Source organism: Saccopteryx leptura, chromosome 1 (assembly GCF_036850995.1).
Source record: "Saccopteryx leptura isolate mSacLep1 chromosome 1, mSacLep1_pri_phased_curated, whole genome shotgun sequence".
Classification (NCBI taxonomy): Eukaryota; Metazoa; Chordata; class Mammalia; order Chiroptera; family Emballonuridae; genus Saccopteryx; species Saccopteryx leptura.
Window position 1 is genome coordinate 274,198,870 of NC_089503.1, and position 288,358 is coordinate 274,487,227.

Consider the following 288,358-nt stretch of genomic DNA (forward strand, 5'->3'; position numbering starts at 1 on the left):
CATCTTGGATTGGCCACATTTGCTTTTTAACCCTGGGGATGGGAGGTAGAGGTGGGGTTGCATAGGAAGCTGAGTATTCTTGACATGTAACTTTAAGGACATTGGCTTAAATCCAAAAGTTCTCTCTCCAGTGTTCACCTTCAGCAGAGAATGCGTGTCCAGATGACACAAACCCTACACACCATCTAGAGAACGGTAAGATACCTGGGTGGACAGTGAGATGAAGGTTGTTATCAGGTAACCCTACTGATGTAAAAGCACTGGCTGGGCAGACAAAGCAAAGGCAAAAACAGGCTGAGGTCCTGACTTCCGAACCCTTTCCTTTGAAACTGGGTACTCAGCATAGCTCATTCCATTATGTGGGAGCATCCCTACTGTAAATTCTACTTTGATTCAAAAGATCTGAGGTACGAATTTTGGCTCTACTATATAATTGTGTAAACTTGGGGAAACCACTTACATATCTTTTGTCTGTTTCCTTATCTATATAATGGAGATCATGATGATATAAGGTCCATAAGTGTTTGGAGCTTCATAACTGTTAAAAACGCTAAGCAAACATTGCTTGTACATAGTTGGTTCCCAGGAAGCCATCTAGTGTAGAGGTCAAGAGCATGGAATTTGAAGTGAGCCAGCCTGGTTTGAATTTCACTTATCAGCTTTGTGATAAGTGAACTTACCATCATTATTTCTCAAAATCTGTTTTCTTGCCCCTAAAAAGGATGATTTTTAATGAGATAAGATAGTCATAAAGATTAAATGACATAATATAAACTCTTCTTGTATTTGCATTTCTTTCTGGGCGAGTTCAGTGGTCCTGCAATGCCATGGAAAGATGAAAAGGAAGGAAGACAGCTTCCATTTGGTATGATGGGCCTGCACGTCCCAGCTGCATTAGGGCCTTCCTGGGGCCACAGACCCTCAGCTCCCACATGGCGCCTCTACGCCGATGGCCCTGGGAACTGTAGTGGTTCTGCTCTTTCTGCTCTCCCAGACAGTGTGGCCAACCTTTAGCCACCTGATAGGTTGTAAAACTAGTTTTCTTGGTCTCTTGCCACCTAATCGGTTCTCACGTGAGTTTTTTTTTCTAGGTCAGAGGATCATGAGTTCTTGGGTTCACTGTGGTAAGAGTCAGTAGCCACCTACTAGGAAGTTGCTTCACTAATGAGATAACTCAGAATTTCTCCTGAAATTTCAGTCTATTGCTGAGTAACAGATGCCAGTATCTAAAATCCACATAGATCTCCCATTTTTCTAACTTGAACAATTAAATACAGCTTAGTCAGGAACATCGTAGGACTCTCAGGCTGTCAAACGCCTGTAATCACATTTGGACTGGTTGGTATCTCTCACCTGGAGAGCCCTGCAGTTAAGCAAGTCACGTGGCTGTCTAGTCAGGTCAGGATGGCCGTGCCTGTTAGGCAACTGTTCCCACGAACAGTCTTCATGTTTCCAGTTTGGAAAAGAGGTATGATCACGGGTATTTACTATGTGCTTCTTAATACGTATGTGGAGCCCTGTGCTAAGCGCATAACATGACTTAATTCATTTAATTTATGAGGTAGCTGCTACCATGTAAGAAAACCCGGGCACCAAGAGCTTAAGCTGCTTGCTCCTCAGTCACACAGCGGCCCTGCCCTAGGCTGTTTTGCCTTTTTTTTTTATTCCACACTTTATTTTAGTAACTAGCCAGAGGGAAGAAAAAACATCGCAGAGTAAAATTTAATTTGTTTCTAATTACTACAGAGGACCATTTCTTTTTGCTGCTAAATTTACTAGATAGAATTTGATCCCTACTGTCATACAAAAAAAGCTTTATAAATGACTAATTTTAGTTCTGATTCTTAAAAATGTGTATTTGGGTAAAAAATAATGAGAGTCTTACCATTTTAAGAGTTTTTTCCTTAATAATTGCTTTATTCCCTTGAAAGACTATTTTTTTAAGTTTTAGCTTGCTTTATTTATTTATTTATTTATTTATTTATTTATTTATTTATTTATTTTTTAATTTATTTATTTGAGAGAGGTAGGGAGAAAGAGAGAAGAACGTTGAGCTGTTCCTGTATGTGCCCTGACTGGGGAATCAAATTGGCAACCTCTGCGCCCCAGGACGACATTCCAACCAACCAAGCTATCCAGCCAGGGCTTAATTGATTTGTACAGAGACAGAGAAAGAGGGGAGGGGAAAGGAAGCATTTGTTGTTCCACTCAGTCTTGGCTGCTTCCTGTGTGTGCCCTGACCGGAATCAAACCTGTAACCTTGTTGTTTTAGGATGATGCTCTTAACCAACTGAGCTAACTGGCCAGGGTATTTTTTGCATATCAGCAGTGTTTTGGCTTATTGGGACTTAACTTGCCTAATATGGGTAGGATAGGATACAAATAAATGCTTCAAAAATATCCAGTTGAAAATTTCACCTGGTTGATTGTTTTGTCACCTATTGTACTATCCTTGTTAAATCCATGTTTGTTCGTTTTCCAGAGAGATTTTCTTTAGATTAGCAATGTTATTTTGCTATTTGAACACTATCTGTTTAACAGTGAAATGCCTTATATTTAGTAAGACTTAGCAATATTTAATGAATAAGCAAATTAATATGTATATTTATATTCATATCATATAAGAACGCTCAATTTACAACTTGCCAGAGAACTTATTTCAAAAGTTACTATTCAAACAAATGGCCAACAGATATATGAAAAGATGCTCATCTTCTTTAGCTATTAGAGAAATGCAAATCAGAACGGCAATGAGATACCACCTCACACCTGTTCGATTAGCTGTTATTAGCAAGTCAGGTAATAGCAAATGTTGGAGAGGCTGTGGAGAAAAAGGAACCCTCATACACTGTTGGTGGGAATGTAAAGTAGTACAACCATTATGGAAGAAAGTATGGTGGTTCCTCAAAAAACTGAAAATAGAACTACCTTATGACCCAGCAATCCCTCTACTGGGTATATATCCCAAAAACTCAGAAACATTGATACGTAAAGACACATGCAGCCCCATGTTTATTGCAGCATTGTTCACAGTGGCCAGGACATGGAAACAACCAAAAAGCCCATCAATAGATGACTGGATAAAGAAGATGTGGCACATATACACTATGGAATACTACTCAGCCATAAGAAATGATGACATCGGTACATTTACAGCAAAATGGTGGGATCTTGATAACATGATACGAAGCGAAATAAGTAAATCAGAAAAAAACAGGAACTGTATTATTCCATACGTAGGTGGGGCATAATAGTGAAACTAAGAGACATTGATAAAAGTGTAGTGGTTACGGGGGGGAGGGGGGAATGGGAGAGGTATAGGGGGTGGGGAGGGGCACAAAGAAAACAAGATAGAAGGTGACAGAGGACAATCTGACTTTGGGTGGTGGGTATGCAACATAATTGAACGACAAGATAACCTGGACTTGTTATCTTTGAATATAAGTATCCTGATTTACTGATGTCACCCCATTTAAAAAAAATAAAATTATTTAAAAAAAAAAAAAAAGAAAAGAAAAAAATAAAAAGAAAGAGGGAATCTTTGATTGGGAAAGAAATATTAATAAAAACACACACAGAAAAAAAAAAAAGTTACTATTCAAAATGAATTTTTTTTCATAGGCTAGCTACTAACCATTCCGTGCTACAGACCATTCCCTTCTGTGTAAGTAGCAAAGGTTGGATGGGGAGGTAGGGAGGAATGGAGAGATGCTTCACTTGGAAGGGGAGCCCGCAAGTCTTGACTTTTAAACCTATGAGTCCTCAAATTCCTTTTTTATAACAAATATTTTGTTGTGCTGTTTTGCTACCCTGAAATGAAATCCACAAAAATATAGTCTCTATAATACACATATTCAAAAAATATGTATAAAGTCTTAATTGTAATATAAAGGAGAAATTAAAAAAAGAAATATATATTTAAGTGTGAAAGTGCACAGATATAGCTACTATACAACACAATGAGGTGGTCAGGTATTTATACTTATAATGAATATATTTGAATTTAAGAGATGCAGGTCAATCTTCAAGTTGATTCTTTTTATAGTTGACATTTTGAGTAAAGACACATACGTATATTTAAATGTATACTCAATATCATGAATCAAGAGCTACCAACACAGACTGTTGACAGTGTGTTTTTCGGTAACTCTGTTCCATAAGTTGAAATGCAATTTGTGACACCATTTTCAGAGAAAGTTAACAATTCTTGGTGAAGTTCTTTCTTTGACTTACCGGTAGTTGCATGCCTGGAACATTCATATTTATTGAAACCATGCTAAAAATAATGAGTGCTTATATGAAAAAAAATACTTAATTTCTAAGCTCTAAAAATTACACCAAGTTTTTTACCTATAAATTTAAGGCAGGGCATTAAAGGTTGTGAGAGATATGTGACCATACTTTTTAATTGTTTGAGACTGCCCTATACATTGTAGGAAATTTGATATCCCTGGTTCTCCACTCTGTTAAAGGAAAGTAGTGTTATAGTCAGTCGAACGGCCAGGAACAAGCCTGCAAATTTCCAGTTGCCCCTCATTGGTAGAACAGCCCCCACTGAGAAACACCTCCCTGGAGGTTTGTGATAAGCTGGGATAAAACCTTTTTATTTTCTTGCCAGAGAGTCTGGAATTCATAGCAGTGGTTTCCTAGCATATTGTTTTATGGAACTTTAAATTCACTTTTTTATTATTATTATTAATTTTATTGTGGTGACATTGATAAATCAGGGTACATATGTTGAGAGAAAATCTCTCCAGATTATTTTGACATTTGATTATGCTGCATAATACCCCTCACCCAAAGTCAAATTGTCTTCTATCTAGTTTTCTTTGTGCCCCTCCCTCCCATAACCACCACTCTTTTGTCCATATCTCTGAGTCTCATTTTTATGTCCCAGCTACATATGGAATCATATAGTTCTTAGTTTTTTCTGATTTACTTATTTCACTCAGTATAATGTTATCAAGGTCCATCCATGTTGTAAATGATCCAATGTCATCATTTCTTATGGCTGAGTAGTATTCCATAGTATATATGTACCAAAGCTTTTTAATCCACTCCTCCACTGACGGACACTTGGGCTGTTTCCAGATCTTCGCTATTGTGAACAATGCTGCCATAAACATGGGGGAGCATTTCTTCTTTTCAAACAGTGCTATGGTGTTCTTGGGGTATATTCTTAAAAGTGGGATAGCTGGGTCAAAAGGCAGTTCGATTTTCAATTTTTTGAGGAATCTCCATACTGTTTACCAGAGAGGCTGCACCAGTCTGCATTCCCACCAGCAGTGCAGGAGGGTTCCCTTTTCTCCACATCCTCGCCATCACTTATTCTGTGTTGTTTTGTTGATGAGTGCCATTCTGACTGGTTTTCTATATACAATATCATATCATCTGCAAATAATGATAGTTTTATTTCTCTTTTCCAATTTGGATGCCTTTTATTTCTTTTTCTTGTCTGAGTGCTGTGGCTAGAACTTCCAGAACTATGTTGAATAAGAGTGGTGAAAGGGGGCACCCTTGCCTTGTTCCTGATCTTAAAGGGATTGCTTTTAAGTTTTGCCCATTGAGTATGATGTTGGCTGTGGGTTTGTCATAGATGGCCTTTATCATATGAGGTATGCTCCCTGTATTCCCACTTTGCTGAGAGTTTTGATCATGAACAGGTGCTGAATTTTATCAAATGCTTTTTCTGCATCTATTGAAATCATCATTGATTTTTCTCCTTCCTTTTGTTTATGTGATGAATCACATTGATCGATTTGTGACTATTGTACCAGCCTTCCCTCCCCAGAATAAATCCCACTTGATCATGGTGTATGATTTTTTTCATATATTGCTGGATCCGGTTTGCTAATATTTTGTTGAGGATTTTAGCATCTAAATTCATCAGGGATATTGGACTATAATTTTCTTTCTTTGTGTTATCTTTGCCTAGTTTTGGAATCAGAATTATGCTTGCATCATAAAAGGAGGTTGGAAGTCTTCCTTCCTCTTGAATTTTTTGAAATAGCTTGAGAAGGATAAAAGTTAGTTCTTCTTTGAATATTTGGTAGAATTCACTAGTGAAGCCATCAGCCCCAGGACTTTTCTTTGTTGGGAGTTTTTTGATATCTATTTCTATCTCATTTGTTGTAATCGGTCTGTTTATGTTTTCCGATTCTTCCAGATTAATTTTTGGAAGATTATATGTTTCAAGGTATTTGTCCATTTCATCTAGGTTGTCTAATTTTTTGGCATACAGTTCTTCATAGTATTTTCTTAAAATATTTTGTGTTTCTGTTGTGTCAGTTGTTATTTCTCCACTCTCATTTCTAATTTTATTTATTTGAGTCCTCTCTCTTTTTCTCTTCATGAGTGTGGTTAAAGGTTCATCGAACTTCTTTACCTTTTCAAAGAACCAGCTCCTTGTTTCATTGATCCTCTGTATTGTTTCTTTAGCCTCTATGTCATTTATTTCCGCTCTGATCTTTATTATTTCCTTCCTTCTACTACCTCTGGGCTTTACCTGCTGTTCTTTTTCTAGTTCTTTTAGATGCAGGGATAAATAGTTTATTTGAGCTTTTTCTAGCTTCTTAAGGTATGCCTGTAATGCTATGAACTTCCCTCTCAGTACTGCTTTTGCTGTGTCTTATAAATTTTGAATTGATGTATGCTCATTATCATTCATTTCTGGGAATTTTTAAATTTCTTCTTTGATCTCATTGCTAACCCATTTGTTATTTAAAACATGCTATTTAGTTTCCAAGTGTTTGAGTATTTTTTAGTTTTTCTGTTGTGGTTGATTTCTAGATTCATGCCATTGTGATCAGAAAAAATGCTTGATATGATTTCAATCTTCTTAAATTTGTTGAGACTGCTTTTGCGCCCTAACATGTGGTCTATCCTAGAGAATGTACCATGAGCACTTGAGAAGAATGTATATTCTGCTGCTTTAGGGTGAAAGGTTCTGAAGATATCTATTAAAGCCAGTTGATCTAGTGTGTCCTTTAAGTCTGCTGTTTCTTTGTTATTTTTTTTTTCTTGAGGATCTATCTAGTGATGTTAGTGGGAATTGAAATCCCCTACTATTATAGTATTGCTGTTGATCTCACCCTTTATATCCATTAAAGTCTGCTTTGTATATTTAGGTCCTTCTATATTAGGTGTGTAGATTTTTATAATGGTTATATCTTCCTGTTGGATTGCTCCCTTTATCATTAAGTAGTAACCTTCTTTATCTATTACTATAGCCTTTGTTTTAAAGTCCATTTTGTCTGATATAAGTATTGCTACCCCAGCTTTTTTTAAATTTCTATTTGCATGAAATATTTTTTCCATCCTTTTACCTTCAGCCTATGTGCATCTTTTGTTTGAAGGTGTGTCTCTTGTAGACAGCATATGTCTGGGTCTGTTTTCTTTTCTTTTTTGGGGGTGGGGGGTCTGTTTTCTTATCCACGCAGCTACCCTATGTCTTTTGATCTGATCAATTCATTTACATTTAAGGTTATTAATGATATGTAGTTTATTGCCATTTTATTCTTGAAGCTGTATTCCTTTTTTGCTATATATTTTTTCCCCTTTGATCTATTTACTACAGGCCCCTTAGCATTTCTTGCAGCATTGGTTTGGTTTCAGTGAATTCCTTGAGGTTTTTTTTGGTCTGGGAAGCTTTTTATTTCTCCTTCATTTGCAAATGATAGCCTTGCTGGATAAAGTAGTCTTGGTTGTAGGCTCTTGTTCTGCATTACTTTGAATATTTCTTGCCATTCTCTTCTGGCCTCAAGTGTTTCTGTTGAGAAGTTGGATGTCATCCCTATGGGGGCTCCTTTGTAGGTGATAGTCTTTTTTCTCTATCAGCTTTTAATATTTTCTCTTTATCACTTAGCTTTGGTGTTTTAATTATGATGTGTCTTGGTGTAGATTTCTTTGGGTTTCTCTTTAATGGAATTCTCTGTGCTTCTTGAACTTGTGCGAGTTTTTTCTGCATTAATTTAGGGAAGTTTTCAACTATGATATGATTGAACAAAGTCTCTATCCCTTGTTCTTTCTCTTCTTCTTCAGGAACCCCTATGATGCGGATGTTATTTTTCTTCATGTTGTCACAGAGTTCTCTTAGAGTTTCCTCAGACTTTTTGAGTCTCTTTTCTTTTTTCTGCTCTGCTTCCATGCTTTCATTTATCTTGTCCTCTAACTCGCTGATTCGATTCTCAGCTTCATTCATCCTGCTTTTAATTTTTTCTATTGTGGTCTTCATTTCTGATATTGTATTTGTCATTTCTGACTGATTCTTTTTTTATTATTTCAATGTCCTTTTTTATATTTGATATGTCTTTATTTAGGTGTTGTAAAGACCATCTATTGTTGTTCTAAGATCTTTGAGCATCCTAACAATTGTTATGTAAACTCTGCATCCAGTAATTTGGTTATTTCTAACTCATTCAGGTACTTTTCTGGGGATTTCTCTTGATTCATTTGTGTTGCATTTCTCTGCCTTCCCGTTTTGTCTGTGTATAAGAAGGTTTTGGTCACTAGAGTCCAATGGGTGTGGCCTGTGTGTTCCCTAAGTGTGATTTGTCGGCAGGTCCACCATCCCCTCTGCCACTGCTGCTTAGGGCATTCTGGTATGGGCGTTGCCGGTGCCAGCCCGCTGGGGCTGTCGCTGCAGTTTCTGCCTCTCTTCCACTGGAGGGCTATGATTCCATACCCTGGTCTACAAGCCTCAGCTGCCTTGGCCTTCATCCCACCCTCCTGAGTGGGGCTATGCCACGTGCCCAGGCTGCAAGCTTCAGCACCACAGGCAAGGTGAGCATCTTTGTTTAGCTGTGGGTCTCCACCAGTTCCCGGGCTTTTGCCCCGCCCCTGTGGGAGGAGCCAGCTCGCAGGTCAGCTGCAAGCCTCGGCTCAGTGGGCCCCGGGCTGTGCACTGGCTCAGTCACAGGTCTCCACCTATTCTGGGCTTTGGCCCCACCTTCACGGGAGGAGCCCGCTTGGTGGGCTGTAAGCCTTCAGTTCCACATGCACAGCGGGACTGTGCAGCCGTGCTGAGTTGCAGGTCTCTGCCTGTTCTCAGCTTTTGCCCTACCCCCGCGGGAGGAGCCTGCTCCAGTCGGCTGCAAGCCTGAGCTCCAGGGCCCACGCTCAGTTGCTGGACTCCACCTGTTCTGGGCTTTTGCCCCACCGCCTTGGGCAGAGCTGGCTAGCGTGTAAGGGCTGCAAGCCTGGGTTCTGTGGGCTGGGTGAGGCTGCACACCCGCACGCACCCTTGCTCAGTGGCGGGACTCCACCCCTTCCAGGGTTCTCGCCCTTTACCCGCAGGTGGGGTTGCAGGCCCGCAGCAGGAGGGCCTGACCACTTTCCCGCATCCACATCATCCCCTGCCAAGCAAGACTGAGCTCACACCTGGGCCTCAGTCATGGCCAGAGGGCTTTTGCCCTTGCCTATGGAACCGCGCTTCCACATTCTGCTGCCATCCGCCCGCTGGTGAGCCCTTAGCCGTGTGGGTGGGGGTGTTGCCTCAAACCCTAACACTCCATGAGCACCTTCCTTCTAAGCTACTCTGCTCTGAGTGTGGAGAGAGAGCTTGTTTGGCTTGTGTCCTGCTTCCCTTTGCTGGTATTGCTAGTTCCACAGGAAATATTCACTTCAGATTTGGGGAGTGACTTAGCCCAGGGGTTAGGGTGGCTGTCCCTCAAAGTGTTTCTCCCTTTGCCTCCTAGATTATACTCTCTTCCTGCTGCTCCAGTCCTCTCCTCTCTCCCCATCTCCTGGAGCCCGGGGTGGGTGGTTGTGAGAGAGGTGTTCTGAGCGGTCCCTTTAAGAAGAATCCTGGGTCTGAGAAATCTGTCTCTTTCTCACAAACAGTATCCTGACTTGTTTTGCAGTTAACACTGTCCCTATGCCTCTTCTAGGCTCTGGGTTTTCAGGCTGGGGCTTTATTCCTGGGGCTCAGGACCCTCCCCTCTCTGCCATACTCAGTTCCCGCCACGTGAGTCTGTTCGGGCTGTCATTCGCTCCTAGGAGCTGGGCAGCCCTCTCCACGTTTCTGCTTTTTCTACCAGTCTCAGTGTGGCTTCTTTAGTGTTCCTTCATTATAGATTCCTCTTAGTTTAGTCCAAAGTTGGTTTTTCCAGATGATGGTTCTTAAAATTAAGTTGTAATCCACTTTGGTTCTGGGAGGTGGAAGTTGGTAGGTCTGCCTACTCCATTGCCATTTTTCCACCTCAATTCACTTTTTATAACAATTTTATTGGAGCCCTAGCCAGTTGGCTCAGCAGTAGAGTGTCGGCCCAACATGTGGAAGTCTTGGGTTTGATTCCTGGTCAGGGCATACAGAAGCGAATTTGCTTCTCAACCCCTCCCTCCCTTTCTCTCTCTCTCTCTCTCTTTCTCTTCCCCTCCCTCAGCCAAAGCTTGAATGGTTTGAGCAAAGCTGGCCCCGGGTGCTAGAATGACTCCATGGCCTTGACCTCAGGTGCTAAAATAAAATAGCTGGGTTGAGCAATGCCTCAGATGGGCAGAGCATCGTCCCCTAGGGGGCTTACTGGGTGGATCCCGGGAGCGCATGCCAGAGTCTGTCTCTGCCTCCCCACTTCTCATTTAATTAAAAAAAAAATTTCATTTGGAAAGTCTTCTTGGAAAAATTGAACACAATACTGCAAGCTATGTTTTAGCCAACTTCCTCTGTAAGGGAACGCTAGTCTCACTTTTAGGCTAACTGAATAACTTCCCATGTCATGGCAAATAGGGTCATTTTTGCAAATTGCTTTCTTTAAAATATGGACTTCTAGATTTTTGTTTCTGTTTAGGACATTCTGACTCTTCTAGAATTCAGATCAAGGTGAGTGACTGAGTCTGGGTTTTGTAATGGTGACCAATTCCTTGACGTGGCAGAGTCCCTTTGAAACCCGCACACTGATCTGTCATCACAGGATTAGCTGCTAAGCGGCCTCAGGGAAACGAGTTGTTCCTGTGGATCAAATTTATAGGAAATAAAAATGACCAATCACTACGAGACTGTCCAGAGAAACTAAGTTTAAAATAATCTCTTAGACTGTGTTACTTTGTCACTTTAGAAATGAGTCATGCAATGAGAGCAGATGCAATATGTTCACTGCTATTTCTTTTTAGGCAAAGAAACACCTTAAGTCCTTGGAGTAAGAAGCCCAGCCTCTCTTAAAAGCAATACAGCAAAGCAAATTAATATAAACATGAACAGCAAACTTCTTAGTGAGTATATCTTCATTGTCTCAGAATTTCAAGTAAGGCATCAAGTTGTGCTGATTTGGATCCTAGAAAGTTTGATAAGGGTCACTGCTGCCCCCTAGTGTAAGACTTGTTCCTGCAGACAGTTGAGAAGAAATATTGAATATATGGGAGCCCATGGGCAAATGCATGGGAAATAAACAAAGACGCTTTGTTTAAATAATGCAGATTTTGATGACTTTTTAGTATATCATTTCCTTAGAATGAATAATTATAACACTTTCTTGTAACTTCCTGAAGAAATAGCGCTTAAATATTTTCCTGTCATTGCTTAGGGTTTGACTTTCTCATCATCATTTTCTGCTTTTCCCACTGCAGGGCTGGCTATATGATTTCCAGGGTGCACTGCTAAATGAAGACGCGGGAACCCTTATTTAAAAAACAAGAAAATAGCACCACAGGAGGTACTAAAGTACTTTTTCCTTTCTTCTACAGTCTTTCTCTTGACTTGTTATGGTGTTTTTATTTGCTCTTGTGGGGATGCAAAAAATATAACTTTTCTTCCATATTCTAGCTTCTTCTAGCTGGAATAATAGTCAACTTAATAAAGATAAACAGGTGAAAATGTCTGAAGTTTATTATATGAATGTACATTCAGGGATTCATAAAAATGTGACATTGGGCTGTTTAGGTTTATAGATCATTCTGGACGAAGGAGAAGGGGCAGGAGTCTGGGATTCTGTCGGGAAAGTACTTACCTTCTACAGGCGGGAGAAAGAACAAACGTGGTAAACAGAGTCTTGCTGGGGCAGGCTTTGCTGGATTTGTTCCTGTCTGTCATATATGTGCTAATCTCTAGGTGCTCAGGTGAGTGTGCTAAGGTTCCCTTCTTGAAGCAGGTTTTCTGTCTGAATTCCTTTAGGCAGGAAAAGGGGGTCAAAAGTTTTTGCTGAGTCCTTTGTTTCTTAATAACCAGGTTAAAATCAATATCCCAAAAGGTGCTTTTTGGAGTGGCGAAGTTTTGGTCCCCTTCATTATTTAATATCATTCTAAAGTAAAAGCACATTAAAAATTTTAAACACTAGCATGAATTTTATCACTCACCTTTGTATTGTGCAACGCAAATTATAAGGGCAAATATAAGAACAAATTATAATTGTGTTAAAGGCAGGGACAGCTGAAATGGAATTGTGAGCCATGCACTTGGGCCTTACTCTCAGAGCACTGAGATTTGCACTCGGGTTTGCATTCAGAGCCGTCGTTTGAGGGTGGGGATGAAGATTATTAATGTGTGATTCCTGGGAGACTCTTTACTGTATCTCTGAGGATGCTCTCAAAGACTAGAACGAGATCTGTTGTCAAAAAACCAGAAATATGTTTTCTGACTCTTCAGCAGGAAGATGAGGCAAAATTAAGTTCATTTTAAAACTTGCAGTATTTAAGAATATACAAATGCTAGGGTTTCTTCAGCTTAACCTTTCAAAAGGTGACTAAATATACCAGGTAGCAGCACTGAATTTTACTTGAAAATGTATTAAATTAATGTATTAAAGATTCAATCAGAATGCATTTGCTTTGTGAGCACCAGGCTTAGAGCACACACTAAGCATGAAAGGGGGGAAAGAGAGTCCAGAGGAGGAAGGTGGTTCCTGCCTTCCAGGGCCCACCTGCTTTGAAAATCTTAACAGTAACAATCAGGTTGTGAGATAACTGCATAAGATGCAATTTTTATAAAAATTGTACTCGTTTGATAAAGGATTTTTATTCTACTCAGTTTAGAAAAAAAAAAAAAAACCTTGTAAAGACTTATCTCTGTTTCCTGACTTCTCAAAAAGTATCTTGAATTTGACTTGACAGTTTTCTTAATGGTAAACACTAGTTGACATCAGCCTGCTAAATGTCAAAATTATTTTCTTTTCTCCCCTCTTTCTCCTCTTCCTCCAATAAACTTTCTTTTTCTTGTTTTCTTCTCTGAGTGCAGGGCTATCCGTATTCTTCCTCTGAATGGTCAGTGTATCTATACTTGTTCCTATCAGACTGTCTACTCTCCATTTCTACATTTGCTGCCTTTGATTGGGAAGAGGCTGGAGTAGTGGCTAATGAAATTTGTATCCATAAAGAGCTATTTATTTCTTTGTGTAGATCTGTATTTCCAACTGGTATCATTTTCTTTCTTCCTAAAGGGCTTCCTTTAACATTTCTTGTAGTGCAGGTCTTCTGGTGATGAATTCTTTCAGTTGTGTTACTTTTAAATGTATGTGTCCCTGTTTCATGAAGTGAGTGTTTTCTTGCTGATCTTGTGACCTTGACCAAAGAGTCCACCACCATAGCTCCGAAACAGACATGGTTAGAATTGTATTCGGTTTTCCTACAATGGAAGATTTGGTGGATTTTGTTTAATTTCTACGAGATTTTCTGAAGCAAAGTTTTGCCTCTTAATTATTAAACACATTATATAATTGAACTATAAGTACAAACAACAGGGCTGCAAGAGTTAGAATGAATTTTAGAATCATATAGTCCAAACCTGGTCTCAAGTTCACACTAAGATATTTGTATTTTATAAATAACAAACTGAAGCAATCATGCAAGAATTAAGAGGTTCTTTTTGTTCCTTTTTTTGTTTGCTTCCCCCACATATATACAACAGAGGCCATATTTTATGTACCAAGACCATGTTCCTCTGCCTTAGACTATTTGCTCATATCAAGCAGTGTAGATTCACATGATGTCCTTGAAGTTCATTTTAGGATAGAGCAGGAATAATGAGAAGTAGGTAGCAGCATGTTAACTTCTAAACATACAGGAATATTTTCTCTTAACCTCAGTTTACAAGGTCCAGAGTTTGTCTGTCTTTATATTCTCACCACCTAACACAATGCCTGCCACACAGTAGGTGCTCAATAAATGTTTTCATTGTCAGGTGCTAAAGATTATTACCTGTCACCCCTGGTTAAGAGATTGATGCAGGATACTGAAAATGCTCCACAGTGAAGAGACATCTGAATTCTAAATAGTTTGGAAAGGGGACAATGAAATAAAAAAAAATTGAAATTGAAGAACGTGACCACAATGAATGACTGTTTTATTGTCTTTCTTGAAAAATCTATCTGTAACATTATTGATGTATTTCAGCATTAAAATACATCTGGTATCCTCGTTAAGTTAGGTAGATAGGTATTCCAATTTTAGTTGTAGCCATCTGGAATTTGGTCCAGGCTCAGGGTACACATGACAGGTCACATATTGATTGACAATGGTCATTTGATTCTGCACATACTATGTTCCAAGTATTGTATGAAAGGCAGGATAAATATTTAGTTTTAACTTATGACACAAGTGTAACGTTTCCTGTAGATGTTCAGTTAAGTTAGACTTGCTGTTACTGTTCGCTATAAGATTGGAGTTACTTTTAGATTCTGGCTTAACTTGTCTTTCTTAAGGGTTCATATATTTGTTTACACAATGATGTCATATTTTACCATCAGGAATTTGATTGTGTATTGAACTCAATATGCTGTTTAAGGTGCAGTTAAAAAATGAAGCAGTTTTTGGTTCAAGGAAGACATTCTGTAACCTAAGCATGGAAGACCCTCCTGAGCCGAAAATAGACACAATTTAAAAATGAAAGCCTGAAGTTAATTTTAAAGCAATCTCAAACATACACATGAGTGAAGCTAGGTCAGGAAACCTTAAACTAATTTTAGCAATGGACCCCGATAGAATGAAAAACTAAATCTAGCTCTGGACCCCGATACAACAAAAAAGTCAATCTAATGTGTAAAAGCCTCAACCAGTGCCTGGGCAAGAACATAGTCCACTTTAAAATAGAAACGGATCTTTGCACAACTTTTTACCAAACTTATCTTAACAGTAATTGGAAATCTCACCATTTCAGGTTCGAGAACCTAACCACAGCGGTGGATTTGAATAGCACTCACTGAGAAACAAAACCGAGCAGTAACAATCTCTAAGGGGAAAGAGCCGCTCACGAGTTAACTCGTGTTTTCAGGCCCAAACATTGTTGACCACCCACGAGTAAAGTTGTGTTTCTACTTGCATTACTGATTTCACATTTTGAAAACTCTCGGTAATATAGGTCTATTGTATTTGGGACTCCTCAATGCATTCAAAATTTACTGTAATTACAATGGACAAAATAAAATAAGATACAAAAACTTTCCACATGAAGTAGCTAGGGAAAAGATATCTGTTGGTTCAAATGAGTGCAGCTCAGAACCTAACACTTCTTCTGGCACTTCTCAAAGAGCTCCTTACATTGATTCACCTTTTAGGCTTTCACAGCAACTAAAAGACCACGTTTGATAAATCAGAATCACTGGTATAAAAGGAAATTCAACTAGAATGTGCAAAGTCTGTGTTTCAAAAAAAAGCATAGCAAAACCAGATATATTTGCAAAACATGTTGGGTACCATTACACGTAGCTGATTGTTAATAGCAGGGGTTGGGAACCTATGGCTCATGAGCCAGATGTGGCTCTTTTGATGGCTGCATCTGGCTCGCAGACAAATCTTTAATAAAAAAATAATAATGTTAAAAATATAAAACATTCTCATGTATTACAATCCATTCATTTTCTGCCACTCATGTTCATGGTTGCAGGTGGCTGGAGCCAATCATAGCTGTCCTCTGGGACAACACCAAACTTTTATTGGATAATGCGCATCATACAGGGGTCGTTGTATGGCTCTCACAGAATTACATTTTAAAATATGTGGCGTTCATGGCTCTCTCAGCCAAGAAGTTTCCCAACCCGTTATACAGTGTGTCTGGAAAGTCATGGTGCACTTTTGACCAGTCACAGGAAAGCAACAAAAGACGATAGAAATGTGAAATCTGCACCAAATAAAAGGAAAACTCTCCCAGTTTCATACCTATTCAGTGCAGTTTGATGTGGGCTCACACACAGATTTTTTAGGGCTTCTTAGGTAGCTATCCCGTATAGCCTCTACAGACTCGTCACTGACTGATGGCCTACCAGAACGGGGTTTCTTCACCAAACTGCCGGTTTCCTTCAACAGCTTATCCCACCGAGTAATGTTATTCCTATGTGGTGGCACTTCGTTATAAACACGCCGATATTCACATTGCACTTTGGTCACGGATTCGAATTTAGCAAGCCACAGAACACACTGAACTTTCCTCTGTACCATCCACATCTTGACTGGCATGGCTGTGGGCTGCTCCACTGTATACACGGTGTTATGTCATCATTTGCGCATGCGCACATGCTGCCACATCATCCTACAGAAAATAGGAGGGTTTTCCTTTTATTTGGTGTAGATTTCACATTTCTATCATCTTTTGTTGCTTTCCTGTGACCTGCCAAAAGTGTACCATGACTTTATGGACACACTGTATAGTATACCACAACAAAAAAATTTACTAAAATATATAATATGTATAAAATATAATATTGTAGCACATATGTACAAAGTTTCATTTAAATTCATTATGTGTAAATAAAGTATACTGAAGTTTATTTAGATTGTTTCACTTTCATACTCAGTTAAGAAAAAATAGCCAGTGACATGAGATAACTTTTGTGTAAAATTGCTGGTCAACAGTGTGTTAAAGTATTGCCAAGCGCTACTTTTCCTGGATGGCAGGCCACCATGTAACACTAGCACATAGTCCAATAATATAGTTACTTATGAGGAGTGATTCTTGTGCATTCTGTAAATAATTAAATGAAACAGTTTGACCTATATTGTGACTTATAAACCTCTGCATACTGTGGGTCTTGAGAAAGTGCTAGAACCTATAGAATACTTTAAAGATATTTTAAGCATGCTCTCTGCATTCATGGCTGAAATCATAAAGATGATTTGTTCCTTATGGTACTAACACAGACGCATGCCTTACCTGCTAAGTGCCCTGCAGAACACTGAATATAGACCAACGAGAAAAGACGGGTATGAGTTGAACGTGTAAAATGGCATCCGAATGGAAGCACAGCATGGTTTGGATACGCAGGGAACTGGATCTTTGGATTTACACTTGTAAAATGTGAAAGAAAAAAATGTGATGAATATTTGCAACACATCTATAACTAATCATTCTATGCATCATTAAAAGCAGATTTATGTACAGTGTAAAATTTTTGAGTGACATTGCTGAACTTTAGGCAAAATATGTTTCATTTTCCACACAGTGAAAATGTACTTCTTTCCAAGTGACCTGTGTAGTATTCTGAAACTTCTGAACATGAATGACAGAGCACAAGTTATGAGTTCACATTAACATTAGTATATCCTCCGGAGGATAGCATTATTTCCAGTTTGACATTAGAGGTAGAATTAGGAACAGTTTAGAAAAACATTTAAAAGAATATAGCAAATAAAACACAGTCATAAACATGACCATTAAAAGGAAAAAGAGACAAGTTAGGAAAGACTTTATATGACTTAGAAAAAGTAATGAATATTAATAGAGAAGGGTGACTCTGGAGCAAACGTTACGTGAGTGCTTTTCAGAGCTGTAAGAAATCTTAGGAACCATCCTGACCAGACCTTTAATTTACTGAACATACAACTCTAAAGCCCAGAGGAGCGAAATGGCATTTTAAGGCCACACAGTAAATAGCAGAAAATTAATCTCTAACCTAGTTTATTTCTCACTGCAATCTTTTTTGCTGTTTAATTCAGCCTGTTCCTGATGTTTTCTCTTCAATATGGAGGATCAAATAAAAAATATAGACTTGGAGCAAATATCTACAAAGGGAAACTAAGAAGGTAATTAGTTATGGATGCCAAGGGATTTTTTAAAAGTAAATTAAAAATGAGAATATTAATATCCACATCAGACTTCCCTCCCTTCCAAATGTGAAAGTCTTCCAACACCAGAGTGTCTCAGTGTAGGTGGGAATGTTTGGTGACATTTGTAACATGAACACAAATCCTCCTCTTTAAACAGATGGGAATCTGTGGGTTAGTTACAGGTAATAGTTACAGTGTCTCCAGATTAAGCTCAGATCTTGTCAAGACAGAAGGAACATAAAACTTCAGGGAGCTCTGGATATAATAAAGCTGAAATAGAGTCTTCCTGCAGGGGGCGTCAGATGACCAGGCAGGGGAGAGCACAGAGCGGTGGTACAGCCCGTCATCCTGGAAGGGGGGCCCTTTTCAATCACACTGACCAGGAGAACTGGACCAGGCCTGTGGCGATGATGAGAGAAGAGTGCCGTGTCAGGCTTCGCCTGCGTGCTGCACCAGCGCTGCACTGCGGCAAACGTCCCCACCCCCATCCTCTGGGCTGCAGGCTGGTTTGGGGACACACGTCTCTAAATCAAATAAACGGTCCACAGAAGTTGAAAAAAATCTATTGAGAAATCATTTTCTCAGAGTTGTGATAAATAGGACATGTAAATAAGAGAATCATTAAAAAGTTCTTTGAACCATTCAAACTCTGAGAATTTGCTTTGATGACATTATAAAGCAAAGGAAGGTAAACTAGTTTCCACTTGGGCAAGAGTGTTTATTCTGCTTCTCTAAAAGGGAGGTGAGGGCATGGAAGGAAGAGCAAGATAAGCAGATAGAGGACACGTTGAGGAATGAAGCTCTGGGCGAGAGAAAGGAAACTGAGGCAAAGGACACCTGGGCTCTAGAAATGGACCTGGAGCTGGGCTTGGGTGGTTCAAGGGCTGATGTCTGGTTATATAACCTAAGAATCAGAGGCAGGGGTAGAACTGTTGCATTAGGAATGAGAGGTGATCTTGAATCGAGTCCATTAGAGAAATACAAAGACCATATATTTCCAACCTGTGCATTCATGTATTGGAGTTTATGATATAGATGAAGGCAGGGTCATAGTTTTGAAAATCTGGAGTTGCTAAACACAAAATCAAAAGAAACTAAAAATGTGGTGATAGAGGGCAACTTGACTTGGAGTGGTGAACACACAATACAGTGTACAGATGATGCAGTGTAGGACTGTGCACCTGACCTGTACAGTTTTATCAACCAATTCCATCCCAATAAATTTAGTAAAAATAGGAATAAAAAAATCCTAAAAATGAAAAGACATTGGGTAAATTTGTCTTCATATCTCCCTATAAGCTAAATACAGTTCTGATTAGTGTTCTATGTATCTGCTTTCAACTGATGACCCTTTTCCCTAGATTTTATCTTTTAATTCCTCATGGTCTCCCTCTTAGTTCTCTACTATCAGCTTTATAAATGCAGGTGTCCCTCCAGCTCCTGTCGTTGGCCATCTTCTTGCTGTACTCCAGCCCACCTTCAACTGGAACATGAATATATTTATAAATAATGTGTGTACTTGCTAAAGTACACATTCTAACTCATAAGTCCGGAATGGGACCCCAAACTCTACATTTCTGACCAATCCCCAGGTGACATGAAGGCTGCTAGTCCTCTTACTGTAGTGAGTGACAAGTGTTTACACTTCTCTGAGAACATTTACCTCTTCTTTATTTAAAAATATATTCATATGTATGTTTTCTTTTTGTGTGTGGGGTTTCTTCTAAATTTTTACTATTGTCTTGGTGCAATAGTTTCTATATGTCCATTTTCAGCTTTGTGTCTTTCTCAAGCTTCAAATCTGCATATACAAGTGCTTTCTGGACTTCTCAGTGCAGATCCTACCAGCACCTCAACAGGACACATGCAAAACTGGATTCACCATCCTCTAACTAGCTCCTTTCCCAATGAATCCCACTTCCATTAAAGATATCACAACGTGGCAGAATTTCAGAATGATGTCCACCAGCATTCTAGTGCCCTAAACATACATCCCCAACCCCCAAATACCAAATGTTTGTCTATTTAGAAGAATCAGGGATATAACCTTCAAGCAACAACAAATTAAAAAAAAGTGAGGCAACAACCAATTTTAAAAAAATGAAAACCTAGTTTGGAAGCATTCCAATTTGCTTATGTCATAAAAGAAACTGTCAAGGTAACAGGCCACTAATGGCTTATTAAAACAATTAGATGTGAATTACTTCCTATAAAATGGGTTTTTAAGAACTTGTCCTGACTTGCATTTAATAGCTCTATGTACCACATTGTAGACAGAAGCCCTCCATGAGTACTTGTGTAGAAAGGATCCTATAAATTGTTGATCCCCTGTTTTCTCTAAGTCTTTAAGTTTATTTGGTGCTGAAGCTCTTGACAAGAGTGTTATGGTCAAGTAGCAATAACAATGTAGCAATTCCAGTGGTTTACTTGAGCATATTACAAGTATGTACACAGTGGTATTCAATAAAAAGAAAGGTTTTTATTTGGTTATTATATGCTTTATAATCTAAATATTATGCATAACAATGCATATATAGATATATAAACATATATACATATGCACATATACATATATATAGGCATATACATACTGTGATAGTCTTTATTACATGCGGCTTAAGTGTCTGTTTGTTGCCGATAGCTTATTGGTTGCTTGCGTAACTGTACTAGCCAATGGGGTGAAGTTGCCACGGCTGAACGCAAATTGAGCGGGTCAGGGGGAAGGTGAACATTTGTTTGCATTGGCAATCATCTGTTTTACATAAAAACTACGTCTTAACGTAATTTCTTTTAAGAATGCCTCCTAGAAAATACAGCACTGAAGAGGAGAGAAAAGGAGCTTAAGCTGCACAAAAATGGCTTTCTGGACAAAAAGAAACCACTGAGCAGAGAAAGACAAGGCTTGCTTCAGTCGCAGAGCAAATGCGTCTTTCTCAGCAAAATGAGACTGATGAGCATAGAGAAACAAGGCTTGCCTCAGATGCAAGACAAAAAAGCCTGTCTCGACAAAATGAGTCCCTTGAACAAAGGCAGGAGAGAAATGCAAAAAAACGACAGAGTAATGCTGACCTAAACGCAAAAAGGATTAAAACAGTTTCAAACGGAGAAATTTTAATTTTTGAGCGTTCCTCTGGTGACATGAATATTAAATGTGAACACTGTCAGTCCTTAAACTTCAAGTTAGAAACTAATCAATTTGACCATGGCAAGAAAGGATTTTCTCAATGTTGCAAGTACGGAAACATTGTAGTTCCACTAATTGAGAATTATCCACCACTCTTGAATAAATTATTGACTAATCAGCATCCAAATAGCAAACAGTACATAGATAGCATTCGATCCATTAATAGTTCGTTTGCTTTTGTGTCCATGGGAAACAAACCAATTGACTTGCCTGGACCAGGACTTGGCACTTTTTTTTTACCTGAGCCTGCATTTGGACACAGTCAACTTTATGTTGCCTATTCAAGAGTTCGTGAAAGAATGGATGTAAAATTAAAAATAATTGATGGTCCTCTGCAAGGCGAGCTTAAAAATGATGGAAAGATCTACACAAGAAATGTGTACAAAGAGATCTTTGACATATGAATTAACATTTTATTATTTGAATCACCTTTATTTATTGAGCTATTGGTGGCTCTTAAGAAATGTACCGCCAGTGGTTTCCTTCATTGCACTCTACTTTAAGCAATTAAGCAAGTAGAAGGGGGAAACCCCGTGGGGCACTAAGCAAAGGGGCGTCCTCGCCGCCTGCCCTGGGTAATTCAGTTTGAACTAGCAGACACCTTTGCACAAATCATTTTAATTACAATTTATAATATCTAGAACAGCAGTCATTTTGTATGACCGCCGGGCTTTCTAGTTAATTATATGTGTCAAGTTGACTGGGCCTTAAGTCAAACACTAGGCTTGGAAATTTTTGCTGTACCATCATTTGGGCAATCTCTCGGCATTTCTCCTTGCACTGCAGTCAAGGAATTATCCACTTAGGCCCACCTAGTGCTTTCTTATGGGCTATGTTAGACACATGTTCAGGGCAAAATGGTGCCACAAAGAGTTGTCAATGATGTTTATTGGAGTAGAGTTTGGAGGGAATGGAAGATCAGGACAGTTCTCGCAGAAGATAAAATTGAGCAGGTCTATTACAACTGCCTAACGGCCATCTCCTCTAATTGCAGCCCAGTCACTGCAACACTACCACGGTCAACTTTCTAAAAAGCAAATCTAATCTGAAGGTCCTTGACTTTGTTTGGCTGGCTCTGTACAGCCTACCAGATGAAATTCAAAGTTCTTCACACTGTGGCCCCATCTCCTATCACTCCCTCCTCATCATATCCCTGATTAGTGTACTCTCGACTTCTCTGTGACACTTGGGGGTCACAGAGTCTCCATGCAAAAAGCCTCAGAAAACCTTCCTAGGAGTCCATGGACTTCAAGTTACAGATCCCTTTCATAAACTAACACTGATCAGTAGATAGACCTGATAATGGCTTTATTTAAGATTCTGAGCTGAAAAATAGTTTTCTTTAGGTTATAAAGCTGCATTAAATTTGGAGGGGATGTCTAGCAAAGTAAAGCATCTTTACACCTAATGATACTCCTTTAGCCAAAATGTTGGAAAATAGAGTAGCTCAAGTTTGAGTCTTTTCAGAGGACATTTTACAGATATATTTTAATTTGGGAAGGATTAAGGGTAATTCAATAAAAACAAAAAAAAATTAATATCTTTAAAATGTCTTTTCCCTTCACGTGATTTGATTTGAGAAGATCGATGGACTGAGTAATCGGGAGAAGGGTTACTGGCTCACAGCCGGGTGAAGGCCTATACATTCTGTGTCCGTTGTTGGGAAACAAGAGAGCTGGATCCACAGACTTGCCAAGCCTCCCAAACCTTTCTTACCAAAGCCCTGCACGGGCCACGTGTCCAGAACACCACCTTTCACTTCTGCAGGCCTGCTGGCGCTTCCCTCAGGCCTTCATTCCAATGCCATCTTCTAACGGCGGCCTCCCTAAGCCACTTGTACACAATTACAATCGTCCCTTCAACCTCTGGCACTTCCTGGTGCTCTTTGTAGCTTGTTTTTTCTCCTTAGCTCTAATCACAATGAAAAATACTATATATTTTTTTCTTTGTTTCTGTTTTTTTCCTCTCAAGTAAATATAAGCTCCACGTGGGCAGGGATTTTGGTCGTTTTTGCTCACTGCTGTATCTCCAGTGTCCACCACATAGTAGGCATTCAATAAATATGATAGAGTAAAAAATCTGTTTCCTCTCTCAGAGTCAAATATGGCTCCTCCATGGAGCCTGGTCTGAATTCCTCACTCACCTCCTGGGTGGCTCCTGCAGCATTCTGACCCTCGACAAAATTAGCCTCATTACTGAGCTCACATTAAGGCATCCATCTTCCATCTGGGATGTATTACTTTCAAAGTGTTTAAAGATGGCATTTTGATAAAGTAATTTTCCTAAAACTCAGTTATATTCATACAAATTGGGAAAGATTTCACTGACAGCAGAAAATGTGGAAAAAACAGGAACTTAGTGAACGAATCAGATTCAAAAATGAGATGAGGTTTGCAAAAAAAACTAAGCAATCACCTACCCACCTATCCTCCCCGCTGAGGTTAGTTTTAAGCTGCATAACAACTGAATCAAGTTCCCCCATGCTGACCAGCTCATGCCTCAAATGGAGCTTTGTGATCAGTCCTGGCGGCATGTTCATGTTCGGGAGTGGTCTGGAGCCTGTGCAGGAGAGAGGAGACTGAGGGAATTGGGAATAGTTAGCCTGGGAAAGTGCGAGGGCAGAGAACAGGTATCTTCAAATATTCAATATCTGCAGGGCTGTCATATTGGGGAGGAACCGTTTCTTCTGTGTGATCTTAAGGAAAATTGGAAATTTCAAGGAAATCTATTTTGGCTCAATTATGGTACAGGTTTTGAGGGGTCTGATGCAGACTGGGTTACAGCAGGGGGCAGGGGGCCACAGCGCTGCCCTCTTGGACCTGCAGGTGGCTCCTGATGTACACTCTGCACACGACCCTGCTCTGTCCATCCTCCTCCTGTGTGGGGCTTGTTGCCACATGGCATCTTAGCTCGTTGTGACCTATGCTTAAAGTATCTATAGTTTTCTTTATGGTTAAAAAAAATCATTTGTTTCTGAGTATTCCAATTCATTTTGACTTCCACGCCGCTAGCTCTTGCAGGAAACTGGTTTACACTGCCTTGACGTAGACAGAGACCAGTGTGAACTGTCCACCCTTTCACTTCTTTCCATTCTGGGTCATAGTCACATTTTCTGGACACATACTCATGGCTGATGAGTGATAGTGGTTGATATCAAACACGAAGTCAAGTGTAATGCTGGTAAAAAGCAATTCCAGCATACCAAAGAGATTTGGATGAGTAAATCTGGTGTCTCAAGAGCTTTTCAAACTCCTGCTGTTTTTAGGAAAGACTGCAGGGACTCTCCAGAGGGTCAGTCCTTCTCCTTTCCCCAACACATCCCCCTGGCACAAAGAACAGAGACCCATAGTACAATTCCCACCAGCCACTTAAGGCTGTGGCTAGCTGTCAAACACCTGGAGTTCCTTTGCTTTTATTCTGCTCCCACCATTTAAATATCACGTCCTTTTGTTACTGTCTCCTTAAGATGTCTAGGACCTTTTTGGTTCTTGTCTTCTCCTTGCACAGAGTAGATGCCTAATAAAAGATTGTTGCTGAATAAACCCCAACAGCTGCTTTCTTTTCTTTTCTTTTCTTTTTTTTTTTTTTTTTGTATTTTTCTGAAGCTGGAAACAGGGAGAGACAGTCAGACAGACTCCTGCATGCGTCCGACCGGGATCCACCCGGCACGCCCACCAGGGGCGATGCTCTGCCCACCAGGGGGCGATGCTCTGCCCCTCCGGGGCATCACTCTGTTGTGACCAGAGCCACTCTAGCGCCTGGGGCAGAGGCAAGGAGCCATCCCCAGCGCCTGGGCCATCTTTGCTCCAATGGAGCCTCAGCTGCGGGAGAGGAAGAGAGAGACAGAGAGGAAGGAGAGGGGGAGGGGTGGAGAAGCAGATGGGCGCTTCTCCTGTGTGCCCTGGCTGGGAATCGAACCCGGGACTTCGCACGCCAGGCTGATGCTCTACCACTGAGCCAACCGGCCAGGGCCAGCTTTCTTTTCTTATTCCCGGTTAATATCACCTCTGGCCTGGACACCTGTAGACCTCTTCAGCAGTCTTTCTTGGCTCTAGTCTTGATCCTTCTCCAGTCATTTCTCCACAATGCCAACCTGAAGACTCTTACTAATATGCTAACCTATCATTTCATCTCCATACTTAAAAGTCCTTCAGGGCATTCAGGATCAAGTGAAAGGTCCTTACCATGGCAACCAAGGCTCTTCATGATTTATCCAATACCTGCCTACCACATCTCTCAGTCCTCCCCAACCCTTCACCATCTGGTCAGTCTTATTGGCCCATTTTCCCATTTTCTAGTCTTTGCCAGACAGCACTCCCTGGTTTAAATCCCTCTCTGAGGTTTGCCAGTATCGGATTGGCAGTAGAACCCTCTTGCTGTGTTTCCATGGCACTCGTTCCTGTTCCTTTAATACTGCTCATTAGGCTGTAATTCCTTGAGGTTCAAAGCAAATCATGTTAATTTCTGTCCAATGCCTGGCCAACAACAGGCTCACTGCATGTCCACAGAAGACATAAAGGAGTTCAGTGTGTTTATACCCATTTCCTAGGACTCCACGGGCAGCACAAATATGTGGAGTGGGCAGCATCAACTGCACCGTTTCTACTTCTTGTTCTGCCATGAACAAGACACATGACATTAGGATAGGAAGAGTAAAATTCTCATTTTCTGTATCTTTACTTTTATAACCTACTATTACTCATGTATAATTTCTTGACCAAGACCTATCTTCTACAAAAACATATGTCAATTTATATATTTCCATATTAAAAAGTGGTTAAAATGCAGAAAATGGGCATCGTAAAGCTTAGGCAGCTTTGTCATGGAATCCAGGGAAGTGTGTTGGTGTCTGAAAGGCACAAATGGAAATGCCATGCACCACCGCTCCGTTGTGTGGTTTGGGAGACGTTTCCTGGGAGGCGGAATGGCCCTCCTGTTGCACCTGGCACGCAGCAGACACCAAGTGCTGGTTCTCTTCCTCTCATGGTTTTGGGGATCTCGGAATACAGAGCTTCAGTGAAATAATTTTTTCTTTTACTTTCTAAATAAAAGGGAGGCATTTAATTTCTTAATTCAGTTCTACTTGGATGAAGCAGCTATCTTTCCAGCAATAGAGAATTCTTTATAGTAACAGTGCTTTTAGAACAAGGTAATCTTGTGTTACTGACACGCAGACTTCTACTCTTTGGCACCTTTTAAAGGAAATAAATTTTTATTTTAAAATATTAAACACATAAGAAACAAGCCAGCAATGTAATGCCCCAATGAATCCTGAAAATTTATTATTTGGAAGAATATCAGATATTGATCCTTTGTCTTACAGCTCATGATAATAATCAGAAAATATACATTTTGAAGTGAAAGTCAAAAGAAAAGAATAATTACATATAATACAGACTACATATATTTTATTTGTACATAAGCAAAACAGTACTAAAAGCATATTTATGTGCCCACAATTAGTGAATGTGGCAATTTTCTGTTTAAAGCTGCAGCAACTCAAATCCTCATTGGGTCCATAAAGAAAGACAGATTGAGAAATATATTTTGGGCTATCACCATGTCTGGCTATAAACCTATTTTTAAATCTTTCCCTTCCCCCCATATATATATGTATATACTTTATTGCCTTTATATTTCTGCTGGTTTAATATAATTAGTATACTAAATAGTTATCTGCATTATTTGATTTCTAAAAATATATAAAATGCATTGGAATAGAGCGCCTGCAGCTTCCAAACAGTCGCTGTCCTGGCGTCGAAAGCTTACTCTGGCAACAAAAAGCAGCAATACTGAATAAATAGTGATTGTTTTGTCTTCTCCATACAGCTGATGGCCTTCACCCAAACTTAAAAATACTGTAGCAAATAGTACAAACATGCACTTAAAAAAAAGGACACAATATAAAAGTAATACTTATGAGCTAAGTTTTACACAATATAGACTAACAAAGACAACTTTAGAAGATAAGAGAGGGATGTGAACATAGCATGGTTATTTACATATAAATTATTAAGGCCCAATTTTTCAAAGGCAATGTACACAGGGAACTGCCCACCTGCCCACACCCTTTGTACACCTGAAATCAAGAGTTTTTACTTTTTCTATATTATTTCCTCAACCCATTATTATAATTCTAATTTGGAAAGATGTCCACAGAAAAGGTTTTAGTCAAGTTTTCTTTTTTTTAAAGACAGTTTTGCTCTTATTCACAAAGAAAATTTTCTTTTAAAGCAGGTAAAAAATTTATCTGTGCTCTGGAAGCAAATGTTTATTTGCTCTTTTTAAACACTGTTAAAATTCACATTTCACACCATAAATCCTATATTTGTATCATTTATGAGTAATTTTGACTAATGTGAACAATGAGTAACTCCTATTAATACCAACAGAAGTCTCAATGTATAAATTCCCTGTGCATCAAGATGAAAACAAATGCTAACAAACCATTTGAGTATCTCTTAACAAAAGGACTGTAGCAGCCCACTACAGATCATTTATGAGGATGACAGGTACTCAAAGTGTCCCATAGACTGATACTATTTCAAATTATTCCTTGGTAAAAAAGAAAATTATCTTCTCATTTAATACTTGTAGAAAATGACAGTAAAAGAACTTGCAGTATAATAACAAAGAACTTGTCATTTAATTTAGTATTTAGAACCTGAATATTCCCCAGATGCAAAATTTTATATTTGGTATTTTTGTATACCATTGCTGCCCTCCTCATGTATGCAAAGATGTGGCACTTACTCTAACTCATTTGTATTCACAATGGATAAAAGTGATCAGGAACTACTAAAATATTATTAAAATGTTCCAGGGAAATAAATGAGTTTTCTTGGTGCTATTTAAAAAAAAAGACTTAGAAAATATTTCTTACAGGTATGCTTCCAGAAGTAATGTAATGGATTACAAAATACAGCTGCTCAATGTAGTCATCCAATTCATGTATATATACGCTTCTTATCAAGAAAATAGTATTTTTTTTATCTGTAATTAGACCTGTAAAGATGATCTGGCAGCCTGACAGTTCGGACGAGGCTGTCCGGGGTTCCCTGTGAGAGCAGGCTGGAAACCCGAGGCTGCGGCCGGCGGAAGGACTGCAGTCTCCCTTTAGAATTATTAAATGGATGCTGATAATAATTTACAATTAATTTGGATATTGGCTTAGTGTTTCTCATGGCATGCCAAGGCATCCTTGCAATTTACAATTGCAAAGTTTAATATATCTTCAGTATAACATTTTGACTTAAATAGAATGTGATCAATTTATAAAAAATATTTTTCTTTGTGAATAAGATCACAATTTATCTGAATAACAATAAAAAATGACTTAGTATAGGGTGGAACCCTTTAAAAATAAGGCATATACTGGGCATACGTAAATCATTTTTGTCACAAAAGTCTACAAATTATTTTGATTTTTTAAATTCTCATAATTTTTAATCATATGTAGGTATGAAATAACTATTATAAATTGAGAGAGAATGTATATAGACTGTGGTTATTTAGGTAAGAATCACTTAGTATTTCTCAAGTTATTTGCAAAATAGTATAATGGCAAGGTCAACTCAATAACTCCAAGAACCCAAAGAAAATATCTTTAGTTGAAGTCTGCCATTTAGCTGGACTGGGAGAGGTAATCTGCATTATTATTTTCAGTTCTCTAGAAACTTCTATATGTTTTCATAGCCATTCTTACAATTTTCCACTGGGAACTTAAATATAGCAGCATTCTCAGCATTCATTAACCCCAAAATAAGTCAAATTTGTTAAACATCCAAAGTTGCCCTCATGCATAAGCTATAACTTACATCTTTTTATTTTTACCATGGCATTAATACACTAATTCACTGTTATTTTGTTGCTGTAAATAATACATATAGAGAATGTATTTTCCTTAGAATTAAAACCTATAAATTTCTGAAAAAGGTCTTAATTATATTGTACCAAATTTTGACCAGAGGGAATGTAAAAGTGGCTAAGAGGTATCTGACCACATCCATTTAGATATCACTTGTATTAATTAAATCACTATTCATGGGAGGGATGCTGACTCATTCTTGGTTTTATAAATAAGAAAATATATGTACAAATGGAGATTCATGTCCTATAAAGTCAAGCTCAAAAATGAAAACAGACACTGAATTTAACTTTATTTCCTTGGTAAAAAGTACCTAACTCCAACCTACTTTCTATCTAAGTGGTTGGAGAAACTGCAATAGTCATAATGTACAGAATAAATTATGTGCAAGTAATACCTCAGCCATGGGTGCTTATATCAAAAGACCATACACATGAAGTGGATTATTTTTAAAATATATCACTGAAAGCAACCTTTCTGAAGTAGACTGACCCAGTGCTCAGATATCTCTAACTTAAGTATTTTGGCAACTCTGAGGATATGAGGGTAAAACGATGAGGCAGCGCAGAAACAGAACACAATGTATCAGGGACCTCCTTGCCTATTTGGATAGATATGCAACATTCACATCTTTGTTCAACAGCGTTGGAAGCACTGCAAAGCTTCGAAACAAACAATTTGCCTCATGAAAATATTTCTGTTCTGGTAGTGTGGTCATTCATATACTGAAAATATTGTAAAGACTAAACTCCAGATTAAAACCAACCAACCAACCAACCCAATTACTTCCCCCAGTTAAGCAATGGCTAGGACAAGTTCACAAAGTGGAGCAAGTGGGCTCTTTTGGAGTTAATTTCAATGGTGGACACCCATGCCACTTGTGAGGCTGTAAGTCAGCAATGTGCGGTAGGAGGCTGGCAGCATGTGCACACGGTCATAATCACACAGTGTGTAATGTCATTCAGTCACCAGAGAAGTATTCATAAAAGTATTAAAATGTCAACATTCACACATTAGTTGATTACATGGATAAATTAAACTAAGCCAGTCACATATTTCTCTTCACTCCTAAGTCATGGTTTTATTTATGCATACACACAGTATAGTACTTTCCTAATGCTCTCAAAATGCTACAAATAAAAATAAAGGCTTTGCACTACAGCTGCTGGATAAAAACGTCAACACTGTTGATGTGTGAAAACAGTTTCTTTGTTCTTTAGCATCAGTGCACAGGGTATGGCTCCAAGTGGTATGCGATGTAGGACAGAAACAAGACATGGTGGCTTGTGAAATATATCCTCTGTTCATCATTGGCACAAATCAAAGAGAGAGTTTTTACTGTCTGTGGTACCGTTATTGGGTCTCTCCCCTACAGACAGGTGCTGTTATACATAGATGCCTTCAGGATTAAAACCAGATGAGATAGGGTTCTGCAGGATTCGAAGATTACTGGGGAGCTGCCGTGACGAACCAGGCCGCTTCAGGGACCCAGACTGGAACGACACCTCTACACACAAAACAAAGAAAGTCGTGTGAGGTCCTCATCAACCCGGGGTTCTCAGCAATATGAAAAGTCAGACGTTTCCCTGCTCTAAAGAATCAAAGGACATGCAGTGACAGTCACAGCCTCTGTGGGTCCTGGTGACAGATGACTAACTCTACTTGACCCTCCCATTGATAAACCACGCCTTCAGTAATTTGAACAGCTCGCGATGTGTTAAAGAAGGTGAGCAATTAGCTTCTGTTTCTTGGTTGTTCAGGTCCTATTCACATACTGATTTAGAAGTGTCTTTTAAATATCAGCTCAAATTAATTCTAGGAGAGGATGAGGGGGCATGAGGAACAGGGAAGCTAAAACACAAATAGACTATGACTCACACACTTAAGGAAAACGATATAAGGTTTGGTGGGTTCATGCTCATTTGTATAAATAAGTAACTAAATATTATTGATTTCCCCCAGAAACAGTAAATACATCAAAACATTTTTTTGAAATGGTGGCAAAAGAATTAGCTTTGAATGTTTAGGATAACACTTTTACTGAATGCAAGAAGTTTATGCAGTTAACCGGTGAGAATAAAGTAAAAGAAAAACAGTAGATTTCTCAACATCTTACCCCTTGCTGTGTCTGCATGCGAGGCGTCCACTTCCATGGGCTCCGCGGGCAGCACGGTCACTTTTGTCCCTGTCTGCTGGATAAACTGCTGGAGATTGACCTGTCGCAGCTCCTTGGTCAGCTGCTCCAGTTCTTGTTCTTTGTCCTAGATAGAAATTATTTCTTTTTAAATTCAAGCATTCAGTATTGGCCAGCTAAAAGACATCTTGGTCGAAGGTGGGATATTCGCTTTCACAGCGCGTTTAACAAATCTGGCTTCTCACAGCAATACAGTGGGCTAAGGTGGGCACTTTCTGTGTGTCAGGGGACAAGAAATAAGCAAATAAAGGATAGTCTGGTCTGTTAAATATGATTTCCTGTTAGAAATAAATTATGCGCCTGATGAAATTAATATGTCTATAAATTTTCACCAATAAAATACTGGTTTCCATTCACACCAATGCTTATATCAATCTTGCTAAGCTGTTAACTTATCCACTTCATAACTGACTGAAAATGCATAGTCATTTGGTCCATGAGGTTCAGAATTCTGTTCTTTGTAAACTGTTTAAGTTCTGATGAGATCTGATGCTGAGGTTGATAACACAGTGCGAGGAAAGCAAGAGCTCCGTAGGATTCTCACCATGGGGGTTTCTGAATCTTTGAAGACCATTTTGAGATCTGAAGAGCCCTAAAGAAAGGAGATCGAGTTTGGACAGCTGGAAAGGTCTAAAAGTGAAAAGAGGCATTCCGTGATTTAAATGGACTTTCTCCTGCACTGTAAGAGGGTCAAAGCCCCTGAGCTGCGCCTGTCTGAGCACTTGGGAGGGCTGGGAAGATACTGTAGGAAAGAGTGGTTGTTTACTTACTTCGAGGGGAGAGGATTCTTGGTATCTTTCGCTAGATAGTGGGATACACTAGCAAGCCATAAGTTATATGATTGCCATAAGTTAGTGCTTCCTAAAGTAATATCAAAGGCAACACAATTTCCAATTGTCCCCTTAAGTGTCAAAATAAATACAAAACAGTAATATACTGACAAATCAGAGGAAAACAACTTTCTGCTGAGTGAGAAATGCCTGATTTTCAGAATTGCAGGGGAGGTAGTTTTCTTCACTATGTATAGCAAACAACAAAGAAATCACCTCTGTTCTTCCTGAAACCTTAGCTTTCTCTGCTTTTGGAACGGTTCATATTCTAAAGCAGCTCTTCCAAAACTACAATATGTCCAGGCAGTCCATGGGGATCTTGTTATAATATAGACTGTGGCTTTCTTGAATGTGTGCCCTGAAGCCACACTGTGCAGACAGCGGGCGCGACAGTGCTGCTGAGTGCTTGAAATGTGGCCAACTGTGACGAAAAACAACTTTAAATTCATTTAATATTTGTAAACGGCTTTATGGAATATTGTTTAATTTTAATTAATTTAAATGTAAGTAGCCATGTTATTGTTGACTGTATGTCTTTCTCATGACAACTGTTAGAGACTGATACCTCTTAGCAACTCCCAGAACATCAATGCTTCTCAAGAATGAGAATCCACAAAATGTAAGGTGGTGATCAGGGTACACGACAAAATATAAATGTTCTATATACTCAAACTTTAGAGAAGGGCAAACACTAGGGGGGAGTCTCTGTGACCGCCTCTGCAGGAAAGCTAAGGAGGGTGACCTGGACCGGGGAGGCGGGGAGGGGACTATTCACACCTCGAGAAAAAAGACGTGGTAGCCACAATGGAGCAGTGAGAGCTGAGCAGCCAACTAGCCATTACAATCCTTGGTAAACCAATCCCTGGCAATCTCTTTTGGCTCTGGGTTTCTCTCTCTCTAAACAGAAAAGGTCAGATTCACTATCTCACCATTAGTGTCCACTCCAGCCAAGATTCTATTCTGCTATATCCAATTACCTGATGCTACAACCACCACAGTAAGACAGCTCCTTCCGTGGAGCAAGGATCGGCACGGCTCTAGCCCTCTTCTTTGTTTCAGTCTCACAACTAAGCTTTATGGTAAATCACAAGAATTCTAAAAAAGTTGTAGACTAAGGTGGGTGTCTAACTTTAAATGGAAGAGAAAAACAGATAGTCATCAAAGATGTCAAAAATATATTAATTCTTTTAAATAGATGAAACATTCTCTTTGTAAAAATGTCCTTACCTGTAATCGCTTGGTGGCTTGCCCAAGAGATCTTTCCACAGCTTTAATGCCATTTTCCAGCCTCAGACTTTGCTGGCCTTGAATGTCAATTTCACCTTTGACCTTACCGATCTTTCCTTTAACCTCTTCTTCATTGACTTGGGCCTCCTGGACTTCTCGTTGCAATTTTTCTGCCTCAAGACCACTTTCTATAGTCTGGATCTGAGCCAAATAGTCCTTTAATTTGCTCTCGCATTCTGTTATTTTCTGCCTTATTTCTTGAAGTTGATCCTTCAGCTGTTTTTCATTTTCCTGTTCAATCTGTAATTCATTTTCCCAAAATTCTTCCTCTTCAATTTCTACATCATTTCTTTTGATCTTCTGCTCCAGGCGGACAATTTCCTCTTCAAGGCTAGAATTATACTTTTGCTCCCAAAATTGTATTTCTATTTCATTTGATTTTAGCTCTTTCTCGATGGACTGAAGCTTTTCCGTCTGCAAGCGGATCAGCTTCCTTAGCTCATCCGTGTTCGCTCTGCAGTTATTCAGCACCTTTTGCTTAAACTCAGTTTCTTTACCTTTTCCAAAAATGTCCATTAACCCTTTGGCACCGCCTGTAAATGTTAACGATTTCCTCTTAGGTTCTCTCCGCTTGATTGATCTGTCGACCGGAGGCCTCAATTTAGCTAAGGGGGGCAGACTCTGCCTGTAGAGAGTTCTTTCGGGAATCCGCGCCATGCCGTCGGAAGTGGGGCGCTCACTGAGAGATGGCCCTGTGCGGCGCAAGATGAGCTGGACATCGCTCGCATACTGACCCCACTTGTTTAAGGAGATAATGGGGTTTTCATGAGGTGCCAAATGCCTTTCAGTATCTCTCCATTTTTCTATTAGAGTGTACCTTCCAGTTCGACCTACATTAAAAAAAAAAAAAGATAAACATAAACTGTCAAAATGGCATAAGTAATAGCTTAGCTAAAATATTGACAGAGAGGATGCTCTTCGATAACCGTGTCTTCCTGATTTAGCATCAAGGTACAGTTCATGCTGCCTGGGAAACTTTCACTTGAAGATACTAACTTCTTAAGATCTTACACTATGTGGACTGCATATATTCTTCAGACTTGCTTAGAAATTCAACTTTATACTTTAAATCTCAGTATCTTTTTTTTTTTTTTTGAAAGAGAGTGTAAGAGAGAGGGGCAGATAGGGACAGACAGACAGGAAGGGAAGAGAGATGAGAAGCATCGGTTCTTCGTTGTAGCACCTTAGTTGTTTATTGGTTGCTTTCTCATATGTGCCTTGACCCGGGGGCTACAGCAGAGCGAGTGACCCCTTGCTCAAGCCAGCAACCTTGGGCTTCAAGCCAGCGACCCCGCTTTCAAACCAGATGAGCCCGCGCTCAAGCCAGTGGCCTCAGGGTTTAACCTGGGTCTTCTGTGTCCCTGTCCAACACTCTGTTCACTGCACCACTGCCTGGTCAGGCCCTCAGTGAGTATCTTCCACTCTTGTCAAATCCCTGTTGCCTAGATTTTCTTGGTTGGGGGAAGACCTCCAGCTAGAACAAAGGAGGAGATTAGACGCCTCCTGGAAGGGGTAAGGGCCTGGTCCCAGGAACTCGGTAGAACTTCAAAATCTGAATACACTTCCACTTTGTAAATCCTCTGCTTTATTTTTTATACAGGACTTGGGGAGGTTGGAGGCCCATTTCTCCACTAGAAAGGGGACATGGAGCTGGGGAGACCTTGCTACTCAGCTGACATGCAGCTGGACAGGCCCTTTCTTTGTCTCCCACAAGGACTGGCCAATCCATCCTTCACACAGCTAGTACTTTCTTGCACACTTGTGGCAAACAAAATAACCACCTCACTAAAAACTAAATTATTAAAATAATTTCAGATAAAAAGAGGGGCCTACGGAGAAGACCTGTTCAGTTTCGATAATAACAACTTCAAAGATTCTTCTAAAAAATTTAAAAGGCAAAAATAGTATTAAAAACAAAAACAGAATAAAATCACATTTAAGTAAAAAAAAAATTGAATCTAATTAGTAATTATGGAAGGTAAAGTTTTAGAATATAATGACATTACTTTGACCACACTACCTAAATACTTTCACTTGAGGTGAGTGGTTCAGACAGAATATATTAATTTTGTTAAAAGTGCCCACTTGACATCTGAAACTGATATAATTTTGTGTTAATTATATCTCAGTAAAAAAGTGTCCATTTTATTTAATATTATTTCAAAAAAAAAACACTGACCCTTCCATCTAGCAATTATAATACTTGCTTGCATATGGGATTTATCTTACCTGCCTTTTTCTGTAATCTCATGAGCTTCTGAACCAACCACAGTATTTTCTCAATTACTGTGTCATTAAATGGAGATCTGGATACAAAAATATCAACACCTGTGTATGCAATTCAGAGGTAGCACATAAAGAATGATATTGCCTTAAGCATATGCACTGTTCTCCTTTAAGGAAACTTGAATCCTGGGTGAAGCTAAAACGTTGGAACTTTGGAGGAAGAGAGACTGGAATCTTCAGCCTGGGTCAATTGCTTACTGGAATAACATCATTTTACTTCTCTATGAGGATCATAGAAGCAATACCATACAAGTTATAAGAGTTAGAGTCAAGTGTAATAAGCACCTACCACAACACCTAGCCCATAGCAGGTCTTGAGTACATGGCAGCTATTATTAAAGGCATCTAACATAACAAAAGGGCTAACTTGAGATCTCCTTTAAATAGGGATGTAACATGGCAATGATCTGACTTTAAAAAAAATCTGTAAGTGACTTTTTTAGCAACTCCCAACCAGGTAAAGCTGGGCAGAGCAGAAAGCACAAAAGCCCCAGGGTCAGAAGGCCTGTGTTCACATTTGGCCCTGCCATCAATTTACATGATTTTCAGAAATTATTACATTTCCTTTTGCTTCAGATTCTTCAAGAGGTCGAGAGTATTTTCTTACATGACAATGTTGTTGTGAGAGTGAGTCAAGTGAGATGTAAGATATAAAAATACTTTGTAAAACTGAAAAATGCTACACAAATATTAGTTGTTATTATCAAAACACCCAGGCAAATAAAGTGAATGAAAAGGAAAGCCTTCGCATGCTGGATTGGCTACCTAAAAGCTAAACAGTTTCTGATGATGTTCAGGTTAAAATTTACCGGGATCCCTGCAAGAAAAGCCACATGACAAATCTGCATGGTACACATTGCTTCGAAGATCACAGCACTTTGTGTTCTTGGCTCTGCTGGTTTTAACTGCTTTTAGGATCCCAATCCTGCTACTGGCCCTCTGTATTCTCCTAAGTAATATAAGAGCTAGACTGGGTCAGCACAGCCCTCTTTAATGCTATCAGGCCAATGAAGTATCTTTAAAAAGAAAACTGAATTATTACATTATATAAGCTAAGTAAAAAATTTTAATGACTTTCATTTAGTCATAATTAAATATAAAGCTGATTTCTCCAATGCCTAATGGTACTGCTGACCTCTGAGAACGTCTTGGTAGAAGATTATTTAGGAATGCTTTTACTTCCAGTTTTCCCTTTTTGTCCAATAATGCTCATTTAGTGCAATTAGGCAAAGGGGAAAAAAACCCATCCAACAATATAAAAAAGCTTTTTTTTTTTTTTTAAGAAAAAAAGATAAATGAATAGCTTTGATTTTATTACAGAAATTGGGCTTTAGACTGTTTATGTAAGAATTAAAAAGGAGCCTGACCAGGCGGTGGCGCAGTGGATAGAGCGTCGGACTGGGATGCGGAGGACCCAGGTTCGAGACCCCGAGGTCTCCAGCTTGAGAGCGGGCTCATCTGGTTTGAGCAAAGCTCACCAGCTTGGACACAGGGTCGCTGGCTCGAGCAGGGGCTTGCTCGGTCTGCTGGAGGCCATGGTCAGGGTGCATGTGGGAGGGTAATCAATGAACAACTAAGGTGTCACAATGAAGGGCTGATGATTGATGCTTCTCATCTCTCTGTCCCTGTCTATCCCTCTCTCTGACTCTCTCTCTGTCTCTGTTAAAAAGAAAAATTAAAAAGGAAACAATAAATAAGATAGCAGACTGTGCTCACCTAACTTAAAGCAGAATATATCACTATGAAGTAATGTGAAGTAAAGTTTTTGAAAATATACACCAAAACTCAAATATTCAAATTCAGGTTATCTAGATATATTATGGCCTTATTTCAACCATTTTTTTTACTGCAATCATTTTTAAAAAATAATTTTTGGAAATTTCTTCTTAAAGCCAAAATATCAGAATCATAATTTATAAGTCAGATCTTGTTATTTCCTCAATAAATATATATTAAACAACAACCATCTGTCACAAATAGTGGCATGTCCTGGGGAATACAGATTCTATTAAACACCCTGATCATCAACCCTCTTCATAAGCTTTAGTTTTGACATCAGATTTTTTCTTCAATATCAAATCCTCCTTACCCCAAGGATGAATATTGTACTTCATTTAAAAGAACATAGCAGAAAGCTGGCATTAACCTCTTATGAATTTAATGCAAACATATCCTTTTGTTTCTGGACATATTAGAAGTAATGCCAGTAATAGTTGATTCTTTATCTATGATGAACAAGCTATCCTACCCTACTGAATTATTCTGATAATAGATGCTTTGCTGAGCTATAAAAATTCTAATTCTTATGCACACTCTAGTAAATATAATGAATCCTTTCCATAGAATTCTTACATTGAGCATGGATTTGTGTAACAGAACTCACATTGTATTATTCCATAGTCAGTTAAATGCCTCTGATGCTTTTTTATACAGAACATATACAATCTTAATTGGTTCTGTGAGTTAATCAGTATAGGTATTATGATCCTTAATGTACCAGTAAAGAAATAAAAACTTCAAGCATTAAAGCAATTTCCTGATGATATGCAGCTATTCTGCAAATTTATCAATGAATTTTCTACAAATCCTGAGCGTAGCTACTAAGTTAACTCTTGTATCTATATTATGAAGACAATTATATAAAAATATCTCTGAGTGTAACCTGTCAGCCAGCTGTGCATTCAATCCATAAATTATTTAATCTGTTTCTCCAGTGTGTTGATGAGAGTATCACATAACCACAGAATTACCTCACATTAATTTAGGACTTACCTAGAATTATATGATATGCTTATTACTATTAAAAATAATAAAAATATTGATTGATTGCATAATGAGTAACATTTATTATGCCTACTATTTGCTGCATTGTGTTGGTTACTTTACATAAATAATATTCACCAAAATAACAGCTAACACATCACTATGAACCACTAAGATTTGGGGAAATGTTTGTTATTGCAGCGATGGCAGGCAGTGAATTACATATAGTCACATTCATTAAAACTGTGAATATTTACTTATTGTAACTACTAAAACTGTAAAAGATGACCTTGGATATTAATAAAGCAGTATAGTCTGATCTTGGAAAAAAGAAGTATATTTTACTAAGGATGTTTATTTCTTGTTTCAATGTAATTCAATTAATATTTTCTATCAGTTGTCCACTGAGATTATAGGGGGTATAATTAACACAGTATAATAGTAGTTGGGAGTTTTCTTGAAGCAGATTGCTGGTTTGAATGCCAGTGCCCTCCTTACTAGCTGTATGACAGGCGTCCCCAAACTGCGGCCCCCTCAGGCCATTTATCCAGTCCCCTCCGCACTTCCGGAAGGGGCACCTCTTTCATTGGTGGTCAGTGAGAGGAGCACTGTATGTGGTGGCCCTCCAACGGTCTGAGGGACAGTGAACTGGTCCCCTGTGTAAAAAAGTTTGGGGACCCCTGCTGTCTGAGCTTGGGCAGGTTACCACACACCTCTGTGCCTCAGCTTGCTCATCTGTAAAGCAGTGATGATAACTGGGCCTTCCTCATAAGATTTTTGTGAGGATTAAATGATGTGAAAAATTTAATTCACAATCTAGTAAATGAAAAATGAAACCTTAAAACGATATATGATTATGAAATCGTTTTTAAGCTGATATATAGGCAAATAAAAAGCACTGCCTATAGTGTTTACTTCTAGGAGGCAGGATCATGAGTGACTCTTCTATCTTTTTATTTTTCTAAATTTCAAAATATTCTATAATAAATAGTATTACTCTGTAAATACTATAGATACAAAATTAATCAATTGGTAAATTTCCAAAATTAATAATTTACACATGAAATTAAGTTAAAAGTGACAATATAAAATATGATATATTCTTTTCCTTTTATTCTAGGTTCAAATAATTTTGACATTAGGTGGCCACCTAGTTCAGCCTGTAGTTTACTGGAAAAAAATCTTTAAAAATTCATTCATTTATTCATAAGTATGTATTGAATGTCTACTCCATGCTAAACATGGTTTCTGGCTATGAGAATAAGCAATAACAAAACAGTAGTAGGCAACTGACAATATACACATAAATGAATGTAGTTTTATTGTCTGTTATGTAACAGCTTTAAGGTCAGATATGCTGCAAATTCAGAATTTTGGGTACTTAGGCTATCTTGTAGTTCTATAATCAAACATTAAAATTTCTAAAGTAAAATGTATCAAAAGCCATTCTGAATGAAATAAATATAGATTAGAAACAGCATCACATTAAATAAGATCAGTTTTTACCACCAAAAGAGTTCAAGCCATGAGAGGCATGGCTAACAAATGAAGTATGATACACTCCAGACTTTCATAATTTTTTTTTACTTCAAAATGTGGGTAAGATTATGGCCTATATGAAATACGTCAGGTGGATAAGTAGAACAGAGGAAAATAAGAGTACGGCAGATAGGGAGTATGTGAGTGTGTGTGCAGGTGTGAAGGACACGCAGTCAGGGAGGGGCTCTGTGATATTTAAGCAGAAACCCAAGGGAGTGATGTCTGAAGATAACTGGCACAGAGTATTCTCAGAAGAGAGAAGAACAGGTTCAAAGACTGAGGTGCAAAATGTGTTTGGTGTGTTTAAGACAAAGGGACGATCAAAACTGATTGGTAGGAAATGAGGTCAGAATGGTGAAGGGAAGGGGTAAAACGAATACATTTAGGGTCCTGATGACCACTGTACGGACTTTGAAATTTGTTGAGTAAATCAGGAGTCCTGAGGGTTTTGGGGAGAGGAGTGATATGATGCAGCATATTTTAAAAGTATTAGTTTAAACCTGTTGCAGCTAGGCTGGCGAGCACCAGGATGCTGCAGGGAGATGAGCCGGAGGGCCAGCAAGAACCTAAGAGAAACGAGGGTAGCTGACATCAGGTGGTAACAGGATTCTGGGGCGGGGGAGCAGCAGGTTCTGGATATATACTGGAGGTGGTGCAGGTAGGATTTTTAGGTGGATTGTTTGTAAGGTATTAGAACAAGAAACAAAAAATCAGACCACACAAAAGTGCTGATATACTCAATGAAAAGAAAAGACTTCATTTGCTGAGATGAGAAGGAGGAAATCTGAAGGTGGGGAGTGGTCGGGACACAGAGCTTGGATTTTGACATTTTAAGTCTGAGATACCAACTAGTCATCTTCTAGAACTGTGTGCTATTTACTACAACGGTCATTAGTCACATTTAATTTTAATTAAAATTTTATTTCCTCAGTTATACTAGCTACATTTCAGGTACCCAATTGCCATGTGTGGCCAGTGGTTACCACACTGGAGAGCACAGCAAACATTTCTATCCTGGCAGCAAGTTCTACTGGACAGCACTGTCCTAGCTGCTGTTTTACTGAGTACCTATGTGAGGCAAAGCAAGGGCGTAAGAAGGGTAAACAAGTAGAACCCCTACTTTGGAGGCACTTCCAGAAAAGAGAAAGAAGTATTTAATACTAGACTAGAGTTCAGTAAAAAAAAGTGTCTGGAAACTGATTTTGTTAGGACAGTCGTCCCTCGCCACATCGCGGTTCACTTTTTGTGGTCTCACTGTATTGCGGATACCTAATTTAAATTGTATATATCTAATTCTGTGTTGCAGATTTTTTGCTATGTCGTGGGATTTTGCGGTATATAGGTATTTTTATATATTATTTTAATTATTTTTGAGGTAAAATAAGCAAAATAAGTGAGGGAAAGGTTAATAACAGTGTGGGAAAGGTTTATAAGAGTGTGGGGAGGATTAATAAAGCCTTAAAATATATATAAATAATAAAATAAATTTAAGGTCACTATTTCGTGGATTTTGCCTATCGTGGGGGGTTCTGGAACCTGGCACCCGCAACAGACAAGGGATCATGTATATGAAACACAGCTTCTTAGGAAAAAAAGTCCAGTCCACCCCGGGACCTCTCCTTGATCAATTTGTTTCCATTAAATGCTAGCTCTGGCTTCAGTTGAAGGAGATGGGAAACAAGATCACAAGAAGGGAGCACAGAGAAAAATTCTGAATCATCAGTACTTTAAATGGCCCTGGGCACCAAAGCAGGGTGAGGCAGAAAACCTTTCCTTCCATCTCCTTGATTTCTTCCTCCTTCTCATTTCTGCTCTAATCTTCTGTTAGCTGTACTTTAAATTCTAAGCTACTAGAAAACAGAAATACATTCTTTTCATACTTTTGGTTTAGCCTATTGGAAAAGCAAATGCACGTTCTCTACTATAATTTGGGACAGATGGTCTGCCAAGGGCTTTCTGTTTCACATACAAATTTGAGAAGTTTCACATACAAACCTGAATTTCTGGGATAGTTTATGGAAGAAACAAGGTACAATATTTGAAACTGGGTATGTTTCAGAAAGCCTGTGATGCATAGGGACCAAACCCACAGCGTGCTCTTGCTGGGCAGTTTAACCAACTCATGACAATTAAGTGTTTTAATCATGATTTTACTTTTAGTTATTCTGTCTCTTATAATTTCAGAATGTGTTCTATTTCTAACACCTACATATAACCTGTCAAATAAGTCAAAGATTAGAGTAGAAAATATTATTTCTCTACTACTAGACACATTTAACCTCTTTTTATCAAATTATGTTCTGTCTTTAGCTCTAATTTGATTGGATTACTTAGCAGCACCGAGTCAGAAAATGTTAGCTGTCATATTTGCAGGTTGCCAACTTGTGTACATCTATTTTTATCTTAATGGTTTCCCCAAAATCAAAAAAACTCAATAATCCCTAATACAAAATATATATATGTACACATGTATCTGTATGTATGTGTGTGCATAGGCACATGGGTGGCCTTAAACCCAAGAAACTAGCCTATAAGCTGCTTCACTATAAATTACTTAGAAATGTGATGTCAGCTCATACTTCGCTAATAGTAGAGCTAAACTTGTACTGTGTTAAGCCACAGAAATTCTGGGGCTGTTTGTTACAATAGCAATTTCCCCTAATTAATAAACCCTTCATTATTTCTTATAGTAGAAATTAGGTCAAATACTATAAAATTTTCATTTAGTGTTTCGACTGAATACCAATAACTATAATTACAAGAAGGATAAATATTTAAGTACATATCAGAAGCATACTGAGTTTGACGCTGAAAATATCTCAGCACGACAGAAGCAAGGATCAACAGCCCCTGGCCGGCTGCCAGTTGAGTCATCTCGTAGATGAGTTCTGAATTCAATGAAGTATTTATGATACAGAAAAAGAGTTGCTGAGCTAAGTTTGGAGAAATATCATAAAACATCCATATTCAAGTTGTCATCTTTTCAAAACAGGTCTGGACCGAGTTATTGAAAAAGCAGAAATAGGGGTTTATTCAGTTAAAGCTTCTTTTTAGCTTGTTCACAAAAAAGCACACTCTTTAGTCCACATGGATAAACACACATCTGGTCTATCTGGGCATTTTCCTCTTGAAATTCTGTGTAGAAAATGTGGGTACCATATGGACAGATGCAGCTTGCTACACTTCTCAACTACCTTGACTTTTGATTTTTTGTTGGTTTGGTTTTACCTGTGGCTTGATTCTCAAATATAAATAACGAAGTTAGGTTTGACATTTGCTAATCCCAGTTTTCACTAAGCAGGGAAACAAACACACATGCAAATAGCTGAATATTTCATTCAAATAAATTATGTGAAACTTTAAGAAGGGACTATTGATAAAATAATTTGGTTGTAAAGACTATGAAATAAAATTAAATACCTTAATTCTCCTTTATTTACTAATTAAACTTAAGTCCATAACATAGTATGAGTCCTAACTGTAAGAACATTTTGTTAGAGGTGAAAGCCTAGGATTTGCAGCATTGTTTGATATGTGAGTGTGCTACATAGTATTTAAGGCAAAACTAAAATAAAGCCTCTACCTTTGGATGGGGCACTGCCGACTTCTAACAATGCAGATAGCACAACTGCCTCTACAAAATGCTAAGGTGACTTGTTGCAGTCCTCAGATAATCTGACAGGTTTCCATTATAAACTAGCACGACATAAAATAAACTTTTGATAAGAAGCTCAAAGATAAAGAGGCACTGAGTACCTAGCATGGTGCTAAACACATTTTCCTCTTAATATGTGTTCTCTATAATGGATTTAAGATGCGGATATAAACTTTAACCTACATTTCTGGCTTAACTGATGTTGGTGTTTATGTCTCCATCATGTTCCAAAAGAATTTAAAGCAATGAAAAAACACGCATAAAATGTAATAAAGATGAACTGGGAGTAAATAAGAAGAAAAGGTGCAACAGGGTAATTAAATGAGATGGAACCAATAAGCACATACTGGACTTCATCGTTACTGTGTGATAAGACTTAGAAAGTACATATTATCTTTCCAGTGAAGATCTATGTTATTTAATTTGCTGCATTTTCTTTTTAAAAAATATACAGAATAAATAGTAAATAGAATTTTTTCTAATGAGGGGTCCGGGAACTAGGACTCCAGATTTTGACGTCTTTAGTTCCAGAAATCATTATTCAGGATAAACAGCAGAATAGAAAACAGCACAGACTCTAGAGTCAAGACTAGTAAAACCTGGGGGGGAACCAGGGAATAAGGGTCTTCACAGATTTACCTAAGTGCAAGGAATAATAATTAGTAAAAGTATGCTTGTGAGATGTATTATGGAACCAAATGAACAAAACCCACCTGAGAGCTCTATATATAGAGCAAGCAAGCAAACACACACAGCAGGGCCCAAAAGCCACTTTCTCTCAGACACCCAGGGAATTCACTCACCTATCGCTTGAGCTAAGGCTATTACAACCTCCTGGCAAGTTGTGACTTCGGTGACCCCACAAACGATCCTCTGAACTCCATCCACCCATACTTTTAGTTCCATGGTGCACCAGCCAGTCACCCAAGGGCCCAGAGACTGGTCATCCACAGCGTCAGGTCATGTCTCTGGCTATGAAAACATGGAGAAGGCAGTCTATGTAGTCAGCTAGAAAGAGGAAAAACATTTTTAATAGGATGAATCTTAGTATTTCTTCTAGTAAGTACATATTGCGCAGAACAAATTTTAATATAAACCTACTACCATTAATGACCATGTGCTTACTTATTTTACAGAACTGAATTCAGCTGCATGCATCCATCCAACTGTAGCCACCTACCAAGACATTGTTTCATATTACTACTATTCATCATAATAATTTTAATCATAAAGTCAGTCTCTGGAGGGTAAGTACATCTTATTTACTTGACTGAGCCCTATGGCTCAACATATAAGCTGTTTCTTTTAAAAAAAAAATATTTCATTAGAATGACTTGTGAGGTTAAAGAGAAATAAGAAAGTGTCATTTTAGGAATCAGTTTCTACAGCGTGGCAGCACCTGTCGAGGTGTCTGCATACCTCCACTGCTCCCCTTGTCTGCGTGTCCCAAACCTCTGTCTCTTCCCCCAAAACTAGGGTGTCGTCCTCATCCCTGAAACTCCAAAATCAAGCAGGCTCAAGGGGACAGAAAATATTAGCAGAAGGAAATTAATGTTTTGATGGCTGACAGTTTTCCCACATATGTTCTTTTCTCATTTATTTAACTGGGGTTTGATAATTTTCTTAAATTATAAGTTATCCTAATAATATAAACCTTTTGTTATATTTGCTGTTTCTCCCATGTTTGTTTCATTTGTTCAGTTGCATTGTATGTCAAGCAGAAATTTTTACATTCTCCTGTAGTCAAATCAAATGCCTTGATTTCTTCTATGCATTATGATGTTATTATTAGCCTGCTAAAAATCAAATATGCACAATTCTTTTTCCTGTGGGTTTTGAAAATCTCATCTCTTCCTGCATTAAATCTTTTTTCCTTTTTATTGAATTTATTGGGTGACATGATTAACAAAATTATACAGGTTTCCAGTGCTGCATTAAATCTTCAATCAACTATGATTTGTATGTCCATTGTCCTGTGATCATCCAAACTCTGTTATAAAAAAAAAGTTTATGAGATGTAATAAACACTGAATTAGAGAGAACATGAATTTGTTTAAAAGTTTACAACAGAAATGGTGTTTCAAGATTAATAATGTATTAAAAACTTACTTAAATACCCTAAAGTTTTTTCTGGTAAAATTGTATTTACTACAAACAATAACGTGTCCTTGTACATTCTTAAAGGACTTGAGACAGTTCTAGGCCACCTGGTTATCTGGACACTTGAGCCAGAATACCCGTGACTTGAAGGAACATAGACCTAATAAGACTCCTAACTTTCTCCAGAGGAGTTACACAAATAGCTTTGTCATCCTGAAAACAGGGGCAAGCACTGACTGGCGGTCGATGCCCCAGCACGCTGCCTCAGTGCCCTCTGCAGAGCTAGGTGGTTTCATAGGAAACCAGAGAAAGGGCCATTTGACCATCACAAGCTGATTTTCTAATTGTGTTGCTTAATTAGGAATTCCTGTGAGATGTTCAAGATTCTGGGGAAAAAGGGTTCCAAAACCAAAGAATGATAATAAATCCAGTAAGTAAAATTAAAGAAGCTCCTTTACATGGAGAGTTCTCTGAGCCTTTATTTAATAGGCTGGTGTACACTCCACATTTCAAATAGGAGGTTGATATGCTACTGTCCCCAATCCATTTAAGGAACATCTGAGGAAAGAAAGGAGAAAAGCTATGACTTAAAACAAAATCTGCTTCTTTCCCTGCTAGGCACGCTACTAAAATTAGAATATATATTCTTTCTTGGAATGAAATTAAGATTAAAATATGGCCAAACAATATATACTATGTTAATATATTAAAATTAAATTATTTTATTAAAATAAATAAAAGAGCTCAATTAAAAAAAAGACTCAGCTGCATTAAAATCTATTTAATACTAAGTCCCTTGTCATTAAAAAAACTTAAACTTAGGAAACTTAACAAGAAAGACAGAAGATTTAATTAAAAGTCACCCTCCCCACAAAAAAACCTATCATTTCAAAGAAACTTATGAGGCTCATTTTTAATTTTTAGAAAGGTTTTAATCCACCACCACATATTTTCCTATCTAAAGTAATACTGTTTCACCTTGAGCTTTTAATCATTAAGTGAATACAAATGAACATAAAATACATGCACATCTGTTAAATATACTGCTCATAAGAATTAGGGAAGATTTTATAGCTTCATATTCATTTTGAAATATCCCCTATTTTTTGTAAGCAGTTATTACAGAGTATAATAAAGTAGGAAAATACTGGGCATAGATAACACTGCTTAGTTCATATAAACTTGCAGGGTATTTGACTACTTGATCAGAGACTTTCTACCATTGGTCATCATGGAGATGACTAGCGTCTGCGTTTTTGTTTTAACATCACTAATATCCTTCAAACTTGAACCTTTAAGGAGGGTAGAAAATGCCTTAGTGGATCAGATCAATGAACCACATGGTCCAAAATTTTATTTCTAAGAGGGCCACTGTTTATCGTATATGGCTTTTGTCAAGTTTGGGGCTATACTGACAATCACCCCTAGCTTCCCTAAAAATCAAGGTGTTTATTCATGAGACTCATTTGAAGAATCTATCTTTCCAGCAGAGGCCCCTAGAACTCCCTTCTAGGAGCTGCTGCTCTGTTCTTCCCTTCCTACCTTCCAGAGTCCAACTCGACCCCCAGAACTAGACTAGTGGGGAAGTGAAAGTCCTATACTGTAGCAGCGTGTGATGGACTGGTCATCATTAGAGCCAAAGACTCAGGAAGCAAAAAGGCTTTGGAATCCCAGTTAGAATTTGGAATAATTTTTTTCCATGGAACAGTGATATAGGTAGAAATAAAGTTCTCCTGTAAGGGTATTAATATAGAAGAGTTAGTGTTTTCATTATGAGGCTTCTATACTCAAACCACTATTATTTTAATAATTTTGATATGAGGAACTAGTTTTCTTAAGTAATATGCTACTGGTGGACAAGTGTTCTCTTTAGCTAATGAACCATTTATTATCTTAAAAGTCTACTGGAATTAAGCATCTGCATTTGTGGAAATATATTCCCCCAAGACCAGTGCTTTAATAAGGCAATTACAGTCAATCTTCATTGTTCGTGGGTTCCTTATTTGCAAATTCACCCACTTACTAAGAGTTATTTATAAACCCCAAACCCACACTTGTGGCATGCTCACAGCCATTTACTCACATGTGTACAGCAGGAAATCTGAGTTGCCTGACTCTCACATTCCCAGATGATGGATGGACTAAGTCAGTGCTTTGCCTTCTTGTTTCTAGTTTATATTGTCAACGAGCATCCTTGTCTCAGTCTAGTGCTAAGTTTTTGCATTTTTGTGGGTAACTAGCTAACACTTACTAACTTTTACTATGTGATCAATGTGAACTGTTTTATATATATATACATATATATATATGGATATATATGGTATTTTAATGTAATCCTTTCTATACCCACTTGTACCTCTATGTGACATGAATTATTACGAGACAAAGGAGAAACTGTATAGAGAAATCAGTAACTCATCCAAAGTCACTCAGCCAGCAACAGGCAGATATAAATATGGATAATACTCATAACCATTAAAAAGCTACTTATCTTTACAAGATAAAGTTATTGGTCACGTTTGCAAGGACATTTGGAATCGCCAATCCTGGCTCAAGAGAGAAAGTAATCAAGCAGATGTGACCATGGGAGCTATAAATTCCAATACTACTAAGCTAAATGATATATTTGTCCTAATTGTTGCCAGAGGACTGGGAAGAAGCAAAGAGCAGATGTTCAAGAATCAAATCAGACTTAAATAAGGCATAGACGGCCGCTGAGGTCCCTGCTGGAAACTGAAATCTCCCAGTTTCCCTTGTCTCGAGAAAGCAGGAACAGAGCTTGGATCTGAGTCCAAATGTCATCAGACTGCCAGGTTCTCTGTCCTTTCTACACAATACAATAAGCTGTCTGCAAGACAGAAGCATGTCTTCTCCAAACCTGAATTTATGTGGGATACTTCATTTATGATTTTTAATACATTTGAGTTATAGTAAATTATGTTCAATACTTTACAGACACCATTTAGGTATAATGAATCTATTTCCTGATCTTAATGGTTATAGTATGCTGCAATGAAACCCACCATTTTACTTAACAGAGGATAAAAAGAAATTTATTTTTCATCCAGGAAGCCAAAATCATTACAGAATTCTCATTCATAATATAATAAATATTGAGCCTATCAATTCTGACACACACTTTTTATAGTTAGAATTATAGAATTATGTGTGTAAACTTTTCAACAAAACAATTTTTTGATTTATAGCTACAATAGCGACTTCAAATAGCCAAGCCATACAGCAAAACACGTTCCTTTGCAGGTATATATTTCTAGCTGAATTAACATGTAAACATTTCAAAGCCAAAGTAAAATCATTTTAATTACAAATAGTAGTAAAATAAATATATAAACAAAAAGTTTAGCTCCTTGGGTCAAAGTGGTTGCCAGACTATAAAACATCGAACTTTAATTTTAAGATTTAATGAACACTGTAAATAAAGTAGAATAGTTTAAATATATATATTTTAAATTTCATTACTATACTTATTCTGTGGCTAAAGCACTAAATGCTTTAAGAGTATGAGAGCCAGAAATAATATTTGGCAAAACTAAAGATGCATAATCCCTAAGAATCTTTGTGAAACTGGAACTATTGTAGTTCACAGAAAACTGGCAGCTCTCTCTATGAAGCATACCCCTTCTGTCCCCAGGGCGCTCTCCCCACACCCCAGCACCCCCAAACCTCTCTTCCTCCTTCTGCCCCTCAAGGTGCACACTCTTTCCACTGCCCTGCCCCCAGCTTCACTGGCTCTTCCTTTGCTGTAACTTGTTTCCTGGGCCCATTTCTTCTATGGCTCGCTTCTACCTGTGACTTTCTAAATAAACTTTCTCTTACAAAAATGGTATCCACGCAAACAACTTGAAAAGGGGGTTTCCTTCTAATCTTTAAGATTTGAGAATAATTTTGCTTATTGTACTCATCTCCTGAAGAAAATGTAATTAAGTAATTAAATCCCTAGAAGAGATGAAAAAAATAGGTACATCTTTTGGTAATAATTTAAAGAGATAAGTATTTCCCATTGTATTATAATAACATTTTAATAAGGAGGTTAATTATTCAATGCAGTAAAACAAATAATGCTATTGTTCCAAATTGCCACACTTTATTCCTCACACTCTTCAGTGGCCATTCTCTTTAGATACTGTGTGTGCTCTTTTTAGCTGGGGAAGTAGCAGGGTTCAAATAAATTAAAAACTGTTGCACTGTTTAGTGGGGTCTCAGTATTATTGAAGAAGATAAGATGCTAAGTTGGAGATGTGCACTGTGACAATTTCAGGGCAAAAGACCTGATATTTATTGCAAATTTCATCAGTGATGCTGACTAAAGTGATACTCTACTTGACAATATCCTATTTATAGAATTGGGCTCAGGCTTAGTCCCTGCCCTTTATAGAAACTACAGCGTCAGGTGAAGATGGCTATGGCCTGTCAATCAGCAGTCAGAGAGAATGAGGAAAGTTATTCACCAAACCCAAAGCACATGAATAAGTATAAAAGGCTCAACTGTAGGGTACAGCTACTGAAGCCATTAACTTTAAAACAGGCCCTGGCCGGTTGGCTCAGTGGTAGAGCATCGGCCTGGCATGTGGATGTCCTGGGTTCGATTCCCGGCCAGGGCACACAGGAGAAGCACCCATCTGCTTCTCCACCCTTCCCCCTCTTCTTCCTCTCTATCTCTCCCTCAGCCAAGGCTCCATTGAAGCAAAGTTGGCCCAGGTGCTGAGGATGGCTCCATGGCCTCTGCCTCAGGCGCTAGAATGGTTCTGGTTGCAACAAAACAACAGCCCAGATGGGTGGAGCATTGCCTCCTGGTGGGCATGCCGGGTGGATCCTGGTCAGGAGCATATGGGAGTCTGTCTGCTTCCCCGCTTCTCACTTCAGAAAAATACAAAAAAAAAAAATAATAATAATAAATCCCAATACATTTTCCAAATCAAACTGTTTGCTTAAGGGGAAAAACTCCTTATTTTTGGTTATGTTTAAATAAATGTATTTGCATTTTATTAGTATATCTGATTTCCATCACATTTATGTTCTACTAAGCCCTACATTTTCAGAGTAGAGAGCAAAGCTCAAGCACAGTTATAATCCTGGCAAAGGTCACTTGCAAGAAGTACCATCCCATGAAATAAAATGGGTCAAAAAACATGGCCAGGAATTACTGCAGAAGTCACTGAAATGTGCCTCCTGTCCCTGCCATGACAAGAGGGCAAGTAGCAGCCAGGTAATAAACCACTAACTATTTAGATAGAAGGGAGCTGGGGATGTTTGAATAGTGCACATGTCTATGGTACAAGAATATTGGATTTTTTAAAGAAATGTTTTAATAGAAGCATAACATACTACAAAAAACATCAGAAATTTTAAGTGTGATGAATTTTCACAAAGCAAACATATCCATCTAATCACATCCTAGATTGAGAAGCACCCCTCTCCTAGCCCCAACCCTTTCCCTGAAAGGCAACCATCTCTCTGACCTCTATCGCCACAGGCTAGTTGGGCCCGTTTCTGAATTTGGTACAAATGGACGACAGTGTATGAAGTGGTGTCTGGTTTCTTTGGTGCAACAGTTTGCTGAGCTTTGTAGCTGTTGCTGCACAAAGCAGTTCATTCTTTCCCACTGCAGTAGAGTTTTCCATTGCAGACCACAACTTATTCATCTATCTGCTGTTGATGGGCATTTGGGTTGTTCTCAGTTTGGGGCTGAGACAAATCCTGTCTTGAACACTCGTAGCTGAGAGTGCGGTGGCTGCATCCACATCTGCCTGCTAACTGATCTATTTATTCAGCCTGCCTTCTCATCCCGCCTCTCTGCTGTGTATCCATTTTATCTATTACTGCTGGAGAAAAATCTTCTTAAATACAGATTTGACCCCACACCCTGGCTCTCAATCCTCCAATGGCTCTCCACTGCCTCCAGAATAAAACCCAAACTCCTCACTGGTTGCTGAGGTACATATGACCTCTTGATCACCTTGCAACTTGCCTAGTCGCTCTCTGCATGCAGGCCGAGGAGCGTCAGGCCTTTAAACGGATCGTTCTCTCCAGGATCTCTGTATCACACATGCCGCTCTCTCCTTGGAAAATGCTTGATTCCTGCACTTCCTTCACACTCACGCCAGCCTCCTTCCGGGCATCTTGCCCCGATCTTCTGGCCCCTCTTCTGATCTGAAGGTTGCTACCCTCCTTATGCTTCCAAAGCCCCGTGTTTTGTTTTACTGTGGCAACTCTCAAAGAGCTTAACTGCCTAATTCCTCTGATTCCCCTACTACTGCTTGAACCCCTTAGCACAGTAGCTGACGTTATGTCACGTGTTTGATGAATAGCACAGGTGCTAATAGCACAGGACAGAAACTGACAGTTTACATTTAACTGGGGGGGGGGGGGAACACAGAACTAATGAAAAGTGTCAGTGTGAACCCAGAGGCGACAAAATTGGCATCAAGTATTTTAAGTCCAGTAAAGCCCTGTAGTATTAATTTAAACTCCTGGAATAAATGTTAAATCTTACCATTACAGATGTAAATACTATACCACATTGTAAAATTCTTCAATATATCTCAAGGCAATACCTAAAGAAGGAATACTAACTATTGTTCTAATCTACAATTTGTGATTTCCATGTGTTCATAAGTAAAAATTTTAATTGAAATAATTTTATGAATATTAATTTTTAAATATTCAGTAAAAGAAAATGTGCAAGTATATGGTGCTTATGAAAAAAGGTTGATAGGAAAATGCCTGCAAAAAATATGGCCCAATGGTCAGGAACTGGATAAAATTCAGAGCATAAAATTCTCCCAACACAGCTCTTTTTCAACACTTTATCACTTAAGCAAAACTTTTGCCTCCCTAAAAACAAATGAATCAAAATAGGCTAAATGTTCCCAGTCAAGAAGAAAGACATACATACACCCTACAAACTCAGAGGTTTTAGTAAAAATAATGTAGGCAATCTAATAAAATCAAAACAAAAGAACTGATAGAGTAAACAGCACAGACTTTTCAAGCTATTTTCAGGCTTGGCTTTATAAATTACCTACCTAAGTAACTGGTCTAAGATTATGAAGACAAACAGACCCATATATATTTATTTATGTTTAATATCCTCTCCCATTTCATGGCTTGGGAATACAGAGTAAACACATCATACACATTTCCCAGCTGATAGGTTATTTGTTTTCTTAGACAACAAGTTCTTACATTGCTATGTTTAGCTCCTTTAGGTGGTGGGGCAAAGATAAACTCACCTTTTCAATTTGTAACTGTATTATTACAGAAAAGAATCAAGCTAAATAAACTTAGATCTTATTTCCTTCTTAAAGCTAGACTTTAAAAGTTCCAAACCATTTACAACATGTTGCAATTCATTTTCTTAGTATGATTCAGTCATAAATAAAATGTTACTAATTAAGTTTTGGATATTCTGAATTTGCAAGAGCAACAGATATTTCTGTGGAGCTATCCAGCAAAGTTAGAAACTTGCATCTAGAGCTGAGAAGTCAGATAGATCCAACACATCTAAGTGTCAGAGAGTAAGTGACATAAATCTATAAAACTCACTTACCTGTATAAATTTGTATCAGGGTGTTGTGCTTCCTTTTTAAGACTGATCTAGACTTGCAATTCAGTATTTTAAACTATGCATATGTTGTATATGTGTGTGTGTGTGTATATATAGGCACACACACAGACACTCTCTAGTTAGAAGTCAGTGCTCTCTCCTTTTTTCATAACTGCTAATCTTGTGAGCATAGTACATGCTCATTAAATTCATGCATTACACAATAACTAACTACTCAAGTTATACAACAATCTAGTGTCAAAGCCAGGAGATCTATGCATTTCTGATTGCCTGCATTCTCAAAATTCCTTAAAAATATTGCTCCACCTCAGTTATCAGAGAAGCAAAATTGTATAGTCCTCTCACGGAACAAATTTAACAATGAAATACTCTAAAAGCTGGACATATGAAAATTAATGTAAGAAATCCTCAAAAACTCATGGCTTATGTTTTAATGTCGTAGATAACAACATATTCAGGGGAAAGGTAGATTAAATAAATTATTAAATTTTAGACCATAAAAACCATACAGAATAAACCAATGTAAATCATGTCTAACCAACTGAAATAAAATATTCATGCTAGTTTTATATCAACATATTCAGTGCTCAGAAAACAATAAAAAGTCATAGTCCAACAAAAGAATCAAAGATTCCAGGCCTCAGGGATTTACTTCTGAGGAGGTGTTGGAGCGGGCGCAGGGAGAGGGACATTTAAGGAGATTTCAACATTGTAGCATGGGATAGATGTTCTCACAATCAAGAGAGTATCTACTTATAGACAGTCAATTGAATCACTAGAAGAAGCATAAACTTGGCACTCTTTTTGGAAGTGTTTCCACTGTTTAAAATTTATGTGTTAGTGGCAGAATGAATAAGAGAATAAAGTTGTTACGCTTTTTAAATTTAAATCCAAGCAACCAATTATCTGTACTATTTGTACCTATTGAACCAAAAAAGATGTCTTCATCTCCTTTTTTAAAATCAAGAATACTAACGTATTTAAAGTTATGACTCACCAAGTAAAAATGCAAAAACAGTAAAAATATTACCAAAAACAAAATGTAAAAAGCCACTGTTTAAATAAATCCAATACTCAATACTCAAATAAATTTGTGGAGGGAATGATCAAAGTCAAGAAAATAAAATTATGATTTAATTTTAAATATGTGACATAATTCACATGCTCTTTGTTAATCACTGTGCCACCCGGGTCAGACATTTAGCAACACATGTGATTGAATGGGAAAAAAAAAACCCGCACATAACTTTCTTTAGTTATTTATTAAATCTAGGCAAATCAATTGATTTCTCTAAATCAAGCCCTTAGTTAAATCTTTCATTTAAACACATCAGTCAAGAACTAAATGACAAGAAAAAGCAAAATTCATCGCCTCAACTTCCAGGTTACAGAGGGATTCCTTCAAAGTAATAATAGGGAAAAAACCTTGATGTGAAAATCATAAATTACTAGTACTGTTTACATACCATGGAATTTTACATAGTGGGCAACAAGTATAGTATGAGAATCATTACAACCCTGAACAACTGACACAGTGTTGACAAGTGTTAGATAACAGAATTAGGCAAAGCAGTTATCACTATTAATGTGACAATCCCCTCTTACCACTACTATAAACAAAACAAAACAAAACAAAACAAAACAAAACAACTGATCTGTTCAAGAGCTATGGTATAAAACTATGTGGAAAAAGCCCAGGTCTCTAATACTCGGTCCTCTACACCTAGCAGCCCTCTCCCCATGTCTAGATGTATCACAAGCAAATTATAGCAGCAGAAAAACAAAAAAGCCACTTTACACCTGTCTAAGCGAAACCAAGGGATGGACATTATCCTATCTGTTTAGTAAAATTAATTCTACTGGGGAGCCTATGAAAGCCACCTTTAGAATTCACCATTTGAGCCCGACACCAAGCAGTATACTAAATTCATGAGAAGCCTCCTCTCAGAAACACAGGGCCGTGGATCATGTCCCCTGCCCAATCACAAAGAACACCCAGGATGTCCCTTCCAATTGTGATTCTCATGCCATTAAAATGTTTTTTTTTCTTAAAAAAGACAAATCAAACTCAAATTTTAAGAATGTAAACATTTTGCTCTGGCCAGCTAATTCAGCTGGTTGTAGCGTCATTCCGAAGTGCAGAGGTTGCTGGTTCCATCCCCTGTCAGAGCACATACAGGAATGAGTCTATGGTCCCATCTCTCTCTCTCTCCCCCTGCTTCTCTCCCTAAAATCAATAAAATAAGCATAAAAAATGTAAACATTTTCTAGGAAAAAAGAGGAAAAAGTCTTACAATTATGTGAGAATAAACATTTGTGAATGTTCCACAACTCTCTTAAGTAGAAAAGACTGACACAGACCTCAGTGATAGGAAGGATTTGTCTTAGAAAATAAAGGAGTAATTTATCAAGCCAATAAATTCATTGTGAAGATACTCAAGTCAAATGAAATGAAACACAAGAGACAGAGCAATGCCCCAGCTCTGGGAGTTGAGGCCTCATGAGCACTACTTATATCGGGTTGAAAATGAAACAAGTTAAATATGTTCTGTTGTAAATATCTTACTATTTTTTTAAAAAGAATATTTTAAAGAACAGAGCATTTTGAATTATTTTCCCAAGTTAATCTTGGGGATTAAAGAGTGGTTTATATAAGTAATTTTTTCCCCCTAAGGTGTCCTAGGGAAAAATGATGAATCTATATGTTGAAAATACATTTAAAAGCCAAATACCCATTTTCCATAGTTTTGGGTTTTCCAACAGGCCTCAGAAACTGGTGTTCTAGACACAAAGTATAAGAACACAGAAGTATGCAGCATATCGAATGCTCATAGTTGAGTGTGTAAAATACTTTCAGGAAACTATCAAAACCACATAATTTAGTTTATTTATCTTTGTGGTCTCCACTGCATTTTTTAACTTCTAGTCAGTTCTACTTCCAAAGGAGCTGAGGATATTCTCCTTTGAGATTTTGATTTTGAAACAAAGCTTAACCTTAAGAATAAAGGTATAGTACAGGAAGGAAAACATTATTCAGAAATCAAACTGTTTTATAACAGTGACATCAACTCATGCAAAGCACACATGCCGTGTGCAACCTGTTTACAGACCATCACAGCTCGTTATGATAACTGACAGTGAAGGCGCGTACGAGGGTAGAGAGACCACACACCAAAGAGGACGTGAGACTGTGAGGATATCATATGTCACAGGCACTCAAACTCAGTCCAAGAATTGAGCAGGGTTTGGTTTAATACATATCTGCTTTTCTCTATTAAAAAAAATTAAGTTGTTTCACATGCAGTCTGGCCAGTGCATTGTTTTTCCTTTGATCTCTGATTCTTGGGAAACAAAGCATGTTGTGTTGACCTGTAGGGCAGCTCCCACTTTCAGGACACAGCCACGCCTTTGAAGCTCTTTCCCCGGCATCTCTTAAGCACGTGTGTGAATGCGTGCACATACACACATACGCCAACCACCACCACCACAAAATGTGGAGGGGCCCACTGAAGCAGTCATGGAGGTCTACCCATTTTATGGACATGCAAGAGCAGTGGTGGGATTCAAATAATTTAACAACCGGTTCTCTGCCCTAATGACTGTCTTAAGCATAAAAACCGATATACCAAAAGGTAGTTTATTCTTTTATGCACTTAATGCTTAAATAAGAACAATGAAAGAGGTACACAAGCCAAATTGTTATAAGAAAGTTTTAAAAATATTAATGGAAAATATTAAATAATACCTAACAAAAACAATAAAACTGTTATTTAAGATGTTTCTATAGTTCTTTTTTTTTTTTTTTTTTTTTTTACAAGGACAGAGAGAGTCAGAGAGAGGGATAGATAGGGACAGACAGACAGGAACGGAGAGATGAGAAGCATCAATCATCAGTTTTTGTTGCGAAATCTTAGTTGTTCATTGATTGCTTTCTCATATGTGCCTTGACTGCGGGCCTTCAGCAGATCAAGTAACCCCTTGCTCGAGCCAGTGACCTTGGGTTCAAGCTGGTGAGCTTTGCTCAAACCAGATGAGCCTGTGCTCAAGCCAGCGACCTCGGGGTCTCGAACCTGGGTCCTCCACATCCCAGTCCAACACTCTATCCACTGCGCCACCACCTGGTCAGGCCATATTGCTTCTTGATTGGCATCCTCACTTGCAATTTTTTCACTTATGGACAGAATGAACATTACTACAGGAGCTTAGAATACACTGTTGCTCAGATGAATGTTAAAAAAAGAGTAAGGAATGTAAGTTTGTGATTTACACATTGGGCGGCTGCCCAGGCACCCACCTTAGGGAGAAACCTGATTAGAAGTGTCATTTTTGCAACCAGTTCACCGATCTCAAGAAAAAATTAAATATTGGTTCTGCCGAACTGGTGCGAACCGTCTGAACCCCATAACTGATGTAGACAGAGCCTTCGAAAGGTTAATTAACTTGCTATAATACAATTAGTAAAAGCTGGAGCTGGGACTTGAACTGAGTCTGACTCCAGCCCTTGCTTCTACTCTCACTTGGGGGTGGTGAACTCCACAGGGTCCAGGCAGGTTAGCATAGTAAATGCAAAGAAAAGTTTTCACCCCAACAAAGAAATGTGCTTTAAAAAAGAACACATGGCCCTTGAGGTTTATTCTGTTCTATGAAGATGGGTAATATTTACTTTCTCTATCTCTATCATAAAAAACCAATAGCCCCTCATGTTGTTTATTTTCCCTCCAAAATAAAAATTGGGATTATTATACCAGTATCATTTTTTCTAAGAAAACCATTTATATTCTGGAAAATTTTAATGTGCTATAGAATAAAAGTTAAATAATACCTTACTAAGCATGAAGAAGGAATACAATAGAAAAATATAAGAGGATATGGAAAAGCTCGCTATTCTTGCCATTTTATATTGTAAAAAAATGCTATATAAACTATTTGTGGTTTTCAGTTGCAATTTCAAAGATCACAAATTTTACTTAGAGCTTCAATATTTACAAGAGTAGAGTAGATACCAAACTCTTTTGATCAAAGGACATCCAACATATTCTGCAACAGCCTGAGACTTGTACCACACAGTTTCGGTACGGATTCAATCTCCAAAAGCGGTCCTGTTTAGCTTCACTGCAGACGATTTGGAGTTAAACTGAATTCTTTAGCAACATTTAAATTGTCCTTAATTTTTACCTTACAGATTTTACAGGAAAGTCAAATTTCAAGAATAGCGAAGTAGCTGATATATTTAGTTACTCACATAAGGTTTAAAATAAGATCACACATAAGAATTGCCCTCTGTCGTACATCTGTGGGTAAGAAGTTGTAAGAAATGATTATATAGTATTTTAGTTTTAGTAGTAAAAGATTCCAGATGTTTACTCAAACAGTTTTTGTAGACACAGGGGATTAATGTTAGACACATAATCACTGTTTTGGAACAGGGCCAATCTGTGTACATATGCTGTTTAATTATGTTGGCACCCCAGGCATTTCAAACATCAACAGAATTTCTCAGCTGATGTTCCCATTATGAATTTGGTTTTAAATAATTATAGCGGGGTAGAGAAATTGGGCATTATACATGCTAATAATAAAATCTATTTAGTTCCGTTTAGTTTTAACAGACTTAGATTTTTTTGGATTAAAAATCTCTTACACTATACACTTCAGGTAAGTCCAAAAGCTGCCAAAAATATTTTTTTCAAAATTGTTTGCTGATCACGACTGTAGCAGTATCCAGATCCTGTTTTATTATTGTTCTACTTTCTAAAAATTAACCTGTCCCAAGGGGGTCTTGGACTTAGCCCTGAAAGTCTCCCGTGAGCCCCAGAACTTGACTTTGGGATATACTTCTCTACACAGACAGTGCTGGAAGTTTGTTTGGAATGAACATTCCAAAGTTCCTCACCTAGATGGTCCTGAACAACCTGCTGTGAATCTGAAAGCACACAGAAAATTGTTTTATGACTCAAATTTCTCCCATTTCTTCTAGGAAAAATGAAGCAACAATATAGATAATATTTCCACAATTTTTCCAAAAGACATTTAAAAGTTTTATATGTGAAAACTAATGAATAAATCATCTCAAAAATGGATGAGCTGGGCTAATGAAGCACTACAGACGAACTTAGAGGAAGGATCTTTTTCGTGAAGCAAGCTCAATGGAAAAAATTCTAATCCAGAAGTTTTCCAGATGTAAAATTTCCAAACTTCCCAACACAAGTTAATCACTAGCTCCCTGGGATGCAGGACGTTTCCTTCATGGGCTGTAGGCTGCTGCTGTCATGCACATAAGTTTTTTTTATTTTTTTTTATTTTTCTGAAGTTTGAAACGGAGAGGCAGTCAGACAGACTCCCACATGTGCCCGACCGGGATCCACCCGGCATGCCCACCAGGGGGTGATGCTCTGCCCATCTGGGGTGTTGCTCTATTGCAACCAGGGCCATTCCAGAGCCTGAAGCAGAGGCCATGGAGCCATCCTCAGCGCCTGGGCCAACTTTGCTCCAATGGCGCCTTGGCTGCAGGAGGGGAAGAGAGAGACAGAGAGGAAGGAGAGGGGGAGGGGTGGAGAAGCAGATGGGCGCTTCTCCTGTGTGCCCTGGCCGGGAATTGAACCTGGGACTCCTGCATGCCAGGCCGACGCTCTACCACTGAGCCAACTGGCCAGGGCATAAGTTTTAACTATACATGTAGAAATATTCATTAAAATAGCATGTGATGATGAGAAACAAGATTTTGGTAAATTTATATATTTGGAACACATATGTGAAATATATGTCAGATCAAACTACTGAAACATTTTTTCAGATTTCCTGAATTTCTTTAAGAAATATTTTCAATAATAAAGGGAATCTCTGCAGCCTTATGTGTGTAGCTGATGTTGGAATCTCTATGAAACACTCTTCTCTGATGCTCTTCCACCCCCCAATCTGGTCACGCAGACTTCCTGTAACAAGCACCTTTAGAAGCAGACACTCATTTTCTACTCCCTTATTTTAAAATATCTCAATCAACTATTTGCAATTTTCACTGCCTTTCAAAACCTTTATTATCTCAGGCATTCAGAATTTTATAATGGCATGCCTCTCTGCAATCCACCTGGCACACTGCCACCAAAATCCTATCTTTCCCTCAGTCTGGCTCAAATTCAGTATGGACTTCTATTAAACACATGACAGAGGTTTAACAAAAGGTGAATCCAGCTCAAGAGCTCTATATTGTCTTCACACCAGCATGATGAGAAATGACAGGTCTCAAGTATGTAACAGAGCCAATGTGCACTCTGAGAAGCCAAGTACAGTTAAAAAACAAACAAACAAAAAACTAAATCTAGCATCTTGGAGTGTTGAAATTTTAAAAGTTTGGTAATTAGCAAAATCAAAGTAACCCAGAAATCTAGTACAATGCAACCAATGGTGGGATTAAAATAATTTAACAACTGGTTCTCTGCCCTAATGACCATTTTAAGTATAAAAATAATGATATATTAAAAGGTAGTTTATTCTCTCATGCATTTAATACTTAAATAATAAAAGGGGTACCTAAAACTAGAATATGAATTTTAAAATATTAATGAAAAAACATTAAATAATACCTGACAAAAAACAATAAAACTGTTATTTAAGATATTTCCATTATTTCTATATTGCCTCTTGATTGGAATCCTCATTTGCAATTTTTTTTACCTATCGATGGAATGAACATTACTACGGGTGCTTAGAATACACTGTTGCACAGATGAACATTAAAAAAGAGGAAGGAATGTAGATTTGTGATTTCCACATTGGGTGGCTGCCCAGGTGCCCACCTTACAGAGAGCCCTCACTACAAGTGCCATTTTGACAACCTGTTCACTGAATTCAACAAAAAATAAGGTATTGGTTCTGCCAAACTTGTGCCAAATGGCTGAATCCCACCATTGAATGCAACTCCCCAAATTCAGACCTGAGTATAGAAATTGTAATGTTGGCAAAAACAAAATAGCATGGAAAGAAACCTCGTGTTTAAGATGCTTCATTAATGTTGTGGCAGAGTCCCATTACATTATAATGCCTCCTAATCCCAAATGCCTTAAAAAATGGAAGGAAAGTCTGCAAGCAAATCACAGTCACCTGGCTACTGGTTGTGAAAGAAAGCTAACTGCGTGGTTTTGTTGGCGGAAAAAAATCTTTATTCACTCCGAAAACAGCAGTAGTCAAGCTGGTCAGAAAACAGATATTTAAAAGGATCCCCATATCTCCTGCTGCTTCAACTTCTTATTGCACTGAACATCCTGCAGGGGGCAGCTGGCCCCCCTGTTTTTGTAAATAAAGTTTTACTGGAACATAGTCATGCTCATTCTTTTATTTGTCTATGGCTGCTGTGCTCTACAGTGTGAGAGTTGAGTAGTTACAACAGAAAGCATATGGTCAGCAGAGCCTATAATTATCCAGCCTTCTAATGGAAACAGTCATAGGCCCGACTGGATGATAACGTGGAAGGAGAGAGCCCTGATGTGCCCTGGCCAAACACTCGAGACTAGAAGGGCCTATATAAGAGGAGCATAGGCCCTGGCTGGTTGGCTCAGTGGTAGAGTGTCAGTCCTGGCATGTGGATGTCCCGGGTTTGATTCCTGGTCAGGGCACACAGAAGTGCCCACCACTCCCCCTCTTGCTTCTCTCTCTGTCTCCGTTTCTCTCCTCTCTTTTCCTCCTGCAGTCTGGCTTGATTGGAGCAAGGTGGTCCTGGCTGCTGAGGATGGCTTCATGGTCTCCACCTCAGGTGCTAAAAAAAATGGCTCCGGATGCAACAGAGCATGACCCCCTAGTGGGCCTGCCAGGAGGATCCCAGTCCAGGCACATGTGGGAGTCTGTCTCTGCCTCCCCTCCTCTCACTAAAATAATAATAATAAAATAATAATAATAATAATAAAAATAATAAGAATGAGCACAGAAGCCATTTTTTCATTTTTTACATTAAGGAGCATAAAGGACTTTTATTTATTTTTTTATTATTTAATTTATTGTGTTTACATAGATTCTAGTGTTGCCCTGAATGCATCCCCCCTCCCCTGAAATTCGCCTCAACATCTCCTTCCCCCTTTCCCCTCAGGTTTATCCCATCCTATCATCCCCTTTCCCTCTGTCCGCTTTCCCTCTGGTCCCTTTGATCTCGCCTCTGCCTCTATTCTGTTCCTCAGTTCACATTGTTCATTGGATTCCTCAAATGAAAGAGGTCATATGATATTTTTTTTTCTCTGCCTGGCTTCTTTCACTCAACATAATAGTTTCCAGGTCTATCCATATTGTTTCAAAAGGTAAGAGTTCCTTCTTTTTCATGGACCCATAGTATTCCATTGTGTATATGTACCACTGCTTTTTAATTCACTCGTCCTTGATGGACACTTGGGCTGTTTCCAGATCTTCGCTATTGTGAACAATGCTGCCATAAACATGGGGGTGCATTTCTTTTTTTGAGTCAGTAATATGGTGTTCTTGGGATATATTCCTAAACGTGGGATGGCTGGGTCAAAAGGAAGTTCCATTGATTTTTTGAGGAATCTCCATACTGTTTTCCACAGTGGCTGTACCAGTCTGCATTCCCACCAGCAGTGCAGGAGGGTTCCCTTTTCTCCACATCCTCACCAGCACCTATCGTGTGTTGTTTTGTTAATTATGGCCATTCTGACTGGTGTGAGGTGGAATCTCATTGTGGTTTTAACTTACATTTCTCTAAGGATTAGTGATGTTGAACATTTTTTCATCTACTGGTCATCTGTATGTCCTCTTTGCAAAAGTGTCTATTCATTTCTTTTGCCCATTTTTTGATTGGATTGTTTGTCTTCCTGGTGTTGAGTTTTACAAGTTCTTTAATAAATTTTGGTTATTAACCCCTGATCAGACGTATTGTCAAATATGTTCTCTCATTGTGTGGTTTGTCTTTTTATTCTCTTTATAATGTTTTCAGCTGTACAAAAGCTTTTTAGTTTGATATAGTCCCATTTGTTTATCTTGTCATTAATTTCACTTGTCTGTGGAGATAAATCAGAAAATATATTGCTGCAAGAGATGTTGGTAAGCTTACTTCCTATGTTTTCTTCTATGATGCTTATGGTTTCACGGCTTATATTTAAGTCTTATATCCATTTTGAGCTTATTTTTGCGAATGGTATAAGTTGATGGTCTAGTTTTATTTTTTTCCTGGTAGCTGTCCAATTTTCCCAACACCATTTGTTAAAGAGGCTGTCTTTACTCCAATGTATGCTCTTACCTCCTTTGTCAAATATCAACTGTCCATAAAGGTGTGGGTTTATTTCTGGGTTTTCTGTTCTGTTCCATTGATCTATATGCCTGTTCTTATGCCAGTACCAAGCTGTTTTGAGTATAGTGGCTTTGTAGTATAACTTGATATCAGGAAGTGTGATATCTCCCACTTGATTCTTCTTTTTCAAGATTGCTGAGGCTATTTGAGTTCTTTTTTATTTTATTTTATTTATTGATTTTTTAGAGAGAGAGGAGAGAGACAGAGAGAGAGAGAAGGGGGAGGAGCAGGAAGCTTCGACTCCCATATGTGCCTTCACCAGGCAAGCCCAGGGTTTCGAACTGGCGACCTCAGCATTTCCAGGTCGACACTTTATCCACTGCGCCACCACAGGTCGATTTGAGTTCTTTTTTGATTCCATATAAATTTTTGGAATATGTGTTCTATATCTTTGAAGTATGTCATTGGTATTTTAATTGGTATTGCACTGAATTTATAAATTGCATTGGGTAATATAGACATTTTAATGATGTTTATTCTTCCTATCCATGAACATAGTATATGCTTCCACCTGTTTGTATCTTCCTTGATATCTTTTATTAATGTTTTATAATTTTCCAGGTAAAAGTCTTTAACCTCCTTGGTTAAATTTACTCCCAAGTACTTTATTTTTTTTGTTGCAATAGTGAAGGAGATTGTTTCCTTAATTTCTCTTTCTGATGGTTCATTGGTGTATAAAAATGCCTCTGATTTCTGTGTATTAATTTCATATCCTGACACCTTGCTGAATTCATTTATCAGGTCCAGTAGTTTCTTGACTGAGACTTTAGGGTTTTCTATATACAGTATCATATCATCTGCAAATGATAGTTTAACTTCTTCTTTTCCCATTGGATGCCTTTTATTTCTTCTTTTGTCTGATTGCGTGGCTAGGACTTACAGAACTATGTTGAATAAGAGTGGTGAAAGGGGGCACACCGGCCTTGTTCCTGATCTTAAGGGGATTGCTTTTAATTTTTGTCCATTGATTATGATGTTGGCTGTGGGTTTGTCATAGATGGCCTTTATCATGTTGAGGAATGTTTCCTGTATTCCCACTTTACTGAGAGTTTTGATAATGAATGGGCACTAGATTTTATCAAAAACTTTTTCTGCATCTATTGATATTATCATGTGATTTTTTTATCACTTCTTTTGTTTATGTGATGAATCATATTTATTGATTTGCAAATATTGTCTTCCCAGAATAAATCCCACCTGATCATGGTGTATGATTTTTTCCATATATTGTTGGATCCAGTTTGCTAGTATTTTGTTGAGGATTTTAGCATCTATATTTATTAGAGATATTGGTCTATAGTTTTCTTTCTCTGTGTTGTCTTTGCCTGGTTTTGGAATCAGAATTATGCTCACCTCATAAAAGGAGCTTGGAAGTCTTCCTTCCTCTTGAATTTTTTGAAATAGCTTGACAAGAATAGGAGTTAGTTCTTTGAATCTTTGGTAGAATTCACCAATGAAGCCATCTGGCTCAGGGCTTTTGTTTGTTGGGAGTTTTTTGATAACTGTTTCAATCTCATTTGCTGTAATCAGTCTGTTTAGGTGTTCTGATTCCCCCAGATTGATTTTGAAAGATTTTATGTTTCAAAGAATTTGTCCATTTCACCTAGGTTGTTTAATTTTTTGGCATATAGTTCTTCATAGTATTTTCTTACAGTATTTTGTATTTCTGTTGTGTCAGTTGTTGTTTCTCCACTCTCATTTCTAATTTTATTTACTTGAGTCCTCTCTCTTTTTTTCTTGGTGAGTCTGGTTAAAGGTTCATCGATCTTATTTACCTTTTCAAAGAACCAGCTCCTGGTTTCATTGATCCTCTATATTGTTTCTTTAGCCTCTATGTCATTTATTTCTGCTCTGATCTTTATTATTTCCTTCCTTCTAGTACCTCTGGGCTTTACTTGCTGTTCTTTTTCTAGTTCTTTTAGATGCAGGGTTAGGTTGTCTATTTAAGCTTTTTCTAGCTTCTTAAGGTATGCCTGTAGTGCTATGAACTTCCCTCTCAGGACTGCTTTTGCTGTGTCCCATAAATTTTGAGTTGTTGTATGTTCATTATCATTCGTTTCTAGGAATTTTTAAATTTCTTCTTTGATCTCATTGTTAACCCATTTGTTATTTCATGACATGCTATTTAGTTTCCATGTGTTTGAGTATTTTTCAGTTTTTCTGTTGTGGTTGATTTCTAGTTTCATGCCATTGTGATCAGAGAAAGCGCTTGATATGATTTCAATCTTCTTAAATTTGTTGAGACTGCTTTTGTGACCTAACATGTGGTCTATCCTAGAGATTGTACCATGAGTACTTGAAAAGAATGCATATTTTGCTGCTTTAGGGTGAAAAGTTCTGAAGATATCTATAAAATCAAGTTGATCTAGTGTGTCCTTTAACTCTATTGCTTCTTTGTTAATTTTCTTTCTTGAGGATCTATCTAGTAATGTTAGTGGGGTTTTAAAATCCCCTACTATTATAGTATTGCTGTTGATCTCACCCTTTATATCCATCAAAGTCTGCTTTATATATTTAGGTGTTCCTACATTAGGTGTGTAGATATTTATAATGGTTATATCTTCCTGTTGGATTCCTCCCTTTATCATTATTAGTGACCTTCTTTATTCCTTACTATAGCCTATGTTTTAAAGTCCATTTTGTCTGATATAAGTATTGCTACCCCAGCTTTTTTTTCATTTCCATTTGCATGAAATATTTTTTCCATCCTTTTACCTTCAGTCTATGTGCATCTTTTGTTCTAAGGCAGGGGTCTCAAACTCAACTCAGCATGTGGGCTGCAGAGCAAGATCACAGCCGTTCGGCGGGCACTAGGTCTACAAAAGGCAACTGTTACGCAACACTTTTCTTGAACTTCATGGATTAGTCTGCGGGCCGCACAAAATTGTTCGGCGGGCCGCGAGTTTGAGACCCCTGTTCTAAGGTGTGTCTCTTGTAGACAGCATATGTATGAGTCCTGTTTTCTTATCCACACAGCTACCCTATGTCTTTTGATTGAATCATTTAATCCATTTATATTTAAGGTAATTATTGATATGTAATTGTTTATTGTCATTTTAATCTTTAAAGCTATATTCCTCTTTTACTATATTCTTTTCTCTTTTTGTTCTGCTTACAACAGGCCCCTTAACATTTCTTGCAGCATTGGTTTGATTGTAATGAATTCCTTGAGTTCTTTTTTTGTCTGGGAAGCTTTTTATTTCTTTTTCAATTTTAAACAATAGCCTTGATGGATAAAGAAGTCTTGGTTGTAGGCTCTTGTTCTGCATTACTTTGAATATTTCTTGTCATTCCCTTCTGGCCTCAAGTGTTTCTGTTGAGAAGTTGGATGTAATCCCTATGGGGTCTCCTTTGTAGGTTATAGCCTTTTTTTCTCTAGCAGCTTTTAATATTTTCTCTTTATCTCTTAGCTTTAGTATTTTTATTATAATGTGTCTTGGTGTAGATTTCTTTGGGTTTCTCTTTAATGGAGTTCTCTATGCTTCCTGAACTTGTGTGACTTTTTCCTGCATCAATTTAGGGAAGTTTTCAGCTATGATTTGATTGAACAATTCTCTATCCCTGGTTCTTTCTCTTCTTCTTCAGGAACTCCTATGATGTGGATGTTGTTTCTCTTAAGGTTGTTACAGAGCTCTCTTATAGTTTCCTCAGATTTTTCGGCCTCTTTTCTTTTTGCTGCTCTGCTTCCATGCTTTCGTTTATCTTGTCTTCTAAATTGCTGATTCAATTCTCTCCTTCATCCAGCCTGTTTTTAATTGCTTCTAGTGTAGTTTTCATTTCTGATACTGTATTTGTCATTTCTGATTGATTCTCTTTATAATTTCAATGTCCTTTTTGATGCTTGTTATCTCTTTAATTATGTGTTCATTGTGTCCATCCATTGTTGTTCTAAGATCAGCATTCTAATAATCATTAATTTAAACTTTGCATCCTGTGGTTTGCTTATTTCCTACTCACTCAGTTCATTTTCTGGAGGTTGGTTCATTTGGATTGCACTTCTCTGTATCCCCATTTTGTCTGTGTTTGGGTGTGTTGTTTGTAGAGCTGGCTAAGTCGAGGGTTGGTGTTGTCTGCCTCCAATTTTTAGTTTGTGTTATTTCTAGGTCTTCTTGGATTGGCATCAGCTGTTGTTTGTAATATGCTGTTGGATTTGGTTTTTCTAGTAGAGCGTCTTTGAAGTCTTCACATAAAAGATTTTCTAATGGTCTGTTTCAATAGTTAATATTCTCGGTATAAATAAAAAATAAGTGATTAAAATACAATCATTTATTTATTTATTTTTTTGTGTATTTTTCTGAAGCTGGAAACGAGGAGAGACAGTCAGACAGACTCCCGCATGCGCCCGACCAGGATCCACCCGGCACGCCCTCCAGGGGTGATGCTCTGCCCACCAGGGGGCAATGCTCTGCCCCTCTGGGGCGTTGCTCTGTTGTGACCAGAGCCACTCTAGCACCTGGGGCAGAGGCCAAGGAGCCATCCCCAGCGCCCGGGCCATCTTTGCTCCAATGGAGCCTCAGCTGCGGGAGGAGAAGAGAGAGACAGAGAGGAAGGAGAGGGGGAGGGGTGGAGAAGCAGATGGGCGCTTCTCCTGTGTACCCTGGCCGGGAATCGAACCCGGGACTTCTGCACGCCAGGCCGATGCTCTACCACTGAGCCAACCGGCCAGGGCCCAATCATTTATTTTGAAAGCTCTATAAACACAGTACTTGGATGTTTGCTTTCTGCATACTTCATACTATTAATATTAAAGAGAGTATTTGTACTTAATAGATCATCATCATGTTACTGAAACTTTATAAAGACATACTTGTGAATAATTAATACATTCTTTCCATAACTACTGAATATCTGTGTTTTTACTATGGGACATTGAAATACAATGTTTCTATAGAAACAGAATATTAAAACAGAGTATCATATGCATTTTTGAAAATAATGTGCCTTGGATCATCACTAGAACAGCAGTAAATAGCCCAAGTAAAGTAATTACTAAGCAGAGTCTGGCCTATGACTGTACTGCTTTCTTTGTGCCATAGTTGGAATATGTTTTGTGATACACAATTAATCTTAAAAACTAACCACTTTTCTGTATAGTATGTGTGTGGAAATGCTTTCTTGAGTCCTAACTTTATTCCAGACATTAATCTGGAGGTGCTTATCTATTAAAATCTAATTTCAAAAAATAGGGGGGGATTCAAAGGTACCTATTTGGTTTACAAAAAGGTATAATATTATTTATTAGAATAATACAGTTTTCTAACACATTTAAAGTAACATGTAATTTCTGTTTCATACCAAACACCTCATGTCACCCCATTAAAATTAATAAAAAATATATAAAAAGACAAAAGCAAAAACAAAAACAACAAATGCCTGCAGCACATCACAGGCTGTAAAGATAATTCTGCATCTGAGAGACAAAAATTCAATTATTAGATTACAATAACATAGTATCCATCCTATGTAGACAGGTGGCTTAAATAAGTTATCCTACTAAACTTCATAGTAAATTCTTTGAAAATAAGTATAGTTATGCAGAATAAATTAATTTCTGTTTCTTACAGTCCCTCAACTCCAGATTACAAAGTGTGAGAAACAATGGAGATTTAAACTGTCACAGAAATCTTTGAAAACCATGGCTCCTAACAAAATAGTTCTTTCTTTTCTCCTAAATAAAGCATTATTCTGATTATGGGGGAAAATTGCTAAGGATTACTTTATCATTAAGTATAACTCTATTACATATTAGAAAACAAATGAATTACACTCAATTTTAAGAGAATTTAGACATGTACTATACTCCAAGAGAATGAATGATACCTTATCCTATTTGCTTCATTTTTATATAAAAATTTACTTTTACCTTTTAATATTATGCCTTTTTTTAAGTTTCCCTAAATCCTTTTCAAACAAAGTGAGGTATGGCCTTGGACAGTTGGCTCAATGGTAGAGTGTTGACCAACATAGATGTCTTGGGTTTAATTACTGGTTAGGGCACACAGGAGAAGAAACCATCTGCTTCTTCAGCCCAACTCCTCCCCATCTCTCCCTCTTTTTTTTCCTCTCTCTTTCCTCCCCTCCCAGAGCCATGGCTCAACTGGTTTGAGTGCATCAGCCCCAGGTGCTGAGGATGGCTCCATGGGGCTTCTGCCTTAGGTGCTAAAAATAGCTTGCTTGTGAGCATGACCCCAGATGGGCAGAACATTGGTCCCAGACAGGGGTTGCTGGGTGCATCCTGGTCGGGGTGCATGCGGGCATCTATCTCCCCTCCTCTCATTTGGAAAAGAAGGAAAAGAAACAAAAACAAAGTGAGGCACAAATAGATAAACCAGGTAAGAATGACATGAAAACAAAATGAAAACTTGGTTGCCATTAATTATGACCTGAACAAGTTAAGGATAAATATTTCTGAGAAAGCAACCCATTTAATATTGGTTAGAGGGTTGATTCAAAGATAAATAGTAGTCCAAAATATGTATCAGATATCATAGTTTGAGACTAATAGTTTCTTTACTAATTAGAATGATCACTAGTAATAACCATTACTTAAACTAATAGAAAGTTTTAAGTTTTAACGGTATAAAAGAGTATCAAGACAGTCACATTAAGAATTATGTATTCTGTTAAGAAAATATCTGGATCTTGATTTAAGGCCAACCATAAATACAGGGCACAGTTGATGAGTAACAAAGGATGTGACATTTAAACATGGTGGCAAATATATCAATTTACTTGGAATGACAATATGGGACATTATATAAAAAGTGACAAAACATGAACATATATACATAATTTGAGCAGAGATAATATCAAGCTTTAGGTTTCTTGAATTTGGGGCTTGTTATTTTAGCCACCAGAGGTCACCCTTTCCCTAGAGAGATGAAAAGCAGGACTTGTGAAGCACTTGTGTCATTTACTGTGTATTTGTTTTAAGGATAAAATAATAACAACAAAACCCCATGTGTTTACAATATTCTTCTCTCTCTACCCAAACCATACCTAAAAAGGCCCCGCCCAACACCTCTGCCCTTAAGCCAGACACACAGGTAACGAAGAACAGGAGAGCTGAAACAGCCTGAGAGGCTAAAGTGATGCACATAACAGCCGAGCCAAGCCATGAGGGACGGGTTGGGGGAATGAGTCCTAGGGAGAAGGGAGGTTTGTGGAACAGCTACCATGCTACTGAGAGATAATGAAGAGAACTGCATGAAAAATGTTTCAGGAATTTTTACTATGTATTATAAATATAACCATTCCAGGACAATTTTCAGCTAAAGACTGCAGTAAAGATTTATATTGCTGTTTAAAGTAGCTTTGCACTTAAGTTTTGTGTACCAGATCTGGCTTGAAGGAAAAGACAAATTAGCCAGGGTTTCTTCAGGGTTTGACATATATACTTGCAATTAAATTATAAATAAAGAGACCCTTATTCATCATAGTATTTTAAAGTATCTGGTCAGTAAAAACACTCTTCCCCTCCTACCTTAGTTCACATATAATACAAGGAGCTGACAACCAAAAGTTTCCATTGCCTTTGTTTCAATTCTATTAGGTAAGGGATGGCCCAATTCTCTCCATTTACTGCCACTCTACTGTAGCCACAGATGGAAGTAAAATCCAAGGGTTAGCGTCGGTTTTTAAAATAGCTATGTGGGTTACAGTGGGCAAGAGACACTTTAGCATAGCTCTTTGTAATTAATTACCTAGGGGTTTAGAACCTTCCAAAACAATCTTTCTTATTTCATGTAGCACCAAGGACATCCCAAAGAAACGGATATTTAGTAGGCTAGCAGAATCTTTAGCAGTTTGTGACATGCTTGTCTAGAAAGTCTTGTTTTGTATTCCAGCATATTGACAAATAAGGCCAATGGACATCACTATATCTTTTCAACACCTAATAACTTTCTTTCCCAAATACAAAGGCAAAATATATGTTCATTATAGAATATTCAGAAAATGGAGAAAGGCCACAGGAAACTAAAATTACTTATAATCCCATAGAATATGGGGAAAGAGAATGAAGTTCTAAATGAAACATATTTTTTAAATATGCAAAAAGTTAAATTTACACATGGTTTCAAATCCTAATAGTTTGAATTCATCTCTGGTCAGCTCACAAAATCCCCTATACTCTGTCCTCTCTTTACCAATGAAATATTTTTAACAAGTTCACCAGGAATCTCATGCTTGGTGGGCTATATTTTCAATACTGTTTACTTACTCCTTATACTTTCTCTGATGTCTCCACAGCATTGGCACTGCTGACCATTCCTTGGTAAACACTCTCCTGTCCTGATTTCTAACATCCTATTTCCATGGCTTCTCCCATACATCTGGTACTTCTCCAGTAGTCATCAGAGTGCCTGCTCTTGTTCAGGTTACCATTAATGAATTTCTGGTTCTGTCTTTTATGCCGCTCCATTTATACCCTCTCTCTGAGTGACCAAAGTAATTCTCACAGTAGCAACTACTAGCTACATGGTAATAGGCTTAACATAAAATAGATGCTTAATAAACGTTTAATTCTATTATTGACTTAATGACATTCAAATCTAATTTCCAGGAACAGTTCTTAGCTATTATACAAGACCAGAACCACATAGCAGAAGTCTATTATTCACATAGCTGAGAACAGTAATTGGCTGGGTCATCATAAAAGTGAGTTAAGCAGTGAATCATAAAATAATGACAAATAAATTACACGTTTTAATTAAATGACACGTACAATCATTTGCTAAAATTTTTAAAGTCAAGGACATAGTATAATGTAATGGATCAATTCACCAGGAAGACATAACAATTATACAAGCACTCAAAATCACAGCATCTTAAATATATGAAGCAAACACTGACAAAACTGAAGGTAGAAACAGATAACAATACAGTAAGAATAGAGGACTTCAATATCCCATGTTCAATAACAGATCACCTAGAGTAGATAAATAAGGAAACAGAATTTGATCATGGATCAAATGAACCTAAAAGACATATAAGGAACATTCTACTCAACAACAGTAGAATATGTATCTTATCAAGTTCATATGAAACACTCTCTATGATAATTCACGTTGTCACAAAAAGTCTTAAATTTAAGGCTGAAATCATAACAAGTATCTTTTCTAACCACAATGAAACTAGAGATCAATAGCAGAAGAAAAACTTGAAAATCCACAAATATGTGGAAATTAAATAGAACTCTCTTCCCAACCAGTGGGTCAAAAAGCAAGAAGAAATTAGAGAATATCTTGAAACACATTAAAAACATAATATATTAAAGCTTATTGATGCAGCAAAAGTAATAAGTACTGAGGGACTATATATAATGATAAACACATTTTAAAAATTTCAAGTAAACAATCTGCTACACCTCAAATAACTACAAAAAGAATAAACTAGGTACAAAGTTAGCAGAAGAAAAGAACTAATAAACATTAGAACAAAAATAAATAAAAGAAGAAAACAATTAAAAAACACATTTTTAAAAAAAATTAAAACAACAAACCTTTAGCTAGACTAACTATATGAAAAAAGAGACTCAAATAAAATTAGAAATTAAAGAGGTTTAAGAACTGATACCAATGAAATACAAGTGATCAAAGTACTATAAATGATTACATGTCAACAAACTGGGAAATCCAGAAGAAATAAATACATTCCTAGAAATGTATAACATACCAAGACTGAATCATGAAGAAATAGAAACCCAAACAGACCAATAATGAGTCAGGAAATTGAATCAGCAATCAAAAATCTCCCAACAAAGAAAATCTAAGTACTAGATGGTTTCTATGGTGAATTCTCCAAACATTTAAAGAATTAATGTCAATCCTTCTCAGACTCTTTAAAAAAACTGGAGAGGGAACACATCCACACTCATTTTACAAGACCAGCATTACCCTAATACCAAAGCCAGGCAAAAAAAAAACAGTACAAGAAAATTACAGACCAATATTCCAGATGAATGTAGATGCAAAAATCTTCAACATCATAATAGCAAGCCAAATTCAAATATATATTAAAAGGATCATACAGCATGACTAGGTGGAATTTATTCCCGGAATACAAGGATGTTCAAAATACTAAATCAATAAATATGACATCTTACATTAACAGAGTGAAGGATAAAATCACTCTGTAAAAAAGCATTTGACAAAATTCAACATCCTTTCATGAAAAAACTTTCAACAAACTAGGAGTAGAAGAAAAATCACCTTAACTTATAAAGAGAATATATAAAAAGCCATATCTAACATCAGGCTCGATAGTGAAAAATTGAAAACTTTTCCTCTAAGATCAGGAACAAGGTAAGAATTCTTACTCTTGTCACCTCTACTTAACATGGTATTGGAACTCCTAGATAGAGCAACTAGACAAGAAAAAAATACATTTTTTGAAGGAAAGAAGTACAATTATCTGTGTGCAGATGATAATCTAACATGTACAAAAATCCTAAAGCGTCTACACGTACACACACACACACACAGAACTAACAAATTCAGTAAAGCTGAAGGATACAAAATCAATAAACAAAAATCAGTTCTGTCTCTATATACTAACAACAAACTATTTGAAAAAGAAAATTAGGAAAACAATCCATTTACAATAGCATCAAAAAGAATAAAATACTTAGGAATACACTTAACCAGGAGATGAACGACTAGTACACTGAAAACAACACAGCACTGATGAAAGAAATTAAAGACACACAATGGAAAGACATCACACATCTCAAGTTCATGTACTGTCAGGCTTAATATTATTAAAATGTCCAAAATGTTAAAAGTGATCTATGGACTTAATGCAATCCCTGTCAAAATCTCAAGATATATAATAATAATAATAAAAAAACCCAAATCACGTGGAACCACAAATAATCACAAAAAAACAAAAAATGTCTTGAAGAAAAAAAACAAAGTTGAAGGCATCACACTTAATATTTCAAATAAAATTGGACCTTTATCTCACACCATAGACAAAAATCAACTAAAAATGGATTAAAAACTTTAAATGTAAGAACTGAAACAATAAAACTTTTTCTAGAAGATAACATAAGGAAAATGTTTTATGACATTAGGCGTGGCAATAATTTCTTGACTATAACATTAGAATCACAGGTAACAAAAGCAAAGTTGGAGTACATCAAACTAAAAAGCTTCTTCACAATAGAGGAAAGACCCAACAAAGTGAAAAGGCAATCTACAAAATAAGAGAAATTTGCAAACCATATATTTGATAAAGGCTTAATAACCAAAATATATAAGGAATTCTTACAACTTAGCAAATAAACAAAAACAATAATGGCCAAGGGACTTGAATAGATATACTTTCAAAGATGACATACAAATGAGCAAAATACAAGAAAAGAAGCTCAACATCGCTAATCATCAGTGAAATACAAAAACACAATGAGATAATCACCTAATACCTGTTAGAATGATCATTATTTAAAAATGAAAAGAACACCAAAGTGTTGGTGAGGATGTGGAGAAAATGGAACCCTCTGCACCGATGGTGGGTGCACTGCTGTAAAACTGTGCAGTCACTAAGAATAACAGTATGGAAGTTCCTCCAAAAATTAAAAATAGAACTACCATATGATCCGGCAACTCGATTTCTAGGTATTTATCCAAATTTTTGAAATCAGGATCCCAAAGAAATATTTGTACTTCTATCTACGTCCACTGAAGCAGCTTAACCAAGAAATGAAAATAACCTAAGTGTTCATAAATAGATTAATAAAGAAAATATAATATATACATGCAATCAAAAATTATTCAGCCATATAAAAGAAGGAAATCGTGTCATATGATACAGCAAAGATGAATCAGGAGGATATTATGTTGTGGAAAAAACCATTCACAGGATAAATACGGCACGATTCCATCTATGTGAGGAATGTCTAACAGTCAAAGTTGCAGAAGCAATAAGTAAAACAGTGACTGCCGGGAAATGGGGGAGGGTAAATGGGGAGCTGTCACTCAATAGGTATAAATTTCAGTCATGCAAGATGAAAAAGGTCTAGAGATCTGCTGCATGACATTGTGCTTATAGTTAACAATACTGTAATGTACACTTTACATATGTAGGTCCAATGTCACCTAAACTTTTTTTATTTTTTAAAGAACTCCCTTTAGGATGACTTGAAAAATTAATCTGTTAGCAACTAATTCTCTCAAATTACACTGATGTGGAAGTCTGAAATCAGTTTAGATTTCGAGCCAAAATCAAAGTATCATCAGGTCCACGCTCCTTCCAAAGGCTCTGGGAGAGCATCTTTTCCGCGCTGCCTCAGGTTTCTGGGAGCTCCAGGTGTTCCTTCACTTGTAACTGACTATGTCGCTTCATCCTCTGCCTGCTTAGTTCCATGACCTCACCTCTTCTGTCTCAAAGCCTCCCTGTCTCCCTAGTGTAAGGACAGATATATGATTGTATTAGGGCCCATCCAGATAATCAGAGAAAAGAATCCAAGATCCTTCACTTATTTCTTTTGCCATATCAGGTAATATTTACTCTTTACTGTATAAGATGATAAGAAGATACTTGTGATCCTTCTGTTCATTTTTCTCACTGTTACATCTTAGACAAATGCCATAAAGCTGCAAATTTTAAACTACAGCCCTGAGGCATCTCCAGAGACAAAATTTAAAAATCATTATCAAACAATGGACATCCAGAAAATTAAATTCCTCTTTATAAGAAAATTATTTTAAAAATCTGTTAAAAATATGATATTAAAATCTACATAGTACATTTTTACTTAATCCAAACATTCCTTTAAAAGAACAGTAAGTGCCCTTCTGAAAACTTATACATTATAAACCTTTTCCTACAATCAGGAAACCTTTAAAAATTCAAGACATCTTTTAAACTAATTTAGTAACACACATATGCTCAGTCACACACTCTTCTATACAAGCCAATGCATGAAAAACACTTGTATTATTTAGTTGGCTGTGGCATGCAAAAGTTTAGATTTTGCTGCACCAAGCCATTTCTGAGAGTTTCGAGTATAAAGCAATGAGACTACATTTTTCTTTAATATATAATTTCATACCTCATATGCAGATGGGTGCTGCACCCAGTTGTGTAGGCAATTCGAGAAATATATACTTATTCATATTTTGCTACTTCTCAAAATATATTTGGAACTCTTTTAGAAATTTCTCCTGTGTCAGTTTATTATACACCAAAGTGTCCTATTTTTAATGGCTATACTACCTTTAAAGGTATGTTTAACATTCCTAAACACACTCAGAATTATTATTCATTGACCTTAAGATAGTTACCTCTTAATTTTAAAAAAGAAGCTTGCCCCATGTGACATGCTTTTGCTACTACTCAAATTATTTTAAAGGAACAAACTATAGAGGAAATGTTGCTTAATTTGAGTGCCGAGGCTAGCACTGATGCTGGTGCACTGGAAACTGGAACCAGTTTTGTCCATCAGATATGTTGGTCATTCTGGAGACAGTGTCCAAGGTCTAGTTATGACCACCATATAAGGGCCTGAGCCGCCCGCCTCTCTTGTCACTTCTCTATAGTCCATCCCTGGGATTCAAAGACAGCACCCTATGTCACCACTGTGGCTAAGCCAAACCAGGTAGAAGGCAACGGTCTCACTTTGCCGTGATGCAAAGAGTTCAGATTCACCAGAATATATTTATTTTTTATTTATAAATAAATTTTTATTAATTTTAATGGGGTGACATCAATAAATCAAGGTACATATATTCAAAGAAAACATGTCCAGGTTATCTTGTCCTTCAATTATGTTGCATACCCATCACCCAAAGTCAGATTGTCCTCCGTCACCTTCTATCTAGTTTTCTTTGTGTCCCTCCCCCTCCCCCTTTCCCTCTTCCTCATTCACTCCCCACCCCCACCCCCACCCACCATACTCTTGTCCATGTCTCTTAGTCTCGTTTTTTATGCCCCACCAATGTATGGAATCATGCAGTTCTTGTTTTTTTCTGATTTACTTATTTCACTCCGTATAATGTTATCAAGATCCCACCATTTTGTTGTAAATGATCCGATGTCATCATTTCTTATGGCTGAGTAGCATACCCTAATGTATATGTACCACATCTTCTTTATCAAGTCCTCTATTTTTTTTTACAGTGATTAAAGCCTTTAAGCAAACTCTTGGCCAATACAGCAACAATCCATAAAAGAGTAGTGTCCTTAACATATTCACCAAGTCCAAGTTGGCACCAACACCATGCCAAATCCCTGAAAAATACAACCCAACCCCAGTTCAGTCTGTTATGAGCTGTCATAAGGAGCAGGAATCCAGGAAAAGTCCACATCCAGGAAAAGAACTGTTGTCACAATTCTATACTTTGCAGCTCACGTCTAAGTCCCAATGACCGCTGCTTCTAGCTGGTAATGATTCAGGTAGACTGAAAAAGCCATCTGCAGCATGTGTGGAGATGGAGCTTCTGTTCTCCTCTGCCTGGAGAGATGAGACCAGGGTGCTTTTCCCTGGAGCTCTGCAACTGTGGTGTGGTAAAGAGAACCTTAGGATACATTAAGCTGGGTGGCAAAGGTAAATTCACAATAGAAGTTGGCAAAAGGGGGAAAGAGAGCTCTAAATTAGGAGTAGGTCCCAGCCTGAAATATGAGTGGGGCATTGAGGTAGGAGGAATAAAGGAAACACTATATATTAAACAAAGCAGCAGAAAATAGGACTATCAACACCCACAACAGAGATCTTCGAGGGAAGAATAAAAAACCTGACTATTCCGGCAAGACATATTAGTTAAGTGGCCCTTGTGTATATTTCAGTTTTTGAGAGAAATAAAAAAAGCTCACTGGGTAATTTTGGATATATTTACTCAAGTCATTCATGAAATCATTACTGTAAATAACTTAACTGACTACACAGGAACCAACATCAGACTTCAGGTCTGGACCCAGATCTAATGCAGTGAGAGGCTCTTCCAGCAGGTAGACCCATAGCCTCGGTCTGGCCCAGCGTCCGCTCTGCGCCCTTTCCTCTGGGACCAGCGGGACAACAGTGGTGAGTGGTGCTGGCCCACCCACAGGAACTTTCTGCTGGTTCTTCCCCACTTCTGTCATTTCTGCTCAGTGAGCTCAAGTTTTTGAATAAGTTTAAGTTTTCGGTTTCCATATATCTTTAAGATTATCTAAGAAATTAAAATCATGTTCTCTGGTTGGCTACTAGTGCTTATACATACTTGGCTTTATAACTTTTCTTGTTTTTAGTTTTTTTAGCTTATGAATATTATTTGTCAATAAGATATGTTAAAGCAGAATTTTATAAAATTATTGTCTAGTTATATAATGTCAAGAATTTTTAAATAAGTTTCTTGAGCTACTTTCAAAAATAAGTAAGAATAAAGTCTTCACAGGTGGCTGCCAATTACCTGTGTAATATTTATGTGGGTGTTTATATTCTAATGGAATCATTTAAGAAGCATGATGAAATGAAGCAACACGTTTTAAAAATAATAAAAAAGAGCTTTTACAGTGATCCAGACATTCTCAAGTATTCTACTTAAGAGTATATACATTACATTAAAATTTAAACCAGTTGTGTCTAACAAGTCACATGCCTTTGATGGACACTTTTGTAGAGATGAATCAAGCTATCTCATAGACTATCACAGTCCACAGAAAAGGGGAAATGTTTTTTTGCCATGAACGATCTCGCAGGCTGTGTTGGTTATTAATGCTTCTCAGCTCCAAATAATTCCTTTAGGCCTGCTCTATGAATCTGAGTTCGTAAACATTTTTTCTTTGACAATCACATCATGTCAAGATAGGGCCCTGGAGGACAGGCTGCAGCTCAGGCGGTTGGGCGGCCTCCCCAAGGACCATCTCCCGCAGAGCAGAGAGGCCAGCAGAACATGCAGCTTCCCGGCACCTGCTTCGGTGGTTTCCAGTATTGTACTCCTGGTAAGATACTTCCTCCATAAGTTCCAGAGGTTGGTTTCTGGTAAATTCCATCAGAGAGGTACCATGATGACTTCTCTGCCACCCAGGGAACCACAGCCAGGTTCTCTGCAACAAGGTCTGGACTTCCGTTCCAATAGGCCTTCTCTTTGGGAATTCTATCTCAGCCTTAGTTAGGGTAGTAGCTACTGAGATAATATTATATCTGCTATTTCTGTGTCCTATAGAGTTCTCGTCACCTCTTATCAATCTCTTTCTCACAACCCCGTTGTATTTGCAGTCCTTTACATTGAGTTTTCCCTGTTCAAACAGCCATGCCGGTCCTCTCTTCTGACAGGACCCCAACTTGTCCAGCAATAGAAAGCATTGTTTTCCAGTTCTTCTTTGTGTCCCTTAGGATAAAATAGCTCTACATTAATAAATTAACAATACTGGTATAATAAAAAGACAAGAGCAATCAGAAAAGCCTTTTTGTTAGAAATATTTTATATACCTAATCCTATATAGATTTTCACTCCCAAATGAACCAAAGAAAAACAAGTAAGAATGTTTTCTCAACTAAACACATGACAAAATGCTTGTCTACTTTATGCGTAGGAGAAGAAAATCGAGAAAGTTTTACAAAAGACTAGAAATAAAAAGAAAAAGGAAAAGTCTCAACTAATAAATGAACTTCAGGAATACTTTCATTATCTATCTTGTCTTGTTAATGTGAGTAAAAAATATAAATGAACATCTGTGAAATGGGACAAATACAAATCAAGTAGCACAAAGCAGGAATAGGGGGAAGAAGAAAATATTTTCATACTTCATTAAATGAGCTGACATGAACAACTGCCAGCAACTTTACAAGCAACTTAAATTCTAAAAATGTTTATTTTTATATACTTTATAACTACCTAAAACAAAAACCAATTTTCTCATTCAATATAAAACCTTTGCAATTTATAGAGCTCTTTCTCAAAGGTAGTTGTATGTAGATAACTATCAATTTTAAAAAATTCCTTCTAAAATGAACTATATCACAAAGAGATATTAAGCCCTGGCTGGGTAGCTCAGTTGGGTAGAGCATCATCCCAATACGCCAAGGTTGTGGGTTCAATCCCAGGTCAGGGTCCATATAAAAAACAACCAATGAATACATAAATAAGTGGAACAACAAATCAATGTTTCTCTCTCTCACTCTCTTCTTTCCCCTCTCTCTCTCTAAAATCAATCAATAAAAATTTTTAAAAAAATTAAGAAACTCCTATTTATGATTATATCAAGAACAGTAAAATACCTAGGAATAAATTTAACCAAAGAGTTGAAAGACCTGTACACTACAAACTATAAGACACTAATGAAAAATTGAAGAACACAGAAATAAATGAAAAGATTGTGTTCATAAATGGGAATAATTAAAATGTTTACATTACCCAAAACAAACTACAGAATCAATGCTATCCCTATGAAAATCATAATGGCATTTTTCACAAAAATAAGACAATCCTAAAATGTATATGGAACCACAAAAGATCCTGAATAGCCAAAGCAATAATGAAAAGAAAGAACAAAGCTGGAGGCATCACAATCTCGGCTTTCAAACTGTATTACAAAACTATAGTAATGAAAACTGTACGTATGGTATTAACATAAAGATAGATCATTGGAACAGAATGGAGAGCCCAGGAATAAACCCATGCATATACTGTCAATTAGTTACAACAAAGGAACCCAGAATATACATCAGGGAAAGGACAATTCAATAAGTGGTGTTGGAAAAACTGGATAGCTACATGTGGAAGAATATAATTAGATTACATCATATACAAAAATTAACTCAAAATGGACTAAAGACTTGAATGTAAGACCTGCAACCATAAAACTAGAAGAAAACATAGGTGGTAAGCTTTTTGACATTAGTCACAGTGATGATTTTTTGGAACTGGCTCCAAAAGCAAAGGCAACAAAGCAAAAATAAACAAATGGGACTATATCCAACTAAAAGCTTTTTCACAGCAAAGGAAACCACCCACAAAACCGGTACATGAAAAGATGCTCGATGTCACTAATCATCAGGGAAGTGTCAATCAAAGCCACACTGAGCTATCACACCTGTGAGAATGGCTGTTATCAAAAAGACAAAAAATAAGTGTTGGCGAGGATATGGAGAAAAGAAAACCCTTGCATACTGCTGGTGGGAATGTAAACTGGTGCAACTACTATGGAAGGATGGAGTCCTTCAAAAATTATTAAGTACTGTATGATCCAGTGATTCTACTTCTGTGTATTTATTTGAAGTGAAAACAGTAACTCAAAAAGATATATGCTCCCCTATATTATTTGCCCCATTATTTATTATACCCAAGACAAGGAAACAACCTAAGTGTCCATTCACAGACTAATGAATAAAGAAAATGTGGTTGCCAGAGATAGGGGGTGGGGAAAATGGGTTAAGGAATTCAAAAGGTACCAACTTACAATTATAAAGTCACTCATGGGGCTGTAATACACAGATGGTGACTACAGTTAATAATTCTGTGCTGCACATTTAGAAGTTGCTAACAGAGCAGATCTTAAAAGTCCACATGCAAGAGAAAAAACCTTTTTTAAGTGAGAGGAGGGAGATCATGAGACAGACTCCCACATGTGCCCCGACAAGGATTCGGCTGGCAACCCTGCCTGGGGCCTATGCTTGAACCAATTGAGCCACTGGCTATGGGAGGGAGGAGGGAGAGAAGAGGGATAGAGAGCCTTGGAGAAGCAGATGGCCACTTCTCTTGTGTGCTCTGACTGGGAACTGAACCCAGGACTTCCATACACCCGGCTGACCCTCTATCCACTGAACAATTGGCCAGGGCCAAGGAAAAATTTTTTGTAACTATGTAAGGGGACAGATGTTAACTAGACTTACTGTCATAATTGTTTCTCAATAAATACAAATATGGAATCTTTATGTTGTACACTTAAAACTAATATAATATTATATGGCAGTTATACTTTAATAAAACATTAATATATATTAATATTATACATAAAAATACACCTTCCTTCTCCACTACCTGAGCCACCCCTCATATTACAAATTGTGACTTTCTTTAACAGACAGCAAGGATATCAAATCAGATTAATTAAGGTAACATTACAAGAAAAATCCTGGAGTTGTGAGCTATGGTCCAAGATTACTGGGAGATCTTAAACTCTCAGGTCAGACAGAAGTTAATTCATAATCTAAAGAACAACTGTAAATGATGCAAAGAACAAGGCCCAGTTAGACTTTAGAGCCAGGGAAATTCATTAGACAACCCAAATAGAAAACAAAAATACCAACAATTAATTAATCAAACAAACCCCCAAAGCAGCCCTTCATCACTTCCAGGCTTTTAAAAGTTTAAAAAAAATAAAAATGAACAAATTTCCTATGTGTTTTAAGGGAATATAGACTCTTTTGCCTCTAGATAGACTCTTTAGTTGAAGGATCTGATGTTCCAATTTTGGAGACAATGACTGCTTGACAGGCAAAATACAGGATGAAGAAAATGATAATAGTAATATGGTAACAAATTATAAACTCCAACTGGCCAATAGCACTTAAAAGTAATCAGTTACAGTTAGTGGAGTCTGTGGTCACAGTGTTGAAGAGAAGTATTGTCTCCTCTTTTGAAAGTATAAACAGCTAAGACCTTATTGATAAAAAGAAATGTATTACTGAGAACAAGCAGAGTGACTGCAGAAACACTACTGAGTTATTTCTCTTAATTTCGTTTATTTTTCCAAAAAGTATATTCCAATCAGCATTTCTTTCAATACAATAATAGATCATTTAATGTTAGGTATTATATAATTTTTTCTAACTACATCAGTATAAAAGTAGAAAACATTTTCATTTCTTTTCAAACTCAGATAACTTAAAGTATAATGTTACTTAACTTTAAAGATACAAGTAAAATATAAGCAATTTTCTATGCTCTCACATGTTACTTGTGATTAAATCTCACCTCAATCTCTTTGCTGGTCAGTGGCCTATCGATGGACATATATTTTGATATAAGTTATTTTTCTACTTATTAGTTTTGTGTCTCAAGATTTCAGAGAAATAAAAGAAGAGCATATTTTGTAGAAATTTCAACACTCGGCTGCAGGCAGGAATGACAAGTTATTATTGTAGATACTGCTGCTATTTGGCTCAAACACTCCAACCCTGAATCCTGTGCCAAGATGTTCTTCACTAATCTGGCAGTGGGTGGAGCCCTTTATATCAAGGGGTGAAGAGAAACACTGAAACATCTTTTAACCATTTGTGAAATTTTTAAAAAATGCCATCATCAGTTGAAGTAGCACTTAGGTCTGAAAAAAAGGACTGAAATAAATGAATGAAGAAATCTAACTTATCAAGTTTTTATTTCTACAACTGTAGCCATAAGACAAAGTTCTAAATTTAATTCTTAAAGGGCTAGTATTTTGATCTATGATTTAATGAAGACTTCACAGCCAGTTTCTGTTCTTTGTATAAAGAAATCTAATTTCATTATAACAAATTCATTGAGTACCATCAAAATTTTTTATTTCAAATATTCATCTGAGAAAATTTTCAAATAAATATTATAAATCAGTAATCAAAAGTTTTTGGCATGGAGATGACATATATACTACTTAAAATGAAATCTGCCCTGGCTGGTGGCTCAGTGGATAGAGCATTGGCCTGGTGTGTAGAAGTCTCAGGTTCAATTCCTGGTCAGGACAACAGGAGAAGTGACCATCTGCTTCTCCACTCCATCCCCTTTTCTCTCTCTCTCTCTCTCTCTCTCTCTCTCTCTCCCTCTCCTTCTCTCCTCCTCCCACAGCCATGGTTCATTTGAGCAAACTGGCCCTGGGCACTGAGAATGGCACCATGGCCTTTCCTCAGGCACTAAAATAGCTCAGTTGCTGAGCAACAGCCCTAGATGGGCAGAGCATCACCCCATAGAGAGCTTGCCAGGTCAGGGTACATGCGGGAGTCTCTCTGCATCCCTGCCTCTCAATAAAATTTAAAAAAATGAAATTTAACCTTTATTAAATTCAATTGTCCATACTAATCAAGACTTCCCTAGAAAAATACTGCATGCTTGTTCTTGATATAGAACATGTAATTATTTACCTTACTATTTCCCAAAAGCAAATAGGCCCAATTTCAATACACACTGCAATTCTGAAGAAAGTTAATACAGAAGCATTTAAAGTTAAGGATAGCACAAATGTTTTACCTTGCCTACTACATGATTGACTACAGATGTCAAGAATGCAAAGCCAAAAAGGCTAAGTATTATTGGCATGAACAAATACCAAGATCAGTTAATTATGTGCACCATGGGGACAGGTAGCACACACATGACATATTTTACCATCCCTTGTATGGAAGTTGTTGGTCAGGCAGCCAGGATTCAAATGCTGTAGCTGCATGACTTCAGACAATTTACTCGTTTTCTTTGCTCTAAAATGGAAATAATAACCCTTCAATTTGTCAGAGCTAAACAACAATAAATATGAAGACAAACACAATCTAACATATAATAATTCCTTAATAAAAAAATAGCTATTACTAGCATTATTACAGGAGTTTGAGTCTTGAAGAACTCCTAAGTGACTGATCACTGAGTGTGATCTTGAAACAGGCAGGTCCCTGCCAGCATCTGCTGCTTTAGCAGATGAGCTCTCACTGGGCACACGGCACCTGTCGGCTTGCGGCTGTGCCTGTGCCCGCTGAGCAGAGGCTTCGGCCGCTCAAGCCAGGCGCAGGAACACAGCCCCGGGAAGCAACAAAGGTCCACCCTCCTGTGTTCCTCAAACCAGTGCTCTAGGTCTGAGGCGTGTCCACACAATAAAGAAATGTGCCATTTGCTTAGGATGAGGTACAGAAAAATACTGGTTTTAAAAATAGAATCATTTTATTCTTGAGACCACTCACCTACCGAGCAAGTACAGGATAAGAAATGGTAATTACATTCTTCTGAGAATTTCAGAGTCTTAATCTAGGCCTCCTCAACACTAGCCACACTCAAAGAAAAAAGACTTCTATCAACATGAAATCTACTTTAATGACAAAATGTACAAATAATACAAAACAAAACACCTTTAAACTTTTTTTTTAAATGTTTATTTTATTCCTTAGAGAAAGAGAAGAAAAAGAGAGACAGGAACATCGACCTGTTCCTATATGTGCCCTGACTGGGGGTTGAACTGGCAACCCCTGCGCTTCGGAAAGATGCTCTAATCAACCGAGCTATCCAGTCAGGGTAACACCTTTAAACATTTAAAGTTAGTTAGGAAATGCTTATAATATATAACCAGGAAGAATGAACAATATAGGTAACAGGTTATTTTGTCATAAAGAATGGAGTTTTCAATAGTTAAAAACCGTGTCAAATCTTACAATATTATTTGAAATTCTAACTCTGTGATTATAATTTCTAATGAACAGTCTCAGCTACTAGTCCAAGTCCTATTACATGATTTTAGTGAGCCGAGTGTCTGACAGGAAAGCAATGGAAGTGGAAGAACACAGGATTTTAAGAGTCAGCAGACCTGGATGGGTTCACTGCTCACTTGAAGTGTGAAACCCTGAACTCCCTTAAACTCCTGCAGGGTCATTTCTTCATCTATAGAATACTGGTAAGAATATTTTTTCTCATTGGTTTACTTGTGAGCATCACCTAGACTTACCTAGTTAAGAGTTTTATGCTCACTGAAGTGTTGTCCCACCAGATGGTCTCAATAGAATAGCTGCATTTTCCCATGGGTTTATAAAATATACTTGAGTCACTGGAAAGGAGAGAGAAGCTGGGAGAGAAGCCCTGTGGGAGCCCCACACACAGAGAACTCTGCCCTTTTTATTAGGAAAAGAACTGCCATACTCCCTGAGGACGAGCCTACGCCAACAAAGAATGCTGTGGATAATATGCTGCTGACTGCGTACACGCACATCTCATTCTTTACTCTGGGTGACACACCTTCCTTTACCTTGATTTTATAAATTTGGGTGGAAGGATGGAGCACAGCTCTCAGACCTCCCACGGAAGAAAACATCCTGGATATGGAATGCCCAGGAAAAAACAAATGTGGATACTAACCCTAGTACACACAAATTTTTAAAAATTCAACTCACATAATCAAATAATTAGCAATAATATAAATAACGTATGAGCACAGTTATGTTTAGGTGTCAAGAGTGATACTCAGATAAAGGGCCCAATGGAAAGATGATTTCTATTATTCCATCTTCAGAAATACATGAAGCCACCTACAGCCACTGAGGAAAGGCTAACTAACTATGATTCACATAATCAACATTCAAATATTCATTGCCAGTTGTAATTTTATTTAAGGAAGAAGAAGAGATTTGGTTTTCTCACTTTTAAAATATTAACCACTTGACAGCTTTTTGAAAAGTCATTTGTAATACTTACTAAATACTCAGCATATGCCAGGAAACTGTTTTAGGTGCTTTGAATGTATCATTTTATTTAATTCTCATAATAATCTCAAAAGGTAGGTACTATTATTATCCTTACTTTTAGAAAAAGAAACCATAGAAAAGAGAAGTTCTAAAACATGCCCCAAATCATATACCTTATTAAGGGAAAGCTAAAATTGGAATCAGGGCTGTCTATAGCCAGAGCTCAAAACTTGGACTCTACCATCTAATAAAATAAATATTGGCCTGACCTGTGGTGGCGCATTGGGATAAAGCATCGACCTGGAACACTGAGGTTGCCGGTTTGAAACCTTGAGCTTGCCTGGTCAAGGCACATATGGGAGTTGATGCTTCCTGCTCTTCCCCCTTCTCTCTCTCTCTCTCTCTCTCTCTCTAAAAATCAATAAATAAAATATATATAAAAAAGAAAATGTCTATTCAGGTATTTAAAAATATATATTTAAGCAGGATATACACTATACTTGTTTCAAAAGCTTTAAAGACACTAGATTTTCAATGACGTTCATGGATCAGTCTCATTGATTAATTAATCATGTCACATGGACATATGGCTGAATCAGCTTTTGGAAATGGTGCTAACACAAACCACACATCACCAGGCCTCGTCCTGATGCAATGAAAGCTTCTGCCAAACTACTAACCAGATTCATCCATGTGTGGCTGCAACATATAAAGATACAATTTTTGCAATGAAATACCGAGATCTAAAAACTAGGATCATTATTTCATTCATAATGAGTCATGGACTTTTTGCCATTCCAATTTTCACTGTGAAGCACTTTAAATAAAGAAAGCTTCCCCACTTTTAAGTTCTACGGGCTCTTCCTCAGTCTCATAATCATCAACTTCCTAATTACAAGAGGATCGCTGACCATCTCTCTAACCACCTCCATCCTTTCTAAGTGGGTTTGCTGTCTGCCCCTCTGGACCACTCCTCTGGGTGAAATCTCCCCAAAGCCGACTTTGTACATCTCTCCCACCATTCCTTCAGATGACTACTCATCTTGTACACAATCACATTTGCACCTTCTCTACACATCTGGTTCTAAATGTTCTTTCTATGAGAATCTGTCGACTCAAATAGTATGAAGAAAATAGTCCACAATTCTGTTATACCTTTATTACTACAGCTTTCTCTGAGGGGACAACCGCGGGGTCATGTGACAATGTTACCCTGGACACAAAGCCCTGAGAATTCTTTGGGTTCTGTGGCTGTTGCTGTAGCCTTTTGGTTTCTGGGGTACAAAGATGGCTAATTCCTCAGATGAGTTCAAGAGACCTTTCTCAGGCCTGCACTAGGCAGAACAAAGAACTCAATTCTTAAGACTAACAAAATAAGTGATAACCTTTGGATTCCAAATAGGGAAAGATGTGATGGTACACTAGGGTCCTTAAAACACTTTAAAATGACAAACGTACAAAGCTAAAGAGGAGCAATTTCTAGTCTAGTCTTCATTAACAGGACTGATCCCAGCCAGTCTCATTTTGTTCCCTGGTTCCCTCTCTCCTGCTTCTTCGGTATCCAAAAGTCCCTCATTGCTGCCCTTTAACCGGCTCTCTAAAGGCACCAACCAACCATTCCCTGCTCTGTCCCATCACTAACAATGAAATTTGGAGCCCAGAACATTTTTTTCCTTCTTCACCAAGTCTTCTTCATGTTTGTTAGACTTGCAGATGTCGACCAGAAATTAAGGACAGAGGGGAATATTACACAAAAGCACATTAAATTAATCTCCAACTAGTAATATAAAAAGAGACAGGTCAAGAAAGCTTTCCTACTGTGCCTTAAAAAAACCCTGTAGCACCTACTCTCAGGGGCAAGGGAATCAGGGTGTGGCAAGCAAGGGCACCCAGGGTGTGACAGGTAAGGGGCACCATTCTCAAGTGCCACACTGCACTTGCGTGACTCTGAGTGAGTGCTCCCAGGTTTTGTGCCCTGTAGGGTCTCACTTTCCTTATTCTAAAGGCCCTACCCCATTCTGCCTACAAGTCCAATCACTAAGATGGTCCCACTAGACAAGGAGGAAAAACTTAGCTGCTTTCCAGTCACTGCCTAGGGAGAAGCAAGTGGTTCTACCTTATCCTCTAATTTCCCACTCATCTCTAATTTACAAAATGAAGCAGGTAAGACAGTATCAGAGCTAAGGGAAAGCCACCCAAATGTCATTATTTTATTTTCCACATTGGGATATAAGTTAACAGTAAAAATCACAATTTCCATTTCTACTTCTTAATATAAGAAGAAGATTGGAAGCAAACATTCAAATGATCTTTAGAAGCAAAATGGCAGTTAATATCAGCCTGTTTTTCTAAAAGCATTATTTGGTGTATCAAAAAAAAATAGCAATCTTTAATTATTTCATCCTTCACACAATTCATATTCTGACAAGGCAAAATGTGCAAAAAACCGCACAGTAAAATTGTCTAGTGGCACAAGAGAAAATATTAACAAACTGAATGGAAGCTTGGATCAACTGGCTGGAAACAGTATAGTTTTTAATGTTACTTATTTATATCTAATTTTCAAAGTAACAAAAGTAGCAATATCCCTCTGAAGCATGAGAATGTTAAATATTTAATTTCTTGAGATTATGTACAAATTATCAAGAATAAAAATCATGAGTAATTTTTTGCTTACAGAGATATCTGAAGTTTAAGTTACTCTAAATCATTAATACTTCCATTTATCCTCCAACCAGAACTTTGTCTACTTCTAAATAATTTTGATCCCTTTGATTAATTACCATAAATCCCAGAGCCCCTGAAAGAAAAGATTGTTTCTATCGAACAAGAATAAGAATTCTGCATCTTTTAAGTTAGTCATCTCCTTCCAATCCACACTCAAATTTATACCCAGATGCACTGGTTTATCCCTAAACACACCATGCTCCTGTGTGCCTTTCTAGGCTTTGCATATACTATATATTTGCCAGGCTATTGTAGAAGGCCTTCGCCCACTTCCTAAAAACATACTCACCTTTAAATACTTGGCTCAAGTGATATCCATAAGCAGCCATCCTTAAACTCTATGCATTTACATTACTTCTCCACAATGTGCTCCCATAGCACCTTCTTCATTCCACTACTGCATAATTTATAACATGACTATAATTATTTACTACCTGCCTAACTTCCAGTAGACTCGCTGTAAGCCTAAAGACTGAGCAACATCAGGTCTGACTACAAATTTGCTAATGAAGAGAACTATGGAAGGTAATGGTGAAAAGGCTTTGATCCTTTTGCAAATGATTCGAACCTTGAAGTCTATTACTTCTTCTAATTTTGTACTATTAGGAGTTATTTATAAATTATAAAAAAAACATAATTTGGTACATATATTATCAATTTTTCTATCAACTTGCAAGATTCAGCTAGATTTTCCCCAAAGGAAGTAAAACAGTTCTGCAGCTGATGCACAAAACAAACGCCCCTGCTTCACACAGTCTCTATTAAATACACACAAAAACTCACACTTGAAGTATTTACAAAAAAATATTCTCCTATTTACATGAGGGTTCATCCAAAAATCAGGAAACCACAAAAGAAAAAAGCATACCACAGGAGAATTTACAGGGAAAAGTGGGTGTAGTTCAACAGCACAATGCATGCCTTTCAATATAAAAATAAGTGCTTAATTCAAACAATGCAGATCAGCTTTCTCCTGTAAACTGAGGGTGACCACCTGTGCAGTTAGTTATGATTACCACCTACACTGTCTAGTTCAATGGACTATAAAGATGCACCAAGGAAGTGTGAGATATAAGTACATACACACTTATAAATAAAATGTATACAGCAGCACAGCTAAAATAACAGAGACAGAATTAACAGGTGTCCAATTTCTTGACATATTGAGCACGGGGACACACTGCTGTTTATGGTATATAGGGTGCTGGGCCCCACACATCCAGGAAACACACCACAGTCTAGTGGGAATGGCAGCCAGGAATGCAGTCGTTCAGCCCAGCACAGCCCAGTGACTCTGGTGATCCCCACGTTACTTATTTCTGTGGAAAGTCCATCTCAATAAATGCATTTTTACATTAAGTTTATCTTTTTCAAGAAGGCATATAACGAAATCTTAAGATAGTTGGTTTTGAAAAATACTGAATACATTTTCAACTTTTGGAATATAAACCTTTGTTTTAGGAAATGTGTAATAACTTAAAATTAACAAAAAATTATTTTCCTATAATTCTTTTTTGACAGAGACAGAGAAAGTCAGAGAGAGGGACAGGTAGGGAGAGAAAGACAGACAGGAAGGGAGATGACAAGCATCAATTCCTCATTGCGGCATCTTAGTTGTTCATTGATTGCTTTTTCATTTGTGCCTTGACTGGGGGGGCTACAGCAGAGCGAATGACCCCTTGTTCAAGCCAGTGACCTAATGCTCAAGCCAGTGACCATGGGGTCATGTCTATGATCCCATGCTCAAGCCAACAACCCTGTACTCAAGCTGGTGAGCCCGTGCTCTAGCCTGATGAGCCCGCGCTTCAAGCTGGCGACCTCAGGGTTTCAAACCTGGGTTCTCCACATCCCAGTCCGATGCTCTATCCACTGAGCAACCACCTGGGCAGGCTCCTGTAATTCTTGGAAGATAATTATCATTAGTACTTTTGTTTACTGTATTCCCATTTATTATAAAGTAAATATACTTTAGCCCTGGCCAGTTGGCTTGGTGGTAGAGCATCAGTCCAGCATGCGGAAGTCCCAGGCTCAATTCCCAGTCAGGGCACACAGGAGAAGCAACCACCTGCTTCTCCACTCCTCTCTCTCCCCCTGCTCTTTCTTTCTCTCTTTCCCTCCTGCAGCCATGGCTTGAAGGGTTCCAGGGAGTTGGCCCCAGGTGCTGAAGATGGCTCCATGGCCTCACCTCAGGCACTAAAACAGCTCAGTTGCTGAGCAACAGCGCAACAGCCCCAGATGGGCACAGCATCACCCAGCAGCGAGCTTGCTGGGTGGATCCCAATCTGGGTGCATGTGGAGTATGTCTCTCTGCCTCCCCACCTCTTACTTAATAAAATAAATAAAGTAAATATACTTTAAAAAATACATGACTATAGGATATTATAATTCTTATCATGTCCTTATGTCACTTTTTAGTTACTATTATTTTTCCATTTCATTAATAGTCAAACAAATTAGGTAAGTAGGTGTTTAAGTAGGTAGATAAACACACAGATTCTACTACTGGCTGCAGTATAGGACACCTTCTACTTGCATTATATGAGCATTCTTACTTCTCCCACTGACAACATTAGGAACTACATAGGCTGCTCATGCTACTGTTTATGTATAGGTCACATATGTGTTATGTACATGGTTTTGAATCTTTAATAATATAATATACAAGATATATTTCTGTTAAGTATTAAGATTGAAAAACCTTTAGGTCTACAACTGTTCATATTCTTTTTTAAACTGTCTACTAAGAACTACAAACTAATTTTTAATTGGGCATTGAGTATTTTCTTACTGAAATTCTTTATATATGTATATTAACTATTTCTTATATATTATAGAGAATCTTTTTGTGACTTGACATATATTAAATTTGTTTTATCTTAATGTAACTATATATGAATCATTTCTTTTTAACCTTTGCTACTGTGTTTTAGTTTATCTTTCCCCCTAATCTATCAGATATTCATGCACATTCTCTTCTAGTATATTTATTACTATACTTTTATATTCATTATTTGTAATGGCATTTATCAATACATTATTCTGAGCTTTCTACTCTCTTCCAAATATTTGTCTGTTTTATGAATATCATACTATTTTTAATTAATATTTAGCATTACAAGTTCTTCATTATCCCTCTTTTCATAAACATTTTGTGGCTCTTATTTTTTCTATAAAAATGAAATTCAGAATCACTAACTTGTAAAAAGTTACTGCTGAAATTTTGATCAAAATTATATTATACTTAAGAGAATAAAAAGAATGAATTGTTATCACTTCTCGGCCTTTTGGCTAAGATCAAGTGTAAAAAGAATGAATTGTTTTTGTATCTAGAAACATTGGGTATCTACATCCTTACGGTAAAGCTTAATAGTTTCCTTCATACATACCATTCACCTTTTTCACAAAGCTTAATCCTCAGCATATGTTTTGTTGTTACTATGAATGGGCTTCTTTTTCTCATATTTTTGAACTGATTATTTTTACTGTATAGGTCATATTACATTATTTATAATGGAACCTTACTACACTGTATTAGTTTCAGTTGCTCATCTTGGGGATTTCTTATCTATGGATAATTTTATCCTTTCCAACAATTCTCTCCTTAGGTCCTTTTTTCTTTTCTTAATACATTACCTTGATATTGTAGAGCTATTTTAAATAGTAATAATAGCTGGTTATGCTGTTTAATAGGAAATAAAATTCTAGTGTTTCATCATTATTAGTGTTTTGGCTATTGACAACTTGATTCCAATTTTGTTTAAAAAATTATAGATACTTCTCATAAAACATTAACTGTAGAATTCTCTAAACAGTGAGATAATGGGTGATTTTATTTTCCTTCACATTTTGCCAGTAAATGAGTTATTTAGGTTTTTTAAAACAACCTTTATACTTTTTAAAATTTAAATTTTGTTGATATATGTTTTTAAAAGAATCATTCACTTGATTAAGATTGTCATACATATGTGGAAAAGTAATTACACAAGTATTATCACTTTTTATCTATAGATGACTACAATTACGGCCCTAATTATATATATATATATATATATATATATATATATATATATATATATATATATATATATGATGTAATTTATTTATTAGACTAGCTACAAACTCTTCCAATTTATTTTCCAGAATGAGTGGGCACACACACCCTGTACTGCCATTTCTCTAGACACTCCTTACTTACAGAGACCATTTCTAACTGCAGGTCATCTTGATTAGCAATTAAGATCCCAATACTCTTAATGCTAAGACTTGCATTTAACAAACACATCTGGCAATTTCTTCAAATCCTGTTTTTTTCTTCATTAAGTAACCATTATATTAAACCTGTCCTGCTATCTGAAATTAGTCTTAAAAACTGTCCACTTTCAAGTATATACAGGTAAACTTTTCTTTTTTACTCTACCAGTCAGTTTCAAAATGCTAAAAAATGCAAACTGTTACCCACGTCCTAAAAACAGAAATGAAACAATTAGGTCACATAGATGGCTTCATTCTTGGAGGGGGAAAAAAAGATGATGAATGCAACCAGAATGTTTATTGTCACTGATATTCTTCAGGCCTGGATTCCAAGTACGCGGCTTGATGCAAGTTACTATGACAACTTAAATTACAGAAAATGCCCCCTTCTATCAAGTTGTTTTCTTCACAAGATCATTTCAAGCCTCCTAAAATCTGTTTGCATGAATTACCTGTAATAATAAACATCTCTTAACCAGTTTTATTTAGACATGCCCAATCTAAACCCTGAAAATCAAGTGTAAGCATATAAAAATAAATTCCATTAAGTCTACATGCGACAAAAAATCTAATCTGAAAACATACACATACACAGCTTAAAATATAAAATGTTGAGAGTAGTTTGAAACTACTTCTTATTACCAGAAACACAGTATATTACCACCATATGTTTCATCACAGAAACTGTGGGAAATTACTTACAAGGCCATTTTCAAAGAATAATATAGAGCTAAATCCTGTTTATCATTATTTCCCCCTCACTAATGGTTTCACAGGAAGGCTCCAGAAAAGGAGGTGGGGGAAGTCCTATTTCAAACATAAAGAGAAGCAAGTAAACAATCTGTGACATTTTATTTTGTTTTATCCTATCTGCCTTTTTTCTTTTATTATTTTACAGAAAATATGGGCTTTAAAGTTTGCTCTCACAGTTTCAAATTAATAAACCTAAAAAAGATGCCTTGTGATAAACTGTGAATTATTCACTATCATCATGCTTTAAAAGAATAATGGATTGGAAAAAACTGCATCATTATAGAGAAAATGTGATTTAGTAGAAATAATCTGATTGCAAGACATTAAAAATTTCAAGTAGCTCCATGAGAAAAAAGCTAGAGGTCTTTTACAATGTAGCAGTGCTGAGAATTAAAAGCTGGCTTTGTTGCTCATTAAAGTTAACAAGACTAAACTTGGACGCCTCATTCAGAAAGACGTGGGGAACTCACACGCCCTTCCCTTCTATCAGAAGCTGGGTTATTTCAGTAACTAGCACAGGCAAAAAAAAAAAAAATATTACAATGTTCATGTATAGCTATACCCTAGCACAGGAGTCTTTCATTTATGTAAACCAAGCAAAACTTAATTTAAAAAGGAAAACAAAGCAGTATGCCGAAAGAGCCTCTTTGCACTTGTCACCAATCAGTTATTTAGCCCTGGCTGGGTAGCTCAGTTGGTTAGAGCATCATCCCAATAGATGAAGGTTACAGTCCAATCCCTGGTCAGGATACAATAATCAATTAATGAGTATCAACTAATGAATGAATAACTAAATGGAGCAACAAATCAATGTTCTTCTTGCTCTTTCTCTCTCTAAAATATCAATAAAAACATTTTTAAAAGTCCTTTAATGTTTACTATACTGAGTGAGCACTTGAGCAGAAACAGCAAAAAATGAGAACTCTTTGGCAGCAAACCCCAAGCCACTGATACATCTCCTACCTGTATTAGTAGATAACTACTAATTTTCCAAAACAAATAATTAAAATAATTAAATTGTTCAAACTCAAATGTACATAATCCCTCAACATTAAACTTGAACCACAGTTCCTTCTTAGTATAACTTAATATATAAATCCTAAACAGAAATGATTCATGAGTAAAAGAATGACTTACAGAACATATTTATCAGTAATGGGAGCTAAAACTAAAATTTAAGTGCCTATCTAATCATGGAGAGAACTTTAGTCAGTTGAAATAATATATTTTTTTTTCTTAAGTTTTTCTTCCTTAGCCTGTATTACAAATAGAAAAACATTATAAAGAGCAGGGCTCAACTAGGATTTTTTAGGTCTTACATGGACACAAGCTTGCCTCACTATGATCAGACTCTCATTTACTGTCAACATGTGTGGCCTTCTAGTAATAGTTTTTCCTAACCCACAAGCAAAGTAGCAGAATCCATAGAACAACTGAGACGGTGAGAATACGGACTTGTGCTTTGAGAAATCTATTTCTCCCACATAGTCGAGTAATTACTAGAGGTACTAAGGCTATATATACCTTTTTATTTCAGGGGGACATTAATGTATGTGAGACCTTCAAAATCCACTGTCCATGCAAAAATGCAAGCACATAACTTTTTCAAATGAGGGACTGAGGAATTTATGAGACAGTACGCTGGTTGGTGCCTTACACAGTTTATTCACTTGTAAAATGGGAACAGTTCATTCATAAGTAATTCACTTAACTACAAACAAGGTCAAATTATTTTCCCTCCTGGGACCAGTAAGTCACTTTGATGTTCAAGAGATAAGAAACACACACATCAAACATATAAACAGCAAGTGGAAAATAATTTAGTTGTATATTCTTATTTCAAGGGATTTTGTGCCACCCTTTACTTAATGGGGCCAATATTGACACTATTAAAGAGATACAAGCTCAAACTGTAGGATGTTTTTCAGATCTTAACCAAAACCTCCTGGCCTTTCACTGTGAGAAATACGTAGGTCTCTACTTTAAAAGAGGCTGTTCATTTAAAGCATTAGTAGAATAGTGTTCAGGATGCCCAAGAGTGGCAATTCAATTTGTAAAATTGTGCTTCAAACTCCAAAATTTGGAAACCAAAGCATATTTCATGATGCTAATAGTGTCACTCCAAATACGAACCTAGGATTTACATTACAGTGGCAAAAGACACCATCGCTAATCACATTTACACTTACACAAAGGGCTTACAAATGATGACTCTTATGAGTTCACCAGTGAATATAATCTCTAAAAGTCTCCCAAACTTTGAAAAACATTTGTTTTAAAGTCACTGAAAGTGATACTCTTCTAGATGCATGTAAGGAGCGGGAATTTACGAACTCACCTGTTCCCGCTGCACTCTTCAACGGGGAGGTGTGAGGTAGTCTTAAGGAAGGGGTGAGCACCAGACCCAAGCACCTGAAAAGGCAGTGTTGTTATAGCCCTGGTGAGTTTTTATCTGAAAAGTGTTACATCACCCATTTTAACTTATAATTATTAAAGAGCAAAAATATAAGCCTTCTTCTCGGGCTTTCCCCAAAATTTTTCCTCCCCTTTCTGACCCTCCCTGTTACTCATCGGAATTGCAGTACTTGTGGGGTGGGTTTGTTTGGTTTGGTTTCAATTAGTATTTTTGTGCCTTTGAAAAAGGAATTTCAGTTGTTTCTTAAAAAGGTCTTTTGATGGGTCCATGGTGTTCTGGGAAAGACTCCGTGCCTTCTTTTTCTCCAGTACTACAATAATTTCTTGAAAGCAGTTTAACAGTTAGACGTCTGGAAAATTGCCTAAAGTCAGGGCCTAAAACTGAAACTGAAGGGGAGAGCTCAGGCTTTCAAAGCTGAAAAATAAAAACAAAAGCATGCCTTACTTCTCTTGGTGAGTACAGATTACCAACACTAGCTACCTAGGAAAGAGGGTCACTTGGCACCAGTTCTTTGACCGTTCTATCGCCTAATGCTGGGAGAATGTGAAACTCTGGCATGACTAGTTATAAAGAAGGCCTCTGAAAGAAATCTTGGCTACAAGGCAAGAATTGACGCAATTCCTATGTCTGCTACATTGAGACTATGCCTTGAACAGATGTTTCTGCATTTATTTATAAATAGAAAGGTTTACTTTGAAATAAGACCATCTCCCATCAGCCATTTCTTAACTATACCAAGAAAGTGAACTGCCGTATTTCCCCATGTATATAAATTCACCTTTTTTGAAAATATTTGGGGTCTAGAAACTGGGTGTGTCTTACACAGTGGTTGTAGAGTTTTTACTTGCATTTCCCACTTTTTCACCCTTGTTTTTGCACTCGTTGTTGAAGACAGTGATATATCATCAGACTCAGATGAGGACAAGCTCATGGATGGGAGTTTTGATAGTGATGAGGAGTTGTATGAATTCTATAATGAATAAAACTTGAGTTCAATAACTTTATGTAATACATTTTTTCCCCAAATTTTGGGTCCCAAAATTAAGGTGCATCTTATACATGAGTGCATCTTATACATGGGAAATACAGTACTTTTATTATGAAGAGAAAATGCCACCAAAAAAGTTACATTCTCAGTTAAGAAATAATATGAAATATCAAATTAGAAATAGTATAAGGAGGAAAGAGCTGGAGGCCTCCAAATCTTATGCAAGCTATCAGAAAATATATAAATTTCAAACACAACTGAAGACGGTAGAAGTTAGTACAAAGTGTCCCCTTCCATACCTGGGTTCTCCTTGCTCAGCTACTACAAACCTGAATGGAGACATTGTCTCCAAATCGGTTACTAGACTAACACTTCATATAATGTAATAGTTTTTTAATAAAAACTCCACTCACTTCCGGATCATTTTTTACATAGTGTCACAGCTGCAGTGTTACAGCTGTGGTGCAAAGGTGCATTAGTGTATGCTTCCAAGTTTTACAAGAAAAAGAGACCAGCAGTCACGTTAAATTTTTTTTCTAATGAGAATGAATAGGCTTTAAGCCAGCCAGGTATCACAGAATTCCTGTTTTATCCTCGTATCAGATGGGCTAGAGCCTTCTGGCTTCAACAGACCTACTTATCTCCTAAAGAAGCTTCAGGAAAGACACATATTGAGGAGGTTCGGTAGGGGCCTGTCGGGGAGCGTGATGTCACCGGGAAAGCATGAAGGGGCAACCCGGCTGGAAGAGAGGCCTGGTGGCACATTCAGAATGGTGCGAGAAGAGGCTAAATGTTCTAACCACCCTAATTCCCACCTTGGGGCCAAGAAGCTATCTGGAATCCAGCCTAGCTGGCAAGGGGTTCTTCTTTATTTAAATCAAAATCTCCTTTCCTATCCATCTTTTCTTCTTTAAAGTCTCATTGTTCTTTTTAGTTTTGTTTTCAAGGAAATCTTGAAAGTGGGCAGTTGAGAAGGGGTTTCTAAAATTGACATCATCATTATTCTTTTCCTTAATTTTTATTTATTGATTTTAATGAGAAAGGAAGACAGAGAGAAAGAAAAAGAGAGAGAGATCTGTTCCAGTATGTGCCCTGACCAGGGATCAAACCAGCAACCTCTGTGCTCAGGATGATGCTCCAACCAACCCAGCCATCTGGCCAGGGCTCATTCTTATTTGTCCATAAGAAAAAAAGTATTACTGTCAGAGCCAAGGAGATTATGATGCTTATTCCTTCATAGATAATTCAGAATGAGTCTAACTTATGTATATGCTGATATTAAAATTTCTCCCTTTTAGACTTTTATAACTAAAATTCTGGATGAGTCAAGGCTCTTTGGGATGGGACGGGAAGTGTCCCAGTCCTGCCGGAGTCCTGGGAATGTGCTTGGGGTACCTGTGGGAAATGCCAATCCTGACAAGAAGGGCAGGATTCGGGCTCTTGTTCATGTGTCCTCACCTCTCTAGTCCCTGTGAGGCCTCAACTGTCTCCATGCCTGGCCTCACCAACTTTTTGTGTTGACCAAACTCCAACTCATCCTCCAAGAGACAACTCAAATGTCTCATATCCCCTGCAAACCTTTCCCTCATCCACAATGATTATTCCAGGTATTTCCAAGTGGCTGGCTAATAGCACTCATGGGCACTGTTCCTAAACCCTCACAACCCTATGAGGTAGGTAAGCTGTAATACAGGGGTCGGGAAACTTTTTGGCTGAGAGAGCCATGAACGCCACATATTTTAAAATGTAATTCCATGAGAGCCATACAACGACTCGTGTACATTACGCATTATCCAATAAAAATTTGTTGTTGTCCTGGAGGACAGCTGTGATTGGCTCTAGCCACCCTCAACCAAGAACATGAGTGGTAGGAAATGGATTGTAATACATGAGAATGTTTTCTATTTTTAACATTATTTTTTATTAAAGATTTGTCTGTGAGCCAGATGCAGCCATCAAAAGAGCCACATCTGGCTTGCGAGCCATAGGTTCCCGACCCCTGCTGTAATAAAAGAATAATCAGAAAAGAAAACTAAAGAACAGAAAGGTTAAATAACTGGTCCAAGGTCACACAGCTATTAAGTAAGAGAATCAGGAACTGAACTCAACCAAATAGACTTCAGAGCCCACAATCCTAAACTGACCTCACCAGTTCCAGTATGTCTCACTACTGTCATGCCTGCCTTTGCTTGAGGGCAGAGCCATTTGCACTGATAACTGCACTCACATTGTTCAGCACACAGAGGTGCTCAATACATGTCCACTGAGGCTTGATGAATTCAGAAGGCTTTACAGAATGGCAGCGGGCTTTTCAGTGATGCTAAGCTTATCGTCAGTGAAAGCCCTGTCTAGCTAAATAATTCCTTTTACCTAGATATAATTCTCCTATGACCACATGTCTGAAAAAGAGATATCTATTACCTAAGTAACTGAAATGGACCAATAATCAGCATATACCAACATGTGCAATTGAGGGTAAAAGGAAGGGATAAACATTGTAAACCTCTATATTTCAATAATTACATTATGTTGATAAAATTAAAAGTAAGGTTATTCACTGGAGTCTTCGAAATATGTGCTAAAGATAAGGCATTCTCCTATTTTGGTAGCTAGACTCTAAGACTGCTTCCGAAGACCCTTGCCTCCTAGTCTTCAGACCATTGTGTATTCTCACAGGCAGCAGGATATCATGAAAATAACATATGGTGTCCAGGCTAGGTCATAAAAGGCAATTCCGTTGCCCTCTTGCTCTCTGATCACTTGTTCATGTTATATACGAACTTTCAAGTAGCCCCATGAAGAGGTCCACGTGGTAAAGAAGCGAAGCTTCCTGCCAATAACCAGTTCAAATCTGCCAGGCATGAGAGCAAACCACCCTGGAAGCAGCCTTTCCAGCCAGGCTGGCCCTCATATAAAGTACTTACTGCTTGGAAGGATACGTGCACTGGAACGAGTGAAAGACCCTGAACCACAGCACCCCACCCAGGACACTCCTGGGTTCCCGATCCAGAGAAACTAAGTGAAATACAATGTTCACTGTTAAAAAAATAATAATGTTTAATAAATAATGTTTATTGTTTTAAGTCCCTAGTTCAAGACAGTTTGTTATATTGCATTAGGTAACTACTGTATCTATTGTCACCCACACAGCCTTTATTTAAATCAGTTTAAGAATGCAAATAGGAGTTATTGATATAAATGAACACAAGTTTTTGCAATTTCTATACACTGAACACAAGCAAAACAATGATTAATAACTCAAGGGCAAAATAAACTCCAGTTTCCAGAAGGCAGTGCCTTTTTTCCCCCCACAAATGAAGTATAGGATGCAGGCTTTCATTTGCTTGTGGATGTCTCTTAATGACTACTGACTCAGTCTACTCCCTTCCTCCAAGTGAGGCCCACCAGGATGGATAACCAAGGGGTAACAGTGGTATTTTTTATTACTGCAGAAATCAGAAAAGAGCTTACTGCTCTGGTTGTTCAAGTCCTCTAGGCCAGTGGTCCCCAACCTCTTTTGGGCCACGGACTGGTTTAATGTCAGAAAATATTTTCACGGACCGGCCTTTAGGGTGGGACGGATAAATGTATTATGTGACCGAGATAAGCGTCAAGAGTAAGTCTTAGACGGATGTAACAGAGGGAATCTGGTCATTTTTAAAAAATAAAACATCGTTCAGACTTAAATATAAATAAAATAGAAATAATGTAAGTTATTTATTCTTTCTCTGAGGACCAGTACCAAATGGCCCATGTACCGGTACCAGTCCGCGGCCCGGGGGTTGGGGACCACTGTTCTAGGTCATTTAAGAAAAAGTCAAAAGGCTTTGGAACAGCTACTCTCTACTGTGACCCTGAGATGTTTAAAAGTTAAAAAAGCATGTTCTTTTTTACTGAAAGAGAAAAATCCATACAAATATTCAACTATAAATATACAATCATAAATAAAATGTCACAGTATGTTTTCATAAGTGATATGTTTGTATCCATAAAATACATTAAAATCATAAATATTATACAAATTTTAAATTCTCCTAAATTTTTAGTTTTTCTAATAAAGAGTAGGAACATTCAAGGGTTTCTTTCTTCTTCAACCCCAAAACTCATAGCCATTCTACATTTCTGAATATAACTCAGTTCTGCTAAAAGCAACATGCAATGTTAGTAAGAAGAGGTCTTAGGTTTTACATATTCCATATGAAATGTGAAAACACTGAAATTTCACTATGATGGAAAATATTCACTATGATGTTGTCAGCTATGTTAATTTGCAAAGCAGAGGGCAATAATAATAATAAATAATTATTCAAATAATAAACATTTACTAAGGCCTTCTATATTTAAAATATAGTAGGGATTATAAAGGTAGGCAGATATGAGTTTCTTTCCACTAACTATGCAATATTTGTAAGACACAACTAGTATCTGGTAATAATAATGCCAAATCAATGTTTGGAAGCATGAAAGAGACTTGGGAAAGAACTACAGTAGAGTTCAGCCCTAATGGAAGCCTTTGTTAAATAACTCATTACCTTTATATGTGGCTATAAATTTGAGCTTTTTCATATAACTGTTAAAAGTCCTAGTATACGGATGGCAAAGCTGAATATTAGGTGACTTGATCTGAACCCAGTTCCTGCCTTAAAGAAGTAATAGTAGGCATTCCGTAAATAAGTGTCAGGAACACCCACAGCTCAGCCACTGCTCAGAACCCTGTAGGGTAAGTCCTATAATACCCATTTTGCAGATGAAGAAACTAAGACTTCAGAAAGATCTGGTACCTTACTAGGTTCACACGGCTAGTGAATGGTGGAGTCCTGATCTGAACTCCAATGTTTGCTTTTTTCCTACCAGACTCCCATCCTAGGCTAGTTCAGGTAACCCACGCTACTTTTAATAAGTGTTCACACTCTTCCCTGCACCTTGCCCTTTTGGGTTAATAAACTGATCCATAAATTGTAGGAACTGAAATGCAGTGTTAGTTTTATGATTTGTAATTAAATGTCATGCAGGAAATCAGAAGAGCAAAGGAGAAAGATAAGACAAACAAATGATATTTAAACAGCCAAGTAATCATTTTTGTTTGAAAAATGCATTTCATAAACTTTAAACTTTTTTTAGATTTTATTTATTTACTTCTAGAGAAAGAGAGACAGAGAGAAAGAAAGAGAGAAGGGGGAAGCAGGAGCATCAACTCCCATATGTGCCTTGACCAGGCAAGCCCAGGGTTTCAAACTGACAACCTCAGTGTTCCAGGTCGACACTTTATCTGCTGTGCCACCAGGCCAGGCATTCATAAACTTTACTAGACAAGCTATCCACTGATTACTTGGATAGGGTCCTTCCTCTGGCTAACATTTTAACATACCATACACCAGAGAGCTGTTTTCAGAGGTGTTTTTTTTTTTGTATTTTTCTGAAGTTGGAAACGGGGAGGCAGTCAGACAGACTCCCACATGCGCCCAACTGGGATCCACCCAGCATGCCCACCAGGGGGCGATGCTCTGCCCATCTGGGGCATCGCTCTGTTGCAACCAGAGCCATTCTAGCGCCTGAGGCAGAGGCCACGGAGCCATCCTCAGCGCCTCCATCCTTGCTCCAATGGAGCCTTGGCTGCGGGAGGGGAAGAGAGAGACAGAGAGGAAGGAGAGAGGGAGGGGTGGAGAAGCAGATGCGCACTTCTCCTGTGTGCCCTGGCCAGGAATCAAAACTGGGACTCCTGCATGCCAGGCCGATGCTCTACCACTGAACCAACCAGCCAGGGCCGAGTTTTGATATATATTCATCCAAGTAGCCAGGTGACTTCATTGAAGATCTGTTACTCCAATTTGAGTCAGCCAAAAAAGCCACAGTTAAGTACATATAGATTAAAGGACAAACATAACCATATCAACAGAAGCTGTATTTCCCTATAGTACACACAAATATGACATTAAGGAAACACTGAGAAAGCTATAGTATGATCTGTGGTGTGGTCCAGTGATTAAGACAGAACACACGGCTGGGCCAAAGCTGTAAGAGGAAACATCAGACTGATGATAATGCAGGGAGGGGAAAGACCTGAAGAACAGAAAAGGAAGTATGTTCCTTCTGCAAAGGAGACACTATAAAACCATCTGTACTGCTGCTCAGAAAGTATGGGCTCTGTTGGAGGCACAGTGTGTTTGCAGAAGAATTTAGGTAGTGTAGGTATATCCCTGAAAGGATTGCTTTTTAAGACCAGGAAAATTCAAGAAGTTCACTGCTTTTTTAATGAAGTAAACTACAAAGGTAATAAAAGTGATGAAGTTGTAAACAGTCCTTCACCAGATAGCTTCTCTAGACACATTAAAAGGATTCTTTGGAGGCATCCCGTTTTGTGTTATATGTTTGATCCATTCCCCTACTGTCCTAATAAATCTTGTCTCATTTCTTATTTACAGTCGCAGCACCTGGCACCAAATCTGGCACACTCGGTAAATGAGGACGAAGGGAAAGCCAGGAGAAGGGTCTACAGCAGAAACTCGACAGACCGTTTCCCGAGGTGGCAATGCAGCCAGCTAGCTGACACAAACATCTCTTTCCTTCTCCCCATACACGGAAGGATTCAGTGGGGGATAGGAGAGTGACTTTTTAAATTAAAGAATTCATTAAAGCCACACTTTAAGTGTATTTTTTATTTATTTAAGTTGTAATTTTGTATTAACACAAGTGAAATCCTAAATATTAATTCTGGCCACCACTCACCCTAGAAAATTTTCTAAATACTAAAGATTGCTTCTTAGCTTATCAGATTTGATTACAGTACTTTTTGCTATCAATTAACCATCTGTTCAATACTGCTAACAAGACAACAAGAAAAATCCCAAGACTACTGCTGAAGACCAGATAATTCTGACTGGACAGCTATGTGCATGGATGCTGTAAAATGTCTCAGATAGCCAATGTTAAAATGACCCTACTAAAGAAGAGTAAGTTCAAATGTGAGAAAGGGATTCATTTTTTAAATGACACTAATTAATTTGAAGTGGCAATGACTTCCATTCTCTGCTTAAAAGATGAGTTGATGGATAATATTGGCATAACTTTAAAAAGGCAAAAATTACAGAGAGCAGAGAATTCTACTATTGAAGTTGAAAAGTACTGTAGTATGTTGGCATATTCAGTATGCTTTAAACAATTATCTAATTTCCTAAATTGAGCCTATTTCATAATGCATGTTAATCTTGAATAAATGTTCTCTTTTCAGTTCAAAAAAAAGCATAAGCAAGAAAGCTACCTTAAGTTGAAGAAAAGAACATCTTTATGTTTAAACACTATTAAGCCATACTCTGGTTTCTCTTCAGATCGCATAAATCTTTCGCCTTTTAAACACTATTAAGCCAGGCACTCGTGCAGATTATATCTGACATATTTCTGAAACCTTATCATTTCCTGTCTTAGTGCCTTAAGGAGGAAAAGCCCTTAGATCATTTCTGGAATTATATGCAGTCTTACACACTTTTGGTTTAGTTTGGTGTGCTCTTTCCCCTTGCTGAGAGCAGATAATATTGACTATAATACTGTGTTAATAATATTTAGTTTGGCTAAGTATTAATAAAAGCAAGCTAAGAAGCAAGACCAAACAGTTACATGATGTATCATGGATTTTGGTAGGGTCATAACATGCACCAGCTCATACCAGTTCACTGCCTAGCAATGGCTCTAAAGTCAAGAGTCCACTCCTGACCCCCATGTACAATAAAAATGGCATAAATATATAAGGGCCAGTGTGTAAGAATAAATAAGGGAGGAGGAATAAAGAAGGGAAGTGATTAAAGCAAACAAAAGGGAAATAATAGGTCAGAAGCATGGGAAACACATGGGAGAAGCCAATGGATGTCTAATCTCTGAATAATTTAGAGAAATTGTATTAAGAGGAGTGGCCAGCGGAGGTGCTCACAGGAGAGGAAAGCTGCCCTGGCATGATATGAAATTGGCAGAAGCCTGCACATCACAGGCTCCAAAGGGCACATGGAATCCATGAGTCTCAATGTTCCAGCCTACACAAGTGTGGACCCTGAGAAAGAAGAACCTACTAAGAAGGGTGCCTGCTGGCTAACTGGGCTCAAATTAAAAGCAAACAAATAAATAAACAACAACAAAAAACACAGTCTAGCAGTCATTTCTAAATAGGGGCCTTTTCGCTCATTAACAACACAGAATAAGTGCTGGCCAGAGTATGGAGAAAAGGGAACCCTCCTGCACTGCTGGTGGGAATGCAGACTGGTGCAGACAGACACTGTGGAAAACAGTGTGGAGATTCCTCAAGAAATTAAAAATGGAACTGCCTTTTGACCCAGCCATCCCACGTTTAGGAATATATCCCAGACACCACATCAATGATTCAAAAAAAAAAAAAAAAAAGGCGCCCCCATGTTTATGGCAGCATTGTTCACAATAGCGAAGATCTGGAAATGTCCAAGTGTCCATCAGTGGATAAGTGGATTAAAAAGGTGTGGTACACATATACAATGGATTACTACGTGGCCATGAAAAAGAAGGAGATCTTACCTTTTGTGACAGTATGGATGGACCTGGAGATTATTATGCTAAGTGAAATAAGCCAGGCAGAGAAAGACAAATATTGTATGATCTCACTTATATGTGGAATCTAATGAACAAAGTGAACTGAGGAACAGAATAGAGGCAGAGGTGGGGTCACAGGGAGCAGAGGGACAGCAGTCAGAGGGAAGGGGGATGAGGGGATGGGATCAGAGAAGGTGAAGGGATTAGTGATATTATATATACATAACACAGAGATACAGATAACAGGACAGCAAATCCCAGGGGGAAGGGAGGAGGGAGTTAGGGGAAGGGGGTAGAGGGGGTGTAATGGGAAACATGGGGGTGGGGGGGGGGCGGGTGTTGTAGTCAGTGGGACACTTGAATTCATGTTAACACAATAAATTAAAATTAATAAAAAAAATTTAAAAATCAGAAAAAAATTAATAAACAGGGGCCTTTTTTTGCAAGCTGCACTTCAGGAAGAAGCCTGCACTAAACTGCCTGCCCACACTGTGTTACTGCCATCTGAGCAAGCCCTTATAAAGGAGTTCTAGAAATTGTATTTCATCCAATAGGGCTGTGCAGCTACACAGCAGCATCTTCATTGACCAATCAGACAGGCTTTATTTTGCCCAATCAGGACAGTGAGGACCAATTAAACAGGGAGGATTTTGAGTCCTCGTTTACATGAGGACAGACCAATCAGGGACCAGGGGTGAGCATTCTCTCTCCATAAGTCAACTCTCCTCTGGCTCAAGGAGCACATCTTCCCTTTCCACTCAAGTCAGAAGACTACAACTTCCTGGCTGGTGTTAGAAAACGAAGAAGTCACGCGGAAGCAGAGTAGGCAGAGCCACCTTGTAGTTGTGCTGTCCCACAGCCGTGCTGTAATACAATCGAGCTGTCTGGACTGACTCACTGCACCCCAAATTGGGGATTTCCGTCGGCACTGAATTGGTGCCAGCGACCATCAGTGGACACGAGAAATGTGAGTTCATTCACACTGTATGAAATCAAAGCTCCCAAAAGAAAACCGACTTTGTCCTCTAAATGAGATAGACAGTCAACACCCTCACCCCAGCCCTGCTGGGAAGTGTATCTGGGACAGCTATAACCTCCTTGAGCCTCAGTTTCTGATCTGCAGAGCTCTTGGGAATAAGTGCACCTGGTGTGTCTTTTTAATAACTGACATTGGCAACACCTCCATGGCCCTGGGAGAGGCAGGATCATGGAGGAGGGTGATCTATAAACAGCCATCAAGGCCAGTCCAACCTTGGAATGCTGGGAAAACCAGACTGGACATAACTATCTCACTCTTTAAGACTGAGGGTAGGTTCTGCGACAGGGTCACAGAGACCAGGAGAATCACTTGCTACAAGACAAAGTTTGGGAAAAAAATTATCTGAACTTTATTTAATAGCACTTTCTATGTGCCAAGCCACTGTTCTATGTATTTTATGCATATTAATTCATTCCTCATTTCCTCTTGTGAGGCAAGAGGCACAGGGTGACTAAATAAATTATGACCCAGGCCACCCTGCTAATAAATGGCAGTCTGTATATGAGCCCAGCTCTGTCTCCTGCAATCTGTGCTCCTAACCACTCTGCAACACTACCTCCAGCCAGGACTTACAGCTTGCCCTTTTAGCAGGAAGATCTTCTCTCCCCAAAATATAATTTTTAGCCATCCCTCTAAATTCTACATCTGTAAAATGGGAATAAGATCACTTCCTTCCCAATGAAAAAGTATTTTTATGTAAAAATGCCTAACACACATATGAAAAGATGCTCTAAAGTCTATAGTCTATAGTATATATCATTACAGAAATGCAAATTAAAACAAGTTGATACTACACACCTTTTGGAATGGCCAAAATCCAAAACACAGACACCACCAATGCTGGTGAGACTGTGGAACAGGAACTCTCATTCTCTGTTGGCAGGAATGCAAAATAAAAGACGGTTTGCCAGTTTCTCACAAAACTAAATACGTGCTTTCCATAGAACCCAGCAATTGCACTCCTTGGTATTTTTCCAAAGTATAGTATAGATCCTTGAAGTTGAGATTGCTATGCCTCCTTTACATACCACAAATTAAATTTGATTCAGACACAAAAGTAGGCTAAAGTTAACAAGGAGAACGGCTTAGAAAACAATGATATAGAAATAATCAATCATGCTTTACATGGTGCTGACAAGTAAAACCCTGACAGCAACAGCAAAGATCCTTTAGGAAAAGCTGAGTGTCACTCTAAGGGGAAAACTGGTTTAGCCTTTGCATCAATGATTAATTTTACAAAAAGCAGCAAGGTCATGTGGCATACCTACCTCATCCCATCTCTATGAGAAAGGGACTTGAGACTTAAAAAACATTAACATTATATAAGGTGACTGTATACTTATCATCCAGGAGGAAAGGTCCTATTATTAAACCAGAACAACAGGAGTGTACCAGGCTGATCCAGTAACCAGGACATACGCCACCCTAACAAAACACTTTTCTTTTTTAATAAAGCAACTGCCTCAGTATTTCCTCATACTGCCCATAAAAAGTACCTGTTGCCTATTTTCTACTGGATAAAATCTAAATTTATAGGTAATATGCTAAAATATTCTTCAATATGCCCCTCAAATATTATGTTTAATATAGTTTGTTAAAGCAGGTAGTTTGATATTCTTCGTTTTAAAATGAGAATTTTAATAGATTTTAAATTATACAAAAATTAACTGAATTGAAATATCTCATTTCATAATTTAATAAAAATTAGCTTGTAAAAAACAACAAAAGGTATAAAAGAACTCAGGAACATGAACCACAGTGTGGCTGGTGATTGTGGGGGGAGTGGGAGAGGGCAGAGAGGCGGGTAAATGGTGAAGAACGGAGACTTGACTTGGGTGGTGAACACACAACATAGAGCACAGGAGATACGCTGTAGAATTGTGCCCCCGAAACCTGTACACCTTTATTAACCAGTGTCAACCCAATAAATCCAATTATAAAGAGAAAAAAATTAGCTTGAAAAATTAGTAGACTATCAAAACAATCTGACATCTGCATCTCCTTTTATACAAAAATTAAAATTAGGGTATTTATAACTACTGCCTTGGCTAAGATGACCAACATTTTTACAATGAAAAGGAGGACAAAAATAAATTGAAGAAGACAATATTGTAAATAAAAGAAACATTTTATTCATTGCAACAATAATACATTATAATATGATAAATGCATAATAAAAACATTTGTAATATTTTATATAATTATGCTTACACGCCTATTAATTTTTTAATAATAATTGTAAGAAAAAAGTACTCATTTAAATACAAATAAGTAGCCTGACCAGGCGGTGGCGCAGTGGATAGAGCATTGGACTGGGATGCAGAGGACCCAGGTTCGAGACTCCGAGGTCACCAGCTAGAGCGCGGGCTCCTCTGGTTTGAGCAAAAGTTCACCAGTTTGGACCCAAGGTCACTGGCTCGAGCAAGGGGTTACTCAGTCTGCTGAAGGCCCATGGTCAAGGCACACATGAGAAAGCAATCAATGAACAACTAAGGTGTCGCAATGCACAACGAAAAACTAATGATTGATGCTTCTCATCTCTCCATTCCTGTCTGTCTGTCCCTGTTTATCCCTCTCTCTCTCTCTCTGTCTCTGTAAAAAAAAAAAGTGTATATATATATATATATATATTATATATGTGTGTGTGTGTATATATATATATAACATAATATATATATATATAAAACAAAACAAAAAATAAATACAAATACGTCACATCACACACAATGGATCAACTCTGATCGACTGAATATGGACATTTACAGATTAGTCTTCTAATTTCAAAAAGGAGGACACTTTTCGAAGGAGGACGGAATTTACAAAAGAAGGACTGTCCTCCCTAAAGGAGGACAATTGGTCACCTTAGCCTTGGCCTGCTTAGTAGTGGGCTGAGGCTACTAGAACTAAGAAATCCTCTCTCACAAGCTTAAGAACTTAATACTATTCCCACCTACTCCCACCAGCTAACAGGAAGACACCAATACAATTTAAAGCACATATCCACCTACTATTAAGTGTTTTGTTTGGCCAGCATAGTATTTTTAAAAGGATGAAAATACCCCTAAAAATCCAGATACATGACTTCTCTGAAAAAAAGTAAAAGCCTAAGGATTTGCCAGAGCTGAGTGGGAACCAGCCCCTTTAGGTAACTCGAGTCCTCTCTAATTTGCCAGAGTCCTAACCACTCAACCTTTACACCCAACCCACTTCACCACATAAAGCCACGGCCTTACTGCTATAATGAGTTTGCAAACACTATCATAAAACATTTGTAAATAAACACACACACCCATATACACAGAAGGCTAAACATATCCATGACAAGGGCTTTGTATGCCCAGAGCCTCAGGAGTTGTGGCTGATTGATAGGGCTGATGTCTAATTCTCTGACTCACTTGCACTGCTCTCCCTCAGCTCTGCTTTTTCTCCCATGTTGGCCTTGTACCCTGAGACCAACTTTTCCCACCAGGTCCTTAGTTAACATTCTGTAGTTTAAATAAAAAATCTCTTGGCCCTGGCAGTTGGTTCAGTGGTAGAATGTTGGCTTGGTGTGTGGAAGTACCAGGTTTGATTCCCGGTCAGGGCAAAAAGGAGAGGCGCCCATCTGCTTCTCCACTCCCCCCCCTTGCTTCTCTCTCTCTCTCTCTCTCTCTCTCTTTTCTTCTCCTCCCTGCAGCCATGGCTTGATTAGAGTGAGTTGGGCCCAGGCGCTGAGGATGGCTCCATGGCCTCAGCCTCAGGTGCTAAAAAATGGCTCCAGTTGCAGTGGGGGGTGGGGGGGAGGGCCCAGACAGGCAGAGCATCGCCCCCTAGTGGGCTTGCCCAGTGGATCCCAGTTGGGGTGAATGTAGTAGTCTGTCTCTGCCTCCCCTCCTCTCACTTTTAGTGAGATAATAAAATCTCTCCAAACCTATTTTTCATTCATAAAATGAGTCACTTTACCTTGCAGAGTGTAATGCTGGTGGCCAAGGCCAGGCAGGCCCACATTGGATTTGGGCAGATAGTAGAGAAACTGCAGAGCCGGAAAGGGTTGGGCCATTCCATTTAACAAAGTTTCACAATGGCGGACAAGCACACAGGCAGGGGAAACCGCCTTTCAGGAAAAGAAACAGCAAAACAGTTCCTCACAGTGGTGGGCAGGCAATCCGCCATCCACAATCCCCCATCTCCTCAGAGTGCAAGCACCCTGGCCTTACATAGGTTACACACAGGTGGCGCTGCTATGTACACACACACACCAAGTGCCTGCAGCTGTAACCCTGCCAGCAAGCCTAATCTAACACAGCTGCCCAGAGAGCGTTGTGAAGGTTAAATGAAAATATGAGTAAAAGACCTAGCACAATCCTGCACATATAATATCCATAGTTATTTAAGTCAACAAACCCCCAAATAAAGCAATTAGTAATCCAGTGCAAACAAAGAAAAATAAAATCCTCTGTTTATGGAATTTATTTTGAGTTTAAAAAAGTTATCATTTTCTTGCTTTTAAAGAATAGGCAACGAAACTATTTGATATACAAGAAACAATACATTCAGCTCTGTCATGTAACCACGTACTAAAGACAGGAATCCGCAGCATAGAGGCCCAGTCTCTGAGAAGGGGCCTGCAAGATTTCTAGAACTCCCTGCTGATTTCCCGGTTCTCCTCTAGACAACACTTTCATTGCTTACTATGGGCTTTCAATGAAGGCACAGAAGTGATTATGGAAGAAAGGTCCTTCCTGCCCTGTACAGGAGGTATAACAGTGTTGATGTAAGAACGTCCAAAGCTGTAGAAATTTTTTATGAGTTTATTTGAGCCAAAACTCAAGACAAGGTGGGAAAGCAGGATCTGAAATGCTCTGCTGAATGGCAGTCTGTGGCTTCTTTTCTGTGTTTAGAATTAAGGAAGGGAGGTAAGGAAGATTGCATGAAGGTGAGAGAAAACTGGGGTGGGGTGGGGTGGGAGTGGAGGTAGGAAGTGGGATTACAGGAGAGTTAAGATTAAGTGCCCTCTGGAGGATGGTTATGCCTTCAACGGGTATTACTTCTGGTATTTCGAAGACATGTTAACCTAGATCAGGGGTCGGGAACCTATGGCTCGCGAGCCAAATGTGGCTCTTTTGATGGCTGCATCTGGCTCACAGACAGATCTTTAATAAAAAAAAAAAAATGTTAAAAATATAAAACATTCTCATGTATTACAATCCATTCATTTTCTATGCTCATGTTCATGGTTGTGGGTGGCTGGAGCCAATCACAGCTGTCCTCTGGGACAACACCAAATTTTTACTGGATAATGCGTAATGTACACGGGTCATTGTATGGGTCTCACAGAATTACATGTTAAAATATGCGGCGTTCATGGCTCTCTCAGCCAAAAAGGTTCCCGACCTAGATGCACAACCATGGGCAGGGCTCACTTAAAAACCTTTCACTAAAGAAGTTACAGGTCTGGGGAGTGACTACCCACCATGATCTTCCCAGGTAGGAATTTATGTTTATTACAGTGCCCCTTTTTATCTATAAAGTAATGCATTGATTGTATTTTTCCATAGTGAGAAGCGGGGGGAGGCAGACAAACAAACTCCCGCATGTGTGGACCGGGATCCACCTGGCATGCTCAGTAAGGGGTTATGCTCGGACCCTCTGGGGTATTGCTCCACTGCTATAGGAGCCATTCTAGCACCTGAGGTGGAGGCCATGGAGCCATCCTCAGTGCCCCAGCCAACTTTGCTCCAATGGAGCTTTGGCTGCAGGAGGGGAAGAGAGAGAGAAAGAGAGAGAAGAAGGAGAGGGGGAAGGGTAGAGAAGCAGATTGGGTGCTTCTCCTGTGTGCCCTGCCCGGGAATTGAACCCAGGCTTTCTACACACCCAGTCGACGCTCTACCGCTGAGCCAACTGCCCAGGGCCTGCCACTTATTATTTTTTTTTAATTACTTTTTTTAAAAGCCTAAATTATTGCTGATTTTGTATATACATGTGTGCTTTTCCCTAATATATTCAATAGCATATGTTAGGAAAGCCTTTGGTTCCCCTCCTCTAAGTGGAACGATGCTTGTAATCACACTACTCGTATTCTAACACAACGTCTCGCCTAGCCAAACCAGAGAGCAGCAATAACATGTTCACATGTGCAGGTTAAACAGGACAAATCCACTGGAGACTTTTAAAACCTGGTGTATTTGCCTAAATCAGTTTTTAACCATGAGAAAACGTACTTATTAGAAAATCTGATGAAGACAGAAATAGACTTAAAGATGAAATCCAGCTTCTCATACCAAACCTTTTTAAACCACCACTCTGAATCTCAGTTTAAGGGTCACTTCCCTCAAGAGACCTTTCCTGACTCCTCCCTCCCACCTCTTCCTGTGTCCTGACCCAACCTGCTACCCACTTCCATCAGAGCACTGAAAATGGCACGTGTTGTTGATTCCTATCCCCTACTGGCCTTGTAAAACTTCCTCAAGGGTAGGGACTATCCTTGTCTCCATCACCCAACACAGCACAGAGAACACAACAATACCCAACCTCTGTCCTCTCCAGGGAAGCTTTAGCATGGACTGGTAGTTAACATCTATAGTGGGGGAGCCACCTCTTGGTTAGAATTCTGGCTCTGCTCCTCTCTTCCTACCCCTGTGAGTTTGGGCAAATTATTGTGTGCCTCTGTTTTTGCACAGGTAAAATGAGGGTATAAAAAAGTATAGACTCCCCAAGGTTGTTGAGAGATTTATATAAGTTAATATATGTAAAGTGCTTTGGATTGGGCACATTATGAACATTCAGATAATACTGTAAATAACTATCATTCCTTAAAAATCAGCCTACAGTTCCTCACACTCCTCACCACAATGCTAACCCCATTTTTCTTGAGAAGATCATCAACAATCTCATTGCCAAAAGTCAAACCCTTGACTCCCATCGTCAGCTTCAGTACTGCTGGTGCTCTCTGTGTTCCGGGGGCTTTCCCCCTCGGCTTTCAGAGGACACTGCTCTCATTTCTTCTCTCCCTCTGGCTACTCTTCCTTCCTGCTACCTGCTGTTTGACTCTCCTCCTGCTCCATCTGCTTCCAGGACGAGAGAGAGTATCGATACACTGGTCTTCGGCTACACCGCATGTGTCAAAGGCCACTACATGTGGGAAAGCAGAGCGGAAAATTCAATGTATTTTTATCTTTAGGGATAGTTAGAGAGGATAGCTACATATAGGTTAAAATTTAAATTTAGTAGAAAAAAATATATAGGCATGCCACTGTCTCACATTTATTCCATTGGTAATATACTCCAATCTATTCAAAAAATAATCTATATATTAAGTTTAACTACCAACTGCATGGATCACATGTTTAAGTGTGTAAAAATCTGCAGATAACATTCACACATGTATGTCTGCAGGTGAGGGTGGGTGTCAGAACCTCAGTCTTACATTGGCAATACAAATCTTTGTCTTTAGCCCTAATTTCTCCTCAGAAAACAACACCTGAGATTCACTTAGGCTTTGGGTGGTATCGAGTTGATAAATATTTAAACAGGAGTAAGCAGATACAATACACACATCCTCTATGCATGCTACATTAATATGTATTTATCACCACAAGTCCACTTTTTACATTTTGTTAAGACTATTCTATACTCAAATTAATGTGCCTGCTAACAAGCACATGTTTGTTTTATTAAACAAAATACGCCAATAACAATGTAACCTCCCTAGATAGCTCAACAGCCTAGATGTGTTTCAATATCGTTAATTTATTTTTGAGTCATTTCAGCATGAACAGCCTGTGATACTCTGTGACCCTATTTGGGTTAGCCAATAACTCTGATAGTAGCAGAGTGCACTGTCCAGGGTGGAGCCAGTGGGCTCCAAACAGGAAGCCCATAGTAATGGTTCCAGACAAATGCTTTGGGGGCAGTTTGCTCATTACCTACTGGAGAGATGTTCTTTGGTGCAATCAGCAGCTTGCAAATGAGCATGAGAATGTTAGAAATAGGGTCACATTGCTGGAATTAAAGGATTTAAGTGTGTGGACATGCTAAAATGTTTGAGACACTTCCACCATTGAATGAACAGAGTATAAGAATCTGGTGAAGCCTGAACCCCTGGTAGTATCTAAAAGACCAAGAGCCTTTCATCCTGTTGTCTGCACCAAGTAAATGTTCCTTGAAATGTGTATCAGAACACCTGAAACTCAAGGATTGGAGTTTTCTTCAAGCTTGTGTGCCAGGCTGTATCAACCCTTTTGGGCTACTGACTAGGGGATGTTCATCTAAAGATTATCTGTATGTATGTACTAGTTTAACGGAAACTTGCTTTCATTATAAACTAGTAGTGAAGCTATAAGAGGTCAGGTAACTGCCACCTGCTTCCAGCTTCTTTGACAGGTCCTATTATCCACCTATTCCCTCAAAGGACACCTAGGATTGGGCAAGACCAAATCAACTATGAAAGAATGCTATGGATACCTGTTATAATACACAGACAATGCACAGTATTTCTATAACTTAGCTTTGCATGGAGTATGTATATGACATTTAGTTTACCATTCTTGCAGGTTTTCTGTGACAACCAAGTGATTTAAAAGACATGAAAATGATCTGAAAACTACAAGGCACCACAATCATATGCAAGATTATTACAACTATACTTTGAAAATGAAGAATGCTGGCCTTGATCTCCCTCCTCTTTCCTGTATATTACTTTTATCTATGTGACTGTTTTTGTAAGACCCTCATTCTGTTGCTTTTTAAACTACTTCCCATCAAAATACACTCACGCACACAGGTTTTATGCTTATTATTTATTAACCTAATAAGATAGTAAATAAGAATTAACAAAGATAGGAATGAGGAAGCATGGTGGTTTTGTGATCACCACTGGAGGTACTCTTTCTTATTAGATAGGTGAAGCTGGCCAATCTGACTTCCAGATATAGAAGGGTATTATTTTTAGGACTAGTCCTAGTCACTTAAGACTTTAAATTGATTTGACCTTAGAACTGAACAAAGTGTTCCAGATTAGCTCTCTCTATCCAAAGCCTCTGCCTATTCAACTAAAGTTTATTTTTTTAAAATAGAATATTAGAAGAGTTCCATCTTTATATCTATGACCAATCTGAAACTAACTGCCATCAATATAATGCCATCATAATGCATTTACTCAGTGCTGATGTAAACAAGTATTTACCATTGCCTATTTTCTCTTTTGTGCCATTATTAGACTTGGGGAAATGCCTTATTTCCACACTCCCTCAGAGACAGAAAGGCTAGAGAAGTTTAGGGCTGAACCTACTGTCAACAGGGAGCCCACGAGGATTTTAAAACAAGGAGTGTCACAAGTACTAGTCCCACATCCTACCACTATGTGAACTTACACTTCTATTCTTCAGTGACTGCTCTTCTAAGAGAATATGGTACAACCAACTCCAAGACTCCCCCAAGATCAACAACACCACCATGTATGTGTCTATAGGAATTCTATAGATTAGAATTTTTGACATCAGTGGTTCTTACTTATAAAAACCAGTATTTTTGCCTATCCTATACCTACCTCACAACCTACTTCTTAATCATGACTTTTGAAAGGTCAACTCTGTTGCTCTTGGCAAAATTAAAGAATGTACAGTTGACTCTTGAACAATGTGGGTTTGAAGTGCATGAGGGCCACTTATACACAGATATTTTTCAGTCGGCCTGCACAGTTCAAGCACACATTGCTCAGGAGTCACCTGTATTTGTAAAGCAAGAGTCTCAATTTTTTAAAACAAGTATTTTAAGTTGTACACTTAACTTGGTAAGTCATAGTACTTAAAAATGCTTTGAAAAAATTATTAACTTAGTTAATTACTTTGTTAACTTACTGAATATCTGAAAGATGAAAAACAATTTTCCTGTTAGATATATGAAGTCAAGAATAAAATCTCCAAGGATTTGCATGGATAACTTCCAGAAAAATAATCAAAATAATCAGTTGAATGAAAGGGGCTTATAAGAAGCTAGGCTGTTCCTTAAATAAAGGAAAAGTAAATAACAAGATGGTTATGAGCAAACTCCCATATTGGCCAGTTAGTTTCTCTGAGTAATGACTACAGATGTAACACACAATCTCAGCAATTTCAAAAGTAAGTCACACCTACCAGGGGTAAACCCATGCAAACATCTCACTGATACCATAATAGCACGCGTTCAGGAATTCACTGGCAGCTGGAATCATTCCAGTGGAAGGCTGTGGCACAATGAGGTAATGGAGGGAACACTGGACCAAACAGGGTCATGAAGTTGCTGATTCTAACCTCACCCTGAACACTCACTGCTGAATGCTCTTTGGCTACTCATTTTAGGCTCTCTGAGCTGATTGCCCTATCTATAAATTGTCTGATCTGATAAATTCCAATTACTGTTATGAATCAAATTATATGATGACACAAAAGTGGTTGGAAAACTGAAGCATGCTGCAAAACTCTACAGTGAGGAGAATCAACACTGGGTGGGGGATTAAGCTGCTGACTAGGGAAACAGCCTAAGCATACACACCTTTCTTGGTAATCTGTGCCAAACCAGGAGAGTCCCTGTCACATGAGGTCAGGCTGAGGTGCATTTCACTGGGGTTGTTCTGAACAAGGCAAGTAGAACAGAGACTAGAGACAGCAACAGCCTGGGTCGGAGAGGAAGACAATATAGAAAACTTGGTTATAAAAGCTGAATGCCTTAGAATAAAGTCCAAATTCCTCAATGCAGCATTTAAAACCCTTGCCACCTGGCCCCAGCCTCTTTTTCGGTCCCAGGTCTCTCTACTCCCAGCCATACACCCCACATTGAGTGACTCTAGACACCACACTGCTACCTCCCAATGGTTCTCTGCACATCTATGCCTGTGGGCTGGCTTCCCCCATGGTCCTCCAGCTCTAGTGGCTTCTGTCCAGTTTGTCACCCTGCCCCACCTTTATACCACTGTCCACCAAAATGTATATACATTGGTCCTTTGGTCCTTGATCAGGGTGCTCTATCTTTTATTTATTTATTTATTTATTTTTTTGTATTTTTCTGAAGTTGGAAACGGGGAGGCAGTCACACAGACTCCTACATGCACCCAACCAGAATCCACCCGGCATGCCCACCAGGGGGCGATGCTCTGCCCATCTGGGGCATCGCTGTTGCAACCAGGGCCATTCTAGCACCTGAGGCAGAGGCCACAGAGCCATCCTCAGTGCCCGGGCCAACTTTTGCTCCAATGGAGCCTTGGTTGCGGAAGGGGAAGAGAGAGACAGAGAGGAAGGAGAGGGGGAGGAGTGGAGAAGCAGATGGGCGCTTCTCCTGTGTGCCCTGGCCAGGAATCGAACCCGGGACTCCTACATGCCAGGCCGACACTCTACCACTGAGCCAACCGGCCAGGGCCAGGGTGCCCTATCTTTTAAATAGATTTCTCTTCTCACAGTTGTAAGTGACATGTCCATCCTGTTTCCTATAACTATTATCTTTATTTTCATAATAGGGCTTCTAAACGTTCAAGTTTTGCTTTGCTTACTAGGTTGTAAGGCAGGTTGTAAGGGGCCAACTCCTATCTTTGTAATAACTATCCACAGCAAGCGTAATTCCTTTGGCATAACATGTACTTTATACATGTTTATGGACTGAATATAAACAAGGTGATCTCAGTACTGGAAGATACTGAGCAATACTCCAAGCCCCACTTAATTATAAAGCAATCTCAGTATTTCCTAATGTAAAATCTGCATAAGTAGAAATCTTGATTCAGGACAGAGACAGAAAAACTGTTCCTCATAACCAATCAGTAAAAAGCTAAACAAACTTTAGGACAATGTGGCATCCTTACCCCCACCTCCACCCACAGCACCCTGCGCCTGCCACTTCCCATCCCACTAATGTTAGTGATACTTAACTTTAGTGATATCAAGACTATCTGCAGTTCTCCGACAGACCAAGTTCTCCCTGACACACTCTGGCTTTGGCTCTACTGTTCTATCTATATGAAGTACCCTCCCAGAGAAATGCCTTTTTATTCTCAAGTCTTAGCTCAAGAGGGAATTAATTTCCCTCTTGAACCTTCCCGCTGATTTAGGAACATCTTCCCAGAAGTACTCTCTTCCAACCCCACCCCACATCTACATTTTATCCATTATCACATTCCAAAAATTACTTCTTTAAATGCCTGGCCCAGATAAAAAGTATATGGGAGATAAGACTTTTTAAAAATTATTTTCCATATCCAATCCACAGGCACTCAACAGATACCACCTGACTGGATTAATGATGAGTAAAAGTACTGTCCAACCTACCAAGCAGGTAACCTCTCCATCTGGGCTCAGGGTGCAGTGCTTGCCTACCACTGTATTTGGAAAAGGCGAACAAGCTTGGAGTGCATACACAGCAGTTTTCACTGCACCTGAGCATTATTCCCATAGAAACAAGACCAGCTGGGAATGGGGTTACAGGCGGGCCCACCAAACCCTATACTACGTAAAGGATCTAAAATAGTTAAAACTGCTGGTGAGCTTAGGATTCTCAGAGCTGGATATTAGTAAAAGTTCTCCCGCATGTTTGGTAAACTTTCATGGTCTAGACTCAAATCTGCATGCTCTCTTTTAGTGTAAATATCCTTGGAGAAAGATATCCTAAGTTCCAGATCTCCACGGACTCCTCCCGGTAACAATCACACTCACACCTTAAATCAGAGGCCTCCTTTAAACAGCGCTGTCTTTGTAGCTTAGCCAAGACCTCTCTCATGTGTCAGTTGGGCTTTCCGTCTCCTTTCTTTTTCTCTGTTTCTACCTCTTCCATTGGTACGATCAGGAAAAATCAGTTTAATGTTAGTCCAAATAAAACATAAGAAACAAATCTGGGGGGGAACCAACATAGAACATTGACATTTATGCTCCAGTGTGATGAACCCTTCACTCTGCTGGGTTCTCCCTCCATTCTCCCTGGGCTCTTCCTCATGAGAACCAAGGGGCTGCCTGCCCCAGAACTTCTCTGCTCTGCTCCAAAGTGAATGGCAGCTGGACATAACCTCCCTCCCTGAGCACCCGTCTTCTCTAACTCCGACTTTTAAAAAGGGTCCTACCATCTGGTGGACCTTCTCCTAGACTCATTATCTCAGGTCCATCCTCATGACCAGGACCACCTGAGGATGACACCACCACACCCAGCTGACAAGGAGATGAGGGGAGCGCCAGAGGCCGAGGCCAGGCAGGTCCATGCTGGATTCAGGCAGACGGGAGAAAAACTGCAAAGTCAGGACGCTTTGGGCCATTCCATTTAATCCACAAACAGCAAAATGGCCCTCAAAGTGGCGGCAGGCAATCAACCATCTGCAATCCCCCTGAGTGCAAGCACCCACAGCTTTACACAGGCTGTACACATGTGGTGCTGCCAGGTGCTCAAGCACCAGTCAGGCAAAGTGCTTGCAGCTGGTAAACCAGCGAGCAAGCCTAACACAGCTGCCCCACATTCCACCCCTTTAGGGTTGCTTGTCCCATAATAGGTACATTACATACATTCCAAAAATGACAATTACAAAGATGCCCTTCACAATGTCTCCCTGAGCACTCTGCCCAGGGAGTTAAATGGAGCCCACCTCTAACTGCCCACCCCACAGTAGGTGGGAGGACCTGTATAGTCCAAGGCTGTGTCCTTTGGAAAAAGTGCCCTTGGTGCATTGCTGCAACTGGGCAAGAGCAGCTTCTTGGTGAAGGACTCCATAGATGGTGCAGCCCCCCGCCCCCATCAGGGTCTCTCAGAGTCGCAGTCCAAGATTAGTCCATGAGAGACAGCCCAGCTGTCTGTGCAAATCATCAAGGTAAAAGTCCATTACAGGCAACTAGGCATACAGCTCTTTATCAGCAGAACTCAGCATCCTTCCATAAGTGTTCTATCCATTGCCACAAGCCCCATCCAAAACCCTCAGCAAACTCACAGGGCCCGGTGGGGTCAAACACATTTGAGGCCCATGCCACCTTAACAGTTCTCTTAGCTGAACCGCAATGCCAGCATTTTCCTGGCAGATGCCAGGGCCACCCATTTCCCCCACTTTTTCAGCAGCTGGAACCTCTGTTCTGACTCAAGGTGCCACCAAAGCTCCAACAAGACCATCTAATTTCTCTCTATCTGCCCCGGCCACAATCAAATCTACCCACGTCTGTGTTCAGGTAACATTTACAGACCCATTTCTCTTGCTAGTTGGCGAGGGTGGGGTGGGGGGGTTGGAGCAGCCCTCACAGCCTTACAGTCCATCTCTGTTCCTGAGAGCATGATGCCAGCCACCCATATGTCCCACAGCCATAGCAAGCAGGCTGCCAGGGGCTCAGAGGGTTTCTGCCTGAATTTCACCCCCAATTCCATCAGCTCTGCCTGGGTGTAGGGCTGGACCACAGAGTGCTCTACTACCTGGGGAGGCTGTGACTGCCCCTGAGGGACTCTGGCTGCTCGGTTGTGACCCTCTAGGTGACCACTGGCCAGACTTTCAGTCTGCGGACAGCAGTTTTAGCCTGAGCCTCCCCCTCAGAAGAGAAGTCAGAAATGCCTGCTCCCACCTACTCAGAGCTGCTCCGCTGGCAGGAATGCAGCTCCTGTGGCTGCCAGCTCTTGGCCTGAAGCTGAGACTTGAGCTTCTAAATCTGAAGTTGTCTCTCCAACAGCTGCCAGTGCCAATGTTTCGCTTCCAGAGCAAACTGCAGCTCACAAAACCACAATTCCTTCTCCAGAGACTGTTCCAGTTCCAGGTGCCACTGGTGCTCAACCTGCATCTTACATAGCAGCTCTTGAACCTGGTCAGCCTCCTCTCCAGCACTCACTCCAGTTCACGCTGTCAATGCCACTTGATCTGCAGCTCACCCTGGAGCTCTCAACCTCACTTAACTTCTCGCACAGAGCTCCTGGTTTCTTCTTGCAGGGTTATAAAAAACACCCAACCCATGGTCCTCAACAGGAGAGCCACCAAAAACAGCCATTCCTCTATTCCACCCCTGAAGGGTGTCGGTGGCTCCATACCAATCTGCTCCGAATCCTGCCAACTATGCCAGATGTAATGCCGGTGACCAAGGCCAGGCAGGTCCATATTTGTTTCAGGCAGATGGTAGAAAAACTGCAGAGTCCAAAAGTGTCAGGCCATTCCGTTTATTGGAGGCTTGCAAAGACAGGTGAGTGAATAAACAACAAAAGGAAAATCTGCTATTCGCAGTAAGGGAGCAGGGAAAACTGCACCTCACAGTGGCAGGAGAGCAATCTGGGAGAATCACCACAGAGCGCAAGCACCTATAGCCTTACATAGACCATACACATGTGATGTAGCCATGTGCTCATGCATCAATCAGGCAAAGTATGATACTTGCAGCCGGTAAACAGTGAACAAGCCTAACACAGCAGCCCCACAATAAGCAAACTGAGTATCAAAGGGATTAAAGGATGTATCCACGGTCCCGACTGCTAAACGACAGATGGACTCCCTCTCCTGATGCAGAGCTCACTGCATGGCGGCGCAGTGGGTTCGGCTCAGCTCCCGCTTGTCTTCCTCACATGGCCCGTGGTCCAGCCGAACTGGCCAGCTGAATCTACTCAAACACTCCACAAATACATTTGCCTTTGCCTTCGTAAAAAATAATTTTTTTTTCTGATTATAAAATACATGATCATTACAGAAAATTTGAAAACATTAAAAAGATGAAAGCGTAAGATTAAGTCATTTGTAGTAATAAGAATGAACAATCTACAACTATAAACAATATGGATGAATCAGAGAAGCCTGAGTGTGAAAAATCAGACACCAAACAGCATGCTGTATGAGCCCATTTACATAGTTCCAGAACTATGGAATGTCATTAGAAGTCAGGAGCATAGGGGGCTGTGGGAATGCGGATAAGGTTGTACTTTCTTTTCTTTTTTTTGACACAGGGGTCAGGTGGACATCTCCACAACATTTATACTGTTTTGTGTTGTGTGCCCACTGTCCAAATTCAACTCATTTTCCACTGTATTTTTTAACCTAGGCACCTGTTGTATGAGTATGTTCAGTTTGTGAAAATTCAATGAAGTGTATAATGATGACAAGTATACACAAATAGCTGCATACAGGGTAGGGTAAAAGCAGGTTTACAGTTGTGAGTACACAAAACAATTGATTCTTATATTACCATTTATTATTGTATTATTTCCCATATGAACTACTGTAAACCTACTTTTGCCCCATCCTAATACACACACACACACGCACACATACACACAATATCATATATTTGACAATGTTTATATTTTGGTGTGTTTTCTTCCTGGTGCTTTTTTTCCTTTTGCTAGGCCTTTTTTGTTTGTTTATTTTGTTTTTTTAGTTGTGATCACACTGTATATTTAAGATTATGTTCTGATACTTCACCTAATGTAAAATAATGCATATAATGTAAATTCTTCATAAATACTTTTAATGGCTATATAACAGTTTATCTGGCACCTATAACATAATTTACTTAACCTGTGTACTGCTATAGTGAATACTTTTACCTTTTTAATCACTTAGCCACTCTCTCCTCATATTCTGCTTTATATATTTATAAAATTACATATTATAGCATATTCTGCTATATGTAATTACTTATACACTTAGCACATTTTCACTGCTCAATAAGCTTTCCAAAACCACAGACCATATGACCCCTCCTTGAATCCTCCACAGAACCGACTCCTAAACACAGTAGATATTATTCACTGTGTGTTGAAGTGTTTTCAGAAGCTAAGTAAAACCACCATTTATAGCAATATAGGTATCAGAATCACCTCAGTTGTCCATGCAATACAATGTTCTAGTCAGCTGTATTCCAAACTCTTTGTTTAGTCTGCAGAGCTAAAAGCTCAGAGGCAGTTTAGCATGGTTCCCGTTGCGGGTACAAATGTTAACCAGCATAGTGAATTCATTCCACAAAGAGCAATGCCACACCACAAGGGTCAAATGAGAATCAGACAAGTTCCTGTCATCAAAACCCAAAAGTAGTGGACAATTAAATATGAACATCGGTCCCCATGGTCTAGCAGGAAAGGCAACACGAGACAAATCCCGACTCCTTCACTTCTGAGCTTTCAAATCACAACTGTACAGATGGGAACAAATATCCACCCCAGAGCCAAACTCTGAAAACTGTCTGGTGGGTGCCAATGTCCCTTAGTCGGTGGCTGAATGTGTCTGCTGTATTTAAAATATGTTCTAGAGTAGTCTAAAAACATTATTAACCGCATCATATCTGATAATGCAAAAGTGCTAGTAAAAAAGAGACAAACAATTATGATACAAACAAAAGAAGAGCTTACACAAAGAGTTGAGAGTAGTGAAAAATATTTTTCTTTTCTTTTTTCCTTTGGCATATGGAGTAAAGATTGGGAAAAACTCTGAAGGGCAAAAGATGAATGGGGCTGATGGAGAAAAGGGCTATATATATTCTGACCTAGCAGTGATAATCTATACATATTCTGACCTAGCAGTGATAATCTATATCTATTCTGACCTAGCAGTGATAATCTATACATATTATGACCTAACAGTGATAATCTATACCTATTCTGACCTAGCAGTGATAATCTATACATTCTATGACCTAGCAGTAATAATCTATAAATATTATGACCTAGCAGTGATAATCTATACATATTAAGACCTAGCAGTGATAATCTATACATTCTATGACCTAGCAGTGATAATCTATACCTATTCTGACCTAGCAGTGATAATCTATTCCTATTATGACCTAGCAGTGATAATCTATATATATTATGACCTAGCAGTGATAATCTATACCTATTATGACCTAGCAGTGATAATCTATACCTATTATGACCTAGCAGTGATAATCTATACATATCATGACCTAGCAGTAATAATCGGCCAGAACAGAGAAGAGAGATCTTCAAAAGTTTTTCCATTTTGAATATACAACAGGATGCTCAGGGCCAAAGATGGAAAGGTGGCCCATGTTAGCATAGGAGGCCAGGAAATTGTTCTGGAACAGAAAGGCTGAGCACAGGCACAGCTGAGCCTGATGAGGCTTCTGCAATTCAAGAGGTAAGGAGTGAACTTGGACACCAAGGATTAAGGGGTTCTCCGGAGCTTCAAAGAGACCATGAAGGAGTCACCGGCATCAGGAGATGTTTTAATGCAGAAGAAGCTGTTCCACTTTAGAAGAAGATGCCCTACAGAGCATCCAGTAGCAAGGGCACACTGGTTATAAAGCTTCAAAGAACCAACTTATACTCCTTGAACTGCATCGGGGGACTGTGAGCTTCAAGTCCTCTTAGTCACTTTGAACTTGTGAACGACTGAGCTTATGAAGAGCCTCTCAGAAGCTCTTCTTTTGTCTGAAGTAGAGCGCTTCTGAAATTAAAATGCAAAAGGAGCAGGGAAATACTCATGCACATGGTACAGAGAGAAGGCAAGATGGACTCTATGGGAGTGAGCTCTCCTGCAGGAAGAGAGGATAGCTGGGCTGGGGTTCAGAGCTATAGAGTATCTTGGTAGGTAAGGGAGAGGTTGAATCATTTTTTTCGGTGTGACCAATAACAAGTTTAGATGTTTCAGCATCAATGCATGAAATAGGTCACTTAGTCTCTCTAAAGCCTGGTGCAGGAGGACAAATAAGGGGCGGGAGCAGGAGAGCAGCCAGGTTAACCAGCAAATGTTCTCCCACCCTTGGGTGATCTCCACTGACAGTGCTGTCTCAGACTCAGGGAGTCCTCAGACCATGGGCTGGGACAGACTGCAGAGGGGTTAGAACCTGTCCTCTCCAAAGAGCACTGCAGTCCGCCCAGACTCCCAGCTGACGGAACACACAGACAAAGCTCACTGGAGTTGGGTAACGGCGGAAGGCCCTAACCCTTCCCTGAGACACTTCATATATATCTCTATCCACATATGACACACATAAACATATCTTTATTCCAAAACAGCCCTGAGTGATGAATGAGTTTTAGTTGCTTTGCCTTTAGTTTGTGTTATCCAGCTATGAATGTCAGTTAACTGGTGCAATAAAAAGAGAAATAATAGGTAACTGAATTTTGACAAAAATGCAAAGAATAGTCTTTTTAACAAACAGTGCTAGAACAACTAGATGTTCATATGCAAAAAATGAACTATAATTCATAAATCATCCAATATAAAAAATTAACTCAGTGTTCCAAACACCTTACCAGAAACCTTGCCAAAAATGTCTGATAAAAAGCCCCATATCATGTGTCATCATGGAAAATCAAATTAAAACAACAAGATGCCACTACATTTGTTTAAAAATGGCCCAAATCCAAAACATTGACACCACCAAGTGCTGATAAGATGTGGAGCAACAAGAATGCTCATTCATTGCTAATGGGAATGCAAAATGGTACAGCCACTTTAGAAATTACAATTTGGCAGTCTCTTACAAACTAAACATACTCTTTCTTACTATACAATCCAGTCATTGTGCTCCTTGGTATTGACTCAAAGAAACTGAAAACTTAGGTCCACACAAAAACCTGCATATGGATGCTTACTGCACCTTTATTCATATCTGCCAAAATGTGGAAGCAACCAAGATGTCCTTTGGTGGGTGAATGGATAAATAAACGTGGTAATACAGACAATGGAATATTATTCAAAGCTAAAAACAAGCTATCAAGCCATGAAAAGACATGTAGGAAACAGAAGTACATATTACTAGGTGAAAGAGCCAATATGAAAAGGCTACACATTGTATGATTCCAATTATGTATATGGCATTCAGGAAAGGGCAAAACTATGGAAACAGTAAAAAGATTATGGTTATCAAGTGCTGGGGAGAGTGAGGGATGAACAGGCAGAGCACAGAGGATTTTAGGGCAGTGTAACCACTCTGTATGATGCTATAAGGTGAATATAAGTCATTATTACTTTTGTACAAAGAATGTACACCAAGAGTGAACCCTAATATAAAAATAGCCTCTGGGTAATCTGTATCAGTGTAGGTTCAACTGCAACAAATGTACCACTTTGGTGGGGAATGTTGGTAATGGAGGAGGCTGTGCATGTATGGGGCAGTGAGTACATGGGAAATCTGTACCTTCTACTCTGTTTGCTGTGAACCTAAAATTGCTCTAAAACACAAAGCCTCTTTTTTAAAAATCAACTTTATTCCTAGGTACTTTAGTTTTTGTTGTTGTTGCAATAGTGAGATTATTTCCTTCATTTCTCTTTCTGACAGTTCATTATTGGTGCATAAAAATGCCACTGAGCCTGACTGGTGGTGACACAATGAATAGAGCATCGGCCTGGGATGCTGAGGTTCCAGCTTCAAAACCCCAAGGCCACTGGCTTGAGCATGTAATCATCAACATGATTCCATGGTCACTGGCTTGAAGCCCCAGGTCACTGGCTTGAGCAAGGGGTCACTGGCTCAGGTGGAGCCCCCTGGGCAAGGCACATACGAGAAGCAATCAATGAACAAGTAAAGTGCTGCAGCAATGAGCTGACGCTTCTCATCTCTCTCCCTGTATGCCTCGCTCTCTCTAAAAAAAAGAAAAAAAAGCCACTAATTTCTGAATATTAATTTTATATCCTGCTACTTTGCTGAATTCATTTATCAGGTCAAGTAGTTTTTCGACGGGGACTTTAGGGTATTCTATGTACAGTATCATGTCATCAGCAAATAATGATAGTTTTACTTCTTCTTTTCCAATTTGGATGCCTTTTATTTCTTTTTCTTGTCTGATTGCTGTGGCTGGACTTCCAGAATTATGTTGAATAAGAGTGGTGAAAGGGGGCACCCCTGCCTTGTTCCTGATCTTAAGGGGATTTATTTTAATTCTTGCCCATTGAGTATGATGTTGGCTGTGGGTTTGTCATAGATGGCCTTTATCATGTTGAGGTATGTTCCCTGTATCTATTGATATTATCATGTGATTTTTATCCTTCATTTTGTGTATGTGATGAGTCATGTTTATTGACTTGTGAATATTGTACCCAACTTGCCTCCCTGGAATAAATCCCACTTGATCATGGTGTATAATTTTTTTTACTGTATTGCTGGATCTGTTTTGTTAATATTTTGTTGAGAATTTTAGCATCTAAGTTCATCAGGGATATTGGCCTATAGTTTTCTTTCTTTGCAGTGTCTGTAAATGGTTTTGGATTTAGGACAATCCTTGTCTCATAAAATGAGCTTGGAAGTCTTCCTTCCTCTTGAATTTTTTTGGAATAGTTTGAGGATAGCTGTTAGTTCTTCTTTGAATGTTTGATAAAATTCACCAGTGAAGCCATCCAGGCAAGAATTTTTGCGTGCTGGGAGTTTTTTGATTACTGTTTCAATTTCATTTGTAGTAAGGTCTGCTTCAGGTTTTCTGATTCTTCCCGATCAGTTTTGGATTTCTCACAGGTTGTCCAATTTTTTCACATTTGTTCTTCCTAGCATTTTCTTACAATTCTTTGTATTTATGTGATGTCAGTTATTACTTCTCCATTTTCATTTCTAATTTTATTTGGGTTTGCTCTTTTTTTCCTGATGAGTCTGGTTAAAGGTTAAAGAAAGAGCTCTTGGTTTCATTGATCTTTTGTATTGTATTTTTAGTCTCTACATCATTTATTTCTACTCTGATCTTTATTATTTCCTTCCTTATACTTTCTCTGGTCTTTGTTCTTTTTCTAGTTCTTTTGGGTGCAGGGTTATATTGTTTGATATTTTTCTTGTTTCTTAAGGCATGCCTGTAATACTATGAACTTCCCTCTCAGGACTGCTTTTACTGTGTCCCATAAATTCTGGGTTGTTGTAATTCAATTTCATTTGTTTCAAGGAAATTTTTTATTTCTTCCTTGATCTCATGGTTAACCCAATGATTATTTAATAACATGCTATTTAGCCTCCAAGTGTTTGAATGTTTTTCAGTTTTTCTATTGCAGTTGTTTTCTAGTTTTATGCCATTGTGGTTAGAGAAGATGCTTGATATGATTTAAACGTTCTTAAATTTACTGAGACTTGTTTTGTGTCCCAATGTATAATCTATCCTAGAAAATGTACCATGAGCACTTGAAAAGAATGTATATTCTGTTGCTCTGGAGTGAAATGTTCTGAAGATATCAATTAAATACAGCTGATCTAGTGTGTCATTTAAGGCTGTTGTTTCTTTGTTGAGTTTCTGGCTGAAGGATCTATCCACTGATATCAATGGGATGTTAAAATCCCCTACTATTGCTGTATTGCTGTTAAGCTCTCCCTTTATGTCCATCAAAATCTACTTTATAGCCTGACCAGGTGGCGCAGTGGATAGAGCGTCGGACTGGGATGCGGAGGACCCAGGTTCAAGACCCCAAGATTGCCAGCTTGAGTGCGGGCTCATCTGGCTTGAGCAAAAAGCTCACCAGCTTGGACCCAAGGTCGCTGGCTTGAGCAAGGGGTTACTCGGTCTGCTGAAGGCCCGCAGTCAAGGCACATATGAGAAAGCAATCAATGAACTAAGGTGTCGCAATGAAAAACTGATGATTGATGCTTCTCATCTTTCTCTGTTCCTATCTGTCTATTCTTGTCTATCCCTCTCTCTTACTCTCTCTCTGTCCCTGTAAAAAAAAAAAAATCTGCTTTATATATTTAGGTACTTCTATATTGGGTGCATAAATGTTTACAATTGTTATTTCCTTTTGTTGGACTACTCCCTTTATCGTTATACAATAGCCATTTTTGTCTCTTACTATAAAGCCTTTGTTTTAAAGACTACTTTGTCAGATATAAGTATTGTTACCTCAACTATTTTTTCATTTCCATCTGTATGAAATATTTTTTTCCATCCCTTCACTTTCAATCTGTGTGTATCTTTTGTATTGAGGTGGGTCTCTTGTAAAGAACATATATACAGGTCATATTTTCTTATCCATGCAGCTACCCTATGTCTTTTGATTGGAGCATTTAATCCATTTACATTTAAGGTTATTATTGAAATGTACTTATTTATTGCCATTTTATTCTTTAAACATATAACCCTCTTTCATCTCAATTTATTTTTTCCTGTCTTCTTATAGCAGGCTCTTTAACATTTCTTATAATACTGGTTTGGTGGTGATGAACTCCTTTAGCATTTTTTTTTTTGGTCTGGAAAGCTCTATTTCGCCTTCAATTTTAAATGTTATCTTTGCTGGATAGAGTAGTCTTGGCTGTAGGTTCTTGTTTTTCATCACTTTGAATATAGATGAGTGGATAAAAAAACTGTCGTACATTTACACAATGGAATATTATGCAGCCATTAAAAAGGAAATCTTACCTTTTACTACAGCATGGATGGACCTAGAGATTATTATGCTAAGTGAAATAAGACAAGCTGAAAAAGACAAATACTATATGATCTCACTTATATGTGGAATCTAATGTACATAGTGAACTGAGGAACAAAACAGAAACAGAGGCAGGGTCACGGAGCAGGACAGCTGTTAGAGGAAAGGGGGAAGAAGAGACTGGATCAAAGAAGGTAAAGGGATTATTAGCCAAACACACACACACACACACACACACACACACACACACACACACACACACTATATATATATATATATATAGAGAGAGAGAGAGAGAGAGAGAACAAGCTAGCAATAGCCAGAAGAAAATGGGGGGTTAGAGGTAGGGGGAAGAAGGCAAAAGTGGGGAAACAGGGGTGGAAAGAGCCTGGGCTTTCCATGGGGCATGGTGGGGCACAATGTGATGTGTAGAGGGTGTTATATTGATTGGGACACTTGAAACCACTGAAATCATGTCAACACAATAAATTAAAAAATTAAAATTAAAAAAGACAAAATAGTAAAAAAAAACCCACTTAAAATGGATCAGACTTAAATGTAAAACTCTAAAACTTCTAGAAAAAAAACATAAGAAATCTTTGTGGTCTTGTGTTAGGCAAAGAATTCCTTAAACAGAACACTAAAACACAATGTATTTATAAAGAAACTATTAAGCTGGACTTTATCAAAGTTAAAAACTTCTCAAAAGTCTCTGTGAAAAGAAAAGACAAAGCTATAAATGGAGAGAAAATCCTTATAAAACGTATTTGATAAAGGACTTGTCCAAAACATATAAAGAAGTCACAAAATTCAACAAGGAAATAATCAACCCAATAAAACATGGGTAAGGCCCTGGCCAGTTGGCTCAGTGGTATATCGTCGGCCTGGCGTGCAAGGGGTCCCGGGTTCGATTCCCGGCCAGGGCACACAGGAGAAGCGCCCATCTGCTTCTCCACCCCTCCCCCTCTCCTTCCTCTCTGTCTCTCTCTTCCCCTCCCGCAGCGAGGCTCCATTGGAGCAAAGATGGCCCAGGCGCTGGGGATGGCTCCTTGGCCTCTGCCCCAGGCGCTAGAGTGGCTCTGGTCGCAACAGAGCGACGCCCCGAGGGGCAGAGTATCGCCCCCTGGTGGGCAGAGCATTGCCCCCTGGTGGGCGTGCCGGGTGGATCCCGGTCGGGCGCATGCGGGAGTCTGTCTGACTGTCTCTCCCCGTTTCCAGCTTCGGAAAAATACAAAAAACAAAACAAAACAAAACATGGGTAAAAAACTTGTACAGACACTTCACCAAAGATACCAGATCGCATACATAAAAATACATTAAAAAAAAGCCTAACATCAATGGTCAATAGGAAATGCAAATTAAAATCACAATGAAATAGCACTAATAACTAAAATGAAAAAAGATTGATCATCCTGGGAAAAATGTGAAGAAACATGCATGCATAAATACTGCTAATAGGAAAGTTAAATGGTATAATCACTTTGGAAAACAGTTTGGCAGTTTCTGAAAAAACTAAACATACACTTACCATGATTTAGCCATTTCATTCCTAGGTATTTACCCAAGATGAATGAAAATATATGTCCACACAAAGACTGTATGCAGATGTAGCAGCTTTATCTGAAGGAGCCAAAAATTAGCAACAATCCAAATGTCCATCAATAGGTACATAGATAAATTGTTGTGCACCAATACAACAGAATAATATTCAGCAAGAAGAAATTAACTCCTTGTTACATACATCAATATGAATGAATCTCCAATTATTGAGTGAAAGAAGCCAGACCAAAAAAAGAAGACATACTACACATGATTGATTCCATTAAAATTCTAGAAAATGCAAAACTACTTTTTTGTGTGTGTTTTTTTATTTTTTGGTTTTTTTTGCATTTTTCTGAAGTTGGAAACAGGGAGGCAGACAGACTCCCGCATACTCCTGACCGGGATCCACTCGGCATGCCCACCAGGAGGTGATGCTCTGCCCATCTGGGACGGAGCTCTGTTGCAACCAGAGCCATTCTAGTGCTTGAGGCAGAGGCCACAGAGCCATCCTCAGCGCCCAGGCCAACCTTGCTCCAATGGAGCCCTGGCTGCAGGCTCCAGAGGAAGGAGAGGGGGAGGGGTGGAGAAGCAGATGGGCGCTTCTCCTGTGTGCCCTGGCTGGGAATCGAACCCAGGAATCGAACCCGGGACTCCTGCACGCCAGGCTGACACTCTACCACTGAGCCAACCGGGCCTTTTTTTTTTTTTTTGTATTTTTCTGAAGTTGGAAACGGAGAGGCAGTCAGACAGACTCCTGCATGCGCCCGACCAGGATCCACCCGGCATGCCCACAAGGGGGCGATGCTCTGCCCATCTGGGGCATTGCTCTGTTGCAACCAGAGCCATTCTAGCGCCTGAGGCAGAGGCCATAGAGCCACCACCAGAGCCCTGGGCCAACTTTGCTCCAATGGAGCCCTGGCTGTAGGGGGAAGAGAGAGACAGAGAGGAAGGGGAGGGGGTGGGGTGGAGAAGCAGATGGGCGCTTCTCCTGTGTGCCCTGGCCGGCAAAACTACTTCTATAGAGACAGAAAGCAAAGCTGTGATTTTGAGGAAGGGGATGATGGAAAGGAGGGGTTATAAAGGAAAATGGGGAAATTCAGGGAGAGTGTTAGATATGTTCATCTTGTGGTGATGATTTCATATTTATATACATCAGTCAGAGCTTCTCAAATTGTACACTTGAATGTGTTCAGTTGATTGCATACCAATAATATCTCAATAAAGCTATTTTTTTGTGACAGAGACAGAGAGAGGAACAGGTAGGGACAGAGAGACAGGAAGGGAGAGAGATGAGAAGCATCAATTCTTCTTTGTGGCCCTTTAGTTGCTCATTGACTGTTTTCTCGTATGTGCTTTAATGAGGGTTGGGGACTTCAGCAGACCGAGTGACCCCTTGCTTGAGCCAGTGACCTTGCACTCAAGCTGGTGAACCTTGCTCAAACCAGATAAGCCTGTGCTCAAGCTGGCGACCTCGGGGTTTCGAACCTGGGTCCTCCACATCCCAGTCCGACGCTCTATCCACTGCACTACCGCCTGGTCAGGCTCAATAAAGCTATTTTTAAAAAAGAACTATAAAGGGGAGAAGTCACCATATTAAAAAATAGAAGAAAAAGGGCAAATGTAGCACAAATAAGATACTTCAGGTTTCCTGACATGTAGTGGCATCGATATTCAAATTTGTTTTAGAAATGGCCAAATTTTACCATAAACATTGCAAAGCATTTCCAACCCATTTTCCGTTAGTGTTTCTACAATAGGGTTTCAGAGATTATAAATCTATTCAAATATTTTAAGCAAAAATAAGAGTAAGATCTTACTTTTCTATCCAATATCTATCCATTAAGAGAACACTTATTTTCTCAATGTATATATTTATACCTGTAAGAATAATTTAAGTGATTTTCCAATAAATTTCTAGAATTAAAGATAAACATGACTTAGCACTCAGAAGCCAGTAACAGTTAACCAGAGTGACAAGTTACATCACTCACATGAATAAAACCTGGTGCAAACTATCAAAAATCTTCTCATTACAACCTATATATTGGGTTGGGGAATAAGTTCGTAGCGTTTTTATATTTTCTTTTATTTTACAACGATTTGTTTGCTGTTTGGCAAAGGGTAAGTATTCATTCGATAAAACTCTTTCTGCTCTACAAAACTATGTTAATTGTATTTTTGAGTTATTTAATTTTTTATTAGTTTTGAGGCTCAGAAATAGAATACCCAGGAGGCAAAAATCAACATTTTCGACACCTGCTCTTCTTTGCTTTTCATCGAAGTCAAAAAGCTGCCGAAGCAGCCTGGGACATTTGCGACGTGTATGGAGAAGGTGTCATAGGCGAGTCTACAGCACGGAAATGGTTTGCAAAGTTCAAAAATGGCGACTTTGACGTTGATGACACGTGCCGCAGCGGAGGGCCTTCTGAATTCGATGAAGAACTGGGAAATGCTCGAAAAGAATGCCACGGTCAACAAGGAGCTCTACATTGCCCAGCTACACCGCGTGAATGAGGCTATTCGACTGAAAAGACCTGATCGACATGGTCAAACCATACTCCTTCACGACAACGCCAGGCCCCATGTTGCACAAGTCGTCAAAGCCGCACTCCAAGAGCTCGAATGGGAGGTCCTTCAGCATCCGCCATATTCTCTGGACCTTGCACCGACCGATTACCATCTTTTCCGCTCCCTGTCAAACCATATGCAGGGCGTTACCTTCGATAACAAAGAGGTCCTTAAAAACTGGCTCAACAACTTCTTTGACACCAGACCAGGCGATTTTTGGCGGAACGGCATCAACAAATTGGTCGAGAGGTGGGAAGAGGTTGTAAACAGCAACGGCAAATATATAATTGATTAACTTATTGATATAATTATTGTTTTTTGTTTAAATAAAAGTCTTCGGTAAAAATGCTACGAACTTATTCCCCAACCTAATATCTGATTTCATATAAAAGCAAAGAGTATAACATATGCTACTGAATAACAAATTTTCTTTCTTTTTCCTTTCTGGAGTAAGGAAAGGTTTACTAATCTAGAAGGCGCCAACCGAAGCTGGGCGCCCGGACTAGGAAGAGGTGTTCGGGCAGTAGGGAAGCAGCGGGAAGCGGGGCGCCCGGACTAGGAAGAGGTGTTCGGGCAGTAGGGAAACAGCGGAAAGCTGGGCGCCCGGACTAGGAAGAGGTGTTCGGGCAGTAGGGAAGCAGCGGGAAGCTGGGCGCCCGGACTAGGAAGAGGTGTTCGGGCAGTAGGGAAGCAGCGGGAAGCGGGGCGCCTGGACTAGGAAGAGGTGTTCGGGCAGTAGGGAAGCAGCGGGAAGCTGGGCGCCCGGACTAGGAAGAGGTGTTCGGGCAGTAGGGAAGCAGCGGGAAGCTGGGCGCCCGGACTAGGAAGAGGTGTTCGGGCAGTAGGGAAGCAGCGGGAAGCAGGGCGCCCGGACTAGGAAGAGGTGTTCGGGCAGTAGGGAAGCAGCGGGAAGCGGGGCGCCCGGACTAGGAAGAGGTGTTCGGGCAGTAGGGAAGCAGCGGGAAGCGGGGCGCCTGGACTAGGAAAAGGTGTTCGGGCAGTAGGGAAGCAGCGGGAAGCAGGGCGCCCGGACTAGGTAGTTTCCAGGCATCAGGGAAATAGCACACACAATGCTGGTGGGCAAGCTTTAAATGGAAGAACTTGGAGCTTGGTCACCCCGGGGTCTTCCTGGACAATGAACCCTCAGCTTCTGAAGGGGTTCTGGTGTTCCAGTTCTGGTTATGTCCTGGTCCTCTGGTTCTGTGTGTATGGTAGATGGGGTGGGGTGTGTGACTTTGGTTCTGGGTGCAGCTGGAGGTCAAATTTCTCCCACAAAATATTTTTCTAAATGCATAAAATTTAGACAGCACTGGAGTTAATCACAATAAGCTTTGTGAAATACCTGAATGTGGGAAAAAATAATTGCCAAAAATAAGTCTTCCAAATGCTATAGCAAGGCTGTGAAATAAATAGATAATCAGTATTATTGGTGCTAAAAGCTCCAGGCAACTTGTTCAAGGTCACCCAAGGTAACCACTAAGTATATACACATGAGGGAAAAAATAACAAGGGCTTCCAACCATAACTTTCTTCTCCTCCACAGTGGTGGCTACTCATGAGGCAAATGTCCTGGGGCCACAGAGGCCTACCACAGAGGCCAATCATACGGTGTGTCCTCTCTGGGCCCATTCCCAATATTTCTATACAAGTAAAACCAAGTCTAAACAAGCACCAAGGCAGAGTAGAGGGTCTGGCTGGAGACCTTGTCAATCTTGTCATGCTCTCCTGACTAGAAAATGAAGGGTGGGAAACGACAGGAACAATTTTCTTGCGTGAAGCAAATTTATGAAAAGCTTGGGGTTCCTTTTTATGGTTTTGACCAGGTGAACTACTCACACCTCTTTTGTGAGAACACTCTGCCCAGAGCTAGGCACATAGTAGGAGCTTAAAAATGCTGTTTTAATCCTCCCTGTTTTCCCAAACCAAGAGCATACAGTTTGTGGCTGGCAAAAACTCAGGGTTGAGACTACTCAGAAGTATAATTCTGGGGGGAAATCCAGAGATTGAGTGTAAAGAAATAAATTCTTAAAAAACTAGAATCGACTGCCAAATTCCCCCTATACTTAGTGACCTACAAGACACAAAACTAGAAAAGAAATGGAATTATCCTCGAAGGGTATACAGAAAATTCTAAAAACTGAAGTCCTAAAAAACAAGTCATAAGAAATGTGGATGATTATGTAAGAAGTAGAGACTAGAAACATTAATAATAGAGACATAAGTACTTCAGAGTTATAGTGCATCAAACTAATATTGTGCAAAGAGCAACCACATGACAAAAATATTCAAACAGAGCTTTAAACCTTCCTTGGCCTTGAAGAGTCATGAGACTCTTGGCTAAAACAAGGGAAGTGAGAAAGCAAAAAAGAACTTTCAGACCTCTAGGTGGCTCCCATTTTTAAACAAACTGCAATACTCCTCTAACTTAACTAAATGTCAATGAAATCTAGTTATTTATGCAAGTCACATCAGCAGCTGAGTGGTACTATAATTCTTAGAGCTGTACTCATTTTCCTACTACAGTTTTCCCAACCTTCCTTTGAAAGCTAGCATTGAGCAATCAATAGCTTCTGACTAACATGTTATCCATGACGTGTAAAACAATGACATGGTAAGATTTTTTTCTTTCAGTAATCCTGTGCTGATAAAAAAAAAAAAAAAAAGCATAATTACTTTAATGATATACTTAGAAAAAGGATTATCTACAAAAAAAAATCACAAGACTAACACTAATCAAAAGGTGTCTCAATTTATTACCATGAATTTTTCCACAGAGCCCAAAGGCATTAATTTTAGCTGATATCTGCAAAGGTTGTGTCTTATTATACATAAAACAAGCAAAGAGGGGACACAGGAGAGTACTGGTCTGAGTTTTCTGTTATAAAAAGCAGATTTAACAATGATAAGAAGGCAATCAAGAGATAGGCCCTGGCCAGTTGGCTCAGTGGTAGAGTGTTGGTCCAGTGTGTGGAAGTCCTGGGTTCGATTTTCAGCCAGGGCACACAGGAGAAGTGCCCATCTGCTTCTCCACCCCTTCCCCTCTCCTTTCTCTGTCTCTTTCTTCCCCTTCCGCAGCCAAGGCTCAACTGCAGCAAAGTTGGCCGCGGGCACTGGGGACTGCTCCAGCTCCATGGCCTCCGCCTCAGGCACTAGAACAGCTCCAGTTGCAACAGAGCAACTCCCTAGATGGGCAAGAACATCGCCCCCTGGTGGGCATGCAGGTGGATCTGGCGCATGCGGGAGTCTCTCTCTCTCTCTCTCTCTCTCTCTGCCTCCTCGCTTCTCACTTCAGAAAAATACAAAAAATAAAAGTTACAATATAAAACTGATTTAACTATTTTATTCATTATAACAATAACTATTTACTGAGCACCTACTACACACACACATATACCAAGCTCTGGGTACAGAATGGAGAATAAACCAGACATTATTCCTGCCCTCTAAGGCAAAAGAGAAACATTAAATAACTAAATAATATATAATCATAAATTGTGGAAAACATTAAGCAAAAAGATGATTGTGCTATGAGGAAAAAAATTAAAGGGTTCTAAGTTACATGATGCTAAGAATGGCCTTCAAAGAGAAGACTTCATAAAGGGATATTTGAACCAGCATCTATCACATGAAATAGCTCAATGAGATGGTCATAAAATAGACTAAGAGCACTAGCAACAGACCTCAGGTGAGTACACTGGACAATCGCCAATGTAGCCAACAAGAGATGAAGATGGTGGGCAGGCACCATCTCATGCAAGACCTTGTAGGTTTGTTGAGGATTTAATATTTTATCCCAAGTATAATATCTCAAAAATTTCCTGAGAGCTTTGAATACTTTTCACAGCAAGTGACTTTTTTTTCTTTTTAAGGGTGCATGGGAAAAGGGATTGGAATGGGTGTCAAGGGTACACAGGAGGCCTCTGCAGTGGGTGAAGATAATGGTGGTTTGAAATAGGATGACAGCATAATGGAGACCGAAAAAGCAGACAGGCTTGAGAGATCTTTTGCCTGAGAAGTGGGTAGGACTTTGTGACAAACTGGCTGGGTGAGGGGTGGGGAGTGACAGAACCAAAGAGAGAGTGAAGGATAATTTCAGCCTTCTGGCCTGAGCATTCTGGATGGGTGAGATGAAAAACAGCCGAAACTATTTGAAAGGATCAATAATCGAGAACTCAGTTCTGGAGATGTCCGAGATGCTGCCATTCACTGGCTAAGATGTACCAGACACTATATTTGGTGTTCCACTTGTCCCAGCTTCCCTTTTAGTAGCAGTGTCCCCATTTTACAGAAAGCAAACTGTAGGTCACATAGGCTGAAGTCGCACGGCCAAGCTCATTCAGCTCCGAGTGATGAAGTAACACCTGCCACCCAAGTCTGGCTGGCTGTGGGGTAAGCACACTTTGCATCACACAGAGTTCTTGGAAACTATCTCTACACTTAGAATTTTTGAAGACTTTATAGTTGGAGAAAGCTAGCACTCAAGGAAAGTAAATAGGTGATACATTATTTTTTAACCCTTTGAGTAGTATGAACATTCATGTACATCATCCTCGTGCCTCCTGACCATCCAGAGTATGATCGATTTATTTTAAAAATGTGTAAGGCAACATTAAAAAAAGGCAAATGTATGTTTTTCTTGTTTCCATAAATTGGTTATCAAACAAACATGATTTTAAGTTAATAAAACTGTAACTGGAACTAATTTTATTTTTTGAAAAAAAAACTCACTCCCGGGGGTCAGTGAACATAAAAAAACCTCAATACTCAAAGGGTTAAATCCAAATTCTTGGATTTAATGCACAATGTTTTCCTTTCCTACTTCCGTCCCTACTCCACTTCTACCTGCAAAGAGTTCTGCAATCTTTTGAATCCTAGCAAAACATCTAGGGCCTTACCATTTTACCATAAATACAAAGCCAAGATACCAGGAATCAGCCATAATGAGCAGCAAAGTATTTTTACTGCTGGATTTTACAATATCCAGCAGCAAACAGTATTTTTACTCTCAAGTCATTACATACATCAACATAAGATAGATCAATTAATGAGCAAGAACTAATCATTTCTTAAAATGACCAAGGCATTCAAGTCAAAACGCAAGCCACCCAGGACAGGCAACAAAAGCCAAGCATTGAGATTCACATAAAAACATGGAAACTTTTTAAAAAGTCAGGCGAAAGAAATGACATCACAACTGCATAGAATTTAAAATCTGCAATTCTCAGATATCTCAACCAAATGCCAAATTCAGTAAACATGCATCCTAAAAACCACTTAAACACTTCCTCTTCTTTCAGCTCAGCATACTGGCACTCTGGCAAACTGAAATGCCTTTCCTAGCTGTACAGTCCCAAGATTTGCTCTTTCACTCTCTCTGAGTTCTCTGATGTCCCCCTCAGCTACTGAAGTCCAAAAAGCAGGCTTGATCAATGAGCCTAGAAAGAAAGAAAATGCATTACTGCCAATTATGTGTTATTGAAAGTATCAGCTTGAGACTCTTAAAAGAAGAAAAAAATGAGGAAGGGGGAGATTTTTGAAAGGTTTCATCATCTACATTACAAATTACATTTTGTTGGGTATCATCCTCCAATAGAATCATCATCAAATTAGGTTGTTTTCTTCAAGTGAAGGTATGGTTACATGTAATTTTTACAACTTGGGCTGAGATGTCCATGGAGATAAGTAAAATTAAAAGTACTATTAATATTTCTGCTAAAAGATAAACATTCACAAACCACTCTCCTAAAGGATAGTTCCTGTGTTCTGTGTCCTAATTCTTGTGTCCACCCCTCCCTGCATTGGGCTAGCTAGCATTCACTACTGCCTCAACCACAAAAAGAACAGGATGCTGAAAATCCTTTAAGAAAGCTTCCCATTCTTTGTTCCTTCATAACATGATCGCTAACTCTTGGCAACCCAAAAATGAAACACACACATAGACACACACAGACAGACAGACAGACACACACACACACACACACACACACCTACCTGAGGTCTACCATAATGAATAGTTAATCCAACTGACAGAAAAACAGAGATCTATACATATTAAAAGGCACTTCCTGGGGATACAACAGATCTAATGAAGAACTGCTGAGCCACATTACACTGGAAAATCCATAAATGTTGGTCCTCGCTGTCACCAGGCTGGAGTAATTTTTTCTAATGCAATGCTTTGATGTATTGACAGAGCTAACCTGAGGGGTTTAGGTCAGCTATGAAACGTGCCCTGCATACCCATTTCCCTTCTAAATCCCTAAAGATCAGGGGCAATACTGATCCGCAATTATATTCGATGCGTGCACAGCTCAAGATGCCATTTGATGCTGAGAAAGGGCTGGTTTAGCAACACCAGGCGGCTCTATGATGCTAAAATAAACGCAACACTAGATTACAAACCAGGTACTCGGTTTGTAAGACTCAGTGCCGCACAAGGACTTACAGTCAAAGCTCACGTCCCTTCAGGTGGAATCTTAAGTTTTCTGCGATTTACCCTGTCAAAGTTTCTGGTGTGCAAAAAGGACTTACTTTGAAAGTCACCTCTCTGGACCCCTCCCTCCACGGCTTGGCAATCAGGAGGAAGAGGGACGGAAGAGGATTCATCGTTCAGACAAAATTTAAAAACCTATAATCCAACCATTGTTTCAGAGGAGAAAATAAGCGTTTCACCAAACCACCACCCGGCAAGCGAACGTCCGATTTCCATTTGGAGGAAAAAATATTAGAGAAACCAGACATGTTTCCCTGCCTAACAAAAGTGGCCTCTAAACTCCCCTGCCAAGGACACTGGGAGGAAACGGAGACGCGAGGAACAGGCTCGCACTTTTCGGGCAGACGCGTGTCTGCGGAGAGGCGAACGCGCAAAGGGGCACAACCGCGGGAAGGGGACCGGGAGAAAGCGGGGCGGCGAGGACCGGCGAGGAACCCAGGGTGCAGCGGGGGCACGTGGGCTCGGAGGCCCCGGGAGAGGAGGGAGGGGTCCCCGCCGCTGCTCAGAAATCGCGGCGGCGGAGTAAAGTTAATACTCACTCAGTTTCGCAACTGCGCCGCCCCCGCAGACCGCCCGGCGGGGCCCGGAGCCGGCGGCCGCCTCGCATCCGTCCCGCCGCGCAGCCCGCGCGTCTCCGTCCCCGGCGCTCCGCGGGCCGCGCGCCCCGCACCGGAGGGAGGCCCGGTGCCCTCTCTGCGCACCTCCCGGGCGGCCCGAGGTGAGCGAGGACGCCCTGGCGAGACCGCGGGAGCCTGCGTGCGCGCGGGCAGCGGCGCCCTCGGCGGAAGGCGTCCCCAGCGCCGCCGCTCCAGCAGGCGATCGAGCGACACCGGGCGGGCAGCCGGGCGGCGGGCGCGGGGCGGGGCGCCAGCGAGTGCGGGGAGCAGAGTCGGCGGCCGGTTTGCTCCCGCGGCCGGTGTCTCCGAGCTGGGGGCCGGGCCGGGGGTCGGGGGCCGGGCGGCTCCGCCCCTCCGCCGGGCCGCGGGCTGAGCGCGCGAGAGGAGCGGGGTGGGGCGCCCCCAGTGGCCGGGCGTCTGCGTTACAGCCGCCGCTCCCGGCGCTCCCGCTTCTGGCACTCCCGCTCCCCGGCACCCCCGCCCGCGCCTCGCCGGTGCGCCGGCGCCCGGAGAGACCTTGTAACGGAACCGGGACGCCAGCACTGCATTGTGGGAGCTTTTAAAGTGGCGGAGAGTGCGGCGGGGCCGCTCGGGACCATCGGCCATAGTAGCCCGGGACCCCGCCGCCGCTCGGCCCACCGCACTCCCCGCCACTGAGATCTGAGGGCCGGAGAGCCAGAATGATGAGATGACCCGTGCTTCTCCGACTCTCACGGGAGCAAAATCTTCCATAGCTTGAGGGGACGCTTGTACAACTACCCTCTACAGACACCCCGAAAGTAGGAAGCCTTTTAAGCAGATGCTTAAAAAAAAATAGCCCTTCCAACCCCCAAGGACTGGATTTGAATTGCTTTCGTCTGGAGTGCAGTGATTCAGCGACCCCATTCTCTGCAGCAGGCAATGACAGAGGCAGGAATCACGAAAAACAACGAATGAATCATCCGTGAGTAACCAAGTTTAGAGAGAGCTGAGGTCAGATTCAGGAGCCCCTCTTACCTCCCTTTCAATGTAGCAAATGGTCAAGGAATGAAAGCAGTGCTTTCATCTAGAAATGCAGATGTGCGTGTTGTTTTCACTATTTCACCCCCCCCCCCTTTCTTGGCTTGCAATTGCTCTAGCCACTGGACAAAATTAATTCAGCCTTTGGTCCAGCTTGTGCTCACACATGCTCACAACTGTGCAACAGCTATCACTTTGGATGGAGGCGGGGTGAAGATAATGGATGAAATGTAATAAAGCATTCCAATTATAAAATGCCCCTTTTAATTCTCCAGATACTTTTATATTAATCATCAAAACAAGGATATTAACTTTGAAGCACAACTTTTTACAGCTCATCTTACTCGGGGCCTGATCGGTTTTGTTTATGTTGGGTTTGGATTTGTAGGGCTTTTGTGTCTTCCCCTTGATTTTTGACCTTTAGTTACTGCACAGTTTATTCGTTCCTCTACCCCAGAGGTTAACCGAGGAGTGGGAAATGAATGGTAAGACTCAAATTTGGCTAATCAACATTTGGTGGGTTTGGGGAGAAGAAGAGTTCTCTTTGATTCAAATGTAAAAACCAAGGAGATTTTATTTAAAGAGGACTCTGGAGGACGTGGAACCTTTTCTCCGAGTTTTCTGCCCTTAATGTTGCCATTTCCTAGCCTCATTCCCTTGTCAGCCTTTCACTCCATCCACATCAGTCCCCTAACTGCCAAATCTAATGGAAAATTTTGATCCCCATTTAGTCATGCCTTTGTGGCATTTGCAAATGTTGACTTCTCTCCTTATTTCTTAGAACTTACCTCCTTTGTTTGCTGTGATAGTCATCTCTTCTTTGTAGTGATCATGAAACAGGGCTAAGAGATAGCAGGCAGAAGTGTGACTAGTGTTAAACCATAATTCTAGATCTTACCAAGTATATAGAAGAACCTTCCTATAATTTCAGTTGGTTGCCAGGAAGGCCCTAATATCATTTTATCATTCATCCAGAGGTGAACACGTTGACTAACTCATGACAGTGAACTTTCATGTGACCAGCATGTAAATCAGGATGGAATTTACTATGACTGAATAACCATGTTCACTGTTTAGGAGAAGCTCTTACAGGATTGAGGTACCTGGTGAGGTATCTCCACCTGTAAACCAAAATGTGCCTTACTGATGGCTATTGAAGTCAGTGAATTTATCCCTGTGTTGTCCTGGATAAATCCAGATAAATCTGTTCCCTCGCTCGGCCCCATGTGGTTAATGCAGTCTTTCTTCAGTGTACAATTTGTTTTAAGCTTTCTTAGCTATAATCACATCCTTGTTTAAGCCTTCCTGAGATCACACCAAATGTCCTTGATGGGAGTTGTAAACAACCCTTATTTCTGGTTCTAATTATATTCCCCAAAAGGAACTTAACTAGAAATCAGTGACTGTTCATGTACTTCAAGCCCTTAGACATAATCAGATTTGATTTTCTAGAAAACAGTCTGAGAGAATAGATTCAGAAAAGAGAATACCAGGGGAGAGAGGTTTATGTGGAAAGCAGTGGGAATGAGCAGTGGGGGAACCACCTAGAGGTATATAATTCTGTACAATTTAGTTTTCTCTAGATAACTATAAACAAGTTACCATGAACGTGGTGGCTAAAAACAAGAAGACTGTGGTATCTACAGTTTTGGAACTCAGAAATCCTAAAATTAAGGTGTAGGCTATGTTCTATCTGAAGACTCAAGAGGAGAATCCATTTCCTTGCCTTTTTCAGTGTCTAAATGCCATTCTGCACTTCTTGGCTTGTGGCTTCTTCACCTGTTTTCAAAGCCAATGACATAACATCTTCAAATCTCTCTTTGTGACCTCTGCTTCTTCTTGGTTAGGGGGCCTCTCTAAATCTAGATAGGCAAAAAAAAAAAAAAAAAAAAGAGAGACAGAGAGAAAAAAAAAAGAAAAGGAATTGGTGTAAATGCATTTCTGGCCCTATATGTTGTGACCTGAACTGAATTATTTGCAGGAGAAGATGACAATGTCTCTACTACTAGTCAAATCATCAACGGGATTTGAGTCATTGCTGCAGTGGTGACTCATGTTCAACTTAATCATGGGTCCCTCGGTGACTTATAGAACTGAAATCCAAGGTATTAACATACTAAGAAAATCAAGTTCACATCTGCAGTCCCTGGGTATTAATCCCTTTCTCTGGTAGTCTCTGGCAAGCCATATTGCCAAATTTGAGAAATCTAGGTCTAGACTAGCATTTCCCAAACTAGTCCACCAGCAACACCACCCTGTAAGACAGTTGTTCCATGCTGTCCATGGAACACAATAGTGACTACAGTTGAGGCCAGCCCAGAAGCTCATCAGAGGGTCAGAGCCAGCTGGGGCAAAGTGTTGGGAAATCCTTTTATGAGGAAGGGAGAGACAAACATTTTGTCACAGCAAATAGGTATGTGTGCTGGGAGGAATAAATTATGGACTTCTGCAAATGATATCAGTTTCTTTATCATGTCACCCCACCTATTGTTCTTCCTTTCCCCCTACTTCTCTTCCTGCTCTTGTTTCACCCAGACTACTCACAGCTTCCTTACCTCTCAAACGGTGGTTCCGGACCACTTCTCAGTTCTTGCACCACATTGCTCTGAGATTGCTTCTTTATGTGTGGGTGTGGAGCCCTCACTCTCCTCCCCCAACCTCACCCTTACCACTTCTTGAAGCCAGGGACTATGTTGTCCTTATCACTGTATCCCCCATGCCTGACACAAGGCCTGGCTCAGGCTGGGAACTCAATTACTATTAGTGGAAATAACAAATATTGAATGACAATATAAATGGAATAAACTAATGCCACCTACTTTTCTTTGATCTTCTTCCTCTACCCTATAACTAGCTAAGATTTCCATTTCCTTCTTTAATTAATAATCTCCCCCCCCCCCAAAAAAAATCCATAATAAGCTATATGATATTATTCTAGGTTCCAGGATTACAAAGATTAATTTGACATAATTTCAGCCTTCTGTGAGCTCACAGTTCATCTAAGGAAACATATCCTAAAAAAGAAAATGCGGCAGATACTGTTAGTTGTCTATCCCATTCCCTTGCCTCCTTTCTTAGGAACAAAAACCTGATTTTGTGCCCAGTGAAAAATGTTATTTCACAATCTTCCTTGCAGATAGGCATTACTGAGTGTAGGCCAGTGGTATGTGGATGGAAGGTTTTGTATAGGACTTCCAGGAAAACTCCTTATTTGTGTGTCTGGTGGTCAGGCACTGGCAGGGCTGATTGAAGCCCTATTGCCTATTCATGGATATGATAGATGGAGTTTTAGAAGTAATCTTGTGACATCAAGAGTATCTTGCCTGACCAGGCAGTGGTGCAGTGGATAGAGCATCGGACTGGGATGCGGAGGACCTAGATTCGAGACCCCAAGGTCGCCAGCTTGAGCACAGGCTTATCTGGTTTGAGCAAAGCTCACCAGCTTGGACCCAAGGTCGCTGGCCTGAGCAAGGGGTTACTCGATCTGCTGTAGCCCCATGGTCAAGGCACATATGAGAAAGCAATCAATGAATTCTTTCAACCCGACTGCCACTCACCAATCTGCCGACACTTCATCAACACCAACTAAGGAGCCGCAGCAAAAAACTGATGATTGATACTTCTCATCTCTCTTCGTTCCTGTCTGTTCCTATCTATCCCTCTATCTGACTCTCTCTCTGTCTCTGTAAAAAAAAAAAAAAAGTATCTTGAAGCCCAGTCATAGGCTAAAATGTGTACAAGTGGGCTCATTTAGGGTTAACAGCCTATTTTACCAACCCTTTATTTAGCCACTATTAGTGATGAGTTTGGAAGGAAAAGAAAAATGTCATCTCTCTCCTTTGGTATATATGTGTGTGGAAAGCAAGTAAATATTGTATTCTCTCCAATTCCTAATGAAAATCTCATATACATACAAAGATCTATAAATATTGTGATTTATTTGACCAATGTAAAGGGGCTTTTTAGAAACAACCAACAGTTCTCATCTCTAGAAAATTTTAATTTAATGATAGTTTTTTTCTTTTAAAAAGAAGTGTTTAGTTACCAAATTATAAAGAATCCCTTAAAAGACCCTCCAGTAATCTGATGGGAAAGGAGAGCAATGATCAATATATTTTGCTAAACAAAGCACAGTGCAGAAAGAAAATAAAGCAAAAACTATAAATGAAAATGACAACATGTTCTACCAAAAGGATGACAACCAAATATATCCAGAATAAGATTTAAAATGTTATTGGGTCTTTATTTAGGTAGAGTTTTTTGTTTATTTGTTTGTTTGTTTTTAAACAGGATAATCCCATAAAATGAAACAGTCTTGGTTTTTTTATTGTAGGCTAGAAGAATGGATTTAGTCAGCTGAAATTAACTATGGGGGGAATTCTTCAAGAGCTTATACTAGGATCAGTGTATAGGGGAAATCAATGAGTGTGGTTGGTACCTGATGTAATAAATACGTGGCGTAAAATCTGACCTTTCAACATTCTTTCAACCCGACTGCCATTCACCAATCTCCCCACACTTCACCAACGCTGTCATTGAGATTTATAACGATGGCCTTGATATGACTTCTAAGTCATAGCAGTTAAATTAAATTATCTTCTGCTTTGCCTTCATGTATTTAATTATATTTTTATTAACTGCAAACTAGTAATCTGATGTGTTTACTAACACTGCTAGACTAACCATAGCCTTCTTATCAGGGACTGAGCCATCCACAATAGCATATTTTACATTTCATGGAGGGCACTATATAACTGATTAAAACTGTGAGATTTATATGATCATAGCAAGAATGATTATTGCAAAATAATTTAGAACCAGCCAGGCACATTTAAAATTGTTTTAATTTTTTTAAATGGAGATATTCGGGTCACAATGGTTAATAAAATTATATAGGTTTCAGGTGTGTAATTCTTAATGTGTCATCTGTACATTGCACTGTGATCACCACCCTATTTATCCCCCCTTTATCAGCCACATTTTTAAGAATTGTAACAAAAGCATTGATTAATAGTAAATGCTATATAGTTAACTCAATAAATAAAATAATTCATATTTGTAGTTAAGAGAAGGATTACTTTAGACTATGAATAAATAAATCTTCATTTTGGATTTTTGGTAGAATAGATCTAGTAGTGTCATCAAGAGAGCAGATATTAGGCTTAGGCTCAGGAATATTATAAACTTTGGGTCATATGTTCAAATTTGGTTTCGGGTCCTGTGACTCGAATAAGCGTGTGTCTCAGGTCGAGTTCCCTGGACATGGAACCTGAGACAGGAATTCCTGTGCAAGTGACTTACTGAGGGTGTGCTTCAGGTGAAGGCAGTCTGGGAGGTTGCATAGAGCAAGGGGGATGAATCTAAGGAATGGTGTGGTCTCATCTGGAGATGAGCTTTGGACTGACCCCATGGGGAATTCAAGAGCAGGGAACACCACAGAATTAGTCCCCTGGGACAAGGAGGCTGGCTTTCTGCACCCCACTTTCAGTCTTTCATTGGCTGTGGGTTCATAGTAAGGCACCTCTGTTCCCTAGGCAAGACACTTCTGTTCCCCCAAGGGCAAAGGTAGTTCTCTGAGAGGGAGGCAGCTGCTAAAATTGGCAACCAACACTCACAGCAGCTAGGGATGTGCATACCAGCCTAAGAGAGGATCTGGGCAGGGCACTCTATCTGGTCCAAGTCATATTTGGGTTAGAGCAGCAGACCAACCCTTGATCCTGTAACAACTGAAACGTGCTATTAAAAGTACTGCGGTCGCCCTGGCCGGTTGGCTCAGCGGTAGAGTGTCGGCCTAGCGTGTGGAGGACCCGGGTTCGATTCCCGGCCAGGGCACACAGGAGAAGCGCCCATTTGCTTCTCCACCCCTCCGCTGCGCTTTCCTCTCTGTCTCTCTCTTCCCCTCCCACAGCCAAGGCTCCATTGGAGCAAAGATGGCCTGGGCGCTGGGGATGGCTCTGTGGCCTCTGCCTCAGGCGCTAGAGTGGCTCTGGTCGCGACATGGCGACCCCCAGGATGGGCAGAGCATCGCCCCCTGGTGGGCAGAGCGTTTCCCCTGGTGGGCGTGCCGGGTGGATCCTGGTCGGGCGCATGCAGGAGTCTGTCTGACTGTCTCTCCCTGTTACCAGCTTCAGAAAAATGAAAAAAAAAAAAAAAAAAAAAGTACTGCGGAGGCCAAACAGCATGTATAACCCTATTCAGAAAGGAAAATATTTGCAGAGTACAACTAGGGATGCAAGGAGATCCTCTCCTAGCATAGGCTTGGGAACTCCCTCTTCTCTCACCTACCCTCATGCCAAGGAGTGGCAGCTGGTGGTGGCTTCGGGGACTGAGGCATGTTGCTCACCAGGGAAGGAAAATTTGGGATAGTTCCAGAGAGTCTGGGATGGAACAAGGGACCCTTGGGTTAAGGCTTATGTCTGAGGTCCCCTTTCTATTCTGCCACTGGCCATAGAAATATACTTAGCTCTTTATCTTTCCTCTGCCAGTCTCATTCCTGCCCCCCAGGATTCTGTCTCCCCTGGCCTCCAGTGGAGCCATACTTAGAGTCTGTCTTCAAACAGTTTTTCTGCCCCTCTGTATATGACAAATACTCACCTTCAGTTTCTCTGACATTTTCTGATAGTTTGACAGCTACATATGATAGCTGTTGTGGGGAGAGGGACTAGGGTATAAATCCTTCCTGTGCTAATCTCCTTCCCAAATTTAGCCCAATGAGCCAAGCCCAGCATGGGTGCTCCTGGTGGGTCTTTGGGAAAAACAGAGGTCATGAAATTGATTCAGTTGAATTTCAGTGGAGCACCAGAAGCTGTCCTGGGAGGTTCTGGGTGGAGGTTCTGGGGTACAAGGTGGGAATGAAGGAGGTAGACAGTTCCAGAGATACAGGAATGGGCAGTTATGAATGACTGGTGCAGGAGCAGGGACACAGCAATGCACTGTGTTCCTCTAACAAAATCAGGGGTTTTCTTTCTCTTCCCTCTCTTGGCCTTCTAGCCCCAGACCATCTGCTGAAGACGTCATCTAGACAAATGGAAGAAAAGATGACAACTGGGAATGGGCGTAGGGCAAGAGTGGTGAGATAGTGGTTACTGTAGGCTTTGAAGGAAGGGAGAAAAATCATATTTTGTTTTCTAATCTGAGAAAGAGATGAAGGCTGTGGTAGAAGTAAATGATTGTAAGAACGATTGATACTGAAATTGTAAGTACTGCCACTTGGATACTGGACTCAAATTAGTATGTGGTTAGGGGTGGCCTCCAGCAGTGCAGCCAAGTGGGCAGGGGTGGACAGGTAAGACATGGACAGTGTTATTATCCCATGTCTGTTCCAGGAGAGACCATTCCCTTCCTGCTGCTCCCTTCAGCCTCTGGAGATCCCAGTCTTCCTGGCCTGTGTGGAAGGTAAGGCAACCCATTTTATTTATTTATTTATTTTTTATGTTTTTTTTTGTTTGTTTGTTTTTGTTTTTTTTCTTTCTGAAGCTGGAAACGGGGAGAGACAGTCAGACAGACTCCCGCATGCACCCGACTGGGATCCACCTGGCATGCCCACCAGGGGCGAAGCTCTGCCCACCAGGGGGCGATGCTCTGCCCCTCCGGGGCGTCGCTCTGCCGCGACCAGAGCCACTCTAGCGCCTGGGGCAGAGGCCAAGGAGCCATCCCCAGCGCCCGGGCCATCTTTGCTCCAATGGAGCCTTGGCTGCGGGAGGGGATGAGAGATATAGAGAGGGAGGAGGGGGTGGGGGGTGGAGAAGCAAATGGGCGCTTCTCCTATGTGCCCTGGCCGGGAATCGAACCCGGGTCCCCCGCACGCCAGGCCGACGCTCTACCGCTGAGCCAACCGGCCAGGGCAAGGCAACCCATTTTAATAAGATAACTTTAAAATAATTCTATGGCTCTTTTCTTAGAATGAAAAGACACTGAAATAGTCCTGGCTTAGTGGCTAGAGTATTGTCCTGATATGCCAAGATTGAGGGTTTGATTCCTGGTCAGGGCACATACAATGATCAACCAATGAGGCAGAAGTAGGTGGAACAACAAATCTATGTCTCTTTTCTCCCCCCCCCCTTTTTCTCTCTCTAAAATCAATAAATAAAATTTTTTTTGAAAGATACCAAGACAGATCTTGGTTTGTCCTGACTCTGCCTCTTACTACCTACTTATCTTTAAGGGAACTCCTGGTCTTCTGTCTCTTACCGGGTAAGGGACCATCCTAGGCAGTGAGCCATTGAGTGCTAGCTCTCCTGCTTACATGAATGACCATGGGTATGTTGTTCAAATTCTCTGACTTTAGTTTTCTTACCTGTAAAAATATAAAGGATGGGAGAAAAGAGGATATTAGATATTAGCGGCATATAAAGAATTACTGTGATTAACATAATGTGTGTAAAGCATTCGGTACAGTGCTTGGTACATAAAGTATTATCGTTAATATTATTTTCAGGCAGTTAGGTGAGAAGATACTTTCAGCAAAGCTAATAATTATAATTTTCTGTTTCAGTATACTCTGTGGCAGGCACTGTTCTAAATGCTTCTCATATGTTAAGAACAACCATATCAGGTAGATACTATTATTATATCCATTTTATAGATTAGGAAACCACGGCATAGACTACATAATCAATATTCCATCATTAGGATTATAGCAGAGCCTTCTTGGGATTCAAAGCCAAGAAGTCTGGCTTCAAAGTCTGCATTCTTTACCACTGCAATATGTAGTTTAAAAGTTAGGCAAAAATCAAAAATAGCTGAGAGAATGAAGCATAGAATTGGCAGAAGTCCAAGGTGAAAAGATAATGAAATTGCATGTTGTGATCTGATTGGGCAGGTTCCTTTCTCCCAGTGCCCAGTGTGTGCGAGGGCATGGTGGGGTGGGGAGTGAAGATGGGGCAGGCCCAGCAGCATCAACACCACCCCCCCATTAGGGGCTATATACCTAGCAAAATAAGTTAGCCTACTATTTTAGAATGATTGATAAGTTTCCAAGTTTTTTTTACAAGTAAATTGGGAAAGTATGCCACAAGTGACTGTGACTACAATAACTATGCAATAACTATGCATTCTCCCATCCTTTATATTGGGTTGGGGAATAAGTTCGTAGCGTTTTTATATTTTCTTTTATTTTACAATGATTTGTTTGCTGTTTGGGAAAGGGTAAGTATTCATTTGATAAAACTCTTTCTGCTCTACAAAACTATGTTAATTGTATTTTTGAGTTATTTAATTTTTTATTAGTTTTGAGGCTTAGAAATGGAATACCCAGGAGGCAAAAATCAACATTTTCGACACCTGCTCTTCTTTGCTTTTCATCGAGGTCAAAAAGCTGCCGAAGCAGCCTGGGACATTTGCGACGTGTATGGAGAAGGTGTCATAGGCGAGTCTACAGCACGGAAATGGTTTGCAAAGTTCAAAAATGGCGACTTTGACATCGATGACACGTCCCACAGTGGAAGGCCTTCTGAATTCGATGAAGAACTGGGAAATGCTCGAAAAGAATGCCACGGTCAACAAGGAGCTCTACATTGCCCAGCTACACCGCGTGAATGAGGCTATTCGACTGAAAAGACCTGATCGACATGGTCAAACCATACTCCTTCATGACAACGCCAGGCCCCATGTTGCACAAGTCGTCAAAGCCGCACTCCAAGAGCTCAAATGGGAGGTCCTTCAGCATCCGCCATATTCTCCGGACCTTGTACCGACCGATTACCATCTTTTCCGCTCCCTGTCAAACCATATGAAGGGCATTACCTTCGATAACAAAGAGGTCCTTAAAAACTGGCTCAACAACTTCTTTGACACCAGACCAGGCGATTTTTGGCGGAACGGCATCAACAAATTGGTCGAGAGGTGGGAAGAGGTTGTAAACAGCAACGGCAAATATATAATTGATTAACTTATTGATATAATTATTGTTTTTTGTTTAAATAAAAGTCTTCGGTAAAAATGCTATGAACTTATTCCCCAACCCAATATTTTTGCAGGTAAGAAAACTAAAGTCAGAGAATTTGAACAACATACCCATGGTCATTCATGTAAGCAGGAGAGCTAGCACTCAATGGCTGATATCTTCTGTTTCCTGATACTCTGTTTTTTATCAGGTAAGGGTGAAAAATCCTGCAAAGTGAGCCAGTGAGTGCTAGTTCTGCTTACATGAACTTGATGACCATGAGCAAGTCCCTTTGACTTCCTAGACCTCTCTAAAATGCAAGCATGGCCTGACACTGGTTCTTTGAACTCCAGCATTGACTGGTAGGTCTGGCTGCCTAATGGGAGCTCCCTTTCCTCTTCCACTGTCCCTGTGTATCCATGTGTGGTTATTCCAAAAGGACTGCACTTCTAGGTGTGGCTGTATTGTTCTTATGGCAAGGAACTTACAAAATGACCTGAGATGTCACATGTAGCTCTAACATTTGTAATGTGTGAAATAATAAATTAATTGGTACCAATGAAAGGGAAGAGACATGGCAGAATAGGCTTGTTCCAGCTTCTAGTAGTGGCCCAAACAGCAATTCAAAAATCAACTAAAAATCTAGAAAAATAAAATGTAGGTGAGAGCTTAAGATAGTTTTACAGTAGCCTAAGTCCAGTAGCTGTGGTCACTGTCACAGTCGCCTAGGCCATGCAGGTTTGCATTTGGTTCAGATTGATTGTAATGAAACAATGGAACCAAGAACTGGTGGGCCATCCTTTATTCTAGCTCGCAACTGGCGGGCAAGAAAATACACAAAGCAGGAAAACACTTCCCTTTCCATTCAGGGCTCCCAAAGCCACTGACTTTCTCCGGTTTTTCCTAAAATCAAAGGCTTCACAAGCCTTATTCACTTCTGTTCCCCCTCAGCTTCCCGCCATCTTGCTCCCTGCCTTCTCTGCAACCACATGGCCTCTCTTCCCTGCAACAATGTGGTCTCCTCTAAAATGGCCTCCTAGCTCCTCCTTTTAAAACTTTTCAGTGGGACAGCCCCTCCTCCAGCACACAGGAGCATAACCAAGCCCATTCTCAAGCAGGAAGGTAATCCGCCGCTCCATGTTAAACAATGGAGCAGCCATCTTTAACAATAAAAGTGAGCAAAACCAGAAAATACAGGTTTTACAAATTCATTTTCCCAACAACTAGGGAACATAATAAAGTGAGTATAATTCTATTATGTAGTTTTTATTTTATGACTTCACTTCTAATATTCATTTTACATATCAATTTCTGAACATTGATTTCAGACGAGATCGGGTGCATTCAGGGTAGTATGGCTGTAGATGAGCATTGGTTTAAAAAAAAGTCATTATGGCCCTGGCCGGTTGGCTCAGCAGTAGAGCGTCGGCCTGGCGTGCGGGGGACCCGGGTTCGATTCCCGGCCAGGGCACATAGAAGCGCCCATTTGCTTCTCCACCCCCCCTCCTTCCTCTCTGTCTCTCTCTTCCCCTCCCGCAGCCGGGGCTCCATTGGAGCAAGGATAGCCTGGGCGCTAGGGATGGCTCCTTGGCCTCTGCCCCAGGCGCTGGAGTGGCTCTGGTCGCAGCGGAGCGACGCCAGGGAGGGGCAGAGCGTCGCCCCCTGGTGGGCGGAGCGTCGCCCCTGGTGGGCGTGCCAGGTGGATCCTGGTCGGGTGCATGCGGGAGTCTGTCTGACTGTCTCTCCCCGTTTCCAGCTTCAGAAAAATACAAAAAAAAAAAAAAAAAAAAGATTTAAAGAAAAAAAAGTCATTATCCTATGAGCTCTATGACCCACTGGAGCTTTATAATAAATGAATAGAGTGGCTACCTTAAAACAACATAGTTTTGTGTTACTTGTTGCCCTCAAAACTGGGAAGTCCTGCCTGACTTGTGGTGTCACAGTGGGTAGGACATTTGACCTAGGATGCTAAGGTCACTGGTTTGCAACCCTTGGCTTGCCCAGTCAAGGCACATATGAGAAGCAACTACTATGAGTTGATGCTTCCTGCTTCTCTCCCCCCCCCCCCCATCTCCTCTCTCTAAAAAGAAATAAATTGGCTCTCCCTTCAGGGAGTACACCCATGCCTTTCCCTTCCCCCTTCTTCTTCTCCTTCTCCTTCTTGCAGGCATGTATTCCCTGCCCCTTGCTTAGAGCTTCTAAGCTAGGGGACCCCACAAGACTTGCAAACAGGGGAGCTGTGGGCAGTGGCAGCTTGTCCCAGACTAACCCCCTGAGCCTGTTTCCAAGGTACCCTTAACTCTAACTTTCTTGTATAGCCAATAAGTTCTTCCTTTACTTGTTAAAAAAAATCAATAAATATAATCTTTAAAAAACAATGGGGAAGTTCATGTACTATTAGGGGTCGTGACAGCATGTCAAACTGAAGAAAATACTGTATAATTCTCCAGTGATTCTAGATGAAAGTAGATAATGAAATCAACCCTGGGTGGTTTTATAGAGTAAACCAATAAAAGGGACTCTTTCTCTTCTCCTCAGGGCAAAGACATTCTTGTTCTTGTGTTTTAATTTTAGCACCTGTTGTTCCTTAGGGAAGTGTTGGTTTAAACAAAAACACTTTATTATTAATAGAATATGTGTTAGAAATTAATCAAAGATGGAGTGGCATGTCAGATTCCCTTCTTGGAGTAAATAAGTAATCATGATTATACTGTGGGGGTCCTGGTATATAAGGGCTCTAATTCTGTCTGATCATTTTATGCAGGAGAAAGTAAAGGAATATAAAGGAGTTATTAGAGAAACATTAAGTTACGTGAAAGCAAAATAAGCAAGACAAAATGAAATAGGGGGACCTAAAATTCTAGACCTTAACAATCCTCCCCCCCAAGCCTGGGCGCTGTGCGGAAGAGGGAAACCAATGGAGAGCCCCAGGCAGTGTTGGTCAAGGCAGGTGGCTTTAATTGTTACATCTCCAGTAGGCTGGAGTTGGAAAAGGGAAGAAGTGACTTGGATGAGAAACTACTTTGTACACAAATATTTTACTGTGAGAGCTCAAGGACATCCTTAGGACATATTTTAGAGAGAGTGCAGAATTCATATGAATGATTCAAATTTCTAAAATTGAGAGGAAATAGATAATAGATCACCTAATTTTTTCCTACAGGCAGAGGAGAAGATGCACTGGGAGGTAACATGGATGTGAAGGAGGTTTGAAAGACCTCAAGTACTGGGTGATGATCCTCCTCGGACATGGACAACATCTTGGAGTTCTTTTCTGTTTCTTCAAGTCTACTCTTCAGGAGTCAGCTCAGTAGTTACTATACATTTAAGAGTTGTTTGCGTGAGTCTTTTTTCTTAGATAAATGAAAAGCAAATTAATACACTTCCCAGAGCTCTCTTCAGAGACCTGAGCTTGAGTAAAGACAACTGTAAAAACGATTATTTGCAAATGAAACATTGAAGTCTTCTAATGCTGTTTGTAAGTTTTATTTTATTTTAGGAGAGAGAGACATAGACAGGAAGAAAGATGAGAAGAATCAACTCGTAGTTGCGGCACTTGGTTGTTCATTGATTGCTTCTCATAAGTGCCTTGACAGGGCGGGGGGTGGTGGTGGTGGCTCCAGCCCAACCAGTGTCCCCTTGCTCAAGCCAGTGACCATGGGGTCACGTCTATGATCTCATGCTCAAGCTGGTGAGTCCATGCGCAAGCCAGATTAGTCTGTGCTGAAGCCGGCGACCTCAGGGTTTTGAACCTGGGTTCTCAGCATTCCAGGTCAAGGCTCTATCCACAGCTCCACCATGTTTTTAACCCTTCTTCATTCTCCTGCTCCCACCCTTAAGGGGAAGAGAACAGAACACTCTGTAAATGGCTCCAGGCAAACTGTCAAGTGTATGGATTAGCATCTAGAGTAGAGATGGTGGTGCTGGCTTCCAGGCAATTTGATCAATTTCTGCATGTTTAAAAAGGGATGATGATAATGAGTATTTACCCAATACAGTGGTACCTTGAGATACTGAGTTTAATTCGTTCTGTAACCAAGCTCGTCAGTCAGTCAACTCATATATCAAACAATTTCTCCCATTTAAAATAACTGAAATAATAAAGCATCGACCTGGAATGCTGAGGTCGCCGGTTCAAAACCCTGGGCTTGCCTGGTCAAGGCACATATGGGAGTTGATGCTTCCTGCTCCTCCCTCCCCCTTCTCTCTCTCTCACTCTCTCTCCTAAAAATTAATTTTAAAAAAGTAAAAAAATAAATAAAATAACTGAAATAGATTTAATTTGTTCCAGCCCTGTGAAACATCCCCAAACCATCCTAAATTATGAAAAAAGACATTTTTAATTAAGAAACACACATGTATACTTTACCAATGCATAACAAAATATATGAAATAAAAGAAAAAAGTGTTATTTAGTACTGTATTCTTACCTTGGAGACAGATGAGTGCGGCTAACGGAGGTGAATGGCGGAGGAGGAGAGAGGGAGGAAGGGATGCAGGCACTGTAGACACGTAAACTAAAACTGCACTTTCTTAACACTAAATGTAAACTAAAACTGCATTTTCTTTAAACAAAACTAAAACTTTACTTTCTTTACTTAAAATGAAACCACAAAAACTTAATTGTAAAAAAATGCACTTTCTTAACTTTAAACTTAACCTAAGCTTAACATTACGTATTTTTCATTTAATCATCACCTGTTTTTGCCTTTTTGGCTGCACTTTCGGCACTTACACTTGCAGGACTTTTGAATAAAAATCTATCCAAAGAGGTTTACTTTTGCCTGCATTTTAAAATATTATGGAAATGTGACAAACAAGTGCCATTAAAAAGTGCTGAAGCACGACCAGTTGAAAGTTTTTCTGGGTGTTTCTTTTCAATGAAACTTGAAAGCTTCTCCCACATTGCCAGCATGTCTTTAATTTCACTTGTAGAAATCACTGCCTCCAATTCTACCTCCTCCTTACTACTAATCTCTTGCAGAAGCTCCATATGTTGCATCATCTGTAGCTCCTTCAACTCCTCTGAGAGTTCCTCCTCATGTTTCTCGATGAGCTCATTTACGTCACCCTCATCTACTTCCAGACCCATAGACTTTCTGAGGGACATAATCTCCTCCAACACTTCTACCTCGGTTTCAGTCTTTGGTTCGAATTCTTTGAAGTCTCTGTCTGCAACAACATCAGGCCATAACTTTTTCCATGCTGAGTTCAAGGTTCTTATAACCTCTTGCCATGCCAAGTCAATAATGCGTAAACATCATGATGTTGTAGTGATCTTTCCAAAACTCCCGAAGGGTTAGAATTATATTCTCAGTCACCTCAAAGCAGCGGCAGAACAAGTGCTTTGTGTAAAGTTTTTTAAAGTTGCAAATGACCTGTTGATCCATAGGTTGCAAGATTGAAGTCATGTTGGGTGGGAGGTAGAGGACTTTCATGAATTTGAACTCATTTAGAATGTCATCTTCAAGACCAGGTGGGTGGGCTGGAGCATTTTCAAGGATTAGTAATGCTTTCATCAGGAGTTTATTTTCTTGAAGATATTTCTTCACTGCAGGATCAAAGACAAGATTTACCCATTCAATAAAAAACTGCCATGTAACCCATGCCCTAGCATTGGCATGCCACATAACCTGCAGTTTTTCTTTAACAATCTTGTGAGTCTTAAAGGCTTGAGAATTTTCAGAATGATACACTAGCACTGGCTTTACTTTATAGTCACCGCTAGCATTTGCACAAAATGCAAGGGTCAGACGGTCCTTCATGGGTTTATGGCCTGGCAGCTTCTTCCCCTCTGTGGTGATGAAAGTCCTCTGGGGCATTTTTTTCCAAAACAATCCTGTTGCATCACAGTTGAACACTTGCTGGAGGATGTAGCCTTCCTATGCGATAAGCACAGCAAAACCTTGTGATGTACTCCTCAGCTGCCTTAACGTCAGCACTCGCAGCTTCACCATGCCTCACCACCGAGTGGATGCCAGATCTCTTCTTGAAATTTTCAAACCAGCCATGACTTGCCTTAAACGTATCTTCTGCTGCCTTTTGAGGTTGATGGTTCTTCCTTCTTCAAGTCGTCATAAATAATACGTGCCTTTTCGCATATTACAGTCTCTGTCACTGTATCTCCTGCCAGCTCTTTCTCTTTCACCTACACCAGCAGAAGCTTCTCCATTTCTTCATGGATATCTGTCCTTAATTAGGACAGAATTGTAGTTCCTTTCATTGGATTTGCACTTTTGATGGCATCCTTTTGTTTAAGGATGGTACAAACTGTAGATGTATTGCAGTCGTACAGCCTTGCCAGTCCACAATCACTCGTACACCATGCTCATGTTTTTCTATTATTTCTTGCTTTACTTCTATTGACATCATTCTCTTCTTCTCACCATTATCCTTTATACTCACTTTCTTTAGCTCCATAATAGCACAAAAAAAGTTAGTAAAAAATGCAAAAATGATACAAGAATGAGTACAGCGCACGAGATTCAACTTGATTCTGTGGGTAACATGTGAGAAAAAATGAGATGCTGGTGTTGTGCTGCCGATACTGGACCCATGTGCCAACGCGCCAACTAGCAGCAGCTTCTTGAATCATGACTCATCTCGGAATTTTGCTCGGATCTCAAACAAACATATGAACTGAGTTGCACCTCGTATCTTAAAAAATTCCTATGTTGGTCTGCGCATATCTCAAGGTACCAATGTACAGTGGTTGAAAATTAACTGTGTCTGACCTAGAGTAGGCCTCAGTTCAAATTAGCTATTACCTCAGTCTTACTACTAAAATGGGAAGTTTCAGGTTGGAGGCCTGATTTTTTAGTAAAATGTTTTCCCTTATATGGTGTCATATGGTGGGAAAAGGGCGGGGAGTGAGACCAGAACCCCCACCCCACCCCCAGTTAGCAGGGGAGAGAGGGCATTGGGTGCCCTGGGGATGGGTCAGAAGTGAGAACCAGCACCAGCTGCGGCTCTTAGCTCCTAGGTGGGTGAATATTAGTTTCTCTATGGACAGTTGTTTTGGTTTTGATCCATTCTGCTAATAAATATCCTAACTCAGAGGTTAATACTGCAAGTGAAAACTCTGGAAACAAGGCCTCTGAAATGTCAGTTATAAAAAAAAGCAGTGTTTTATTGAAAATCTGCCCCCAGGCTTGGCCTTACTGTTCTGAGTGAGAATCCCGTGTGGCAGGGCAGGGCCTGGGCAGGAGAAGGATACTGAAGGGTTTATTGGTGTTGACTTTGCCTGGTTGTCGCTTTGTAAAGGTGGCTTGCTGTAGTCAGGTTGTATAGGAAAACCTTTTTAAAAGTCACATGGCAGTTTCAAAAGCTCTTTAGAGCTGAACACAGAATTTCACTGGCCTCACCCCCACCCAAATGGCTCCTGACAGACGGAGCCAGAGCAGCCGGAGGAGCAGTGTTACATAGGCCTGAAGCAGTCCGCTCCACCTTCAAGTAATACAAGACCGAAGAACTTTCATGTCACAGTACAGTGAAGCTGAAAAAATCTGAATTATAGCCTATCAAGCTGGGGGAGGTCATCTCCTTCAATCCTTTCAGTTTCCAGTTGGGGAATCAGATCTGGAGATGTCGAGGGACCTGCTCAAGATAATGCAACTAATTAGGCTCAAAGTTAAGACTCAAGACAGAATACCAAAAAAAAAAAAAAAATTATGTTTCAACTTTACATCATTTTTATCCCTTGTCTTATCAACTTTGATCTCTCTGCAAAATAGTTAACACAGCAATTAGCTGGAATGAGAGAAATTTGAGAGCAAAATTATACTGACACGTCTGGGGTTGTATTAATATTCTCTGAAACCACAGAAAGCATTTATTAAATAGTTTGCAGCCAATTTGAGAATGTATGTTTAATTTCAAAGGGTGCTTTCATTTTCAGACTTAAAGCAATCTTTGTTCCATGATTCAGGCTTTAGAGGCTGGGCTCTTGAAACCCATGGCGATGGCTCATTGTTGCCGATGCCACCATTCGACCGAGTACTGTTTCAGAAGCAACTCGAGGCAATTTTAGAGGAGCTCAATGTCATATCTCTGTGATTATAGTACGTGCAGTTGTCAAGTGAGAGCAGCCAGTATTCCTTGGTGACTTCCACAATCAAGGGGCTGTGTGCAGTCAGCCTCACAGAGAACAGCCCTCCACTGTATTTAAGACACAGGACTCACCCCCAAATCAAGCTGCTCAAAATTGCTTTTTTACTCAAGATCAGGCGTGTTCAGAAGTCATGTTGTAAGCAGTAGGGGAACTATTAAGTTGTACTGAAATAGAACAGCCAAAAAGAAGAAAACAAATATGCACTTGAAAGATGCAAGGGGGCCCTGTTCCGATGTGTCTTTTCTGCCGTGGAGATTCTTCTAATTTGCATTTTGGTACGTTTCTATTTTCTTAATGTTCAACCATGAACTTTTCTTATGCCAATTCAAAAATATAAAAATAAATATATTAGTCACTCACTCCCTAAATTCCTCTCAGCTAGTGAACATTCTTTCTCTGCACCTGGTCACGTGCTGCCCCTCCTAATCTAAGATTCTCATTGCAGGCAGTAATCAAGTTCCTGGAGGTCAGACCAGGGTAAACCCAATCCCAATCTGTTCTCATTTTTTTCCCATAAAATATCATGCATATGTCAGTCTGGTTTCCCCCTGCTTATCTCTTCTTTACATATACTAGTAGAGTTGATCACATGAGATTTTTACTCCCTTTTTTTTCTGTCTCCTGTGGATGAAAAAAAGGGGTTCTATGGAGAGTAACCTCACAGAGCAATCTGATCATAGATTCCTAACTGAGCAGATTGTGGTGAGTAGTCACACCCCAGGCATACAACTTCTTTACAGAAAGGATTGCTTTGGCCTTAAGCAAGCCTTGTTCATTGTTTCTATGCATCTAGGATAATTCACCTTTGAAATGTGCCCTTTCGGACCCCTGCCCGTGATACCTGACCACCCTCTCAGACCCCTGCTTCTAAAGTGTGCAAGAGAGCACATAATCTTAACAGTCTGATTGCGTCTTGTCTTCTCCCACCTTTATGGACTTGTTTACATTCCCTCCTTAATCTCAAATGCGTAAAAGAAACTACAAACTGTTATTGTCTCTCTTTTAAAATTTTTATTGAATTTATCGGGTGACAATGGTTAATAAAATTATACAGGTTTCAGGTGCACAATTCTACAATGTATCATGTGTGCAAATTTATTCTAAAAAGCATTTATCTCAGTTTGTTGAGATCTTGCTTTCAGGTATATCCTTTGTTTGGCTCAAGTAAATTTATATAAAAATTCTTTACTGGTTTGGATGTTCTTCTGTGGACACTCCTCTTTTCTGGTTACTTTGTAGAATCCACTCCTCTTGCTTATTGTTGGTCAAATAAGTTTGTAAATATGATATATAGGTTTGCTCACTTATAGTTGCATTGAGTGTGGGGACAGGCTATAAGTAGGCCGGGTCATTATAGCCTAAGGCTTAGTTTTAAGACTAAACTTTTCCCACCCTTATGAGGAATCCCATTTATGCCTCAGATAAGTGACTTTGTTTCAGAGACTTCCTTGTTTGTATATTGGATTAAAGGTTTTGATTTCTACACTATAAAATGGGGCAGACAAGGAGCTTGCTCTTACTTGGTTCCTGAGATTAGCATTAGAGGAGAAAGCAGAGAAAGGAGAGCAGAGAAAGACCAGGTGGAGGAGAGGAGAAGCAGCCAAGATGGTGGAGTACTGAGAGAGAAGCCAGTTAGTGCAGAGTTTGTGCAGAGAGAAGGAGATGGGGAACAAAGAAGAATGAGGCTGGTGAGCTAGAAACTTTGATTCTAGGAAACTCAGATAAGTCAGTAGCTTTGTGAGCACTGAATGAGTGGGTTTTGGAGCCCAGTGTGTTTTAACTTGCCCGCCAGGTGCAAGCTAGGATAAAGATGATGGCCCACCAGTTCTCGGCTCCATTGTTTCATTACCGTCTGTCCAAATCAAATGTGATCCTGCATGGGCCAGGCGGCTGTGATGGTGGCTGTGGCTACTGGCTTTACACTTATTCATTATTTTCTCCTTCCCATTTTGTTCCAAAGAATCTACAAGTAATTCATGGCTGATAGGCATTTTAATTTTGCTTGTGAAGGAGGAAAAAGTCCACACATTTGATGTGTGTTCAAAGTAAAGACCACTGCCAGAAGACTTTTGAAAGTTGTCTTTGACTTTAAAGTATTCATTTGCTACTCCTCACCATGTTTTTTTTTATTAAACTTAATTTCCTTATTTAAAATATTTTTAAAAGTTATTTCTAGCCAACAGTTCCATTTTGAGCACTACAGTACAGTATTGTCTTCCATGATTCTTCATCGCAGATGGACCACAGGAGGTAAATGAGCCCTTTTGAAATAATTTTGGAACCTGGCCATTTTTAGAACATTGTTTCTATGAGAAAGTGAATTCCAGTGTTTAGAACATGATTTATTTTAAGTTGGGTATTTTCTTTGTATGTTTGGTAACAAAAATCTTTTTGATGTGGTGACATAAAATCAGAGATCTGCTTTGGTTTTTACCTTGTTGAATATTTTTATAATAGAAAAAAATAACCTGTTTTTTTTCTCTTATATTTTATGATGTTTGCATAACATTCTGAAGACCTCGCAACGCATATTTTTGGTCATGTATAATTTTCCACAATCAGAGAGTATATGGAGACTATAGTTGTCCACTGTTTCTGTCTTTCCCCTCCCAGGGCACAGGGAGAGACTGCAGTTTCCAGCCTCCCTTGTAGTTAGGTGTGGCTGTGTGACTGGATACTTGCCAGTGGAATATAAGGTCACGTGGTTTGAGGAACTTTTTTATCTGCTTACCCCTGGCCTGAGGCTCCCTCTCTTTCCCCTGTTTAGCCAGCTAGAATGGCGATGACCAGGGCAACCCCGCAAGCCAACTGTCAGTGGCAGAGCCGCCGCCAGCCTGGGTTTCCAATGACTGAGCAGAGTGCCCACCAAGCTGGAACGCTTATCGTGGACTGTTACCTAGGAGACAAATAAACTCATTGTTATTTGAGCCGCTGAATTGCGGGGCTTTTTTTCTTACAGCAGCTTAGCCTGTTCAATAACACTGCTACAAAAATTATTTTACATGGTTTCCTGTTGTGAAGTGTTTTATCTCAATATACTAAATAATCAAGCTATCTAAGCAAAAGATAATTTTCTTCAGAAAACTAGGTTCTTCGACTGTTTTTCCTTCAACTCTGAAAGTGAATTCCCTATACATTAAGACATTGATAAAGCTAATTTAATCTTCCATTCAAACATGAAAATCTGTTTACCAAAGAGTTGGTAGTTGAAAGAGGTAGTGTGTTTTGGCCTTCATTATATATATTAAAGAAAAATAAGTCAAAGAATACCCACCTCAGAAGCACATTTCTTTGATATAGTACCCTGTGATAATCCCATTTTAATTAGGGACAAATTCTGCTTACAATCAAATGTACTCTCGAGAAACAAGACTCTTCAGGGCTCACTCTTATTATAATACAGTAATTAAAGAAGCATAAAGCAAAGTTAACATCACTGAATTTTTTTTAAAAAAAGCATAATTTGAATTGAGGGTAGAATCACACACATACCTGTTCAAGGTTTGTTTGTTTTTATACCTACAATTGGTATCATACCTAATGATACCTCTTTGCTGAATATCTTGTTTTATTGGTTTGCTTTGTTTTCCTCACAGAGCAAAATAACACATAATTAAGTTTTCTTCTTTTGTAGTTTTTTCATCAGAATAGATGTTAAAATAAATAGTGCCAGATTAGCTTATGACTAAACAAACATGTAGGCTCAGAACCAATAAAGATGAATTCATTTCTCACAAATTCTAAAACTGAAGAGGTAGGAAAAATAATTAGAAAAGAATAGATGACCTTCAGAACCTCATAAAAGCAAGCGAATATTACAGTATTCTTAGAACTCTGAGTTCTGAGAAAATACAAGAGGATAAAATAGGCATTAGCTACAGGGAAAGAATCCATTCTCTCTTGACATATCTGAGTTATAGCAAGTGCAGCTCACTTAAAAAAAAAAAGCAATATGGGGCTTTAATTCTCTTTGTCAGTACCAAAATGATGATCTACTTGTTATCTAGATCTTCATTATGCACATAAAGATTTCTATTTCAATCTTGAAATGACATCTGTGAAACTTCGCCTTAGTAAGCCTTATTTCCCCTCTCCCACTCTTCTGGTGACCCGACTAAGCTAAGCAGAAGCATTATAACCAGACGAGGGGTGTGCAGTGTCATATGGATGATAGATCTAAAAAGAACCTTGATAAGGTTTCTGTGTCAAAAGATATGAACCACATATTATTGGCAATTAACTGCTGTATGACAATTCATCTGGAGTCTTGTTCCAAAAAATCCAGAGAACTCGAGGTCTAATGCTGGCTCTGGTGGTACTTAACTCTGACAAATCCAGCTGGGCCTCAACTTCCTCATCTGAAAATGGGAATATTGTATTGATAACGTTTCCCCCCAGCCCACTCTAAAGGAAGTCTGTCCCTTCTGGAAATGACAGGGCACACAACTCTACTTGAAAAGAAAAATAAAGACAGTCTTAAAGAGGAAATCATCACAATGGGGAGGGAGGAGTAAGGGCTGAGAATCCTGTAACTCTGAAACAGGGGTCAGCAAACTGTACCCAGAGGGCCAGACCCAGCCTGCTGCCTGCTTTGTTTATTTGCTTTGTTTTGTTTTTGTTTTTGTCTTATGAGCTAAGAATGACTTTTTAATTTTTAGGGTTTTTTTAGTTCAAAGAAGAATAATATTTTGCAATACATGAAAAGTACATAAAATTCAAATATCAGTGCCCATCCATAAAAAGTTTTATTGAAACACAGCCATGCTCATTTATTTACTCATTGTAGCTGCTTTCCCACTGCAACAGCTGAGTTTAGGAGTCCTAACAGAGACCATATGGCCTGTAAAGCCTAAAATATTGACTATCTGTTCTTTATAGAAATAGTTTTACCACATTTTCTCTGGAATGTTCAAGGGCAGTTGGAATTTAGATTTTGGAAGGATCCACAAGAAGCAATAGTTGGAAAGTGCAAGTTGATGAAGTCAAGAAAGAAAAAGATTAGAGCAAAGAGGTCTGGAGAAAGCATCTGGTGGAAGATCACTTTTGACAATAGGGGGAGGAAGACTCCCTGAAGGAAGTGAGGAAGGCACCATGAGAGCATGGTATGTTTCCCAAAAGTGAAGCAAGGAGTCAGTTCAAGATGAGTTGGTAAGAGCAGACATATCAGAGACCAGGTTAACTGAATATGAATAATAAGACAGGGCATTGGATTGGTGACTAGAGGTTATTGGTGGCCTCTGAGAAAACTAGTTCTATGAAACAGTGTGGTGTTAGTTTTCAAGAGGTCCAGCAGCAGACAGATTTACCCTGGGAAGGAAACTAAGAAGATAATAATCTGAAGAGGTTGCAAAACTCAGAGAACTTAGTTTTTGCTTGCTTGCTTGTTTGTTGTCATTTATTTTTGTTTGTTTAGTGTAAAATTTTTATATTTAGAATTAACCAGCTAGACTCAATTTACATGACCCCAATTTTGTTGGCAATATCCAAAGCATCCTAGTCAGGAGACAGTTGAACATAAGCCTTCTTCTCTCCATTAAGCTTGATCAGGGTGTTGACCTTGGCCACATCAATGTCAAAGAGCTTCCTCACAGCCTGTTTAACTTGGTGCTTGTTGGCCTTGACATCCACAATGAACACAAATGTATTGTTGTCTTCTACTTCTTCATGGCTGATTTGGTAGTCAGGGGGAATTTGATGGTGGCATAGTAGTCAAGCTTGTTTCTCCTCAGGGCGCTCTTCTGAGGACACTTAAGTTGCCTTAAGAGTTGCTGTGTCTTTGGCCATCAGAAAATAGGAGACCTACAGATCTTTTTTTGTGTGTGTGTATGTAGCTGTCAATGCCTTTCAGCACTTCTTTCTTTTCTTTCAAAGCCTTTGCTTTGGCTTTGGCTTTGGAAGGGGCATGGGCTTCCTTCTTTGCTTTTGGCACCATCTTTGTGAAAAAGTGTTTGTTATTTTTTAGGCGAGTTCTGGGAGTGCTTGTAGGCCTAATGAAAGTATAGGAGATGAGAAGGTGAGGAGATAGAGACGGAGCTGAGCAGATGCCAGGGAAAGGAATAGAGGTTGAAGAAATGACTTAAGTTGAATGTGGAAGTGGAAAAAAGTATTTGATATGGTTTTGTAATCTTTCTTAAAAGTTTTGTTACCTGAGGTGCGGGAAAGAAAGTGGAGATGATCAGGGACTGAGATTACTGTGGAAGACTCAAGTAAAGTTAAGGGGCTCGGTAAAGGAAGAGACACTAGAAGAAACTTGATCAGCTAGGATTAAAAAAAGCTTGATGTGAAAGAGACCAAAAGCCATTTCCACAAGATGAAGGGAGTACAAAAATTAGAACCCAATGAAGATAAGATTGAAAAAAAGGACCCCTATCATCACCACCAAATTTAAGATCTTAAAGTATTGAAAATGAGGTACAGTGCCTGGCCATTGTAGGTACTATGGGATCTCACAAGAAATCTGTAAATGAAACTTTAGGAATATATGCTGTACCCTGGAAGGCCTTCATTTCTCAGGAAGGTTTTCTGTTCCATGGATGCCTCCCAGGATCCTGTAGGTGAAGGCTATCAGAAAGCAGACAAGTGATGTCTGAGCTGTTGCTAGTGGGACTAGATCACAAAGAATATCCTTAGCCGGTGAATCTTAACTTCAGCCTATGGTTGAAACTGAGTAGTCCTTTGGAATGGGGTTGAACTGTGCAGGAAATGACAGCCGATGGAGGATAGGACACTCAGACAACTTAATAGAGGAAGAAGAATTTATTAGCAGCCAGCGGTGCACATGAGACTAGTAGCACCAAAGCATGAACTCCCCAAAGTTAGCTTTCTTACAGCTTATATACCTTTTACAGTGTCCATGCAAGGGGTGTGTGATTCCTGTGTCTGAGGTCCTACATGCGCCTCATGACTCAATGTGGGGTGGGGTAGTTTCAGTGGGGCAGCAAAGGGCGTGGGGTTTCCGGGCCCCTGGTCCTATTGATTTACAAATCTTATTTTTCTCATGAGAATTGTAAGAGTCTCCAGGAGATCATTTAGAGATCTATAGGATATAGATAATCATTAACTGGCTGAGCCAATCATTTCTGCAGGTCCCTTGTCCTGCATTCTTATGGTTTCTTCCCTCTCATCCCCACCCCTTTGAGACTCTAGAAATTCCTTTTTTTTTATGCTGGAGTCTCACATTCTTCATCTAACTCTAATGGGATTTCCTGATAGTGTGGGTAAGGTATATATGGGCTGTAGTTTGTTGCTGTGCTGTGGCTTCTGTTATGCTCTTTACACTGTTTATGAACAATGGCAACAAACAGGGACCAAACAGGCAGATTCCTAGGAGTAGTAAAACTACTCCTATTAAAGTTTTAAACCCACCAAGGGTGGAGAACCGCCCCCCCCAAAAGGCTATTGGGGTTCCATCTGTGCCAAACTTGCATGGGCACATGTATGAGTCTTGTCATCTTTTTGACAATGTCCTCAGTTGCCTGGCCCTTGTCATCTATCTGCAGGCAACAACTGGTGAGATTGAATTTCCCACATACTCTCCTTCTGCTGCTAACAGATAGTCTAGCACCAACCTGTTTTGGTAGATGGCATTTCTCATCTGAGTCTGTTTATAAGTACAGGTCCCTTTCTGAGTTCCCTGGCATTCATAGAAGCTACAGAAAAGCAAGGTGGTAGAGACTGTTTGATCTTCCTTGGTGATTGGATACATAGTTCACAGTCCTCCGCCCTAGTTCACCTCACTTCCCAGAGTCAAATTATGAGGAGCCCCATGGCGAGGTTCCTTAGGCTTCAGTAATACGTGGACCAGCCAGCTTCCAGTTTGTGGCTGGAGCAGGGCACATTATCTTTCTCGGGGTCAACTGAAAAGGGTTGGTGGGATCTGTTTGCACCATCCATGAAGGGATCTCTGCAGAAGCCACTAGCTTCAGGCAACTGTGGTGAATGCAGGCAGGTATTGTCTCTATTGGCAGCCAGTGGAGTGGTCAGGATCACAGTATAGGGTCCTCTTTACTTGGAAGGGAGGGGTGCTGGATTCCACTCTTTGATCCACACCTGGTTACCTGGGGGAAAAGAATTAATAGGAGCAAGCAGACTAATCGGAGTCCTATCCAACACCCACTTAAAGCCTCTAGTTGTCTGTGTAGTTCTGTTTCTCCTAGTTCTCACGGCGTCCCTGGAAAACTACGTAATATTTTTTTATACCTGTTGTATAATATCTTGTAAGGTGAGTGCACAATGTTCTTGGATGGGGTACACCAAATTTTGAACAGTGAATCTTGCACCCATTTAAAATTGGTCTCCTGACATAACTTGCTAAGCCCTAACTTTAGAGTCCTATTCATGTGTCCCACCTTCCCAAACTCTGTGGTCTGTATGCCGCATGACATTCCCAGGTGATGCCTAAGGCTTGTGCTGTTTCTTGTACCACCTTAGCCACAAAAGCAGGGCCATTGTTGGAGCCTATCCAACGTGGCAGTTCAAACCTTGGAATGACTTCTCTGAGCAGTGCCTTTGTCACTTCTCTGGCCTTTTAAGTTTGGGTGAGATAGGCTTCTACCCATCCTGAGTAGGTGCACACTAACACTAACAAGTACTGGCAGCCTTGGTTTTGGGGCATTTTGGTGAAGTCTACTTGTACATCCTCAAAGGGGGCTTCCCATAGTATAGGACACCTGGTGGCATTGAGAGTCCTAGTTTGGCATTGTTCTGGTGGCACATTGGGCAGCACAGGCTGACTGCTTCAGCTAAAGTTGCTAGGAGAAGAATGTAAAAATACCTTCCTAGAAGTTCTGTTTTTTTCTTGACCCAGATGAGTGGCAATGTGTAAAGCCTGGACTACCCCCAGTCCTAACAGGTGGGGGATGACAACTCTACTGTCTGGCAGTTGCATCCAGCCACCCTTTAATTCTTATACCCCTTGTTTTTCCATCCACCTTTTCTCTCCCTCAGAATCTTTGGGTGCAAAATCTGGGGCCCATGGGATGAGAGGGGTTATAGTAGCCTTGTGGTAGGGCAGGGTAGAAGCCCGCTTTGCCTCTGCATCTGCTCTGGCATTTCCCTGGGCTTCTACTGTTCCTCCCTTCTGGTGTCCTCAGCAGTGGATTACTGCTATTTGTTTTAGCTTCCAGACTGCTTTCAGAATTTCTCCTGGATATTTAAGGTCCTTGCCCCTGGCTGTCAGGAGCCCTCTTTCCTTCACTGAGCTCTAGGGTCCGAGACAGAGCAATCAGTTCTGCCCACTGAGCAGAAGTGCCTTAGAGCAGAGACCATGCCTCCACAGTCTCTGTTAGAGTCACTACTGCATACTCTGCTTGCCTTTCCCCTCATGAGTTCACAGAGCTGCTTCCATCTACAGACAGCTCCCAATCTGGGTCTCTTGTGGGCTGGTCTAACAGGTCTGGCTGGCTGGAGTACATGGAGTCAAGCACTTCTAAGCAGGTGTGCTGCTGTTTTCCCTCCTTCACTGGGAGCAGTGTTGCTGGGATTAAAGTGGTACACACCTCTATTGCCAGCCTTGGGTTTTCACAGAGTAAACTCTGGTATTTGGTAAGATGGGCATTTGTGAGCCAATGATGCCCTTTTGCATTCATCAGAGTTACTACTGCATGAGGTACCCGCACCTTCAAGTTTTGTCCCAAAGTCAATTTGTCCGCCTCTTGTACCATTGCTGTGGCTGCTAAGGCTCTCAGGCACAGTGACTAGCCCTCAGCGACTCCATCCAATTGTTTGGAGAGGTAAGCTACTGGTCTAGGCCGTGACCCCAGGTCCTGGGTTAAAACACCCACTGCTGTCTTTCTCCTCTCTGATACATACAGCACAAAAGGTTTTGCTAGGTTAGGAAGACCCAGCACTGGGGCAACTTGTAATTCCTTTTTAAGAGTTTGAAAAGCACAGTCCTATTCCAACCCCCACTCTATGGACTTATTTTTCCTCCCTTTGTGACTTCATAGAAGGGTTTGGCCAGCACTACCAAATTGGGGAACCAGAAATGACAGAATCCTACTGTACCCAAGGAACTCTCTAACATGTGTCCCCATGGTGGGGACCAGTATATCTGAATAACCTGTTTCCATTCCAACCCTAGCCTCCTCTTCTTTTGCTGGAGAATGAATCCCAAGTATTTTACTTGTGTTTAGCAGATCTGGGCCTTCTTCTTTGAGACCTTGTATCTATTCTTTGCTAGATGATGTAGAAATTCGTCTGTTCCTTGAGCACATCCTTGGAGAGTCTCATGATCTAGCAACAGGTCATCCATGTATTGGAGGAGGACACATTTAATGTCCTGTGCAGAAAACCACTGGAGATCACAAGTAAGGGCCTCCCCAAAGATGATAGGGAAGTTCTTGAACCCTGTGGGAGCCCAGTCCATGTGTACTGCATCTTTGTCCTTGTAACCGGGTCCTCCCACTGGAAGGCAAACAGCTCCTGACTTTCAGGGGCCTCTTATACTAAAGAAGGCATCTTTCAAGTCTAAGCAAGTAAACTGGGAGACTTGGGCAGGGAGGAGGCTTAAGAGAGTGTAGAGGTTTGGTACTGTCGGGTGCAGAGTCACTGCTGCCTCATTTACTACTCTGAAGTCCTGTACTGGCTGATAATCATTGGTTCCTGGTTTTCTGATGGGGAGCAAAGGAGTATCCCAGGGTAACTGGCACAGGATAATAATGCCATGTTCCTTAAGCCTCTGTAAATGCACCTGGATTCCTTCCAAGGCTTCTCTAGGAATTGGGTATTTTCTTTGGCTAATATGCAGTGCCCCATGCTTTAACTCTATCTGCACTGGCACCTGATTTATTGCCAGCCCGGGAGAATTGTCCTCAGCCCATACTCCAGGCCAGTGTTTTTCAACCAGTGTGCCATGAGACATGGTCAGGTGTGCCATGGGGAAATTAAATATGGGTCCCCCCAAACTACCGCTCGCGTGCAGAATACAGCCTGCGGAGGCTATTTATCCGGCCAGCCGCCTCCATCCGAACATAAACATTCCCCTCACAATCCCTCCAGTTATCAGCGACAGGAAGAGTGGAGGCATAGGGAATTCTCACTGACCAATCACCTTCTAGGATTCATCCTGACCACTAGCGATGAACCAATAGTAGGCCGCCTCTCATCCACACCCAGGAAGGTCCCTGCTCGGGCTGCTGCACACTTGTCATTGTGTGGCCGCAGCGAGTAGTTGAAGCTGCTACTCCTCCCCATGGTCAGGACTGGAGGTAAATGTTGCCACCACTAGATGAAACCTCAGCCTCAGCTGGTTATGTCTATCCTGATGGTGTATATAGATATTTGACCTTTTTCTTTTTAAAAGAGGCCCCTACAGAGGGTGATATACAATGCATCACAATGTTATCTAACTTTAAAGCTAAAGTTTGCTGATCTTCCTTTGGACAGTTTTTGGTTATCTGTTGCCAAGGAGTTCCCCATTCTGGCCAACAAAGCTATTTTGACATTGCTCCCATTTTCAACCACATATCTATGTGAGCTGAGCTTCTCAAGCTTGAGATAAAAACTAAAAACAGAGAGAGACTGAGAACTGTTGAGGAAGAGCTTCGTGTGTATCTTTCTACCATTCCTGCCAGGATATCCCTTTTGTGTTCATCGAAACAGGATCAGGTTTTATACTAAGTATAAATACATTTAGAAACTATATTATTAACTATATGTATAATATGTACTGTGTTAGAGTGTCATTTTAGTAGGTGGTGTGCCCCAGGATTTTGTAAATGTAAAAAATGTGCTGCAGCCCAAAAAAAGTTGAAAATCACTGCTCCAGGCCATTTCTGGGTTAGCCTCTGACTGGGTGGCTTCTCAGGCTGGGTAGCAAAAATCCTCCACTCTTCCTCTCTGGGGTTGATTAGAGTTAGAACAAGCCTCGGCTTTTGTACCTGCAACTCTAGCTGGCCATTGTCAGCAAAAGATATAGTGGCCCTTAGTTTACTTAGCAGATTGTGCCCCAGCAGGGGCACTGGACAGTCAGGCATGTACAAAACTGATGCATAACCTCATGACCTCCTATAGGACATTTACAGGGCAGGCAGAATGCCTGTTCTTCCTGTCTTCCTGTGGCTCCTACAATATCCACCCTACAGGTAGAGAGTGGTGTTACTGGCCAAGTCACTACTGAATGTTCAGCCCTTGTATTAATCAGGAAATCCATCTGCTGGCCCCTTACCACCATGTGGACCATAGACTCATCAGGGACCCCTTAGTTCAGTTGCCATCAGTCCAAGAGCGATTCGCCAGCTACAACATTGAACAGTGTGTCTTCCCGTTTGGATGCAGCCAGCAAACCTGCCTCCCCCTTCTCCCAACTGGGACATTCATTTTTCCAATGACCAATTCCCCGGATGATGGCACACTGATCACACCACAAGGGGGTTCCTGCCTGACTGTCCTTTCTTTCCCTGTCTGTCTTCTTCCTATTTCCAAACAGGGGAGGCTTTCCTTTGCCCTTGTGCTGAAGGGCAGCAGCTATGAGCTCAGCCTTCTTCTTCATTCAGTGCTCATCCTCCTGCCTGCTTGCAACCTCTCCGTTGACATAGACCTTGTTGGCTACTTCCAGGAGTTGAAAAAAGTTCATCCCTGTGAATCCTTTTAATTTCTGGAGCTTCCTTTTGGTTCACTAGACATAGAAATTTCTGGTACCGGCAGTGACAATTGTTTCTTGGGTCGTGTGGAATGCTTCCCTGCCTTTACTACCAGTACAGGGGATGCCTGAGCCCTGAGCCCTGAGCCAAGGGGGAAGGTGCAAAAGTAGTATGAACCAAGTGACTCTGTAGGGAAACTGGTCGGGGTGGCCTGTATCTCCAGTGACTACCTGCCATACTTTCTGCACAATGGACCTATCTAAGCTCCCTTCTGCTGGCTACCCAACCCCAAACATGGGCCATTCCAGTTCATACAAGGTTCTCAATCCCCCTAGGGACACGGTGACTCTGTAATCCCCTGAGAACCCTTTACACAAAGTCCAGACCCTATCTGGCTGCACAGCAGTTGCCCGGACTGGGCAACACCACTCAGCCACACCCAGTTGCCTCCCCCGCCCAGCACACCCACACAGCTGCCGCCCCTGCAGGAGGCCAGCCCCAAGGCACCCACACATCACCACTGGGTGGCTCCAGAGAGCCCCAGTCCTCTGGGGATATCCCCACAAGCTGGCTCTGTGCTTCCATCCGGGGTGCTACCCCAACTCTAAGCTTTTGGGGGCCTGCAGGGCACCCAGACTGTCCCTGCATCTGGTGGGCACTGAGCCCAGTCTACCCACACCACCTCTCCAGGAGGAGTTCTCTGCCTACCATGCTCCCAGGCCCCACCACCATGAAGACCACCCCCCTGTGGATGCCCCTAGACTCCTTTCCTGAACTGTAGGCATGCCAATCACCGGTTGAAACCCCACCCCTAAAGCCTGGACCTCATTCTCCTTGGCCTCTAAACCTGAGGCTCTGCGCTGCCTGTTCCAGCTCCGAGGTCTCACTCTTCTCTGTTCCACTTCTCGCCCGAGTTCTGGGACTGTGCCCCATGTGGCATGAGACCCCTTTCTTAAAATTAAAGTACTTGATCATCCTGGTCAAAGGAGTGGGTTTTCCTTGTGAACCCCCCATACCTCCCATGACAAGCACCAGTCACACTATGAGAAGGAATTGGGTAATGGGAAGGGAAACTTGGAGGGGACGCCACTTGCTTCGGCCCTGGGGGAGAAAGTTGGAACCTTCTCCTGTTGCCATCTCATTCACTCTACTCAGACTTTCACACAACCTCCCACAACTCATGGAGGATGATGAGTCACCAATCCCAACTTGTCCTGCAGACAGTGATCAGTCACCATTCCTAAACTGTGGAGGGTGATCAGTCACTAATCTGCAGTGTGATCAGGCTTCCCTTCTGCCCAGTGGGGCGGGACCTCAGCTGGCTATCCTGTGCCCAGTATGCCCTACTGTGATTCTGACATGCTCCCATTGTCCCATTCCACTGTTGTCTGATCCTTGCTGAGACCAGCAGAAGGAACCCCCTCCTTCAGTCCTACAGAGGCTTCCACATGGGGAAATTCACTCAGCAGGCACATCTACAGGGTGGCTCGGGAGCCCCCCAATGAGGTGGCTGAAGTCCGCCAATTGTGGACATCATTCCTCCTCATTTCTCGGCCAACACACCAGAAATCTGTTGCAGGAAATGACAACCAAACAAGAATGATAGACACTCATACAACTTAACAGAGGAAGGAGGATTTATTAGTAGCCAGCGGAGCATGTGGGTAGTAGCACCAAAGCATGAACTCCCTGAAGTTAGATTTCTTACAGCTTATATACCCTTTACAGAGTCCATGCAAGGGGTGCATGATTCCTTTGTCTGAGGTCCTACATGTGCCTCATGACTCAAGGTGGGGTGCGGGAGTTTCAGGAACACAGCAAGGCAGAAGGGGTTTCCAGACCTCTGGTCTTGTCTATTTACAAATCCTGTTTTTCTTGTGAGTATTGTAAGAGTCTCCAGGAGATCAGTTAGAGATCTATAGGATGTGGATAATCTTTAACTGCCTGAGTCAGTCATTCCTGCAGGCCCCTTCTCCTGCAGTCTTCTGCTTTCTCCCCTCTCAGAACAATGACTTAACTCATTGACTTTAGCTCACTGGGCTCCCTTTCCTTTTCTTCCAGGGAAACAGACTGAATGAACAAAAGCTGTGAAATACCTCCCTTGAGAACAAGACTCCTGTACACTAATAAATACTAAATACTTTCATTACAATTTAAGTGAATGACTTGCTTTTACCTGCTCCCCCAAATACCTCATAATGAGCACAAGAATGACATTTTTCCAAAATGTTACACATTGATACTAATTTGTTATAAAATCATGAATGTCTACCAGTTTTGTTGATTAAAATTAATTTACATAAACATTTGAAAAATGATGGAAGGGAAATAAATAGATATCTGAACCATTCAATTATTTGAAGTTCCTAGGCATTAGGTAACATTTACTAAAGGATAATTTTTAAGGCATATTTAACAAATTACATAGTGATTTTTGGGGTCATTTGAAATAATATATATGTATATATATATATATATACACACATATATATACATATATATATATATTTGGTATTTTTCCAAAGTTAGAAGTGGGGATGCTGTCAGACAGACCCCCACATGTGCCGGACCAGGATCCACCCAGCATACCCACCAGTGGGTGATGCTCTGCCCATCTGGGGCATTGCTCCACTGTGACTGGAGCCATTCTAGTGCCTCAGGTGGAGGCCACAGAGCCATCCTCAGTGCCCGGGCCATCTTTGCTCCAATGGAACCTTGGCTGTGGGAGGGGAAGAGAGAGATAGAGAGAAAGTATGGGGGAGGGGTGGAGAAGCAGATGGGCACTTCTCCTGTGTGCCTGACCAGGAATTGAACCCTGGACTTCTATACACCAGGCCAATGCTCTACTGCTGAGCCAACCAGCCAAGGCCAAAAGATCTTTTTTTTCAGCTCCCATTTTATTTCTTCTCCCTTTGCCTCTGGCCAAACCCCTCCCCCATTCCTGCTGCTCCTGAATATTCCTTTGGAGATTCAGCAAAAAAGAGGAAGGAAAAGATTCACATATACCGGAAAGCAGATAATTTCCTGGTCTCCATGACATAAAAATACTAGTGCTCCCACAGAGAAACAGATTGGATGACAATTTTAGGATAATTGAATTGCTTGATACTTTTCAAATAGTTGAGAAACCAGTGCTGTGAAAGCCATTTTTTTTTTCAGTCCTACCTGTAGTTTCCTGGGATAGGAAAGTTTCTGTTTACTCATTAAAAGCAAAACACGAAGCCAAGTCTTGCAGATTTCTGAGTGTGTTTGTTACACAATGACTGGGAAAATAAACCCCTTGGTAAATTAAATTAAACTGAGTTGCCTGAATTTTCAATAAATCAGATAATAATAATTAGTAGTGGACAAAAAATTATTTTGTCCACTACTAATTTCATACAGATGAAATGTATGAAAGAGATTTGTAGATCCTAATTTTAAATAATTTAAGGGTTTCCCTTTCGGATGGAGATTGAGGCTTTCAGGTATGAAACAATTGATAATAATATGAAAAGAAGTGACTGGTAATCACAAAAGAGTCTAAAGCACAATCAGAGAAGTACCTGAGCAGACAAACCATAGAATTGAACTGAAACAAAATGATTTGACTTCTGGTTCTTAAACTTGACTATGTCCCCAGAATCACCTTGATATCTTGTCAAAACACCACTTGCTGGATTCCACTCCCAGTTTCTGATTCAGTAGGGGTGGCGTTACTGAGAGTTTCCATTTCCAACAAATTCTCAGAGCTGCTGATGCTGCTGGTGCTGGCACCATGCACTTTAAGAACTAGATTTAGGCTTGACCAGGTGGTGGCGCAGTGGATAGAGCATTGGACTGGGACATACAAGACCCAGGTTCAAAACCTTGAGTCACCAGCTTGAGCTCGGGCTCACCAGCTTGAACCCGGGAGTCCTTGGCTTGAGCATGGGATCATAGACACAACCCCATGGTTTCTAGCTTCAGCCCAAAGGTCACTGGCTTGAGCTCAAGGTTGCTGGTTTGAGCAAGGGGTCACTCACTCTGCTGTAGTCCCGCTCTCCCCCCCCCCCCCATCAAGGCACATATGAGAAATAATCAATAAACAACTAAGGTGTTGCAACAAAGAATTGATGCTTCTCATCTCTCTCCCTTCCTGTCTCTCAGTCCCTATCTGTCTCTCTCTCTGTCTCTGTCACACACACACACAAAATAATCTGATTTAGGTTAATTTGGGGCAATATCTAGAGACAGATAGGTTTCATAAGAAAGTGGGTTGAAGACAACGAGGAGAGACAGAAGATAATTTATTGGAGGAAGTTAAAGGAAAGAAGGAATTAAGACAATAGGGTGCTGACTAAATTAAAATGAAAATAACAACAAGGGAAGTTAAGCTTTAATTGAAAGCAAAACCTTGTCTGCATTATACTCTTTGCATTCACAGTCCTGAATGTTATCTGTTGGTCAAATAAATTTGTAAAAATATGATTTTTATGTTTGCTTGCTTATATAAATAGTTTGCATTGGGGGCTGGGCAGCGCCAGGCATATGTGTTCTGTGAAATTGCAGATTACCATTCTGCTTGGGAAGGACCATTGTTTTGCTAATGTTTGCTAGAGGAGAGGTTTTCATGCCAGAAAGTTTTGAAGAGAGCAGAAGAAGAGGAAGAAAGACACCATGTTTAGAGAGTGAGAGAAGAGAGAGAATGCAGAGTGCTGAAAAAGAAGCCGTGTTGGCAGAGAGAGAGAAGGTGTGCAGATGAGGAACCAGAGCTGAGGGGCTTTGTGAGCTCTGCTGAAACTGGTGAGGACTTTGATTCTAGGAGAGACCAGAGAAGATTCTCCTGGTTGTGGAACCGGAGAATACGTCAGGGTTTTGGGAACCCTGAATGCCCTGTGTGTTTGCTTGTTGGCCGGTGTGAGACTTTAATAAAGGAATGGCCCACTATTTTTTGGCTCCACTGTTTCTTTGCTGTTTGTCCAAATTCAATGAGAACCTGCATGTGAATGGCCAATGGCCGTGACTACTAGCCATACGTTATCTAACATGAAAACATCCAGGAGAAGAACCAGCAGATGCTCAAAACCTTGACAAATATAAGTGATAATAATGACTGCAGTGAAATAACTTTTCAAAGACAACACAGTTAAAAAGTGAGCCTGGGTTCTAAGCCACTTAAGAGGTGGACAAGGAAGAGGGTAGATGGACACCAGAATACCATTCCTATTACTGACTAAGGCTGGGAGGGATAACGTGGCTTAGGAGTGCAGCAACCGTGGGCTTTCTAATACTGCAGCTCAGAAATAGGCAGACTTATCTATCAGTCCAGGCCAGTCGAGCATGTGTGTTCTCCTGTGGGGGCCCCCCTTACAAAGCTTAGAATGGAAGAGAAGACATGAATATTTGAATTACTGTAGTCATTCCTCAAGGACGGAAAACACAGCAAGGGTCAAGTTCCGGTAGGCCTGCTTACTCTTCTTAAATTTACAGATCAAATCATTTTCTACTCATTTTCTGAGGCAGAGTGATAAAAGAGTGAAGAGGCCAGGAATGTTACACTGGCCAAGGTCTCTCTCCATACAAGAAAATAGCAGGAGCCAGGCATAAATAACCTCTCCTCACAGGTGGGAGAAATCCAGGCTACATGCAGATTGTTTGACTCTAAAACCTGCATAATTCTGTTGTTTCTAGAGTGAAACACACCAAAGATTGGGGGAAAAGGAATGGTATTTTAAAAGCTAGAATTCTTTGAAATCTTACCCCTTTCCTAAGTGAAATAAGTCAGTTAGAGAAAGACAAATGCCATATGATTTCACTTACATGTGGAATCTTAAGAACAATATAAATGAATAAACAGAACAGAAACAGGCTCAGGGATACAGAGAGCAGACTGGAGCTTGCCAGAGGAGAGGGGGTTTGGAGGACTGGCTGACAAAGGTGAAGGGGTGGAGAAGTGCACATTGGTGGTCACAAAATAGTCACAGAGATGTAAAGTACAGCATAGGAAATACAGTCAATAACATTGTAATAACTATATGGTGCCATGTGTGTACTTGAAATACTGGGGTTGGGGGAAGACACTTTGTAAGGTATATAATTGTGTAACCACTTGTATGGCCAGTGGCTGTGGCCATGCAGATTCGCATTGAATTCGGGCAGACGGTAAAGGAACAGTAGAGCTTGAGGATGGTGGGCCATTCTACTTTATAGGAGACTCACAATGACAGGCAAGCCAAAAGAAGAACAAAAAAGGAAAAACTACAAAGGGAAAGGAAAACCTGCTTTGGAAGTGGAGGGCTAGGCATCAGGAAATCAACTGCACCTCAGTGTTGGTCTGATCTCTCATTGCCCCTGAGGGGAAGAAGCACTCATCTTTACAATACTGCTGTCATTGCTCCTGCACTAATTGCACCAAGTGCTTGTAGCCGGTAAACCTGTGAGCAAGCCTGACACAGCCATTTTCCCTACCCCACTGTGCTATACTATACTCCTGAAACTAATACAAAATAATATTGAATGTAAATATAGTTGTAAAAAAATAATGTTAAAAAGCTAGGATTCTTACTAAGTAATCCTAGGAAGATTCAAGATGATGGAACTGCATACTGTATTTCAGAAGCACAGTAACTTGAATGGCTGGAGCTCAACAAATGTTCATTGCCTGCATAATTCAGTGTTGGAATTGGGCCTGGCTAGTGGCTGAGTCACTATCCCAAGCAGAGGCTGGTTGAAATAAATTTTGTACATGACTTCCGAGTCTGTTCCTCTCTGATTATGACCACTCTGTAGTCAGAGGACATAATGGCTAGTTTTCATTTTTAATATACTGAAGCCTGTTAGTTTGTTTCTTAGGAAAATGGCTCAAATTGGCATTCAGACACATTCAGAAAGAAAAGAGAAACTCAAAAGCAAGATCATTTTTCTCAAACAAAATGTGTTGTCAGGTTAATATCAATATTTCTAGTTGTCCAACCTGCTACAAGGGAGTCCCAGTTCACCCCGTCATCAAAGGTTTTCTCTCCATTCTCTGCACAGCTCCAGAGGCTCTTCTGTTCTCCCTCGGCCTCTTCACAACAGGGTCATGTTGCTCTCCAATGAGTTTCATCAGTGGTGCACTTCTTTATGTGCAAAGCTGAAGGAGAGAGTGTCTCAGGGGGAGCTCTCCCCACTTGATTGTTCCATGGACTTGGGCTCAGTAGAGCAGCTCCTTGGCACAATGAAAGTACCTGAAATGGGGCTCTGTTGAAATGCCCTGGAGGCACAATTTGAAGCTGACATTTTCATTATATACGATTACTGCTGCTTTTATGTGTTTAAATTGAGTGTCTTATATTTAGTTCTGAGGCCTAAGGAATTTTATCACAAGAGGTGAAGTTTTACGTATGCAGTGAATTTTTTCTGTTGCTGTTTAAGAAAAAATGTTTGAATTCTAAGATTTTTTGCTAGGAACACAGAAGAGGCACCAGAAGATGCCCAGGAAGTCAATAAATATGAGTGGGTGAAGATAAACACAGGAAAGGCAGCAGGAAAACACTATCAGAACTGACTAAAGTACAGAAGCCCTAGAACCTTCACACATTGTTTTAGAATTACTATAGGAATACTAATCTTATTTGGCAAGCTGGATGGTTTAAATTAGTATATTATCTTGCAGTTGGGATGAACAGAAAGCTTAAACCTGAACTCAAACCTATAGTTGGTCAAAACTTTTAGCTGAAAACAGAAGAGAAATAAACTAACTCTTAATATATCTTCTAGAAGTTCTGAATACATATACTTTGGTGCTCTTAGCACTTTGAAAAATCTGTAAATTTTCAAGTATTAATGACCATAGCTGTGTCTTCCTGGTTACTTTCTTAATATTAGTAAAATGCTTTCAAAATTTCCTTCTCCTAAATATCACTGAGATGAGTGTTCAGTCTTATTTATAAATGCTAATTTATAAATGCAGAGATAAGAAGAAAATGAAGAGATCAAGCTTCTTTCTAGTCTACATTCTGCCATAAGCCAGTAGTATGATTTTGGGCAAGCTAGTTTTCCACAACTGGCGCCTCAAACAGGGACTCAGCTGGCACTCAAAGGATGGGTGAGTGACCCTCTGCAATGGGAAACCTTCTCCCTTACTCCCGAGCCCCACAAGCTCGAGCCCTCTATGCCAGGGGTCCCCAAACTATGGCCCGCAGGCCACATGCGGCCCCCTGAGGCCATTTATCCAGCCCCCACTGCATATAAAATAACTGTAGCATAGCATTCAGAGATATATTATAAAGAAAAAATGAGATCATGTACACACTGAAAAAAATTTAAAATATTACATGAATTTTAAGTAATATCATTTTAATGAATGAATAACATAAACTGAAGAGATGTTTAGCTTAGAGAGGGTAAGGCAGAAGTGGTAAATCAATAGTTGTAAGGTTGGTGAATAATGGGGGAACTTTGGCTGGGACTGCCCACAACCAAGTATGCCAAAAGAAACTTCCCAAGAGCCCTTCGGAAAAGAGTGACCGTCCGCCAGCCAGTGAGATTTCACTACATCATATTAGCTCACCCACCCTAGGGACCCTTTAAATATCCCTCACGGGGTTTAATCCTTGCCACTCCTCTGGTCTCTGTCCCCCGGGACCAGAGGACCTCGTCAGGCACGATGCGCTCTGTACTCAATAAAGCCTTTTATTATTCCGCACTTCGTGGCTCTGGCCCCTTCCTTCTTTCTCAGCAGGGAAAAATACCTTACACTAGTGTCTTCTGATATTTGAAGGTTTGCTCAGTTGATTTGGAAGACAGACTTTAAAAGCTGGTGGAAACTACAGTCCAGAAGTTTTCAGTATAATAACAAAAAATAACTATCTTTAACAGTGGAGCAGAAGCCCTTGTTAAAGAGTGATTCAACCGTTCCTCATGGGGTGTGAGCTGAGTTCCCAAACTGATTATTAGAGATGCTGTTTTTAATATTAGCAGTGCTAATTTATTATTGAACCAAAAGAGCTCTAAAATCCTTTCCAACTTTCAAACACTTTGTTCCATGTTCATCTAAATAAGACAGCCAGTGAATTTTGTGGCAACTGATTTCATCATGGACTATGTTTTTAAGACATGATATAATCAAGTGGAAAAATATATTCACTGAGATGTACCTTAAAGAGCATAACGTGTTCTCCAGAGAACACTGGCTTTTCTAGAGCACGAAAGGGTTGTATGCCTAGTAGATGCTCTTTAACCCTCCTAGGATTGTCTTCACTGAGCAATACGTTAGTGTCATATTCTTGACCATAGACTATCATTTAATATTAGCAATAAAAATATAATTGAAGATAGTATATACCATATTACTTTATATATTATTCCTTTCTTCACATGAGAAATAATTTTCAAAGTTAAATTCAAGGAAAGCCTTTCCTTTTCTGAGGAACTAGATTTCCTTCTTCTAACAACAAAACATTATAGGTAGAGTGCAGAGGACATTCCTTGGAGCTGTGGCTGATGCAATGCTGTGAGAACACTCCAGCAAGGTTAAACCCTCCTAGGCACACCCAGGAAGGAGCTCACCCACTGTAGGGAAATGACTTAGTGCCAACCACGCAGCTTGCTGATCTCCATTGGCTGTGAAGGACACGCTGTAATACCCTATAGGCTGAACCTGTGTATATAAGCTAGCTTACTTCCTGAATAAATCAGATCTGCATCACTGAACCTGGTCTCCGAAGTCGGGTCTTTGTGTCTCCATCATCCTCACCCCGGCAGGCCTTGTCCACACTGGCGCCTCAAACAGGGACCCAGCTGGCACTCAAAGGATGAGTGAGTGACCCTCTGCAATGGGAAACCTTCTCCCTTACTCCCGATCCCCACAAGCTCGAGCCCTCTATGCCCTATGACTACGTATTGCAGAGTAGGCAAGTTAAAGTTAGCGAAAAGGTTCTCTGTACCTACTGGAAAATCCTCTCAGGTTTCAACCCTTGGCTCCAGGATGCGCCTCTTTGGGACCCCAGTACTTGGGCCTGAGCTTTTCTGTGTGCCATTCAGCCGAAGTACATAAAGGACAAACCTTCCCTCTCGGCCTCGTTCCTGCCCTGCTAGCGATACATGCCTGCCTGACCAGTGCTCCTGCTGAGGACCCTCTGCAGGTCCCTAAGGTCCTACAGGCTACTCTTCTTTCAGAGGAACCCCTACCTCCATATTTGCCTCCCCCTGTAGAGGAAGAAAAAGGTTGGGCCACCGAGTTTGATGGACTTGCAGCCGAGCATGCAGAAACGAAACTAGATAGATTAGAAACCGCGCCATCAGCTCCGCCACAGAAGAAGCGGAAGTCGCTACTTCCGCATTCCCTGCCGGGGCTCAATGCCCCACCCCAGCCTCTCAGACACCATTTTCTACCCCAGCTTTAACAACATGTGTTCCTGCTGTAGACCCATGGGCCAGCCTATATGCCCCCATGTGTCTTTTTTCTTTTCCCCCCTCGTTTGTTTGGCTGTCTGTCTTGTCTATTTTTCTGTATCTCTCGCTCTCTCTCCCCCCCCACCCCTCTCTCTGAAATGATGCTGGAGGGACCCAGCCACAGCACAGTGGTGGGGATCACACCCTCTTCTAACACAAGGGAGAGGTTATGCTTGCATTTTTCAGCCAATTTGGATCCCAGGAACCCCCCAACCTGCTTGAAAGGGTTTCTTGGGCACCCACTAAGTGGTTCAGTCTTCACCTGTCCAAAGCCACAGCCCTGGTCTCCTCCACACCGACTACGCCTGAGGGGAGGAGGTCCTCTACGCTCCAGGAAAAGACCTCGCAACCAACGTGCACATAACATCACCTGGGGAGGGTCACCTCTCTGTCCATTTCTGTGTGAAGAACACCTGAGGGCACTCCCAAGGGAGGGAATTCCCTGGAGAGACTGCTGGCTTGCATCTAGGGTTTGGCATTGGAGGCTAAGAGATGGGATGCAACCTTATGCAGTACGCAGCCCATGGCAAGCCATCTGTTCCATGTTTGGATGCTGGGACCTTTGTGGGAAGAGGGCATGCATGGACCTATGTCTGTTTTTCATGACCAAAAATGGGACTGTGTTTAATGGTACTTGGAGGGTTTCTATTGGACGGTGGGAGGGTAATATCTCTGTGCACATCAATGTATTCTGTCCCCTGAGAGGACAAACATTGAAAAGCTTGCCTCCCTATTTAACCCAGCCAGTCTGCTAGCATATGTTGTTATAGGTATTATCGGTACAACAACTGCAAGCTATAATTCATAAAGTCCAACTGGCCCTAATTAAAAGAGAAGGGGGAAATGTAGGTAGAGTGCAGAGCCCACTCCTAGCAGCTGTGCCTGATGCAATGCTGTAAGAACAGTCCAGCACCTGAAACCCTCCTAGGCACACCTAGGAGGGAGCTTGCCCGCTGTAAGGAAGTGACTCAGTGCTAACCAGGCAGCTCCCTGACCTTTTCAGCCATTGGCTTTGAAGAAAATACTCTAACACCCTATAGGCTGAACCTGTGTATATAAGCTAGGTTGCTTCCTGAATTAATGTGGATCTGCATCACTGAACCTGGTCCCCGGAGTCGGGTCTCTGCGTCTCCATTGTCTTCACCCCTGGTGGGTTCTATTAGCATATAGTGTAATAGGTATTATAGTTGTTTTAGTTGTACTAGGGTTCTGTTGCATAATGCGTAGCATTCAGAAGCTACAACAACAGCAAGCTGTCATTCATCAAGTCCAGTTGGCCTTAATTAAAAGAGAAGGGGTAGATGTGGGTGGAGCGCAGGGCGCATTCCTTGCAGCTGTGGCTGATGCAATGCTGTGAGAACACTCCAGCAAGGTTAAACCCTCCTAGGCACACCCAGGAGGGAGCTCGCCTGCTGTAGGGAAGTGACTTAGTGCCAACCAGGCAGCTCACTGATCTTTTAAGCCAGTGGTCCCCAAACTACAGCCCGCAGGCCGCATGCAGCCCCCTGAGGCCATTTATCCAGCCCCCACCGCACTTCCGGAAGGGGCACCTCTTTCATTGGTGGTCGCTGAGAGGAGCATAGTTCCCAATGAAATACTGGTCAGTTTGTTGATTTAAATTTACTTGTTCTTTATTTTAAATATTGTATTTGTTCCCATTTTGTTTTTTTACTTTAAAATAAGATATATGCAGTGTGCATAGGGATTTATTCATAGTTTTTTTTATAGTCTGGCCCTCCAACGGTCTGAGGGACAGTGAACTGGTCCCCTGTGTAAAAAGTTTGGGGACCCCTGTTTTAAGCCATTGGCTGTGAAGGACACGCTGTAACACCCTATTGGCTGAACCTGTGTATATAAGCTAGCTTACTTCCTGAATAAATCAGATCTGCATCACTGAACCTGGTCTCAGAGTCAGGTCTTTGCATCTCTGTCATCCTCACCCCTGGCAGGACTTGTCCATAAAACATTATACTGTAATTTTGTGTGCCCACTGTCTTGGTTGCCAGGAGCTCAACACAGAATTAAAAGGATTGTGGCAACTCTGACATTGCTCCAGGTCAACATGTTGGCATGGTCTCCTTTTACTTTTGTTGAATTTTCTTTCTCTTTTATGTTTTAAACTGTTAAGATTTTTTTTAAAAAATTGTCATATTTTAAAAATAGTCACTGTAGATACCTTCAATTGATTTTGCTAAAAAGACTTTCATGTGGTTCTTTCCTTAGCCAACATTTCTACTTTACACACACACACACACACACACACACACACACACACACACACACACACTATAGTCTTTTTTTTAATGTATGAAGAAAATAAGTTTTAAAGAACACAGTAAATTATTTGCTGCTGTGAAGGGTTTGATAATCAAATAAATCTGATGACTGTGTACTTTTTGTGGATGACTCCATGTTTACCAAAAGATCAGGACACTGCCTCATTATTTGGTCCTCTAGGGGTTATTTATTTCTAAAGTGAAATACATTACTTTACGGTCTTCACAAAGTGCTTTAGCGAGGCCTAGAGGTTTTGGACAGTGAAAGCTTTGAAATTGTTCTGATGCTGATGATTAATGTTAATTTGAAATTCAAAGATTCATAGTCTCTGCCAGATTTTCTTGCCATTTTCTTGATTCAAATGCATTCCTACCTGCATACCTTATGATAGCATTTAGCCCTTTCACAAAAAAGCTTCCTTTTGTCTTTTTAAGCTCCCTTGGAATCACCTGCTATTTGTTTGACTTTCAATTCCATGAACATTCTTGTGCTTTTTCCAAAAGCTCTGGAAAGTAAGCACTGTCTTCTCATCCAAAGCTGCCATGAATCTAACGGAACATTTTTGTATTCCATTTTGAATAATAGATTCTATATGCCCTCTGTTGTAAGAAACTCAAATCTTCTGAAAAGAGATCACCTTAAAACAATTAAACAAACAGACAATTTAAGAAATAAATCCACAGATCCTCTTGTGTTCAATTACAAAGCTACAGGCACTTTATTGAATTTTAAATTTGGGGGCTACAGTTACTATTTGTTATTTGATTTAAATTGTTCTGACTCTGATGTGTGTGTAATTAATGGTATTGTTTGTTTATTTGTTTTAATATGGAAGTTATTTAGCTGGTCAATAAACTCAGGTTTTCTGCTGCTGAGCCTACTTAAGAATAGAATATCTAATTTTATAGATGATTTCCTATTTTTGCCCAATCCTTATAAAATGTTTTACCTTTATGATATATTATAGTTTTTAAAATTACATAAAGTATTTGAAGAAGTGTCAGTGCAAGTTTTACAAATATTTTTTAATACTACTTAAAATTATACAATTTTAAGGTATGACAATAAGTGTACCAATTAATATGACAGTGTAAGTAGCTTCCTATATTCTTCTTTCTTGTTTGTTTTCTGATTATATTTACGAATTAGTTTTGTAAATGATGTTTTTAATTGTACCCACTACTATCACGTACTTGGGATATGTAGGCTTTTTGCCTCTTATGTCCTATAAAGATCTCATAAAAGGAATTCAGATGATTCTAATGGTGATTCACAAACTGAACTTGTCTAAGTTGATGAAGTTAATTTCTTTTCATCAAATTTGGGAGGGGGAATTAGAATCTTTTCATTGATATTTAAAAACACAAAGGCAGCAAGATTGCATAATTAATTCTGAGTTTATTTTGTTGGTTTTTCTTTTTTTTTTTTTAATTTTTTATTATTTTTTTATTTATTCATTTTAGAGAGGAGAGGGAGAGAGAGAGAGAGAGGAGAGACAGAGAGAGAGAAGGGGAGAGGAGCAGGAAGAATCAACTCCCATATGTGCCTTGACCAGGCAAGCCCAGGGTTTCAAACCAGCGACCTCAGCATTTCCAGGTCGATGCTTTATCCACTGCGCCACCACAGGTCAGGCTTGTTGGTTTTTCTTAATTGTGAAGTTTATGAATTACTCTTTTAAAACTGAAAAAATTTTCCCTTTGTAGTTAACATATGGGGAAGTACTTTAAAACCAGGTAAATAATCCTGCTTTTCATAAAACTTTTACCTACTCGTTTTAGTATTCATTGTTAGTTTTATATTTCTATCATTTTTCAATATTTACTAGTTGGCATTCTACTATAAAGAAGCCTTTTCTTTCCTCCTTCCTTCCTTGTTTTTTCTTTTCTTCTTTCCTTCCTTCTATCCTCCCTCCCTCCCTCCCTCCCTCCCTTCCTTCCTTCCTTTCTTCCTTCCCTTTCTTTCTTTCTTTATCTCTCTCTCTCCTCTCTCTCTCTCCTCTTTCTCTCTCTATTTCTTTCTGACTATGGACTCATGAATTCTTATATTATTCAATAATTGGTTACTATCTTCCTTTATTTTGATGCTCAAACTATCCTAGATTTGGCTAGTGGGAATCTCAGTGGTTTGTCTGTGTCATTTGATATACCTCATCGTCTTTTGAGCAATCTTTTACTTTCTTGTGAAATAAGATTTTCCAGGTTCATTCTACACTTTTCTTTACTCTAGACCTGAAATCAGCCATTTGTCTAAGCAGCTACATTTTCGTTCATTTTGTGTGTGTGTGACAGAGACAGAGATAGAGAGACAGAGAGAGGGACATATAGGGACAGACAGAAAGAGAGAGAGAGATGAGAAGCATCAATTCTTTGTTGTGACACCTTAGTTATTCATTGATTGCTTTCTCATGTGTGCCTTGCCTGGGGGGCTACAGCAGCATGAGTGACCGCTTGCTTAAGCCAGTGACCTTGGGCTTCAAGCCAGTGACTTTTGGGCTCAAGCCAGCGACCATGGGGTCATGTCTTTGATCCCATGCTCTAGCCAGCGACCCTGAGCTCAAGCTGGTTAGCCTGCTCTCAAGATGGTGACCTTGGGTTTTGAACCTGGGTCCTCTGTGTCCCAGTCCAACGCTATATCCACTGTGCTACCACCTGGTCAGACAGCTACATTTTCTTTTAATGAACAATGGTACCAGATTTGGATTCCAGTTGTGCTCATTATTACTGGCATATCATTGGTTCCAGGCCCTTTCAGAGAAAGATAGATAGATAGAGAGATAGATAGATAATGTTGGAATATGACAGCTCTAATTTCAGTCCACACCACAAGCTACATTACAGTCCAGCAGTGTCCAATGGATAGAAATATGAGCCACATATGCAATTATTAACATTCTAGTTGCAATATTTAAAAAGTAAAAATAAATAATTGAAATTGGTTTTAACTAAATATATTTAGTTAACTCAATATATCAAAAATTTTATCATTTTAAAATATAATCATATGAAAATATTAAGACTTTTTAAAACTATTTTTGTACCAAGTCTTCTTAATCTAGTGTGTATTTGATACTTATGACACATCCTCAATTTGGGCTAGCCTCATTTCAAGGGTTCAAAAGCCACATGTGGCTAATAGTTATCATATTGGACAGCAGTTTTTGTCTTCCCTTCTCCATTTGTTACCCCATTCCTCAACAGTGAGAAACCTGATTACCATTACTTACAAAAGCTTAGAATTTTGCTCTAGCTTAGAATACAGAGGAAACAGCCTCAGAGTAGCTAACTTACACTTTTGAAAAAAAGAGCAAACCTACTAATGAAAGTGTAATGGTTGTCTCCATTTAAATAAAAAACCTACAGTGAAAGCCACAAATGTTAGGAGAAATTGCATGAATTTTAATCAGTGCATATAGCTGTGTAATCCACAGCTCTATCATGTTCATCACCCCAGAAATTTCCCTCAATGCTTCTTCCTACTCAGTCTCCTGACCTTCCAGAGCAAACAATTTACCTGACTTTTTTCATACTCGAGTAGATTTTCCTTTTCTAGAACTACACTTATTTGTAAGCATTGTATTTTCTATTGTGTGTGTCTAAAGTCTTTCCATCAGTATGTTTGTGAGAGTCATCCATTTTGTTACATACATCAATAGTTTTTTTGTGTGTTTTTTTTTACCATTGAAGAGTATAAGTACAAAGAATTGTATAAGTACAATTTCTTTATTCATTTCACTGTTCTTGTTTTTTTCTTTTTTTATTCAGTGAGAGGAAGGGAAGCAGAAAGACAGACTGCTGCAAGCACCCTGACCGGGATCCACCGGACAAGTCCCCAGCCAGGCAATGATCTGCCCATCTGGGGCATTGCTCCTTTGCTCTGCAGGAGAGAGAGAGAGAGAGAGAGAGAGAGAGAGAGAGAGAGAGAGAGAGAGAGAGAGAAGTGAGAGTGGGAAGGGTGGAGAAGCAGATGGTCACTTCTCCTGTGAGCCCTGACAGGGAATCAAACCTGGGACATCCACAGGCAGGGCTGATGTTCTACCACTGAGCTAACTGGCCAGGGCTTAGTTTCACTGTTAATAGACATTTGAGTTGTTTCCAGTTTTGGCTAATATGCTAATATGTATAAAGCTGCTAAGAACATCTTTATTCTAGTTTCTGTGTGGATATATGTTTTCATTTATCTTGGGTAAATACTCAGGAGTGCAATTATTATGTCAGAGGGTGTATATAATAATTTTCTTTTATATGATTAAATAACGTTAATATTTAATATTATTATATGTGGAAATCATTGACAATACTTTTGTTTGCAGTTTGGCTTTCAAAGCTAATTAATGGCATTTATATTATTATGGCAAATTTTTATTCTGGGTCAAGTAATGTGCCAGGATAACATTTTCTACTTTCCAAGTCCGTCGTCATTTATTCTTTCTTCCTTTTGCACTCCCTCTCTCCCCACTTTTCCCCTTGGACTGACTGCTTTCTACTTACCCTCAGGTCTCACCTCAGACTCTCCTCCTCCTAGAAGCCCACCCTGACCTTCCCAGTCTGGGAGAGATGATTTTGTAAGAGCTCCTTTATTTCCTCTGAGCATCATCTGTGTCACCCAGCATGTAAACATTGCTGGACATGTCCATCTCCTGTTTTCCATTGTAAGCTCCTTAAGAACAAGAATTGTTTCTGATTTTTTTTTTTTTGCTTCCTATTGCCTAAGCATGTTTGGCATATTTGCCCTCAGCAACTGTTAGTTGAATGAATAATTAAAAATGAGGTAATTTACTCAAGGTCTATAGTGAGTTAAAAGAAGAACAAGAATTTGAATTAAGTTTTGTTTTGAAATTCATTATTTTTCTCTTAATTTTCTGGGTTAAGTATTTTGGTTAAATTAAAACAAAAGTAACAGATTTTTTTTTATACTTGGTTTAGATAAAGAGAGAAACTGGGAAATCCCAAAAGGTTAGATGTGAGTTTCTCAGAGGCCAATGGGGCCAGAAGTGGTGTCACTGGATTCCTGTGTCAGTACACAGTAGAACCTGTGGGCCCAGGACCTCAGGAGAGCCTCGGGAGCGGAGGCAGGAAAGAGGTGAGAGCAGAACCCATGGGGGCGGGATGTCTAGGGAGGCTGGGCCTCTGCCCTGGGGCTGATCCTCCTAAAGCAGAAGACAGAGTATTGTTATCAGTTACAGCAACACATATAATTTTACCCATGATCTACATTTGAGGTCCCTTGGGCAGATTTTTCAGTATCCATGGTGATGAGTTCATCAACTAATTTCATGCCTGGATTATACTCAAGGGGAAAGAGCTGCAAGATGTATAACAGTATTTATAGACCGACATGGGTGGACAATAATATTGTCAGTCGCTGTCAAACAGAACCAACTTTATTGTTGCTTTCCATCCATAGCCATTGTTCTAAGGGATATTTCAGGCTTTTAAAAACTGAGACAGTACAGTGCTCAGTATTCTTTAGTTCCTGTTGAGATTAAAATGTAATTATAGCTGTTCATAGTTGTAGAATGAGAACAAAAAACAAATAAAACAAAACTCCCAAAAGGCTGAACATGACATCAAAGTTCCTAATCAATTCATATTCCATCATATAAGTTCTGTTTATCACATTTTTTAATCAGTAGGGTTGACTGAATCATGTTACTAAGAACCTTACTATTAGTAAACCCCAATATTCCTGGGATCCACCCAGAGTGTCTTTATTTTTCCTTGGAGCTTTAGCAAGTCCAGAGTGTGGACAGATGGACAGGAAGGGAAGATTTTTAAAAGTTCACTCTCTCTACCATGTTGATAATAAATAGCCACAAGTTTTGATTACAAGACTGATTTTTATCCTTCCTAAGTGTTAAAACCTCAACCTCTAGCCTTCCATTTGGTATTTTATCTCCTTCTGCTTTGCTTTTTTTTCCTTTTTTTTTTTTTGTTCAGTAAAGTTTCTGAAGTCATGTAGATTATAATATCAAATATGATTTTATCTCTTAGATACACTTTGTGATTATAAAACATTTTAAAATTCAATAACTAAACATTTTTCACATAATACCATCAATCCTCTATCAATTACAGATATCAGATAGAGTCACAGTGTTAATCCAAAAAAGCAAATTATGTACTTTAATTTTTTTCATTTCTTTTTCTTCTTAAATTGATTATAATTTATTGTGTTAACATAGATTCTAGTGTCACCCCAAATGCATCCCCCCTCCCCCGTGTTCCTCTCAACATCCCCCTTACCCTTCTACCCCCAACACCCTCTTCTTTCCTTTTAGAATTTGCTTTTCTGCTCTCTATAATGCTGTGTTATGTGTATATAATTTCACCAATCTCTTTCCCATCTCTGATCCCATCCTCTCATCCCCTTTTCCTCTGTCTGCTTTCCCTCTGGTCCCCTTGATCCCGCCTCTGCCTCTATTCCGTTCCTCAGTTCACATTGTTCATTGGATTTCTCAAATGAGTGAGGTCATATGATATTTTTCTTTCTCTGCCTGGCTTATTTCACTTAACATAATAGTTTCCAGGTCCATCCATGTTGTCACAAAAGGTAAGATTTGCTTCTATTTTATGGCCCCAACGTATTCCATTGTATATATGTACCACAGCTTTTTAATCCACTCATCCACTGAAGGACACTTGGGCTGTTTTCAGATCTTTGCTATTGTGAACAATGCTGCCATGAACATGGGGGTGCATTTTCTCTTTTGAGTCAGTGATGTGGTGTTCTTGGGATATGTTCCTAAGAGTGGGATGGATGGGTCAAAAGACAATTCCATTTTTAAGTTTTTGAAGAATTTCCATACTGTTTGTCACAGTGGCTGCACCAGTCTGCATTCCCACCAGCAGTGCAGGAGGGTTCCCTTTTCTCCACATCCTGGCCAGCACTTATTCTGTGTTGTTTTGTTAATGATGGCTATTCTGACTGCTGTGAGGTGATATCTCATTGTGGTTTTAATTTGTATTTCTTTAATGACTAGTGATGTTGAACATTTTTCATCAGCCTATTGGCCATCTGTATGTCCTCTTGGAGAAGTGTCTATTCATTTCTTTTGCCATGTTTTGATTGGATTGTTTATCTTCCTGGTGTTGAGTTTTATAACTTCTTTATAAATTTTGGTTATTAAACTCTTATCAAACATATTGTTGAATATATTATCCCATTGTGTGGTTTGTCTTTTAATTTTGTTCATATTGTCTTTAGCTGAGCAAAAAGCTTGTTCATCCTGTCCTTTATTTCACTTGCCTGTGGAGATAAATCAGAAAATATATTGCTGTGAGAGATGTTGGAGAGCTTACTGCCTATGTTTTCTTCTAAGATGGTTATGGTTTCACAACTTACATTTAAGTCTTTTATCCATTTTGAGTTTATTTTTGTGAATGGTGTAAGTTGGTGGTCTAGTTTCATTTTTTTGCAGATAGCTGTCCATTTTCCCCAACACCATTTGTAAAAGAGACTATCTTTACTCCATTATATGCTCTTACCTCCTTTGTCAAATATCAATTGTCCATAAAGGTGTGGTTTTATTTCTGGGTTCTCTGTTCTGTTCCATTGATCTATATGTCTGTTCTTATGCCAGTACCAAGCTGTTTGGAGTACAATGGCGTTGTAGTATAACTTGATATCAGAAAGTGTGATACCACCCACTTTATTCTTCTTTTTCAAGATTGCTGAGACTATTCATGTTCTTTTTTGGTTCCATATACATTTTTGAAATATGTGTTCTATATCTTTGAAATATGTCATTGGTATTTTAATAGGAATTGCATTGAATTTATAGATTGCTTTGGTAATATAGACATTTTAATGATGTTTATTCTTCCTATCCATGAATATGGTATATGCTTCCACTTGTACATATCTTCCTTGATTTCTTTTATTAATGTTTTATAATTTTCTGAGTACAAGTCTTTAGTCTCCTTGGTTAAATTTACTTCTAGGTACTTTATTTTCTTTGATGTAATAGTGAAGGGGATTGTTTTCTTAATTTTTCTTTCAGACAGTTCATTGTTGGTGTTTATAAATGCCTCTGATTTCTGAATATTAATTTTATATTGTACCACCTTGCTGAATTCATTTATCAGGTCCAGTAATTTTTTGACTGAGATTTTAGAGTTTTCTATGTACAGTATCATATCATCAGCAAATAATGATAGTTTTACTTCTTCTTTTTCAATTTGGATGACTTTTATTTTTTTATTCTTGCCTGCTTGCTGTGGCTAGGACTTCTAGAATGATGTTGAGTATGAGTGGTGAAAGGAGGCACCCCTGCCTTGTTCCTGATCTTAAAGGGATTGCTTTTAATTTTTGCCCATTGAATATGATGTTGCCTGTGGGTTTGTCATAAATGGCCTTTATCATGTTGAGATATGTTCCCTGTATTTCTACTTTGCTGAGGGTTTTGATCATAAATGGGTGCTGGATTTTATCAAATGCTTTTTCTGCATCTATTGATATTATCATGTAATTTTTCTTCTTTCTTTTGTTTATGTGATGAATCACATTGATTGATTTGCAAATATTGTACCATCCTTCCTCTCCAGAATAAATTTCACTTGATCATGATGTATGATTTTTTTTATGTATTGCTGATCTGGTTTGCTAATATTTTGTTGAGAATTTTAGCATCTAAATTTATCAGGGATATGGGCTTATTTTCTTCTTTTTTTGTATTGTCTTAGCCTGATTTTGGAATTAGAATTATGCTTGCCTCATAAAAGGAGCTTGGAAGTTTTCCCTCCTCTTGGATTTTTTGAAATAACTTGAGAAGGATAGGAATTAGTTCTTCTTTGAATATTTGCTAGAATTTGCTTATGAAGCCAACTGGCTTTTGTTTGTTGGGAGTTTTTAAATAACTTTCTTAATGCCATTTGTTGTAATCAGTCTGTTTAGGTTTTCTGACTTATCCAGATTGATTTTTGAAAGATTATATGTTTCAAGGAATTTTCCATTTCGCCTAGGTTGTCTAATTTTTTGGCGTACAGTTCTTCACAGTATTTTCTTACAAGTATTTCTGCTGTGTCAGTTGTTACTTCTCCACTTTTATTTCTAATTTTATTTATTTAAGTCCTCTCTCTTTTTTTTCTTGGTAAGTTTAGTTAAAGGTTCATCAATCTTGTTTACCTTTTCAAAGCTCTTGGTTTCATTGATCCTCTATTGTTTTTTTAGCCTCTATGTCATTTATTTCTGCTCTGATCTTTATTATTTTCTTCCTTCTTCCTCTGGGCTTTACTTGCTGCTCTTTTTTTAGTTCTTTTAAATGCAGGGTTAAATTGTTTATTTAAGCTTTATCTACCTTCTTAAGGTATGCTTGTAATGCTATGAACTTCTCTCCCAGGACTGCTTTGCTGTGTCCCATAAATTTTCAGTTGTTGTATGTTAATTTTTATTTGTTTCAAGGAAGTTTCTGATTTCTTCCTTGATCTCATTGTTAACCCATTTGTTAATTAATAACATGCTATTATTTTCCAAGTGTTTGAGTGTTTTTCAGTCTTTCTATTGTAATTGATTTCTAGTTTCATGCCATTGTGATCCAAGAAGATGCTTGATATGATTTCAATCATCTTAAATTTGTTGAGACTCGTTTTGTGACCTAGCATGTGGTCTATCCTAGAGAATGTACCATGATCACTTGAAAAGAATGTATATTCTGCTGCTTTAGGGTGAAGGATTCTGAAGATATCTGTTAAATCCAGTCGATCTGGTATGTTTTTTAAGTCTGCTGTTTCTTTGTTAGTTTTCTTTCATGAGGATCTATCCTGTGCTACTATTATAGTATTGCTGTTGTTCTTGTCCTTTATGTTTATCAAAATCTGCTTTATATATTTAGGTACTTCTACATTAGGTGGATAGGTATTTATAATGGTTATATCTTTCTGTTGGATTGCTCCTTTTATCATTATGTAGTGACCTTCTTTATCTTTACTATAGCCTTTGTTTTAAAGTCTATTTTGTCAGATATAAGTATTGCTACCCCAGCTTTTTTTAAATTTCCATTTTCATGATATATACATTTTCACCCCTTTACTTTCAGTTTATGTGTATTTCTTGTTTTGAAGTGGGTCTCTTGTAGACAGCATATGTATGAGTCCTGTTTTTTTTTATCCATGCAGCTACCCTATCTCTTTTGATTGGAACATTTAATCCATTTACATCTAAGGTTCTTATTGATATGTAGTTGTTTATTGTCATTTTATTCTTTAATTTTATAGTTCTCATTTACTAAACTTTTTCTGTTTACAACAGGTCCCTTAATATTTCTTGCAGGCTTGGTTTGATTTTAATAAATTTCTTGAGGTTTTTTTTTTTTTGTCTGGGAAGCTTTTTATTTCTTCTTCACTTTTAAATGATAGTCTTGCTGGATAAAGAAGTCTTGGTTGTAGACTCTTGTTCTGCATTACTTTGAATATTTCTTGCCATTCCCTTCTGGCCTCAACTGTTTTTGTTGAGAAGTCAGATGTGATCCTTATGGGGGCTCTTTTGTAGGTGATTTACTGCTTTTTTCTTGTAGCTTTTAGTATTCTTTCTTTATCGCTTAGCTTTGGTATTTTAATTATGATGTATCTTGGTGTAGGTCTCTTTGAGTTTCATTTCAAGAGGATTATCTTTGTTTCTTGAACTAGTGTGACTTTTTCCTGCATCAATTTAGGGAAGTTTTCAGCTATGATTTCTTCAATCAGGTTCTCTATCCTTTGTTCTTTCTCTTCTCCTTCAGGAACCCCTATTATGTGGATGTTCTTTCTCTTCATGTTGTCACAGAGCTCTCTTAGAGTCCTCAAACTTTTTCATCCTCTTTTTTTTTTTTTTTTTTTTTTTTTACTACTCTGCCTCTGGGCTTTTGATTATCTTGTCCTCTAAATCACTGATTCGATCCTAGGCTTTGTCCAGCCTGCTTCTAATTTCTTTTACTGTACTCTTCATTTCTTATATTGTGTTTGTCATTTCTGTCTGATTCTTTTTTATGATTTTGATGTCCTTTTTAATGCCAGCTATCTCTTTATTTAGGTGCTTATTTTGTCCATCTGTTGTTGCTCTAAGATTCCTGAGCATCTTAACAGTCATTATTCTAAACTCTGCATCTGGTATCTTGTTTATTTTCATTTCATTCAATTCTTTTTCTGGGGATTTCTCTGTTGATTCATTTGATTTGCACTTTTCTGTTTTCCCATTTTGTTGCTGTATAAACTAGATACAGCACTCTAACTATGGTTGTTATGTCCTGAGCTGATGCTCTTTATATTTGGCCACTGAATGTACCAGCCCCGGACCTCCGTGGCTGGAACCTGGTTCAGACCAGTGGGGGTCACTGCTTTTGATTGGCTCTTAGCAACCTTCTTGGAGCTACAGGTGATCCAGAATTTGTGTCTGCCTCTGCTGGGCCCTGATGCCATTGTAACTATCAGCTGCACTCCTAGGCTGGTTTTTATTTACTGTTGGCTAGTGTTTGTGGCCTCTCTATTCCTGATGTGAGGTCTTTCTGCTGGCCTTCCTCTACATTCGCCTCCTCACTCAAGCACTAGTGCAGGCTTGCAGTCTGCAGCTTGGGCTCCTCCGCAGTTGTGGGGTAGTCCTTGCCTCTCTGGGCTCTGCCCCCTGTTGGTGCATGTGCTGCCTTTCTGGGCTCTGCCCTTCACAAGTGTACAGGCTGCCTTTCTGGGTTCTGCCTTCCCATGGGTACATGGCACCCCTTGCCCAGCTCCACCTTTCACGAGCTTGTGGGTTGCCTCACCCCACTCGGGTCCACCCTGTGCCGGCACAGGGGATGTCTCACCCCGCAGGGTTCTGCCCTTGTAGGCATGTGGGAGGCCTCGCCAGGCTCCACCCTGCCGCCGTTGTGCAATCTACCTCACTGGGCTCCACCCCAAACCGCCACGGGGGCCAAGTGCCATGGCTGCCGCCACAGCTGGGTCCTCCCTTCCTTTGGAGGGTACTCAGCAGGTTGGAGGGTCTGTGTAGCCCAGATCTCAGCACTGAAATTCTGTGTCCCTGATGTGCCCCCTGCTTCTAAGTGTCTCTCTGCACTGACAGGAACAGGAGAGCCTCTGGTGGGTGAGGCAATTTCTTCCCTTTGCTGGCTTGTTTCTCCCAGAAAGCATGGGCACTTTACGTTTGGGGAGTGACCCAGTACAGGGGTCAGGCTGGCCGTCCCCCACAGTCTCTCCCTGTGCTCTCAAGACTACACTCTCTTCTCACAATTCCAGTCCTCTTGGTGCACCCTTCTCCCGGTGCCCTGGGTAAGTGGCTGTGAATGAGGTTTTCTGAGCGGTCCCTTTAAGACAGAGCTTGGGTTTGAGACTTCTGTCTTCCTTTTGCAAACAGTAACCGGCTTTTCTTTTAGCTAACTACTGTCCGTACGCCTCCTCTAGTCTCTGGGGCTCGAGGGTGGGGCTCTAGTCCTAGGGCTGAAGGTCCACAACTCTCCTGGAAACCCATCCCACCGAGAGACCCTCTAGGCCACCACTCACTCCTGGGAGCAGGGCAGCCCTTTCCACATCTTCACCTTTTTTACCAGCTCAGTGTGGTTTCTTCGGTGATGCTTGGTTATAGATTCCTCTTAGTTTAGTCCAAAGTTGATTTTTCAAGATGATTGTTCCTAAGTGAAGTTGTAATCCACTTTGGTTCTGGGAGGTGGGAGTTACAACATCCACCTACTCCATTGCCATACCCCCCTGGCACTTTAATTTTTAAGAAGAAAATGATTTTTCATCTCCCAAAATGACAAATAACATAAAATTACAGTAAAATTGATTGGTCATATTCAAAAACATAACAAATTAAATTTTTGACTTTATTTCATTTAATTTTTTAAAATCTACCTATCTATTATTTAATTGTATTTATTGAGGTGACATTGGTTAATAAAATTATATAGGTTTCCGGTGTACAATTCTATAATACATCATCTGTATATTGCATTGTGTGTTCAGAAGAGGTCAAGTCTCCTTCTATTACCATTTATTCCTCTGTTACTGTCTTCTACCTCCCTCAACCTTCCATTCCCTCTGGTAATCATCATACTGTATCTATGACTTGGGTTTTTTGTTTATTTGTTTGTTTTTGCTTAATCTCTTTACCCTTTTTACCCAAACCTCAAATATCCCTCACCTCTGACAGCTGTCAGTCTGTTCTCTGTCTCTATGAGTGTGTTTCTATTTTGTTTGTTAATGCATTTTTTTCATTAGATTCCACATAAAACATATGGTACTTGTCTTTTTTTAACTGGCTTGCTTCACTACAGATAATACTCTCCAGGTTCATCCATGCTGTTGCAAAGGGTAAAGTTTTCTTCTTTTGTATGACCAAGTAGTATTCCATTGTGTAAATGTGCACACCATTTTTATCCACTTATCTACTAATGGGCACTTGGGCTGGTTCCAAATCTTGGCTATTGTAAATAATGTTGCAATCAACTCAGGGGTGCATATATTCTTTCAATTTAGTGGTTTGGGTTTATCTGAATATATTCCCAGAAGTGGAATTGTTGGGTGATAAGACAGTTACATTTTTAATTTTTTGAGATAACTCCACAATGCTTTCAATAGTAGCTGCACTGATCTGCATTCCCACCAACAAGGCATGAAAGTTCTATTTTCTCTGCATCCTTGCCAAAACTTGTTTGTTGATTTATCGATTATAGCCATTCTGACAGATGTGAGATGACATCTCATTGTGATTTTAATTTGCATTTCTCTAATGATAAGTGACTGAGCATATTTTTATATGTCTATTGACCATCTGTATGTCCTCTTTGGAGATATATATTTTTCAGGTCTTTTGCCCATTTTTAATTGGATTTTTTTGTGTGTGTTGAGTCATATAATTTCTTTATAAATTTTGTATATTAACCCCTTATCAGATGTATCATTAGCAAATATATTCTCCCATCCAGTGAGTTGTCTTTTCATTTTGTTGATGGTTCCTTTGCTGTACAGAAATATTTTGGTTTGTTGTAGTTTTATTTGTTTATTTTTTCTTTTGTTTTTCTTGCCTAAGGAGATATATCAAAAAAAATATTGTTATGAGAAATGTCCAAGATTTTACTAACTATGTTTTCTTCTAGGACTTATGTGGTTTTAAGTATTACATTTAAGTCTTTAGTCTATTTTGACTTTATTCTTGTGTAGGGTGTAAGAAGTTAGTCTAATTTCTTTTTATTTTTATTTTGTAGGTATCTGTTCAATTTCCCAACACAATTTATTTATTTATTTATTTATTTATTTATTTATTTATGGCAGAGACAGAGAGTCAGAGAGAGGATGATGTTAGCTTCATAAAATGAGGTTGGGAATCTTAACTCATCTTGAACTTTCTGGAATAGTTTGCAAAGGATCAGTGTTAGCTTCTCTTTGAATGTCTGGTAATATTCACCTTTGTAGCCATTTGGTCCTGGACTTCTGTTTTTTGGGAATTTTTTATTACTGCTTTAATTTTATTAGTTATCTGTTTATTCTTAGTCTTTGATTCTTCCTGACTCAGTTTTGGAAGATTGCATGTTTCTTAGGAATCTATCCATTTCATCCAGATTGTTCAATTTGTTGGTATATAGTTGTTTATATATATATATATACACACACACACACACACACACACACACACACACACACATTTTTTGTATTTCTTTGGTGTCAGTTGTTAGTTTGTAACTTTCATTTATTATTTTATTTATTTGGGTTCTTTCTCTTTTTTTCTTGATGAGGCTGGTTAAAGGTTTGTCAATCTTGTTTATCTTTTCAAAGAACTAACTTTTGGTTTTATTAATCTCTTGTCATTATTTTAGACACTATTTGAATTATTTCTACTTTGATCCATATTATAGTTTTCCTTCTACTCATTTTGGGTTTTGCTTATTGTTCTCCTTCTATTAACTTTAAAAGTTAGATTGTTTATTTGAGATTTTTCTTGTTTCTTGAGGTATGCCTGTAATGCTATGAATTTTTTGCTCAGGACTGCTTTCTGTGTGTCCCATAGATTTTGAGTTGTGTTCTCCTTTTTATTTGTTCCAAGGTATATTTTGATTTATTTTATGATCTCATTGTTAACCCATTCATTGTTTAATAGTATGTTATTTAGCCTCCATGTATTTGTGTGCATTTCAGTTTTTTCTTGTGATTGATTTCTACTTTCATATCATTATGGTCAGAGAAGATGCTTGATGTGAGTTAATCTTAAATTAATGGAGACTTGTTTTGTGTACTAACATGTGGTTTATCCTAGGAAATGTTTTGTGCATACTTGAAAGGAACATATTTTCTACTGCTGGGGAGTGAAATGTTCTGAAAATATCAATAAATGCAGCTGATCTAATGTCTCATTTAAGTCCACTGTTTTCTTGTTGATTTTCTGTCTGGAAAAATCTATCCATTGATGTCAATGGGGTGTTAAATCTCCTCCCTGACTGTATAACTGTTGATATCTCCCTTTATGTCCATCAAGATTTGCTTTATATATTTAGGTGCTCCAATGCTGGGTGCATAAATGTTTATAAGGGTCACATTTTCTTATTGGATTGTTCCCTTTATCATTGTGTAGTGTCCTTCTTTGTCTCTTACTATAGCTTTTGTTTTAAAATCTATTTTCTCAGATATAAGTATTACTTCCTCAGCTTTTTTTAAAAATTTCAATTTGCATGAAATATTTTTCTATCCTTTTACTTTCGGTCTGTGATTGTTGATCTTTTGTTCTGAATGGGTCTCTTCTTGTAGACAGCATATATATGAGTTTGTTTTCTTATTCACTTAGCCACCTTATGTCCTTCTTTTTACCCTATGTCTTTTTATTGGAGCATTTAAGCCACTTACATTTAAAGTAATTATTGGTAGGTATGTACTTAAAAATTTTCTGATTTTAAAAATCAGTTATGCCTGGCCTGTGGTGGCACAGTGTATAAAGTGTTGACCTGGAATGCTGGTGAGGTCACTGGTTCAAAACCTCTGGCTTGCTTCGTCAGGGCACATATGGGAGTTGATGCTTCCTGTTCCTACCCCCTTTCCTCTCTTTCTCTATCTATCTCCCCTCTCAAAAATAAATAAATTTAAAAAAATTTAAATCAAGTACTAGTAAAGTATTGATGAAAATACTTAGATACATTAAATTTTTCAGACCTGAACTATGATAGTTTAAACACTATAAAAAAGTTAGTGCTATAGTTATATTATAAATATACTGTATTAAAAATAGACTTTAGCCCTAGCCAGATAGCTTGGTTAGTTAGAGCATTGTCCTAAAGCACAGAGGTTGCCTGTTCAATCCCCATCAGGGCACACACAGGAACCAGTTGATGTTCCTGTCTCTCTCTCTATCCCTCTCTCACTAAAATCAATAAATAAAATATTTTAAAAATATATGCTTTAATTTTACAAATGAGAAGGATCTTTTGCTTTCTGAGTAGAGAGAGACAAAACTCAGTTCAGAAGTTAGGTAACTTTTTTATTTGTATGTGTAGATACAACTCAATTTATTATTCAGAACTGTTCTATTTTTTTTCTTCTTTCTGACCATCTTAGAAGGAGAATTATGAGTTAGGAAACACAGAGGGAGCCAATTTACAATATTCCCTAACTTTGCCTATAATTAAATTAAGTGACATCTTCTACTTTTATTGTTGGTGATTTGCTACAGATGCCATAAGGAGGATATATTTTATAAAGGCTTGCTTTCATGAAGATCAGTTTTGACTTTTCTCAAATTATGAGAAGTGTTTTTGAATTGATTTGTTTGTGCATCATTATATGAGATTTTAGTCTGAAGTATTTATATGTAGAGGATATAGATATGAGACTCCCTATGTCTGAGCTGTGATTCTACATATATGGATATATTAACAAATTCTATCACATACTCTTCATTTGAGTATGAAATGAAAAGTTTTTAATTGAAAAGTCTTTCAATTAAAAGAATTCTTTTCCAGTGCCATGAAGAGCAGTCCCAATAACTTCTGGCTATAAGAGCAAAGGTTTGAGAAAGATGTTTTAAAAACTATCAGGGGGTTGAAGAAAAATTCAATTGTGGAGAAATACTAGCTTGCAGACCAAATAGAAGAAGAATAAATATTTTCTAAATAATACAGAAGTAGAAATATTGGAATTACTTGGGGTTAGTACTAGAATTAGGTTTATTTAATGAATAAAATCTTCAAATTCAAAATGATATAATATTTCTTCCAAATGAAAAGATGCCCACTAATCTTGGAAAATCTGAGGCAGAGGCTGAGTTAATAGACAAGAAAGTGACAGATAAGCTTTTTTCTGACAAACATAGGTTATTATGCATTTATGTAAAAAGTTAAGCTATATTTTAAAAATGATGAGTTTCAGCATTCAGTCACACTGAAAAAGTTTCAAGAGTAATGATAGACTATTACTATTTTCCTGTTTTTAAAAGAAAAATTCAATAAATATAAAAGGAAAGAAAGGGAGAGAAATGTTCTATGTTCTTGTGAAAATACTTGAATGTCATTTGAATTGTTCCTCAGGTTCTAATCAATATCACCAGGCATTATAAATTGCCTAGAAATGACAATAGTGTCACTTTATACTAAAAATTCCATTTAATTACAGAAATAAGGAGTCATCATTTTGAGAAATCCAGCAAAGATTTTGAGTAGATGGCAGTCATGAGGCACAGGTTGTAATTTGTAATTAAATCTGTGAGTATAGTCATATATTTCTTCTTCCTGATTTCAGTCAGCATGAGCTAATTATGTGTTCCAGACTGGAGTGTATTCAAAGTTCTTTTTTTAAAAGTTTATGCAGATTTACCACTCTGCTGGAAGAAAAATCTGCCCTAATGCTATACTTCCCTCTGGCATGCCATAAATGGACTCCCAGGGTATCAGAATAGCTAATAAGTAGAACAACTTAAGAATAGCTTCTCACAAACCAAACTGGAATAAAGGTGAGATCCACCTAGCAGCACTCAAGCAAATGTGCCCCCAAATCATATACTGCATACTTAAGCTCTGCATGTATCTTATTAGTAAACTTAGATTTGATCCTCTCTGTGGGTTCTCATAATGCAGTTTAAGAAATGAATATGGCTTTACAGGTTCCAGAAAGCTAAGTAGATTTTTTGAGAGAGAGAGAGAGAGAGAGAGAGAGAGAGAACGTGTGTGTGAGAGAGAAACAAACAGGAGGGGACAGACAGGAGGGGAGAGAGATGAGAAAATCAACTTATAGTTGCATCACCTTAGTTGTTCATTGATTGCTTTCTTGTATGTACCTTGACTGGGGGGGGGGGGCTCCAGCCGAGCCAGTGACCCCTTGTTCAAGCCAGCAACTTTGGTCTGGAGACAGGAACCTTGGGCTCAAGCCAGTGACCTTGGGCTTCAAGCCAGCAACCTTTGGGTTCAAGCCAGCAACTTGGGGTTATGTCTATGATCCCACGCTCAAGCTGGTGACCTTGGGGTTTTGAATCTGGGTCCTCATTGTCCCAGGCCAACACTCTATCCATTGTGTCACCTTCTGCTCAGGCCAAAGTAGAATATTAAATAAAGAATATTTAACCCACATTTCCCGCATGGAGTATGCTAGCCATATTTTTTTCTTTGACTGTGATCTCATCCACCTCAATGCAACATTTAGGTAAGTGTAACAATCCTTTCTATATTTTCTTTCAACTCTTTTTTTTAAGCAGCCTGTACATTTATAAGGTTATGAAAAAATATATACTTAAAAATTACTGTCATGGCTGCTTCGTCAGATAAATCCATGCTTAGGTCAGCAGTAAGAACAGCAAGTGTTCATAGGGTTGGGTGGGCACAAGGAGATTGAATCATAAAAGCAATTACAGGTAATAAAATTCTTCTTTTTCTCTATGCAGAATTCTGAGGGGATCACTATTCAGTTGCCCTACCCTTTACTTCAAATCCCTTCACCTTCCTGTACTGAAGAAGTCTGTGTTTCATTTAGTTCAGGAAAGTTCTTAAGAAATGAGTCTGAATGGTTTTGTTCTCATAGGAAACAGAGACTGAGTTCATTAAGTATAAGTGCACAGAAGGTCCGTAGGTATACACTACATGTTTCTTACTCCAATGGTTTAAATCAGGTAATCTCTGAAGAATCTTAGATTTGGTCCTTCACAATACATGTAAAAACTCTTTGATACACCTGACCAGTGGTGGCACAGTGGATGGATGTCGACCTCGACCTGGGATACTGAAGACCCAGGTTTGAAACGCCAAGGTCACTGGCTTGAGCGTGGGATCACAGATATGACTCAATGGTTGCTGGCTTGAGCCCAGAGGTAATGGACCTGAAGCCCAACATTGCTGGCTTGGAGGTCGCTGGCTTGAGCAAGGCGTCACTGGCTTGGCTACAGTCCGTCATCAAGGCACATATGAGAACACAATCAATGAACAGCTAAGGTGCTGCAGCTAGGACTTAATGCTTCTCATCTCTCCCTTTCTTGTCTTTGACTCTGTCTCTGTCTCTCTCTCATGCAAAAAAAAAAAAAAAATCTTTGATACTGATTGAGTGGCTTTATTCTAGGAAGAGAGATCATCCATCTTTATGAAGTAAGTGGCTCATATTTCTGACTTCGCTCCTTATCGCTCATACTCAATTGTGTGTGATGAAATTGCTTGGGAGAGAACATCAAGCTGGTACTGTTGGGGATAAGCATCTTTGATTAGATAAATGTGCCCAAGGCTTGGAGTGACAACTGCATGTGAGTCCTAGCTCACGTATGTGCGCTGAAGAAGTTCTCTGAACCAATCTACCTCTCTTCGTTTGGAAATAGTAGTAAGAACAACACTAATCTACTCATCTGGTAGTCTTCCGTCATGAAGATCGAAAGGATTGTGTTTACAAATGCTTTGTGCCCTGGCTGGATAGCTCAGCTGGTTAGAGTGTCACACTGAAGTGAAGAGGTTGCTGGCTAGATCCATGGCCACGGCACACGCAGGAACAGATCTACATATGTTCCTGTCACTCTCTCTTCCTTCTTCTCTCTATAAAATCAATAAAATAAAAAAAAAATTAAAAAAAGAAAACACTTTGTAATCTGCAAAGCACCCTAATAATGCTCATTATTGTGTTTCTTGTATTTGATACCGATGCTCATGTCATTGTTAGTTTCCCAGCCAGTTTTCAGCTAGCCTCAGGGTGGATTCTGAATTGTTTGAAGTGAACAATGAGGACAATGACTGACATTTTATCATCCCCCTCTGCTTTCTATGCACGTCTAGTCTAGAAGTACGCCCTGCAAGTGGACACTCTTGGCAGGTGTTCATCATTGTTTCAAGAACTGGAGCAGAGTTTCTCTCTTGCATCTTATAGCACTAATCTAAATAGGTTTCCCCTGGACTCTACAGTCTGCCCTCAATTATATCACTTAGGATATGCAGAAGTGGTTAAGTATTTGAGTATTTATTTATCTGGATTTTGCTTGATCTTCAGAACTATTTGTAGACTGAGTTTTTGTACAGAGATTTGCATGCAAAAAGTTAAATGAAAAGAGTTCTCAGGAACACCTATTAGGGAGTGAGAGGAAAGAGAAGAATCAGTATTCATTTAAAGGAGACAGACGAAAAGTTGAGCTGTGATATAGTTGCCTCAGCAGAGCCTTTGCAGAGCTCTAGAGCTGAAATGGCTCATCCTGAATTGAGGCAAGGGTGCAGGGCCTTCACCTCAAGTCGTCACTGGATGCAGGTGGCCCTAAGAGAGCCAGGCAGCTCCCTTGGATGAATACAGTTCCTGGGGAGGGAGTCAGCTGTGAGTCTCAGCAGGCGACTCTCCCAGCAGCAGAGGGACTGAGAGGCTCAGCCTATAGAGAGATGTGGGCAGTGCACCATGCATCTACTGTAGACTCTCAGAGTCACGCTGAAATGTCAGGCACTGAAGGTAGTATTTTAAGAGAAGATCCCTTTGTTTCTCAGCCTTGGAAAGGCAGATAATATTATGGAGAATGACATGTATATGTGGTTGGGGTGGTGAGCAGGAATGAGGGAGAGAATGTTCACTTGCTCATTCCCCTTTACATATCCTACTTGTTCATTCTGTGGCTGGATTATTAAAGCTCTTGCAAAAAGATAAGGTGGACTCAGACTGGTCAGCTTTTAAACTTTTTTTAATAAAACTATTTTAGTGAGAGAAAAAGGGAAAGAGAGAGAGAGAGAGAGAGAGAGAGAGAGAGAGAGGAACATCAATCCGTTCCTGTGTGTGCCCTGACCAGGGTTTAAACCCCTGGTTCAACTCTGTGTTTTGGGACAATGCTCTAACCAACTGAGCTTTCCAGCCAGGGCTGGTCAGCTTCTTGAGGAGGATATGATGGATGGACAATCTGCCTCTTTCCCTCTCCCTTGAAGAATAATTCTTGCCCATCCTCTGGGAAATTAAAGTAATATGTCCCTCTGAATGGAAGCTGACTTGATGTAAATCTGTGGTTCAGGTAAGTTTTAAACTATACCTTAAATGGTGAAATGATGAAGTAACAAAAGTATGTTTCTATACACCTCCTCTTTCTCAACAACATAGAATTATTGCCTCATTCTCTCTCCTTCCCACTCCCCCCACCCCTGTGTGTGTTTGTATTTCAGGGTAAACATGGAGATTTGTTATATTTATAGCAATAGTTATCATGTATTGAAACCCCCCTATATGCCAGATACTTTAAGTATATTATTGCTAAATATCTCAGTAACCCTGCACAGTTGGTATCAGTCATGCTGTTTTACATAATCAGAAATTGTTGCTCAAAGATTTAATGAGAATTGCTTACAATCCACAGCCAGTGAGGGATAGAGCAACGATGCAAAGCTCTCTGTGCAGACCCTGAAGCCACATGATGCTTTGTGAAAAGGGGGTTGAAATTCTTCTCCCATCATTGGGATGTCTTGGAGTAGATGTTAGCCTTAAAAGGCAGGAAAATGCATTCAGATGTGGCTTAAGCCCCTGCCCACACTTCAGCTACCATCCACTTTATGTGTCCTGTGTGTGATGGCAGGAGCTAGTTGCTTACACATCCCCAGTAACACACACACTCTTCATTTAGTCAGAAAACTTTAACAACTGGTTTTTGCCTTGCTAGAAACAGCCTCTAATCTTCCTGCTAGAAAGTGGTGAACTTTCCTTTTATAGCTGGCATGGGCTTCAATTGCAATGGAATAGTTAACTTTTCATTTGTTGTAAGATCTTGAATAGAAATAGTCAGTGTTCAATCACAGAATGTCATAGTCCAAACTAAAAAAAAATGTGTCTTTAAGAGTTTATAAGATTTTTCCATCATACCTAATATTGAGGCTGGTAGATTACCCAGAAACTTAAGACCCTTCTGGCTGGTGTTTCTGGAGCCACCGGAAGAGAATGCTGTTACATAACTGGTTGTTCCTCATGGTGAAAATGTTCAGGGTTAGTGCCTTGCAATCAGAGAAGGACCCTAATCTTTGCCACAAGCTTCCACATTGGGAGCAAAAACAAAGTAGATGTAAGAGCATCAGTCCTTACTGTGGAGCAGGAGTATGTGAAGATCTGTCCTCTCCCGTCTCCCAAGTCTTTCTAAACACCTTTCTTCCTCAGGTTATATAGGTTTGGTCTCTGATGAACCCAGCTTATACCTGTGATATAACTTTTAAACACCACTGGGTTTTAGAAAGTGAAGTCAGGTCATCAAAATTAAAACAGGGTAAGGGTGTGTGTGCAGGCAGAGGCCTTTATTTAAGGCATTGAGTTACTAAAAGATTAGCCTTGTGTGGAAACACTAAATGGCTGTAGAAGAAATCTGAGAAACAGCATTTAATAATGTTAAAGACTTGAAGAGACAGGAACTGACTCGTGAGAAAAAAAGTATTGAGAGAAATGGATCAGGCAACTGAAGGGTTAGAGACATGTTAGGATCTGTACCGGAGAGAAAAGGGGGAAATAAAAATGCGTTAGTTTTTACTGTAGTCAGTTTTTTCTTTCATTCTCTTACACCAGCGGTACACAGATGGTTAACTATTGCATACAGGTAACTTAAGTAACTGATTCGTCAGTGTAGCTTTCTGGACTGTGACCATAGGAAGATGAGCGTATCCATCTCAGTTATTATTTAGTGAAAGATGACAACAAAACCTGTAGTGACAGCATGATACAAGAGAACACAACAGGATAAATGCGCAGTGAGGCACACTGACTGAGGAAGGAAGCCATAGGCAGTTGCCTGTACATAGAGAGGACTCAGTAAGACACCATGAAGAGTGATTTGTTCAGCACAAATGCCATAGGCATTAGCTGACCAGTTAGGACGTGAAGACCCAGGACTGGAAACAGTAATCCCATATAATTGTTATTCTTATGAAAACCTTATAAAAAAAAAGAGGTCATTGCTGTACAATAATAGAACTCCCACGCGACTGACAGTTTTGCAGAGAGTTCAGCCAACAATCCCCAAGCATGCTATAAATGTAGTATTTTTGAAATGTGAAAAGCTTTGGAACAGAGAAGCTGGCTGTCTCACTTGCGTGCTCACACAGAATGACTCCAGCCAGCACTGGTCCTTAGTATCCTGAACTTAACGATTTTTAACTTCCTTTCTGAACCATTGCCCATCATTTTCCTCTCGGTATGAAGAGAAGTGGTTTAACCCTTCCCTCATCCTTCTCTGTTTCTCCACGTATAATGGAAGTCTAATCACCTTCTTCATCACTACATCCCACATCTCACCTCGGCCGTCTTTTATAACCACCAGGCTTGTTGCCTATACTTTTTAGTGCACTTGAAAAATATCATACATTGCCTTAAAGTTCATTTTCATTTTTAAGATATATCTGTTTTTTTTCAATAGCAGAAATAGGTATTTAGTTATACTCTAAAACTATGTTCATAGTTTTTCTGTTTTTACCCAAACTTATAATGCTGAACTCAAAACAGGCATTCAGAAAATACACGGTAGTGGATGAATGAATGAATGAAATAGTATGTTTACTGGGAATTGCTAAAATATTAGTAACAACTACCTGATAACAGTGACTTAAAAAAGATAGGAGTTTATTTTCTTTCCTGTGTGTGTGTGTGGGGGGGGGGGGAAGTCTGCAAGCAGGTGGCTCAGGGCTATGTTGTAATTATGCGGTATTTTCCATGCCCCCGGGCTCCTTCTAAGTTTCCCTTCCACTGTCCTTAGCATGCAGAGACTTTTTAAAAAGATTTCTTTATGGTTGTAAAATTTCTGACATATGAAGCTCCAGCTGTCATATGTCAGCTAAAGACAAGAAGAGGAAAGAAAGAAAAAAGGCCCAAAGGAGCACACTAGGTGCGTCAACTCCCTTTGAAGAGCTTTCTGGGGCACCATATGCAGATAATTACCGCATGTATCGCATTGGTTACCTCTATTTGTAAGACTGAAAAATGTAATCTTTGGCTATGTGTATTGTTATGCTAATTAAAATTAAATTCTATTAATAAAGAAGGATGTGAAGGAGGCAATGACCAATCTCTGACATAAGCAATGGTCAAAGTTACCTCCTGCTTGAGATTCTGTCTCCCAATATACCTGTAAGATTAGATGTTATTCCAATATAACTCATCTGTGTGTGGGGGTGGGGGTGGGGGGGTGAGATGGGGAATAAATGTTTTGGAATTTAAATGAGAAAATACAAAAAGAAGTTATATTGATGGAATTGATGGGCCAAGTATCTGGAGATGTCAAGGCAAGAGCTATTAGGATTCTAGAAATAAAATGAGACAAAAGGAATTGGAGCTCTTGATGATGTTGAAAAGCAGGGACCATGGTAAAAGCATGAAAAAGCTAGGAAGATAGGCAGCTGTGGTCTAAGGATGGAATATGGGATTTAACATACCAGTGGCTTAGTTGTTCCAGAGAGTGGGTGACAAACTTCAGGTTTTCAATGTAGAGTGGAGCTGAAGGTCATTAGAGTTGAAAAATTTCATAAGCTCCCAAGGCATAGATAGCATCATATCTATTGGATGAGCTTTACATAATCTTTAGTTGTGCCAAACACAAATGTGTTTTCTTTTTGTTGTAAAAACAATACAACTGCATTTTGGAGAAGTAAGAGGGAGAATCCTCACATTCCAACTATCTACACAGCTCCTGTCTGAATTGGTGTATTGCCTTCCACATGATGTACATAATTATAACTTACTTACAATTGTCTATACTTTTAATTTAACATGACCATTTATCATTATAATTGATGAGTTATCAATAAGTGTTTCAAACTACAATTTTAGGATACTCCAGATCACATATCCAGACCATGTTCCTAAATACTAATTCACACAGAACTTACCATCAAAAGCACAAGCTCAAGATTTTGAGTATGTGTTTCAATTTTTTTTTTCAAATTTTATTGCATCTTTAATTCCAATTTGAACAATGAAATTTATTCTTCATATGTCTTTGGATCCATTTTTGCGAAAGAAAACTTGAAGGGTTTCAATAATAAAGTAAAATAAATTCTCACTCCACTAAGTCATCTAGTCTTCCAGCAAACTTAAATCTTTTTCAATGCAGAAAGAAATCAGAGATGCCCTTTGGCTCCAGGTAGAGAAATGAGAACCAATGAAAGTTTATAACTTTCTTGTGTTGTATCTAGGGTGAGAGTAAATAGAGTATATCTTTTTAGTATGCTTCTAAAGGGAAGCTCTGGGTCTGGAGTGGAGAAAGAGCCATGTAATGTAATTCTTGCATTTACTAGATACTGACCTTGATTTGTATGCTGAACAAATTTGTGTTAATATCTTTAACTTCAAATGGTTGAGTAATGCAGCTGGCAGAAGAGAAGAGTAATGTTTTGCAACATCAAGATAGGAGCAATAGGAATATTATGGGTCTCTAACAGTGAAACAAAAATGAGTCATGTCCTTCTTTATTTCTGATAATTTGGTTGAAGTTTCACAATCCTCTTGTTTGTTTGGTTTCACAGAAGTGGGGATCTTGATCTTGGATCTGGAATACCCTCAAATTGTAATTTAAAACACTTATTAGAGCCATTGCTTAATTATAAAAGCTAGGCTACCACATGAAAATGGCTAACATTAGAAGGTTAGATTAAAATAAAAGGGTAGATGATTATATGTGAGATATGGATGTAATTATGTTCATCTGATGTAAGGTAATAACACTGATTCAGAGACAAGTTGTATAGGCAGTGGCAATGTGAAGCTTCTCCCTCTTTCTTCTTCAAAATGCAGTTAGTTATATTGTTTTTACAACAAATGATTTGTATCCTCAAATTTCTTGACATTGTTTCTTCCTGAATTCTATGCCAACTCCCCCCCGCCCCATGGTTCAATTCACCCATCATTTTGGGTCCACTAACATTGTTATATAAACTCATATAGCCCTATGGATAGAACCCCTACAAAAGTAAGTTTCCCACTCTAGACCAGGCTCAATAATCTTTATACTTTTCCCTGGAATTTTCTCCCTCTCAGTGGCTTGTCCAAACACTTTCCATTTCTTCTGTTACCCCTTATATGTGCATTCTCCAGGGTTCTGTCCTCCGTCCCTTCTCTCTGCATTCATTCTCTTAACTACCATTTGTGGAATATTTACCTCCAAATTCTACTCATTCCCTGACTCCACATACGTGAATTGCGCTGGGTACTTGGGTAATCTGTGCTCTTGGATGGCACACAGGCATCTCGGAATTAAATTTATTGTATTTCATAAACTTTAGAATTTTCTTATTTTACATTTCAATTCATTCTAATGCCATCTATCCAGCCACCAATTTAGAAATCTGTTCCCTTTCTTTCCTCTCCTCCCATTCACATAACCATATTCTGTTCTCTTCATGTCTACCCTTGCTACATTAGTCACTCCCCATCATAAATGACAGTAGTCTCATAACTGGCCTTCCTTACTCCCGAGTTGCTTCCTCCAACCACTCTCTTCTCTTTTACCAGCTTATAAAACACAGTTTTCCAAGTATTGCCTTTTCTTCTTGAAGCTCTTCAGTCAGCTCCCTTGTCACTTAGTAGAAAAAGTTCAAATCTTTAATGTGGCCGACATAGCCCTTGTGATGTGAACTCAGTCTTCCCTTTCTAGCATCATTGCCTGCCTCTATGGATCTCCTGCACTCAGCACATTCATTTCATCAAGTGTGCCTGCTTTTACACTCCTCCATGCTGTTCCACAGCTGTTTCAGTTTCTGATCATCTCTTGATCTTCTGACCTTTTGCTAATTCATCTACTTCTTTGACCTCTAGGCAAAGTCAGGGGCTTTCTCCTCCTTCTTCCCACAGTTCTTTGATACTGCTGCTCCCACTCGCTTCACACTTTACTGTAGCTATTGTACTTCTGTCCCCTGCACTAGGTATGAATCCTCTGAAAGCAGGGGCCAGATCTCAACCATTTTCATCACCCTAGTGTATTAGCTGTCTAGAAAAAGGTTTTCAATACGATGTCCCTCTGACACTGTGACCCCTTTAGCATTCATTATTGTGCTCATTTTCTTTCGACCATACTGAACAAATTCTCAGCACCCTGTAGCTCCTCTCCTTTCCTTCCCAGTGGCCTTTCCAGCTCCAGTTAACAGGATTCCCACCCTCTCCACTTCCAAGAGGCACTCCTGGAAAGGTCCACAATGACTCCCATTTGCCAAACACCATAGACACTTTCCAACACTGGAATTATCTAAAATATCCCATGCCTTTGACACCGGGGACTGCACTTTTCATTGTGAATCTCTCTCTCTCTCTCTCTCTCTCTCTCTCTGACTGGGAATGACTCCTCCCTCTCTAAAGGTTTGCCCTCCTTTTTGAATTCTCCTTGCTTGCTCCTCCACAAGGTTTGGTCCTTAGTCCTCTACTTTTCTGATTTTCTACACTCAATGTAGAAATCTTCCACAATGTCATTTTATCCCGATGGTTTTAACTATCACTTACATTTTAATTCACTATTATGCTAATACACTTACATTAACCCTTTGGGTAGTGAATTTTTTTCATGCTCGCTGATTGCTGGGAGTGAGTTTTTTTTTCAAAAAATGAAATTAGTTCATTACAGTTTTATTAACTTAAAATCATGTTTGTTTGATAACCAATATATGGAAACAAGATAAACATACATTTGCCTTTTTTAAATGTTGCCTTACATATGTATGATTGTATTCTGGATGGTTAGGAAGCATGAGGACGTACACGAACATCTGTACTACTCAAAGGGTTAAATAAGTCTCCAAACTACATCCAGCCCTCACCTCTCATGTGTACCTCAGATTTAAATATACCACTGCCCACTAGACATATAAACTTACATATTTCATAATCTCCTTAAATACAACTGTAAACCTGAATTAACCATCCACTCTCTGGTCTTTCCTCCTCACAGTCAGCCCTACCATCTGCATTTCCTGTGTGAATGAGCAGTACCAAAGACCTGTTAGCTACCAGCATCTCAGCTTCTCTCTCCTTCTCGTTCTTCCATGACGAATGCATGTGTCTTCAGCATGGCACTGCATTTACAGCCCTCCACTAAGCACAGAGAGCTTCAGAAGCAGAAATTCCACCTTGTATTTCCTCACCTTAAACCCTTGCATGGCTTTCTGTCCTCTGAGATAAAGCCAACACTGTTTAGCATAACATTGCAGGCTCACCTGGCCCCTCCCTCTGTCCCTTTCACCTATTGCCACTCTCCACTCAGTACTCTTATGGTCTAGTAACCTTGAACTACTTGTGGTTCCACCTCATATTTTTGTTTTGTCTGTGCTCTGCCTAGACTGCTCTTTAACCCTCATTCACCTTGATAACCTCAATCATCACCAAGAACTGCTCTCAGTGTCACTGCCTTCAGGATGTTTTCAGCAGCTCTCCAAGCTGGTGGTTAAGAGCTTAGTTCTGGAGTCATTCTGCTCAGATTCAAACACTGCCTCAAGTCTTTTTTTTTTTTTTCATTTACAGTATTTGAGAGAGAGAGAGAGAGATAGAGAGATAGAGAGAGAGAGAGAGAGAGAGAGAGAGGAGCATCAACTCCTTGTTCCACTTAGTCATTCCATTTAGCTGTGCACTCATTTGTTGCTTCTCATATATGCCCTGACACAGGATAAAACTCACAACCTTGGTGCTCCAGGATGGCGCTCTATCCACTGAGCAATCCAGCCGGATCTCTTGCTTCAAATCTTATTAGCTGAGTGACCTTGACAGTTACTCAACCCCTCCCATCATAAGTTTCACTAGCTGAAAAATGAGGATAAAGGTAGAATTTAATTTATAAGGGTGTTAGAGAATTGAATGAGAAGCACCATACCTACTGGTAAAAGCTCAGTAAATACTTTATAAGGTGACTATCATTCTTTTGTGCTGTGCTTATCCATTCTCCTATCACCAGGGCTGTGTGGTGCTTCACATATTTTAGGTACTCAATACATAGTTGTTGATTGAACCAAATTGAATTAATGAATGAATGAACTAGAGAATATTTATGTATGGTGGCATAATAAGAGCATGCAATCGAGCCAAATAAAACAGTATTCTTAGTTAAATGCTTTATTCTGATAAGTGTAGAAAGAGGTTGGTGCATTTGGCATGCTGGGTGTGGTGGAGTGCTGCTCAGATCTACCCTGCAGAATGGAAGCACTCACTCCTTCATCTGCTGGGAGCACGGTCCCGGGCCTCTGGCAGCTGAGTGTCTCTTCTCTGGTGGCTACACTGGGCTGGAAAAGGTCACTTTGCCTAATGTGCTGCTTCTGCCTGCATCTAAAGACTGGTCGGTACAGGGGGCTCATGTCTCACCTTATTCCAATTCTGCAGGGCCATTCCAGCTCCAGAGTTTGCCACAGGGCTGGGTGAGGCTCTGTTGGGACTCCACTGCAGCCCAACTTCTTCCTCTGTTCAGTCCTACTTCCTGCACATCTGTACAGATATTGACCCCAAGAGTACAACCTATGACAGCCTGTGTGCATCAGCAATATTTTGTGAAAAAAGAGAATCCAATAAATTACATTTCAGATACAATGTATGTGAAATGTGTATAAAATGACAGCAAAATGGACAAAGATTATTGTTTTTGAGGGATGACAGGATTTAGAACTAGATGCGGAAGATACAAGCAGCCACTTCTAACAGCTTTAATCACCGGCTCACCCTGTACCTTGAACATTGTAAATTATGGGTCCTTTAGGCTCAGTGTCCATGTGCATGTACATGTATTTTCTATCACTTGTTCCTACTGGGAAATGCAAACCAGGAAAGTTAAAGAAATCCTGAGGGCTCCGGCCTATGGCATTCTCTGGGGAAAGCAATAAACCTGTATTGTCATCATCTACCCCCCTGCAGACAGTGATTAAGTACTAGGTTGCATTTTTATTAATAGGAAAGAGGTAGTAATGTCAGAAACAGTATATCACTTGTCCACAGTATGTTAGAATTGCACGTTGAAATGATTTGTTCTAGAGAAAAACCATTGAATAACTAAAGCTAAAAGGTTTTAGTTATTAAACTTGCCACAAGGGTCTAGCTCAGCTTAAAGTAATTATTAGCATGGATAGTCAAGACAGGTTTTTGTTTTTATTTTTAAACTATAAGGTATATCATAGTTTCTCTTTATGAATTACAAAAGAAATACATACATTTTATTTATATGAAATACATACACATAAATAAACTATATAAATTTACACAAATTAGAAATGGCAGTCCTCCACCATATCACTCTCCACAATGTCACTTCTCTGGAACAGTCACCATGGAGAGTGTGGTGTATATCTGGGAGAATGCGCCTTATATATATATGTGTGTGTGTGTGTGTGTGTGTGTGTGTGTGTGTGTGTGTGTGTGTATGTATACATATATATATAATTTTATTGATTGATTTTATAGAGAGAAGAGAGAGAAAGAGAGAGAGGGAGAGGGGAGGAGTGAGAAGCATCAAGTCATAGTACAGTAGTACCTTGAGATACGAACTTAATTCATTCTGTAACTGAGCTCGTAAGTCAGTCAACTCGTATATCAAACTGCTGATACTGGACCCGTGCGCCAACACTCCAACTAGCAGCAGCTTCCTGAATCATGACTTATATCTTGGAATTTCATTCAGATCTCAAACAAAAATATGGACTGAGTTGCAGCTCATATCTTAAAAAATTCATATGTTGATCTGTTCATATCACAAGGTACCACTGTATTTGCCTCTCATATGTACCTTTATCAGGCAAGCCCAGGATTTTGAACCAGCAACCTCAACATTCCAGGTCAATGCTTTATCCACTGAGCCACCACATGTCAGGCACATATATTTATATTTACAACACAGTGAAAATAATACAAAAATGTGGGTAGAGAATCTAACTAATTTCTTAAGCTAATATAAACAGATAGGAAAACCTTTATTCTCTTACTCTTTCTTCTTTTCAGTTGAATCTTTTATGTATATAACAAAGGAGCCTCAGTTATTGCTAGAAATTTGACTTTTTTTTTCTTTGCTTCTTTCCCAAAACATCTTCATGGAAGAACACCAGTGGAATTGTGTATCTTTGAAAGTTCATCTTCTTTTGAGAATGGTGATAATTCATCATATTGCAACCTAGTTAGAAGGACTTCTTATTTTTCTCCTTTTAATATTTTGAGTCCCCCTATTCATGTCACATTTAAGTTTGCTGTTTCCATTAGTTCATACCACTTTCAGTTTAATAACAAGAATCAGAAAGTTTCTGCTTCCTAGACTATTGCTAGTATTTTTTTTTCAGTTTGTTGGTACCTGTCAAAACTTGTGTTCTTTCCCATCCCAGTACTAACTGCATTTACAGTGTAAATAACAACACAAGACCCCAGCCATTACTGCAGAAATGATTAAATTAGAACTCCAGATTTTGAGGTTTGTAAACCAGAAAATATACCACCTTTGAAAATGACACCTGTTTCCTGGAATTACAAGATGGCAGTGGAGTAGGAAGACATACAAACTGCCACCTCCTGGGACAAAACTGGAGTACAAATTAATTTAAGAACAATCATCATGAAAAAACAACTTTGAACTAAAAGAACAGGACTTGAAAACCAAGAAGCACAGAAGAAACCACGGTGAGATTGGTAGGAAATGTGGGGACATAGTGGGGGCTCCCCTGCTCCCAAGTGTGAGGGGCAGCTGAGGGTCCAGAGGTTTTCTCACTGTGGGGAGAGAGACCCTGAGAGGCAGGAATCCTAAATCCCAAGACTGGAGCCCCAGTCTAGAGACTCAGAGACTGGAGGAGACAGCCTGACAGCATTGAGTGGGGAGAAGAGCAGTATTTTTGTCTGCAGAAAATGGCTTGCAAAGAAGTTGCAGCCTTAAAGGGCCAGTGCAGAAAATCCTACTCACAGCAACTTACCTGGGGCTCCAGTGATGAGGAGGGCTGAGAGGACTGGTCTTGTGTGATGAGAGTGGGGAGGATGGAAGCACAAGGACACAAATGATGATGAGGAAAAGAACACCTGTGCTGAGTCATTTTCCAATACTGAGGTGGCCATAGGCAGGGGGAGGTCTATCCAGCATAAGCCTAGTGTAAGGTCAATTGTTGGTACCTGTCAAAACTTGTGTTCTTTCCCATCCCAGTACTAACTGCATAAGCCTAGTGTAAGGCCAATTGACCCACTTCCAGAAAGCTCTTCAGTTCCAATCAGAGTGAAAGGCCATTCAAAAGGAAGAAGTAAAGGGGAGGGGCAATGACTCAGGTTTCCAAAGAGACCTGAGCTACACCTCCCCCTTCTGATACAGAGAACATGCCCTTCCCCCGGAGAGTAACTGGGTAGACCACACCTTCTGGTTCTCAGAGGTCACACCCACTGCATTCCTGTGGACTTACCATACAGAAAAAAGAAAAAGAAAAAAAGGCCTGGATAGAGTTTCGACTTGGGCCAAAAAGCAAGATATGTCCACTACCCTTATCCTAAAGTTTCCTGCTGGGCTCAGCAAACAAACAGCTGGGAAATTGACTTTTATGTGGCTCAACTTGTTATGGAGAAATAAAATCCAAGCAACCAGCAGAGGCTGAGGGATAGAGCCCTAAAGGAGGAGCTACATTCCATGTACCAACCTCAGACCCACAAACCCAACAAGCTTGGAAATCACACACAGAAAAAATGGGAAGACAGAGAAATGTAACCCATATGAGTCAACAAGAGAAATCCCCAAAAAATGAACTGAATGAGATGGAAGTAACCAAATAACCGGATACAGAGTTTAAAATAATGATTATTAGGATGCTTAAGGATCTTAGTACTGCAATGGGTGGAGTTAATGAACACCTAAATAAAAAATTGAAAGCATCAAAAAAGACACTAAAATCATAAAAAATAATCAATCAGAAATGACAAATACAATATCAGAAATGAAGACTACACTAGAAGGAATCAACAGCAGGCTGGATAAAGCAGAGGATAGAATCAGCAACTTAGAAGACAAGATAAATAAAAATACAGAAACAGAGCAGCAAAAGGAAAAGAGGCTCAAGAAGTCTGAAGAAACTCTAACAGAGCTCTGTGACAACATGAAGAGAAACAACATCTGCATCATAGGGGTTCCTGAAAGAGAAGAGAAAGAACAAGGAATATAGAACCTGTTTGAAGAAATCATAGTTGAAAAATTTCATAAATTGATGCAGGAAAAAGTCACAGAAGTTCAAGAACCACAGAGAATCCTGGTAAAGAGGAACCCAATGAGGCTTATATCAAGACACATCATAAATAAAATACCAAAGTTAAGAGATAAATAAAAAATACTAAAAGCAGCAAGAGAAAAGAAGTCAATTACCTATAGTGAAGCCCCCATAATGATGACATCTGACTTTTTAACAGAAACACTTGAGGCCAGAAGGAAATGGCAAGAAATATTCAAAGTAATGCAAAACAAGAGCCTACAAAAAAGACTTATTTATCCAACAAGATTATTTTTTAAAATTGAAAAAGAAATAAAAAGTTTCCCTGACCAAAAAACAAACAAACAAAAAACTCAAGGAATTCATTAAAACCAAACTAGTACTGCAAGAAATGTTAAGGGGCCTGTTATAAACAGATCAAAAAAGAAAAAGAATATAGCAAAAGAGGAATAAATTTTAAAGAATAAAATGGCAATAAACAATTACATATCAATAATAACCTTAAATGTAAATGGATTAAATGATCCGATCAAAAGACATAGAGTAGCTGCGTGGATAAGAAAACAGGACTCATACATATGCTGTCTACAAGAGACACACCTTAAAAAAAAGATGCACATAGACTGAAGATAAATGGATGGAAAAAAGTATTTCACGCAAGTGGAGATGAAAAAAAAGCTGGGGTAGCAATACTAATATCAGACAAAATAGACTTTAAAACAAAGACTATAGTTAGAGATAAAGAAAGTCACTATATAATGATAAAGGGAGCAATCCAACAGGAAGATTTAACCATTATAAATATCTACACACCTAATAGAGGAGCACCTAAATATATAAAGCAGACTTTGATGGATTTAAAGGGCAAGATCAATAGCAATACTATAATAGAAGGGGATTTCAATATCCCACTAACGTCACTAGATAAATCCTCAAGAAAGAAAATAAGAAAGAAACAGCAGACTTAAAGGATATACTAGATCAACTCAATTTAATAGATATTTTCAGAACCTCTCACCCTAAAGCAGCAGAATATACATCCTGTTCAAGTGCTCTTGGTACATTCTCTAGAATAGACCACATGTTAGCGCACAAAAGCGGTCTCAACAAATTTAAGAAGATTGAAATCATATCGAGCACTTTCTCTGATCACAATGGCATAAAACTAGATATCAACCACAACAGAAAAACTGAAAAATACTTAAACATTTGGAAACTAAATAGCACGTTATTACATAACAAATGGGTAAACAATGAGATCAAGGAAGAAATAAAAAAATTCCTAGAGCCGAGTGATAATGAGCATACATCGACTCAAAATTTGTGGGACACAGCAAAAGCAGTTTTGAGAGGGAAGTTCATAGCATTACAGGCATACCTCAAGAAGCTAGAAAAAGCTCTTATTTGACCCTACATCTAAAAGAACTAAAAAAAGAACAGCAAGTAAACCCAGTGCTAGTAGAAGGAAGGAAATAATAAAGATCAAAGCAGAAATAAATGACATAGAGGCTAAAGAAACAATATAGAGGATCAGTGAAACCAGAAGCTGGTTCTTTGAAAAGGTAAACAAGATCAATGAACCTTTAACCAGACTCACCAAGACAAAAAGAGAGAGGACTCAAATAAATAAAATCAGAAACAAGAGTGGAGAAATAACAACTGACACAACAGAAATACAAAATATTGTAAGAAAATACTATGAAGAACTGTACACCAAAAAACTAGACAACCTAGATGAAATGGACAAATTCCTTGAAACATATAATCTTCCAAAAATTTATCTGGAAGAATCAGAAAACCTAAATAGACCAATTACAACAAACGAGATTGAAACAGTTATCAAAAAGCTCCCCCCCAAAAAAAGTCCTGGGCCTGATGGCTTCACAAGTGAATTCTACCAAATATTCAAAAAAACAAAACAACAACAAAAAAAACCTAACTCTTATCCTTCTCAAGCTATTTCAAAAAATTCAAGAAGAAGGAAGACTTTCAAGATCCTTTTATGAGGCGAGCATAACTCTGATTCCAAAACCAGGCAAAGACAACACAAAGAAAGAAAATTACAGACCAATATCCCTGATGAATTTAGATGCTAAAATCCTCAACAAAATATTAGCAAACAAGATCCAGCAATATATGAAAAAAATCATACAACAGGATCAAGTGGGATTTATTCTTGGGAGGCAAGGCTGGTACAATATTCACAAATCAATCAATGTGATTCATCACATAAACAAAAGGAAGGAGAAAAACCACATGATAATTTCAATAGATGCAGAAAAAGCATTTGATAAAATCCAGCACCCATTCATGATCAAAACTCTCAGCAAAGTGAGAATACAGGGAACATACCTCAACATGATAAAGGCCATCTATGACAAACCCACAGCCAACATCATATTCAATGGACAAAAATTTAAAGCAATCCCCTTAAGATCAGGAATAAGGCACGGGTGCCCCCTTTCACGACTCTTATTCAACATAGTCCTGGAAGTCCTAGCCACAGCAATCAGACAAGAAAAAGAAATAAAAGGCATCCAAATTGTAAAAGAAGAAGTAAAACTATCATTATTTGCAGATGATATGATATTGTATATAGAAAACCCTAAAGTCTCAGTCAAAAAACTACTAGACCTGATAAATGAATTTAGCAAGGTGGCAGGATATAAAATTAATACTCAGAAATCAGAGGCAATTTTATACACTAACAATGAATTGTCAGAAAGAGAAATTAAGGAATCAGTCCCCTTACCATTGCAACCCAAAAAATAAAGTACCTAGAAATAAATTTAACCAGGGAGATTAAAGACTTGTACTCGGAAATTTATAAAACATTAATAAAAGAAATCAGGGAAGATACAAGCAAGTGGAAGCATATACCATACTCATGGTTAGGAAGAATAAACATCATTAAAATGTCTATATTACCCAAAGCAATTTATAAATTCAATGTAATACCGATTAAAATACCAATGACTTACTTCAAAGATATAGAACACATATTTCAAAAATTTATATGGAACGAAAAGAGAACACAAATAGCATCAACAATCTTGAAAAGGAAGAATAAAGTGGGAGGTATCACACTTCCAGATATCAAGTTATACTATAAGGCCATTGTACTCAAAAAAGTCTGGTACTGGCAAAGGAACAGGCATATAGATCAATGGAACAAAACAGAGAACCCAGAAATAAACCCACACCTTTATGGACAACTGATATTTGACAAAGGAGGTAAGAGCATACATTGGAGTAAAGAAAGCCTCTTCAACAAATGGTGTTGGGAAAGTTGGGAAGCTACCTGCAAATAAATGAAACTAGACCACCAACTTACACTATTCACAAAAATCAACTCAAAATGGATAAAAGACTTAAAAGTAAGCCGTGAAACCATAAGCATCTTAGAAGAAAACATAGGCAGTAAGCTCTCCACAACATCTCTTGCAGTAATATATTTGCCAATTTGTCTCAACAGGCAAGTGAAATAAAAGACAGGATAAACAAATGGGACTATATCAAACTAAAAAGTTTCCGCACAGCTAAAGACAATAAGAACAGAATAAAAAGACAAACTACACAATGGGAGAATATATTTGACAATGCGTCTGATAAGGGGTTAATAACCAAAATTTATAAAGAACTTGTAAAACTTAATACCAGGAAGACAAACAATCCAATCAAAAAATGGGAAAAAGAAATGAATAGACACTTCTCCAAAGAGGACATACAGATGGCCAATAGGCATATGAAAAAATGCTCAACATCACTAATTATTAGAGAAATGCAAATTAAAACCACAATGAGATATCACCTTACACCAGTCAGAATGGTGCTCATGAACAAAACAACACAGAATAAGTGCTGGCAAGGATGTGGAAAAAAGGGAACCCTCCTGCACTGCTGGTGGGAATGCAGATGGGTGCAGCCACTATAGAAAACAGTATGGAGATTCCTCAATAAATTAAAAATCGAATTGCCTTTTTTGTTGTTGTTGTTGTTTTTTGTATTTTTCTGAAGCTGGAAACGGGGAGAGACAGTCATACAGACTCCCGCATGCGCCCGAACGGGATCCACCTGGCACGCCCACCAGGGGGCAACGCTCGCCCACCAGGGGGCGATGCTCTGCCCTTCTGGGGCTTCGCTCTGTTGAGACCAGAGCCACTCCAGCGCCTGAGGCAGAGGCCAAGGAGCCATCCCCAGCGCCCGGGGCCATCTTTGCTCCAATGGAGCCTCGCTGCGGGAGGGGAAGAGAGACAGAGTGGAAGGAGAAGGGGAGGGGTGGAGAAGCAGATGGGCGCTTCTCCTGTGTGCCCTGGCCGGGAATCGAACCGGGGACTTCTGCACTCCAGGCCGACGCTCTACCACTGAGCCAACCGGCCAGGACTCGAATTGCCTTTTGACCCAGCTATTCCACTCTTAGGAATGTATCCCAAGAACACCATAGAATTGTTCCAAAAGGAGAAATGCACCCCCATTTTATGGCAGCATTGTTCACAATAGCGAAGATCTGGATACAGCCCAAGAGTCCATTCAGAGGATGAGTGGATGAAAAAGCTTTGGTACATATATACTATGGAATACTACTCAGCCATAAAAAATGATGACATCGGATCATTTACAACAACATGGATGAACCTTGATAACATTATACTGAGTGAAATAAATATATCAGAAAAAACTAAGAACTATATAATTCAATACATAGGTGGGACATAAAAATAAGACTCAGAGACATGGACAAGAGTGTGGGGATTACGGGGTGGGGGGGAGGAGAGGGAGCGGGATGGGGGAGGGGAGGGGCACAAAGAAAACCAGTTAGAAGGTGACGAAAAACAATTGGACTTTTGGTGATGGGAATGCAGCATAAGGAAATGGCAAAATAACCTAGAGCTGTTTTCTCTGAACATATGCACCCTGATTTATCAATGTCACCCCATTAAAATTAATCAAAAAAAAAAAAAAAAAGAATTTGTCTCAGGGCTAATTCCGGCAGTTAGAAGAATAGTATAAGGATGCTAATTCTGCTTCTCAGGCCACATCCTGCAAAAAGGGCCCAAGAAAATTGGCAATTTGGCTCTTCTGATTTTGCCTATTGGATTAAAAAAAAATAGGTCAGGAATGCCCTGAAATGGAACTAACAATACAAGGGCATAAATTTAAAGGACTTTTAGATACTGGAGCTGATGTATCTGTTATTGCCAAGCTACACTGGCCTCCTTCCTGGCCCACTCATGCAGCAGCCACAGAATTACAAGGTATAGGACAGAGTAAATCTTCTCAACAAAGTTCTAGTTTCTTACATTGGGAAGATTAAGAAGGTCATTCTGGATTTTTTTAAGCCTTATGTGGTCCCTGGATGGCCAGTTAATTTGAGGGGTAGAGATGTTTGGAAAAATTCAGGACCATTGCTTGTCAGTCCTAATGGTTTAGTCAGTACTCAGATACTTGATCGGGGATTTTTGCCCACTAAGGGACTAGTTAAAGAACAGCGAGGAATTCTCACCCCCATAGAAATGGCACCCAATACCAGAAGGTGTGGATTAGGATATCAAAATTTAGCATAGGGGCCTTGGTAGCTCCTGCTACCCCAATAATGCATTGTGCAGACCCAATTACTTGGAAATCAGATAATCCTGTATGGGTAGAGCAATGGCCCCTTTCTCAGGAGAAACTTAGGGCAGCTGCTTCAGTGGTACAAGAGCAGCTACAGCTTGGGCACATTGAACCATCTAATAGCCCATGGAATACACTTCCATATTTTGATCTTGTCACCTCCTTGATTATCAAGGGGCATAGGCGACCCTTACAGCTTATAGGTTTTGAGCCTCAAAATTATTGTTGTTGATCCTTTGAAAAAAGGCTCTGGGAAACTTGCACTAAATGGCAAATCGATTTGCAAATCAATGGACAACTTTATACTGAAACATTCAACTTAAAAACAGCTCAAAGACTAGAATTATATGTCATTATCATGACTTTTCAGCATTTGCCATATTCCTCCTTTAATCTATATACAGACAGCAAATATTTACTTATGGTGTTTTCACTATAAAGACTGCTGTCTTAGGGACAGCTGAGAATGGACTATTTCAGCAGTCCCTTTTTCTTCAAAGACTTGTATGTCAACATAGAGCTCCATGTTTTATAGAACATACTCAAGCTCACTCCATGCTCCCTGGAGCTTTAGCACAAGGGAATGCCTTTGTTGATCAAGCTACACAAAAGAAAATTATTTGGAGCAACCATGACAGAGCGAACAATTCAATCTCATACTATTCATCACCAGAACGCTGCAGCCCTGTGTGAACAGCTTTAACTTTCTCGGGAAGCAGCATGGCAGATTGGTAAATCCTGTCCAAGGTGTCCTGTACTACAATCTGTCCCTTCATTTTGAGTGAGCCCCCAAGGACTCCTACCAGGACAACTTTGGCAAATGAAGGTTACTCATATACCTTCATTTGGCAAACAGTCCTATGTCCACATTATAGTGGATACTTATTCTGGATTTATATACATAGTAACCTCTGCCAGAACAGGAGAGGCTGTTAAGCAGATTATAGCTAATTGTCTGTATGCATTTTTCTATTATTGGATTTCCTAAACTGGTTAAAACTGACAATGCTCCTGCATATGTAGCAAAAGCATTTACTGCATTTTTTCAAACCTTTCGAATTATTGGTATTTCTTACAATCTTTAATGTCAAGGTATTATTAAAGCATACCCAGCAAATATTTTAAGGTCAACTTAAAAAAATTTAAAAAGGGGGGAGCCATATACTGGAACTCCTATGGGCCTACCATATTATGCTTTTTACTTAAAAAATTTTAAGTTTCTTTTGAGTGCTGATGAACAGGAGATGCCAAATCTTCTCCTGCTAACTTCTACCTTCTTTTATCTGATCTAGCTAATAACATTGTTTTGTCTTTTTCCCAATAACTCCAGATATATTGAAAAGGTAGATGGATGGAGATCCTCAAACCCCTCAGTGAGATCTTTTGAGCATGGCCTTTAAGATAGCAAGAGGCAGAAAAAGCCCAATAGAGATCAGGTGAACTACCAGCGTTTAGGATATGACCTCAAAGGCGCCAACGCCCCAAAGGGGTCTCATAGGATTTCATCTGGGTCCTGCTTCAATAGTGAAAAGGAAGGTCATTGAGCTAAATCCTGCCAGGCTTATATGCCTTTGCTGTGAGGAAAAAGGGACACTGGAAGGTAGGCTTCCCCTTCACTCCTCTAAGGGAGGGTTCAGTCTTTTCCAGCCCGGCTCCGTCCACCTATGACCTAACCTTGCCAGAACGCTGGGGTTTGCCACTGAAGGCTGAAGGTGCCCAGGGCCGTCAGCCCCATTTATGACACTGTGGATGAGCCTAGGGTATTTATTCCAAGAAGCAGGTAAACTGATCTCATTTATACAAGCGCCACTTAACTATGTCTTGCCTGAATAGTCAGGTCTTTTATTCTTCCCTCAAAGATCTCTGTTGTAGGTGTTGATAGTCCTATTTTCTGCTGCTTTGTTTAATATATAGTGTTTCCTACATCAATGCTCCACTCATATTTCAGGCTGGGACCTACTCCTAATTTAGAGCTTTCTTTCCCCCTTTTGCCAACTTCTATTATGAATTTACCTTTGCCACCCAGCTTAGTATATCCCAAGGTTCTCTATACCACACCACAGTTGCAGAGCTCCAGGGAAAAGCACCCTAGTCTCATCTCTCCAGGCAGAGGAGAACAGAAGCTTCATCTCCACACATGCTGCAGATTGCTTTTCCAGTCTACCTGAATCATTACCATCTAGAAGCAGCGGTCATTGGGACTTAGACATGAGCTGCAAAGTATAGAATTGTGACAACAGTTCCAGTGCCATGCGGACTTTTCCTGGATGTGGACATTTCCTGGACTCCTGCTCCTTGTGACAGCTCCTAACGGACTGAACTGGGGTTGGGTTGCATTTGCAGGGATCTGGAATGGTGTTGGCGCCAACTTGGACTTGGTGAACATGTTAAGGACACTACTCTTTTATGGATTGTTGTTGTATTGGCCAAGAGTTTGCTTAAAGGTTTTAATCACAGTAAAAAAAAAAAAAAAAAAAAAAAATATATATATATATATATATATATATATATGTGTATATATATATATATATATATATATATCAGGATAAAAAAGATGTGGCACATATACACCATGGTATACTACTCAGCCATAAGAAATGATGACATTGAATCATCTACAACAAAATGGTGGGATCTTGATAACATTATATGGAGTGAAATAAGTAAATCAGAAAAAAACAAGAACTGCATGATTCCATATATTGGTGGGACATAAAAACGAGACTGAGGGACATGGACAAGAGTGTGGTGGTTATGGGGGGGAAGGGAAGGAGGGAGAGGTTAAGGGGAGGGGGAGGGGCACAAAGAAAACTAGATAGAAGGTGACGGAGAACAATCTGATTTTGAGTGATGGGTATGAAACATAATTGAATGACAAGATAACCTGTACATGTTTTCTTTGAATATATATACCCTGATTTATTGATGTCACCCCATTAAAATTAATAAAAATTTATGTATATAAAAAATAGCAAAGGAAAAAAGAAATCAAGAAAAAGAGGATTATAGATCTAAAGAATAAAATGGCAATAAACAACTACATATCAATAATAACCTTAAATATAAATAGATTAAATGCTCCAAACAAAAGACATAGGGTAGCTGCATGGATAAGAAAACAGAACCCATACATATGCTGTTTAGAAGAAACTCACCTCAGAACAAAAGATACACATAAACTGAGAGTAAAGTGATAGAAAAAATATTTCATGCAAATGGAAAAAAAAGCTGGGGTAGGAACACTAATTTCTGACAAAATAAACTATAAATCAAAGAGATAAAGAAGGTCACTACATAATGATAAAAGGAATATTACAACAAGAAGATATAACTATTATAAATATATATGCACCTGATATAAGTGCACCTAAATACGAAAACAGATTTTGATGGACAAAAAGTGTGAGATAAACAGCAATACTATAGTAGTGAAGGTCTTTAATACCCCACTAACATCAATGGATAGAACCTCCAGACAGAAAATTAAAGAAACAGTGGCCTTAAATGACACACTAGATCAACTGGATTTAATAGATTTCTTCAAAACCTTTCACCGCAAAGCAGCAGAATATACATTCTTTTTAAGTGCTCATTGTCCATTCTCTAGGTTAGACCACATGTTAAGACAAAAAACGAGTTTTAATAAGTTTAAGAAGATTAAAATTATATTAAGCATCTTCTCTGCTCACAACAGCATGAAACTAGAAATCAACCACAATAGGAAAACTGAAAAACAATCAAACACTTGTAGACTAAATGCATGCTATTGAATAATGAATAAGTTAAGAAAAAGATCAAGGAAAAAATAAAAAAATTCCTTGAAATAAATGAAAATGAACATACAACAACTCAAAATTTATGGGACACAGCTAAAGGAGTACTGAGAGGGAAGTTCATCACATTACAGGCATACCTTAAGAAGCAAGAAAAATCTTGAGTAATAATTTAACCTTGCATGTAAAAGAACTAGAAAAAGAACAACAAGTAAACCAAGAGGAAGTAGAAGGAAGGAAATAATAAAGATCAGAGCAAAAATAAATGACATATAGGCTAAAAAAAAAAACAAACAATACAGAGGATCAATGAAACCAAGAGCTTGTTCTTTGAAAAGGTAAACATAATTGATGAACCTTTAACCAGACTCACCAAGAAAAAAAGAGAAAGGGCTCACATAAATAAAATTAGAAATGAGAGTGGAGAAGTAACAAATGACACAGCAGAAATTCAAAGGATTGTAAGAAAATACTACGAAGAAGTGTATGCCAAAAAATTCGACAATCTAGATGAAATGGATAAATTCCTTGAAACATGTAATCATTCAAAAATCCATCTGGAAGAATAAGAAAACCTAAACTGACCAATTACAACAAAAGAGATTGAAACAGTTATCAGCCTGACCTGTGGTGGCGCAGTGAGTAAAGCGTCAACCTGGAAACGCTGAGGTTGACGGTTGAAAGCCCTGGGCTTGCCTGGTCAAGGCACATATGGGAGTTGATGCTTCCAGCTCCTCCCCCTTCTCTCTCTCTGTCTCTCTCTCCTCTCTAAAAATGAATAAATAAATAAAAAATTTAAAAAAAAAGAAACAGTTATCAAAAAACTCCCAATAAACAAAAGTCCTGGGCCCGATGACATCACAGGCAAATTTTACCAAATATTCAAAGAACTAACTCTTACTCTTCTCAAGCTATTTCAAAACATTCAAGAGGAGGGAAAACTTCCAAAGTTCTTTAATGAGGCTAACAGAATTCTCATTCTAAAACTAGGCAAAGACACTATAAAGAAAGAAAACTATTCATCCCTGATGAATTTAGATGCTAAAATTCTCAACAAAATATTAGCAAACCAGATCCAACAATATATGAAAAAAAAATTATACATTATGATCAAGTGCGATTTATTCTGGGATGGCAAGGCTGGTACAATATTCACAAATTAATCAATGTGATTCATCACATAAACAAAAGGAAGGAGAAAAATCACATAATAATATCAATAGATGTCAGAAAAAGCATTTGATACAATCCAGCTCCCATTTATGATCAAAACTCTCAGCAAAGTGGGAATACAGGGAACATACCTCAGCATGATAAAGGCCATCTATGACAAACCCACAGCCAACATCATACTCAATGGGCAAAAATTAAAAGCAACCCCTTAAGATAAGGAACAGGCAGGGGTGCCCCCTTTCACCACTCTTATTCAACCTAGTTCTGGAAATCCTAGCCACAGCAGTCAGACAAAAAGAAGAAATAAAAGGCATCCAAATTGGAAAAGAAGAAGTAAAACTTTCATTATTTGCTGATGATTTGATACTGTACATAGAAAACCCTAAAGTCTCAGTCAAAAAACTACTGGAACTGATAAATGAATTCAGCAAGGTGACAGGATATAAAACCAATATTCAGAAATCAGTGGCATTTATATACAGCAACAATGAACTGTCTGAAAGAGAAATTAAAAAAAAATCCCCTTCACTATTGCAACAAAATAATTAATGTACCTAGTTGTAAATTTAACCAAGGAGGTTAAAGACCTGTACTTGGAAATTATAAAACATTGATAAAAGAAATCAAGGAAGATACAAACAAGTGAAAGAATATACTGTGTTTATGAATAGGAAGAATAAACATCATTAAAATGTCTATACTACCCAAAGCAATCTATAAATTCAATGCATTTCCTATTAAAATACCAATGTGATACTTCAAAGATATAGAACAAATATTCCAAAAATGTATATAGAACTAAAAAAGAATACAAATAGCCTCAGCAATTTTGAAAAAGAAAAATAAAGTGGGGGGGGGGTATCACACTTTCTGATATCGAGTTATATATACTACAAGGCCATAGTACTCAAAACAGCTTGGTACTGGCATAAAAGCAGGGAAACACATCAGTGGAACAGAACAGAGAACCCAGAAATAAACCCACACCTTTATGGTAAACTGATATTCGACAAAGGAGGTAAGAGCATATAATGGAGTAAAGACAGTCTCTTTAACAAATGGTGCTGGGAAAATTGAACAAATACGTGCAAAAAAAATGAAACTGGATCACCAACTTACACCATTCACAAAAATAAACTTGAAATGGATAAAAGACTTGAATGTAAGTCATGAAACCATGGTCATCTTGGAAGAAAATATAGTCAGTAAGCTCTCTGACATTTCTCACAGTGAAATATTTGCTCATTTAACTCCACGGGTGAGTGAAATAAGGGACAGGATGAAGAAATGGAAGAACTATAGCAACCTAAAAAGATTTTTCACAGCAAAAAACAACATGAACAAAATAAAAAGACAACCCACATAATGGGACAACATATTCACCAACACATCCGTTAAGGGGTTAATAGCTAAAATCTATAAAGAAGTTGTAAAACTCAACACCAGGAATGTAAACAATCCAATAAAAAATTGGACAGGCCCTGGCCGGTTGGCTCAGTGGTAGAGCATCAGTCTGGCGTGCAGGAGTCCCGGGTTCGATTCTTGGCCAAAGCACACAGGAGAAGCACCCATCTGCTTCTCCAGCCCTCCCCCTCTCCTTTCTCTCTGTCTCATTGTACCCCTCCCGCAGCCAAGGCTCCATTGGAGCAAAGTTGGCCTGGGCACTGAGGATGGCTCCGTGGCCTCTGCCTCAGGTGCTAGAATGGCCCTGGTTGCAATAGAGTGATGCCCCAGATGGGCAGAGCATCGCCCCCTGGTGGGCATGCCGGGTGGATCCCGGTCAGGTACATGCAGGAGTCTGCCTTACTGCCTTCCCATTTCCAACTTCAGAAAAATACAAAAAAAAAAAAATTGGACAAAAGAATTGAATAGACACTTCTTCAAAGAGGACATAAGGATGGCCAATGGGCAAATGAAAAAATGTTCAACATCACTAATCATTAGAGAAATGCAAACTAAAACCACAATGAGATACCACCTCACACCAGTAAGAATGACACTCATTTAAAAAAAAAACAAAACACAGAATAAGAGCTGGTGTAGATGTAGAGAAAAGAGCTGGTGGGAATGCAGACTGGTGCAGCCACTGTGGAGAACTGTATGGAGATTCCTCAAAAAATTAAAAATCAAACTGACTTTTGACCCTGGTATCCCACCTCTAAGAATATATCCTAAGAATAAAAAATCACGGATTCAAAAGAAGAAATGTACCCTATGTTTATTGCTGCATTGTTTATAATAGCCAAGATCTGGGAACTGCCCAAGTGTCCGTCAGTGGATGAGTGGATTAAAAAGCAGTGGTACATATACATAGTGGAATACTATGTGTCAATGAAAAAGAAGGAAATCTTATCTTTTGTGACAATACAGTGAAATATTATGTGGCCATGAAAAAAGAAAATCTTACCTTTTGCGACAGCAACCTGGAGTCTGTTATGCTAAGCGAAATAAGCCAGACAGAGAAAAAAAAATTATATAAAGAATTCAATAAGCAATGTGAACTGAGGAACAGAAGAGAGGAAGAGAAAGGGTTTAAGGAGTTCAAAGGGGAGGAGAGACCAGATGGCGATGGAGTAGGTGGACGTACCAACTTCCACCTCCCAGAACCAAAGTGGATTACAAACTAATTTTAAGAACCATCATCTGGAAAAACCAACTTTGGACTAAACTAAGAGGACTCTTCAACCAAGGAACACTGAAGAAGGCACACTGAGACTGGTAGGAAAAGCAGAAACACAGAGAGGGCTGCCCAGCTCCCTGGAGCAAACAGCAGTCGGGAGAGACTCACGTGGCGGGAGGTGAGTTTAGCAGAGAGGGGAGGGTCCTGAGCCCCAGGAACAAAGACCCAGCCTGCAGCCCCAGATCCTAGAAGAGGTATATGGACAGTATTTAGCTGGAAACAAGTCAAGATACTGTTTGAGAGAAAGGGACTGATTTCTCAGACCCAGGATTCTTCTTAAAGGGACTGTGCAGAAAACCTCTTTCACAACCACTCACTTGGGGCTCCCGGGGATGGGGAGAGAGGAGAGGATTGGAGTAGCAGGAACAGAGTGTAATCTAGGAGGCACAGGGAGAAACATTTTGAGAGACAGCCACCCCAACCCCTGGGACAAGTCACTCCCCAAATCTGAAGTGAATATTTCCCCTGGAAACAGCAATACCAGCAAAGGGAAGCAGGACACCAGCCAAACAAACTCTCCCTAGGCACTCAGAGCAGAGTAGCTTAGAAGGAGGGAGCTTTCGGGACTACAGTAGAGAGTATTAGGGTCTTAGCTGCAGAGCCCCCACCAACACGGCTGAGGGCTCGCCCGAGGATGGGCGGTGGTGGGATGCGGAAGCATGGTTCTGTCAGCAAGGGCAGAAGCCAGCTGGCTACCACTGAGGCCCAGGTGTGAGTTCAGTCTTGCCCAGCTGGAGAGGAGAGGACGTGCAAAATTGGTCAAGCCCAGCTGCGGGCCGCCTGCAATCTAGCCTGCGGGGGAAAGCAGGAGCCCCGGAAGGGGTGGAGACCCACCCTTGAGCAAGGGCGCAGAAGCACAGCCCTGCCCTGCCCATGGAACCCAGGCTTGTGGCCTGACTTGGGATCCGGCTTCTCCCATGGGGGTGGAGCCAAAAGCCCAGAACAGGCGGAGTCTTGCTACTGAGTGTCGGTATGCAGTCTGGCCCGGCCTGTGGAGCCAAGGCTTGGAGCTTTCCTACAAGTGGGCTCCTCCTGCAGGGACAGGGTGAAAGCCCAGAATCAGATGGAGACCCACAGCTGAGCAAAGGTACTTACCCCTGTCCTCAGATCCAAGCATAACACCACCGCAGAGGCAGGGCGAAGGCCAAAGCCAGCAAGGATTGTACACCTGAGCATGTGATCACAGCCACTCCTGTGAAGGAGAGGCTGAAACCACAACAACAGCCCCAGTAGGCAGGCACTGGCAAAGCCCATAACCAAACGCCCTAGGCAGCAACAGCAGGGGGGGGGGTGGGCCTACAGACAGATCATACCTAGGGAATTGAAGCCACACCCAGTGGACTCCAGTGACCAAAACCTTCTTTTACACAGACAAAATAAGAAAGCAGAGACATGTAACACAAATGAATCAGGAGAAATCCCCAGAAAAGGACCTGAATGAGTCAGATATAACCAAATTACCAGATGCAGAGTTTAAAATAATGATTGTTAAGATACGCAAAGATATTAGAACAACAATAGATGGTCATTACAAACACTAAATAAAGAGATAGCAAATATAAAAAAGGATATTGAAATAATAAAAAAGAATCAGTCAGAAATGACAAATACAATATCAGAAATAAGAACACAATGGAAGGAATTAAAAGCAGGATGGATGAAGCTGAGATTCGAAACAACGAGTTAGAGGACAAGATAAATAAAGGCATGAAAGCAGAGCAGAAAAAGGAAAAGAGACTCAAAAAGTCTGAGGAAACTCTAAGAGAGCTCTGTGAAAACATGAAGAGAAATAACATCCACATCATAGGGGTTCCTGAAGAAGAAGAGAAAGAACAAGGGATAGAGACTTTGTTCAAACATATCATAGCTAAAAACTTCCCTAAATTAAGGCAGGAAAACATCTCACATGTTCAAGAAGCACAGAGAACTCGATTAAAGAGAAACCCAAAGAAATCTACACCAAGACACATCATAATTAAAGTACCAAAGCTAAGTGATAAAGAAAAAATATTAAAAGCTGCTAGCAAAAAAAAAAAACTATCACCTACAAAGGATTCTCCATAAGGATGACATTTGACTACTCAACAGAAACACTTGAGGCCAGAAGGGAATGGCAACAAATATTCAAAGTAATGCAGAACAAGAGCCTACAACAAAGACTACTTTATCCAGCAAGGCTATAGTTTAAAATTAAAGGAGAAATAAAAAGCTTTCCAGACAAAAATAACTCAAGGAATTCACTACAACCAAACCAAGGCTGTAAGAAATGCTAAGGGACCTGTTGTAAATAGATCAAAGGAGAAAAAATATATAGCAAAAGAAGAATACAACTTTAAAGAATAAAATGGCATTAAACAATTACACATCAATAATAACCTTAAATGTAAATGGATTAAATGATCTGATCAACAGACATAGGGTAGCGGTGTGGATAAGAAAACAGGACTCATACATATGCTGTCTACAAGAGACACATCTTAAAACAAAAGATGCACATAGACTGAAGATAAAAGGATGAAAAAAATATTTCATGCAAATAGAAATGAAAAAAAAGCTGGGGTAGCAATACTTATATCATCCAAAATGGACATTAAAACAAAGGCTATAGTAAGAGATAATGAAGGTCACTACATAATGATAAAGGGAGCAATCCAACAGGAAGATATAATTGTTATAAATATCTATGCACCTAATATGGGAGCACCTAAATATATAAAGTGGACTTTGATGGATTTAAAGGGTGAGATCAACAGCAATACTATAATAGTAGGGGATTTTAATACCTCACTAACATCATTAGAGAGATCCTCAAGAAAGAAAATTAAGAAAGAAACAGCAGACTTAAAGGACAGACTAGATCAACTGGATTTAATAGATATCTTCAGAACCTTTCACCCTAAAGCAGCAGAATATACATTCTTTTCAAGTGCTCATGGTACATTCTCTAGGGTAGACCACATATTAGGGCATAAAAGTGGTCTGAACAAATTTAAGAAGATTGAAATCATATCAAACACTTTCTCTGATCACAATGGCATGAAATTAGAAATGAACCACAACAGAAAAGCTCAAAAATTCTCAAACATGTGGAAACTAAATAGCAGGTTGTTACTAACAAATAGATTAAGAATGAGATCAAAGAAGAAATAAAAAAATTCCTAGAAACAAATGACAACGAGCATACAACAACTCAAAATTTATGGGACACAGCAAAAGCAGTACTGAGAGGGAAGTTCATGGCACTACAGGCACACTTTAAGAAATGAAAAAGAGCTCAAATAAACAAGTTAACCCTGCATCTAAAAGAACTAGAGAAAGAACAGCAAGTAAAGCCCAAATGTAGTAGAAGGAAGGAAATAATAAAGATCAGAGCAGAAATAAATGACATAGAGGCTAAAGAAACAATACAGAGGATCAATGAAACCAGGAGCTGGTTATTTGAAAAGGTAAACAAGATTGATGAACCTTTAACTAGACTCACCAAGAAAAAAAGAGAGAGGACTCAAATAAATAAAATTAGAAATGAGAGTGGAGAAATAACAACTGACACAACAGAAATACAAAATATCATAAGAAAATACTTTGAAGAACTGTATGCCAAAAGCTAGACAACCTAGATGAAATGGACAAATTCCTTGAAACATACAATCTTCCAAAAATCAATCTGGAAGAATCTAAAAACCTAAACAGACCAATTAGAGCAAATGAGATTGAAACAGTTATCAAAAAACTCCCAACAAAGAAAAGTCCAGGGCCTGATGGCTTCACAAGTGAATTCTACCAGTTATTCAAAGAGGAACTAACTCCTATCCTCCTCAAGCTATTTCAAAAAATTTAAGAGGAAGGAAGACTTGCAAGCTCCTTTTATGAGGCGAGCATAATTCTGTTTCCAAAACTAGGCAAAGACAACACAAAGAAATAAAATTATAGACCAATATCCCTGATAAATATAGATGCTAAAATTCTCAACAAAATATTAGCAAACCGGATCCAACAATATATGGAAAAAATCATACACCATGATCAAGTGCAATTTATACTTGGGAGGCAAGGCTGGACAAAATTCACAAATCAATCAATGTGATTCACCACATAAAAATAAAGGAAGGAGAAAAACCACATGATAGTTTCAATAGATGCAGAAAAAGCATTTGATAAAATCCAGCACCTGTTCATGATCAAAACTCTTAACAAAGTGAGAATACAGAGAACATACCTTAACATGATAAAAGCCATCAATGACAAACCCACAGCCAACATCATACTCAATGGGCAAAAATTAAAAGCAATCCCCTTAAGATCGGGAACAAGGCAGGGGTTCCCCCTTTCACCACTCATATTCAACGTAGTCCTGGAAGTCCTAGCCACAGCAATTAGACAAGAAGAAGAAATAAATGGCATTCAAGTTAGAAAAGAAGAAGTAAAACTATCATTATTTGCAGATGATATGATATTGTATATAGAAAACCCTGAAGTCCCAGTCAAAAAACTACTGGTCCTGATAATGAATTCAGCAAAGTGGCAGGATATAAAATTAATACTCAGAAATCAGAGGCATTTTTATATGCCAGCAATGAACAGTCAGAAAGAGAAATTAAGGAAACAACCCCCTTCACTATTACAACCAAAAAAATAAAGTACCTATGAGTAAATTTAACCAAGGAGACTAAAGACTTGTACTCAGAAAATTATAAAACATTGATAAAAGAAATCAAGGAAGATACAAACAAGTGGAAGCATATACCGTGCTCATGGTTAGGAAAAATAAACATCTTTAAAATATCTATATTACCCAAAGCAATCTATAAATTCAATGCAATACCAATTAAAATACCAATGACATACTTCAAAGATATAGATCACATATTCCAAAAACTTATATGGAACCAAAAAAGAACACGAATAACCTCAGCAATCTTAAAAAAGAAGAATAAAGTGGGTGGTATCACACTTCCTGATATCAAGTTATATTACAAGGCCATTATACTCAAAACAGCCTGGTACTGGCAAAAGAACAGGCATATAGATCAATGGAACAGAACAGAGAACCCAAAAATAAACCCACAGCTCTATGGACAACTGATATTTGATAAAGAAGGTAAGAACATACAATGGAGTAAAGACAGCCTCTTTAATAAATGGTGTTGGGAAAATTGGACAGCTACATGCAAAACAATGAAACTAGACCACCAACTTACACCATTCACAAAAATAAACCCAAAATGGATAAAAGACTTAAATGTAAGTCGTGAAACCATAAGCATCTTAGAAGAAAACATAGGCAATAAGCTCTCCGACCTCTCTCACAGCAATATATGTATATTTGCCGATTTATCTCCATGGGGAAGTGAAATAAAAGACAGGATAAACAAATGGGACTTTATCAAACTGAAAAACTTCTGCACAGCTAAAGACAATAAGAACAGAAAGGAAGACAAACTACACAATGGGAGAACATATTTGACAATACATCTGATAAGGGGTTAATAACCAAAATTTATAAAGAACTTGTAAATCTCAACACCAGGAAGACAAACAATTCAATCAAAAAATAGAAAAAAGAAATGAATAGACACTTCTCCAAAGAGGACATACAGATGGCCAATAGGCATATGCAAAAATGCTCAACATCACTAATCATTAGAGAAATGCAAACTAAAACCACAATGAGATATCACCTTACACCAGTCAGAATGGCGCTCATGAACAAAACAGCACAGGGTAAGTGCTGGCGAGGATGTGGAGAAAAGGGAACCCTTTTGCACTGCTGGTGGGAATGCAGACTGGTGCAGCCACTGTGGAAAACAGTATGGAGATTCCTCAAAAAATTGAAAATCGAACTGCCTTTTGACCCAGCTATCCCACTGTTAGGAATATACCCCATGGACACCATAGAACTGCTCCAAAAGGAGAAATGTACCCCCATGTTTGTGGCAGCATTATTCACAATAGCGAAGATCTGGAATCATCCCAAGTGTCCTTCAGAGGAGAAGTGGATTAAAAAGCTTTGGCACATATATACTATGGAATATTACTCAGCCATATGAAATGATGACATCAGATCATTTACAATAACATGGATGGACCTTGATAACATTATATGGAGTGAAATAAGTAAATCAGAAAAAACTAAGAACTATATGAATCCATACATAGACGGGACATAAAAATGAGACTCAGAGACATGGACAAAAATTTGATGGTAACGGGGGGGTGGGGGTGAGGGGCTGGGGAAGGGGCGAGGAAGGAGAGAGGGGTGGGGGCAGGGGAGGGGCATGAAGAAGACCAGATAGAAGGTGATCAAAGACAATTTAACTTTGGGTGAGGGGTATGCAGTATAATCAAATGTGAAAATAATCTGGAGAAGTTTTCTCTCAACATATGTACCCTGATTTATCAATGTCACTTCATTAAATTAAATAATAATAAAAAATGTTAAAAAAAAGAGTTCAAAGGGAAAGGAGGCAGAGGGAAAGGAATGAGAGGAGGGGATCAAAGAAAGGAAAGACATTAGTGAAAGTATATACACATAACAGAGAGATAGAGGGCAGGATAGTAAATCATGGCAAAAAGGGGTGAAGGCGGTGGGGGGAGGGGGCAAGAGGGTATGAAAGAGAATACTGGGAGGGATGGAGGGAGGGAGATATATTGGGGGGGACACTTGTAACTATGTAAACAAAACAAATTAAAATCAATAAAATAATTTTAAAAAAGGAAAGAAAATGATACCTGTTTCCTTGAGAATTCTGGAACATAGAAAGTTTGAACATAAAAGATTAGAAGTCATCCAATCTCATTTTACTGAACATGAATGTTTAACAACATAGTAGAATAATCTAATATATAAACATAAAATTTGTCAGAGGTATGAGTGGCTTAGATTCAGATGTATTTAGAGACAAACATCTTGACAGATAATAGGTTCAACAATTTGATGGCAAGACTGAGCCCTTTGCATTAAGAAAGCAAATGTTATTGCTGCTTTTGAACATTTCCAGCAAACTGGACAGAAACTAGCCAATCCTAAATAATGCCAGTTATGTAAAGAAATTTTTTGAAAAAGGGTTAGCCATAGCTAGGTTTTTTATGAGTTATCCATTTAGATTTTTCAAGTTTAAATAAAAATATGTAGTCCTTAATTATAGACAACCACTGTTTTCCCCCTAAGAAACAAAGGGCTAAGTTATATTCATGTTTCCTTTCTTATAAAAAATAGATATAAACACCAAATTGTTCTATCTGAAGCACTGACTATATATATATATATATATATATATATATATATATATATATATATATATATATATTTTATGAAGCTGGAAATGGGGAGAGACAGTCAGACAGACTCCTGCATGCGCCCGTTCAGGATCCACCCGGCAGGCCCACCAAGGGGCGAAGCTCTGCCCACCAGGGGGTGATGCTCTGCCCCTCCAGGGCGTGGCTCTGCTGCGACCAGAGCCACTCTAGTGCCTGGGGCAGAGGCCAAGGAGCCATCCTCAGCGCCCGGGCCATCTTTGCTTCAATGGAGCCTTGGCTGCAGGAGGGGAAGAGAGAGACAGAGAGGAAGGAGAGGGGGAGGGGTGGAGAAGCAGATGAGCGTTTCTCCTGTGTGCCGGGAATCGAACCCGGGACTTCTGCACGCCAGGCCGACGCTCTACCACTGAGCCAAATGGCCAGGGCCAGCACTGACTATAAATAGAATATTTTTCCAGTTTTTTTGTGAGTCATTTGCAAGTCTTTAAATCCTTGTTTTGTAATAAGTCTTGTCATTAAAGCCCCCCTTTTAGTATGATTGGGATCTCACTTCAAAGAAGAGTGTTTACAGGAGTGCTGAAACCCCTGCTTGTTTTATCTGTGCTGGAAATGCTGCAATACCAAGCGACAATTAAAGGATACAACTATGATAGGAATTTAAATATAAAATAGATCTGTAAAATAAAACTGAAAACATCAACGTACTGAAAACTTAATGTATAATATGGTAGAACTCTTGAGAGAGAAAAGCAAATAGGAGCAACGAGTTCAAGAATTCGTGTCTCTGAGATAGTGGAATGGATAAACAACCTTTTATGTCACGTATCTTACAAGCCAGAGCTTTTATCTTAAGATGGCCATCCTTCTTAAAACAAAGGAGGTTGTAGTCAGGAAGGTGGATAGTGATCTGCAGAATAAAGATAAAGTACAGATTACTCAACTGCCACTGTACTTCTGTGACCTGATACCATATGAATATTTTTTCTTCATCTATTATAATAAACATACTTGAGCCAGTCAAGCATGAACATTCATACAATATATGCTTTGAACGCAGTGGCTCTTCAACCTTGCCTATTATTTACTCATACCTAATGCAATTAACCATGCTCGATTTCATGAAGAACATTCCCTGCTGTAACTATCAGCACAGCCACTGCCTGTGACAACCCACAACAAACCTGGTTTCAGCTGCCCCAAAGTACAAGGCTGAAAGCATGGTGATTTTATGTCAATAGTCTGCAAAAAACTTCTGGCATATGTGAGGTTAAAAATCTCAGACCATCTACAAAGAAAAAGAGTAAGTACTTGTGACACAATGCTGGAAAGGGGCTAATAAATTCTTCAGGATTAGTTCCAAAGACTGGTACAAATTAATTTAATCCCCTTGATGTTCAGGGAGAAATTAAAACTGATGAATAATATATGCAAGTCTTTTTTTGTTGCAATTTTCTTTAGCAAGTATTTTGATAATCTTGCATTGTCAACATTATTGGAAAGCTACTTTCTAGCTATTTTGAACATATTTCTCTACTGAGCATCTGTGCACTTAGAATTTTGATGATGACTACATTAAGTAGTTTCCAAGATCCTGAACATTTTCCTTCATAAAATTTTGATTTTAAAGAATAGACAAAAAATGTTTGATATGTGTGTATATCACTACTAATAGCTTTATAGCTTTTGAAATAGATAATAAAATTTTATTTTTGCCATAAGCTTATTAAAAGTTTTCTCCTGCTGTTTTCAAAAAGATATGCAAACTATAAAGTTTTATAAGAAAGCAAAAGAGACTAGGAATTTTTAGACTGTCTATCCAATACCAAAATATTCACAAGATATTGAGAAATCTGTTCTCATAGTAAATACTTTGTTATTCTTTTATAGCCAAATGTTTCAATAATATATTTTAAATTCTGTAATCACTCTCACTTATCTGAAGTCTAAATATGTATTTCTCAAGTCATTGATTTGTTAACACGGTGGTGGATTATATTTATGTAGTTTGATGCATTACATTTTCCACTGGTAGCAGGGATTCCAAGAAGGATGAGCTAGTTTTTGTGAAGCAGCTGTCCTAATTTAATATGAATTTGAATTTAGTCCAGAGTCTGCCTTTGAACTAGGAAGGGGAATATTTTTGCTTTTGTAATGTAGCTTGAAGTGAAGGCAGAACATGTTTCTTTTCTCACCATAATGAAAACATTAGTATCTGTGATAACACCAGTTATCACTAGGGTTGGTTGACCTGTCAGGTTAAGTTTCTTAACCCAGGTGCAGAGGGACCAGAGAATATATTATCTGAAAAGGTCAATGAAAAGCTGAGAGACAGGATTTTACCCTAAAGTTTGTAAAAATTCTATACCTAATAAAATATTCCATGTACAGATATTTCAGCTAAGTTGCATTAGGCATCACATTCCTTGGTTAGAGTGCGTGGCATTGTGGACGGTTCATCTGAGTTTGCAGGGATTATCTGAATGCTTCAACATACCAATTTTAGCCTATAGAGGAGAAACTACATTGCCTGGGATTACTTTATTTGCATCAGTGAGACCACATATAAGAGCTTTAAAATATTTAGGATGCCAACAATGGTCTTTTCTCCTCCCCATCCTTCTTTTCTTCCCCCTTTCTTCATTTTTTTTTAAAACATAAATTCTGCCCTAGAGCAATCAAGGGAGTGATAAACAGTCTCCACCATTTATTTACTCCTTAAATGCTACCAACAATGGATTTGGGGATGTTCTAAAAGGTGACAGAGCTCTCTGTGTGCTTTTCAGAAATGAATTTCTAAACACACACTTCACATAAGATGGCCCTGACAAATCTTATGGGGGCAACTTTCTCACAGTGCAACACCTTGTCCCACCCAGTTACCTAAAGACTGGAAATTATTTCCTCTATAGCTGATAGGACAATGTCTTCCCAGGAGTTAGAGCACTCGGGCCATGCTGGGTCTACCACATGGCCCATGTTCTCTGGCATCATTTAGTCCTCTTCTTGTGCTTAGTGTTAAAATCTTGAACTAGTTTTCAGTTACTGCTATCGGGAGTCATCTCACTAATTCAATATAGTTGGAAAAATAAAACTAGATTTGGAGAAATATCAATCCTATAGAATAGTTTCTTAAATTCTTACCTCTTCTGAAGGTGAGTCATAGTGAATGATATTTTAAAAAGGAAAATAGTGTTTAAAAAGGAAGAAAGAAAGCAATTTTCTCATTTTAAGAATACAAATGTAAAGAATTATTATTTTTTCCTCCAAAGTGAAAATTAAGGTCAATAGGGGCTCAGCCTCTGGTGGATAAGAGAGGCACACAACACACACCTGCAAACATACTGCTCACAGAAATTAGGGGAGATTTCAAAATGAATAAGAAAAGGAAGCATTTGATTAACTTTTTTATTAAACAAGAAATTCAGAAAAGTAAATGACAAGTCAGAGAAAGTTGTTCAATTATGCAAATGAGATGCAAGACCAACTTTTATTTCATTGGTGAAAATGCACTATACAAAAGGCTGAAAGTACTGGAGTATCTACTCGATCCCCTAATTTTTGTGAGCAATGTATATGACAAGGATATGACTGAGTTGCTTCCAGGGCACTCTGGGAATCCAAAGGAGGGGCTCTGAACTCAGCCTGAAGAGGTATGGATGCATATTCTCAGATGAATGCTCTCAGAACTGTGTTTGTGTTCATGCCATGAGAAGGAAGTTGCACACTAATGAAGCCTGTTGTGGGGAAGGTGAAAAGAAACATAGTTAGAGAGATTAGAAGGTACTTCAGTCTAAATGAATGTGATGGGAAGATGCAGAATAGAATTTACCAGTTGGATAACTACAAACAGCTATGGACCAGGAACAAACATTAGGAGGATGGGGGGAATGGTAGAGTATGGGGCTAGTGGGACAGGTCCACTCAGATCACTGAGAACCTTGTATGCTAGGCTGAGTCACCTGGATTTAAGTCTATAGGTGATGGAAATAAATATAATGGTGCTGAATGTTAAGAACTGTGAAGGGTCTGAGATTTTTAACCTCCCCTAAAGCTAACAAGTTAGGTTGCTATAGTTTCTTTAATACTTGGACGCAAGACTCCTGGATAAAAGACAAAAGACTTTTTTGTTCATCTCACAAAGGCAGCGTGAGGTTCCAGTTCATATTGGTTCTCCTTGCCCTTTGAGCTCCATGGATGAAGCAGGAAGGTGGACAGAGGTGAATGCCACACACACAGTGGCCAAGGAAACTGAAGCTCTGGATTTCTCAATATTTTATAAGGGAGATGCATGCAAACCCACCCAATGTTTACCCTGCAGGGAGACATTAACTTTATTTTATTGGACAACAAACAAATCTGCTCTCTATCTTGGAAAGAGATACTGTATCTTCTAAAAATGTTTGCTATACAAATATTCTCAGGAAGACAGCCTGAATCAAAAACTTCTTGCCAGTACTTCTGTGTATAAGATGTGCAGATATGTTACAGACCCATGAAGAATTGTCTTTCAACAGTATAACAATCAAATGTGTTTGGAATGTATCACTTTGGTGGTAGGGGAAGAATGGAGTTGACATTGTTGCAATTGTCCAGATAAGAGATCATGAGCCCCCAAATTTGAGAGGCCTAAATAGAGATAAATTTGAGAAATATATAGTAGGGAAAATAGGTTGCTTTTGACGAGAGAGACAGAGAGAGAGAGAGAGAGAGAGAGTTCTAAAACAGGGCCTAGCAAACTTTTTATGCTAAAGGGGCAGATAACAAATATGGTAGGCTTTGTTGGCTATACAAGCCTCTATTGTCCTCAACTCTGTCATTGTATTGTGAGAGCAGCTGTCAACAATACATAAAAGAATGGGCATTGCTGTGTTCCAATAAAACTTTATTTATAAAAATAGATCCATGGACTGTAGCTTTCTAACACCAGACTTTGAACAAACCTTAGGGTTTTTTTTTTTTTTTTGTCTCTTATGACTAGATAAATGGAAATGCTGATATTTGAGAGAAGAGATTTAGCCAAGTTTTTTTTTTGGGGGGGGGGTTAGGGTGTGTCAGAGAGTGGAGGAATAAGTTTTTAATTTAGAAAAGTAAGAAATATCCAGATATAAATAGATGTTAATAAGCAGCTGGATATTTACATTGGGTGTTCAAGACAAAGTCAGTGTTAGAGATAATGATTTAGAAAGACTAAGCATATATATAGCTGAAGTCAGAACCGCATATCATCAATGAGAACATGAAGAACAGGTAGAGGAGTGCACCAAAGACAAAACTCTGGGAAGCACCAGTGCTTAAGGGCCAGGTTTAAATTAGAAGGTACTCTAAAACCTCAGCTGTAATATTTTACCTGTGGTGTATTTCTGTGTGTGTGTGTAAAGAAGGTTAAAGAATGCTCTTCAATATTTAAACAAAACAACACTCCCCACAACTCTGTAAGTTATTCATTCTTTATAGGAATAATAAAAAGTTTCTAAGAAATTTGAGGCACAGTCATACTATTTTCTTTTTCAATGTGTGATTTTGAGAGTAAAGTTAATTGAGAAGGACCTTAATTTGTCATAATTAAATCCAAAATACTTCCATTAGAATCTAGTTTTCCATTTCATCTGGGAAAAATATAGAAGGTGAGTTTATTCCACTCTTCTCTTTTGAATAAAAGTATGGATGCAGTCATTAGATTTTTGTTTAATTTGGCTAGTTGCTTAACAAACATTTAGTGAGCATCTAGAATGTGCTGTTAGGTGAAGAGAAGAATAGAAAGATGAACAAGATACAACCTGCCTGTGTTTAAACAAAGTACTGGTAATGCCAAGAAGAATATTATCAATGCCTCAAGAGATGGTCACTAAAGCTATAGCAATGTTATTGGTGTGCTTTCTCTGCAACTCTTTGTAATTATGCTTAGAATCTCAGAAAAAAAGCATGAACCCATGCTTTTAAGTTATAGTGATCTATGGGTTCAGGATTGGGAAGCTATAAGTAAAAAGAACCCACATAATTACACATGTTCTATCAGAAGAACTTGGAGTAGGAGGAATGAAATTTAGTCAACACTATTGCTATCTATTTAAGATTATAACTATAGTTCTCTGGTAGCTTGTTAAATATACTCTTATTTCAAGAGTAGAAAATGCCTGCTTTAAGAAAAGAAATATAAAATCATGTGGTAAAGATAATGATTATGTCTACATACACAAAATATGTTTGACTTTAGTTCAAGTATTTTTTAATCTAAATGACAACAAATAATTTAAAATCTTTAAAAATATTTTTAAAATTAAAAAATCTTTTGAACTGGTTTAGAGTTGTATAAAAAGCAAACAACTCAAAAGCAAACATTCTTTCTTGCTTGCTTTAACTCCAAAATGGAAAAATTGAATATTTAGAAGATTTGATGTTACATTGATTCAGGGGTATTTTGTTTCATTATTAGTGCAAAACAAGCCGAATCCAGAGCCAATTTCTTAATGTTGCAATCATATGTCTACTTTTGAATGTAAAACAAATTCACATTTTTTTTTCTTGAGTTATTACTCTTTGGATCAGATATAATGTCTTGTTTATAGAAACTACTGGAAATCTGTTTACTATGAGTACATTCTTTGGTAGTTTACTATTAACCCTACAAAGAAAAAGCTATAATTCTTATTTCTCAATTTTGATTTTAATTCAAATAACTGAAGAAGCTCTCAGATTATTAAAGACTATTACATGATCAGTTAGAGGGTTTATTGATTCATCTTTTTGAGCATCTTTTTTAGGTAGTGTTAAATCACAGCTGAGTTTAGATTCCACACAGCATTTGCATCTCTAAATAATGATGATTATGAAAAATGCATATTCGAGTTCATTAAAGCAAATTTCTTTGACCTACTAGCTGGATCTGACAGATCTGACAGGGCATTTGGTGAGAGAGTTCTTTCGAGGTTGAAGATATGATGGCTTGATAGGCCACTTACCACCCACTTCACCCCCAAGCCTATTTGGAAATTCTAAGCTAAATTCATAACAGAAATAACCTGGTTCAGCATGCTCAGAATCTTATAATAAATCAATTTGTCTTTAAAAGAAAAATGAGTGCAATAATTATTTTTATTGTTTTAAAGTTTTTAATTTTAGGTAAAATATTCATACTTGTGGAAAATTTGGACAAAAACACAGAGATGTAAAGAGAAACAATTATTATAATTGGCTTGGCATATTTATTTTCAGACTTATTTTTATGCATATAATTTGTGTATAGTTGAACATACACAGATAAGCAGGTTTGCTTTAGCGTTTTTCCTTAACGTTATAATATAGTAATTTGCCTATGTCATTAAACATTTTTGTTTTAATTTATGTTGACATTTTTAACAACTCACCCACTTAAAGTAGTCAGTTCAGTGGTTTTTAGTATATTCAAAAAGTTGTGCAATTATCACTACACTCAACTATGGAACATTTTTATCACTGCCCACCAAAACACCCTCACACTCTGACAATTCCAGCCCATTGCTCTGAACTTTCTCAACCTTCTGCAGCTCCTCAGCCCTGTGCAATTATTTAATCCACTTTCTGTCTCTATGCATTTGCCTCTTCTGGGCATATAAAGTAAATGAAATCATAAAATGTATAATATTTTGTGACTGGTTTCTTCCAATTAGCATCAGGGTTTTAAGATTCATCCATGTGTGGCATATATCAGTACTTTATTTCTTTTAATTGCCAAATAATATTCCATTGTATGGATACATTACATTTTATTTATACATCCATTGGTTGATGGGTATTTGGATTCTTTCCACTGTTTTACTAGTATGACTATTTCTGCTATGGACATTTGTGTAAAAGTTTGGTGAAGATGTGTGTTTTCATTTCTCTTGGGTACATACCTTAGAGTGAAATAGCTGGATCATATGCATATGTTTAACATTTTAAAGAACTGCTAAATAGTTTTCCCAATTGATAAAACTATTTTATATACTCTCCAACAATGTTGAAGATTGCAATTTCCCTGCATTTCTGCCAATATTTATTTTTCGTTCTTTAAAGTAAATGAATATAGTAATTTTACTAAATTGGTTTTGTTTTGCACTTTTAATACTAATAATGTTGAGAATGTATTCATTGACCTTTTGTATATCTTCTTTTAAGATATGTTTATTTAAGTCCATGGCCTATTCTTTTTTTTCTTTCTAAAGATTTTATTTTTTTCCTATATTTATTTACTTTTATTTATTTATTTATTATATTTTATTTAATTTACTGTGTTCACATAGATTCTAGTGTCGCCCCAATTGCATCACCCTTTCCCAGTATTCCCCTCAACATATCCTTTTCCCATCTCTTAATAGCTCCCTCCCCCTTTCACTTCAGGTTTCATTCCGTTCCTCAGTTAACGTTGTTCCTTGAATTCCTCAAATGAGTGAGGTCATATCATATTTTTCTTTCTTTGCCCGTCTTATTTCATTTAACATAATAGTTTCCAGGGCCATCCATGTTGTTGCAAAAGGTAATATTTCCTTCCTTTTCATGGCCCCATAGTATTCCATTGTATGTATATACCACTGCTTTTTAATCCAATCATCCACTGATGGACATTTGGGCTGCTTCCAGATCTTCGCTATTGTGAACAATGCTGCCATAAACATGGAGATGTAATTTTTTTTTGAATCAGTGATATGGTGTTCTTGGAATATTTTCCTAAAAGTGGAATGGCTGGGTCAAAAGGCAGTTCCATTTTTAATATTTTGAGGAATCTCCATACTGTTTTCCACAGTGGCTGCACAAGTCTGCATTCCCACAAGCAGTGCAGGAGGGTTCCCCTTTCTCCACATCCTCACTAGCACCTATTGTATGTTGTTTTGTTAATAAACGCCATTCTGACTGGTGTGAGGTAATATCTTATTGTGGTTTTAATTTGCATTTCTCTAATGATTAGTGATGTTGAGCATTTTTTCATCTGTCTATGAAAAAATTGTATGTCCTCTTTGGAGAAGTGTCTATTCATTTCTTTTGCCCATTTTTGATTGGATTGTTTGTCTTCCTGGTGTTGAGTTTTACAAGTTCTTTATAAATTTTGGTTATTAAGCTCTTATCAGATGTATTGTTAAATATATTCTCCCATTGTGTAGTTTGTCTTTTTATTCTGTTTATATTGTCTTTAGCTGTACAAAAGCTTTTTAGTTTGATATAGTCCCATTTGTTTATCATGTCTTTTATTTCACTTGCCCTTGGAGGTAAGTCGGCAAATATATTGCTGCAAAAGATGTCAGAGAGCATCCTGCCTATGTTTTCTTCTAAGATGCTTAGGTTTCACGGCTTACATTTAAGTCTTTTATCCATTTTGAGTTTATTTTTGTAAATGGTGTAAGTTGGTGGTGTAGTTTCATTTTTTTGCAGGTAGCTGTCCAATTTTCCCAACACCATTTGTTAAAGAGCCGGTCTTTACTCCATTGTATGCTCTTACCCTCTTTGTCAAATATCAATTGTCCATAAAGGTGTGGGTTTATTTCTGGGTTCTCTGTTCTGTTCCATTGATCTATATGCCAATTCTTATGCCAGTACCAAGCTGTTTTGAGTACAATGACCTTGTAGTATAACTTGATATCAGAAAGTGTGATACCTTCCACTTAATTCTTCTTTTTCAAGATTGCTGAGGCTATTTGTGTTTTTTCGGTTCCATATAAATTTTTGGAATATGTGTTTGTATCTTTGAAGTATGTCATTGGTATTTTAATAGAAACTGCATTAAATTTATAGATGGCTTTGGGTAATATAGACATTTTAATGATGTTTATTCTTCCTAACCAAGAGCATGGTATATGCTTCCACTTGCTTGTATCTTCCTTGATTTCTTTTATCAATGTTTTGTAATTTTCTGAGTATAAGTCTTTAACTTTCTTGGTTAAATTTACTCCTAGCTACTTAATTTTTTTTTGTTTAAATAGTGAAGGGAATTGTTTCCTTAATTTCTCTTTCAGACAGTTCATTGCTGATGTATAAAAATGCCTTCTATTTCTGTGTATTAATTTTATACCCTGCAACCTTGTTGAATTCATTTATCAGTTCCAGTAGTTTTTTGACTGAGAGTTTAGGGTTTTTTATATACAGTATCATATCATATGCAAATAATGATAGTTTTACTTCTTCTTTGCTAATTTGAATGCCTTTTATTTCTTCTTCTTGTCTGATTGCTGTGGCTAGGACTTCCAGAACTATGTTGAATAAGAGTGGTGAAAGGGGGCACCCCTGTCTTGTACCTGATCTTAGGGGGATTACTTTTAATTTTTACCCATTAATTATAATGTTGGCTGTGGGTTTTTCATAGATGGCCTTCATCATGTTGAGGTATGTTCCCTGTATTCCCACTTCACTGAATGTTTTGATCATAAATGGGAGCTGGATTGTGTCAGATGCTTGTTCTGCATCTATTGAAATTATCATGTGGTTTTTCTCCTTCCTTTTGTTTATGTGGTAAATCACATTAATTGATTTATGAATATTGTACCATCCTTGCCTCCCCAGAATAAATCCCACTTGATCATGATGTAGGATTTTTTTCATATATTACTGGATCTGGTTTGCTAATATTTTGCGGAGGATTTTAGCATCTAAATTCAACAGGGAAATTGGCCTATAATTTTCTTTCTTTGTGTTGTCTTTCCCTGGTTTTGGAATCAGAATTAAGCTTGCCTCATAAAAGGAGCTTGGAAGTCTTCCTTCCTCTTAAATTTTTTGAAATAGCTTGAGAAGGATAGGAGTTAGTTCTTCTTTGAATCTTTGGTAGAATTCACCAGTGAAGCCATTGGACCCAGGGCTTTTGTTTGTTGGGAGTCTTTTCATAACTTTTTCAACCTCATTTGTTGTAATCGGTCTGTTTAGGTTTTCTGATTCTTCCAGATGGATTTTTGAATGATGACATGTTTCAAGGAATTTATCCATTTCATCTATATTGTCCAATTTTTGGGCATACACTTTTTTATAGTATTTTCTTACAATCCTTTGAATTTCTGCTGTGTAAGTTGTTACTTTTCCACTCTCATTTCTAATTTTATTTATTTGAGTCCTCTCTATTTTTTTCTTAGTGAGTCTGGCTAAGGGTTCATCAATCTTGTTTACCTTTTTAATGAACCAGCTCTTGGTTTTATTGATCCTCTGTATTGTTTCTTTAGCCTCTATGTCATTTATTTCTGCTCTGATCTTTATTATTTCCTTCCTTCTAGTACCTCTGGGCTTTACTTGCTGTTCTTTTTCTAGTTCTTTTAGATGCAGGGTTAGGATGTCTATTTAAGCTTTTTCTAGCTTCTTAAGGTATGCCTGTAGTGCTATGAATTTCCCTCTCAGTACTGCTTTTACTGTGTTTCATAAATTTTGAATTGTTGTATGCTCATTATCATTTGTTTCTAGAATTTTTTTATTTCTTCTTTGATCTCACTGTTAACCAATTTGTTATTTAATAATATGCTATTTAGTTTCCATATGTGAGTATTTTTTTGGTTTTTCTGTTGTTGTTGATTTCTAGTTTCATGCCATTGTGATCAGAGAAAATGCTTAATATGATTTCAATCTTCTTAAATTTGTTGAGATCGCTTTTGTGCCCTAACATGTGGTCTATTCTAGAGAATGTACCATGAGCACTTGAAAAAAAATGTATATTCTGCAGCTTTAGGGTGAAAGGTCCTGAAGATATTTATTAAATCAAGTTGATCTAGTGTGTTCTTTAAGTCTGCTGTTTTTTTGTTAATTTTCTTTCTTGAGGATCTATCTAGTAATGTTAGTGGGGTATTTAAATCCCCTACTATTATATTATTGCTGTTGATCTCTCCTTTTATATCCATCAAAGTCTGCTTTATATATTTAGGTACTGCTATGTTAGGTGCATAGATATTTATAATGGTTATATCTTCCTGTTGGATTGCTCCCTTTATCATTATGTAGTGACTTTCTTTATCTCTTACTATATAGCCTTTGTTTTAACGTCCATTTTGTCTGATATAAATATTGCTACCCTACCCCAGGTTTTTTCATTTCCATTTGCATGATATATTTTTTTCAATCTTTTTACCTTTAGTCTATGTGTATCTTTTGTTTTAAAGTGAGTCTTTTTAGACAGTATATTTATGGGTCCTGTTTTCGTATCCACGCCGCTACCCTATGTCTTTTGATTGGATCATTTAATCTATTTACATTTAAGGCAGTGGTTCTCAACCTTTCTAATGCCGTGACCCTGCAATACAGTTCCTCATGTTGTGGTGACCCCAAACCAAAATATAATTTTGGTGGCTACCTCATAACTGTAATTTTGCTACAGTTATGATTCGGAATGTAATACCTGATATGCATTATGTATTTTCCGATGGCTTTAGGTGACCCCACCGGGGTCGCAACCCACAGGTTGAGAACCGCTGATTTAAGGTTATTATTGATATGTAGTTGTTTATTGCCATGTTATTCTTTAAAGCTATCTTCCTCTTTTACTATATTCTTTTCCTCCTTTGTTGTGTTTACAACAGGCCCCTTAACATTTCTTGCAGCACTGGTTTGGTTGTATTGAATTTCTTGAGTTTGTTTTTTTTTTTTTTTTTTTTGTCTGCGAAGCTTTTTATTTCTTCTTCAATTTTAAATGATACCCTTGCTGAATAAAGTAGTCTTGGTTGTAGGCTCTTGTTCTGCATTACTTTGAATATTTCTTGCCATTCCCTTCTGGCCTCAAGTGTTTCTGTTGAGAAGTCAGATGTCATCATTAGCGGGGCTCCTTTGTAGGTGATAGCCTTTTTGCTCTAGCAGCTTTTAATATTTTTTCTTTATCTCTTAGGTTTGGTATTTTAATTATGATGTGTCTTGGTGTGGATTTATTTGGGTGTCTCTTTAATGTAATTCTCTGTGCTTCTTGAACTTGTGTGACTTTTTCCTGCATTAATTTAGGGAAGTTTTCAGCTCTGATTTGATTGAACAAAGTTTCTATCCCTTGTTCTTTCTCTTCTTATTCAGGAACCCCTATGAAGCTGATGTTATTTCTCTTCATGTTGTCACAGAGCTCTCTTAGAGTTTCCTCAGACTTTTTGAGTCTCTTGTTTTTTTGCTGCTCTGCTTCCATGCCTTCGTTTATCTTGTCCTCTAACTCGCTGATTTTATCTTCAGCTTCATTCATCCCACTTTTAATTCCTTCTAGTGTGGTCTTCACTTGTGATATTGTATTTGTAATTTCTGACTGATTCTTTTGTATTATTTCAATGTGCTTTTTATATTTCTTATCTTTTTATTTAGGTGCTTATTATGTCCATCTATTGCTGTTCTAAGATCTTTAAGCATCCTAACAATCATTATTTTAAACTCTGCATCCAGTAATTTGGTTATTGCTGACTCATTCAAGTTCTTTTTTGGGGATTTCTCTTTATTCATTTGTGTTGCATTTCTCTGCCTTTCCATTCTGTCTGTGTATAAGAAGAGTGTGGTCTCTCTGTTCTTTAGGTGTGGTGTGTCTGTAGGCTCGCCACCCCCTCTGCCACTGCCTTGAGCATTCAAGTATGGGTGTTGCCAGCCCGTTGCAGCTGTGACAGTGGTTTCCATCTGTCCTTCATGGGTGGGCTGTGTTCACATGCTGAAGCTACAAGCCTCAGACTTCGCCCCTCACCTTCAGGTTGGGCTGCACTCCACACTGGGTCTGCAAGCCTCAGCACCGCGGGTGGGGTTGCACACCTATGCTCAGCCACAGGTCTCCCCTGGTTCTCTGGCTTTTGCCCAGCTTTTGCCTTGCCCCTTTGATTGGGATTGCTGGTGAGATCACTCTTGCTCACCCGGCCCACAGCCGCTTTCGTGCCCCACTTCCGCCCCGGCTGGGTGGGACTGAGCTCACGCTGGGCCTCAGTCGTGGCTGGCCCAGCTTCCACGCCTACCGACAGAACTGTGTTTTTGTGTCCTGCTGCTGCTCGCCCTCAGCGAGCCCTCAGCAGTGTGGGTGGGGGCAATGCATCTCAGACCCTAGCACTTAATACTCTATTCCTGATGGCTCCCTCCTTCTAAGTGACTCTGCTCTGAGTGCCATGGGAGAGCTTGTTTGGCTAGTATCCTGCTTCCCTTTGCTACTATTGCTGGTTTCAGGGGAAATATTCACTTTAGATTTGGGGAGTGACTCAGCCCATGAGTTAGGATCGCTGTCCCTCAAAATGTTTCTCCCTGTGCCTCCTAGATTACTCTCTCTTTCTGCTATTTTGGTCCTCTCAACTCTCCTCATCCCTCAAAGTCCTGGATGAGTGGATGTGAAAGAGGTTTTTTGCACGGTCCTTTTAAGAAGAATCCTGAATCTGAGAAATCTGTGTCTTTCTCACACACAAACAGTATCCTGGCTTGTTTTGCAGCTAAATACTGTCCATATGCCTCTTCTAGTTTCTGGTACTGCAGGCTGGGGCTTTGGTCCTGGATCCCTGGACCCTCCTCTCTCTGTTTAACTCACTTCCCACCATGTGAGTCCCTCTGGGCTGCCATTCATGCCCAGTAGCTGGGCACCCTCTTCACGTTTCTGCTTTTCCTACCAGTCTCAGTGTGGCTTCTTTGGTGTCCCTTGGTTAAAGAGTCCTCTTAGTTTAGTCCAAAGCTGGTTTTTCTAGATGATGGTTGTTAAAATTAAGTTGTAATCTACTTTGTTCTGGGAGGTAGAAGTTGGTATGTTCACCTACTCCATCACCATCTTGCTGCCTCTCTATTTATTCACTTTTAAGTTCTATACATGTACTATCATATCATATACATCTAAAGTTGCACAGATGACAAAGATGACTATATCCAAATCCAGGAATTCTTCCACTATGTCATCTCTTTAATCTTTTATTTAAGAGTCCCAAGGACAGCTATTAATCATGTCAACTTGGTGGGCAGCTTCTGCTCCAGGACAGTGCGGGCGAGAGGGGGCCTTTCCCACACTTCTTAGCCCCCACCAGCCTTCAGCTCTAGCCATCTGGTTTTTGTTGCCTGTCTCCTGCCCTTGTTCTTTAGAGCAGTGGTCTCCAACCTTTTTTGGGCCACGGACGGGTTTAATGTCAGAAAATATTTTCACAAACCGGCCTTTAGGGTGGGATGGATAAATGTATCATGTGACTGAGACAAGTGTCAAGAGTGAGTCTTAGATGTAACAGAGGGAATCTGGTCATTTTTTAAAAAATAAAACATCATTCAGACTTAAATATAAATAAAGTGAAAATAATGTAAGTTATTTATTCTTTCTTTGTGGACTGGTACCAAATGGCCCACGAACTGGTACCAGTCCACGGCCTGGGGGTTGGGGATCACTGCTTTAGAGGACCACCAAAGATTTTATTTATTGATTTTAAAAAGGAGTGGAAGAGAGAGGGAGCAAGAAGCATTTACCTGTGCCTGAGAGGGCAAGTCCTAAGTTTTGAAACAGCAACCTCTGTATTCCAGGTCAATGTTTTATCCACTATATCACCACAGCTCAGGCCCTAGCCTATTCTTAAATTGGTTATCTTTTTATTATTGAGTCATTGATATATATATTTATAGTGGGTACAAGACATAAGTCCTTTATTAGATACATAATGGCTAATATTTCTTCTAATTCTAAGCATTGTGCTTTCATTTTCTTAATGGTATCATTCATAGCACAAACGTTTTTAAAACAATGAATTAATTTTTTCCCCTTTGTCACTTGTGCTGTAGGTGCCATGTCTTAAAACGCTTTGCTTAACCAAAGGTCACAAATATTTATCCCTGTTTTCTTTTAAGATTTTTATAATTTTAACTTTTACATTCAGGTCTCTAGTCCAGTTTGGGTTAATTTCTATGTACGGGTAAGGTAAAGTTCCAGTTTCCTTCTTCTGCGTGTGGTATCTGGTGGTTCAACCACCATCTGTTGAAAAGATTTTTCTCTTCCCATTGAGTAGTCTTCACTGCTTTGTCAAAAAGCAATTGCCTATATACTTACCTCTGGATTCCCAATTTTATTTCATTGATATATATGTCTACCTTTACCAGTACCACAGTCTTGATTAATGTCATTTCTCCATTTTTTTCTTTTTTTCAAAATTATTCTGACAATTCTGGGTCCCTTGAATTTCCATATGAACTTTAGTATCAGTTTGTTAATTTCTGTTAGATTTTTAATGAAAATTGCATTAAATTTACAGATCTGTAGATAGTTTTACTTCCTCCTCAGTCTGAATTACTTTAATTATTTTTCTTGACTATGTGCTCTGGCTAGAATTTCCAGTACAATATTATTGAATAAAGAAATGAGAATGAACATTCTTATCTTGTTCCCAATATTAGGCGGAAAGCATTGTCTTTCACCATTAATATGTTAGTCGTGGTTTTTCCTAGATTAGTTTGGAAAAGTACCCTTGAAGTCCTGGTTTATTGAACTTTCAATCATAAAAGGGTGTCAGAGTTTGTCAAATGATTTTTATTCATCTGTTAAGATGATAATATGGTCTTTGTCCTTTTATTCTGTTAATATATTTATATGTCACTAAATTTGGCTAGCTAGCATTTTGTTGAAGATTTTTGTGTGTATATTCGTAAGAGATACTGTTTTCCAGTTTTTTTTCCCTGTAATCACTTGGTCTAGCTGTGGTATTAAGATAATACTAGCTTCATAGAGTGAGTTCTAACTATTCTTTTACATACATACATTTAAAATTTATATGTATTTACACTATATATGCCTATAAATATTTTTACAAATTAAACAGCATTACCATTTTTGCTTCAACAGTTAAACACAATTGAGAAAAAGCAAGAAAAATAGTTTATTGTATGTGTTCATATTTTTACCCCTTTATTGTTCTTTCTTCCCTCCAGATATTCCAAGATTTCTTTATTATTTATTATTTCAGGGACTTTCTTTAGTCATTCTTTTTTTTTTTTAATTACTCTTAGAATGTCTTCATTTTCTCTGTTTTACTGAAGAATTTTTTTGCTGGGTAGAGAATTCCAGGTTGATGGTTCTTCACTTTTAGCACTTGAAAATATCATGCAACTATAGATCAATGGAACAGAACAGAGAACCCAGAAATAAACCCACACCTTTATGGACAACTGATATTTGACAAAAGAGGTAAGAACATACGATGGAGTAAAGACAGCCTCTTTAACAAATGGTGTTGGGAAAATTGGACATCTACCTGCAAAAAAATAAAACTAGATCACCAAATTATACCATTTACAAAAATAAAGTCAAAATGGATAAAAGACTTAAATGTAAGCCGTGAAACCATAAATGTCTTAGAAGAACACATAGGCAGTAAGCTCTCTGAAATCTCTTGCAGCAATATATTTGCTGATTTATCTCCAAGGGCAAGTGAAATAAAAGACATGATAAACAAATGGGACTATATCAAACTAAAAAGCTTTTGTACAGAAAAAGACAATAAGAACAGAATAAAAAGACAAACTACACAATGGGAGAACATATTTGACAATATGTCTGATAAGAGGTTAATAACCAAAATTTATAAAGAACTTGTAAAACTCAACACCAGGAAAACAAACAATCCAATAAAAAAATGGGCAAAAGACATGAATAGACACTTCTCCAAAGAGGACATACAGATGGCCAATAGACAGATGAAAAAATGCTCAACATCACTAATTATTAGAGAAATGCAAATTAAAACCACAATGAGATACCACCTCACACCAGTCAGAATGGTGCTCATCAACAAAACAACACAGAATAAGTGCTGGTGAGGATGTGGAGAAAAGGGAACCCTTCTGCACTGCTGGTGGGAATGCAGACTGGTGCAGCCACTGTGGGAAACAGTATGGAGATTCCTCAAAAACTTAAAAATCAAACTGCCTTTTGACCCAGCTATCCTACTTTTAGGAATATACCTCAAGAACACCATAGCACTGTTTGAAAAGGAGAAATGCCCTGGCCGGTTGGCTCAGTGGTAGAGCGTTGGCCCGGCTTGCAGGAGTCCCGGGTTTGGTTCCTGGCCAGGGCACACAGGAGAAGTGCCCATCTGCTTCTCTACCCCTCCCCCTCTCCTTTTTCTCTGTCTCTGTCTTTCCCTCCCTCAGCCAAGGCTCCATTGGAGCAAAGTTTGCCCGGGTGCTGACGATGGCTCTATGGTCTCTGCCTCAGGAGCTAGAATGGCTCTGATTGCAACAGAGCAACGCCCCAGATGGGCAGAGCATAGCCCCCTGGTGGGCGTGCCAAGTGGATCCCGGGCGGGAGCATGCAGGAGTCTGTCTGACTGCATCCCCGTTTTCAACCTTAGAAAAATCCAAAAAAAAAAAAAAAAAAGGAGAAATGCACTTCCATGTTTATGGCAGCTTTGTTCACAATAGCAAAGATCTGGAAACAGCCCAAGTGTCCGTCAGTGGATGAGTAGATTAAAAGCAGTGGTACATATATAGAATGGAATACTGTGGGGCCATGAAAAAGAAGGAAATATTACCTTTTGCGACAACATGGATGGACATGGAAACTATTATGTTAAGTGAAATAAGCCAGGCAGAGAAAGAAAAACATCATGTGACCTCACTCATTTGAGGAATCCAATGAACAATGTGAACTGAGGAATGGAATTGAGACAGAGGAGAGATCAAAGGGACCAGAGGAAAAGAGGACAGAGGGAAAGGGGATGATAGGATGGGGTAAACCTGAAGGGAAGGGGGGAGGACGCTATAGGATTGGGGCAAGGGAGATGTAGAGGGGAATATGTGGAAGGGGGATGCATTCGGGGCAACACTAGAATCTATGTAAACACAATAAATTAAAATTAAGTAAAAAACCCCCAAAACAACAACAACAAATAGAACCACAAGCAGGTCTCCATACATGAATATATATATATATAGAAAATGTAGTGTCACTTTCTATGAGCCCGCACAGTTTTTGATGAGAAATTTCCTGTCATTTGAATAGTTCCTCTCCCTATAGGTAAGGTATCCTTGTCTCTTGCTACTCTTATGACTTTTTATTCACCTTTAGTTTTCATAAATTTGACTATGATGTGTTTTGTGGAATTCTTTGAGTTTTTATTTGGAGTTGCTCAGTTTCCTGAAGATGTATGTATTTTGCCAAATTTGGGAATTTTTCAGCCATTATCTAAAAATGCTTTTATAGTACTGCCTTTTCCTCCTCGCTTTCTAGTACTCTAATGGCATAAATATTAGATCTTTTATTATCCTCCCTCAACAACCAGAGGCTGTGTTTATTTTTTTAAGTCTATTTTTCTCTCTGTTGTTCAGATTGGGTTATTTCTGTTGTTCTAACTTAAAAGTTACTGTTTATTTTCTCTGTCCTCTTTATTATTCTGTTGAGTTTATTAAGTTTCTCTCTCTCCCTTTTTCTTGTTATTGTATTTTTCAGTTCTAAGATTTCTATTTGGTTCTAATTTATATAATTGATTTCTTTGCTGAATATTTCTTGATTTCATTTGTTTTAATAACATTTATAATTATTGAAGTATTTTTATGATGGTTGCTATAAAATCTTTGTCAGATAATCTCAGCATTTGTGTAATCTCAGTGTTGGCATCTGCTGATTTTTTTTCTTGTTCGAGTTGAGAATTTTCTGCTTCTTGGTATGACTAGATACTTTTGACTGTATCCTAGACATTTAGATTATTATTTTGTGAGACTCTGGATCTTACTTAAGTCTTCTGGTTTAGAAAACTTTATCTGACACTATTCCAGAGTGGAAGTGTGTGGGAAGTCATTTCCTTACTGTCAGGTGGCTGTGGAAATCTAGAGTCCTTGCTTGGCTTCTGTTGACACCTGGGGGTGGGGTGGGGAGAGAGTCCTGTAACTGATGGTGGCCCTAGGAGTCATATTCTTTACTAGATCACCAGTGACATCATCTTAGCCTGAGGGAGAGGGGTGCGTCATTACTGTTCTCCACTTGATCTCATCCAATACTTGCTAAGGAGGGATGCCTTGTTAATATAAGTGAGAGTTCAGTCCACAGACACCACCCCAATGGGGAGGTGAGAGAGTTCTTTATTATTGCCAGGGGCACTGAAATCCAAGCTCGCCTGTGATCTCTACTGACACCGTGAGAGAGGGGGCTTGTCACTATCAAGCAAGGATTAAAATTCTGGCTCCACTAAGGGAGATGGTGTACCTTGTTACAGCCCAGCAAGATCTAAATTCTCACTCAGCCTTTGCTGAGAGCATTGAAAGCAGAAACTCATATTTTTCCACCATCACTGGTTTGGTGTCTGTGGAGGCCATGTGAACTGCCATCCTCACTTAGAGATAACAAGGCACCCTTCCCCTATAGCAGCATTGGTGGAGACTAATTGGGGAGCAATAGTGAGGAACACTTCTCTCTAGGCCAAGTTGGTTGGGATATATTTGGTTATTCTGTCTTGCTGGGCTATTCTTTTTCTAGTCCTTTGGTTAAGAGAATGGGCTCTTCTTGGGGCTTTCTTTTTCTGTTTTCTGTCTATGCCCATTGACACTTACTGGTTACTACTTGTTCAACAACAACAACAAAAACAAAAACAAAATAAAACTAGAGAATTCAATGCTATGTCCTTCTTCAGGTCCTGAGCAGGTCTGCCTTCTTTCTACCTTTCAAAGTCTTCTTATGTTTATTTTATATGTAATGTCTAGAGCTTCAGTTGTACTTTGTTATGCTTAACTAATAAGTATGTAAGTTCATTCTAACTTTTGTTATTATATATAATTCTATAATGAACATCTTTGTGACTAAAACCTTAGAATAACTTATTAGGAAAGGAAATACTGACCTCTATTTAAGATATTTCACATATTTTGCCAAATTGCTTTTCAGAAGGAACCCACAAGTACTTTTACTAGCAATGTGTAAAAGTACTTCTTTGAAAAGATACTCTAGCCAATTAGACTTCATAATTTTTCCAAACTTTATAAATAGATATTGATTTCTATCATGGGTTTGAAAGATATGAAGGATCACCATAATTTATTGTAAATTAATCCAACAAAGAAAAGATATAACAATTTGAATGCTTAAAAAGTGGCAAGCACTCTGACTTAATATTTTATTTTCATAATGACTTATGAGGTATTATTGTCCCCATTTTTATAAGACTTGGAAAGTGGAGGCAATTTGCTTAGATCACAATTTTCTCTAGATCCAAATCTCTTGCATGAATTTGCTGTGGGCAGCAACAATGAACTTCTTTACTTAAATGATTAACAGGCTTATTCATTGTCTCAAATGAAAGACAGGATTAAAACATTTTCTTAGTATCAGCAGATGGTATACAAGATAAACCATTCAATCTCCTGATTTCAATTTCAATATACAGCTATTAATAATTGGTGATGGAGAAAACCATTCAAGCATGCCAAATTTTCACCTTAATTGCAGACTATTGAAAACCTTTAGATCAATATCTAGTTTTAAAACATGTGAATGATTTCTTTCCTAAGAATTGTATTCTATAAATAGTGATCAAATCAACCTCAATATGAAAACAAGCTTAGTTCAAATTGTGGTTTGGCTAAGGTTGAATGTGACTAACATTTTATTACTCTAAAAAATTAAAAAAAATTGTTTCTGCTTTTTAAATTTTTGCAATCAAATCTTTTACAAATGAACCGTGATTACCATTATAACTCTTGCTATGCCTTGGACAGATAGCTCAGTTGGTTAGAGCCTTGTCCCAATGCACCAAGGTTGCAGGTTTGATCCTCTGTCAGAACATATATAGGAGTCAACCGATGAATGCATAAATAAGTGGAACAACAAATCAGTATTTCTCTCTCTCTCTTTCTCTCTCTAAAATCAATAAATTAAAAAATATTTTAAAAAGCTCCTGCCATGATTGACAATGCTTTGAAATACTCAGAAGAATGAGCCAACTTTCCAATCTCATCTAATATATAATTACAACTTGAATCTGAGCAGAGGGAGTGATAACATTACATAATTCAAGTCTCAGGAAAATCAAGTTGTATTCCTCACACCTGGACTGTCATTAGTGAACCCCCATAGAGAGTCTTAGAGTAAGAAGAGTGTCATAAATTAGTGCAGCTTATCTTTATGCAACGCAGACAGAGGTATGAAATTAGCATAAAAATATTTACCTAATAATTTGAAAGTCTTGTTTAAGAATATGTCTGTACATATACAATGATAAATTAGGCATAAAATTTTTAGTTTAGCTAATTTATCACAATTTTAGTATTGAGAGATCAATTATTTCCAGTTGCTGTCCTATGGTATTGCTTGAAAAGCCCAGATTGGGCTTCTGTGTCAACTGTTAGAAGGTATGGAAATGATGAGGTCTGTTAGACATCATGTTCTAATGAAAATATTAAAATCCAATTTTAATGCTCATTTTAGTTGAAATAGAATTTTGATAAAATGCAAAGCTTAGTACATCTAAAGGATGAATCTATGTCAGAATTCCTGTTGTGGTTAATTTCTATTTTTATACTTAATTTTAAGTTAATTAATGAACAGTATATTTAGAGAAAATAAATAGCTTTATTTTCTCAATAAATAGCTTTTTCATGCAACCAAAAGAGAAAGATTATTTGACAAACAACTGTGACAAACAGCATGTATTCATCTGAAAATGTGTTTCAGGGAAATCTTTTTTTTACATAATATTGAATAGATTGTTTGCATATATATATGCATATATAATTTTATTTATTTTAAAAAATTGATCATTCTCTGTCCCTCTGGGACCCATTAAACGTTTTCTCCAGATGAGGAAGTCTGTTATATGCATCTCTTCATGCATTATTGAAAAAGGTGATATAAGCAACACTGCAAGTATCCATTTCATGGTAAGATGACATACATTGTAATCTTTTGTGACTTTGAGCTGAAGGTTAGCTCAATCCTGATGAAATTTGTTGAAGATAAAATTAAGAGATATAGTCGAAATATTAAAAATACAAAATAATCTGATTATATTTTGCTTTCTCTAAAAAGATGACCTTTAATGGATAGAGGCTAGAATAATTTGCATTCAATACATATTCATTTTATTTAAAATTTAAATAAAATGTTTACTTTTAAAATATAAGGAATACAAAATTTGGAGAAATGATACATACAAATAAAATAATTCACAACATTCTCAGTTGGCAGACCTTATCTGTACATAGTTTATTATACCTGTGTATGTTGAGTTATATGTATTTTAACCATTTTTGTATAATCAAAATATTAGTGTGTATAGCTGTGGAATTGGCACTTTCTCTTCCATGCTATTAAGAAAAATAAGTAAAATACTGGGAGAAAATATTTATAACTTATATATCACCTTGAATATTAATGAATATCTACACATTAATAAGAGAAAAAAAGTAATCTCATTGAAAATGTAAAAAATATGAAGTAATATGAAAAACAAAAATTTAATCTCAATTGTAATCAGTGAAACATAAATTCAAAGAAGAATGAGATAGGATATTTTGCCCAATGACTTGGCCAAAAAATGTATAATATTTTCTGTTGGTTGGTAAGGGTATGGGGACATGGGTGCTGTTCATAGAAGAAAATGGTACGGCTTTTCAGTAAAATGCTATGAGAGTTTATAAATAGTACAAATTATATACCCTTGAACCTCACAATTAGATTTACAGAATTTATCCTATAGATTCATTCATAAATAAACAAACAAAATATATATAATGTTCATTGCAGCCTGGTTCACAATACCAAGAAACATGATGTATAAGTGTTGATTTATAGGGTAATGATGACAAAATTATGGCTTTATTAACTGCTAGCATTCATTAATCAAGAAGATTTCTATGAAGGGAATATGTAATTTATTGTCCAAAGTAGGCTACTTTTGATAGTGAAAAAGGGCACTAACTGATGTAGAAAAATATCCAAAACACACTGTTAGGTAAGAAAATGCTTTACAGCCCTGGCAGGATAGCTCTGTTGGTAGAGCATCGTCCTACAGCACAGAGGTTGCCAGTTCAATCCCCAGTCAGGGCACATATAGGAACAGATGTTCCTATCTTTCTCTTGCTCTCTCCCCTCCTCTTTCTAAAATCAATAAAATAAACATTAAAGAAAAGAAAGAGAAAATGTTTTTTGGGTTTTTTTTGTATTTTTCTGAAGCTGGAAATGGGGAGGCAGTCAGACAGACTCCCACATGAGCCCGACCGGGATCTACCCAGCATGCCCACCAGGGGGCGATGCTCTGCCCATTTGGGGCGCTGCTCTGCTGTGACCAGAGCCATTCTAGAGCCTGAGGCAGAGGCCATAGAGCCATCCTCAGGGCCCGGGCCAACTTTGCTCCAATGGAGCCTCGGCTGCAGGAGGGGAAGAGAGAGACAGAGAGGAAGGAGAGGGGGAGGGGTGGAGAAGCAGATGGGAGCTTCTCCTGTGTGCCCTGGCCGGGAATCAAACTCGGGACTCCTGCATGCCAGGCCGACGCTCTACCACTGAGCCAACCGGCCAGGGCCGAAAGGGAAAATGTTTTACAAAATTAAATATATTTTTTAATTTTTTCAAACTAAAACTCCATTTGTATTTGTGTAAATGCATAGCAAGGGGCATGGAAAAATACATACCAGACTGCTAATATTGGTGACTTCTGGGAAGCAATGTAGAACCAGGGAGAGGAGTGAAGGTAAACTTGTTCTTTTCAACTCTGTTTATGCCTTTATTGATGTATTTTTTAATAACCAGCAATTATATATTATAAAATCAAATAACAATAGGACCTTCCAAAAATTAAGCACATTGAAAAAAGTTTATTTGGATGCATTATTTAATAATTTAGTTCTGTTCATTGTGAAGATTTTTTCAGCCGACAGGGTCACCTTCAAGGAAGAAAGATCTAAGCTGTCTAGCTACAGAACTGAAGGTAATGCCTGTGGGGACACAGTGGACAGAGCATCCACCTGGGATGCTGAGGCCTACAGTGTGAAACCCTGGGCTGGCCTGGCCAAGGCACAGATGGGAAGCAACTACAAGTTGATGCTTTTTACTCCTTCCTCCCTTTCTCTCTCTAAAATAAATAAAATCTTTAAACAATGTCAAAGAAAAATGAAGGCAATGAAACCACTCTCAGCAAATAGTTTTCTCAGTGGTAATGAACAATGAGCATTTGTTGTTACCAGATAGAATAGGAAGGTGTTATTATGAATACGCACAGATTCTATATTATGCTAAAGAACTTAACACAGTGTTATAGTCATTAATGTCAAGTGGAGACTGATTATAAAGTAATTACTCTTATGAACTACGTCCTAATTATAGTGCCTTATAAAAAATTCTATGTTGATGGAAACAGTTCAGACTATATATGACTTTGATAGTGGCTTCCTGATGGAAAAAACAATAACTAGCAGGTATTTTCCCATGGCAATGATTTTGCTGGTCAATTGGTGAAGTCTTTGGAATATTGTGATTGACAGTCATGCTGAACTAGCAGTTTATTTATTTGGTTTCTACCATGTGCCTGGCACTGTTCTAAGCACTAGAGATACAAGAAAATATTAAAAGTCCTTGCCCTCGTGAAACTTACTTTTTAGTTGTTGGAAATTAGGAAATGGACACTAAACAAAATAAGTAAAATACAAAGTTTATTAGGTTGTGATGGTTCTTATGGAAAGATAGAAACAGGTCCGAGAGTGCACTGTACTGTTAAATGCAGTGATAAGGTAAGAAAAAGACTTGACGGAGGCGAGTCAGCAAGGCAGCAGGATAACTGGGAAACAAGGGGGCACCTGCCTACAGGTTTGGGGGGACAGCAAGGAAGTGGGGCTGGCTGCCCCAAATGAGTGAGGGGAAGAGTAGGAGGAGTTGAAAAATGGAATTCAGTGAGTCAAGAGGGGATCATTATTGAGACTGACTTTCACTCAGCAAGGTGGAAAGATAATGCAAGATTTTGAGTCAGAGTGAGATGATTTAATTTGCATTTTAACAAGCTCACTCCTCAAGCTCTTTCCTCTACCATTCACTTTCATTCATTTGAGAAGCCAACTCACCAGGGTTTGATTGAGTATTAAATTCTTTTATAGCATGTACTTCCAAATAAAAATTAATAAAAACTTAAATATTTAAAAATTTACTTGTATTAAATTTGAATCTCAAATAAACACAGATGAAAATAGCAAACAATTCTTATCCAGTTAATGGAACAAGAAAGCTGACAGGTTGTACTTCTAAATATAATACTTATTCTAAGGAGAAATTCAAAACAATGGGCATGTTGTGTAGCAACTGAGAGATAAAATTTCTAAATCCATCCGCCCCATCTCCACTGTCCCAGCTTTGATTCAGGGCAACATCATTTCTCCCCGAAACACTGCTGTAATCTCCTTCTAACAAGTTAGGAACTAAACTTTTCTTCTGTCACGTACCATAGTTCAGATATCATTTCTTTTCTCATGTACTGTATTACAATAGCTTTTCCTTACTTACTTTTCTGCCTGCAGTCTTGCTTTACTTTCAGTATATGTTCAATTGTGTTATCAAAGAACTACTTTTTATTATAGAAATGCTATTCCCAACTAAAATGTTTCAATGGCTAAGCTAAGAGTTCATTTTAAAGTTGAACTCTAAGATGACCTAGAAGCTTAATGACCTTATCTAGTCCTGCTTACCTCTGTCTAGTCTGCTGACCTTATTTCACTATATCTTTGTCCATCTTAAGAACTACTTACACAGCCCTGGCCGGTTGGCTGAGTGGTAGAGCGTCGGCCTGGTGTGCAGAAGTCCCAGGTTCGATTCCCGGCCAGGGCACACAGGAGAAGCGCCCATCTGCTTCTCCACCCTTCCCCCTTTCCTTCCTCTCTGTCTCTCTCTTCCCCTCCCACAGCCGAGGCTCCTTTGGAGCAAAGATGGCCCGGGCGCTGGGGATGGCTCCTAGGCCTCTGCCCCAGGCGCTAGAGTGGCTCTGGTCGCAACAGAGCGACACCCCGGAGGGGCAGAGCATCGTCCCCCTGGTGGGCGTGCTGGGTGGATCCCGGTCGGGCACATGCGGGAGTCTGTCTGACTGTCCCCGTTTCTAGCTTCAGAAAAAATACAGAAAAAATAAATAAATAAATACATACATACATACATACATACATACATACATAAATAAATAAATAAATAAATAAAAGAACTACTTACAGCTTCCTGAATGTGGTTTTCCCTGATTCCATGCCTTTGCGCATGCTACTTTCTGGTTCATTTCTACTTGTCATTTGAAATTCTTTCCATGTGCTACCTCTTTTGGGAAATCATGGTCACCTGCCTTTTACATGTGCAAACACAATATATTTTGCAGTCATTATAACTGTTGATTTACATAATAGGTTTGTAAACTGTTTGAGAGGAGAGTCTAAATATTAGTTGCTTTTGCATTTCTAAGACCTAAAATGTAGCCAGTGAAAAATTATTGATCTTTGAAGGAGGTAAGGAAAGTACCATGAAGAACAAAGTAGGGAGGGAAGACTGGTATGTGGTATAAAAATTACCTCTGTCCTGAATTGTAAAGACAAGTCAAATAGAGATGCCAGCAGTTGACTGAAGTGTGTAAGGCAAAAGAAAATGGTTCAGCACTTTCCCTTGACCAGAATTTATTAGCTACTTTAAAAAATGAGTATATTGAAACAGAATTTGCAAGTTATAGCTGCTTTTACTATCATCGTCACTACTTTTTATTGTTTTTTAAAAGATTTTATTTATAGATTTTATAGGCTCAGGGAAGCAAGAAATATCAACACATAGTTGTTTCACTTTAGTTGTTCATTATTTGCTTGTTGTAGGTGCTTTGACCAGTGGGCAAGCCCAGGATTCCAGGTTGATGCAGTATCCACTCTGCCACCACATGCCAGGCATCACTGTCACTAGTTTTTAAATGAAGATTTTACCAACACATACACACATCTATCAGATCTTAAAATTTCAAAGAATATGAAGGAATCATGGTGGCCTCTTGGTCAGTTAGTCTAGACTAAGACATCTAATAGCTTTTGCTGCATTGATTAAAGATCTTTCAGTTGCTCTGGGATTCTTGTGTAGAATTATGGGAGTACTTCTTGTGACAATTACAGTCTGTGGCAGCTAAATGGAGTTAGGCATAAATAACAAAATACATTCATTTAATTTAACAAATATTTAACCAATGACTGACCTAGCTACTGGAGGTACAATTTTAAAATAAAATTAAAAAATGCTGCCTTCATGTAACTTGTGTTAATGTCTTCATTTTCCATTCTATCAATGGACATGGGGTTAGAAATGGTGTGAGACCAAAAGATTTAATGGGTCTTGTTTGGCTTTGAAAATAACCAGGAAGTGGAATATGTCTGAAAGTGTAGCTTTCTATAATGCACCTGGCGGTCTTCCTGTAGAGCCTGAACTGAACCAGAGGAAACTTCATTCAAAGCAGTTTCCCCTGGGGGTGTGCTTCCCTCATGAAAGAAACCTATTTACTTTCAACACAATATTTTGCAACTCTGCTCTGCATGAATTCCTTTTCCCATATATGGGTTTTGGTGGCTGTGTTGGAATTTCCAGAAACTCTGGGGGTTTTTTTTGTTGTTGTTTTTTTTTTAACTTTCTCATCTTCATGAATTAGGCCACTTAGTGTTTGTGTTAAAATATTTGAAAAGAGAGTGAAACTATTTCAACTTAATAGAGTGACATCTTGAGGACAAATTAAACCTCATTAGTTTATATTAAATTTAATAAGGAACTTCAAAAAGTTAAATAACCAGCAACTTCTATAGCCAAATTATCAGATAAATGAATAGTCTGTTCATAGATAAGAACTGATTTTATATTTTTCCCATTATTTCTTTGTCACTCACAAATAAATATTCAATGTAAAAATCCAACTAATGTGGCCAGTTGCTAGTCCATCAGCAAAGCAGTAACTTAGAAGTTACAGACAATGCATTAAATTAATGAATGGGTACAAAGAATTGGTCAATTCAGTTAAAGGTATCTGAAGTGACTTATTGATTTTAATCTACATCTAATTTCCAGGGAGGATCTGGAGGAATATTACAGAAGAATTTGGAATGAATGATTCAGATCAAGCGTCATAATAACAAAGTGTGCTAAGACTGTTCTTGGTCTAAAGGACAACCTTATATTGCTTTACAGTGAATAGTTTCTAGTCTACTATTCTAATAGTTTCCAGTCTAATCCACAATTTTATATTCTATTCTTTGTTATTTTTCTATTATCATTACTATTTTATTTCTATTACTAATGTTTTCTATAACTGTTACTCTTCCTACATATTTTCTCATTACTGGCCTGTTAAGACAGATCAATGGATTAAAAAAATTGTTTCTTGTTTTACCTCTTTTTTAAAAGAGTGTGTAAGACATGATGCCCCACTTATTTATGTCTAATTAATCTCCCAATCCATAGCAGACTTTACTTCCATGACCTTAAGAATTTCTCATACTTCTGTTTTAATTAGTTTTGTTTCTTGGGCTTAGACAGATATAGTTCTCACAGCTTACAGGACACTTTTGCTTGAATAGCCTACAGCTATTCAAAAGCTACCTTAAAATCTATATGTGTAAAATTTAATTCATTATCGTCAACCCAATACCCAAACCTTTTACCATCTCTTGAATTCCTAATCTTAGTCTTCACCATTCATTAGTAAAATTCTAAATCAGAGACCTTCTTGAATCTTACCTTTTCTCGTTTCCCATATCCTAATGATCGGTGAACCCTATAGATTTTATTTTATTTCATTTTATTTTTGTATTTTTCTTAAGAGTGAAGCAGGGAGGCAGAGGGACAGACTCTTGCATGCACTGGACTGGGATCCACCTGGCAAGCTCATTACGGGGCACTGCTCTGCCCATCTGGGGCCATTGCTCCATTGCAACCAGAGCCATTCTAGCATCTGAGGCAGAGGCCATGGAGCCATCTTCAGCGCCCAGGCCAACTTTGCTCCAATGGATCCTTGGCTGTGGGAGAGGAAGAGAGAGATAGAAAGAAAGGAGAGAGGGAAGGGTGGAGAAGCAGATGGGTACTTTTCCTGTGTGCCCTGACTGGAATTGAACCCGGGACTTCCACACACTGGGCCAACACTCTACAGCTGAGCCAGCCAGCCAGGGTGATTTTCTCTCTGAACTGTCTCCTAACTCTGTATTCACCTCTTTATTGCTAGTAGTGTTGCCTTAGGTTAGGCTTTACAAGTATGTCATATCTCTAAGCTTCTGTACAAATCCTCTGTCTGCCTAAATGTGCTTTTCTTTCTTGTTTGCCTGGCAGACTCCTACTTATTTCTAAAATGCCAGATTTTGTTTTCTATGAAGCCTTCTTATTTGTTTCCACTACTCTGCTACCCACCAGAGATAGTCACTTCTTCTTTGTTGCTCTCACATCTTTTATAACATACATTTATGTTATACTTACCAATTTAAATGATGGACACCCTAGTCATAAAGTAATAAATTACTTTAAAATTTAGTAAATTAATCCTTAACAACTCAGTCTCTGGGTATTCAGTCTATATTTATTGGATAAATTAATGAATTAGTTAATGAAGCTGACAAATTAGCAAGGTGTTCATTCTTGAACAGAAAATATTAATAGACACTGACAAAAGATTAGGAACTGTAAATATTTAGGCAGGAAACTGGTGGAGTATAGGTCATGTTCCTATTGTTCTTTTTTAACAGGAGGAGGACATTTGAAAGATAGAGGAAGCTCTGGGAAGGGAACTACAGTCAGTGTTGATAAAATGGGAAGTCAGTGTTGATGAAATGGTCTTAGATACCTAGATCATGACTTAATATCCTGCTATGATAGGCGTTTGGCTAGTGTGACATGCATATTGCAAAATGGGGAAGAACAAACGTGTTTTCCCTGAGGTTAGCCTGACCTATTCAAGTGGGCTCTACGTTGAAAATGTAAAGAAAGTAAATAAACTCTCAGATAAGGCCATCAGGCTAATTTCTTTGGAGGACCACAGAAGGGACATGGAAAGAAAAATAAGACTGAGGGAACTTGCAGTGATTCAGATGAGAAAATCATTAGAGGAGACTGAAAATATTACTTAGAAATTCAAGTATCAAAACAAATGTATAGCACATGGATTATAAATAAAATAAATACATGTTATATAAGCAAATGGGAAATACTAAGACTTGTTGGAAATATTTTTATGAAATAGTATATCTCATGCACCAAATAAATAAATAATAACAAAATCTGACAGGAGGGAAAGTTATAATAGTACTATGTCAAGAGGATACATCTTTAGAAAAATCCACAAAATATATACCTTACAAATGTATTAAAGAGACAGAAATGATGTTAAACTGACTTCAGAGAGGAAATAGATGATGTGTTCTTGATATATTTTATAAAACTGGCTCAAAGTCAAGATATAGTAGTAATGGGGGTATAATCTGGCCATCTGCTAGAAGCCTTAGCTAACCACAGAGCATTTGACAAGTTCTTGACCTAATCAGTGAAAATTCTATCTCCAGAGGGTGAAAAAAACGCCAAAACTCATACTGGAAGCAGCATTACTAGAATGCTCACACTTTGCATTTTTATAAAAAAGAAGAGGAAGAATGTATATTATTATGTGTTTGATATGTTCGTATATTCATTTTAAAAACCTCTATAAGGCCATAGAGGAACTGATTACATAGTTGGCTTCAGGGAAATGGGACTGGTGACTGGGGCACAGGGATATCAGAGATAACTTTTCACTGTTTGTTTTACTTTAAAAATTTTAACTATGGAATTATATTGCTTATTCCACAAGATAAATTAAAATAATCGAAGACAAAAGTAGTAAGAAAAAAATGCCAACACAACACTCATGGGATCAGGGAAGAATCCTTTTATGATATCACATCTTGCATTAGCCTCTATTAAAACATTTATATTGTATTGCAATAACATATTGAGTAGAGCTCTTAAGCAGCCTGCAAGATTAACCAGAGCATCCCCGCCATCTGTGACATGTCGTGATGTATACTCAAGGCACACTGCATGCTTCCAGTACACAAGTCTCCAGCTCTTGTTTTCATGCCTTTTGCCTTTCTCCACGTGGGGTGTGTGTTTACTAAGTCAGTCGCGCTTGTATGCAAACCTAATTATGTTCATTGAACTTGAGATTTTAAAACATGTAATTTAATTACGTATTAAACTGATAAAATATTAAGTGAAAGGGAGCTGTTTTTTTGAAAATGTATTTGAAGAGTTTGGAAAGACTATGAAAATGAGATGCTAAAACCAAGTGTTGTCAGAATACATTTGAGCAAGATGATGGTAAAAGGCTGGGGAAAAAAATTCACAAAAACAAATGGTGTCAGTACTCAGATCCTTCTACAGTGTTGCTGCATTTTTACTCTATTTTAAATAACCTGAAACTAGAAATTATAGATGATGTGTTATGGCTGTGCAAGACAGATCATGCTGAATTCCCATCAGCATTGGAAGAAAAGGCCTTGACTCTAGTCTGAAGTTTGGTGAGTAAATGTATATTTAAGGGTGTGAAGTTAAACCTTTCAGTTATTTATGGTTATTTATGTGTTATGCTTCTCTACTTCTATAGTTTTTGTTTGGTTTAACCAACTGACCACAAAAGTCATTCTGTGTTGATTTAAGCTTCTGACTTCCACAGGAAGAGGGGGCCATATTCTATTACGTTTACATGTGTGTATCATCTATGGACCTTAGAACAAAGTAGACGATCAATAAATGTTTGTTGAGTAATTATTATGCCAACAGAGTTGAGAGTAGCGGTGTTTCTGTTGAGTCCTGATACTGGGGAGCCATTAGACTTGTCAACAATATTTGAGAAGGGTGGTGTGAAAATGCTATGGGGCACACTGAATTCAGGAGCTGGGTTAAGAGAAAGAGTATCCGGGTTGATGGAAGGAGCTAAAAAATCTCAGCTCAAGCTAGACCCAATTCTGTGAGCATTTGTTGGGAAGGGGGAAATTAAAGATTTCTTGGGAGAAACTAACTAAGTCATTCTAGCGTTCGTGGTAACCAGGGTGGAGGAAACTAGCTGCACATAAGAGACCATCCTGTGTTGGCTTAAGCTCCCGATGTTCCAAAGTGCGTTCCATGGACTGTGAGACTGTGTTGTGTTACATTTGCTGTACTTCAAAGAGTACATGTTCTTGTTTATTTATTTGTCCCTTACTCTCTTTCTCTCCTTCTGAAGTACCATCTTAATGAGAGAACTGGCTATTCTGGCCTATCTTGCACACTGCCACAGGCCCACAGTCTTAAATAGTGCCTGCCACATATTAGGTACCTTAGGAATGTTTATCAAATGAAGGTCCATGAACAGCATGGAGAAGCAGGAAACCAGACAGCCCCAGAAATGTAGAGGCAGAAGTTTATAAACAGGATCACCTGAAAGTCACCATGAAGCAGGAGGAGGCTTTGATTACCCAAACCCTCACCACCAAACGGAGGTATTTTTACTAATAAATTAAAAATAAAATGAGCTTGATTTTTGCCTATTGTAAGGTACAGTGTTAGAAGTGCAAAAATAAGGCATAGGCGCTTGGGAGACTAGTGGTGACATTATTAGAAAAAGAGAAGACATCTCTTGATGGAAAGTCAAAAATGCTCTGTAATTATTTTTATAAAAATTCTTGTCTGCTAGGTTTATAGCAAAAGAAAAAATTTTAACTGGTGAACACAGTTTCAATAAATAATTTTAAAATACAATTTATGAGATAACTTTATAGTAATTGTAAGACTTACTATATTATTCCTCTCTAAATCACTCAAATAAAAAAAGAGAATCATTATGCAATCATTTAAGTATTCTCAATTAAAAAGATAATGTTCATATTATAATCTTTCTTAAAATGACTAAATTGTGAAACTAAAGGACAATAGAAAGAGTGATTCATGCCATTGCATGTATAATTCCACAGAGAACAGTGGCTCTCTACTCTGCTAGGATCATCTGAGAAAATTAGGGGACAAACCAATGACAAGTCACCCCCAGGCCAATTAACTCAGCCTCTCTGGGATTGGGGCTCTAGCATCAGAGGCTCCCAGGTGATCTGACTGTGTAGGAGGGCTGAGGGCGATAAAACCAATTCATGCTATGGAGGGGAGGACAGGAGACTGACTTTACTATCACCTTTTATGAGTTAAACTGAACTGTAATGAGAAATTGGACCATAAATTCATGGCCATGTATCTACATGAATGCTCTCAATATGATGTTTTGTGTGGAACTCTAACTTACACATTTTTCTCATGAAGGATTCAATGTACTGATCCAGAAGTTGGTTAAAAGAAATAAACTTTTCAAAAGAATAAGAATTGACCATTAAAAGTGGAAGGTCATTATGCATTAGAATAGTCACAATATACCCAAATCAGACTTTTTATCTTTTTGAGGTAAAGATTGTAAGCTTGCCAGGTGAGGTTGTGAAAATTATTTCTCTGCAGATACAGTACTTGAAATTAAAGTCATGTTATATCTCTTGAGATATTCACATTTAGTTCTGCCTAGTGCCAGAGAGACAGACCTGCTGATATAGAGAAATTAATTTGAAACCAGAGTGCTTATTTATTTTATTTGTAAATCTGTGACTAGGCTGTGCTGGAGGACTCTCAAGTCAGCTCTGCACTGTCTTGCAGGGCAACCACATGTTCCAGTTTTAGAAACATGGTTGACAAGCTAACAGGCCGTCCAGTGTGGGTGTGGACAGATGCCTGTTCCCTGTCTGCTGTCACAGTGTAGCCGACTCTAGTAAAGAGACATTCCTTTTTCTTATTCAACTCCTCCCCTCCCCTGTCACTCAACTTTCCCACATTATTATTATAAGTTTTCTGGGCCACTGTTTTACCACCACTCTAGACTGAATACTTAATTATGTGTCTGAACTCACAATACCCCAACAATAGAGGTGCAATTATTATCTCTACTTTCCAGAAGAGAAAACAGAGTCATGGAAACGTGGAACAACTTTCCCCAGTCACTCAGCTAGCAAATGGTAAAGCCACCTTGGATTTTAGGGTGATGGTGCCCAAGCTTGTAAGCACTGTTTGCCCCTTCCTCCTTTCACTGTGGCTGGGTTTCCCAGGTCCTACTCTGGGCTGCTGCCCATTGGAGTCTGAATAGATCCTGTCTATTCAGTCTGTAAAATGGAAAAATTCTGCTCTTTCTTACTCCCCACTGTGTGGATCAGTCCCCTGACCATGGATACCACACCAGAAAATGTGGTGTTGAGGGCAAACCCTCTAAAGGAGAAAACTGGGGATAGGCTGGAAAATCAAACTTTCTCCTGCTGCCCACAGCCTTTGGTTTTCTAGAAAGGCTGCTCCAATGGGACTTTGCTCTCTATTAGCAATAATCTCTTATTCCCCTGGAGAGGGGTCGGGGACGTCTTCTGGGATTCTTCTTGGGCTTTTCTCCATGCAGTGCATCTAGACACTTTTACTGAGTTCTCCTACTATGATGCCCCAGGGGCCTTCTACATAACCCCACAATTTTTATAACAAATATGAAGTGTACATACACACACACATACGTATATAGTTAACTACCATTGCATAATATATATATATACACATGCAAAGGATGGCTGCTACCATTGCTTCCCTAAGAGTATTAGACTTCCATGAAAAAGAGATGGCTGGCTTTTATCCAGCACTACAAATATTTCAAATTAGAACCATTGATTTATTAAATGCCTTTACATATTTTACTCTTAGAAGCAAAAAGTCACTTGTTCAGAACCTGATTAACTAACTACCAGGAGGAATAAATGCCACACTCAGTAAAAAAAAAAAAGAAAGAAAAGAGTAGAAGGTGTTACTTATTCTTTATGCTGACTATCCTGGTAAATTGGCCTCATAATAGTTTAAAGGTATCTAGTGGTGCTTACATACAACATGAAACTATTTGGAGGCTCAGACTATCTGGCTCTGTGAGTCAGGTTAGACTCTAGTCTATTCTCATTGACATCTAAAATGATACTATCACCTCAAGCACAGCAGACCTTGTTTGAGGAGGCTTACTTAAATAAAGGGTTCTCTGGAAAACTCAATACCTTAGAGTAAAAATATTTTGAATAAATTATGAAAGTGATGAATTACATATAGTTAAAATGCTAAGGAAAGTAGAGATATGACAGTGAATCAGGGGTTAAATTCATTTTTATTATTGTCAATTTCAAATATATTTTACAGAAACTTACTTAAAAGGTTCAGTTGCCCCAAATTAATTTTATTAAAATTTATAAGCACATTAGAATCTACCTGCTAATGAGTATATGTTTATCTTGAATCTTATACCATTCTCTTTAGTTGATAATGTTAGGATTTATTGTAAATAGGTAGGTGCCCTAAGTGGATTTCATAAAGAAGATATTTAAGAGAATATGGTAGCAAGAATACTTACAGTTTTTTTTCTCTGAGGAGCTTATTAATAAAACAATGTAAGGGCCCTGGCCAGATGGCTCAGTTGGCTAGAACATCGTCCCAAAGCACAGAAATAATGAGTTTGATCTCCAGTCGGCATCATACTGGAATAGATCGATGTTCCTGTCTCTCTTTTTCTATTCCTGTCTCAATAAAATCAATAAATAAAAATTAAAAATATTTTTTGAGGACAAGTAGAAAATCTATTGGGTTCCATATGTTAAAACTTTAAAACAATGTTTTGATCTACTCATAATATTAAATTAAAATTATATGATGCATATGTAGAGAAGTTGAAGGCAATGTATTAAATATTAATAAAGAAACTTTCTGTAACAGAATATACTTTATATTGTTTTAAAAAATGTTTCATGCCTGCATATAAGGTACTATACCATGGAAACGATGAAGTCAAGGCCATAAAATAAACATTTTGGACTTGAATATATTAACAACAGCTGCACAAACAGGTTGGATACTAGAGTGGGTTGTTAGGGATTCTAGTCGATGAAACGTTCTTGGGAGTTAGCACACTGGACGTCTGGCGGTTTTGTCTGCCCGATGTGCCTTCTCCTGAAACATGGCACACTTCATCTTTCTGGAAATCATTTCTCCACTCTGAGTCCACACAGTTCCAATCAGAGTGATGATAGTGATCACAGCAGTTGACATCAGGGATAATGTATGTGATCCCAGTCTGGCCTGTGAGAATACAAATCCTTCTTGCTGCTGGAATTGGTTCAGATTGGGCAACATGGCCTGAGTCAAGCCAATTTGTGTTTGTCTGAGAGTTTCTGGAACTACCAGGAGAGATGTACAGTTTTGCAACAATGAGGTTGCCTAGTTCATGGGGTGTAAAGAGCAAAAGTTTCTAATGATTGTTGTTTTTAATACTGTATGTAAAATATATGACTGTAAATAAACCCAAAGTAAAGAAGAAAAGGACTCAGATGTGGGGAGAGACAAATACTTGAGGACATGTGAACACTTGGATTCTGCTTTACTCAAATCTAGTAAGCCCTGGAATTTTCTAAATGTGTGAGCCTTACATTATATTTTTTTATGTTTAAACTAACATGATACTATGTTTCTGTTCCTTGCAAATAAGGTATCTTTTTAATACACCTAATTCAAATAGTGGCAGTGATAAGTAGTTAATTTATAATAGTGGCAGAGAAATGTGATTATTAGGCATAAATTTTAAAAGAAGAAATTTATACACATCAAATAGCACATGAAACAAGAATATATTTTTATTTGACCATTTCAAAATTTAGATAAGATTATAAGATTTTAAAGCTGTAGAGGTTATTTTTTAAAAAACTTTCTTACTTTAAATTTATAAGTCAACTAAGGTCCAGAGGAAACATCTAAAATATAAAATGAAAAACTGAACCAGGAAGAATCAACATATCTGAATAGACCGATCATAACTAGTGAAATTGAAGTAGTAATCAAAAAACTCTCAACAAACAGAAGCCCTGGACCAGATGGCTTCACAGGTGAATTTTACCAAGCATTCAAAGAAAAACTAACACCAATACTTATCACACTACTTCAAAAAACTCAAGAGGAGACAAAAGTTCCAATCTCCTTTTATGAGGCCAGCATTATCTTAATTCCAAAACCAGATAAAAACAAGAAAAATAAAGAAAATTATAGACTAATATCTCTGATGAACATAGATGCTAAAATCCTCAAAAGAAATATTAGCAAACCAGATTCAGCAGTACATTAAAAAGATCTTACACCATGACCAAGTGGGATTTTTTCTGGAGATGCAAGTTTAGTACAATATTTGCAAGTCAATAAATGTGATATATCATATAAACAAAATGAAGGATTATAACCACATGATCATATTAATAGATGCAGAATAAAAGCATTTGATGAAATCGGCATCCATTTATTATAAAAAAAAACAAACAAATTCAGCAAAGTGGAAATAGAGGGAACATACCTTAATGAAATAAAGGCCATATATGACAAATCCACAGTCAACATCATAATCAATGTGCAAAACTACAAGCATGTCCCATAAGATTGGAACAAGACAGGGATGTCTGCTTTCACCTCTCTTATTCATCATAGTACTGGTCATCCTAACTCAAGCAGTCAGATAAGAAAAAATAAAGGGCATCCAAATTAGAAAGAAAGAAGCAAAACTGTCATTATTTGTACATGACATAATACTGTATACAGATAACACTAAATATTTCACCAAAAAACTACTAGAACTGATAAATTCAGTAAATTATCAGGATGCAAAATAAATATCCAGAAATTAGTTTCATTTTTATACACCAATAATGAAATATCAGAGGAGGAAACTAAGGAAACAATCCTATTCACAATTGCTCTAAAAAGAATAAAATAATACCTAAGAATAAATTTAACCAAAGCTGTAAAAGACTAGTACTTGGAGAACTAGAAGACATTTAAGAAAGAAATGGAAGAATACACAAATAAGTGGGAGTATATAATATGTTCATGGATAGAAAGAATTACACCATTAAAATGTCTATACTACCCAAAGATTCAATGCAATTCCTATCATGATACCAGTGGTATATTTCAGAACCAGAACAAATAATTCCAAAAATGTATATGAAACCACATAAGACTCCAAATTGCCATAACATTCTTGAGAAAGAAGAACAAAGTTGGAGAAATTATACTACCTAATATCAAGCTATAGTATAAATCCATAGGATTCAAAAATCATGGTATGGCATAAAAACAGATATATAAATCAATGGAATAGAATAGCCAAGAAATAAACCCATGCCTTTATGGTTAATTAATATTTGACAAGGGCAAGAACATATAGTGGGATAAAGATAATCTATTTAATAAATGATGTTGGGGAAATTGGACAGATATGTACAAAGAAATTAAATTAGGTCACCTTCTTATACCATACACAAGGATAAATTCAAAATGGATTAAAGACTGAAATGTCAGACTTGAAACTATAAATATCCTATAAGACAACTATAAAAAACATAGGCAGTAAAGTGGACATATCTTATAGCAATTTTTTTCTGATATGTTTCCTTGGGCACAGGAAATAAAAGAAAAAATAAACAGAAGGGACTACATCAGACTAAAAGTTTTTGCACAGCAAATGAAACCAACGAAATGAAAAGAAAAGTTACAAAATGGAAGAACATATTTGCCAATACATCTGATAAGAGGTTAATATACAAAATTTATAAAGAATTTATACAACTCAGCCCTGGCCAGTTTGCTCAGTGGTAGAGCATTGGCCCAGCATGTAGAAATTTTGAGTTTGATTCCTGTCCAGGGCACACAGGAGAAGCGCCCATTTGCTTCTCCACCCTACCCTCTCTCTTTCCTCTCTATCTCTCTCTTCCGCTCCCACAGCCAAGGCTCCATTGGAGCAAAGTTGGCCCGGGCACTGAGGATGGCTCCATGGCCTCCGCTTCAGGCACTATAATGGCTCCGGCTGCAACGGAGCAACACCCCAAATGGGCAGAGCATCACCCCCTGGTGGGCATGCTGGGTGGATCCTGGTCGGGTTCATGCAGGAGTCTGTCTGACTGCCTCTCAACTTCTAACTTCAGAAAAAAATAAATAACATACAACTCAACACCAAAAAACACAAACAATCCAATAAAAAGATTAGCACAGGACCTGAATAGAGCCTTCTCCAAAGAGGACATACAGATGGCCAATAGACATATGAAAAGATGCTCAACATTATTAATCATCAGAGAAATACTAATTAAAATCACAATCCGATATCACCTCACACTTGTCAGAAAAGCTATCATCAGTACATCAATAAATAACAAGTGCTGGTGAGGTTGTGGAGAGAAGGGAACCCTTGTGCACTGTTGGTAAAAATTCAGATTGAAGCAGCCACTGTGGAAAGCAGTATGAAGTTACCTAAAAAATTTTAAAATGAAACTTCTTTATGACCCAGCATTTTTTTTTTCTGGAAATATATCCAAATAAGCCCAAAACACTAATTTGAAAAAATATATGCACCCCTATGTTCATTGCAGCATTGTTTACAAGCAGCCCATGTATCCATCAGTAGATGAGTGGATAAAAAAGGTGTGTACATTTACACAATGGGATACTACATGGCCATAAAAAAGGAAATCCTGTCCTTTGTGACAGCATGGATGGACCTGGAGAACATTTTGCTAAGTGAAATAAGCCAGTCAGAGAATGACAAGTACCATATGATTTCACTCAAATGTGGAGTCTAATGAACAAAATAAACTAACAAACAAAATAGAAACAGACTCATAGAGAACAGACTAAAATCTGCCAGAAGGGAGGAGGGTTGTGGGGCTGGGTGAAAAAGGTAAAAGGATTAAGCAAAAAAAAACAAAAACAAAAACAAAAAAAAACCCCAAACCTCATAGACACAGATAACAGTATGGTGATTACCAGAAGGAAAGAGGTTGGGAAGGGGAGGAAGAAGAAGGTAAAGGAGGAATAAATAGTGATAGAAGGGGAGTTGACTTGGGGTGATGAATGAAGGTTGCAATGAACAGCTGATGGATTGTAAGTTGTGCACCTGAAACCTGTATAATTTTGTTGACCAGCATCTCTCCAATAAATTCAATAAAGAGAAAAAATATTTATTGAAGATAACTGGCAAATGTTTCCATGTAATTATAATGCAAATAAAAAAAGGAGTGCTAAAGGATCTTAAAAATTTAAATTTCTCAAGGCCAACTGTGAATATTAGGAAACACATTAATATTATTTTTCACGCAACCTAATCTAGCAAAAAATAAAAATAAATTAAAAAGAAAAAAAAGAGAAAAACCATAGGACTAAAATAAAATACATCTATAATTTAAAAATAGCTCAAAGTGAACCTTCTTTAAAAGTGACTTCTTTAAAAGTGACTTCAGTCTTCCCTCAACTGAAAATAAAAGTAAAATTTACAAACAGATATGCATCAAAAAACATGAACCAGTTTATTTTATAGTAAAATATTAATTTAGTTTATTACTCCCCAAAGAAATTAATAAGCAGTTACCTTATTGAAATGAAACTTCAGCTAAAATTATAGTGATATCATCTTACCTAGAATTTCTAAGCAACTGTCAGTATTTTTATGTTACCAAAGTTGATCGCGTCATTAGGCAAAATGGTCAAATCTATTGTTTGGCATCATGGATCCCAAACAGCTGGCTGACTGAGATAAAAACGTTCCACTCTTCCATAAACTTACTGTGACATGCTGTTATCACAACAGAGGATTTGGGGACACTGCATTTGTCTTTAAAAATTACACTTGGGAAAAATAAAAACTAGATAATCTGTACTTTGTTATTTATTTCAGTCATTTACTAATTTATAATTGCAAATCTGGTTGATGTGATTATTAGGTGGATTTCTTATGGCAGTTTTGAAAGGCTTTAAAATAGAGAAGAAAACTATTTCACATGTTTTTTTAATTTTTAAAAATTTTTTTTAATTTTTATTTTTTAAAGACTATTCATTTTAGAGAGGAGAGAGAGAGAGAGAGAGAGAGAAAGGGGGAAGGAGCAGGAAGCATCAACTCCCATATGTGCCTTGGCCAGGCAAACCCAGGGTTTTGAACCAATGACCTCAGCATTCCAGGTCAACACTTTATCCACTGCGCCACCACAGGTCAGGGTGTCATGTTTTTTTTTAATAAAACAACAAACACAATGAAAATGTCTCACACTGTATGGATATAATATATAAATAGCAAGAGAATTGTGTCAATTTATTATCAGTATAAAACATAGGGCACTCTTCCTACTCTTATCTTTAGTGAAAAGTATTTATATAATTTCAAAAAAAAGGCAAGCTGATTTTTTTTTTTTTTTTTTTTTTTTTTCATTTTTCTGAAGCTGGAAACGGGGAGAGACAGTCAGACAGACTCCCGCATGCGCCCGACCGGGATCCACCCGGCACGCCCACCATGGGGCGACACTCTGCCCACCAGGGGGCGATGCTCTGCCCATCCTGGGCGTCGCCATATTGCGACCAGAGCCACTCTAGCGCCTGGGGCAGAGGCCATAGAGCCATCCCCAGCGCCCGGGCCATCTTTGCTCCAATGGAGCCTTGGCTGCGGGAGGGGAAGAGAGAGACAGAGAGGAAAGTGCGGCGGAGGGGTGGAGAAGCAAATGGGCGCTTCTCCTGTGTGCCCTGGCCGGGAATCGAACCTCCGCACGCTAGGCCGACTCTCTACCGCTGAGCCAACTGGCCAGGGCAAGGCAAGCTGATTTTAAGCTTTACTTACTAAAGGTAACAAGACACAGCAAATGTATATGCTCTCCTAGAAAAATAACACTACTGAGCCCCATTTAAAGTAATTATGTGAAACTAAAAAATTGCAAAAACACACCAACCAAGGCTGTGAACATCAATCATAAGAAAATATAAATAGCCTTTGAATAAGAAAGATTGAAGTCATTCATGTTTGTTTGTACCTGAAACTCCAGAATTAGCAGCATCATTGGTACATAGGCTGGTGACTTGAGAGACTGTAATCATTTGGCAAATGATTGACCTTTTTCTGTGTTGGTAGAGTCATTTAAAATTTTCTGATTACATAGTAATTATACAGAAACTGTGACCTGGAAGAGCTATTACTAAACTGCATCGAGACTATAACATGAGAAAATGCAAACAGGAGCAAGTGTGATTATTTATACAATAAAAGTGCTGGCAGTGGTTATTCTGTTCAAAGGACAGAGTATTAATAAAATAAATAAAAATCCTCAGGAATTATGTGGAACTCAACATGAAAGGCAGCTCAAACCTTAGCATGTTGCTACACTGTCCCTAGGCTACTGTAGGTCTTTCATTGCTGTGTGTTTTCCATTGGCCCCTTGGGTATAGACCAAATAACTTGCTTCAGGTCATATTCTTCCTCAAAACAACAACAACAACAACAACAAAAGAACAACCACAAAACACATTAAATAGTATAGAACTGAAAAGGGTTAAGGTTAAAGAAAAATACTCTTTTATTCACATGTAATTTTTCTCAAAGACTTTTTTACATACATGCAAACATATCAGTCCTGGACTAGGGTATAGTCAATGCACCATCTTTGGTGTAAAATTTAAGGAGGTATTCTGGGCAGCATGCTTACTACCCACTAGTCCTAGTCCTGAAACATAAAAATATATGTATACAAGTTTGTTTGATTCACTCAACAATATATAGCAAGCATCTTTCCTTGTGAGTATATTATAGATCTATGTCATTTTTTTCAAATATCCATATGATGGGTTAAAAATAAATGTACTACAATTTATTAAATCCTTCCTCTGTTGGGCATTTATTTTCATTTTTGAATACTGCTAGTAATACTGCAATTTTATACATAGATTTTTGTGAATCTGTGCATTTTAGTAGAGCAGGTTATTGCTAATATTGCAATCATGCATTCAACAAATAGTCACATTTAAAAGGTTGATAGATACTGACAACTTTTCTTCTCAACTGCAGCAATGTCAAATCAAACTTTCTGAGATGATGGAAATGTTCTCTATCTGTGTTGTCCAATATGGAAGCCACAGGACACGTGAGGCAATTGAGCACTTGAAATGTTGCTGATAAGATTGAGAAGTAGGATTTTAACATTATCTCATTTTAAATGTACATTTTTCAATTGACTGTCTTTGATTTATTTTGGCTTGTGTCTACTGGCTAGAGCTTCCCTAAAAATATTGAATAATAGCTGTGAATGAGCAGACTTTTTTTTTCTTTAAGACAGAGAGAGAGGAAGGGAGAGAGATGAGAAGCACTAATTGCACTTGTGTCACTTTAGTTGTTCATTGATTGCTTCTCATATGTGCCTTGATAGGGTAGCTCCAGCCAAGCCAGAGACCTCTTGCTCAAGCCAGTGATCTTGAGTTCAAGTCAGAGACCTTTGGGCTCAAACCAGTGGCCACTGGATCATGTCTATGACCCATGCTCAAGCTGGCAACCCTGCGCTCAAGCTGGATGAACCTGCACTCAAGCCAACAACCTTAGGGTTTCAAATTTGAGACCTCAGCATCCCAGGTTGAAGCTTTAACCACTGCACCACCACTGGTCAGGCTAAGCAGACTTTTCTGGTTCTGAGCTTTAATTAGAGAATCCTTTGAGTGACCATATATGTAACATTTGTTATTGTTTTCTTGTAGATTGTCTTTATCAAAGTAACAGACCCTGTCAGTGGGCTAACCCAAAAGCCATTCTGTTGTCTGTCACTATAAATGATAGAGATCCAGTTACTTCCTCTGTTAAGAGGAAATCTTCCAGTGTCTTAAGAGAGATTAATTTGGATCCTCTTAAGGAATAGATGTCGGATTAGACAAGATGGCGCTGGAGTAGGCGGACATACCAACATCTACCTCCCAGAACCAAAGTGGATTACAAACTAATTTTAAGAACTAGCATCTGGAAAAACCAACTTTGGACTAAACTAAGAGGACTCTTCAACCAAGGAACACTGAAGAAGCCACACCGAGACTGGTAGGAAAAGCGGAAACGTGGAGAGGGCTGCCCAGCTCCCCAGAGCGAACGGCAGCAGGGAGAGACTCGCGTGGCGGGAAGTGAGTTTAGCAGAGGGGGAAGGGTCCTGAGCCCCAGGAACAAAGCCCCAGCCTGCAGCCCCAGAGCCCAGAAGAGGCGTAAGGACAGTATTTAGCTGGAAACAAGTCAGGATACTGTTTGTGAGAAAGAGTCTGATTTCTCAGACCCAGGATCCTTCTTATAGGGACCGCACAGAACATCTCTCTCACAACCACTCACCTGGGGCTCCTGGGGATGGGGAGAGAGGAGAGGACCAGGGTAACAGGAAGAGAGTGTAATCTAGGAGGCACAGGGAGAAACATTTTGGGAGAGTCACTCCCCAAAGCTGAAGTGAATATTTCCCCCAGAAACAGCAATACCAGCAAAGGGAAGCAGGAGAGCAGCCAAACAAGCTCCCCCGCGGCATTCAGAGCAGAGTCGCATAGAAGGAGGGAGCTTTTGGGTCTACAGTAGTGAGTCTTAGGGTCCGAGCTGCAACCCCCCCAACCACTCAGCTGAGGGCTCGCTGGAGGGCGGCCGGCAGCGGAAGACAAAAGCGTGGTTCTGCTGGCAAGGGTGAAGGGCAGCTGGCTACCACTGGGCTCAGGTGTGAGCTCAATCTTGCCCTACTGGGGAGAAGGAGGTGTGCAAAAGTGGTCAAGCTCAGCTGCCGGCAGCCTGTAATCTAGCCTGCGGGAGAAGGGCAGGAACCCTGGAAAGGGTGGAGACCAGCCCCTGAGTAAGGGCAGAGGAGCACAGCCTTGCCCCGCCCATGCAACCCAGGCTTGCGGTCTGACTTGGTAGCCAGCTCCTCCCACGAGGGTGGAGCCAAAAGCCCAGAAGAGGTGGAGTTCCACTACTAAGCTGAGCTTGGGCACGCAGTCCTGCCAGGAGGTAGAGCCAAGGCTAGCAGCCGTCCCTCGAATGGGCTCCTCCTGCAAAGGCAGGGCGAAAGCCCGGAAACAGGCGGAGACCCGCAGCTGAGCAAAGGTGCTCACCAGTGCCCTCAGGACCGAGCATAATGTCACACATGGGAGCGGGGCAAAGGCCAAGGCCACAACGCTTGTACACCGGAGCGCGTGATCACAGCCACTCTCGTGAAGAGAAAATGCGGAGGCAGAGAAATACAACACAAATAAACCAAGAGAAATCCCCAGAAAAGGACCTAAGTGAATCAGATATAACCAAATTACCAGATGCAGAGTTTAAAATAATGATTGTTAGGATGAACAACCATAGATGGCCATTATGAAAACCTAAATAAAGAGATAACAAATATAAAAAAGGACATTAAAATAATAAAAAAGAATCAGTCAGATGACAAATACAATATCTGAAATAAAGAATATAATGAAAGGAATTAAAAGCAGGATGGATGAAGCAGAAAATCGAATCAGCGAGTTAGAGGACACGATAAATAAAGGCACGGAAGCAGAGCAGAAAAAAGAAAAGAGACTCAAAAAGTCTGAGGAAACTCTAAGAGAGCTCTGTGACAACATGAAGAGAAATAACATCTGCATCATAGGGGTTCCTGAAGAAGAAGAGAAAGAACAAGGGATAGAGACTTTGTTCAAACATATCATAGTGGAAAACTTCCCCCAATTAAGGCAGGAAAACATTTCACATGCTCAGGAAGCACAGAGAACTTCATTAAGGAGAAACCCAAAGAAACCAAAACAAAGACACATCATAATTAAAATACCAAAGCTAAATGATAAAGAGAAGATATTAAAAGCTGTTAGAGAAAAAAAGACTATCACCTACAAAGGAGCCCCCATAAGGATGACTTCTGACTTCTCAACAGAAACACTTGAGGCCAGAAGGGAATGGCAATAAATATTCAAAGTAATGCAGAACAAGAACCTACAACCAAGACTACTTTATCCAGCAAGGCTATCATTTAAAACTGAAGGTGAAATAAAAAGCTTTACAGACAAAAAAAACCTCAAGGAATTCACTGCAACCAAACCAAGGCTGCAAGAAATGCTAAGGAACCTGTTGTAAACAGATCAAAGGAAAAAAAAAAAGAATATAGCAAAAGAGGAAAACAGTTTTAAAGAAAAAAATGGCAATAAACAATTACATATCAGTAATAACCTTAAATGTTAATGGATTAAATGATCCGATCAAGAGACATAGGGTACCTGCGTGGATAAGAAAACAGGACCCATACATATGCTGTCTACAGGAGACACACCTTAAATCAAAAGATGCACACACACTGAAGATAGAAAGATGGAAAAAAATAGTTCACGCAAATGGAAATGAAAAAAGAGCTGGGGTAGCAATACTTATATCAGACAAAATGGACTTTAAAACAAAGGCCATAGTTAGAGATAAAGAAGGTCACTACATAATGATAAAGTGAGCAATCCAACAGGAAGATATAACCGTTATAAATATCTACGCACCTAATATAGGAGCACCTAAATATATAAAGCAGACTTTGATGGACTTAAAGGGCGAGATCAACAGCAATACTATAATAGTAGGGGATTTCAATACCCCATTAACATCATTAGATAGATCCTCAAGAAAGAAAATTAACAAAGAAACAGCAGACTTAAAGGACATATTAGATCAACTAGATTTAATAGATATCTTCAGAACCTTTCACCCTAAAACAGCAGAATATACATTCTTTCAAGCGCTCATGGTACATTCTCTAGAATAGACCACATGTTAGGGCACAAAAGTGGTCTCAACAAATTTAAGAAGATTGAAATCATATCGAGCACTTTCTCTGATCACAATAGCATTAAACTAGAAATCAACCACAATAGAAAAATTGAAAAACATTCAAACACTTGGAAACTAAATAGTACATTATTAAATAACGAATGGGTTAACATTGAGATCAAAGAAGAAATTAAAAAATTCCTAGAAACAAAGGATAATGAGCATACATCAACTCAAAATTTATGGGACACAGCAAAAGCAGTCCTGAGAGGGAAGTTTATAGCATTACAGGCATACCTCAAGAAGCTAGAAAAAGCTCAAATAAACAACTTAGCCCTGCATCTAAAAGAACTAGAAAAAGAACAGCAAGTAAAGCCCAGAGCTAGTAGAAGGAAGGAAATAATAAAGATCAGAGCAGAAATAAATGACATAGAGGCTAAAGAAACAATACAGAGGATCAATGAAACCAGGAGCTGGTTCTTTGAAAAGGTAAACAAGATTGATGAACTTTTAACGAGACTCACCAAGAAAAAAAGAGAGGACTCAAATAAATAAAA

General features: G+C 39.0%; 1 protein-coding gene and 1 pseudogene across 2 annotated transcripts; both read right to left on the bottom strand.

Annotated features, from left to right (window-relative positions):
* Positions 1 to 28,551: 28,551 nt before the first annotated feature.
* RASSF8 (Ras association domain family member 8) lies at positions 28,552 to 142,105 on the bottom strand. Of its 2 annotated transcripts, none has more exons than XM_066354155.1 (5): positions 141,968 to 142,105; positions 44,370 to 44,574; positions 33,264 to 34,153; positions 31,129 to 31,273; positions 28,552 to 30,519 (listed from the first exon to the last, which is right to left on the bottom strand). In XM_066354155.1, the coding sequence occupies exons 2-5, from the start codon at positions 44,470 to 44,472 to the stop codon at positions 30,398 to 30,400; spliced, it is 1,260 nt and encodes a 419-aa protein (XP_066210252.1). In that variant the 5' UTR covers positions 44,473 to 44,574; positions 141,968 to 142,105; the 3' UTR covers positions 28,552 to 30,397. The 2 variants fall into 2 exon arrangements, with proteins under 2 accessions (XP_066210252.1, XP_066210258.1); XM_066354161.1 differs by lacking the exon at positions 141,968 to 142,105 and adding an exon at positions 96,941 to 97,014.
* Positions 142,106 to 166,491: 24,386 nt separating this feature from the next.
* LOC136389309 (large ribosomal subunit protein uL23 pseudogene) lies at positions 166,492 to 166,969 on the bottom strand (annotated as a pseudogene).
* Between the last annotated feature and the right edge of the window lie 121,389 nt (positions 166,970 to 288,358).

Bases quoted from the DNA above. Each gene is read 5' to 3' on its own strand.
- RASSF8 (XM_066354155.1), bottom strand. From the start codon at position 44,472: ATGGAACTAAAAGTATGGGTGGATGGAGTTCAGAGGATCGTTTGTGGG. The intron at 34,154-44,369 runs GTGAGTGAATTC...TTTTTAATGTAG, and splicing joins AGCCTTAGCTCAAGCGATAG to GTCGAACTGGAAGGTACACT. The intron at 31,274-33,263 runs GTAAGGACATTT...ATTTCTATCTAG, and splicing joins AAGCCACCAAGCGATTACAG to GACAAAGAACAAGAACTGGA.